Source organism: Bos indicus, chromosome 8, assembly GCF_029378745.1.
Source record: "Bos indicus isolate NIAB-ARS_2022 breed Sahiwal x Tharparkar chromosome 8, NIAB-ARS_B.indTharparkar_mat_pri_1.0, whole genome shotgun sequence".
NCBI classification, from domain to species: domain Eukaryota; kingdom Metazoa; phylum Chordata; class Mammalia; order Artiodactyla; family Bovidae; genus Bos; species Bos indicus.
In genome coordinates this window covers 29,192,284-29,432,099 of record NC_091767.1, presented here as the reverse complement: position 1 = coordinate 29,432,099, position 239,816 = coordinate 29,192,284, and the positions used below count along the sequence as shown (strand labels likewise).

The 239,816-nt window shown below is 39.5% G+C and overlaps 2 protein-coding genes across 7 annotated transcripts; both read right to left on the bottom strand.

Annotated features, from left to right (window-relative positions):
• Positions 1-13,203: 13,203 nt before the first annotated feature.
• On the bottom strand, positions 13,204-16,345 carry CER1 (cerberus 1, DAN family BMP antagonist). The gene is made up of 2 exons (XM_019965703.2): positions 15,839-16,345; positions 13,204-13,916 (listed from the first exon to the last, which is right to left on the bottom strand). Exons 1-2 carry the CDS (start codon positions 16,343-16,345, stop codon positions 13,602-13,604), a joined length of 822 nt encoding a protein of 273 aa, XP_019821262.2. The 3' UTR covers positions 13,204-13,601.
• A 17,044-nt stretch (positions 16,346-33,389) lies between these two features.
• On the bottom strand, positions 33,390-211,682 carry FREM1 (FRAS1 related extracellular matrix 1). Of its 6 annotated transcripts, none has more exons than XM_070794530.1 (37): positions 211,364-211,682; positions 183,404-183,909; positions 175,814-175,908; positions 172,563-172,864; positions 170,981-171,177; positions 164,560-164,883; positions 161,797-161,905; positions 152,813-152,944; positions 149,223-149,567; positions 142,220-142,362; positions 131,975-132,171; positions 131,166-131,256; positions 129,500-129,667; positions 124,913-125,121; positions 122,454-122,547; positions 117,014-117,266; positions 110,328-110,522; positions 109,081-109,266; positions 104,099-104,295; positions 99,442-99,664; positions 98,140-98,284; positions 92,547-92,688; positions 89,582-89,777; positions 83,780-84,044; positions 75,620-76,034; positions 66,891-67,092; positions 66,066-66,210; positions 56,345-56,474; positions 53,383-53,455; positions 47,550-47,699; positions 45,841-46,079; positions 45,116-45,163; positions 44,597-44,761; positions 44,284-44,412; positions 43,727-43,842; positions 38,114-38,199; positions 33,390-34,993 (listed from the first exon to the last, which is right to left on the bottom strand). In XM_070794530.1, exons 2-37 carry the CDS (start codon positions 183,638-183,640, stop codon positions 34,794-34,796), a joined length of 6,543 nt encoding a protein of 2,180 aa, XP_070650631.1. In that variant the 5' UTR covers positions 183,641-183,909; positions 211,364-211,682; the 3' UTR covers positions 33,390-34,793. The 6 variants fall into 6 exon arrangements, 5 of the variants coding, with proteins under 5 accessions (XP_070650631.1, XP_019821472.2, XP_070650632.1 ...); XM_019965913.2 differs by lacking the exon at positions 211,364-211,682 and adding an exon at positions 211,122-211,348; XM_070794531.1 differs by lacking the exons at positions 172,563-172,864; positions 175,814-175,908; positions 183,404-183,909; positions 211,364-211,682 and having other exon boundaries at positions 164,560-164,879; positions 170,981-171,076.
• Between the last annotated feature and the right edge of the window lie 28,134 nt (positions 211,683-239,816).

Here is a 239,816-nt window from a genome sequence, read left to right as displayed (position 1 = left end):
AGTCCCTTGGACTGCAAGGAGATCCAACCAGTCCATTCTGAAGGAGATCAGCCCTGGGATTTCTTTGGAAGGAATGATGCTAAAGCTGAAACTCTAGTACTTTGGCTACCTCATGCGAAGAGTTGACTCATTGGGAAAGACTCTGATGCTGGGAGGGATTGGGGGCAGGAGGAGAAGGGGACAACAGAAGATGAGATGGCTGGATGGCATCACTGACTCGAAGGACGTGAGTCTGAGTGAACTCCGGGAGCTGGTGATGGACAGGGAGGCCTGGCGTGCTGCGATTCATGGGGTCGCAAAGAGTCGGACACGACTGAGCAACTGAACTGAACTGAACACCTGCTTCTGGAAGAATTATCATTGTTTATCATAATGCTTTTGATGTAGTAAGATTTTTATAACTGGATTTGTTTGAAAAGAAAGAAGTCATAGTGATAGTCACTTTGAGGAAGAGGAAACATGTGAAGTTTTACCCCCCTTAAACCCTGGTACTGAAGTGCATATTATTTGGCTGTCTCTTAGTATACCCTTGCGAAAGAGAATAATTTGTGGCAAATGATCTCAACAGGTGCCAAAATGTTGAGACTTGGTTGATGAGCGTGTGAATGCCCATGACTATGGAAGTGTACATGCTCTTCATGCATCTTTAAAATATTATTAGGCAAATCAGTTCCACAGAGAATTTTCTAAGGAAGGCAAGGAAGGAGATAAGTGGCAGGAAAAACATTCTCAAAATCATGAGATTTTTTTTTTTTTTTTGGCATGGGCAGTTAAGAAGTATCATCAAGGACCTATCCCTTACACTGAAGGTCACGTCATAATTTTATCATTCATGCTAAACATTGACTATATTGTGCTGCAACATATACACTTAGAAACCATGTATAGAGACAGAATAGGAAGATATGACATCCTGTAATCTTTTTGAGGAGCTTTTCTACTTACTGTTAGAGAAGACATATGCCATGCACTATTTTTTCCCCCTCCGGAATTCTAGTTTTCATGGTGCCTGTGACTGACTGAACCGTGATTATTAATCAAACTAATATTTATCTGGGAATAGAAAAAAGTAGAAAGGACAAGTAGCACTGCTGCCACTGCCAATTTGGCTTCTCAACAAAGGCACAGTCGGGGCATTTATGTGGATAAACTCAGCCAACGACTGTGCTTCTGTGCCTTGACTGGGGAGGACAGAATTTTACTGCAATTTCCCAAAGTCAGAACAAGTGCAGTCCAGAGTTTAATCAGTACTGGCTAATAGCCCTTGGCAGCTTGGGATGGATAGCGTTCTCCACCTGCCCAGCTGGGTACCGTGCCCTAAGCACCCACATTTGATGCACATTCATGATTTCTTGGTTGCTTATAGTCATCTCCCCCATCTGTTTGAGTGGCAGAGTGCCCATTCCACTACAGTCTAATATTTGAATAGTTGTTCTTAACCTCTTTGGGGTTATGCATCTCTTTGAGCATCTGCAGAAAGTATTAGACTCTCTTCCTAACAAAATACACAAGTATATAAACATGTACATACATGTTTTATACCCTTAGATTTATACCTAGAGTTTCACAAAATGCTCTACCTTCCCATGTTCCCAGAGAACCACAATGAATTAATAAGTTTCACATTAAGAACTTTCCCTAGGAAATAGAGAGTAGGTAAAATAACTCTTTTCCCCCAAAAAATATTAATGATAACTCTAAAAAACACTGCATTCTTAGGAGAAATGCAATGCCAACCAGAGGTATGGACAAGTTACTGTGGGAAGTGCTAAAGAAGCAGCTAACAGTGTCAACAAGATGATTCAGGGTGGGTTCACAGAGAAAGTTCTTGCATCAGATAAGTAGAGTAAGATTTTGATTAGACAGAGGATCCCTCCAGGATGTGGGAAAGTGTAAGCAAAGGCATGGAGGTGTGGAATTGTAAGGGTCCCTCTGGTGTGGCTCAAAGGTAAAACACAGAGAAAGACAGAGAAGAGAATGGAAAGGTAGAAAAAAGCCCAATTATGGTGAGCTTCAAAGACAATGAGATTTCCATTGAGGAGTCATTAAGCTTTCAGAGTAGAGTAATAGACCTGCCAACAAGGGTCCGTATAATCAAAGCTATGATTTTTCCATGATTTTCTACTGGAAAATCATGTATGGATGTGAGAGTTGAACCATAAAGAAGGCTGGGCACCAAAGAATTGATATTTTTGAACTGTGGTGTTGGAGAACACTCTTGAGAGTCCCTTGGACTTCCAAGAGATCAAACTAGTCAATCCTAAAGGAAATCAACCCTGAATATTCATTGGAAGGACTGATGCTGAAGCTGAAGCTCTAATCCTTTAGCCACCTGATGCAAAGAGCCGACTCATTGGAAAAGACCCTAATGCCGGGGAAGATAGAAGGCAGGAAGAGAAGGGAACGACAGAGGGCAAGATGGTTGGATGGCATCACCAACTCAATGGACATGAGTTTGGGCAAGCTCCAGGAGATGGCGAAGGGCAGGGAAGCCTGACATGCTGCAGTCCATGGGGTTACAAAGAGTTGGACACAATTGAGCAACGGAACAACAACAATAGACCTGCTGTACTCTGGAAAGACTTTTTTCGAGGGCAGTAGCATTATCAAAAGTTGTGGGGAGGTCTGGGGCATATGGAAAAGCTCTAAATATCCTAAAATGGAACCTAGGAGTGAAGCCACATGACTTTGCTTCAAGCTCTTAAGTTGCTTGATGTTTGCTCTAGAAGTTCCTACTAATTTAAACCAAGATGAACTAAAATGCTTACAACTGTTTAGGTGGGGAAATGTATCCCAGTGAATGATCAGGTGAGTTTAGAGTCTACGATGCTGAAAGAGTTAAAATCTATTTGGAATTGAAAGAGCGAAAATTAACTTGGACTGAAAAGAGGAAAAAAAAAAAAAAGCCCTGCCACTAATCAGGCTGGGAGGACAGACACAGATGAAGGCAGCTGCAACGTTAATAGAAAACACTATTTCTGCCAAGGTCATGCAGCAGTTAGAAATTACAATAATGCCCCAGACCACGTGCTCTTTTCATTTCTTACTACGGAGAAGGCAATGGCACCCCACTCCAGTACTCTTGCCTGGAAAATCCCATGGACGGAGGAGCCTGGTAGGCTGCAGTCCAAGGGGTCACTATGAGTAGGACATGACTGAGCGACTTCACTTTCACTTTTCACTTTCATGCATTGGAGAAGGAAATGGCAACCCACTCCAGTGTTCTTGCCTGGAGAATCCCAGGGACAGAGGAGCCTGTTGGGCTGCCATCTATGGGGTCGCACAGAGTCGGACATGACTGAAGCAACTTAGCAGCAGCAGCAGCAGCAGGGATACCCAATTGCTCAGTCTTCTTGACACCTTCACTTGCTGACAACACCCAATTCCTAGTAAATTCCTTCTTTTTCAAATCGCACCTCAGAACAACAACCAGTGGGAAACTGATCCCTGCTTCCCTCAGACCATCTTCAGAGTCCTTCAGTAAAAGCCCAGTTCACAAAGATGCTTTCTTCCACCCACCAGCCTAGTGGCAGGCACTCCTCTGATGTGTCCTCCCTTTTTCCAAGGCAACAAATCTGCTTTTGTTATGCTACAGACTTGTTCCTGGTAGTCCTGGACTGAGTAAGTTTTAAGAGCCCGTTTGATAATGAAAGCCACATGTTGTCAGGACTCAACAGTCAAGATTCTTCAGGAAAGAGGTCTCTCTTTTTGTGTCAAAGGCACAGCAAAGTAGCTGCCACCCTCAGCAGTTTCCCACGTGGATTCTTCCAACATGGGAGGAAGCGATGCTTTGGGCAGAGCCTGCCCCGAGCCTTTGGAGAAACGTGGATTGAAGTAGAAGGCTTTTTATTCCTTTGGAAAACTATTTTTGTGAGTGGTATTTCAGAAAACAGCTTATTCTAAGTAAACAGGATTAACAGAGTTCCAAGACAGAAATAAAATGGGCCTAGAAAGACAATGGCAAGTTCTGCCCTGATTCAATGCAAAGAACATATTAAAAATAGGGCAGTTTCGATGATGCTGACCTCTTTGCATCATGGGAGAAAGACGGAGTGAGATGTTCTTTGAGAGATGTTATTATGAAGAAAATAGCAAAAAGAGATGGAGAAAACTGACAAGACCATAAAAACAGAGAAGCAGAATATACAAGTCAGAATTGGAAACTTGAACAAAGTGAAGGGCAAGAGCACCAGGAAAATCAAGGGTCCAAAGAGGAGGGCTATCTCTGCCAGAAAAGAAACAGTTGCTTAATTCTCAGTTAGAAGCAAAGAAGAGCCAAAGGATGACCAAGCAGGAAATTTTGATGGGGACAGGAGGAAAACTAAGGGTTAAAACTGAATGTCTCCCATCTTTGTATAAAAACAAGAACAGGAGGTGCTGAAAGTGAAGTCGCTCAGTCGTGTCTGACTCTTTGCAACCCCGTGGACTACACAGTCCATGGAATTCTCCAGGCCAGAATACTGGAGTGGGTAGCCTTTCCCTTCTCCACGGGATCTTCCCAACCCAGGGATCAAACCCAGGTCTCCTGCATTGCAGGCGATTCTTTACCAACTGAGCCACAAGGGAAGCCCAGGAGATGCTGGGCTCTCTGAAAGGGAGAGAAAACATGAGCCTGTTTAGCACCAGGAATGGTGATGAGGAGACCGAAAGGGACAGCCCATGTGATTCATGTGGAGAGACTGCTGACTAGGAGAAGAACATCGTTTCTGAGTCCTTCAAAGAAAACCTAGGTGCCAGAGGTAATGAAAATAGTACTTCCGGCTGTTGTGCATAATCATGTTTATGGCTGTAAAACACTTTAGAGACTTAACTTTTGTTGGTTTCCAAGCCTACTAACTCAATGGACCTGATCTGGGTTCATGGAATCTACATCTAATAGATTAAAAAAAAAAAAGAGGACACCTGATATCTCACCGTTTGACACCTGCAGTGCTACAGCAGGGAGCCACGGCCTTCAGTGGTAAAAATATAGTTGACATGGGTGGAATAGCAGAGATACCAGGGAAAATTCCATAGGCAATGAGTGTTACATTCATTGAATGTATGAAGAGCATGAAGCAAGAGCATGAAGCAAGCAAATGCATAATTGAGGAATTCAGTGCAAGAGATGGTGAAAGATTAATGAACAGCTAGAATACACTGACCACATCTTCAGTTTCTTAAATACCTGTGCTGCTTTGGAGAGCAACGCCTGCCAAACTGATAGACATGCATACCATAGGCACACATGTCTTCGTTCTTTGCTCTCTTAATCAAGCAGTTAGTTAACTTTCACTGTGGGCTTCCCTGGTGGCTCAGCCGTAAAGGATCTGCCCGTCAAGGTAGATGAGAATTTGATCCCTGGGTCAGGAAGATCCCCTGGAGAAGGAAATGGCAGCCCACTCCGGTATTCTTGCCTGGAAAATTCCATGGGCACAGGAGCCTGGCAGGCTACAGTCCACAGGGTCACAAAAGAGTCAAACACAACTTAGCAACTAAACAATAACAAGAAAAAAAAAAAAAAAAAAACACTTTCACTGTAACTGCATCACAAAAACAAAAAGTCTGTCCTAAGTTCATACCTATTCTAGCAAGCAACCCCCTTATTCCCTTCACCTTTTCCCAGTCCACTTCTGCTGTTTGGGGAAAACCTAGAGATATGACCCTATAGAACCATATAGGCAACAAAGAAATGGGTCAGCCTTAGGTTTAGAAAGTCCTGCACCCAGGATTCATCCTGTGGTCTGGTTCTGTGAATACCAGCATTCTGAGAGACTCCTTCCTGAAGCAATCTGATCACCGTGTGCTGTCATTCATTAACTGCACGGAAATCGCCAACTGTCATCATCAAAGTCTTTTACGGGCATGCTGTAGATATTAAAGGAGCATGTTAATATTATATCATGTGCAGCAACAGCTGATGCTATTTTTATGGAGGCAATATTAGAGAGTGTGAAGAAGTATCAAACTCCAACTCCCACCATCTCTGTTTCTTACAGCTCTCCTGAAGCCTGACGCGGGGCCACAACGTCAAGCAGCTTTAATCACAGCAAAGAATCATTCAACTGATCATTTCCACGGAAGCTGATCTTATGCCTTAAACTAGGTATGTAGTTAATGATTGTAGATGCCTTTCTCTACACTCATCACCCGACTTCTACTGTAAACATGAAGGCAGGAGGATTTTCTTTGAAGTTTCCCAGGGCCAGAGAGAACATTTCTCCTTCCTTCTAGCTCAGGCCAGCATGTGGGAGTGTACCCTAGGCGTCATATGACTGGCTTCTCTTAGGCCTTGTGTCAAGTGGAATGGGCCTTCTGGCCAGACATTACGTTTATATGTGCTCAGTTGTATCTGACCTTTTGCAACCCCATGGACTGTAGCTCACCAGGCTCCTCTGACCTTGGAATTTTCCAGGCAAGAACACTGAAGTGGGTTGCCATTTACTGCTCCAGAGGATCTCTGTCCTGATTTGTGAAATCTACTCAGAGCAAACTCAAGACTTATTGGGGCTGTCTCATAAGTCCCGCTTGCTCCCCTGAGATCTCCTCCCTGAGCCTATCATAAAGTCTGAAATTTCCAGCTCTGTACTTGAGAGAGAGAGAGAGCAAGATCCAGACGGTGACTGTTAAACTGCAAATAACTCGATGACATTTTGGAAATATTGTTAATTTTCTTAGGGGTGATAATGATATTATTGTCCTTAATTGTGTAGGAAAATAACCTCATTCTTGGGCGATGCATATTGGAGAATTAGGGTGAAACGTCATGATATCTGCAATTTACTTTCGAATGGGCCTACAGTATAAAAATATGTAGTGAACACACATCTACGCACATTCACACAAATGGAAAGGAAAGATAAAGTCAATATGGCAAACATAACAGTCGCTTCAACTGAAGTGGAGGCTGTGGACGTGTTCTGGGATCTTATTTTTTTCAACTATTTTGTATGTTTGAAAAATCTTCATGATAAAGAAGTGGAAAAAATTTAGATGCCAGAACATATTCCAAACCCAGTGAATCAGATGCCTTGGGTGTGAAACCAAAAAAAAAAGCCTTGCTTGTGAGCACCTGATGTAGTTTGAGGCACGATAAAACATGAGAGTTAATGAATTATAGCGTTAAATGCTGATAGAGGAGTACGTGTAATAGGTATATTAGAAAAAGAGGCAATGATTTGGGGGAGAAAGAAAATTCAATTGAACACCTCTATTTCCTCTGGGCAAAAACTGCAGTTTAGCTAACTGAGCAAGGGTACTGCTATTCATAAGCTGCCTGAAAATGAAATTTGAGGAACTTAGAGTTTTGGAGAACAACAAAACCGGAGGATCAAGAAGGACTTAGAGAACAGCATGATGTTCTAATTCAAGAAGGACTGAGAGAACAGCATGATGTTCTAATTCAAGAACAGACCTGAGCAAGTGTTCAGAGTTCCTGTGACCAGAATTCTGCAGTAGCTCCCACCTACTCATTATCTGCCCTGGTGGAAAGATCACCAGCAGAGCTTTAAAAATATATTGACAATTGCCTGATATCCCCAACGCCTACCTCTAATTATTGGAACAGAATTTCTGTATTTTAAATGCTCATGGACCATTCTAACACACAGCCAAGGTGAAGGAGTAGTTACCTGTACATGAAATCTGAACTCTCTAGTTGGTAAATTCGGTATCCTCAAGGGCAGGAAGCTGTCATAGCCATCTTGGTACCACAGTGGGTCAGCTCAGTGCCTGATGTTTAATTCATTCTGAATAGATGTTAACTGGATGAGCTACACAGATGAATGCACATGAATTAGGAGCCCTGGGCAACTGTAGACAATTTGAATATCCTAGAATCAAGGTGAGAGAGGGAAGGGAGCTCAAGGGTGAAGCAGAAAGGAGGAAAAGTAGACACCAAAGAAAATTCCACCTGCTTTGAACTATTTTCCTTAGAGCTATGCCTGGACTCATAGTCACCTTTGCAAATGGCCAGGGGAATTAGGAGGCTTCCCAGGTGGCACTAGTGGTAAAGGCCTCGCCTGCCAATGTAGGACACATAAGAGAAATGGGTTCAATCCCTGGGTCAGGAAGATCCCCTTGTGGAGAGCATGGTAACCCACTCCAGTATTCTTGCCTGGAGAATCCCATGGACAGAGGAGCCTGGAGGGCTACAGTCCATAGGGTTGCACAGAGTTGGACATGACTGAAGTGACTTAGCATAGCCACGGCCATAGCGCAGGGGAATGAAGAGCATAAAACCTCTTTTTTCAATCTCTGCACATGGAGGAGGCCCTTCAGTGATAGTTTCACCCTGTATTCTCATGGTCCTGAGACGCTCCAGGACATTATTTTTTTTAATGTTCAAAGATTACTAAATCCAATGGATCCCAGGGCCGTTGATGGAGGCATCCTTTTAGTGTTTTATTTGAACAGCTGTAAGAGGTAAAATCTGTGCATCCATTTAAATTTTTACCTATTTCTTGTCTAGGGTTTAGGCAGGATGCAGGTTCCCTTGATTACTGGAACTGTGACATAAAGAGTCATGTACTGGAAACTCTTATTCCTGGGATATTGAACATAAATAGGCGTGTTTCCCTTAGCTGGTAGACAAGAGGAAATTGTGACCATTTCCTTGAGAAACATTAACCCAAGTCCACACCCAGAGATGGGTCACTGGTTGTTTCTTTTGGAGGAAAGGACGAGGAATGAAACGAAAACGGAGGGAGCAGGGCAATAAAATGAATATCTGAGCTCTCTCCCGGAAACGTGGGTGGATAAACTAGGGCCTGGCTTTGGAAAACTCGTATTACAGGAAAGTCCATTCCTTTGCTTAAGGTGTGATTACTCACCCATTTCACCATTGCCAGCTCCTGAAAGTGAACATTAAACAAAGTGAAGAGGACCCACTGATGTATATTTAAAACCCCTCCTCTGTTCTTGAAATGGAAACTTGACTTTCTTGAGATTCACTCGGAAGAGGTTTGTGAACATGATTTCTAAGTTTTCTTCCAGCTCTTCTGGCCTCCATGCTTTCTCTCCATTCCAACTGACCGGCTCCAACTGTTAAAATTTTTGGCTCATGGAAATCTTGTAGAAGCTCAGGAAAATTCTAGATGATCTCCCTTTAAGTGTGTCCATAACCACAACAATTATGCACATTTTGGGGGGTCATGAGGCCCTCTGAATCTACTTTGTAAATTGATATCATCTAATCTGCTCAGAAATATTCAAAAACTCCCCACAGTCTATCAAATACATTTTTAAGACTTGTTGGCTGCCATTCCAAGTTCCCCACCCTATGTACCCCACAGACCTTTTTTCAAGAGTAGTTCCCAAAATTCGTTCACTTATCTTTACAAGTATTGAGTTTTTATTCCTTACAAAATATTAAAATTATACATTGTAGGCGTATGTGTATGTTCCTGAATATATACAAATATATAAAAATCTCAAAATATGTAAATATATAATACTATTATATAAGAAATAAAAAGAAATATATCTAATAATATTTTAAAATAATGTAATATATAAAACTTTAGAAATGGGAGACTAACAAAGATGTATAATATACAGGACTTGCTCACTATTATTGCTTTATAATTTGCATATATTATCTCTGCTACTATATTATAAGCTACAAGGTGGGAGGAAATGTGTTTTATCTATGTTTGCTTATCTGAGGGTCCTCAGAATAGTGTCATGTACAGCATAAATTATCAGTGAAAATTCAGAGAACACATAACATTCTTAATTAAGAATCAAACTGACAGGTTAAGGAGACTATACACACCAAAAAAATAAATTTTCAAAGCTAAGTTAACCACTCCCTGTAGGGAATATTTAATGTCCTACTTCCTAACAGAGATAAAATAGTATAGAAAAATGCCTCTAAAAACTGTTGTAAAAACAAGCTGGAATCCTGTATGGAGAAAGGAGTAACCATGGAGCAATTTATATACAATATCATGTTTGTAGTAATTAAAAACTCAGCTTTATTGTCACACTTTCACAGGTTATTCAGTCTAACATAATTAACCTCTGGCACACTTGCCTATTTTATTTTTTATCACTTATAACCATCTGATATTTTTCCATTTCAGTTGATTAATGAATTGATTGATTTTCAAGTTGCTTGTCCCCTGCAGTAGAATATGAACTCTATAGGACCAGGGACCTTGTCTGACTTCTTTCCTTGCTGTGGACACAGCTATAGACTTACAGCTCTATCGTGCACAGAACTGGTGGACAAATACATACTTGCTGAGTAAAGGAACATATACACAAAAATAGTATGCATTATTTATGGATGTGTATGTACCTTTACAAAAATCTAAAAGGTATTGGAAGTGTAAACAAGACTGGGGGTGGGGTAAGTATTGAGTGCTCAGGGACTTGGGGGATACATCAGCAGGGTAGTTAGAGAAGATGTATATGTGAAGTGGTTCATACTTTTAAGAAAATAGACAAGAAGCACAAGACGACAAAATGTTAACTATTCTGGTAGTGGGAAATTGCGGGTCTGTTGTATTGCTTTTTGCACTTTTCTATGTCCTTTAAATGTCTCAAAACAATTTTTTTTTAAGTCTGAATATGAAAATAAATAAATAAATAAAAGTCTGAATAGAAAAGAGTGAATTTATCCTAGCTTTATAGGATCCAAAGCTCTCTGATGTGCTGTTACCTAAACCTGATCATCACGGTAATTCTGAAGTAATTATTACCAGCCTTATTTTATACAGGAGGAAAACGAGACCAAAATTGAGGAAGGGGGCTTGCCATGACCACCTCTTAAGTCAAGGCAATGCTTGGCTGAAAACCTGACCTAGGGATGACTTCTCTTTCAAGAGATAACATCACTGTCCTTCAAACATGAGGGCTAGACCAGAGGTAAAAAGAAATTAGCTTTGAGAGCTATAGGGAAGAGACCTAGAGGAGTTAAGTCTAAATTGACAAACAGCAAATAGGCAAACATTTTAATATAAGTAGAAAATATGCCTCACATTATCTTAGTCAAGTTGCTTAAAATTTTTAGGCTTAATTTCCTCTCCTACAAAATAGGGTATTTACATACCTCATCTGATTCTTGTTAGCATTGTACTATTTATGTATTTACACATGACTTAAATTATACAATTTATGTAAAAGACTCAGGACAGTATCTGGCACTTAATAGATTGTTCAATATTTGTGTGTTTCCTCTGTTTCTTGTGCTGCCGTGTATTATGTCAAACAGTTAGACTGCCTTTTTTGTAAATAAAAATCATTGAATGTGGGCAATTTCGTGAGTTTCATACTGCTACTCTTTGAATGTGACCTCTGCTACAACCATCAACTAGCTCATCTTGAATTCACACATGAAGAAAGGGCAGAGCAGAATTTGAATAAAACTGATGATTGCTTGGGGCTTGGGCTGGAGAGTCTATTTGCAAGGGTAGATAAAAGGGATTTGCAAGTGTGTGAGGAGGAGAAAGATAGTCAATTGGCAGAGATGGGTTTACATAATCAGGGTGAGGCAATGGCAAACTAGACAGCTGCTCAATAGCTTTTGGCACCAAAATATATTGACCAGCTGGGATATCATTAATGCTTAACAGTTTTATCCTTATGACCATATCTTGGCCAATTAGGTTGTCTTTGACCACAGAAGGGTATAATATATTCTAATATAAATGTTGCTGTATATCTCTGTAGCATGTATTCTATTGTGTTGATGTGTTGTAGAGTATACACTAAATATAAATGCATTTGTTTCTTCAGAACACCAGGTTAGATGGTGTGACTAAAGAGGAATAGAATTAAAATAGACATTAATTTCTTTTTTAGAAAAATAATTATTATTCCAGGATATACATTCTTGGGTACACTGAAAGTAAAAGGATTCAAATAATATCATTTTTAAGATTAATTTTTAAAGTATGATTTTAGAAAAAGAAATATGGTTAAGGAAAGTCAGTTCTGCATGCTTTTCATACAAATAAATACACACAGGAGAAATGACTGACAGGCAGTGATTGAAGGACCTTAACAGAAAGCGGTTTGCAGTGTTAAAAGAAACACTTGGACCAGTGTCATTAACCTATGAAGCCATTTCAGAAATACTCTTACTAGATAATCTCCCAATAGTGCCTTTAAATTATGGGAGAGGTAAAACAAATAAGGGCAAAATATAAGACAAATGAATGCTATAATATTTCCCAGAATGCATCATACATGAACATTTAATACATTAAAATATTTGGAATCTTTTCAGAATTTGCAACTGTGGCATTTACAAAATAAAATTTGTAACAGAGTTTTTTTATGCAGTAGCACAAACACAGTCATATGAACACAGAACCATTACTAAACTACCTAAACCAAAATGCATGAGAAAAAGGATTTCACCTGTAAATTGTTTTTTAAATTTAAATCATTTGTGGTTTATTTGACATCTACAGAAATTCCTTGGTTATTTGCATCAACATCTCTGGATTAACCTTTAAACCTGATACTGATCATATATTTTCCTTCCCCATAATTTAGGCACTAGTTTGTTTACTGATAATTGATTGTTCCTTATCCGTATGTAAACCACTAAAAGTAATATCTGTGTTCCTTCTTCAAAGCTAGAGACCTGACATTAAGAATTTTATATGGGAAGTATAAAAAGTAATGAGGCAACCAAACTCCAAACTCCTTCTCCCTATGGACCTACTTAATCATCTGATAAAAGTCAAATAAAACGTGGCCTGAGAGCAAAGACAGCTACAAGGATCAGGAATCTTCTCTACAAATACCACATAGATATGTATGCATACATGCATACATATGTTGCTCAGTTGCCCAGTTGTGCCCAACTCTTTGCAACCCCATGGACTGCAGCCTCCCTGTCCCTGACCATCTGCTGGAGTTTGCCCAAGTTCATGCCTGTTGCATTGGTGATACCATCCAGCCATCTCATCCTCTGATGCCCTTTTTTCCTTCTGCCCTCAATCTTCTCCAGCTTTCCCAAGGCTAACTGAATTCTGCCAAGAGAAAGCACTGGTCATAGCAAATACCCCTTTTCAACAACACAAGAGACGACTTTGCACATGGACATTACCAAATGGTCAATACCAAAATCAAATTGATTACATTCTTTGTTGCTGAAGATGAAGAAACTGTAAACAATCAGCAAAAACAAGACCTGGAGCTGACTGTGGCTCAGATGCATATATATATATATATATATATATATGTATATATATATTTGCTGATGCTTTGACAAGCTATTAAAGAAACCTATTTTATGGTCTAGTTTATTTCTTTTCCATCTTCAGATGGAGGGCTCTTACCAAAACTTGTAGACAATAGATCATGTAATAATAGTAGCAGAAAGGACGTTAGCAATCGTCTAGTTCAAGTCCCTTCTTTATAGATGAAAAACTTGGGGAAAAAGCTTCTGCAGCTCATTAACATGCTATACCCAATTAGTGGCAGAGTCGAGACTAGATCCCAAATGTGCACTGATGAATGGATAAATAAATATGACCTCTAACTCATTTTCACAACTATTTTGTAAACCATCTTTCTCTTAAAATATTATATACCCACTTAACATTTCAGACTGAGTAATCAGTAATTTTCCTGATAATAGTAAAATAGCTTTTCTTTTTTTTTTATGTTGAAAATCCTGGGATAAAGGGATCTTGGACATGAAATTCTGCCCGAAAGCCAGCCTGTGCGGGGTAGCCATGCTGATGCTCTGTCTTCACCATGCACTGACATTCCTCCACCAGCATCACCACCTTGATCACCATGGCCAGATCGGTGCAGTTGAGCTGTAAGTGCCTCGTGGTGAACTTGGCAGGCAGGCAGTGGGAGCAGAATGTGTGGGGGTGCTGCGCAGCTTCAGGAAAAGGAAGGGACCCACATTTTCCAAAGCAGAGGTTGTTCTGTACAACCACTTTCTCACAGTCTTCATGGGTGATAGTCTAAAAGGCAAACACATCTCCATTAAATTATCTTGAGTCATTTCTTTAACATACATGATACAGAAGCTCTAGACTATTAAGTCTGAGGATGTTAGTTGCTGAGTCATGTCCGACTCTGTAACCCCACGGACTGTATGTAGCCCACCAGTCTCCTCTGTCCATGGAATTCTCCAGGCAAAATTCTGGAGTGAGTTGCTATTCCTTTCTCCAGGAGATCTTCCCGATCCAGGGAGTGAACTTGGTTCTCCTCTATTACAGGCAGATTCTTTATCATCTGAGCCACCATGGAGGCCCTCCCAAGCCTGAGGATAACTTAGACTAAAATTTAAAAATCTTTCCAATGTTGGATACATTTTAAATATCCAAGTGATGGTATCTTAAGAGCATAGAGCTACCTCAACTAAATTTCTTTTATTGGGTAAATTAATAAATTAACCTGTAGGAAATACCTAAGGTAATATGGAAAATGTTTACACTTGAATGCCAAACTCTAAGTTTGATGTTACTGGTCTGAAAAATTCTAATGGCTCGCTTCTTGTCAATAATGTGTCTTACCCTTCTACTCTTCACAGTGCATTGTGCATAATAAATTCTCAATACATATTTGTTCAAAAGCTCACAGATCAGAACATCAAGAGTTTAATCTGTCCTATTTTGCAGTGTTTATAGTACATTCAAATTTATTAAAGTTGCATGGAGTAAAGTTGCAGCACCTACACCTCTAAATCATGTTGCGTGACATCATCTCTGCCTCTCCCGTAACCCCAGACACCTAGCTTTATGTGCCCTTCAAAATATATGAGCCAAACACCTTACTCTTAATTTGATTAGCAATAGAATTCAAAATAAGAGTTAAAAGGAAATTTGATTGCCCGGTTCTTAGGAGCAATTTTCTAATTATACATGGGCCAACAAAGCAGTCATTATTATTTGATCATTGACTTGTCATTGCTACGTATCCTTGCCTTTTCAGAATATTTAACTGCCTTGCACAGTCAATTACCTTATAATACTGCCTGCTTAATTGGGTAGCTTTACTGGACTGTAAAATTTTACTCTGCCCTGCATTGCTTTTGGTTCAGTATCTCTGTGTTTAAGGACCTGATGCAATTTCTCAATTTTAATCTAACATTTGGAGTGTGGGCTTTGCCAGACCAACTGGAGGAAGCAGATAGTAGAATGCTCCCTGGTCTTAATAGTGTGGAATCAATCATCCTAACCACAAATCAGCCAACACAACATGAACTGGAAGACAGGCATTTCTAAGGGGAGGAAATGTGATTTCACATCAAGATTACTTTTTGAAAGCTTATGAGAAAATCTGTTGTATTAAATCATTTTTGCTATGGTAATGCTAGAAATAATCTGGCAACTTCTGTCTAACAACCTGGACATAGTTGATAGACCTATGAAGTATCTGGGTGTGAAATACAGGGATTAAGACCATCATACATGCAAGTATGGGGAGGAGTCCAATGTATCCCACTTATCTGCAGATGGAACCCACTTGCTCATCCATGTCTAATAGAGTGTAGAGATGCAGCTAGGGAGAAGTTCTGGTGACCACTCTAAGTTCCCAATTTCGTAACTGGAGGGACAGTCAATTAATTCTCCAGATAGACCACACCAGTTTAAAAACAAATAAAACAAACAAACAAAAAAAAAGGCTCTGTGTGATCAATATGAATGATTACTAACATTAGCAGTACCATCATACCATCTTTGCAGCATTTCCAAGGTTAGAAAGAAATTTAGGGTATATGAGCATACTTTGCCAAATCCCATGATGAAGGTCCAGGGACCAAATCTGGAAATTAGGTGAGACTCAGACTCCTGGCACACTCGTCCCCTGCTTTTCACCCATCCCAGCTGTCCACTCCCTCCTGAAAATCTGGATCCCCGCCCCCACCCAGAACAAATACCTGGCTGAAGGGCACTGTCCTACAGGTCTCCTGATGCACTTCATGGCTTTTGATAGGCAGGATGATCCCCTGAGAAGCTGGACTCATTCTGAACATGAAGTGGTGCCAGAATTTCTTGGCTTCTTCCCGGAGAGGAGATTTCTCCGTCGGCATCCTACCCTTGGGCTGAGTGAGGCCCCAAGTCCCAGGGAAGATCTGCTCACTGACCAAGCCCTGGGATGGGTGCAGCTCTCTCTCAGGCTTCTTCCAGAATCTCCCAAACCTGGACAGCATCTTTTCTCTCTGCCTCTGGCCCTCCTCTGCAGGGCTGGCACCTATCAGGTGTGGCACGGCCACAAACAGATCTGGCTTCTCCTCTGCTTCCTCCTGAGTGCCCATGGAGAGCTCTCTGCGATTCCTTTCTAGGAGCATGAGAGAGATAGAACTCTGCCTCTGGCGACCATCCCCGTGCTGTACAGCCTCCCCTAGAGGCAGGAGCACCAGCAGCTGAAGGAAGAGAACATGCATGCTGTCGGGGCCCGCTTCTTGAAGATTCACAGACTGTGAGGCCCAGAAAGAGGTTCACTCCCTGCAGGACTGTGACCGGGGAGATGCTATATATGGATACCTGCCTTGTGGGATGGGAAGGCAGGTGGTCAGTAGCCAGGCAGAGTAAACACATCTCTTGTTTGCTTGAATTATGGAGTGCTAATAGTGTTCTGTCTTCATTTTGGTTTTGTGTATTTTAGAAGGCTCCACTGAAAGCCAGGGACCCAGGGGGTAATTAGCTGACACTTTATCGTCTGAGATTTAAGGAGCAGTAGTAGTGAAAACAACACGTCTTTGCCTGGATTTCCCATCACTGTTATTAGGGCGAGAGTAAGCTAACATCTGTGGTGCATCTGCTTTGTGCTGAGATAGAACTGACATGTTTTTAAGAGAGAGTTCAGTTGCTCAGTCGTGTCCAACTCTTTGTGACCCCATGGACTGCAGCATGCCAGGCTTCCCTTTCCATCACCAAAACTCCGGAAGCTTGCTCAAACTCATGTCCATCAAGTCAGTGATACCATCCAGCCAACTCACCCTCTGTCGTCCCCTTCTCCTCCTTCTCCTCTTCAAGAGAGAAGTGTATCAGGTAAAAATTAATGTATACGTTTAACCAAAGTTCAGGCTATTAGGCTACACACACACACACACATACACACACAGGAGCAGCCAAAGAAATATATAAAAGTTGTAAGAAAGAGAAAGGAAGAAATAGAGGAATGTTACGTTCATTGAGAAAAGGACGCTCCTATTACTGAGATATAGTTGGGGTTGTTGATTTTTGCATGGTAACAGTAAAGGGAGTATAGTCTCCTTTTCCACACATGGAAACTCACAATTCCCAAGTAATCCCCTCACCTTAAGAATCAAATACTTGGTGCTAAATTTCACAACTGGTTAATCATCAGATAAACTTTTTCAATTGTTCACACAAATCTCTCAACAGGATTCTAAGTAATAGACTGACAGCTCATTAGCCCTCGGTTAGGAGGGGGAAATGTCTTTCCCTCTAGCCACCCTACTGACATTTATTTTTTTTCTGAAAACAAAGAGCCAGACTTGAAAACGTGGATTCTATGAACCAGGTTTGATAGCTCTGGGGCGTGAAGCTGGCTGGCCCACATCATTTTCTTTATTCTGCAATAATTGATGACCAGGTTAAATAAAGATGGAGGCAAACATGAGTATTCAGGGATCAAAGGAAAATTTGTTAGATGACTATCATTTTAAAACATTATAAACCGACAAAGGTGTAAGAAAGAAACATTTCCACAAAAAAGAACCTCAGAATTTAGTTCCATCAGCCCTCTACAATATTTGAACAGTATTTCCATTGGGAATCAACCTAACACCTGTTTGCCTTTCTCCCCTTTTAATTCAATCATCATATTTCTTGCTTTCAGTAACATACATAATCCTGGAACATAACCCCTTTTTTTTCGGTAATGATTAATCATTTTTTTCTAAGAAGTGACCCATTGGAATATTTTTTCCAGAACTACTGTTCTTCTTAATAGTTATCCCTGATTTCTAAGAGTTCAGTTCAGTTCAGTCGCTCAGTCGTATCCAACTCTTTGCAAGCCCATGAAACGCAGCATGCCAGGCCTCCATATCCATCACCAACTGCCGGAGTCTACCCAAACCCATGTCCACTGAGTCCATGATGTCATCCAACCATCTCATCCACTGTCTTCCCCTTCTCCTCCTGACCTCAATCTTTCCCAGCATCAGGGTCTTTTCAAATGAGTCAGCTCTTCACATCAGGTGGCCAAAGGATTGGAGTTTCAGCTTCAACGTCAGTCTTTCCAATGAACACCCAGGACTGATTTCCTTTAGGATAGACTGGTTGGATCTCCTTGCAGTCCAAGGAACTCTCAAGAGTCTTCTCCAACACCACAGTTCAAAAGCATCAATTCTTTGGCACTCAGCTTTTTTATAGTCCAACTCTCACATCTATACATGACCACTGGAAAAACCACAGCCTCGACTAGATGGACTTTTGTTGACAAAGTAATGTCTCTGCTTTTGAATATGCTATCTAGGTTGGTCATAACATTCCTTCCAAGGAGTAAGCATATTTAATTTCATGGCTACAATCACCCTGCAGTGATTTTGGAGCCCCCCAAAATAAAGTCAGCCACTGTTTCCACTGTTTCCTCGTCTATTTGCCATGAAATGATGGGACCAGATGCCATGATCTTCGTTTTCTGAATGTTGAGCTTTAAGCCAACTTTTTCACTCTTCTCTTTCACTTTCATCAAGAGGCTCTTTAGTTCCTCTTCACTTTCTGCCATAAGGGTGGTGTCATCTGCATATCTGAGGTTATTGATATTTCTCCTGGCAATCTTCATTCCAGCTTGTGCTTCCTCCAGCCCAGCGTTTCTCATGATGTACTCTGCATATAAGTTAAATAAGCAGAGTGACAATATACAGCCTTGATGTACTCCTTTTCCTATTTGGAACCAGTCTGTTGTTCCATGTCCAGTTCTAACTGTTGCTTCCTGACCTGCATATAGGTTTGTCAAGAGGCAGATCAGGTAGTCTGGTATTTCCATCTCCTTCAGAATTTTCCACAGTTTTCTAAGAGACAAAGCTTCAAATAAATCTTTTTACCTACAATAATGAATTTTTAAAAATGAACCATCATTTTTCCAGAAATCTAATCAGAAGAGATGTATTTTACTTGTGCCAAATACCCAGAGAACCTGTGCTAGTATTAATTAAGGTACAGTTGATCCCTACTAAATAAACATTAGTATTTGTCATTTTTAAGAGTATTTTTTAAAAATTGCCTGTTGCTTGAATTTCTTAATTTCCCTCAGCCATCCAGTGCAATAGACCTCTCAGAACTGGCCACTCTAATTGTATAATTTATATTAGCTGGCCATTTAATTATAAATATGTTGTGGGAGCTAACTATGATATGTTCCTGGTTCCTTTTTTTTAATTTTCAGTTTTTAAAAAAATCTTATTAAACTATAATTGCTTTACAATGGTGCATTAGTTTCTGCTGTACAACAAAGTGAATCAGCCACATGTATACATATATTCCCTCCCTTGCCCTTAAGCATCCTTCCCACCCCTCTAGGCTCCTAATTCCTTTTAGACTTTACTCTTCAGTGCCTGAAGTTCCACTGCCATCAATCACAGTATCCAGCATTTTCCCAGACTAAAGTCTATTCCAGAAATTCGCCTTGGAGTCTCAGGTTGCCTGTCTCTGAACATAGGATACAGTTAAAATAATTTCTTTTGAGTTTAAATTTATAGAAGGGTCACTTGGTGGGCCAGGCATCATATTAGACACTCTGCTAAGTCGCTTCAGTCGTTTCCGACTCTGTGTGACCCCATAGATGGCAGCCCACCAGGCTTCCCCATCCCTGGGATTCTCCAGGCAAGAACACTGGAGTGGCTTGCCATTTCTTTCTCCAATGAAAGTGAAAAGTGAAAGTGAAGTCGCTCGGTTGTGTCCGACTCTTAGCGACCCCATGGACTGCAGCCTACAGGCTCCTCCATCCATGGGATTTTCCAGGCAAGAGTACTGGAGTAGGGTGCCATTGCCTTAAAAAATGATGAAAACTTAGTTTCTGCCCTCAAGTAGTCTAGTGGTTTCACTCATTTGATAACTTTATTTTTTAGCTGTAGGAATGTCAGTTATCCATATTTAACCTTTATTTAGTCCTAAACTCCTCTTCTTCTGATATTAATTTTGGCGTTTATAAATGCCACTTAAGGACTGCTCAGGGAGCATTTGCTTTTGCTGTTGTTATTCCTGTTGAGAAATGTGTAAGTATCCTGAAAGCAAACCTAGCGAAGTAAAGCCTTCTGTGATGAGTACAATAGTGTGGAAGTTTGTCTTCAACCCTGGCTTTTGCAGCTAAGGGCAGGAGACATTCACCACTGTGTCCTTTCCTCAGTGCTAAAGCTGTGTATGTGATATATTACAGCTTATTCTCCAAAACAGAAACACTGTGGAGTTTTTCAGCAAAAAATATGCTGCCTCTGTGGATCTTTGGTGATATAAGCATGTAGTGATCTCCCAATTTGGATGAAACCAAATGGAGGTAGGTGTGGAGGGGGTCTCCAGACACAGCAGGGAGCTGTGGTGTGGAGACAGCCCCGCAAATTGTTGATGTCCTTAGGAGCAAATGCCAAAGCAGAAGGCAGGCCTGAGATCTCATGAGCCCAAGCCTGCCTAGGTCTGCTTCCTGAGACCACCCTCACGCCTGTGTGTGAGCCAGAGAGTGAAATTGTACTATTTTCCACTGACAACTTGTACTAGGCATGACCTGAACTCTGAGTTCCACTTGGCCTGTTGGTGTGGGCACTAGGCTGTCTTCAGGAGCTCCCCAGCGTGTCTGTGAGAGAACGGTAACAGACATGTTTTCTGTCCCTCTTTCAGACTCTCAGAAAGAAGCTAAAAGCAGTATAATGCTCTCCAAGGGAAAACAGTTCTTTTCTAAAAATCCCACACCTAAATCAACAAAAGGTGAGAGGCAGTATTCGGGCAGGAGGTAGGCATTAGAGCTAAACAGAGCGACAGAAAGGGGAATCTGGGTGGATGGATTTGTGGAGGAAATCTGTTTAGAGCGCATGCCACTGCTTCACAACTATCTGTCTTTTCAAAATATAGAGTAGCAACAGGACCATCGGAATTTAGATTATTTCAAAAGAACTCAGAAGAAGGCAGAATCTTTCCTTTACCAAAGAACAAGGAAGGCAGCAAATTTAAGGTTTAAGAGTGAGTGATTTCACCTTAAACCCTTTATCATCATGATTTACTTTAGTAATTTATTTAAAACATAAAATTCTCCCCCTGCACTCTCCTCCCTGCCACTTTCTTCAGGAAGAAAACATTAGGAAGTCCTTTATCTCCAAAGGAGGGGCTTTCATTTATCGGACTCATGAATACACTCATTCACACAGAATATATCTGAGTGTCAACTCTGTGCTAGGTCCTGGGGACAAATTAGCAAGAGTGTCCTTGTCCAAGCCTAGTGAAGTTTGCGATCTAGAGGGAGTTTATCCAAAATGAGTTACACAAGGAAAACCAAGGCAGACACCAATACTATACTGATGGGGGACTTTCAGGTCCCAAAGCACAGTGGACTGTGTTTCTGCTCACTTTACTTGATAAATATTTGCAAATAAAGATTGCACAATGTAGTACAGTACATGTCATGCAAATATTTTATTTTATTTTTGATTAGGTAATACATAGGTATAGTAACAAGATTGAGATCATAAAAAAAGTTGTATGATAAAAGGTAAGCCTTCCTTTGACCTCCCAGGCCCGCTGTCCTGCCATGCGGCCATCACTGTTGTCAACTATTTATAGTCAATCTTTTAAAATAAAACAAATAAGTAAAATTTTAAATTAAAATACTTTAATGTGCAAGAGCCACTGATGGACATCAGGGAAAGTGGAAATTTAAGCCAAATTTTAATTAAAAACCTTTGCATAAGTGAACAAAGATTAAATTATAAAAAAAAGTTACTTGTGTCCCCCCTGCCCATATTCATATGTTGAAGTCATAACCCCCAGTACCTCAGATGTGACTGTTTTTGAAAATAGGGCCTTTAAAGAGGTAATTAAATTAAAGTGAAGCCACTATGGTGGGTCCTAAACCAGTAAGATCGATGTCTTCATTAAAAAAAAAAGAGAGAGATTGGGACAAAGACACACACAGAAGAAAGACCACGTGAAGACATAAGAAGATGGCTGTCTACATGCCAAGGAAAGAAGGAAGCAATCTTACAAACACGATGACTTCGACTTGCCGCCTCTAAAACTGAAAAAACAAATCTGCACCATTTAAGCCACCAGGCCTGTGGTACTTTGTGATGGCAGCGATGGCAAACTAATACACCACTTGAAGAAAAAAAAATGTAGCCAATAGAAAAGGACAAATACCAAATGGTGTACCATATTATAAAACTTCTCTATTTCCACATTGAGGCACTGATTCCAGCATTGCCTTTTACGGTCAGATTATTGAGTTTCAGCGAACTTACTGCTCTGTGTCCAAATCACTCCCATACCATGAGGAAGCATTTTATTTTTTGCTACTGGGACTGTATCTATTACCGTGCACAAGTCATGGACAATACCTAAATATGACAAATAAGTTGTATCTATTACCGTGCACAAGTCATGGACAATACCTAAATTTGACAAATAAGTTGTATCTATTACCATGCACAAGTCATGGACAATACCTAAATTTGACAAATAAGCTACCTACCAAGATGGCAGAGAGGGTTCCTATAAATCTGAAAAGTAGGCCGAGGCGGCCGAGGCCCCCCCTGCGCCCCACCCTCCACCATCCATCCATCCCTCACCACCCACAGCCTCTAGTTATAGTCAGTCCAGGATGTCTTCACTGATCCTAAACCTCTGTCATCACCTTCTTGCCATTTCTTAAAATTTACCCTCATCAACTTCCACTGCAGAAAGCTGAGAGAGAGTAACATAAGTGGAAGTGGCTTCAGATTTGAAGCCAGAAAAACTTTATCTGATTCCTGGCTCTGCCCTTACAGTTTATAAGCAACATGATCTCAGGGACTTGACTTCATGTCCCTAAACCTTGCCAGAAACAATCCTGCCTGTCCTGCCTTCCTCATCTGGCTCATTGCCTTTCTCTTCACCCCAAATCCTATTGTCAGCCTGGGTGACTTCAGGATGCACTTCAGCATCCTGGGTAAATTCAGGACGGGTCTGAACAAATAACCTGCCGTCAGTGTTACATGATGTCCTATTCAACACCCTGACTGCAGCCTGGTAACTTCCACTCAACAGGCCTCTCCACCCCCTTTACATTCTGACCCCTCTTATCCCCAGGAATTGCTCCACCTCTAGACTGAATGTCAGATTCCACTTTCTCAGGCCAACTTTCTGTGGCTTCTATTCTCTCAATTGTTTCCACAGCATTTGTTTTCTGCTTCATCCTTATAATGGTGCCAGCAGAACTGCAGTTGAATAATTACTTGTGTGAACATTTAATATTTGTCTCCAGTTTGGATTTTGAAGTCCACGAAAGCAGGGGTTCTGCCTTTATTAGTCACCATCTCAGGTCTTTCTTGTAGTAGATGTTCAAAAATACTTGTTTAAAATAAATGAATGAATATCTATAATTCTCTAGTCTTCATTGTGTGCTTGTTTTGAAGCTTTTAAAAATGCCTCTTTGATTTCACAGCAATTTCCAGGTTCTATTCTTCAGTGGTGTCTTCTGCCTTCCCAGGCAAATATTGGAAAAAAATTGTCCAAGCCCAAACTCCACTTCCTCACTTCCGCGGACATATCAACCCACTGAAGTCTAGCTTTTTGCTCCAGCACTCCTTTAAATCTTTCTTCCCAGGATCACCCATGACTCCGTGTAGCTACTGGAATGCTCTGCAACATTAAACTCATTTCTTAGGAACTTGGTCCTAAATAAAATGGTGAAAGAATGGGAGGTCAGAGTGGGCAAAAGAGCTATGAGAAACCTGAAATCTTAACCTCCAGGAGCTGACCTGTCATTGAACCAGCTTTCTGGTGAATAGAAGTTTTACTAAGAGTCACCTCACCCATAGGGTTTCCCTGGTACCTCAGATGGAGAAGAATCTGCCTGCAGTGCAGGAGACCCAGGTTTGAGCCTTGGGTTGGAAAGATTCCCTGGAAAGGGGAATGGCAATCCACTCCGTATTTTCACCTAGAGAATCCCATGGACAGAGGAGCCTAGTGGACCACAGTCCATGGGATAGCAAAGAGTGGGACATGACAGCAACTAACACTTTCACTTCACTTTCACCTCACCCAGAACACCAGGATTTATTTGCAGCTCCTTCTTTACCCTGCCATTTAGTGATTCCTCGGCGTTGGCTCCATTTGAACGCATGTGTGTCTTCCTCAGAGGCTCCTCAGAGGCGAGGTCGATGTTTGCTGGAGACTGCACAGTCAGCAACTTGGAGAACAGGAATTTTGCTGGATGCGTTTTTCTGCTTCTTTCCCCTTCCTGGCGCCTCACTCTACACTTAGGTTAATGAATGTTGGCTTCAACACATCAAATCCAGGAAAAATTTTGGACAGCAATTTCTGCCATGGGTCCTTGTCATGCTTTACTTTCTAAGAGGTATCACTTTGTCCTAGAGAGCTTATCTTTAATTCTCTGTGTTTAGACTTTATTTTAAAATCAAATTTCCACTAGATCTGGGAAGACTCAAAGTAAAACTTTATTTTCCAACCTGGCCACAGTCTCAGAATAGGTCTTTGAACATTGTCATACCAGCCACAGGTCCCAGGCAAATCTCTTCTGAAAGATGATTATACTCCCAGAAAAGGCAACTTCAGGCCAGCAAACTCTTGTGTTAGGGAACTTTACACAGCTCATAAATTGCTTTCCTCTAGTTGGAAGATGGGGATGGTGTATCACCAACAGAAATGAGTGTAGGGGGCATCTGTCTGAAAACTGTTCCCCCACTGGCCACCTTGCCAGTTTCTGCTTTTACAATGCAGGCAGATTGAGGGAACCATATTGTCCCTATAAGCTCATAACACATGGACAAATGATTAAAAACACATGGAAAACAGTTCCACGGCTAAGCTAAAATTCAGATGGGAACGGAAAATCAACTTGCAAAGCTTTCAACTGTCTCGAGGCCAAATGTAGGACAGAATGTAAAGAGAAGTTGCCAAAAGAGAGGGAAGTTTTGGGGAAAAGAAAGGCAAGCCATGGATAGGAAAGCTAAAACAATGGCACCTTGTGCTGACAAGGCTTCTCTAAACCTCTCCAAGAGTAGGCACCAAAACCAACCCTGGAAATATTAAGACCTTCCTTTCATGAAAGACTTTAGACAGATTTATATTTTCTACCCTCTATAAATAAAGGTTGGCTTTGCCATCTTGGCAACACCTATGCAGAACCATAATGTTAAGTATCTGTAACATAAATATTAAAATATTACACATTTTTCCCTCCGAGGTGTGGGAATTAAGTAATAAGGTGGCATGAGACAAACTGAAAAATCATGAGAATAAAGTGCTAAAGCAAAGCAGAACTTTCCAGTAAGGCTTGCCTTCTGTTGTGTACCTGACCCTGGGCCTGAGTTTGCTATAAAGTTGGGCAGGCCTTCGTCACGTTTGCAAAAGTTCAACTCTTGACTCAAATCTGAAACTCTTAGAGGCCTGCTATCCATGGCTAGTCACCCACATGACCTAAGGATTCTGCTCAGTGGGAAATCTTAGGCAAGAAGCTGACTTCCCGGATGTCAGTCTCAGCTGAACTTCTCTGTCCTTCAGCTTCTAGGCGAATCTTTCTTGACTCCCATACACTTCAAACGACCATTGTCTCCATTTAGTGGGACATTCCCTCGTGGCTCAGACAGTAAAGAATCTGTCTGCCAATGCAGGAGACACGGGGTTGAGAAGATCTCCTGGAGGAGGGCATAGAAACACACTCCAGTGTTCTTGCCTAAAGAATCCCCATGGACAGAGGAGCCTGGTGGGCTACTGTCCATGGGGTCACAAAGAGTCAGACACGACTGAGTGACTAAGCACGCATGCACAAACAACCAACACACGTGTTCTTTCGGGCCCTGATGAATCCTCAATATATGTAGCAAGTGTGTCACCTACTGAATATAAAAGGGAATTTTGAGAATACGGCCTCACTGGGGAACCATTCCTAGAAAATAACTATCACCCAAGTCCTTTCCAGTAAACAATCTTTTAGCAAAACAATCGTTTCTGTCAGTGGAAAAGCTATTTCCTAACTTTTCTTTCTTTATAATTAGATTTGGGTATAATAGATCTGCATTTGTAGAGATGTGGGTGGACAAGGAGGCTGGACACAGTCGGGGAAAGTGAAGGGTGGGATGAATTGGGAGATCAGATGTGACCTCAATACACTGCCACGTGTACAATAAGTAGCTAGTAGGAAGCTGCCCTATAGCACAGGGAGCTCAGCTCAGTGCTCCGTGATGACTTAGAGGGGTGGGATTGCGGGGTAGAAGGGAGGTCCTGGAGGGTGGGGGTATATGTATACATATGGGTACTTCATTGTACAGCAGAAACTAGCACAACACTGCAAAGTAATTATATTCCAATTTTTAAAAAAAGACCATGCATGAAAGCAAGGCACACCGGAGTTTTAAAAAGAAAGAAATCAGTCTTCTAGGTTCTTCCAACAGCTGGAAACACCTCTATGTTCAACAAAGTGTCCTAAAACATGGGAATGTTCTCACTGGTAACATGGAACTTCAAAACCCCAGCTGTCCCACCCCTGCTTCTCTTCCCCTGTTTACTGTTTGAAATTGTCACCCTCTTCCAAGTACTGTGCATCACACACACACACACACACACACACACACACACACACACATACTTATAGCTCTTCAACTTTTACAAAGATGTGTTTTATTGAATGCCTAGTATGATCCAGGCATATTCTTCATAGTTTCACACTTAATTCACTCAACAATTTCTTTAGAAAGTTATTATTACCTCCACTTTCTAGATAAGAAACCTAAGGTTAGAATACATAGCTAGGCAGTGGTGGGATTGAGATGTAAAACTATATCAAGCTTTTCGCCCTTGTCAGCTTGCCTATTGTAATATGGCTATTAAACTTGTACACACAGTATTTTAAACTCTGCTATTTAAAATTAACTTTGTACAATAGAATTATTTTAATGGAGCAACAGAATATTCCATTAAGCATTCTTCTGTTGTTGGACATTTAAATCATATAAATTTGTTCCAATTTGTATTGCCCTGAAATAGATATCTTTGGGAGATAGTGAAGGACAGGGAAGCCTGGCATGCTGCAGTTCATGGGGTCACAAAGAGTTGGACACAACTTTGCTACTGAACAACAACAGTTCATATAGCTTTCCTTTTCTTTTGAAACTTTTCCATGATGTTGCAGACATTATTTCATTGTTTTATTTCTCTAAACAGTTTTATTGAAGGATAAATGAGATACAATAAACAACATGCATTTAAAATATATGGCTGGACAGATTTTGACACATACATACATATATGTGTGGGTGCATATGTGCTAAGTCACTTCAGTTGTGTCTGACTCTGTGCAACGCTATGTCACACAGAGTCTACCAGACTCCTCTGTCCATGGGATTCTCCAGGCAAGAATACTGGACTGGGTTGCCATGCCCTCTTCCAAGGGATCTTCCTGACCTAGGGATCGAACTCGTGTCTCTTACATCTCCCAAACTGGCAGGCTGGATATGTATATATGTGTGCATCTGTGAAACTATCAGTACAATCAAAATACTGAACACATCCATCCCCTGCTAAACTTTCTATGGGTCCCTTGGCAATCCCTTCCTCTGTCTTTTCCTGTCTTCCTCGGTCATTTCCAGATAACACCTCACTTCCTTTTTGTCAACATAGATTATGTTGCATGTTCCAGAATTTTCTGTTAGTGGAGTACATATACACTATGTATTCTCTTATTGTCAGGCTTCTTTCACTCAGCATAAATATTTGAACAATTATCCATGTTGTAGAAAGTTCTCATTTGCTTTACTCCTGCATAGTATTTCATTATAGGGATATGCTATAATTTATTTATCCATTCGTATGATAATAGATGGTTGTTGACAATTCTGGCTGTTACAAATAAAGCTACTTTGAATGTTTATGTACAAGTCTTTCAGTGGAGATATGCATTTTTCTCTCTTGGATAAATACCTAAGAGTGGATTGGTTGGATCATATACACGTTTAACTTTTGAAGAAACCACCAAATTTCTTTCCAATGTTGTTGGGCTATTTTATATTTCCACCAGCAATGTATGAGAGCTCTAGTTCCTTCAACACATAGTACAGTCAGCCTCTTTAATTTTAGCTATTCTAGTAGAGAGTAGTACTATCTTATTGCAACTGTAGTTTATAATTCCTTCAGTTCAGTTCAGTCGCTCAGTCGTGTCTGACTCTTTGCTACCCCATGAATCGCAGCACGCCAGGCCTCCCTGTCTATCACCAACTCCCGGAGTTCACCCAAACTCACGTCCATCGAGTCGGTGATGCCATCCAGCCATCTCATCCTCTGTCATCCCCTTCTCCTCCTGCCCCCAATCCCTCCCAGCATCAGAGTCTTTTCCAATGAGTCAACTCTTCACATGAGGTGGCCAAAGTATTGGAGTTTTAGCTTCAGCATCAGTCCTTCCAATGAACACCCAGGACTGATCTCCTTTAGGATGGACTGGTTGGATCTCCTTGCAGTCCAAGGGACTCTCAAGAGTCTTCTTCAATACCACAGTTCAAAAGCACCAATTCTTCTGTGCTCATGACTAATTAATAGGAAAACATATTTTCATGTAATTTTTCATCTATATATTCTCTTTGGTAAAGTATCTGTTCAAATATTCTACCTCTTTATTCTTATATTTTATATATTGGAATTTTAAAAAATAAAGTTTGCACACAAGTCTTTATCAGATTTATGCATAGTAAATATTTTCTCCAAGTCCATAGCCTATCATTTTTTTTTAAACAGTGTTTTGGGTAGGATGTATTATCCTTTTATATGCATTGTTGGGTTTTAATTGGCAAAAAAACTTTTTTGGAATTTTTCCATCTATATTCATGAGGGATATTGATCTGTAGTTTTCTTTTCTTATAATATTGTTGTCATTTGCTTGTCAGAGTAGCACTGGCCTTAGAGAAGGAGTCAGAAAATATTCTTTACTCTGTGAATTTCTGACTTTTGTAGGTTTGGAACTATTTCTTTCTTAAATATTTGTAGAATTCAATAGTAAAACTATCTGAGCCTGGAATTTTCTTTGTAAGAAACTACAAATTCAACTTCTGCAATAGTTTTAGAGTTTTTTCAGGTTACCTATTTTTTCTTGATTGAGATTTCAGAGTTTCTCTCTTTCATGGAATTTGACCATGTAAGTTGTCTGTTGATACAAGTTGTTCATGACAGTCCCTTATTTTTCTTTTAGTAGCTATAGAATACACAGTGCTGTCACCTGGTGTTACTTTTCATTCCTGACATTAGCCATCTGTGTCCTCTTCTCATCTTTTCCTCATCAGTCTGGTTAGAGATTCACCAACTTCATCAATATTCTCAGAAAAGCAGCTATTGGTTTCACTGATTTTCCCCTACTGATTTTTGTTTTCTATTCACTGGCTTCTGTTCTGATATTTTTCATTTCCTTACTCATGTCTTCTCTCTTCTTGAAGTGGAAGCTGAGGCTAATACTTTCTTCCTTTCTAATATAGGCATTTAGTGCTATAAAATTCCCCATAAGTACTGCTTTAATAGTAGCCTACAAACTTTGATGTGTTTCCATTTTCATTCAGTTTACCATATTTTTTAATTTCCTCTTTGATTTCTTCTTTACTTCCTGCATTAAAGAAGTCTATAATTTAGTTTCCAAACACTTAAGGGTCTTCCAGAGATATTTCTGTTATTGATTTCTCATTTAATTCCATTGTCGCCAGTGAACATACTTTGTATGACTTGAATTTTTTTAATTAATTTATTTATTATTGAAGGATAATTGCGTTACAGAATTTTGCTGTTGACTTGAATTTTTAAAAATTTATTGAGACTCATTTTATGTCCCAGAATATGGCCTGCCCTGGTATATGTTCCCTGAGAACTTGAAAAGAACGTATATTCTGCTGTTTTGGGGTGGAGTGTTCGATAAATGTCTATGAGGTTAATTTGGTTAACAGTGTCCATACTTTTATAACCTTACTGATTTCCTGCCTACTTGTTCTATTGATCCTTGAGAAAGGGGTATTAACATTACTGACTATAATTAGAGATTTTGTCTATTCCTCCTTACATTTCTCTCAGTTTTTGCTTCATGTATTTTTAAACTTAGTTATTAGATACATAAATATGTCTTCTTGATTTATTGACTCCTTCAAATGGTAAGTTTTTATCCTTGATAATATACTTTGCTCTAAAATTTACTCTGATAACATAGCCACTCCAGCTTTCCTTTGACTAGTTTTAGGACAATGTATCTTTTTTTTTCCATTTTTCTTCTGTAGGGTAAGTTGGGATTGATCGCCTTTGGGAAGCAAAAATACAGATGGGAATAGAAGCAAAAGGTGAACTCATATACTTCATTGCTCGGAAAAAGTATTGCAGGTTACCATAAGGCCTTTAATGGAAGTGTCAGTTGATTTTTGTTCCTTTCTGTCTTAAGATAAACTAAATTTTATTGCCTAGCAGAATATATAAGACCCATAAAAACTGCTCAAAACGAACAGTGTAAGTTATGAGGACAGTATATTCATTTCCTGCACAATCCTGTTCTAAAGACTTATAAAATTACTTTTAAGAAAATCAAGGCATTCTGGATATTACAGGCGTCCAGACACATGCCGCCATCAATAACTGTTCTCCCATGATTAATGGGGGGAAAGAGGAGGAAGATCAATAAAGCAGCACTGTAAATTTAAAACTCTGTCAAATCAGCATTTTCTTTCCCTTAACCAACTGTATTAACAAATAAACAAAAACCTGAGAGAGACCTGGGGCAAAGACTGGAAAAAGTATCTTGGATGAATTGCATAAACATACAGCTAATACCTCAACCCATTTATAGTTTTCTAAAATACATTTTTATGTGGTGATTTTTAATAGAATTTTTTATTGAGATATACTTCCTATAACATACAATGCACCATTTTAAAGTGTGCACTTCGGTGGTTTTTAGCGTATTCACTGTGTTGTGCAACCATCACCATCGTCTAATTCCAGAGCACTTCCATTCCCTCGGAAAGGAACCCTGTTCCCATAAGCAGTTAGTTCCAATTTCCCCTTCCACCAATCCTCTGCCTAAGCTGGATGTTTCATATAAAGGGAATCACTCAATACGTGGCCTTTTGTGTCCATCTTCTTTTACTTAGAATAATGTTTTCAGGTATATGGTGAACTCACCATTGAAAGGTATTTTACTGGAATATAATAAACCATTTGCTCAGAGTGATAACAAACACATGGAATAATTAGAAGAGACCCAGCCTACAATCTGGAAGACTGTAGCTCTCTGGTGCTGATTTCTTCTCACTTTAACTTCTGAGGACTTCGGTCCTTTCTGCCGTATAATATTAGAGGAGATGGCATCAAAGATCTCTCTTCCTTATTCCTGTTACTCCAGAAATCTCAAAGACACAGAGACACACATTGCTTGTCTATTTGGAAAAAATAATTGTAACAAAATTAATTAGCTAGATTTGAAATCTTTCACTCCTAACCTGATCTGGAGATAGGAAATTTGAAACAGTTGTTATCAATAACACCTTGACCTGATTATAAATTCAGGAAGTTCACACCAATTTCTTAATCAGTTGAGAAATAAAACAAAAGATGGTCTGAGCTCTTTGTATCAGTGTGGCTTTCCCTCCGATTCTGAAAAGGGATAATGCAATCAATGACTTCCACTGTGACTTTCTCCTTGATATATATATATATGTTTTTAAAAAGCTCCATGCTTAAAAACAACTATTAGAAATTTATATATACATACCATGATTTTATACTTTCTATTTCATCCACTACATATATCCAGTATCTACAACAGTATCAGGCACTTCACAGTCAATATTTGTTGAATGGATGGTGGATGGATGACTGGATGGATGGATAAATGGATGGAAGCTATAAAATGAAAGGCTGATCCAAATAGTAAGGATGAAAAATACATGTTCAGTTTTTTTCTCCATTTCTTCTTCAATGGGTAAAATAAATATAAAATGTTAAACACTAAAGGAATAGTAATTCAGAACTAGAAATAGCTTATTTTATTAATTTTGGTATAACAGTAGGTACAGTACAATTAATATGCTGCTTTGTCACAGAAATTAATCAGCACTAGTATATGGTTTAAATTATACAGAACCATACTGTTAAATATGTGCATATTCTTTTTGGCTGTCTTAAAAATAAACCCCAAAAATGTAAATAAATACCACCTGGTTCATTTTTACCACCCCTTGGAAGAAGATGGAATAATTGTCATATGTTTTTGAGTTTATGTTTAGCAGATTTATACTACATATATGTATGTTTTGTTAAAGACCAACAGTCACAAGATTCTGAAGAGCTATACATTATTGAGCTAGGTTAATGCCCTTGGATTATATGGGACTTTTCCTGAGTCAGTATTCAAATCTGGAGAGAAGAACTGGGTGACATTCAAGTCTTTCTTTCTGATTCTGTCTTTCTTAGCTACCAATCAACTCCCATCTCTTCCTACTCAATCCTTCTCTCCACTCTGCCCTTATCTATCATCTCCCTTTCCCATTCTATCATTACCATTACTCCATTTCCTTCCTTCCCACTCCCACCGTAACCTAAAGGATGACAATAATCAATCAAGGTGGAGAGAACCATGATGATCATTTACTACTACTCCCCCACCAGTCAAAGCCCAGTCATGAGAAGGAGATGAAGGTCATGCACCCACATATTGCTTAGCACCCACACTTGCTTGAATTTTTATTTGTACCTTCTTCCAGTTAGTTGGATTTTACCACTTGATTAATGTTTTCATGACCAGGAATGATTTAAACATTCTTCTAGTATTTCTTTCAGTTGCTATAAAAATCAAAGCATTCTCTCTTTGTGCTAACATTTGCAATTACATTTTAATATCACTGACACGGCAGAAATGTATAATAAAACCTACCACGCTGACTAGGTTTACACAGTTGCCATGGTTCTGGATTTCCAGTCAATACAGATCTAGGAATTCCTCATTCCTTGACCATTTACTTTGCGTCCTAGGACACAATCCTTCAGGTAAACAACTCCTTATTTCTTTATTCAGCATCCCATCTTTCAACATTGCAGAGGCCCATGGATCAGAAGGGCCATCAACTAATACAGAAAATGGGTTTACACCTTCTGATTCAACACCAGAAACTGCTTGTGTCATATGGAAGACCTCTATATCAGAGCAATTCAGATTCTACTTGTGATACCTAAGGTAAGGAGCCTCCTGACTCCACACTGATGTTGGAATTTTATAAGAAGTAGAATGTCTAAATCTCATTCCAATCTGTCTTTGTAAATATTTATTTTAACCAAAATCTTGATAAACAAGTACAAATAAAACACGCTTGTTTTTTATATCCAAAAAATGAGACTGAATTTCTTTAGTCACTTTTAGTTTCTCTCAAGGTATTATTATAATAAAATACACACCAAAACTTCGATCTGCTTGGTAGCTCTGTTTTGATTCTGAAGTGACTCTGGTACTCATAATAGCAAGTTACATGGGACACAACCATATTTTTCAGGGATTATGAAAAGAGGAAAATTGTGAGTAAATGTTTCAGAAATAAATTTCTAATTTCCTGTAATTAAGTTTTGATTTCAGAAGGGAGTTCTTGTAAGGCTGCAACATGCTTTACTGCTACAAAAATGTTTCATTCAGCTGCCATTATAAATTAATAAGGTACCTTTTCATTAGAGGATCAGGTTAACATGGCAATTCTACACATATTAAATATTTAAGGACTCAAAATTATATCAAAATCCTTTCTGAGAATATAGGCTTTCAAGGACTCTGTTTTTAGTACTATTTTTCTTTATTCATCTGCAAAGTTCATTGGGACACTTTTGAGGAAGCCATATTTTTCTTCCATATGTTAACCATCATCCATATATGCTTTTTATTCCAAATGTCCTTGAGAAATGCTACTCAGTACTACAAGCATGGATGAACAGAGGCTCATGTTGCTTCAAATGTCTCCTGAATCTGTAAAGCTGGGGAAATCCAATTGTTCGCTTTAGAATGGCACAACGATCTTACTGGAAAAGGAGCTCTGTCTCGTGGGAAGTGATGGGTAGACTTCTGAAGGACAGGTAACCCCTGAATTCTTACCTGAACTACAGCTTTGCAGATGAACTTCCATCTGCCAGATTCTTCCATCTAAAGCCTTCCTTTTTCACCACAGAGAATTCTCCTTTTTATCCACAGCCTCTCAGCTTTCACATTTGAAAGGACTCCAAAGGGACAAAGCAACCCTTTGCAGTTCAACCTTGATTTAATGAACTGGCAGGGTAAGCCTCACTCAGATGGAAGTGGTGGAAGCACCTGCAATATAGATTTCAGAATGTGTTCATTTGAAGTATTGGGGAAAAAAATCCAAGGACCATGAAATTACTGTTGACTGAAATATGAAGTCTCCAGAATAACCAAATTTATACCACATAATACCTTGAGGATTTATTTCAAAATGTACTGAGATGCAAAAAATTTAACTTTTCCTCTAAGAAACATTCATTTATCAATCTTCCTCGAACTATTGTTTTTCTTTACTAGATAGAATCCTTCAAACACTTGGATAGAAGAAATGTATCTCATCAGTCATGACACTCTGTTTTCTATTGAGTACTATGCACAAATCCTGGAAATAAATAGATAAAAACATCCCAAGTGGATACTTGTAGGGCCAGTTAGAGTTTCCTGGAGCACACATAACTGTGAGATTTTCCCTTCCTACAGTCCTTTGTGTGCCATTTTCCTGGCCTTTGAACCAAAACACAGTCCTTGCCATGCCTTGAACGTTGCGGGGGCCCTCTCCTCCAGTTGGTGAAGGTCACAGGTTCACCGCCAATCCACTCCCAGTGGCCAGCACGCACTTGGTCATTCAAACCTGACATGAACCAAAGAAGGGTGCCAAATGATTTTTATTACTTTTACAACTGGATGTCATATCAACCCACTGTTCTAAGCTCAGTAATCACATGCAATTGTGAGCCTACATTCTAAAGCATGGACTGGGACCTGGGAATCCTCTAAGACACCCTGAGACTATGAGGCTTTGGTGTAAGGCCAGGTAGGAATCCAAATCCTAGCTTCACCACTTGCTAGGTGAACATATCTGGGCAGGTTATTTAACCTCTCTGAGTTCTCCAAGTATTAGTTTTCTCATCTCAGAAATGTATATCTAAGTAGAACTAGCTCTATGTTGAGGATTAAATAAGATAATGCACATAAAGCTCATGACATAGAAGTGTTAATAAATGGCACTTATTATTCATACTTCCTACAGGCAGAATACCTGTCACAGGGAAACAGATATACTCCTGTCTATTTATCTTCCTTGTGATTCTTGGGTATCATATTTGAAAGTAGCTTATTAAGTATTATTTTTAGTCTGGAGCTTAAGATTTTTTTAATCTGCTACAGTTCTAATAAAAAGCAGCTTTTCTCAATTTGCCTCTCTACTCCCACTGGCAATTTTTTTTTTTCAAATTACACTTCAATGTTACAAAGCTCTTAAAATTTTTCTTAAGGAAGCATTCCTGGGATGAATTGAGAGAGTAGCATTTGATGTATATATACTGTGCTGTGTTCTGTGCTATGCTTAGCTGCTCAGTCGTGTCCAGCTCTTTGTGATCCTATGGGACTGTAGCCTGCCAGGCTCCTCTAGCCATAGAATTCTCCAGGCAAGAGTACTGGAGTGGGCTGCCATGCCCTCCTGCAGGGGATCGTCCCAACCCAGGGATCAAACCTGGGTCTCCTGCATTACAGGTAAATTCTTTACCACTGAGCTATTAGGGAAGCCCCCATATATATACTGCTGCTGCTAAGTCACTTCAGTTGTGTCTTTATTTATCTTGGACTCTGTGCGACCCCATAGACGGCAGCCCACCAGGCTCCCCCATCCCTGGGATTCTCCAGGCAAGAACACTGGAGTGGGTTGCCATTTCCTTCTCCAATGCAGAAAAGTGAAAAGTAAAAGTGAAGTCGCTCAGTCGCGTCTGACTCTTAGTGACCCCATGGGCTGCAGCCCACCAGGCTCGTCCGTCCATGGGATTTTCCAGCCAAGAGTACTGGAGTGGGGTGCCAATACTACCATGTTTAAAATAGCTAGCTAGTGGGGAGCTGCTATAATACAGGGAGCTCAGCCCAATGCTCTGTGATGATCTAGATGGGTAAAATGGGGGTCCCTCAAGAGGGAGGGGATGTATACACACAGCTGATTCATGCTGTTGTACAATAGAAACTAACACAACATTGTAAAGCAATTACACTCCAATTTAAAAATAATAAAAAAAATTTTCCCCTCGTCACTCTCTTTTAGAATAGAGATTAAAACAATAGAATAATAATAAAAAAAAAGAATCCTGTGCAATAGGATTACCTGGCAGCTCACAAACCAAATTTGACTGTGAAAATGGTCTTTGTTATGCAACATGTAACCTTCTCCCCACTGGTTCTCATTTGATATTTTGGGGTAGAATAAAATGAAGTACTTTTGATTGGGAATGACTTGTCTCCTTCTGGATTGTTTCTGTGAATTACTGATCAGGTGATGCTACGCCCCAAAACTTTGTGGGATTAGAAAGTTGACATCAGTCATTGTGGACATAGAGAAGATTTATCTTCCAGCCTTCACATAATACTCTCAGATGACTTCAGAATTACACACTCACTGAGTATCACAGAGAATTTAAGAAGCCGAGTGGGTTTATTATTATTTCCTTAAATACAGTATCTTGAAGAGATGGTGAGAATATTCACTTTAGGACATCCTGAGAATTCTGTTTCTAAAGTGGCTTGAAAAGATTTGTGACTACTGTTAAAATTGTAGAAAATATTAAAACTTTAGAAAAAAAGGATAAAATTAGGATTAGCTATAATTCTTAACCAGAGATAAAAAAATATTTCTAACTCTTTGGCTTATTTCTTTTTATGTCAATAAAAGAATGCCACTTCATGGCAGATAGATGGGGAAACAGTGGAAACAGTGGCTGATTTATTTTTCTGGGCTCCAAAATCACTGCAGATGGCGATTGCAGCCATGAAATTAAAAGACGATTATTCCTTGGAAGGAATGTTATGACCAATCTAGACAGCATATTAAAAAGCAGAGACATTACTTTGTCAACAAGGTCCGTCTAGTCAAGGCTATGAGTTTTCCAGTGGTCATGTATGGATGTGAGAGTTGGACTATAAAGAAAGCTGAGCACCAAAGAATTGATGCTTTTGAACTGTGGTGTTGGAGAAGACTCCTGAGAGTCCCTTGGACTGCAAGGAAATCCAACCAGTCCATCCTAAAGGAGATCAGTCCTGGGTGTTCATTGGAAGGACTGATGTTGAGGCTGAAACTCCAATACTTTGGCCACCGGATGCGAAGAGCTGACTCATTGGAAAAGACCCTGATGCTGGGAAAGATTGAGGCAGGAGGAGAAGGGGATGACAGAGGATGAGATGGTTGAATGGCACCATCGACTCAATGGACATGGGTTTGGGTGGACTCCGGGAGTTGGTGATGGACAGGGAGGCCTGGTGTATTGCGGTTCATGGGGTTGCAAAGAGTCAGACACGACTTAACAACTGAACTGAACTGATAAGTATATATTATGTGTATATATATCACTTGTATATATACTTTTTTATTCTAAATTATTTCATGCTTCATATGACTGTAGACTGTGTTTTTCACTTAGCACCTTGCCACAAATGCAGTACATTACATATTTTATATATAATATGCATCCATTGTTGAATGAATCTATAAATATAAGGCATTGTTATATATTTAATATTCTTTCATATGGCTATATTATAATTTATTAAACCACTCCCTACTTACAACTATTTTAAATTTTTTGCCTTTAGAAATAACATTTATGAGTTTCAAAAGATAGACTGTCTAACCATCTAACCATTGCTTATTATCGTAGACAACAATTATTTGACCCATGGAAGGGAGACCTTCTCTTTGTGGTCTTGCCTCCCTCCTCAGGGTAACACAGATACTTGCCTATCCAAAACGGCTTTCTTCCACTGATGTCCCAAAGCCATCTCATGTGCTGCCTGGAGATGACAGTTACAAGGCTGCCTTGGTGACTACATACAAACAGAAAAGTCAGAGCGTCAGTGACACGGAGTTCAGCATTTCAGCTGATGTGAGATGCATAATGGAAATCAAAGCTAGTTCATCTAGAAAACTGGTATATATGTAGAAAGAACTTTCCAAGATTTTAATACTCATTTTTTTATATTAATGAATATCTGTGGGGGAGGGGGTGCTTGCATCCATGCTAAGTCACAGGGTGGGGTAGATAACAGTAAAGAAGTGATACTGTATTATAATATCTGGGCTTTAAAGCACAAATCCTTTTCAGAAGATCAGCAGCTGTTTACTTATATAGATTAATTACTTAATGTCAAAAAATGACCCCTCTCATGGGAAGTTTATCTCTAAATTGCATAAATTTGGCAATTACCTGGTTAATTTGATTAGTAAAGTAACCCAAGCTACCAGATAAACTTACTGGAGGCCAACATTTTGAGCTTGATGTGTTTAGTCAAATCCCCAAATATATGTGACTCTTTTTCATCCTGCTCAGGGAAAGGAGGTCAGCCTCACTGGCAAACCTTTGTATGTTATGAAGAAATTAAAGCACCTGTTCTTACAAATACATATAAACGTTTTCTCCAAAATGTAGTTGTATTTTTTATATGTTTAAAGTTTACAGTGTAGTGCCTTGACTTACATAAACTGTGAAATTTGATTACCACAGTAAGTTTAGTTAGTACCCATTTCATATAGTTACCAAAAAAAAAACAAAAAACAAAAAATGTTTTTTCCTTATGATGAGAATTCTTAGAATTTACTCTTAACACCTTTCACATCTATCACACAATAATCCTGTTACACATCACAGCCATATTCTTTATCTTATAACTGGCAGTTTATATCTTTTGATTACCTTCATCCAACTCTCCCACCCCAAATTCCTCACTTCTTAAAACCACAAACTTGATTCATCTGTTGATGGACACTTACATTGCTTCCATGTCTTCACTTTGTAAAAAAAAAATACTGTTATAAACATGGGTGCAGATACCTTTTCACCTTTTCAACAGAGTACTGTCGTTTCCTTTAGACATATTCCCAGAAGCGGAATTGCTGGATCATACTGTAATTCTATTTTTAACTTTTGAGGGGCCTCAATATTCTTCCATGGTGGCTGTACCATTTTACAATCCTACCAACAATAAGGGATTCCTTCTCTCCACATCCTTGCCAGCAATTGTTATATCTTGTCTTTTTCGTGACAGACACTAACAGGCGTAAGAATTCTTTATGAGTTATTTTTGCAGCTAGCTAAGTCATTCCTATAAGCAATATTTGATCCCAATTCTCCAACAGTGTTCATTTAAAACTCTAAAATACTCTAAGCAAAAAGCCAATAGATATATTCTTTTTCTTTTCTTTTTTGATACAAAAAGTTTCAACAACAAAAAAGGGGAAAAAATCACCACACGCTTCTTGCCTAGTTAATATCTATTGATGTTTTAAAAGTCAAGAACCATGATTAGTAATACATACTTGTCACAAGTTTATGTTGCTGAACTGAATTTTTTTTTCATTTTACCTACAACTATCCAAGCTTTAGATTCATTTCTGAATGCTTTTCCAGATCATGTATGGTGAACATAATTTAATCTATCTCTTAATGATATTTTTCCTACTAATACCGTCCTTTCGTATGGTATAATGCAGTGATGACTCCTAGGCCTTCTGAGATATGTAGGCACTTTTCTACTTCTCTGAATGTCCTCATGGTGCTGGATTCAGGTCATGTGACTTGGTTCCGACGTTTCTATTTACTGTGGCTTCTGTCTGACAGTTAACAACAGACATGATAGCCAGTTCTCTTCCCTCTCCCTCAGATCCAATATGGCAATTCTGATGTGCTGAGGGTTTAAAACACAGAATATAAAATGTGTATTAAAAATAGCCCAAGGGAGGGTTCGAGGGGCTGTTTCAATTAATGTGACATATTAGAGTGTGGGAGACCTGGGTTCTACTTCCTGCTCTGTCCCCAATTTCCTTATGGATGTAACTTCAGCCTCAGAGTCTTTATCAGGAAGGAATAGATTTTATTCAAGGACATTTAACACCTACTTCTGCTTTAAGATCCTTGAAACTATCTTTAAAATAAGACTTGGCAAAATCCATTTTAGCTGCTCAAGTGTAAGTTTGATTTCTTTATTGATGCTCTGAGAAGAGCAAGAGCAAGAGGAGAAGAGAGCTATGTTTAGAATAGGTAAAATGTTAGGCCACAGTTATTTACAAAAATAAATATTTAGGCATTTTCATTTTATAAAAATGCCTATCATTTCCTTTTGTTCCCATATATATACAAATAAAAGACAGAAAATTAACCATATAGATACAGATATACTATAGAGATATAAAAGTAAAATATAGAGAAACATACAAATAAAAATCTTTTGACATCTTTGAAATCTGAAGACATTCAAAGTGTAGAATTAAAAACATAACCCTGAATTTTTCCAGTTTTAGAAGTAAACATCTACTTCGTTAGAACTTTTTGATTAAATATAGATATATTTTAGACCAACTCTTTAAGGACAGGTCAGCAGGGGTTCCAGACACTCCTGTGGGAAACCAAAATGGTTTCAGAGATAATGATCTATAATAATAGAATTACCAAATGTACAGTGACTGCCTAAGGAAGTGAGCAGATGAGATTATGATATGCAAATTCAAGAAATACCTAATCTCGGAGTCTGGTTCCTCTGGGCTAAAAAAATAATAAAACACCAATGGGGAGGAAAGGAGAAAGGAGATAAAGATTGAGTTGAGTTAGCAATCTGATTAGGGGCAAAGGATAAAGTAAAATTTGCTGTGCTTCTTGAAACATGCATGCTGTGAATGACCATCTGTAAAGGACCATCAGGTAGCAAGAGAGCCTGAGGAAATATAAATCAGAATTGAAAAATGGTCCCTGAGATCTAAAAAACACACTAGATATGTATTAATTCTAATTATAGACTCTAAAACCATCTCCTAAACAGTATTCATGAGAAAGTAAATAGCCAAGTTATAACATGTTGCAACTATTAATTTTATATCATAGAAAGAATTGATAATTCCCAGGGGAATATTCATTGTTCAGGGCAAAGAGGTTAGAGAAGAAGAGGATCAAATGAACCTGAAAAGTAATGGGTGAAGGGAAGCAGAGGCCCATAGAATGAATGAAAACATGTTGAATGATAGAGGAGGTCTTGGGGTTCAGAGGAAAATTATACTAAGGAGGTAGGCTTGCCATTCAAAAATGTTCCTTTTAAAGTGACTGATCCAAATCTTTTAGTTTGTTTTTAACCTACTGCTAGATATTTTCTGAAATGCCTCTATTTTTAACTGTTCTTAGGATAATCATTTTTCTTGTCCTTTTGAAATAAAATGCATATTGAAGCATCATACAAAAGTCATCAGGTCAAATATTTATACCTATTCTTCACTTAAAATTAGAAAATTTGAAGCATTTTTATGATATTTTAAAAATCTCATAGCAAATATTTTTTCTTTACCTCTTATACACCTTGGAATACCATCAGAAGTGGTATTTGATAGATACCTTAATTTCTGGAGCAATATGGTACATACATAACATACACTTCAAAATAGTTTATATTACTGATAGATAATGAGTCACTTTCTAAAATATGATGGAAAATCTCCAGTTGCCCCCTAAAAACTTTCTCTTGTTCTGAAAATTTTTTCAGTTGTACATCTTAAAAAAGGTCTCAGTACAATAGTCTAAAGCAATTGCCTGAAACCAGTTTACAAAATTAATTTCACAAAGATATGAAAAAATTAATTCTGAAACTGCTTATTACATAATGTTTGATTTGCTAAATATGGTCGCCAATCCCCCTAAATTAATAGGGGAGATAGAAAATTTCCATCACTCTTATACTAGATTTTATAATAGTTTACTGCAGAACAAAATACCTATGTATGTATTTCTTAATATCATTATTCTGTGATTATGATCTTCCAGATTTTTGGTGTCAAAAAACATTTGTTATGAAACCATGGCAATTTAAGGTAATCTTATTGATGTCATCATTTTGCTAACCCTGCATTAGTCTCCTGATATATTTTTTATTTTATTGATCCATCTAATTGCCCAAATCTGTTATATTTCTGTACACTAACAACAAAATATCAGAAAGAGAATTTGAGGCAATAATCTCATTTACTAGTGCATCAGAAAGAATGAAATACCTAGGGATACCTAATGAAGCAAAAGACCTGTACTTAGAAAACTATAAGGTGTTGAAAGAAACTGAAGATGACAAACAGGTAGAAAGATATACTGTGTTCTTAGGTCGGAAGAATCAATATTGTTAAAATGACCATACTACCCAAGGCAATCTACAGATTCAGTGCAACCTCTATCAAATTACCAGTGGCATCTTTCATAGAACTGGAACCAAAAAAAATTAAATATGTATGGAGACACAAAAACTCCAAGTACCCAAAACAATCCTGAGAAAGAAGACTGGAGTTTGAGGAATGATACACCCTAACTTCAGACTATAATATAAAGCTACAGAAATCAAGAGTATGGTACTGGCACAAAAACAGATACATAGATCAATGCAACAGGATAGAATACCCAGAAATAAACCCACACACTTATGGTCAATTAAATCTATGACAAATGAGACAACAATATACAATGGAGAAAAGATAGTCTCTTCAATAAAGAAAACATACACACAATAGAATATTACTCAGCCATACAGAGGAATGAAATAATGCCAATTGTCACAACATGGATGGACCTAGAGATTATCATACTGAGTGAAGTAAGCCAAGGAAAGACACTTATATATGGAATTAAAAAAATAATACAAATGAACTTATTTATAAAACAGAAATAGAGTCACAGACACAGAAAACAAACTCATGGTTATCAAAGCATCAAAGGGAGAGGGATAAATCAGCAATTTTGGAGTAGCATTAGTATCTATTAAAACCATAATAAAACATCCACTTACACCCACTAGAATGGCTAAAATCACAGAGACTGACGATGTTGCAGAGTAAATGGATAAATTTTGTCAATATTTGACCACAAGTTATCTTTCATTGAGTGTTCTGTTATCTAATTGCACTTTGTCCAACCTGTCTGGCTTCATAACCATCAGTGCCTCTTATATTGTTATAGGCTTGGTGCTATGAGATCTTTCATTGTTATATATTTCCAAATCAGTGGGCTGGGATTCCTATTTAATTAATAAATGATAGACTCTGCCATGCTGCTGACTGAGACAATCTCCTGACTTTCTTCAAAAGTTTGAGATGGAGAGGCTAAAAAATAAAACTGTGACATAGACACAGTTTATCATAAAAGAGCTATGAAACATCATTAAGGTCAGCCCAAATCTGTTCTGAACTACAGAACTCCCTCCAAGCTCCTAAAACAAAGCCAGGTAGATGTTAGACACTCAACACTTGAATGAATGAAGAAACACTCGAGTTCCATGAGGAAAACAGAAACATTAACAAAGAAGCATCAGCCAAATGAGAAATGGGGCTTCTTACTGTTCCCTGCAAGCTTGGGCAGCTGTAGTCCACGTGCCTTTCTGCTCTGTGATCAAGGAGTGGCAGTAGCCTGAATGATGGTGCCACCCAGCTGGGCAGGATTTATCTTCCACCTCCTGAAAAATAGTTGTCCATGCTCACATCATAATGGTCTTTACAACCTAGAGTCTATTCTCAACATAGAGAATCCTGTGAGTCCTCTAACGAAAATAATTTTGTCACTAGAAAGGAGGTCAGCCCTAATCCCCATTCTCCACTTTGAGAAACACAATGGCTTCTTATGGGACACGGTAAAGTCAGCCATGTTTTAGTTTTACACCTTTTAACATTATAATAATTGAATAAAATAAGTAAGCCTCTTTTTAAATTGTAGTGCTTAACTACTGTGTTTTGTGATTTTTAAAGCATCAACTGGCCATCTTTTCCTCTTCCCCCCTCAAAGCATAACACAGTAGGCAGAGGAAACAGCAGTGGACAGGGCGCCTCCTCTCCCTCTCCTGGCTTATGATGGGACTTGCTACAAGAAAAGGGATGTGGCTGCTCGGCCTGTGTCCCACCTTGGTGTGGGGGCTCCAGGATCTCCAGGCAATTCCATCGCACTTGTACAGTTTTTGGAGGCTTTCTTCAAAGTGGAAGAGTCCCTTTAATTCCGGTGTGCAGTTCTTTGGGAATGAGGGCAACGGGTCCTATGGGAAGGAAAGGTAATTTAGATCTGACACCCTGTAAACCGATCACACTGTTACCTCTTTTAGGTCATCATTTGCTGAATAGTGTTTTAACTGAGAAAACTATCCCCAAACTTGAAGGCTGTTTTTCAGCTCAGGAAACAGCTTATTGTAAGGAGAGTAGGAAGTGAAGAGATTTTCATACCTGTCTGGGGAAGTGTGAGCCGGTTGTGGATTCCTCCTTATCTGCTTGAGGCGGTTCTGCCACTTTGGTTGTCTTTTGGGGCTCACTAATAAAGGATACATTGGCCTTCCTTCTGCGAGCTGGGGAGCCGTCATCTTCCAGTTTCAGGGAAATCACCCCATGATACTTGAGGAAATCAGCAAACAACAGTGAAGACAAAACAAACAACAAGACAGAAAACAAAAACATTTGTTGTAAAAACAGGCAATCCAAACACTGGATCAAGATACAGAGATAAAAGGATGTTTTCCTGACCACCCAAGCCTCTAAACAAAATTCAAACAGGATTGTAAGGAAAATATATAAATATAATAGTTATGAAAGGTAGTTTCACTAGATATTTTGCATCCATAAAATACAAAAAATTTAGCAATCCTCTCAGACTCAGACAGAGGAGCCTGGCAGGCCTGGGGGTTGCAAAGAATTGGACATGACTAAGGGACTGATCACATGCATTGCTTACACAGTATATACGCTTACGTTATAGATGATGTCTGTTCTATTTTTATAAACAGAGGATGGAGGAACCTGAAATCAACAGAGGAAATAAACAGGAACAAAATTGGCTTGAATAATAATTCATAATAGGGCAAAACCCTTCCAATAAGATTTTTTAGTAACTAAAAATTTCTAAACATATTTTTAAAAGAGTTTCCAAGCCCAAATAATGGGAATTTTTAAAAAGTCACTGGACTAATCACAACTTATCAGTGTTGACTCATCTATTCTTCGTCCCAGTTAGAAAAGACATCCTTGTTTTTTTGGTACATCTATAGTGCACAGAGGTCCAAGAAACACCACACACACACACACACACACACACACACTTACTCATGAGTGTATGCCTGGTGAGAATGCTATGCTAGTAAATTCAAAGCCATGGTTTCTACACCCAAATAATCTCATTCTTTTTCAGGACCACGAGTCATTCCCTATCTGTCTTGATCACAAAAGGAACCAAAGCAGAAATCATAGCGATGAGTCAGAATATCTATCACTTCAGCCAGTACAATTAATGAACTATGCTGATGTTTGTATGTAAAAGCCACTTCACGATGGTCCAAGGAACCATGAGAATGTCTATGGCCCCCATTCACTGTAAGAAGCAAAACAGCTTCCTCAGCATTCCAGATTACTTACTAAGATCCTTTGATCCCTTTCATATGCACTCCACACATCAAAACCCAGGAGGTCCCCATCCTTACTGTTTTGCCATCCCCTCGGGTCCTAAGCTTCACTGGAGAAAGATCTTCAGAACCAAAGTCCCGCAGGGCGTCACCCCTGGTGACCGCTAGCTGCTTGGAAGTTGGAAGGGGTCTTCTTTCCAGATGAAAGGAATCAGAAGTGGTGGGTGAGGAAGCCCCTGGGGAGAGCAGGTGCCAAATGCCCTTCTCCCATGCACTGGGCATGTTTGAATTGAAGGCATATGAAGGATGGCACTGCCCTGGTGGCACACAAAACGGCAGGTCAGTCCATTTTACACAAACAGATAAGTGATCACATCGACGAAGCTTGTCATTAAATTCAGATGGATGATTTTCCCACCAGATGTTGTCTTGCTGCCATTTGCCAGAAACCCCTTTTCTCTTCATCAGTTTCCATACAGGAAAGCTATGCCCTTCTGCACATCTACAGCGTGATTATGAGTCATGAAATTCATTCATAAGCCACAGATGAAAATCACTGTGGTGACTTTATAATCATCCCATCTACTTGGGAAATAGACTGCCTTCATTTCATATCAACAGAACTCCTCCGTGTCATTGGGTTTATTCCCTGATCAAGTATCATTCCACAAACACTTTTACTTGTTCACCCTCTCCCCAGTCTCCATAGGTAGAAACTGGAATTGTTGGAAGATGTTAGTGAAATCAGATAACAGTTATTCAGATGAGACTTCAACTGTTAGAGCAAAGACTCAGTCAATCTTAATGGCTCTCCTTTGATTAAAAATATTGCCAGTTAGTATGAAAAAAGTCTAAACCCAGAAGCACGTTTGGATACCTTATACTTCATCTGTCAAGTGTGTACTTCATCTATGTATGTACTTACTGTGACCAGAAAAGTCTACTGGAAAAAAAAAAAGACTTTGGTGAGGCAAGGTGGTGTGAAGAGATGTGGAAATATGAGTATGGTAAAGGAAAGAGGAAAGTGTCTATATTTATTATAGAATGAGAAAGAGAAGTGGAGATAACTAAGCAAAGAAAAATATATGGCCCATAGGGCATGACCGGTGTAAAAACTGGAGTGTAAGACTAAGCATTGTAACTGGACACTTGTCAAATGCTAAAAAGACGAATAAGTAGAGGGTATTTGGCAGGAAAAAGTCAGCGTACCAAGGACTTTGGCTGATCTTTATTTAGTTCACAGGTTGTTCTTTCGCATATACCATCCAGGACCTGTTTGGCTCTGCAACCCAAGGTTATTCATTAATATTCTCCAGCTGCTCCTGAATCCCCACGCCAGCTGCACCTTTCACATCTATTTTCCTCCCATTCCTTCCTCCCTCAGAATTTTCGTGGTCACACTACAGCGAGGGCTCAGATTTTAGGCATTAAGAGCTCTCTTCCACAGAGGAAGGTAATTACAGCCCTACAAACTCGGGGCAGGGAAATAATTGTCGATAGATTCTCACCAACATTGTTTCCCCCTTGGTGAGAACAACAAACGGGTAGGGGAAAAAAAACAATGAGGCACTGACTTGTTGCTTTTCTCAAACGATCGTTCTTAGCAGGAGGAAAGCCACATGAAGCAGAAAGCAGAATAAAGGGCCTACATCATGACTGAGGTTGCTTTCTTGACAAGAAATGAAGCATTTTGATTTGAAAGCGTTATCCAGCACGCTGGCTGTTGAAAGTAAGCAGCTACAGTGCCAAGACTCCTCGTGATTTCAAGATGAGGATCAAAAGAATACCTCCTTTTGAGTCCAAAATTTTCACTGCAGTTTTTGTCTTTGTGCCAAGAACCGCATTCACGGGGGAGTTCAGAATTACTTCAAAGACCTCATCATCTTCCTCTAATCCGTCATAGGTAATTGCTATATTCCACATCTTAGTTGACATTCCTACAAGAAGTAAACATTTTAATTACTCTTTAATTGCTATTTCAATCAACTAGGTGTCAGCGAAATATATTAATTAACATGTCTGCAGCCAGACTGCAGTAGCCTGAGTGAGCCATTGTACAGCAACCAACTTGCTGAAGTCGTGCTGTTCTCCCAAATAATATTAAAAGACCACATTTGTTCCTGGACAATGATGATTCCGTTTAAATGCAAACACTGTAACAAAAAAAAGCAAGCTGCATTAGGGAAGGGATGAACAAAAAATGGTGAGCTGTTGAGACCCCAAGACTTTTTTTTTCTTTGAGAATTTTTTCCTGACCTGCCCCTTCTCATCTTAAGAATAAACAAGTACTGCAATCTTAAAATCTTAATAGTTTGAAAAATCTTAAGATGTTGATGCAGTCAGAAGTGATTATTGGATGGTACTCCACGCTATTCATGGAACCCTTGAAATGATTGATTTCTAACGACAGCTGCTTCCATCGGCTGCCCTACTTCCTGAGATACTTGTAGCCCACAAACGCTTTTTCTGATGATGTAATACTCCAGAGTTTGATATCCTCCTGTGGAGAATTTATAGGCTGAGGGGTTCTAGAAATAGATGGAGCCAAATTTTTTTCTCTCTCTCTTTCTGTCTGCCTCTGTTCATGGAGTTACAATCAAGCTTGGATCACAGTAACTTTGCGAACTTAATACAAAACAGTTTTGATGTTACAAATGTATCTCCAGCCATCCTGTCACCACTCAGATGGGATGCAAAGCAACCCCGGAAACACATAATTAATGTTGGAAGAAACTTCAGAGATTGTCGAATCTTGACCATTTTCCATGACATGAATAGCCGGACATCCACCCCAAGGATTTATTTAGAAGAAAAAGAGTTGGCAGGAAGAAAAGAAAGTATTGTTTAGTGGAAAAAGATGGCTCAATTTTAAGGGGGAAAAATAAACTTATGGTGTAAGATTCAAGAGCTAAGTTTTGAAACTTTATTCTGGATCATTTACTCATCAGCTATTCAAGTGCTTGTATTTCTATGTGCTATGTCTTTCAGTTGTGTCCGACTCTTTGCGAACCCCTGGACTGTAGCCTGCCAGGCTCCTCTGTCCATGGGATTCTCCAGGCAAGAATACTGGAGTGGATTGTCATGCCCTCCTCCAGGGGATCTTCCTGACCCAAGGATCAAACCAGCATCTCCTGCATTGGCACACCCATGAACTCATCTACATAAATAGTTAAACATGTTTTTTCTAGCATTCTCATCTAAAAATCTGAATTCTTTTCTCATTGTTTTCATCTGCCAACAGATACAGAACAGACAATAAATACTACACGTATGTGGGCTCCAGAGTTGGAAAGACCAGGAGGGTGGAATGGGAAAACAACATGAGCAAAGTCAGAGAGCAAAGCAGAGGCCTTAATCAGGAGGGCTGAGCAGAATAGCTGGCTGGAGTAGAGGAGTCTTGCCAGGGAAGAGAGGTGAAAAGGCAGCACTGACATCTTGTAGCCAGACTGCAGACAGCCCTGGACCCGAGGTGGTCAGATTCAGACTTTAAACCACAGGCAACAAGGAAGGCTCTTGAAAATGGGTGTCTTAGAAAACTGAAACTGAAAAGTGTTACGTGGGAAGATTTAGGGGCCCAGGCAGGCGAGCAAAGAAGCTAGAAGTTGGGAGTCCACATAGGTCGCTGTTGTAATAAACTGGCATGAAGAGAAAAGACTTGACAATGAAGAAAGCATATGAATACTAGGACTTTTAATAATTAGAGAGCTGTTTTGACTCTCAAAGCCCATAAAGTTAAGCAGTGGTCAAATAAAAATCCAATACAAAAAAGTTTTTTTCCAAGTCTCAACCATTTGCCCTCTTATTTTAAGAATTTTTTTTAAAATTATAGTAGCCCCATCCTCCCACCTTTAAAGAAAACCCCTTAAAGTTTTTTTTTTAAACCTTTATGGAGTAGAACCATATAATTAGAGAAAAGCTATTCAAAGTTTCATTGAAGTGCTTTTGATTTGTTTGCCTGCATTTCAACTCTGTTTCTATGTCTACCAGGTGTGCACATAGGAACTACTTTTTTTTGGTTAATGAGGTTAGAAATAAGAATTTTCTTAGTCTTTCTTTTTCCTTCCTCTCCCACCTTCAAGGTGCAAAGTATTTGTGAAAGCACAGTGATTATAAACAATTTCAGAAGGCTTGAACTGGCCCCCTGTTCCCATAAACAAAAGGTGCTGAAGAGGAAAGAGAAGTGTCAGGTTATGCAGACAGAGCCCACTTTACAGAGTGAGTTAATTCCTGGATATTTTCCTGTAAAACAGATTTCACTATTGAAAGACATTTTCTCAATGTTTTTTTTTTTTGCAAATGCCACATGAGAGAGCTGTTCCTTTGGAAAACATTTTGACTCTTAGGCACAGTGAAGTCTCAATTAAGAATGCAGCAAAGCCTTCAAGAACACCTATTTTAAAGGAAAACAATCATTTTCTTAAGAATATTTGCACTTTGACTCAAGATTAGACGCAATCACAGGATGCCAAGTAGTCAGGGTTTGTTTTCGATATGGCGCAAAACCGCAAGGTGAGTATAGATCACTAGGGCTTTAAAAAGTCCCTCATTTTCTCTTCAGCTTCCTCCAAGAGCTCGCCACCCTTAAAATATTCACTCTGATTTCTCAATCTCTGTTTCTTCCCCAATCATAGAAACTGCTGCTTTTAAAGAAATGAACAGATTACTTTGGGTAAAAGGGGTGGGAATGGGGATGAAGACATCAGATCTGAAAGAGGTAAGGATTAACAACATGGGAGTAAGTAAGTATTTGCAGGATCAGTGGACAGGGGGAAATGTAACATTTTCTAAAGGAAGATATCAGTTTATGAAAGTTTCTGGCTAATGAGCTCCAAAACAATGAGCAGCCAAGTGCTGTTTCATTTATAAACTGTATTTACTTATTTTCTTCAAATGTTTAAATAATCTCTAAACTTCTAACTATTTAGAGCCTCCAGAGGTCTTTAGTATCTACTCAAAACAGCATGCAAACTCTTCCAGAAAAATGGGTATTTCTCTTACCCGGAGGAACCTGCAAGGGGACTGCTCAAAATCCACCCAAAGCCCAAATCACTCCTGATCTTGTCACAAACAGACCTCGAGTAATAAAGATGACAAACAACAAAGACTCTTGCCTCTCAAAAAGTGGAAAGACCGAACCTGCCTTAATCTGAGTACATACAAGTCACAATGCAAATGTATCACGTCCTTTTGCCTTGAGGTTTATCAGAACCAGTGCCTGTGGCAACTCAAGGGTAAACTTCAATACGTAATAGGAATAGTTCTTCTCACCAAGGGTGGTCAGGCTGAGGAACACACTGAGGCAAATCAGAAACTTAAGCATCATAGGAAGGAGGTCAATAGCAATATTGGGGTGGTTGTTGTTCAGTCGCCCAGTCGTGTCTGACCCTTTGCGACCTCATGGACTGCAGCATGCCAGGCCTCCCTGTCCCCCACCTTCTCCCAGAGTTTGCCCAAGTTCATGTCCATTGTATCAGTGATGCCAACCAGCCATCTCATCCTCTGACACCTTTTTCTCCTGCCCTCAATCCTTTCCAGCATCAGAGATTGCTGCATGTGAAATGTGAGGCTCTTTTTTAATAGGTTGTGTCACTCAGAAATTGCTACATTGGAGTCCTAAACTTATTTGGAAATAAAGGCATTACAGATGCAATTCACATGAAGTCATACTAGAGTGGAGTGGACTCCTAATCTATTATGACTAGTGTTGTTATGAAAAGTGGGAATCTGGACACAGACACACACAAGAACACCCGATTGAGACAAAGGCAGAGATCGGGTGATACAGCAGAAGCCAAGAAAGCCCAGGGATTCCAGCAGAGCATCAGATCATGGAAATGAGGATAGAGCAGACTCCCTCTCAGCCCTCAGAAGGAATCAACCCTGCCCACATCATGATCTTGAATTTCTAGCCTCCAGAACTGTAAGAAAACAAATTCCTGTTTTTAAGCTACCAGGTTTGTGATACTTTGTTAAGACAGCCCCAGCAAGCAAATATAGTCACCTAACATCATACAACTTGCAGCCATGTCCGACTCTTTGTGATCCCATGGATTGTAGCCCGCCAGGCTCCTCTGTCCGTGGAATTCTCCAGGCAAGAATACTGGAGGGGGCGGCCATAACCCTTCTCCAGGGAATCTTTCCAACATCAGAATTAAACCCGGTTCTTCCACACTGCAGGCAGATTCTTTACTGACTGAGCCACCAGGGAAGCCTGAACTGCAGAAAGGCATTCTTTTCTATGTTTAATAGTAAGTTATCAGTTTTGGAGTGGTGGTGGTATTCAGGCAATTTTGTTTTGCCTTTGCCAAAACGTCATGGGTCAGTGGCAGACAATGGCAAAAGTTTTGATCAGGTGGCCGACTCTCAGAGTACAGAACACATCCTCTGCAGAAGAGCGCAAAGGTTCAAGCCCTGGCTGCCTCTCACAGCCTTTCCATTCACCCCCGGGCAGGTGATCGAGGTCTATCCCACACAGACGGTAAGAGAGAGAACCATGCAGTACAGTGAGGGAGAGCTACCAGCCCCCATCTTTAGCAGCCAGGGAAAGGGGGCATGGCTTCTACCTTGGTGCTCCCGCCAGGCACAGTTGCCAAAAGTATGTCTTTTGGGCTAAATCCCCTTCTTCTGCTGCTATCTCCTCTAAGAAGTCTTCCAGGATTTTCCTCAGCCAGAACAGTGGCTCATCCTTGGGGTCTCAATGCACTCTATCAATGAGTTGTTCTCATGTCTGTATTTCCCAAAGGTTAGAACATCTGTGGGGGCTTCCCTGGTAGCTCAGCTGGTAAAGAATCCATCTGCTATGCAGGAGACCCCAGTTCAATTTCTGGGTAGGGAAGTTCCCCTGCTACCCACTCCAGTATTCTCAGGCTTCCCTGAGGAGGCTCAGATGGTAAAGAATCCACCTGCAATGCAGGAGACATGGGTTTAATCCTTGGGTTAGGAAGATCCCCTGAAGAGGGGAATGGCTACCCACTCCAGAATTCTTGCCTGGACAATCTCCATGGACAGAGGAGCCTGGCGGGTTACAGTCCACGGGATCACAAACAGTCAGACATGACTGAGCAACAAAACACAGCACAGCATAGAACATCTACGAGAGTAGGCTCCATGCTTTTATACTCACTTTGCACCAAGCAAAATTCTTCCAAAGGCCTAAAGCAAAATAGGTGCTATCTAATTAAATAATAGTTTTCCCTGAAAGCTGCTCGTATCAAGCTATTCCAAGACAGATAATTTAGAAATGCCCTTTAGGAATCCACATGACTATAACATTCTGAAATTTTCCATCAAAATATGAGGCAATTACATTATTTCGGCTTTGTGTCAGACCTTTAAATCATGTTTTTAAATGGCCTTTCTTCTGGATTTTTGGATGTTTGCTTTAATATTTTATACATTTTATTTGTTATGATCTTTCATCTCATTTAAAATAAATATCCACTAGTAATAAAATAAAATACAAAGCACAAAACCTCAAGGCCAAACTGATCTCTCTGGAAGCGAGGTAATACTGTTCCTTGAGGAGTTCTAGTTGGCTGAAGTTGCATAATAGTCTGTCTTTTCCACAATCTCTAGACTGTCTTACAAAAACATGAAACAAACTGTAGACACACAGCGTACCTGGGTCAAACTGCACCAGCTTAGATGGAGTCATGGTGAAATCCTTTCCAACTGTAGCTGACACTTGGTTGACCTCAAGAGGGAAAAAAGAGAAGACGTTCTTTTAACAAAAATATGCTGTGATAGAGAAATGCTGAGTCTAATCTCATACTAGACTAACTCATGTTCTTAAATCTGTTCCTAACATAAACTATCTTTTATTATAATACATCATTTTGGATCCATCTTCCTTAAAGTTACCTTTTTCCCTAGACTAATATCAATGGAAGGACACATAAAACTTTTTATTTTTTGGCTTCTCCTTTATAAATAATTCAGTTGTTGGAGAAAGTAATGTGAATTTTAAACAATATTTTTCTCTTTGCTACAGATACCATTTTATTCCATAGCCTTCCCTCTACCCCAACATGGTCCTAAAATCACGCCTTGGAGGAAAGGAAGGGGACAGAGGAGAGAAGAAAAAGTGGGCTCTCCTGACAAATAGAAGGCTGCTCTGTCAGTCAGTTGGAGGGATCCCGCAAGCTCAGAGCGCAGCCTTCGGACCAAATGAATGAAAACAAGTCCGGTCCATTCTCCTGTCTGGAGGAAGCCATTCCCCTTCACAGACAGGAATGAGCGCTCTGTGGGGATGACGGACCTGGGGAACAGCCACACAGAGGCCACCAAACCCTGAACTCAGGGCTTTAGGAGTTCCTTCAAGTAAGTTGTTAAAAAAAAATTGCTCTAATCTAAAGAGACTACTGGCTGCTCCCCTGTTCCCCTTTTCTGGGGCTGAAGGACAGAGATGATTTAAGGACTCTGACATCGTGCCCTTAACTTCCCCCAAGGAGCCTAAATATATGTGAAGAACACATATTTAGTTTGAAACATGGTTGAAAAGAGTTCGAAAAAGAGGCTTCAGCTGGTTTGAAAAAGAGGTCATTGAATGAGATGTTTGGGAAAGTGGGTTACTCATTCCTTCACTTTCTTACAAGGGACGAAGGGCACAATTCAAAATGCACAAATTGCTATTTCTTTGGTCTCAGATGTGATCTCCATTTCTACCAAAGCCTCTAACATCTGCCAGTGGTCTGCAGTGGAAATGCTTTGCTCAAGAAGAGTACTGCCAGGTGAATAAAGATGCACATGTAGAGACCCAACATGTGGACACAGTGCGGGGAGGAGAGGGTGGGACGAACTGGGAGAGTAGCTTTGACATACATACACTACCACTGTAAACCAGCTAGATATAGTGATACATGGACATATATACACTAACATGTGTAAAATAGATAGCTACCACGTGTGAAACAGACAGCTGCTATATAGCACACAATGCTCAACTTGCTGCTGCTATGACCTAGATGAGTGGGCTGCAGGTGGGAGGGAGGAAGGCTTAAGAGGGAGGGGATATATGTATACATAGAGTTTATTCACTTTGTTATACAGCAGAAACTAATGCAACATTGTAAAACAATTATACTCCAATAAAAAAAAAAAAGAAGAGCACTGCCTCCTAAGCCCCTATTTGCCCTTTCTCTATGATGCCAAGGCTCCTCCCGAACAACCTTTCCCTGTGGAAAGGCAGCCCATTGTACACCTGTACCCACCATATGCTGGGAGTTACACTTCCCCGTGTGGTTCTTGCACGTGCAATTACCTAGTATTTACCACCACTGAGTTCACAGAATCCTACGTGGGAAAAGAAATGGGCTAAGGTGAAGTGGTTGCAGCAGCCAGTCGGGTGCAGGTTGGTGATTCAAACCAAGGCAACAACAGAGGATAGAAGCACTTTCTTAAGCAGCCAATCAGCTCTGGTCTAAAGTGGCAGGCTGTGCTGTGGGCAGAGTGGTCCCTGAAAGACTCAGGCTGTTTGAGAAAGGCCTGCAGACACAGCTGGCAGCTTTACTGTGCGTGCTCAGCTTCAGCAGACAAAAGATTCCCTGTCACACCAGGTCTTTTCTTCCTGCCTGGCAAGGTGAACAGTTCTGTGGCCCAAAACTCCAGCCTAGAGCATATGGTGCTTTCTCTGGAGGCCCAGATTATTAGGAAACCACCACGCAGTCTTTCTTTTTCCATAACCAATGTACTGGGAAGTTATAGGGGACATCAAGTTATCTGATCCTTTAACAATCATAAAGCACCCATAGGTCAGGAAAACAGAACCTATGCCCACTGGAAAGATAAATGCTGAGTCTGGTATATAGTATAATCTACGTGCACAAGGTTCTGAAGCTGATTTGAACTTACTGTAACTGAGACTTCACTGAGATGGCATTTCCCCCCAGAACCTAATATCACTGCTTTTTTTCCCCCCTTTAGATTGAGGAGGAAGTCTTTACCAGCATTAGTATGTACAGGCTTTTCATGCTCTCATTCTCCCAATGTGCAGTTTTTCTAGAGACTTCTTAAAAACCTTTCCATTCTAGAAGCCATGGTTGTGCTCCATGTTCCATGTCAGTGGAAAGAAATAGCAGGTGACTAGTCCAAAATTAATTATTGAAAATTTCTTATATTTCAGGCTGCCTCTATTGCTACATAGCCTCTTAATTTTGCATGACTTGGGTGATGCGTAAGATAGGTGTAATCCCTGATTTTTCTCATCCACTGAGACCATAGGTGATCTTGGTGCATGCTAAGAGAAAGCCATACAGGGACTGAAGTTTGCAGACAACTTTCCTTTCCAAAGCAGAGTTTGGCCCAAGTTCACTAAGTTGGGTAGATCTTATGAAATCAAACTTCAAGAGTTAAAGACCAGATTTTAAAACTAAAGATGGGTTAGAAATAGAATATGTAGGAGCTAATGTATCTTGATAAATGATGGAGGGACAAAGAGGTTTTGTACTTAGACTTTCTGGAACAGAGCAACACTCCTGCAATTTGAAGTTTCCTCAGTTACTCTGAGTTTCTTTAAGGAAATAGTCAAAGGCACCAACCAGCAACCTAGGCTTTAGCTTGAAAGATGATAGTTTAGAGTTGTTACCTGTACAGTCACAAAGGCTGAATCCATGGAATATCCCCTTCTGGTAATCTCCAAGGGTAGCATGCCCATATTCTCACAGACCTCATATTCAGTCCGCGACCACTCAATATGAGACCAATTCAGTTCCAAACTAGGCATGTAAGAAAAGAAAAAAGAAAATCATGAGAAATGCAAAGTGGAAGCCTGTGGGGCTCCTCTGCTGGGTATAAAGCAACCGCTGGTCCAAACTGGGAGAAAAAAGTGGTTCATCAACCTACACCAGTGCTGCAAACTCCTTGCATATGTTTGGTACCTTTTAGTTCACAAAGAATATCTACTAGCATTATCTCATTCGTTACTCTCAGTGCTGCTGTGAGGTAGACAGAGCATGTATTAGAATTTTATTTTATGAATGTAGAAATAAGATTAAAAGTCTATCCAAGGTGTGCGGTTATCCATGATAAAGGAAGGGACTCAAATTTGAGAGTGTTTGGAAGGGAAAGGAGCAGGTGGTTAAGTTCAAGGAGAGGTTCATTTTTGGAAAGGACATTGATATGAAACTTCTCTCCTATATTTTGGCCTCCTTCAATGGTACAACAAGATCATTTCCAGGCACAGATCTTCTCTAAACTCAGGTTCAGTTTAATAACAAGACGTCTTTGAGGAATGTTTAGGAATTAGAATGTGCATGTATTTTACAGGTTTACCCATCCCTCCTCTGTGTATGTGCAAGGACTATACTAACATATAGCTTGATTGCAGCGATACAACTGAATAAACCTGATGAAGACAGAATGGTCTTTTTTTCCACACTATGTCTAGTGAGTCCGAAATTTGATAGAAACTGACTTCTTTAATCCTCATAATACAAAGAGGTATTTTTTTGTCTTTTTCCTTTTCTTCAGAAAAGAACATTGAGCTTGCTGCTGCTGCTGCTGCTAAGTCGCTTCAGTCGTGTTCGACTCTGTGCGACCCCACAGACGGCAGCCCACTAGGCTCCTCCGTCCCTGGGATTCTCCAGGCAAGAATACTGGAGTGGGTTGCCATTTCCTTCTCCAATGCATGAAAGTGAAAAGTGAAAGTGAAGTCGCTTAGTTGTGCCTGACTCTTAGTGACCCCATGTACTGCAGCCTACCAGGCTCCTCCGTCCATGGGATTTTCCAGGTAAGAGTACTGGAGTGGGTTGCCATTGCCTTCTCCAACACTGAGCTTAGAGAGGTTAAATAACTAGCTTGAAGGCAAAATGCTATGACAAAGCTAACAGACAGCAGAGATAGAGTCCTTAGCATAAATCTGAAACCAAATGTTTTGTTCCTTCTCTACCATTCTTCTTCCCAACTAAAGTTCTCCATGACTCTTGTGATCTGAGCTCAAGCAGTGGGCTACAATTTTATCTTTATCCTGAAATATTTCCCTTTTTGAGGTGAGAAAACTTGAAATGGTTCACCTGAACAGTTCTCGTCAAAGATTTCCTTACATTTTTTTACCCGCTGTAACTGGCAGCAACATAAAAGACATGAATGGTCTTCACTATGATCATTTAAGTCGCTTCCATTTTTTTTGGTTTTATTCATTTTCCTTTCACTCTCCATTCATAAAACCCTCAGAGTTTGCCTTACTGTATTCCCAAACTTCCACTTAGATTCAGGTCTTTCCTCTAGACTTTTAAATTTACTTCTTACAGTGTTTTTCTTTGCAGAGCTAGAAATTCTGGGTGCTACCGAGTAGACCATGGAGTTCACAAATTTCAAAGAACACGCCACACATTCCTGGAGATTATTCCTAACAGAGAGTAATAAGTTTGTCCTCTAATCAACCCTTTATGTCCTTGCACCAATCATGTGTCACAGCCACATCCTATATATTAAGTTCACTAGCAAAACAAACTCAACAGCACTGTGTTCTACTCTACCGACCAGCAGCCAGTGAGACAATGGTAGTGTGGAAGCATGGACTTATTCTAGAGCTTCAAGAATTTGTATTCATATATGTTTATTCAATCAATAGACGTGACATTTATTGTTATTGGCATGCTGGGCTTCACAAAATTTTGACATGAAAATAGGATACTTATATTAAATAATATTGGGAACCTCATGGGCCTTGATGAAATCGATTTCAAATCTGACAGGAGACAGATCAAGAAAGAAAGAAATGGCAATGCTTAAAGAATCACAAGATAACAAGCAACACGGATGTTATAAATGCCAATAGAAATAACATGTTGCAAAGAATTCCTCAAGGATCCAGCCAGATAAGAAAGGGGAACAAAATCAACAAGAATGATTGGAAGAGAAAACAGAAAGATAAAACAGGAAGGAAAAGGGAGCAGTGGGAACCAGTGAAATAAATACACAGAGATGGATTTCAACTAAGTCTGTGTAAGGTTCAAATGAGTTTCAAGGTTCAATCTTCTAAGAATCTATGTATTGCTAATGCTAACCACGACCAGCAAAAATTCATCAGTGTCACTCTGCAGGTCCAGATGACCTTGAGGCCTAAAATGAAGTGTGATTTGATTGCTGATCTAGATCCATAAGGGGATCATGCAGAGTGACATTCAGTTTCAAAGCATTAAGGGTTTTGGTGTTTGGGAACCTGCACACATCACCCTGATACATCATTGGAATGCTGCATGATGCTTAGAGGTTAAGGTTATAATTACACAATGTTCTATTTTACTTTCTTATAACTATTCCCTACAAACAATAAATGCCTATTTGAAAGCTATGAAATTTAAGCCAGGCTATATATTTTTCAGAAAAATATTTAAATCATGAGGCACTTGCATACCCAGAGGATATGTGTGACACATGCTTTGAAAGTGTTTTTTTGTTTTCTACAGTATTGTATTTAAGAAGGCCTTTCTACACTGAGCCTACAGTTGCTTAAACTCAACACAAACACTTGAAAGAAAAGTTAGAGATGTAGTCAGTCGCCTGGGAATTCTCCCTACAAGAAGCCATACAGATAGATGTTTGCTATCATGCAGATAACCAGATGCAGAAGCCCATTAGAGAACTGTGGAAAGCTCTGGATTGGGAGGTGTCAAGCAGATGGGGGTCGGTTCACATCTTCACATTTTAATGACCCCCCTCTTCTGAAGTTTACAGACACACTTTCTGTGAAACCCACATGGCAATCATTGTGAGTCAGCAGGATGCAAAAACTCCTCAAGCCCTGAGGTCAGGATTTCTTGGCCTGGGAACTACTGACATTTGGGACCAGGTTTCTTTGTGGTGGGAGGCTGTCCTGTGCACCGTAGGATGTCTCCCAGTGGGGACTTCCTCACTGATCTAGTGGTCAAGATTCTGCCTTCTGATGCAGGGGCACAGGTTCTATCTCTGGTCAGGGAATTAAGATTCCACATGCTATGGGGTGCAGGCGAAAAAAAAAAAAAAAAAAGTTTAGTAACATCCCTGGCTTCTACTCACTAGATCCATTAGAGGCAGCCATGCCATTCCATTCCAGTTACAACAATCAAACTGTTTCCAGACATTTCCAAATGTCCGTCACGGGGAAAGTCATCCCCAGGCGGGAAACCTTCCTGAAGTGATTTCATAGACTCATCACAATGGAAAAGTCTATTTAATCTATAAGCCAAGTTTTGGTTCTCAACAACTGTCATGAATGAAAGACATAGTCTGCGGGGTATGCCCAGACTATTTAATTTCTATTCCTCCATCCTATGTCTTTCATGATGTAGGGCTGAAACCATCACAATACTGTAATTATCCTCTAATTAAAATAAAAATTAAAAAATAAAGGCAACAGTACCCAGCATATATAATAAAAAGATATAACATCTCACATGAAAAAGAAATTAAATGGGATGAGACTTCCAGTTCTTCTTTCAGTCAAAGACAAGACAAACTGTTTAATTACCCAATTTAGCGATCCACCTCCAAAGTCCAGCATGTGTGATCCACTTTAATCTGATTAACTCTCATTTCCAAAGTACATATAACATACTATTTAATTCACTTAGGTACTAAAGGTCTGCAGTTCATTGAGGTATCACCAAGTGCCTTGTAGGGTGACTGGGACATAGTAAGTGCTCAATAAATATTTGCTCAAGGAAATAATGAACTTCGTTTAACCTACTATTTGAAAAGCTAAATTGACCACTGAAACATTTTTTCTTCCCAGCCTATTCACATATTTCACACAATTTGAAAAGAAAATCTCTAGGCCAGATGTTTTCACATGTTTTTTTCTAGCCCTGACTTATTCTGGATTCTTTAGGTCATATTGGATTGTATTAGCTTGAGAGAAAGATGGCATTGGTAAACGACCATTCTATCATAAAGCATGATGTCTTATTTTCTAAGGCACATTCATGCTTCTCAACATTTGACAGTATCTAGAAACAGCTTTATTTTTCACAATGGGAGGAAGGGGATACTGGTGTTTAGTAGGTGTCGTCCAGGAGTGTTGCTAAATACCCTTCAATGTACAGGACGCCCAACTCACCCTCCACCCAAGCCCCACGACAAAGAATTGTCTGGACCAAATAGTCAAGAGTGTTGAAGCAGAGTCAAAAATATACACTTTCTGATATTCTATTTTGTGGCTGTTGTTGCTCAGTCACTAAGTCGTGTCTGACTCTTTGCAACCCCAATGACTGCAGCATGCCAGGCTCTCCTGTCCTTCACCATCTTCCAGAGTTTGCTCAGATTCATGTCTATTGAGTCGGTGATGCTATCTAACCATTTTGTGTCTACTTGGTTCATTTATATGAAGGAACAATGAACCAAAAGAATCATTTGGAATCAAACTTTATTTTGGGATTTGGGACATTAATCCAGGTTAACAAGCAAATGTAAAAAAGGTACTTGGCTGCTCTCTGCCTCAGTTTCCTCACTTCCCCAAGTACAATAATAATGAGTCTGTACTTCAAAGAGGTTGAATGAACCTTAATGAACACTCATTAAGTACTCTGAGCTTCTCAGTGAAAGATTTTATAGTAGCTAAAATGGTGATTAAATTATTCTTATAACTAGATCTTCACTTATAATCAAGTAGCATATGACTTAAGAAAATCAAAATGTTAAAAAATATTTTCTAAGTATTCAATCCAAGACTTATCAATTCAAAGAGGATGCTATTAAGCTCCATAAAAATGCTATGAACACCTGTGTTTGCCTTTCTGTCTTTCTCTCATGATAATGGGGAAACGGTGCTTAGTCAGGAAGCAGCATAGTGAGTACCCCAAACAAGTGCTTTGGAGTCAGACACATCTCATAACCACTTATTAGTGTGTGATTATGGTCAGTTACTCAGTCTCTCTGGACCACAATTTTCATCATCTGTAAAATGAGGGAAATTACATTCATGTCAAATTAAAATTTGTTAATACGTATAAAGCACCTGTACACAGTGGGTACTTAATAAGGCCTATTTCCCTTTCCTTCCTCTGTGGTTTCTTAGATCTAATCTAGAGACAAATACTTTAACTTCTGGCTTGCAAGTAACGTGAAAGCTTTACCTAACCAAGAGTTTCAACCTCTTTCCCTATAACGTGTTTCATAAAAGTTGTTAAAGCATTTCTAAGTTCGCCTGCTAGGGAGGAGAAGGGTCAAGGTGCTTGGAATCATGGAGCAGCTGGGGAAGCAGCCACTGAATTATGAAGAACTTCAGCAGGGGTCAGCTTTCGTTTTGAAGCTCACCTTTTCTGCAGTGGGTGCAAGAAAGAGGTCAACACTGAATGCATGTTAAGAGACTGCCTTGGTCAGACGTCAGCTACATTCTGTGGTCTACAAAGGTGTTTTTGATGAATGATGTGGTCCTATGTGACAGAGTTTGGGTGGGAGGCAGACCATCTTGAGATTCACACTGGACATGAGAACGGCATGCTAAGGCATGGGCCGAGAAGATGAGCACTCACACTGAGGTCAGGAGGTCATGGTGCACTGTGGGCTCTGCCATTTATTCACTTAGTGGCTGCTGGCCAATTACTTAAATGCTTTGAACCTGATTTCCTTATCACCCTCAGAGAACTGCTTTGCAGATTAAAACGGAAAACATATGTGAAAGCACCTAGCACAGTGCCTGAAATTTAGGCACTTAACCAAATCTAAATTTTGATGCAAATTCCCATGGATTTCAACATTTTATAGTAACTTCTATTTACAAATGTCTCCTAAACGTATTGCATGAAAAGCTTGTGCCATGAGCTATTCTGGGGCAGGGTGGTCTTGGTTTTATAATCAAATCATATTGAGATATGTTGCATATTATATCCCTCTCTTGAAGATTCCCAATGCACACACGCATCTTTGTGACTTTGGCAATGTGATGCATTAGTGAGTCATAATAACTTGATCACATCAAGATTTCCCAACACCATTTCTAATGGAAAGTCTATTGACCCTTTAGGACTGATGCACTACAGAAATGCTGCCATAGCAAAAACGTATGAGCAATCAAGACTCCGGGACAATTCTCACTGAACATGAGTCCTCCTTATTCTATAAAGAGCCTCCTTTCTGCTCCTGATTGCATCCACCAGTCCCTTTAGCTTCATTGCAGAATGTTTTCACCCCTTGAAATATACAGACTATTAACCTATTAATCCTAAACCAAACCAGAACACAAAGTTCACTGCATTCAGATTATTAACAAGAATATGGATTGTTCACTTTGTGAACATCTCAGAGTCCATTTCTAACTTATGGGCTTTAGCTGGCTACCAAAGGCCTCTGGAATACTATTCAGTCAATCATTGTCCCCCACATGAATGCACAACAGTAGTAATCACCACCGCAGGTCATGTTTGTCAAGGACTTTAAATAGATGCTCCCACGTGTTTTACCTCATTTGTTCCTCTAAATAAATTGTAATACTGCCCCTAATTTACAGATGAGATAACTAAGATAACTAAACACTTGACCTAGGTCAGTGGCAAAGTCAAAGCCCAAACCTGTTCTTTGGCTCTGAGTCCAGTGGTTTACCGTACATTATCTATCCCATTATCCCCAGTTCATTAGCCATGGAGTACACACTCATATTGAGACCTGTAATTTACATTTAAGCTCCTTGAGGAGTAAGTATTCTTCCTTTCTTGTTGCTTTGATGGCCAAAGATTGGAGAAAAATATGGAGCTGAGTCTGTTGCTTCTTTCCCCTTAGGCCAGTTGAGCACACTCATTAAGAGTGGGCAAGAAGTCCTTTAATGCAGTGAGGAAAACCACGGATTTGAGAGTCATAACTTCTGTACCAAAATCTTAGCTCCTTCTCTGATGAGCTATATGAGCTTGGAAAAGTCACTTCCTATCTCCTTGCCTCAGTCTCCTCACCTGTAAATTCTGGATTATGATGGTACCTAACTTAAAGGTTGTTGTGATGATTAAATGAAGAGCAATGAAGTAGAGCAGAAAGCTATAGTGTAAATGCCTGTGATTTATTCTATACAGGCAGCTAGGTTCCTGCTAGCCCTGGGAAGACAGATCATTATTCATAACATTGTTTCCTACTGGAAAAAAATAGTTCTTCTTGTTCCACAAAGTAACTACTTACAAATGAGGTTAGAGACAACTATATCCTTCAAAACCTATAAAGATAAGTGCTTAGTAACTTCTACCTGCTTTTCCCTCTACCCACTCTAGAGAAAACAACTTAACATATGTTGGATCAAATCAAAGTTATTTGGGGATTAACTCTCAGTGGACATATTTTGCATTATATTCCACTGACTCCAATCATTACAAGCTGAATTAGAAACATCTTCAGCATAGGTACCTGAAAATAGGTATCTAGTAGAAGTAGGAGTCTATTTTAAAAGTCTCAAGTAAAGTTATAAATTCTGAGGTTCTGAAATAAACTTGAAAATTATTCAAAATCATAAATTATCTTCAAAAGCAGTGTCCTTGGTTACAATGAGGAACTGGTGGCGGGAGGCGGGGGGGCGGGGTATATGTAGAAACTTCCCTGGTGATACAGTGGTTAAATGCTGTGCTCCCAAAGCAGGGGGCATAGGTTTGACCCCTGGTTGGAGAACTAAGATTCTACATACTGCAAGATGTGGCCAATGAAAAAAGGAAGTTTGTGGGTGAAGCAATATCTATCTAGTTCTATTTCTGTGTTCCCATGTGGTCAGCATTAGTTCAGTAGCAAGTCTGATCAATATTTTTATGTTTATACGTTGAACTATTAAAAAGCAGTGAAATCAAGTTATTAATATTTTTGAGTAGGATTTTTTAAAAAACATTCTTGAGAATTGAATACATTTGTCTGAAATTGCAAGTAGGTAACTTATTTTCTATAAAGATTATAATCCCAAGAGCCATTTTTCTGAGGCAAGAGCATTTTAATGGCAAGTGGGCATCTGTTTTAATTTTAAAGTGTCATGATTGAATTTTCATGTCAGGGTCCAGTTCTTCCTTGCTCACACCTATTTCCCAGATGCTTATACTGTGCACCTGGCCTATAGTAGCCACTCAATAAAAATCTGGACCAGATTTTTTTTATATTACAGGCAATAGAGGTGCAATTCTGAGAACAGGTTTTGGTAAAGATGCATTTTTCTAGCAATGACCACAGAGACCTCTGCTGGCAGATACTGGGACTACAATCCAGGATCAGAAAGAAAAAGCAAAAATGAAGAGCTCAGAGGTGAATTTCTCAATTTTCTTGTCTTTCTTTGTCCATACTCTGTCACAAAAGCCCCATAAGAAGCTGTGCTCATTATGGTGTGTGGTTTGATAGAGTCAATACTAAAACTAGAATAAATGAACAACTTTTCTCTGAGGTGAGTGGGAAGGGCATCAAACTTGGAAAAAAAAAAAAACATGGAGAACTGGATTGTGATTTCTGCAATCATTTAATAGCTGTTATTCAAGGTGTACCTTAAAAAATCTAGAATAGTGACCTGGTAAGTGAAATTATGGTCTGTTAATATGGTTAATTTTGAGGATTTGATACTCTGGTTTTTCTGAGGGTCCTATATTTGACACAAGTTCAAAGTATTACTTAATACCTCCCCCAAGTCTTTTTTCCTCTTTTACACTACACTGTCTTCACCTTACCCATGTTAGGTTTATAACTTACAAAAGGAGTCGCTAGTAATTGCTTGGGTTTGGGGGGAAGAGAAGATATTTTGCTAAACTTTCCTGACTCCCTCATTCTCTAGATATTTTAGAAATGTAGATTTAGGAAATGGTGGGTCATAACACAGTCCTAGAGTGACCTCTTGCTGCATAATTTGTACATGAGCCTACAAGCCCAGTCCTGGATACCAGTGAATTGTCAAGACAGAAACCTCTGTGGGTGTGAAAGGATGTGCATTTGTAAACGCATGCATAAAATGAATGACCCAGCCCCAAAGAACTAAACTTTTTAACACTCCCATATTCTGTGATTATCAGCAACAGAAGTTTAAACTTCCCCAGTGGCTCAGTGGTAGTGAATCTGCCTGCCAATGCAGGAGACACAGGTTTGATCCCTGATCCAGGAAGATCCCCTGGAGAAGAAAATGGAAATCCACTCCAGTATGCTAGCCTGGAAATTCCACAGACAAAGGAGCCTGGAGGGCTACAGTCCATGGGGAAGCAGGAGTTGGACACGACTTAGTGACTAAACAGCGACAATAGAAGTTTCTCTTTCCAAAATAAATTCTATGAGCGTGGGAAATCATCTATCAATTTGTCCTCTTAGATTCTGTTTAAAAAAGAACATTTTACTTTCCTCATCAGATACATTCTGGACATTATATGCAGGAGTATTAAATAAGCAAAAGAATTTACCTTTGAGGAGTGGCAGAGTTCCCTGTGGGATCCATGACTTGAAATTCCATGGTATCTGAATTTACTTCCAAAGATGGGTTTATGATGTAAAGAATGGTCTTACTGTTTAAATCCTTCTGGCTAAATTTCTCATGGATAAATTCACCTACAAAAAAGAAGTAAATGATTTTCATCAGTAATCAAATAAAATATTAGATAAGAGCTGATACAATATTTATGGCTGTTTTATTTTTAAACTCTTCTTTTAAAATATTTAAAGTAAATCTTTTAAAGAAATCAATAAAATGTAACCATCTTAAAACTCAAAGTCAATTAACTTAAATTACTTTGTTTCAAACATTGTACCTTAAATATGAAAACAGAGAGTGAATAGGAAAATCTAGCAATAAAATCTAAAATTCTGTGCCATCCTGTGATCATTATCTTCATAAAGTAGAAATAACATACAATTCAGAGAAAACTTACATCAAAAAATTGTTTTTAATGAACTTACATAGCTCAGAAATTCATGATATAAGAAAATGGGTCACAAATTCGGATTTGGTCCTGACAATGTATTTCTGTGAATACTTTACAATCTAGCTATTGAAAAAAAGTTATACATAATAAACAGTTGTGTATCAGTATCCAGTTCTCCCACTCAAGATGAATTTAGGAAAATTCAGCTTTAAATCCTCTTTAGCATGGATACTGATTTATAAACTGCATCTGTCAGTAAGCCTTGGGGAGTATTTACCAAATGGGCCTGAACTTAATTACAAATTACCTTCTAGATTGCCAACCACTGAGTATTTTAAAATGAGCAAGGATTAAGGAAGGCAGTACCTGTCGTTGAGTTCTCCAGATGCCCATGTTGGGGGCCTCGTAAAATCTTAAAGATGATCTGATTATCATCAGTGTCGGGGTCTGATGCCTTCAACACGTGGGAGGTGATGTAAATCCCGTAACAACCATTTTTCAAGAGCCCTACTTGAGAAGGGGAATGCAAGTGTGTGACGCGGGGGGCCGCTTTGTCCAACTGGTCCACCTGAATGATCAATAATCACACACAATGTTAAGCAAAGCCTTCTCATTCCCAAGCAACACCGGGGCTTAAATAGTTCAACAATGACAAACTCTCCTGAATTTCAGATTCCTTATCCTCCTCACTGGTTAACTTCTGTTAAAAGCTACCTCGTTCACAATATCTTCAGCAAATACCATAGAGCCCAGAAGAGAGGTTAACTTTCTGTTGGAAGCTTTGACTCAGCTTTATTTATTTGCCCACTGCCTGGCTCCCCCATTAGACCTAAGCTTCCTGAGGGCAGACACCGTGTCTTTTTTTCCCCTCAACTAGTCCCTGCACCTGGCAAAATGCCCAACCATTACAGGAGCTCAAGAAATACTTGTTGGATGAATACATTAAAACTGACCCAGGAACTGTATTGCAAACTTAATATTAGTTCTACAAAAGCATTTCCCCCTTCTCCCAGTGTTTGATAATTTACAGAAACAATGCTATAAAGGTCTACAAATACACTGAAACTTTCTTTGTCGTGTCTTGGTTTAAATAGCAAAAATATTGAATAGCAGTACAAATACTTCAGTAAAAAAAAGTGGAAGGTGCTTAGCTATAGGTATTGAGTATTTGTTTTATTGATAGACAGAACCAGGTAACCAAACAGGTAGACTCAATTTGTAAAGGCTGTGATGGGCAATTACTCATGCGTGAAAGAGGGACAGAAGTTCAGACACTACAAAGGACCTCATTCGCATATGGTATGGCGTCATTAGAAATGACTCATCGGTTACGGAGGGAACATTTTTGGCAGAATTAGCATAATTCATCACTGGTACCACAAAACAGGTACAAGAACACAGTCTTTGTTCCCTTCATTTCTAATCACGCAAATCTTAACTTTATCCCCAAATGAAACTATTGTAATTCTAGCAAAGTAAAAAATGAGTGTTCACAATAAGACCATATATTTTGTGTGTGTGTTTATATAATAAACTACCAGTCATCTGTTGATAAGAAAAAGAGATGGGATAAACTAGTAACAAAATAAAGCCCCACAATTCAGTGTTAACCAATAAAAAATAAAAATCAGAAAGTTTCAGAATAGGAGACAACTACCATTTTTGTTCAAAACAAATACATATATATGTTCACACAGACACAGACAAAATTTTGGGAGCATGTGTACAAACATGTTCATTTATCTTCAGATAGGGAAAAATAACTTTGAGTATTTCTATATATGGACTTTTTTAACAATGAAATACTTTTCTGTTAAGTTGGCAATCTGCTTTTTTAAATAAAAAAGCAATCACACCTCACATTGGTAAATGTTTGAAGAAATAGACATTTTTATATTTTGTTGGAAGGAATGCCAATTAGTGAAAATCTTTTGGAGATAAACTTGATATATATATATATTAATAATGTGCATATACTGTGATTCAAAATTTCTACTTTTCGAGTATACCCTACAGAAATAGATGTATAGACAAAGAATATATATATTACTATTAATTAAAATATAATTTGTAATAGCAAATACTAAAAATTTCCATAAAACTTGGAAGTCCTACAGGGGAATTATAAATTATCTCTGCCTGAGATTGAGTGCCATGCAGCCTTTATCAATTATGTTATCAAGGAAGATTTAATGACGTGTGGAAATTTTTATGATTGGAAACAGGTAATATGCTTAATAGTACATATAATATCTCTTTTTTATTTCAATAAAAGACTGCAAGCAAGCCACTGATCACAGTGGGATAACGAATTATTGTCTAGACCTTTTCTGTAGTTTATGAATTTTTTAACAACAATTATTTTGTAAGCTGAAGTAGCAACACACAGTTTCGAAGGTTATAGTCATTCTCCTTTCCTAAAAAAGTGAGGATGGTGCCCTCAGAGCTGTGAGATGGGGAGGCAGTTATCACGGCCTTTTGGGGAAGAAGCTCCAGGGTGACTAGTAGGAAGTACAGTCAGTGGCAAGAGAAGAAAAATAAAGATATTTTAAGACATGTGAGTAATCCTCAAAGTTGGTAAATACACTGAGTGTACGGGGTTTTTAAGTTATATTTTCCTTAAATATAGAAGTATTATAAAAGGAATAAAGGCCTGCCGTAATCATTTGCTTTTAAAAATGTTAATATCTACACTTCGGTCTTTGGGGCCCCTGCTGGGTCTTTGGTCCTACTCTGTTAAAATCCATCCTAAATTTCTAGTTTCTTCTTCAAAAGCAGGTCTTTTGGCTCAGGATACCAGAAGCATTTTAAAATATTAGAGTACAGACTTTTTTTTAAAAAAAAGGCTATATCCTTACAACCATTTGTGTTGGATTTACTAAAACTTATGTCACGCTTACTTGCATAGGAAGCAGTGACACTGGTCCTCTGTCCCTCACCCCCACCCCCATCTTCTTCTAAGAAAGACTTCAGAAATCATTGCACCGAGATTGCAGAATTTTGGTCAGCAACACAAAAAAAACCATAACTCAAAAAGATACACGTGCCCCATGTTCATAGCAGCACTGTTCACAATAGCCAAGACCTAAACGTCCACCAATAGATGAATGGATAAAGAAGATGTGGCACACAATGGAATACTACTCAGTCATAAAAATTAATGAAATAATGCCATTTGCAGCAACATGGACGGACCTGGAAATCATACTGAGTGAAGTAAGTCAGAATGAGAAAGACAAATATAATGTAGTATCACTTATATGTGGTATCTAAAGACCACACAAATGAACCTATCTATGGAACAGAATCACAGACATAGAGAACAGACTGGTGGAAGGGGTTGAGGGAGGGATGGAGTGGGAGGTTAGGATTAGCAGATGTAAGCTTTAATATATATTAATAGAATGGATAAACAACAAAGACCTACTATATAGTATAGAGAACTATATTCAATATCCTACAATAAATCGTAATGGAAAACAATACCTTAAGAAAGAAGGAATGTAAATATATGTATAGCTGAATCATTTTGCTGTACAACAGTGACTAATACATTGTAAATCTTCAACTTAAAAAAAGATACAGAGTCTGAGACAGACAGACATGATTTCCTACAAAATAAATGTCAGATCAGTGCCTGTTGGTGTCAATAAAATACAACTGTGTTTTGTGTTTAAGTCTTGTAGCCTTGCCCTCAGTTACTCAGTTTGGGAACATAAGTGGTACACCTATGTTTAGGAGATTCAGTTTACTTCAGTTCAGTTCAGTTGCTCAGTCGTGTCTGACTCTTTGCGACCCCATGGAATGCAGCATGCAAGGCCTCCCTGCCCATCACCAACTCCCGGAGTTCACTCAAACTCATGTCCATTGAGTCAGTGATGCCATCATACCATCTCATCCTCTGTTGTCCCCTTCTCTTCCCACCTTCAATCTTTCCCAGAATCAGGGTCTTTTTCAATGGGTCAGTTTTTCCCATCAGGTGGCCAAAATATCAGAGTTTCAGCTTCAGTATCAGTCCTTCCCATGAATATTCAGGACTAATTTCCTTTAGGATGGACTGGTTGGATCTCCTTACAATCCAAGGGAATCTCAAGAGTATTCTCCAACACAACAGTTCAAAAGCATCAGTTCTTCAGTACTCAGCTTTCTTTATAGTCCAACTCTCACATACATACATGACTACTGGAAAAACCACAGTTTTAATTAGACAGACATTTGTTGGCAAAGTAATGTCTCTCCATTTTAATATGCTGTCTAGGTTAGTAGCTCTTCTTCCAAGGAGCAACCGTCTTCTAATTTCATGGCTACAGTCACCATCTGCAGTGATTTTGGAGCCTCCCCAACCCAAGAAAGTCTCTCACTGCTTCCATTGTTTCCCCATCTATTTGCCATGAAGCGATGGGACCAGATGCCATGATCTTAGTTTTCTAAATGTTGAGCTTTAAGCCAACTTTTTCACTCTCCTCTTTCACTTTCATCATCTTCTTTTTCACTCTCCTCTTTCACTTTCATCATCTTCTTCACTTTTTGCCATAAGGGTGGTGTCATCTGCATATCTGAGGTTATTGATTGATATTTCTCCCAACAATCTCGATTCCAGCTTGTGCTTCATCCAGCCCAGCGTTTCTCATGATGTACTCTGCATATAAGTTAAATAAGCAGGGTGACAGTATACAGCCTTGATGTACTCCTTTCTCAATTTGGAACCAGTTTGTTTTTCCATGTCCAGCTATAACTGTTGCTTCCTGACCTACATAAAGGAGGCAGGATTTCTCAGGAGGCAGGTAATGTGGTCTGGTATTCCCATCTCTTTCAGAAGTTTCCACAGTTTGTTGTGATCCACACAGTCAAAGGCTTTGGTATAGTCAATAAAGCAGAAGTAGATGTTTTTCTGGAACTCTCTTGCTTTTTTGACAATCCAGAGGATGTTGGCAATTTGATCTCCAGTTCCTCTGCCTTTTCTAAATCCAGCTTGAACATCTGGAAGTTCACAGTTCATGTACTGTTGAAGCCTGGCTTGGAGAATTTTGAGCATCACTTTGCTAGTGTGTGAGATGAGTGCAATTGTGCAGTTGTTTGAGCATTCTTTGGCATTGCCTTTCTTTGGGATTGGAATGAAAACTGACCTTTTCCAGTCTTGTGGCCACTGCTGAGTTTTCCAAATTTGCTGGCATATTGAGTGCAGCACTTTCACAGCATCATCTTTCAGGATTTGGAATAGCTCAACTGGAATTCCATCACCTCCACTAGCTTTGTTTGTAGTGATGCCCACTAAGGCCCACTTGACTTCACATTCCAGGATGTCTGGCTCCAGGTGAGTGATCACACCACCCTGATTATCTGGGTCATGAAGATATTTTTGTACAGTTCTTCTGTGTATTCTTGCCACCTCTTCTTAACATCTTTTGCTTCTGTTAGGTCCATACCCTTTCTGTCCTTTATTGCACTCATCTTTGCATGAAATGTTCCCTTGGTATCTCTAATTTTCCTGAATAGATCTCTAGTTTTTCCCATTCTATTGTTTTCCTTTATTTCTTTGCATTGATCACTGAGGAAGGCTTTCTTATCTCTCCTTGCTATTCTTTGAAACTCTGCATTCAAATAGGTATATCTTTCCTTTTCTACTTTGCCTTTTGTGTCTTTTCTTTTCTCAGCTATTTATAAGGCCTCCTCAGACAGCAATTTTGCCTTTTTGCATTTGTTTTTGTTGGGGATAGTCTTGATCACTGCCTCATATACAGTGTCACAAACCTCTGTCCATAGTTCTTCAGGCACTCTGTCTATCAGATCTAGTCTTTTGAATCTATTTGTCACTTCTACTGTATAATCATAAGGGATTTGATTTAGGTCATACCTAAATCAAATGATCTAGTGGTTTTCCCTGCTGCTGCTACTGCTGCTAAGTCGCTTCAGTCGTGTCCGACTCTGTGCGACCCTATAGAGGGCAGCCCACCAGGCTCTCCCGTCCCTGGGATTCTCCAGGCAAGAACACTGGAGTGGGTTGCCATTTCTTTCTCCAATGCATGAAAATGAAAAGTGAAAATGAAGTCGCTCAGTCGTGTCCAACTCCCAGCAACCCCATGGACTGTAGCCCAGCAGGCTCCTCCATCCATGGGATTTTCCAGGCAAGAGTACTGGAGTGAGGTGCCATTGCCTTCTCCAGTGGTTTTCCCTACTTTCTTCAATTTAAGTCTGAATTTGGCAATAAGGAGTTCATGATCTGAGCCACAGTCAGCTCCCAGTCTTGTTTTTACTGACTCTATAGAGTTTCTCCATCTTTGGCTGCAAAGAATATAATCAATCTGATTTTGGTATTGACCATTTGGCCTAATTCATCACTCAGTGGTGGCCAATGTCATATTTTCTTGCCAGAAAGAGCTCTTAAAAGCAAGAGACTGAGGAGGTCACCTCTTCTGCATTACAGATGGTAATGACTACATTACAGTCAGTTCCTGAGTTATTTTACTTCTCAGCTCAGAGACATCAGGAAGTTCAGGGAAATTATGGGAGAAAGTTTGAGGCTTTCCTTCTGAGGTTTTTTTATTTGTTTTGTTTACACAAAAGGCAAGAAAAACCTTGTACTTTGATGAAAAACTTTTGCAACATGTATTCAATAATTCCCTATCAGTTAAGTCTACAACTTCAAGAGATAAGGCTCTTGCAATAACCACACTCTATAAGATACTTTTGATGTTGGGAGACACTTGATTGAAGTTCTGGTACTCTCTTCAAACTCTAACCCCTTTTCCCTCCCTGTTCTGGAGTGTAGATGGGAACTCTTACACTGGCATTCAGAATTGACAATTCCTACATATTTGTAACCAAATAGAAGTGAAGTGAAGAGAAGTCGCTCAGTCGTGTCTGAATCTTTGCGACCCCATGGACTGTAGCCCACCAGGCTCCTCCATCCATGGGATTTTCCAGGCAAGAGTACTCGAGTGGGTTGCTATTTCCTTCTCCAGATAGACCAGAACATTATTCCAGGTTGGGTAGTACTATGACATTTCTCTACATAGCACGGGGTTGGGGGTAGTCAGGAGTCAAGAAAAATATGAACTGACTGAAAAGTGGGAGAGAACTAACAACAATTAAAACATGTAATAAAAAAAGAAATTAACTTTACTATGCACAAGGTATTTCTTACATACTCTACCAATAATATCAACACCTTCTCTCTTCTCCCAGTGTATCATAATCTCATTCCACTTTCTAGACTTCCTTTTAGTCAAAGATTCATCTTGTATCCACTCCGTGTTATCATAACTCCCCACTTTCATCCTCAGATCTCACTTTACATAAAGACTGTGATGGTTAATTCTACATGCCAATTTAGCCAGGATGTTTGGTCAAGCTAGATGTTCCTGTGAAGGCATTTGTTTTTAGATTGATGAGTATTTCAAAGAATAGACTTTGAGTAAAGCAGATTACCCTCCATAATGTGGGTGGGCCTCATCCAATCATTTAAAGGCCTTAAAAAAAAAAAAAAAAAAAGACTGAAGTCTCTTGAAGAGGAAGGAATTCTGCCTCCAAACTGCCTTTGGACTCAAGACTGTAACATCAACTCCTTCCGTAATCTTCAGGCTGCTGGCCTGCCTCGTAGATTTTGGAATGTGTCAGACTCCACAATTGCATGAGCCAATTCCTAAACAGAAATCAGTCTTTCTCTCTTCCTCTCTCTTTTATCATTTATATGTGTATAAATTATATAATCCTATTGATTGTTTCTCTGGAGATCCCTGACTAAGACAGAGATGAAAGAGCAAGGGAAAATTATTATTATTTTATATAATCAGAATGTATTCTGCATTAAGACAGATTTACATCTTTTATGTTATTGGTGGAAGTATGTAGAAAAGGGTGAACTGTATCCAAGGAGAGTGGATTCAAGGCTTTGAGAGCCAGAATATACTTGATGTGTTTTGACTAAAAAAAGAAAAACACGTTATGCCCTCCAAGAATCATCTTAACAGTCAACATAACTGTGACAGCACAGTACCACAGAAAGGACACAGCATGGGGATCAGGAAGACTGGAGCTCTTTATGTGCGTTTGACCAAATTGTTTAATTTTTGAACTTCTGAACATCTATAAAATGGAGACAATAAAACTCAGTTCATTGGATTTTTATGAATATTAAATGAGATTTATATACAGTGGGTCTGACCTACAGTTAACACTTTAAAATTGTAGATTCTATAATTATTTTTCTCATCAATACATGGGTAATACTGATGTAGCTTCATAAGTTTTCAGGTGTTTAATTGAAAACCATTAAAATTATAGTTAACCATTAAAATGCTCTTGGACTGCAAGGAGATCAAACCACTCAATCCTAAAGGAAATCAACCCTGACTATTCAGTGGAAAGACAGATGCTGAAGCTGAAGTTCTATACTTTGGCAGCCTGATGTGAAGAACCAACTCACTGGAAAAGACCCTAACGCAGCGAAAGACTGAGGGCAAGAGGAGAAGGGGACGGCAGAGGATGAGATGGTTAGATAACATCACTGACTCAATGGACATGAATTTGAGCAAACTTCGGGAGATAGTGGAGGACAGAAGAGCCTGGCATGCTGCAGTCCATGGGGTCACAAAAAGTCGGACAAGACTTAGCAACTGAATGACAACAACGCCAGTAGATAACATAGGCCAATAAGCATCATTATAAAAGTATAGTTAGATATTATAAAAGCAATTATAAGAGACTGAATACCTAATATACTTCAGGCAACATGCTAGTACCTTAGATACCTTATCTTGTGTAAGTCTTACCACAATGCTGTAAGGCATGTTTTTTTGTAGAATCAGAAGAGTCAAAAAACTCTTTTTAGTTCACACAGCTTTGAAAACACTGAAAGCAGAAATTCCAACCTAGGTGTCTGTCTCCAAATGTATTTTGGTCCTTTGTTTATTACCACTGACTCCAAAGGTCAATCATTATCTTGCACACAGGCAGCACATCTGTTTTGTGTTCATATTAACATGCTTGGTGCTTTGCTTAGTGCCTGGCATGCTGTAGGAAGGAAAGGAAACAGTTCGCCCGGAAGTCGTGTTCTCCTTATCTCTGGCCATGAAATGCGTATTTGTTATACTTGCCTGGATGGTGAATGATACAGGTTCTTGCCACACTCTCCCATCCACAAGAAAGCCATGGTTCGTCCCATCCGTGGCCACAAAAGTGAAGTGGTCAGTCCAAGAATCCCCTCCCAAGTGCCGATAGGCCACATGCCCACTGTCCACGTCCAGCTGAGTGAAATTGTGTGGGATCAGCGCCATCCCCCGCAGGTAGAGCTGGCCATGCCGTGGGAGCTGGGCCAGAAGAAAGGTGAGCTTCTCGGCTGGAGTGTCAGGGTCAGTCAACTGCAGGAGGTCAGGGGAGAGCAGGCCCGTGGCCCCTTCAACCAGTCTCAACCCCTTGTTCCTGGTCACCACGGGTAAGGCTGTGTCCACAGTCTCCAGTGTGATCTCAAAAATCCCAGGCTTGGTCTGAAGTCCATTGCTGACGATGAATCTGGCAAAGAGAGGCAAGGCAGCCTTCAACATGGATTCTTGTGTCACCATCTATTGGAATGAAATGATAACAATACACACCTTTACTCAAGGACATATTGTGTTGGGATGTGAAGGAAAGCTCAAGAGCGGATCTTTCAGGAAGACACTATTCTGTCCATTAAACCAGTCACTAGACAATGCGTACATGGACCATTCTAACCCCCCAAGTATTACTCAGCAGCATGGATGGTAGATTCCCGGGATGGGGCAGGTTAGCTGTGCCAATGATATTTCTCAGGCTTGTCAATACTTAGTGTCATTTCTTGCCCCAAATAGGAATTTCATAGCCCAGACTCTTTTGCAATTGTATTTTCTTTGTGAGATTTTAATAGGCTCAGTTCTTAAGGCTGATCATTGGAAGCCCATCCAATAAAGTACTGAGTAGGCTGAATTTGGCTAATTCACTCCATTCACATATTTTTTTGTTTGTTTCCTCATTTGCCCATGACAAGATATGGGGGAGTTGTGTTGGACAAAGATTATTGCCCTGCTTTAAAGAAAAGAAAATTAGAGTGGAAAGATTCAGAAACATGGAAGATCATAAGGCAGGTCGGAGACAGAACTGGGACCAACACCCAGGTCCTCTGACTCCACACCTTCTGTTCTTGCCATTTTAGTGACTGCTGGTTTAACAATCCACTAAGAAAGAGTCATGGTGCCTAAGTATCACTGCAGACCTAGAAGAGAAAACTGAAATGACACAAATCCAAGCTGAGCAAGATGTTTCTTACACTTGAAGCTCTGTGACACCACGGCATGCTTCTGATTACATTGATCACTAAATCACATTCCACCCACACCGACAATCTCAAAATTAAACTAACCAAAATCACCCTTAGAACATTTCAATGTGTAATTTCTATACAAAGGACAATTGAGACTATGATGAAATTAAGCCAACAAAATCTGCTATTGAAACTCCAAAAAGTTAGGAAATCACTAATCTCAAATGGAATTGACACATTCACCACTGGCCAAAGAAACGCACTTCAAAACAATCATGGAATTGTGTCTATTTGTTTTTTTCCCACGTACCAGTTCTGAAACAGTCATGGGGGATAGAAACACTCTTATGTTCCACAGATGTAAAAATCTCCTAAAACACTGTAGTGTGTATAACACTGAATGATAAAAGAATTTTCTTCGGAGGTTCTTTTTTAAAATTAGAGAAGATATGGGGTTTATATTTATTTTATAAATTTGACAAATGTGACTACCAAGTTTTTTATTCTCTACAAAAGATATCTTATCTCTCAGGGATAGAGGTTGATGCTTTGCTGTTGAACATGAAGGAATATGAAACCAGGTTGTGTGAGCGTGATGAGTCTGCCAGCCTGCCTGAGGCAAAGGACTCAGGGACAAGAGCAGCTGGACCAGAAGTTACAGGGAGATGAGTTTGGCAGATACAGATTTTGCTTTGAAGGCTAGGCTAACATTTTTGAGCTTTCTAATTATCAAGCTGGTAAGACTGCCTACTAGGAAAATAGGATGCGATGCATGGAAAAGGAATCCTTGTCCAAAAAGTTAAAACTGCTAAGTGAAATACTCAAAATAAAACACATTTTTGGACATGTCACATACCTTGATTTGTAAAGAACACAACCTGTTTGGTTTCTTTTCCCCCCATAGCTCAAACAAGAATATGGAATCAACTTTAGAAATGTAGATGGAACAAAATCATAGTTTCCTTAAAACAAAACAATATGTTTGGATAAATATATCCTAAGCAAATAGGTAATTTCATTGCTGGATCATGGAGTGTTTGCAAAATCTATTATTTTTTAAGAAGAAAAAAAAATCACACCTGAGAAAAAAATATTTGTGTATGCTCTTCACCTTTTAAGTTATTAGTCACCTTGACAATATCAAAGATCAGGTGATACACATTTTTAGGTACAAAAATCATAGTCTGTTTCTCAGGGGATGCTTTTCATGGAATTATGCCCTTACTCTATTGTTTTCTGGTTAACTCTGTCATGTTTCCTCCCTGGAGTCTATCTGAGCAGAGGTAAAAATTGGAGACTAGGCATCCTCTCAGGGCCTCCATTTTCATGCAACCTCTCCAGAAACACACTTCATGCCTTCAACTTTGCCCTCTTTCACAATATAAAATGGCTATCTATATAAAAACATGCTCTTTGGAGAGTTTTAAATTAGCAATTTATAGTTGAGTACAGACTTAAGCCAGGGAACATGTAGGCATGTCAAATACCGGTGGAGAAGGAAGAAAAAGAAAATAGGAGAGAAGGGGAGGGACAGCCATCAGGAGCAAGGAGGTGAAGCTGCCAGGGGCGCATCAGAGGTGGCCATGTTGAGTATCTGATTCTGACTTTCTCCTCTGGAGACTAAATTCCAAAAATGCCCAACTGGGTGCCCCAAGCTCAGTCTCAAAGTGGCTGCATTATCCACATACATGTGACCTGTCCGAGGCCACTGAAGTTTTCTCATGATCTAGGCAGTCCATCTTAGACTCCTCTCTGCCTCTGATGGGCATCTGACCACAATGAAAATCAGCAGTCTGCCCTCAGGCAGAGGGGAATGAGGGTGAGTGGGTTAGGGACCATTTAAGATAAGAAACATGTTTCCTGAGTCCGGTGTTCCCAGCTGGGACGCTCAGGCAGCTGTCTGCATGGACAGAAAGCTAACAAGCCAGTGGCCAAAAGGATGCAATGTCCCAACATGACTGGATCAAGTACATCTTTCCACATTCACAAGTAACAGTGCAAACTATTCACAAGCAGAGAATATTATCAGAGAGAGTGAGAGACGGGGTGAATTGGCCCTGGTTGGATTCCCAGTCAAAAGAAAAAAAAGCCTAGCAGAACCAGTGCGACAAGGTCAACGCTTTGTGCCTGTAAACGTTGACCAGATGATCTTGCAAATGGCCCACACCATCCCCCTCAGAAGAAACCTTCCAAATAGATTTCCAAGATTTATAACAATAGTGTCATTGCTATTATGGCATCCAGTCAAGCTTAAGAAGCCAGTGGTGTTGAGGTGGCAGGTCCTTCTGTGGGTCCATTTTGTTTAATTCCCTTTATTATGCCCCCCCTGAGAGGAAATGCAGCCAAGATGACCACTGTCTCATGAAATTTGGGGAATGACTCTCAGATCTGTGTGGGGTGCCTGCCCGGCCTGATTTCACCATTACCATGGTGCTTTCAAGCTTTCTGCATTTCCTGGCAATAGAGTTGGCTGAAGAATCTGCCATCTGTCATGGCATTTAAAAGATAAAAATGGAATCATAAATAGAGCCAGTTCTTCAGGAAAAAAAAAAAAAAAAGTCCAACCGGCATGTCAAAATGGAGGACATTAGCATGTTCTTTTAGAACCCGGCTGCCAGCAGCTGAAGTCAGCTTGCTAATCACTTGGTGTCAGCTGTCCCAGAATGTGCTGCCAAATCCTTCTTCCAGGCCAGCAGCACCAAACAATACAGGAGAAATTTATGATTCACAAAATATTTTTGCAGAAGGTAAAATCTGACCATTAAACTCCCCCGTTTAATTAATGCTGCCAGAGCTTACATTAAAAAGTGAAGGGAGGAGGGAAGCTCTCTGCCACAGAATTTATCTCTTCTCCCCAGCCAAATTCCTTGCCAGATTTAACAGCAAGCAACATAAATTTAGGTGATTAGATTGGTTGCATATATTTAATTTTTAAAAAGCACCATGATCACACTTTCATTAAAAAAACAGCCTTTCAGCTTTGGTTGAACGCCACCTGACAAACAACACAATGGTTGGGTTAGTGAAATGACAAGATTAAAACAAGGGTCTTCAGCAGATGTGAGGCTCTTCCATTATAAATATGCAAAACTGCTGGCCAAACATCAGAATGACGCACATGGAGAAGGGTCCTTCCCACAAGAAAAGATTCTCCACAAGGTTTTTAGTGCAGTCAGATCTCTCCACAATGAGATCTCAGCCCAAATTTAGCTCTGATACTCAGCTATGTCAATTTAGGTGACTTCTTGCCTCTTCGAGACTCACTTTTCTCACCCATAAAATGGGAACAAGACATCTCTCTCAAGGTGGTGGTGTAAGGCTTCAGAGTAAAAAGGGTCTAGGACACTGCTTGATGGGGCTTCTCAGGTGGCACTAGTGGTAAAAAACCCACCTGCCAAGGCAGGAGACATAAGAGACGAGGGTTCGATCCCTGAGTCGGGAAGATCCCCTGGAGGAAGGCACGGCAACCCACTCAAGTATTCTTGCCTGGAGAATCCCATGGACAGAGGAGCCTGGCAGGCTACAGTCCACAGGATCGTACAGAGTCAGACATGACTGAAGCGACTTAGCATGCACTCACACACTGCTTGATCCATTACAGGTGTATCAAGAGTAGCTTTCTTACACATAAATGAAGGGGCTGGATTAAATCAGTGTTTTCCTACCCTTGCTGTTTATTGTCTCAATGAACCTGTTTCCTAATCTTGAGTCATTCCAACACCACCTTCACAATTTTTGCCATTTTCTGGTACTACTTGTACTCTTATTATGCTTTATATCAACTCATTGTTCTTCTTAAATAAATGTACTTGAAAAGAAACCTTTTAACGACTAAAAGACCAAAGTTTTCACTCATAAAAACAAAATCACCATAAACACCACAAAAATAAATACAAGAAACCAACTGTTTTTCATTCACGCTAGATGTTGTTGGCCAATGGCTTGGAGCCTGAGGCCTGTACGCTCTTTGCTAAAAAGGGAAAAACAGTCCATACTGAAGAGCTGTTAAGGACATATGAGCACAGGCCGCCTGAGACTTCCTTCTACAAACAGAAGGATTGAGAGTATTAAAAAGGAGTTTCTCACTCTCGAATCTCTATTACTTAATGTCTCCTTTCTGTACCAGCCGACATCACTTTGCATCTTTGTAGCATTGGTGATACTAATCACTCATTTTACAAAATTGAGTCACAGAGTTTCTGCTAAATGAAAACCTTGCCCAGAAGCTCTCTATGCAAAACAAACTAAAAGTCAAACCACCAACAAACAAAACAAAGTTATCTTAGTAACTCGAGATGTGAGCTGCAGAACACCATCAATTCAGCCCCTTCATGTGCTGTCTGGGAGAGGACCTCAGAGGCTCCTGTAAACCCTCAGATGCCTCAGAACACACTGGGAACAATGCACTGGACTGGATTGGACATGGCTAGTCCCAGCGGCATCGGAAGCACCTGGAGAGCTTTGAAAATACAGATTCCTAGGCCTGAAACTGGACTTACTAAGGCTGTCTCTCTGCAGTGAGGCCCAAGAATTTAAATTTTGTAAATCTCTCAGGTAACTCTCCTGAGAATCTAGAGACTTAGAAACTCCTGGGATGAATGATTTTATAAACACCCTCAAGTATGATTCTCTATGGATGTGAATTAGAGAGAGATACTGTTTTTTATTCTCAGCTCATCACTACCATCTAATTAAGGCCTAATCATTATTTCTCAACATCTTTATGTGTTCATTCTTTGGCTTCACCAGCAGAATCTCTGGTTTCTCCAATACAGTCATGAATGTCTTCAGCAGACTCTCCCATAGGCATGGATGGAAGCAAATAGGAATGGACAGGAAAAAGAAGTTCCAGAAATGGGTGTCAAATGAAAAACCCTGAATCTGATAACCTGCACTAAGCTAATAAGCATCCACCCTCCATTAATAAGCAGGAAAAAAGGAATCATATTGCTCTTTATAACTTCTTCCTTCCTTCAAGATTAATCTTGGTATTGTAAAGATTGGAGAGCAAAAAAAGGGGGCCAAGTCAAGAATATGGTAAATAATAACTACAAGAATAACAAAAACGATAGAAACATTAAAATAAACATTGAAATCTAATATTCATAATAGAAACCAATACTTATCTTGTTCTTCCTATGTGCCGTGTTTTGGGTTTTTTATTGGAATATAATAGCTTTACAACGTTGTGTTAGTCTCCTCCGTACAACACCATGAATTGGCCATATATATATATATACATGTACCTGCTCCCTCTTGAGCCTCCCTCCCACCCCTTCTCCCGTCCGACCTCTCTAGGTTGTCGCAGAGTATCCAGCTGAGCTCCCTGTGCTATACAGCAGCGTCCTGCCAGCTATCTATTTTCTGTAGGGTAGTGTATGTCTGACAATGCTACTCTCTCAGTCCGTCCCCCATCCCCTTCCCCACTGTGTCCACAAAATCATTCTCTATGTCTGCCCATCTATTCCTACCCTGCAGATAGGTTCATCAGTATCATTTTTCTAGATTCCATATTAAGAACATTACACATAAGCTCATTTAAAGCTCTCAACAACTCTGACATAGCCACTATGAGCTTCATTCCTTTTACAGAAGGGTTTATAGGAGCACAGGAGAAGGAATGACTTGAGGAAAACCAGAGATGTGGGTCATGAAAGACAGAACTGACCCCAGTTTCGTGCTTTCATGACTCTGTACCGTATCCCAAGCCAAGGAATCGGTGTGAAAAGTAATCCCCACTTCTGATGTTTTAGTTGACACCTGGCAACACTCAAGCACTGAATTGGTATTAAGATAGTGAGCCACCAAATGATCATCTGCTTGTTAAGAACATTTGTCTAAAGAAAAAAAGGAGGTATTAGCCTACACTTCCCTGGATTTTTTTTACCTAACTATACAACTCATCTTTTCAAATCATCATTCCAAATACCAAAAAGGCAAGCAAAATAATCTTTATTGACATTTAAACATTGTTTATCATGGCAGACATACTGAATTAGATAAGATATACGATAGAGGAGAGTGGCATTTGGACACGGGTTATCCGTGTACTTGATAGTTTATGGGAGCCTGTCAAATAACATAGGAGTCTGTTACAGTTGTGTTATTTTATAGCATTCTTTTGAAGGTTGCATTCTGACATGACAAAAATCATAGTGGAGGACAGAAGCCCTGTGTGTATGGAAGATAAATCAACGCTCTCAGAGCCTCTTTCTTAATTGGAGAATTCAGGGTTAGATGTGTACCAAGGTCCCCCAAAGGCTGGTCCAGGATTTCTGGGTTCTCAACCCAGCTCTGGGAATCTGTATTTCTATCAAGAACCCCAAGTTCAGCCAGTTTTGATAACTGCTAAAGGATAAACCCTCTAGAGTTTTTCTTGCTTTATGTGACTGGAAACAGATTTCAGTATTTTAAATGAATGTAGACTTTCATTAATGTTGTATCTTTGCCTTTTCAACAGATAGTTATTCCTCCCAGCGATTTATTTGATACAGAATCCTTGAACAGGTGCACAGCCCCCAATTATAACACTGTTTCTATGGGGAAATATGATCCACTTTATGACAACATGATTTATGATATAGTTACCCAAACACATTGTATCAAAAGGCACTGTTTGCTTATGCCAAATGTTTACTAGCAAATTTCTTTTCCTTGGATAGAAAAACAGACTCAAATGAAGAGGTAAATTACTTTGCCACATCTCTCATTACTGGAGATCCTCAGGTCTTCACATGTCTCTTCACTGAACAGCTTGCATGGAGATTTGCTTAGGTGTTTATTTTTAAAAAAACAAGCCCTGATTTCTTGCCTGGCTACTACTGTTAATTTAATTATGCACCCTTCTCTCTCATCCATCGAGGCAATGGATGAAGAGCAGATTTATACCCGAGCTGGAAAAGGACATATTTTTCCCTGCCTTTGTCTTTCTAAGCATTCATTCAAAGAAGGTGTTCTGAAAAGTTTCCTCAGGGCTCACCTGAACGTGTCTCTGTGGACAGCTGTCGTGCTCTTATCTACATAGCAGACCGTCTGTCCTGCTATATCCATTTGGCTGAAGCTTGTAATGGGGACCCCAGGATAGCGGACGTACTCAACCTGGCCAAATTGCGGCGGGGAGGTGATGACGTAGAGAAGTTCCTCGGGCTTGTCTGTTCCATCCACAGCAAGGAGAGTGGTGGTCGTCAGGAAACCTCTGTCACCTTTAGACACCACAAGTGGTTTTGCCAGGATGACAATATCACCTGTGTGGCAGAAGAGATGGTGGTCAAAATTTGAAAAATAAAACATCCATAGTGAAGCTAAAAAGCAAAGGCCAAACTGCAGAAATCAAAATCTCAATTCTAGGATAAGTAAGAATAGAGACAGAGATGTAGAGAAGGGATGTGCTGACATGAGGGGCAGCGGAGAGAGAGATGAACTGGGAGATTAGGTTTGACATACAAACATGCATAGGCAGGTGTGCTCAGGTGCTCAGCAGTGTCTGACTTTGTGCAACGCTATGGACTGTAGCCTGCCAGGCTCCACTGTCTATGGGATTCTCCAGGCAAGAATACTGGAGTGGGTTGCCATTTCCTCCTTCAGGGGTCTTCCCAACCCAAGGACTGAACCTGCATCTCCTGTATCTCCTGCACTGGCAGGTGGATTCTTTACCACTGAGCTACCTGGAAAGCCCATACACTACCATGTGTAAAACATAGCTAGTGGGGAAACTGTTGAATGGCACAGGGAACTTAGCTTGGTGCTCTGTGGTGACCTAGATGGGTGGGATGGAGGGGTTGTTGCTGGGAAGGAGGTCCAAGAGGGACAGGATATATGTACACATGTACACATAGAGGGGGTTCACACTGTTGTACAGCAGAAACTAACACAACATTGTAAAGCAATTATACTCCAATAAAAAAATACTTAAGAAGTGACAAAAAAAAAAAAACCACCCTAATATGATATAGTAAGGTTTCTATGACTGGGACTAATCAAAGAATTTGGCCAAAGACATGAGCAGATATCACAGAGAAGGGGCAAGACATAAGGCCAATAAAGATGCAAGATATGCTCATTCTCATGAATAGTCAGGGAACTACAGATCAAGATCACAATAAATTGCCATCTCATATCACTCTGATAGGGCAAGATGTAGACAGCTGAAGACGGCAAGTGTTGAAGAGGATGTAGAATCTTGCATACAGTTCTAGTTAGAGCGTAAACTGGTACACAGCCTAGAATTATTCTGTAAAGAGTTGGATACTCACATATGCCTAGACCCAGTGATGCCACTCCAGTGGTGTGCTGGAGAGAAACATGTGCACTTGTACCCAGGAGGTCTGTGCTAGAAAGGTCACAGCAGCTCTGTTTGGAACTGAAAACACTGGAGACAACCCAGATGCCTTTTCAGAAGGTGAATGGATAAACAAGCTGTGGCCTATTCACACAGCTGAATTTTGCAAAGTAGCAAAATGAATGCACTACAGCTACACGCAGTCACACAGATGTAGCTTATTAACATGTATCAGTTGAGTGAGCAAGTCCCAGAGAACTACAAACCAAAGTAATAAACTTAACGCAAAATTCAGGATGGTGGTTTTCTCTGGAGGATGGAACGGGTAGATAGGTAGATTCTGATACTGTTAATATTCCAGTTCTTGTATGTATGGTGGCTGCACAGCTGCTGTTATGTGTATTTAAAAGACTGTATGAGTGAGTGTCTGAATGAGCAAAGAAGTTGATCACACACAAAGGATACAGAGCTTCATAAACTAAAGATTATATCAAATTTTGTTCACCTGAGGTTCATAAAAAAATTATCATAATTAAAATACCCTTGAGTTTCAACTTTGTGCTAAGTAAGGGAGAAAGACTCTTAAAACTTTACACCAACACTGTGATTAGCCATTGCCATGCGTCTAGGCTATAAATGAGGAAACTAAGGTGTACAAATGTTACCAACTTGGAAATGATTATACAATGAGGAAAGATAGAGCTAGAATTTATACCCAAGCCATCTGACCCAAGAGCACACACTCAAACATTTCACTATTTTTGTTTACTCTCTTTAATACTGGAAAAGACCCTGATGCTGGGAAAGACTGAAGGCAGGAGAAGGAGATGGCAGAGGATGAAATGGTTCAGTGGCATTACCGACTCAAAGGACATAAGTTTGAGCAAGCTCTGGGAGTTCTTGATGGACAGAGAAGCCTGGCATGCTGTAGTCCATGGGGTCGCAAAGAGTTGGACACAATTTGGCAACTGAACAATGACTAACTTCTAATAGGTAAAGACCAGTTCAGCTCAGTTCAGTCTCTCAGTTGTGTCCAACTCTTTGCGACCCCATGGGCCGCAGCATGCCAGGCTTCCCTGTCCATCACCAACTCCTGGAGCTTACTCAAACTCATGTCCATTGAATCAGGATGCCATCGAACCATCTCATCCTCTGTTGTCCCCTTCTCCTCCCGCCTTCAGTCTTTCCCAGAATCAGGGTCTTTTTCAATGAGTCAGTTCTTCATGTCAGTTGGCCAAAGTATTGGAGTTTCAGCTTCAGCATCAGTCCTTCCAATGAACATTCAAGACTGATTTCTTTAGGATGGACTGGTTGGATCTCCTTGCAGTCCAAGGGAGTCTCAAGAGTCTTCTGCAACATCACAGTTCAAAAGCATCAATTCTGTGGTGCTCAGCTTTCTTTATAGTCCAACTCTCATATCTATACATGACTACTGGAAAAACCACAGCTTTGATTAGACAGACATTTGTTGACAAAGTAATGTCTCTCTTTTTTAATATGCTGTCTAGGTTAGTAGCTCTTCTTCCAAGAAGCAACCGTCTTCTAATTTCATGGCTACAGTCACCATCTGCAGTGATTTTGGAGCCCACCCCCTCAAAAAAGTCTCTCACTGTTTCCATTGTTTCCCCATCTATTTGCCATGAAGCGATGGGACCAGATGCCATGATCTTAGTTTTCTAAATGTTGAGTTTTAAGCCAACTTTTTCACTCTCCTCTTTTACTTCCATCAAGAGACTCTTTAGTTCTTCTTTGTTTTCTGCTGCTAAAAATTCTATAGTGCACAACAAAGACTTACGTATCCCAAAATATTGATATTGCCATGACTGGGAAATGCTGTTTTAGATGATCAAATTCGTCTTTTCTATATATTATGCTTTTTAACTCAAAATGCAACTTAAGTTCAATGTAGAATCAACAGTCAACCTAATTCTACATCAAAACCTGAGCCGCAGATGCTTCTGAGGGAGTTAAGATGAATACATCAAAGAAGAAAGAGGAATGAACAAAGCCAGGAAACAAAATTCACCCACAGGATGAAGAGCAGAAGATAGAGCTGAGAGGAGGAAAAATATCTAGGTTTGGCCTGAACCCAGTTTTTCAGCACTGTTTTTCACATTAGTCAGAGTATGGATGAGGGTCAACTATAGGCAATGTCCTTCTAAATGTCTCTCATTTAGAGAGTCATTTCTGCCACCGTGCAAATCAGAAGTCACGGCACAACGGGAAAGCATAACGTTATTTATAATGGCTCCCAAAAAGTGTTCAAATATGCTAATGTTAGGGTCTGATTTAGTCTAACAATTCAGTATAATTTCATTTAGAAATGAACAATTCTGATTATAAAGTTATACTGCAACCTAAGAAAATTTCCTCCAAAAGAAGGAAGGAAGGGAAAAAACCAAAGCAGTGAAGAAGGAGGAGGAAAGAAGGAAGGATAGGATTCTGTACAGAGATAAAAAATACCACCAAATTTTAAAAAAAGCTTCTGAACCACTGAAAGTTTCAACAGGTTACTGTATCTACTTGATTAAGTTTTCACAAATCCTTTTAGAAAATAATCACATGCCACTTGTAGCAGAGACTAGGGAGGACCTCACCAGCCTCAGTACTTTTTCTTCTGGATGTACTGTTCCAGTTTCCACTGCCCAGACTCCTTAAGGTGATTCAGCCACCAGGATGTACAAAGGGCAAGTACCCTACCTCCAAGCCTAGCCCGTGAAATTCTCCCATTTTCCTTCACATACCCATGTGTGCATGCACAGCCATGTCCAACTCTTTGAAACCCCATGGACTGTAGCCCACTAGGCTCCACTGTCCATGGGGTTCTCCTGGCAAGAATACTGGAGTGCGTTGCCATTTCTTCCTCCAAGGGATCTTCCTGATCCAGGGGCCAAACCCATGTCTCTTGCATCTCCTGCACTGGCAGCAGGATTCTTTACAACTGCACCGTGTGGGAAGTCCATTGTCATCCACATCTCATTCTCAAAGTGACTCCGAGCCTTTCAGAGACAAAGAAGCCCCTGGGTAGAATGAATCCCCAGGTGGGTGCATGGAACAGAATACTTCTGTGCTCCCCAGGGAATGCACCATGCTAAGAATGACAGGACAGTCTGCTGCCCAAATACATATGTTGTCTGCCCAGATACTTCACTTGCATTACATTTTGCCTGGACAAGTATTTATGAAGAATGTAGTCTTACTTTTGCAAAGAGAAATAAATGTGTACAGTACATGAACTTATTATGTATCATCAATAAAATAAGTAAATAAAATATATAGTCTTCTCCTTCAAAAAAAATAACCAAATAAGTCAATCTGGATTAAAATTTGTTTTAAAAAATTCAGGACAGCTGTAATTTTACCACATACATGAAGTAAAACTTACTGTACCTAAGCATCCAATTTAATTTAGCTCTGAGCTTTCTGGTAGCCAAGGCAAAAAAAAAAAAAAAAGCATTCTGTTAATCTATCAATCAAGCATGTACTAAGGATCTAAGACTTCGCTTGGTCCTGAGAATGTATAGATCTTGGACTATACAGATGAATGAGATAGGATCTTTACTCTCCTCACACAAGCTCTAAGCGAAAGTGTGCAGTAGTAACAGTTGAGAATCAAAGACCTACTCGCTCCCTTGCTGAGCTTTCAGTACTTTTTTTGCTCTCCTCCTTCTGCCATTTATGTGCTGTTGAGTCCCATCATGCAAATGGTCTGCTTAATTAATTCAAGAGAAGCTTACTATCAGGACTTCCCTGCTGGCCCAGTGGCTAAGACTCTGTACTCCCAATTCAGGGGACCTGGATTCAATCCTTGATCAAGGAACTAGATCCCACATGCTGCATCTGAGAGTTCTCTCCACAACTAAAGATCCTGCCTGTGTGTTCCAACAAAGACCTGGTGCAGCCAAATAAATACAAAATACATTTTTTTTAAAACAGAAAAGCTTATTATCTTACAGCATTTTCCCTCATCCCTAAAGAGTATGTGTTAGCACTTCCAAAGTGAAAAGAGTAACAACTTTCAACCTTTTCAACAACAAAATTTCTTTGTATTATTTTAAATTTTTAAAAAATACATTCATTTATATTTCCTTTATCATTACTGTATTGGAAATCTTTTCCCTTTCAAATTCTGTTTTTAAGTAATCATTCAATTCCTGAAGATAAAACTAGGGTTGGCACATTGATTTGTAAAATTTTCCTTAAAGCATAAAACCTTGACAATTAAAGTAACCTGTGCAGCCATATTGCAGACAAGGCTGGATTTTTAATGGGCTTTTTGAAATATTGAAACTAACACATGAATTGGCTACTCTTGTAAACCAGGGAAAACAAGTGAGGAGCCCACGGATAAAATCATAACTGATGGAATTTCAAGTCTGAAGATGGAAGGGAGAAAGGAAAGGAGGGAAGGAGGAAGAGAGGGAGAGAAGATGGGAGAGGTTTACAGCAGCGCACGTCAGCCGTACGAGTTCGTCCCGATAAAGCCTGACAGAAATGCTCTACCTTTCCCCATGTTCTTGATGGTGATGTGACAGTCAAATGCCGGTGACCTGTTGTCACCGTCCCAGAGGTGGAAGGTGAAGCTGTCTTGGTTCTTGGAGTCCATGGCCCCGGTGTGTGTATATCTCAGCAAGTTCAAATCCACTTCTTCCTGAGTGCATTTCATGCCAGGGTACAGAGGGACCCAGTCCCTCCCTATCTGAAAGATGCCAGAATTAGTCAGCGGCCCAGGTTTCCCCCGCCTCCCAAGATGTGTTAGTAGACATCTTCCGTATCCTCTGAAAACTTCCAATATAAACGATTTTTCAGGGAAACCCCATATTCCATTATTTTGCCATTCTACCTCATATTTTCCATTGAAATAAATGTATTAAAATAATTTCAGACCTTGGGGAAAAAACTAGCTCTAAGCAAAGAATTTTTGGCAAAGTCATGTGGTAATTCAACTGCAGTGCTACTAAGGTATTTATCATAAGCCATCATAGCTGATTAAATATTTCAATTGATGAGAGCAGGTGGGTAATTGAGCTGTTGGAATTAATTCTTTAAAAATTAAATGTGTTTCACTTGGGATTTCCTTTTTTCTTTTTAGATCATTTAGATCATACCATTGTTCAATTAATAAAACCTGTATTTCAAACCAGTTTGTCACTGGAGTTATCTGAAGTAGATAAAACAAAATAGAATGGGTGTATTTAATGTCCCTATGTTTTTCAGGTTTCCTAAAGACCAAAGAAAATGATCAAAACTTCTATTATTCCCTACATTTATATCCTGAGTCAGCACAAAAATAACTACAAATATCATATATTTACTGTTAATTATACTCTTCTAAAAATAACCCAGCATTAGTTAAGCATATATTCTATACAGAACTCAGTGCAGAAATTGTGGCATTTTCAATGAAAAGAGGTCTTTATGCTGAGGGAGAACAACTGAGAGTATTAGAAAATACAGTAATAATAAATCTGTCTCTGATTAATAATTCTGTTGTTATTCTCTTAAGATGTATAGCTTTCCCTAAGAGTGGCTTATAAAAGTCATCTGACATAATTCAAGAAAACCGTCATCTTAGAAATTTACTGTATGATATTATCAAGTGCTTTTCCTATGTTTTAAGAGACAATAACAGAAATTTAAACATTTGTTTTTTATTTCCTTTGACACATTATTTCACATGCCCTCCTCTCCCCGTCACCTTGTTACCACTTCCTTTTGTCACTCTATTTGATAAAGTTCCCTCCTCTTTAATGGTTATGCCCAGCTGATGTTCACACATAGGTATGCTCTGCCCCAGTTCTCACTGGGTGAAAGTTAATTATATTCTAATAATTAGGTTCATTGTTTGTCTGTATTATAAGGTTTATTTGAAAATTTAATTTTTAAAGCAGACACTCTTTCAGGTTTTAAACCAGACAGCCTGTAATCTATGTAACTTTTTTCTTTATGGTCTTTCCCCAGAAAGTAAATACAGAAGAAGATACCTTTTGCTTTCCCTCATCTCCATCTAATTCCCTACTTGCATTCCCAAGTGTGAGCTTTGACTTGACAAAATCCATCTGCAAGCCCCCAAAGAGGAAGAAAATAAGAGTTGGACTCAAGGGGGGTAAAACGCAAGAAAGTCAACAAGAAAACAAAGATGCACGAGAAAGTCCAGGAGGCCGGGTCCCTGGTCTTGGAGAGACTTGGAGAACCCCTAGGGAGCTGGGAGAGCACTCTATGGTGCCATATTGGGAACCTGGACCCATCTGGATTTTTACATAACCAAAAACACTTTCGCTCCCATGCCACCCAAATGTGTGAGCTCTTACTGCATTTCTGCTTCATTACTCTCTGAAATGAAATAAGGCCACAGCTGCACCTCAGTTTAAATCAGTGATTTCTCTTCACTTCGATTCTCTATGGTGCCCACAATCTAAGACAATCAAGCTGTTACCCACAGAATAAATCCTTGCTGTTATTCTCAGGCTGTGTCTACATTTTATTAAAAATTAAGCATTCAAATAATCACATAGACATTTTGATGAGTTACTTGAGTGACCTTCTCAAGTGACAGATCTGTAATTTGTATTGAGTTGATCCTTGGGCATCACATTCAAAGTCTGAACTAGTCTGGTGAGCACCATTTGTTAAAAGACTATCTTTTCTCCACTGCTTGGTCAAAATTGGTTTGCCATACTTGTGTGGGTCTATTTCTGATGCCTTGGTGGCTCAGATGGTAAAGAGTCTGCCTGCAGTGTGGCAGACCAAGTTCGATCCCTGGGTCGCAAAGATCCCCTGGAGAAGGAAATGACAACCCACTCCAGTATTCTTGCCTGGAGAATTCCATTGGATGGAGGGGCCTGGCAGGCTACATGTAGTTCATAGGGTCAGAACAGTTGGATATAACTGAGCGACTTCACTTTTACTTTCATTCTGTTCCATTGATCTATTTGTTTATTCCTGTACCAAACATACGCTGTCTGGATTACTGTAGTTATAAAGTCAGTCTTGAAATCAGGTAGTGTCAGTCCTTCAATTTCATTTTTCTATATTGTGTCAGCTATCCTGGGTATTTTGCCTCTGCAGATAAGCTTTAGAATCAGTTTGTTGATATTCACAACTGCTCTAAAAAATAAAGCATATTTTTTAAAATAAAAATCTGATGGAAATAAAGATATCTCAAAGTATGCCTGATTCTCATCAGAAACTAGACAACTTGCTTTCCCCAGTAAGTTCCTATCCTCCAATTTAGGTACAATCCTAAGGAGAAATGAGCAGTGAAAAACCTTGATTTTGGTAGAATTTACCCTGAAATGAGTAAGTAAATTTAGAATAGTGTGAGTTCATTCCAAAATAGGAAAATTAAAATTTCTACTTTTGGGCAAAATATGATTATGACAGAATAAATTAAGTTATGCAAATCTGTGCATTGAAAAAATTTAAACCTGTTAACAGTCAATCTGAAAAATAAAAAAAGGCGACCAACCTTAAGTTGAAGTTGCCCATTTTGGGGAATTCTTTCAAATATATAGTAAATCTTCTCCCTGGGTGAGTCTTCATCTATGGCTGAGAGAACTGCACTAGAAATAATACGAGTTTCGCCCATATTTATTGTAATTTCAGCCTTCCTGTAAAAAAGAAGATATCTGGGTTGATACTGAAACAGCAGACATTGCTTTAACAGGGGACACTCATAATGACTATTACAGTGTTCAACCTTCAAAAATTAGGGAATGATTTTCAGTCTCCAAAGTACTAAAAATGGTGAGTCAGTCTTGGGAAACAAGCTCTCATTTCACCTTACCTGTGAAAGTCCTGAAAATATTTAGCCAGGATTGATGAATATGGCACAAGGTAATTACCTACTCCTCTTTACATGTATAGAACTTTATAATTTTATATTAAAACTTATTTTATAAACTGTTATTTTTCCAAAATTTTATTTGATATGAATATAACAACAGCTCCATGAAGTTAGTGGGCTAGGTATTCTCCTTCTAATTTTATAGATAGAAACTTAAAAAGATGAAATGACTTACTCACAGGTATTCTAGTACCCTTTATGATAGACCATTATGAATTTGGTGATATTTAGGCAATCTGTAGCCCTCTACATTACTCTTTCTCCTTGACAATCTTCTGGGTAACTAGCATTGTTTTCACAGCAATTCATCTTTTCCAAGTGCCACAGCTGCCTGGTCAACTCCTGGCATCTTGAAGAGAAGGCCGGGGCAGGGAGCAGCTGTTACTTCTACCATAGAAACCGCTACTGTGGTTTCATGTGTCCTGTAAAGGGTGACCACCTTCACAGCCAATATTGCCATTTTCCCTGGTCTCACCAAAGTAAAGAAGGGATTTCTTTCCACCTGTTGTTTTTTGTTCTTGGTTTTGGTCATCACACAAGAACTAACTGTGACACTTTGTTTCTGAGAAAAACTGGGAAGTTTCCTTGGGATTAAGACCAAGGACATTTTTGTAGCAAACTGACCATTCTCAACAGCTTTCCAGTCCTCTGCTGAGAAGTCAAAGCCCAAACACCATAGTTCTAACCTTACTAGGTTTCTCTTGCCTCCTCAGAACTGACATCTTCCCTGGTAGTAGGAGGCAAATTTTGCTTTCCTCTTTATAAGAGACTATAATACCATTGAGTTAGGAGATAGATAGGCCCCTGGGCTGAACAGCTGCTGTTTGTCAACTGGAGTAAAATTGCAGCTTTGTTCTCACCCAGACACTCCAAGGACAAAGCTAGTGGCAGAAGCTGAGCTCTGCTGAAGTAAAGAGACAAGAGGACCAATCCTGAGGTCAAGGAAAACTTCTCTGCACAAATGCAGGAAGACTCCTTGGTGGTCAAAAGGCAGGGGGCACCAACTGTGTGAACATGTACCCACAAGCATCTGCAGTGAATCCATCTTAGTAAAAAGGTGCGCACACATGTTGGGGAGAATCCTTGAACAGGTCACATATGGGAAAAGAAACAAGATAATTAGCCAAAGGTAAACAAAGATCTGGAAGTACTGTCCTATATTAGCGATTTAAAATCACCCCCTTACTGCACTCCTCCTCATTAGGGTGGACACACACTCTTTCTCTACAGGTGTGTATTTCTGCCTTGCTTCACTCTTAAACACACAAAACGATTCTCTATGTGCTCTCCCACATGCTATACTGTGTCTCTGATAATAAACTTTGTACCTGTTTTTACAGTTTTGGCCTCCTTGAGAAATGCATTTTTCACTGAGGATAAGAGCCAGAGTCACTTTGCTTCTAGCCTCTAGACCCTTGTCTAGTGGGGAGGATTCCTCATTTTCATCCAGGCTACCCAGGTTCAATTCTGGGGCAAGAGACTAAGATCTTTCTTCAGGAACACTCATTGCTGTCTCTCCAAGATCAACATCATTCTAGGAGATTAGAATGGTGGTTTGGGACTCATGGAGATTAGTGGTGATTTTATTTATTTATTTATTTTTGACCTCACGTCTTGTGGGTCTTAGTTCCCTGACCAGGTATTGAATTGCAGCCTCTGGCAGTGAGTGCATGGAGTCCTAACCGTTGGACCACCAGGGAATTCCCAGTGGTGTTTTTAATAGAAATAGATGAACTGAAACAGGAACCCAATACAATGAAGATGATAAAGAGTCTGGTAGAAAGAAATGGCAAGAAAATGAGCGTTCAAGAGAGAAGAAAGTGTGTCACGGTGTGTTACCCTGAAAGGGACAAAGGCTCAGTGTAGGTAATTTATTTGGGAAGTGACCTCAGAACAAGTGAGAGGGAGGGGAGGAGGAAAGGGCAACAACACAGCAGTTAAGATTGCTATGGGACTCAGTCCTACTGGGGATCTGTTGAAGAGCCACGTCGAAAATGCCACAAATTTTACCTCTGAAGGATGGGAGGCTGGGACCCTTACATTATCTACTACCTCTCATAGGTGGAGAATGTCCTCAGAGTGTTTTCCCCTGTGCCAGGACAGGGGCTGAACGAGCCACTGCTGCCCAGAGGCTGAAAAGCAGAGCACTACAGGTACTTTCGGAGAAGGCAATGGCACCCCACTCCAGTACTCTTGCCTGGAGAACCCCATGGATGGAGGAGCCTGGTGGGCTGCAGTCCATGGGGTCGCTAAGAGTCGGACACGACTGAGCGACTTCACTTTCACTTCTCACTTTCATGCACTGGAGAAGGAAATGGCAACCCACTCCAGTGTTCTTGCCTGGAGAATCCCAGGGACGGGGGAGCCTGGTGGGCTGCCGTCTATGGGGGCGCACAGTCAGACACGACTGAAGCGACTTAGCAGCAGCAGCAACAGGTACTTCAGGAGGGTATGGACAGGTGTAGGGCATATTCCATCACTAGAATCAAATGTAGGCTAAGGGGGTTCAACCCCACGAGTCAAAACCACCGACTATAGCATCTAAAAAGAATACCAAAGAAATGGTGTCAAATGCACTAACAAGGTCCAGCCAGATGAGAAAAGCCATTAGATTTGGTGGGAAAGCCATTAGATTTGGAGACAGTGGGCAGAAATGGAAAAAGCAAGCACAAGCTATTTCTTCAAACAGTTTGGCACTGAAATGAATGAGGGACTGGGTCATCAATGCAGTCTAAAACGAAGATACCTGCTAGCAATAATGATAATAACTGACATTTATGAGAACTTACTAGGTTCTAACCAGCCTTTCAAATACTTTTACATATTTTAATTCATTGAACCCCTTCAACAACCACATGAAAAGGATACTGTTATTACCCTCATTTACAAAGAGGTTGACAAAGAGGTAGCAAGAGGTTAAATAATACATTCAATATCAAATCAGGGCTTCCCTGGTGGCTTAAGTGGTAAAGAATCTGCCTGTAGTATGGGAGACCTGAGCTTGATCACTGGGTCAGGAAGATCCCCTGGAGAGGAGAATGGTTACCCACTCCAGTATTCTTGCCTGGAGAATTCCATGAACAGAGGATCCTGGCGGGCTGCAGTCCATAGAGTTGAACATGACTGAAGGACCAGAACTTTCACATTCTTTTTCCCCCAAGATCACACTACCCATAAGTGGCTGAATCAAGACAGTTTGGCTCCAGAATTTGCTCCCTTCACTATTAACTATATCCCCATGTCTTGTTAGCAGAAGGAATGAAAAGGGAAGAGATGGAAGATGCAGTTGAGAAAAAATAATGGAGCATGTTCTGAGAGAAGGCAAGAGGCGATATGCTCAAGGACACATATGGAAGGGAAAAGAACAGAAGGGAAAAAAGGAGAAACTTCAAAGCAGGGCTGAAGGAACTTTGGTGATTCTGTAGATGAAGCTATGCCAGGAGGTTTAACAGCAAGAATCTAGCAAGAAATAGTAAATCAGATAAGACTGAATGAGTGCCTTAAGTCATTTACTTTTCTGGGCTCAGTTATCTTAGTGAAGAAAACAATAGCTACTTGACACAATTTTGGTGGGGATTTAAATAAATATATGTGAACAAATCCAGCACACTGTTGTATAGAAAGCATTTAATAAACATCATTTTTCATCTCTCTCCCTCTTTCTTAGATGAAGTGAGGTCATCAGAAAGGAGGCTCTTTACTACCAAAATATCTTTCAAATATTCAATTTTATAAATCAAGATTATACCAATCCAAAATTCCAGCTAGAAAATATGGAAATAGTATGTGTATCACTGATTCATTTTGCTGTACAGTAGAAAGTAGTTTTAGTCACTCAGTCATATTTGACGCTTTGTGACCCCATGGACTGTAGACTGCCAGGCTCATCTGTCCATGGTATTCTCCAGTTAAGAATATTGGAGTGGGTAGTCATTCCCTTCTCCAGGGGATCTTCCCAACCCAGGAAGCAAACCTGGGTCTCCTGTAGGCAAATTCTTTACCATCTGGGCCACGAGGGAACACAACAGTGTAAAGGAACTATAATCCAATGAAAATAAATTTAAACAAATAATTATTCCTTAAAAAAGGAAAACATTTCAAAAGGAAGATGAGTTATAAGCCCAGAAATCAACACGATTTGAAAAAAATTTTTAATTTTTATAAATACACAAATCCTAAGGACATACACACAAAAATTTCTTATTGAATACTCTTAGTCAATCTGATGTCTGAGATGAAACTCTCAAAAAATTATCTCCAGCATTTCCCATAATGCTTTCCAAGGACCTCAGTGGCCATAAGGAAACAGCAAGATAAGGAAAGGATTTGTTTCTTTTCTGTAAAGTGAGGAGACTTTGGGAGTTTACACACTATCAAGAAGTTGTTCACTTCCTAATAAAAACTTAGACTATCTACTCAATGCCCATCATGCTACACCATTGACATGGTCAAAGAGGTACCAAGACGCACACAACTCCCTCGATCCAGGACCTTAGAAAGTTGAGCTTCCTAAAGTTTTGACCTTGGACAGTTCTCTACAGTTGCCAATGATAAGAGAAATGGCTGGAACTAAAGAAATATAACAGATGAAGATTCTGTAGCTATGATCAAACTGATCAGCTCCTGAGAAAGTTTGCAATGAATAATATCAGTACAGAATTTTTAAAAGGTGATCATCTTGACCTCAGGTGGCAACAGGGTATTGATCCCTATGGAACACAGAAGAGGACTGGAGGACAATGAAATATGAAGGTGAAAAAAATCACGGCAATATATTTCCCTCAGCCACTCTTAGCTCAAAGCTTAACCAAACCCACAGTAAGGACTGTCTTCAGTTGTATGATCACACTTTAGTTGAATTTATTTATTAATTACTCTCTTGTTTGTATGTACGTGTACACGTGCATGTGCTTAAATATTTAGTACACTGTTCATTCTGTATTGTATGTATAGTCATTTTGAATTACTGACAACTAAATAGAACTTTTAGAGGAAAACCAAATAATTAAAGGCTAATTTGAGAAATTTTAAGGAGGAGCTATGTTAACTAACATTTGCACGGAAGGTTCTAGGTGCTTAAGTCCATGGGAAAGTTGCAACAGGCAGGAGTTGTTAAAGACTTCTCTCTGGAGGAAACACATTACACTTGCATCTAGTATTCCAGACCTTAGAACTTCCTATAGAATCTCAAATGGACTCTTTTCAGGTAACTTACTTGCTCAGCATTGGTTTCTCATCATTAACTGGGGTGACCTCTACAAAAATGGTTTTAAGTATCTTATGTTTCCCATCTGACACCTGGATGGTAAAGTCATCAGCAAGACTCTCTGAATCATCATGCACATACATCAACCTCATTCCTGGACAAAGGGAAAAAAGAGAAAGTAAATCTTTCTTATGATTAAACCATTTCAAAATCTGTCGCAATAATTTGTTTTAATTTCCAAGGCATTGCTATTATCATGAGCTCATTAATCAGCACAATAAGGTAAAATCAAACTATTTTATAAAGTAAGAGTACCCTCCTAGTTCATTAAAAGTTCCTATTTAAATAAGTTAGTATTTGATAAAGGTCTTACTTAAAGTCATTGAGAAAAAATATATTATTCAATACACTGAAGAGAACAATGATGACAGGGTATTTAAATGAAACAAAAAATTAGTTCATTACTTAGGGGAATTTGTATTTAGATACCTACCTCAAGCCAACAATCAAATAAATTTTAGGTGAATCAAAACTTAAATAAAAAACTATTTTTAAAGCCTATATAACATTCACATGGAAAAAATGGAACTTTCATATGTAGCTGGTAGAAAAGTAAAATGATGCAGCTACTTTTGGAAAACAGTTTGACAGAGTTTTAGGTTTGATCCCTGGGTCAGGAAGATCCCCTGGAGAAGGAAACAGCAATACACTCCAGTATTCTTGCCTGAAAAATCACATGGACGGAGGAGCCTGGCAGGCTACACCTCATAGGTTCACAAAGAGTTGGATACATCTGAGCACATGAGCAAATGGGATAAGATCAATTTTTCAAAAAGAGTAATGAAAAAATCCTTTAGGCTGCTATTTCAATGTGTCATTTCCTTAAAGAGCACATTATCACCTCAGAGAATAATGAGTTGTTATAGGTTGTTCTATATTTGTTTCAAATGTGGAGATTTTGACAGACAAATCTCTTCAAATTTAGTTCCATAATCTCGATTGTTTTAAAAAGGAATTTTTTTATTATGTGATTAAAACCTTGGGGTAAAATACCAAAATTCACAAATATTATTTTTACTGATGCTCTTAAGGTGAAAGAAAAGATATTATTTCTTTTTCAATTACCCACTCTGTCTAGCTGCGACTTCAGGTTCTGCATTAATCCAGAGCCCAGAGAAAACCCTTGAGGGATAAATGAATACAGGCGAAGGCCATTTCTTCAATTCCTCTTTCTGTGACTTATTACTATCTTTTCTGGGTTAAATTATTAAATCAACAACAACAAACACATTGAAATGAAACATGATATACCATTCTTGAGAAGTTCCATGGAAAAGTTGTAGACAAGTTCATGCTTCTGGCCAGGGTTGGCTAGTTGCTTATATTGAAAAAAGTTTCTGCTAAATGCCCTGTTGATGAGGAGGCCATGACGCGGTTTGTGGGTGATACTGAACAGCAAGGGGTTCTTGGGAATGTCCCGGTCAGTAGCACTGATGATGGAAGAATCCAGCTCTCTCATCTGACCCTCACACACCTAAACAAAGACAAGAGAAGTCAGCGGCGTGTGAAATGAGACCTGTCTTTCTTTTGGCAAAAAGCTCAAAAAATAATTTTAAAATATCCTATAATAATGTTAAGAGATCGTCACAAATTTTCCATGAGGTTTGTCTGTAATGAGTCCTAAAAAGAACTTGCTAGTTTAACATGACCTTAGAAGACAATAAGAAATCTACTCATCTTTCTCAAGTGTTTTTCTGAAGATTTCAAAGTACTTTATCCATTTCCATGAAGGACTAAGGATATATATATAAACACATATATATATTATATATAATCTCATATATATGATTCATAATTCAAAGATCAAGGACTAAAGCAACCAAAAGGATGCTTGCTTTCTGGAAGTCAAAGAGTTCAGTTGTAAAACTGGGTGTAGACCCTGGCTGTCCTCACCTGCCATTTTAACCTCTGAACCTTGTTGCTCTCACAGTTCTTTTTTTCTGCTTTACAAATGGCATAAATATCTGCTATACACACTGGAGGATGATAGGTGTTTTTAATTTTTGTCATTGCAGCAAACACTGCTGTATCTCGATTACAGTCAACCACAGTTGAGAGGATGCTCCTGGATACACAACAGTATGTAGTTTAATGCTGGGTCCCTGATCTCTTCTCTGTCCTCACACCACTAATTTGCCTGAACAACCCCCCTTCCCACTTCAAGTTTCAGAATCCTTTAAGCATAAAGAGAACTGAATGTTTTTTATTTCCTGTAGGATCTAGTTATTTAGAAACATTTGTACCATTAACATGGTACTTAGTCATCTTCATCTTCATCTTCTTTTTCTCATAGCAAGGGAACAAAAAAGTATTTCTGCTTCCTACTGTGAAATACAGCAAGATCTAAATAATATTAGTATATAAGTTTAGCATTTGCTTATTGGGCACGTACAGAATCACTGTAAGAATGTGAATATTCTAAAGAATCAAAGTCCAAATGAGACGGTGATGGCCTGTTCATCATCAATTAGAAGACAAGGAAAAAATATATAGCACTACTAAATACAAATAAACAAGAAGTAGGAAAGGGTGGAGGAATCCAAGAATGCCTTTGTGGCTAAGTGGACATTTTACGTTTGAAGAAGACATGGGCTTTAGACTTGTGAAAATACTCTCTCTTCAGCCTCTCTTCAGGACTTTGAAAAGAGCCTTCCTACAACTACTTGGATGTACATAACAAGAATCATAATATCTGACATTTGGGCTAAAATTATGCGGGTTCCCTTTTATCTGGCCTACATTTTAAAAACTGAGATGGCATAATAATTTAATGCACGGTGATAGAAGTAGGGAATCATCTTTGATAGTAACTTGCATTTTTCTCCAAAAACTTTAATAAAGCAACCTAAAAAAGATGTTCTAATCATCTTTCTTTATAAAGCTCGGGACTCCTGGACTCGTGGTACAGCAGCCTTTCCCATTTACAAAATGGTAAATTCATTCACAAGATGACTTGGAAATTTTATCCAAAAGATGTGAGATTCTTCTTTGCACATTCAATAATGTATTGAGATTATAAATAAAAAGGTTTAGATAAATAGACATAAAACACAGTAACTCACTAGTAGACAGCTTTGAAATAGATTATAATAACTTTAAAATCTCAATTTTTTGTGCTACAAGTTGCAGCACAACGTGATGGAAGCCCAGCTAGCTATAAAATAAATACACTTTTCCACAAGAAAGCAAAATACATATGACTATTTTAAAAAATCACTTGAAGCTTAAAGCCAGCTCTGCCAATAACACATGGGGCTCCATATTTGTTACTCTTCAACAGCCTCTGTAAGCAATTCACAGGAGAGAAAAAAGGCATGATTACTTTCAGAGAAGAGCAGGAGACAAATTCCCAGTGGCCTAATTATTTCAGAAACTCCAACCTGAGATAGATACAAGACAATAGAGGTAGGTATAGAAGGAGTCATTTGTAATTTCTTCTCTCTCTCATAATTACTGAAGTGCTCTCTGGAGAAATCCATGTGCCAACAGAAGAGGAATGGCAGGAGCTGGCTTTTAAGTCTCATCCTTTTAAGTCTTATATACCATTAAGACTTGGCAGAAAATTAAAATCAAATAAAGATTTTTGCATTTAGAAGTTGATGATTTTTAGTGAAAAATAAGGCAAAATAATGGTTTCAAAGCAACTTTGATCAATGTCTGGAAAAAGATGACAGACGTAACAAGACTAACATGAATGACACCTATTTAATAAGAATTTTCTAAGGAGATGGTTAGATAGCTTCACCAACTCAATGGACATGAATTTAAGCAAACTCCAGGCGAAGGTGATGGCACCCCACTCCAGTACTCTTGCCTGGAAAATCCCATGGACGGAGGAGCCTGGTGGGCTGCAGTCCATGGGGTTGCTAGAGTCGGACACAACTGAGTGACTTCACTTTCACTTTTCACTTTCATGCATTGGGGAAGGAAATGGCAACCCACTCCAGTGTTCTTGCCTGGAGAATCCCAGGGATAGCGGAACCTGGTGGGCTGCCGTCTATGGGGTTGCACAGAGTCGGACATGACTGAAGTGACTTAGCAGCAGTAGGAGACAGTGGAGGACAGAGGAGCCTGGGGTGCTACAGTCCATGGGGTTGCAAAGAGTAAGACATGACTTAGCAACTGAACAACAGCAAAATGTGCCTGATCATCATGATAGTCATGGCCACCCTAAAGGAAGATCTGATACACATTTTGCAGATGAGGAAACAAAAACACAGAGAGAAATAACTTACCCAGAACCCTATGACTACTAAACAGCAACACCAAGTCCCTCATATTCCAAAACCAGTACTCATTCATTTAATCAGAATGTTATGAGTAAATCTGGATTAAGTAATTGTATAAAAATTAGGATTGTTTAAAAAGAATGATATGCTTATATGAAAATATGAAAATATAGTAATCAAAGGTTTTTTTTAAGTAGAAAGTAGGGTATCCATGAAATTAAAAGACGCTTACTCCTTGGAAGGAAAGTTATGACCAACCTAGACAGCATATTCAAAAGCAGAGACATTACTTTGCCAACAAAGTTTCATCTAGTCAAGGCTATGGTTCTTCCTGTGGTCATGTATGGATGTGAGAGTTGGACTGTGAAGAAGGCTGAGCGCCGAGGAATTGATGCTTTTGAACTGTGGTGTTGGAGAAGACTCTTGAGAGTCCCTTGGACTGCAAGGAGATCCAACCAGTCCATTCTAAAGGAGATCAGTGCTGGGTGTTCTTTGGAAGGAATGATGCTAAAGCTGAAACTCCAGTACTTTGGCCACCTCATTTAAAGAGTTGACTCATTGGAAAAGACTCTGATGCTGGGAGGGATTGGGGGCAGGAGGAGAAGGGGACGACAGAGGATGAGATGGCTGGATGGCATCATGACTCGATGGACGTGAGTTTGAGTAAACTCCAGGAGTTGGTGATGGATAGGGAGGGCCTGGTGTGCTACAATTCATGGGGTTGCAAAGAGTCAGACACGACTGAGCAACTGAACTGAACTGAGGTTATATTAATGATCTCTGATTTGTAGGTGAAAACATACAGAAAAGTCATATGCATACATACATACATATCATTGGCATGGACACAAATTACTTTGGTGGAAATTACTGAAAACTCAACGGATGGGGAGTGACCATGCATAGGGACTGTTAAAGAGGGAGAATTTCATAGTTCACTGTGTAAGTTTCACAACATTCTAACTTGTTTAACCACATATATTATTTTTTTAAGACAACAGTTGTCTCAGCAGTGATATGCTAGGCTATTTTAGCTATCTCTAAATTTTTAAATAAAACTAACAAATATACAATATAATGACATTTTTTAACTGCACAAAAATAATGGTTGAAATTGTATTTTTTTCCTGTCATATATCTTTATAAACAGCTGTATAAAAAAGATGCCAGTAGTTTGTGAATTAAGAGTCCTTGCTATTGTAGCACTGGTTAAGGTAGCATGCTATGGAATCAGAGCACCAGGGTGCAAATCCCCTACTTTTTACTTACTGCCAAGCTCTGTGATCTGGGGACACTAACTTAACCTTTTTAGTCTCATTTATTGCAGTTATAACATGGCAATAATAACGCCATCACTTTAAAAGCCTATTATGAGGATTCAGTATGAACACATGTAAAGGGTTTGGAACAGGACCTACTCAAGTACTGCTTTCTATATACAGACAACTATAATTTAAACTATGCAATTACTATCTGTTAGCCATTATTATTATCATGACCATCATCATTACTATTAGAAAAATATTTATCAAGTGATTGCATTACATAACATAGGTTCCTGCCCTCTTCACTCATTAACTTGATGTGTTAAGTGCACAAAGACCAATGTAAATAGATTAGGTGAAAATAAAAATTAGAAAATGATAAACAGAGACTAAAAATTCAAATTTCTTTCTTACAGTAATATTCTGCACTATAAAATCAGGAGCTTCATCATTTGTAGCGTTGATTATAATGTAAAATGGTATCTCCATGGAGCGTCGCTTCCCATCGGTGACATACAACACAAACTTGTCAGCCGTTGGTTCCATCCCCAGATGCCTGGACTGCACATAGTTAATATGTAAAGCCTTCATGTCTTTCCACTGAAACGAAGCTAGAGCACACCAAAATGGAGCAGGTAAATAAGAAAAACATATTTTCCCATTCTACTGGTCCTTAATCCTTAACCCAATAGCCTATTTCTCAGCAGAGCAAATAAGAGATCACAGCAGTTGACCTAAGGATCGGTCATCAGGGACTTCTATAATGACTATACCCATCAACATAAAAACATATCCATCAATTACAAGGAAGAATTAAAATTTGCATGGAGAACAGAAGGGCTGTAACTGCTAACTAGGATGTAGGGACTTTAGACCTTCCCTTGATTAAAACCAGTGCTCCAGACTGAGCAGTTCTTGTCATATTTGAACAAGAAAGGAACCATCTCTTTCATATAAAGGCAAATCAAGAGTTCATCAATCGTTTGCCTGTTAATCGCTAAGTTGTCTCTAGCTCTTTGCAACCCCATGGGCTGTAGCCCACCAGGCTCCTCTGTCCGTGGAATTCTTCAGGCAAGAATACTGGAGTGGGTTGTCATTTTTCTCCAGGGGATCTTCCCCATCTAGGGATCAAACCCCAGTCTCCTGCATGGCAGGCAGATTCTTTACCATCTGAGCCACCAGGATGGTAGTCTATTGTCAGCCTACTTGACTGCATAGCAAGCAACTGGCAGGAATGAGTGAAATTAACTGACCTGCTATTATGGTATTCTGATATTGACTTAAATCAAAAGATAAAAACGCTCTGTGTTGTGTATTAAATCACAGGTGGTGGTTTAGTTGCTAAGTCATGTCCGACTCTTGCAACCCCATGGGCTGTAGTCTGCCAGGCTCCTCTGTCCATGGGATTTTCCAGGCAAGAATACTGGAGTGGGTTGCCATGACCTCCTCCGGGAGATCTTTTTTACCCAGGGACTGAATCCTGGTCTCCTGCATTGCAGGCGGATTCTTTACCAACTGAGCTAACTAAGGCCCCCACCCTAAGTCTCCCCGCAGGAGAAACTGCAATTAATGCAATAAATCTTTAATACATTAATCTTTCTTCCAACTCCATTGAGACATAATTCACATATCATGGTGTGAGTTTAAAGTGTAAGACACGTTGATTTGATACAAGCATGTATGTCTTCTCTGAAAAAAAGGTCTATTCAAGTCCTCTGCTCATTTTTTAATCAGTTTGTTTAGCTTTTTGTTTTGAGTTGTATGAGTAACTTATATATTTTAGATTTTATCTCCTAACAGATATGTGGTTTGTAGATACTTTCTCCCATTCTAAAGATACTCTTTTCGTTTTACTGATTGTTTCTCTTCCTCTGCAGAAGTATTTTAATGTAGTCCCACTTATTGGTATTTTGCTTTTTCACCTTTGCTTTTGGTGTCAAATTAAAAAAATCGTCACCAGACCCACGTTAGGGAACTTACTGCCTATGCTTTCTTCTAGGAGCTTTATGGTTTCATGTCTCATATGCAAGACCTTAATCCATTTTGAGTTACTAATTTTTGTGTTGTAAGATAATGGTCCAGTTTCATTCTTTTGAATGTGTCTGTCCATTTCCCCCAAAATCACTTCTTAAAGAATGCTTTGCCCATTGTATTTTCTTGGTTCCCTCATTAAAAATTAGTTGACCATATATGTATGGCTTTATTTCTGGGCTCACTACTTGGTTATGTTGATCTATGTGCTTGTTATTTTTTTTCTGCTTTGATTATGATAGCTTTGCAATAATAGTTTGAAATTAGCAGGTAGGATGCTTCCAACTGTGCTCTTTTTTCTCAAGATTTCTTTGGTTATCTGAGGTCTTTTGTGGTTCCATACAAACGTTAGGATAATCTGTTCTATTTCTGTTTAAAAAAAAAAGAGTCATTGGAATTTTGATAGGTATTGCACTGAATCTACAGATAGCCTTGGGCAATAAGGACATTTTAACTATATTAACACTTTCAACCCATGAACATGGATGTCTTTCCATTTGTTTGTGTTCTCTTCAATTTCTTTCATCAAGACACCAATTCTATGTCTTATACTTGGTATATAAATTTTTCACTACCTTGGTTAAAATTACTCCTATATATTTTACTGTTTTTTATGCTGTTATAAATGAGATTGCTTTCTCTGCTTCTTCTTCAGAAAGTTTATTGTCCATGTATAGGAATACAACTGAGTTTTGCGTGTTGATTTTGTACCCTGAAACTACTGAATCTGTTCATTAGTTCTAATGGTTTTTGGTGAAGTCATTGGGAATTTCTATATATAATATCCCATTATCAGCAAATAGAAACACTTTACTTCTTCCTTTCTGGTTTGGATACCCTTTATTTCCTTCTCTGGCTATGATGTTTCAGTACTATATTGAATAGGAGTGATGCAGGTGGGAACTTTTGTCTTGTTCCTGTTCTTAGAGGGAAATTTTTCAAACTTTCACTGTTAAGTCTAGCTAAAATTTGCCACTTTCCTTTATCTTTTAAAAATTATCAACTCAGTTTCATTAACATTCCCCATTGTTTATCTGTTCTTTATTTGTTTCTGCTCTGGTCTTTATTATATCCTTCCTTCTGCTAAATATGGGCCTAATTTGTTCTTGCTTTGCTAGTTATAGGTTATTTACTTTTTTAATGCAGCACTTATCATTATAAAACTTTCCTCTTGGCACTGCTTTTGCTGCATTCCATATATTTTGCTATGTTGTGTTTATATTTTTATTTAAGATTTTAAAATTTCTTTCTTATACTTAATCTTTGATCCATTGGTTATTCAAGAATGTGTTAATTTTCACATATTTGGCAATTTTTTAGTTATCTCTAGTTATTGACTTTAACTTCATGGCATTGTGGTTAAAAAAAAAAAAGATACTTGGTACAATTTTGATCTTTTTAAATTGTTAAGACTTCCTTAGTGACTCATCATATGGTCTATCCCAGAGACTGTTTCCTATGCATTTGAGAAGAATGTGCATTCTACTTTTGTTGAATGGAATATATGTATGTCTGTTGGGTTCATTTGGTTTAATATATAGTTCAAGTCTAATGTTTTCTTACTGATTTTCCATCCAAATGATTCATCCACTGTTGAAAATGGGACACTGAAGTCCCTACTATTATTGTATTGTTGGTATTACCCTCTTCAGTTCTATTAGTATTTGCTTAATATATTTAAGTGTTTCAATATTGTATGCATATACATTTACCACCATTATATCCTCTCAATGAATTAACACTTTATCATTATATAATGACCTTCTTCGTGTCCTGTTATACTTTTGACTTAAGAGACTATTTTGTCTAGTTTATGTATATCTACCCTTGCTCTCTTTCGGTTTCCACTTGCAAGGAATATCTTTTACCATCCCTTCATTTTAAGCCTGTGTCTGTCCTTGAAGCTGAAGTGAGTTTCTTGTAGGCAGCATTGAGTGGTGTCTTATTTTTCCTATTCATTCTACTAACACAACTAATTGTAAACCCAGTTTCTCTCGTATTGAAAATGGATATGCCCATAAGACTGTTCTATACACAGTGTCTCTTTTGCTGTCTCGTACACAGGGCTATTGTTACCATCTTTCTAAATTCCATATATATGCGTTAGTATACTGCATTGGTGTTTTTCTTTCTGGCTTACTTCACTCTGTATAATAGGCTCCAGTTTCATCCACCTCATTAGAACTGATTCAAATGTCTTCTTTTTAATGGCTGAGTAATACTCCATTCTGTATATGTACCACAGCTTTCTTATCCATTCATCTACTGATGGACATCTAGGTTGCTTCCATGTCTTGGCTATTATAAACAGTGCTGCGATGAACATTGGGGTACACGTGTCTCTTTCGAGTCTGGTTTCCTCAGTGTGTATGCCCAGCAGTGGGATTACTGGGTCATATGGCAGTTCTATTTCCAGTTTTTTAAGGAATCTCCACACTGTTCTCCATAGTGGCTGTACTAGTTTGCATTCCCACCAACAGTGTAAGAGGGTTCCCTTTTCTCCACACCCTCTCCAGCATTTATTGCTTGTAGACTTTTGGATAGCAGCTATTCTGACTGGCGTGAAATGGTACCTCATTGTGGTTTTGATTTGCATTTCTCTGATAATGAGTGATGTTGAGCCACTTTTCATGTGTTTTTTAGTCATCTGTATGTCTTGTTTGGAGAAATGTCTGTTTAGTTGTTTGGCCCACTTTTTGATTGGGTTTTTTATTTTTCTGGAATTGAGCTGCAGGAGTTGCTTGTATATTTTTGATATTAATTCTTTGTCCATTGCTTTGTTTGCTGTCATTTTCTCTATGGGGGCCTTTTAAAACATTATTTCTTCAGTATCTATCCTTAAATTTTCCACAAGTGTAATTTCCATTTATTTTGAAGTAAACTCCTAGGTGTTCTTTGGAAGAACTGATGCTAAAGCTGAAACTCCAATACTTTGGCCACCTCACGCGAAGAGTTGACTTATTGGAAAAGACTCTGATGCTGGGAGGGATTGGGGGCAGGAGGAAAAGGGGACGACAGAGGATGAGATGGCTGGATGGCATCACCGACTTGATGGACATGAGTTTGAGTGAACTCCAGGAGTTGGTGATGGACAAAGAGGCCTGGTGTGCTGCAATTCATGGGGTAGTAAAGAGTCAGACATGACTGAGTAACTGAACTGAACTGAAACTCCCATACATGGTAAATTTTAAATGAAAAATTAGAATGAAAAACAACAGTATTTGAAAGTATCAGTGATAATAATAATTCCTCAAGTGTAGTACTTTGAACATTTTTTAAGTCCTAACCCAGTTATTAAACACAACCTAATCAATGAGAGTCTCAAACAAAGGCTGATTATTGCTGGACATAAAACCATGACGTACCTATGCTGATGCCCATATTGCTCTTTTCAAAACCTGCAGAAGGGAGTGTGTTTTCAAGGTAGCCAAACTGGGGAGGAGAAACCAAAACAAATTCCAAGTCATCTGCTGCAGTGTCAGGATCAGTGGCAGACAGATGGTTAACAGTAAGGGCTGCTGAGAAGCCCTCATCTACAACGAATGTGGTACCTGCATACAAACAATAACACAATTATGACTTACTGTGAAATCCTCTAATCAGAATAGTGAGGACAAAAGGGAGTGATTGAAACTCCAATTCAGAGATGCCTCCTATACACAAATGTACTTTCATGGGAGATGTTCATTTCCTTTAGTATAATTCTCCTTATGGTGAAAATATTCAGAGGTAATCAGTGGAATTTAATTTGACTTATGGAATTATATTTTTTTCTTGTCTAAGAAAGCCAGACTATTACAGAAAGTTAGAAGAAATACTAAATGCTCCAGTACAGCCCTTTAGTCATTCTCAAGGAACTCTGATTTCCCCTGTGTCTCTATAGAAGTGACAAATGAAAATAAGAATTGCCAAAATGTTTTAATGATAAGCCACTGAATGTGGTTTATATACTCTTCAAGATCAGTTGTTACCTCTGTTTGTCAGAGCGTTAATTGCCTGAGAACTATTATGAATTGCTCATAACGAGCATTTTTTTTATGCTGTAGTGCTTAATTATTCTGTGGGGATAATGCTTCCTTTCCAGAACACTGCTTGGGAGACAGTTTGCAAATTACAATAACATTCATACATATGCTTGCATTTCTTTTCTGAGAGTCAGAACATGTACATTGTGCCTACGAAGAGATGACTTCCTAAAAAGCAAATAAGGTTACGTATATATAAATAGTCCCACTGGTATCCTCATTCTATTCCAATAGAAATTATTATGGATAAAATAAATTACTGTCTCTACCAGGTAAGTGATACTTTCCCATGTGAAATAAAAACAGAGTATCTGAGGATTACAATGTTGTCTTCACTTTAAAACACACACACACACACTTGCATTCTCTCTCCATATGGATTTATCTAAATTTTTAAACAAGTTCTTTCTTTTTCCCTATAATCTTTCACAGATCTGAGGTTTCCACAAGTTTGTTTTGAGACAATTATTAGAGACAATTTTGTATGGTGGTTTTCTATTTTGACTATAATAAAGGGCATTATTTCACTGGACCACGGGTATGACTAGGTGAGATAATAGAAACGTAAGAGAAAAAAATATGGCCACCTATGGCAACTGAAGGCGGTTGGTTATCCACTGGATACACTGTGATGTTGAGATCATACATTGGAAAGGACTCATGAAGAGGAACAGATGGATGAGGTCCATTGTAACAGCAGCCATTCACAAAAGGACCAGCTTCTCTGTCCGAAACCACCAATGTAATGGTGTCGAAACAAGGCATCAGGCCAATCTCACCACCTGGAAGACACAACTACAGCTGAAAGATGACTTATAAAAAATGCAGAATACCAAGATGAAATCGCCTTAGACTTCCTATACACACATAGAATGGCAAGGAAAGGAACTTACGTGGTTAAAATGTGAAACTCAATTTTATTACTATGAAATTAAATAGAGTCATGAAAATAATGCAGAAATGCTTGCCCATCTGTTGCCTCTGGTGAAAACCCTGCCAGCCATCTATCACCATATGGAGGGGCAAAACAGGGCTAACAAGGGTCTGACAGTTCACAAATGAACAAGGGAGACACAAAGCTGGACTCAGGATGGCTTCACCCTTCTCCCATATTATTAGTGTTAGGACCAACCACAGGGAAAACAGAAGGCACCCTGTCCCTCCAGTCATTGTCTTCACATTTGCATTAACCACCTTAATTGAACAACCACTCACTGCAGAAGAAGCTGAATAGGTGAAATACAAAGATAACCCACATCTTTGTCACTTGCTTCAGCATTTTCTTCATTACATATAGTCAAGATGTTAGCAAAATAGCAACAGCACCTGGATAAGAAGAGACCCTAATTTTCATCTTCTTTTTACTCTTGAGAGCTTCCATCTATAGGATTCAAAATGGTCCCAACTTAAGTTGTGAGAGGAAGAAGGAAGAAAATATGAGGACTAGATACTTTATCAGTAAATAGGACAATCTATTCTTGGATTACTAATGAACAGCACAGAAGTAAGAATGCTTACTATCCAGGGAGGCAGAAAAGTTATGTAGACATGCTTTTGATAATTTTCATACATTTCTCTAAAAGTGTCAAGAGGGAAGCAATTATGTTTGAAGTTTCCATGAGACTAGGGCACACGAGATCAGGAATAACTTCACTTTTCACAAGACACATTGGTCAAATCTATAGAGCACTGTACTTGGAATTATTGCACCTGTTTAAAAAAAATGACACAGAACATAAAAAGGAACAAAACTGGGTCATCTGTAGAGATGTAGATGAACCTAGAGTCTGTCATACAGAGTATAGTAAATCAGAAAGAAAAAAACAAATATTAATGCATGTATCTCCATGTTAGTAAGGTCATGCTTAAAATGTCACATGCCAGGCTTCAGCACTACATGAACCAAGAACTTCCAGACATCCAAGCTGGGTTTAGAAAAGGAAGAGGAACCAGAGATCAAATTGTCAACATTCACTGGATCATAGAGAAAGCAAGGGAATTCCAGAAAAACATCTACTTCTGTTTCATTGACTACGCCAAAGCCTTTGACTGTGTGGATCATAACAAACTGTGGAAAGCTCTTAAAGAGATGGGAATACCAGACCATCTTACCTGTCTCCTGAGAAACCTGTATGCGTGTCAAGAAGCAACAGTTAGAACCCTGAATGAACAACTGAGTGGTTCGGGATTGAGAAAGCAGTACAACAGGGCTGTCTGCTGTCACTCTGTTTAACTATATGCTGAGCACATCATAAGAAATTCCAGGCTGGATGAGTTATATGCTGGAATCAAGATAGATAGGAGAAACATCAACAACCTCAGATATACAACTGATACCACTCTAATGGCAGAAAGCAAAGAGGAAGTAAAGAGCCTTTTGATGAGGGTAAAGAGGGAGAGTGATGAGCCTACTTAAAACTAAATATTAAAAAAATTAAGATCATGGCATCTGGCCCCATTACTTCATGGCAAAGAGAAGGAGGGAAAGGTGGAAGTAGTGCCAGATTTCATCTTCTTGGGCTCTAAAATCACTGGAGATGGTGACTGCAGCCATGAAATAAGAAGACAATCGCTTCTTGGCAGGAAAGCTATGGCAAACCTAGACAGTGTGTTGAAAAGCAGACATTACTCTGCCAACAAAGATCCATACAGTCAAGACTATGATCTTCCCAGTGGTCACGCGCAGTTGTGAGAGCAGGACTGTAAAGAAGGCAGATCATCAAAGAATTATTGCCTTCGAACTGTGGTGCTGAAGAAGACTCTTAACTGTCCCTTGGACAGCAAGGAGATCAAACCAGTCAATCTTAAGGGACATCATCCCTGAATACTCATTGAAAGGACTTTTGCTGAAGCGCCAATATTTTGGTCACCTGACATGAACAGCTGACTCATTGGAAAAGTCCCTGATGCTGGGAAAGACTGAGAGCAGAAGAAGAGGGAGTCAGAGGATAAGATGGCTGGATGACATCACCGATGCAATGGACATGAACTTGGGCAAACTTCGGGAGATGGTGAGGGACAGGGACGCCTGGCGTGCTGCAGTCCATGGAGATGCAAAGAGTCAGACACGACTGGGCAATTGAACACCACCACCAATGCATATGTAGGGAATCTAGAAAAGTGGTACTTATGAAAGTATTTGCAGGGCAGGAATAGAAATGCAGATGTACAGAACAGACTTGTGGACACAGAAGGGGAAAGAGAAGGTGGGGCCTATTGAGAAAGCAGCATTGACATTCATACACTACATGTGTAAAACAGATAGCTAGTAGGAAGCTTCTGTATAGCATAGAGAGCCCAGCTTGGTGTTCTGCAATGAGCTAAAGAGGTGGGATCGGGGGCTGTAGTGGGAGGGAAGCTCAAGAGGGAGGGGATGATTCACTTCACTGTACAGCAGAGATTAACAAACATTATAAACCAATTATTCCAATAAAAAATGGCAGACAAGGAAATATTCAAAATGATATTACTGAGTAACCAAAGGATTAAAGAATGAGAAGACTGGGCTTATTTTTTAAAAAAGAATAAAGTTGAGACATTAAAATCAAACAATCAGCCTTCTACTTTAGGAAAAGTGGGGGAAAGACACCACTCATCTATTCATATTTATAAAAAAGTTAATTGGCATAAAGCTTTTTTATGTAATACTCACTTGATAAATACTTATTTAATGCTTGTTGTATGAAAATTAGTGTTCTGTGTGCTCCAGCGGAGGGAAAGACAGACATGATGAAGATGTCGAGACAGTTCAAAAAAATACCAAATGTTCAAAGACCTACTACATGTCAGGAGGGGACACAGTCTAATGGGAGGGAAAGAAATGCAGTCTGGTTAGATTATCACAGATGTGTGTATATATTAAGTGGAACCATATGAAATTGCTACTCAAAGCCATTTTTAACCTATTAAATGGAACATTCATCTATCTCAGCCTGCTTATTATGCATTAGGTGCTGAGGGTGAAGAAGGATGAGCGCATAGGCTGATGATGGCATGGGGGGCAGAATGTTCATGGCAGGGAAAGTCAGAGAAATCTTTCCAGATGGCCTTGCTCACTTTGTACTGAGCATTAAATAATGAATGGTTTATAAGGCAAATAAGGCAGAGAACTGGGAGATGGGAGAGAAGATGTGTAGGAAGAGGGAGTGGGGAAGAGAAATGGAAAAATAATTCTAGGAAATGAAAACAGCTTAACCAAAAACCCGAACAGAGTACATTCAGTAACTGTAATTTCAATATAAGGAAAACATGTGAAACATTCATAGAAAGAGCTGGAAAAGTTGGCTGAGTGTTAAGTCACAAAAAAAACAGCTACAAAATGGGTCGAAGAATTCTTTACCTTGAAATGAGATACAGTCTAAAGATACAATTTATACTGAAAATAGTTAACTGGACTGGTATTTATTAAATAATTTTTGAATGGCCTCATATTTAATGATTGGAGAATAGCAAATTAGTAATAATTTTATATCATAAAATATTATTCAATGATTAAAACACCGTTACAATAACTTTGTAACATTTAATAATATTTTAATAAACATTTTTAGATGAGAATCCAAATGAAAAAAGGAACTGCACATACAACATGATTGCAACTATGTTAAAAATTACAATTAGAAAAACGAAAAGAAAACATTGTAATACTGAAATGTTAACAGTGATTATCTTTCTGAGGTAAATAAGGTGATTTTTCAAAATTTTATCATAATTTTCTAAGCTTTCTGTAATGAGTATATATTATTTTCATAATCACAAAAATAAATAAGCAAATAAAATAATGGTGATACAATTGTTATCAGGCTTCCCTGGTGACTCAGCAGTAGGGAATTCACCTACAATGCAGGAGATGCAGGTTCAATCCCTAGCCAGGAAGATCTCCTAGAGAAGGAAAAGGCAACCCACTCCAGTGTTCTTGCGTGGACAATCCCATGGACAAGAGGAGCATGGCAGGCTACAGTCCATGGGGTTGCAAAAGAGTTGGACACAACTAAGCGACTAAAACTACAATAACAACAATTGTTCTTTGGTCATCTTGATAACCAATGTATGGAGGTAAGCACAGGGCCACTGAAATTTTAGCTCCTATTCTGAGTTTCTCTTTATTCATTCTAGAACAGTGCTAATCACTACCGAGTAACCGAGTGAACATTACAAGCAAAAGTATCATTCAAATAAAATATTTTTTGAATACAGTATTTCTGTTAATTTATTAACAAAAATGTCTATCTGAAAGAATTTGTACCAGAGTCCTACTAGGTCTTTGAAGAAAAAAAAATGTGTTCACACTCCCTTATATGGCCATCACATTAAACGAGAGTTATACGTATGTCTACTTGTTGTTTACTTGTTGGAACAAGTATGTCTACTTGTTGGAACAAGGCACAGGCTTGAAGAGAAGATGGCTTCATCTCACCCATAATGTATCTATGGCAAATGAGCCTTTCAAAGATGTTAAAGTTATGTAACAAACCATAATATTGGTCTCTAGATCACTTTTCTGATAGTCTGTTTGGGTAAATCAAAAAGAAGCACCTATTTGTGAACTCTGACATTGAGAGACATTGAGTAAGTGGACTATACTTCTCAGGAAAAGGAAAGAGCCAGCAAAACTTTTTCTAAGTCATGTACAGATGTGAGAGTTGGACCACAAAAAAGGCTGAGCATGGAAGAATTGATGCTTTCCAACTACGGTGCTGGAGAAGACTCTTCAGAGTGCCTTGGACAGCAAGGAGATCAACTAGTCAATCCTAAAGGAAATCAACCCTGAATATTCATTGGAAGGACTGATGCTGAAGCTCCAATACTTGGGCCACCTGATGAAAAGAGCCGACTTACTGGAAAAGACCCTGATGCTGGGAAAGATTGAAGGCAGGAGAAGAAGAGGGTGACAGAGGATGAGATGGTTGGATGGCATCACCAACTCAAGGGACAGGAATTGGCACAAACTCTGGGAGGAAGTGAAGGACACAGAAGCCTGGCATGCTGCCGTTCATGGGGTCGCAAAGATTAAGACATGACTTACCAATTGAAGACTTAACAGAGTGAGGATAAAGAGATATTATTTCAAGAAAAAAGATGTCTAGTGGAGTGATCAAAGTATGTCATACTAATTGGCCTTGAGGCAACTGGTATCCTAATAAGTTGTTTTTTTCCAAAGTGCATTTAAAAATATTATTTCAAAATGTTTTCCCCATGTCCAAATTAAACTTGAGCTATCTCAGTTCCCCTCCTTGAATTCCCTCCCACATCACTGCTTGTATTCTCTTTCTCTGTTTTTTCAAATAAAAAGATTTGAATTCTGACACCTCTTATTTCCTGTACCACTCACCTGGCCTGACACACTCAGTCATACTTCCCCCTGGAATCTAGGTTAGAGAGGCATATGGATGAGTAATCATGAAACAGTAACGGAGTATGATAAAAGTTAGTTAGAGGAAGTCCATGGCATTATTACTGAGGAAGTGCCTCCAACCCAGAAATCAAATTTGGCAGGGCTAGTGATGTCATGAAGGACAGAGGTGTTACTATCATTATTCCATGGGAATGGGGTTCATCTTAGGGTCTGGATTATACTCCTTTGAGCCTACTATGCCTACTATTGTGATCTGTAGATTACAGATGTTGACATTTTTTATGTGAATATTTTACATAAGGAACAAATGCCACCTAGATAGCAATATAATGCAATGCCAGAAATGTAACTACAATGCTAACAAACAAGCATTTACTGTATTTTCAATCTGTGTTCATGACTGTCAGGTGCTATGGGCAAGTTACACAAAGCATAAAACATCATCTTTGCTCTTCAAGAAACCAAAGGGGCAGACCAGTTACTTCTTAGGAACTAGCTGATAATCAGAAAACTTCTCAAGTTAATAATATAATTACCTTAGGGAGCCTACTTCAGGCATTTTTGGTATGATATATGGAACCAGAGTGGGATGGCCAAACAGCCTTCTTCAAATTGACCAAAATAGGGATGGGGACAAGCCAGAGTGAATCGAAAGTCTATGGAAGCATCAGGAACATAGCAGCAATAACATTTGTTCTTTCTGTGAAATTCACTGTATTACTGAGAGATCTAGAAATACTGCTGAATATCGTGATAATATTTGAAAAATAGGATATGGGCTCCCGCTGCAGCTTCTCTGGTTTTAATGGAAACAAACATTAAGACTGAGATTATCAGAGCCCACAGCAAGAAGTGAGCTAAGACTCTGTAATGTTGTTGCATCCCCACGCCCAAACTCGCCACGATGCTGTCACTTACCTGTGTGCTTGTACGTCACAGCCCCTGCGACAACATCTTCCTGAGAGAACTGATGTACTGTGACCCCAGCTCTCCTTACGGTCCCATGCTGAGGTTCTCCAACAATCATGAATATCAGCTTTAAATCATCACTGTCCACATCAGTAGCAAAAATGTATTCAGAAGTGATGACAACCTCTTCCCCCTCGGAGCAATGCATCATGGGAATGAGGTCCGCCTTTAGCACTGGTGGCTCGTCATTTACAGGGAACACCTAAGCAGAGGGGGCGAAAAATGCATGTTTTTGAGAAAAGAAAGCAATGACAAATTGTCCAACTGGTAACTCATTGCTCATAATTGGAATAACAGACTTTTTTAGTCTTCCAGACACGCAAAACAATAGCTATGGAATTTGGCCAAGCTGTTTGTATCTTTTAACTTTCCCCATATGAACCATCTTGGAAGAAATGACCCATATGAGAGACATTTAAGGTAGGAATGGGGCAGTATGGTTATGGTTTGGGACCCAAAGCTCTCGTTTGTTTCTAGACAGACAAAAAATAAATGTAATATAAAGCGTCTGTCACCCAAGCCCCTATCCTCCTTCGTCCAATCTATGCATATTCTGGAGGAAACCTAGTCCTTGTGGTCTGAGCATTTACATTTACTACATCAAAGTTATTTATATTTAAAATGACTTGGTGATTACAAAACTCTCCTTCCTTTCAACTTCCTGCCACCCAGGAAGTTTCTCTGGACATATAATAGGTAGCAGCTGCATTTCAAACATTTTGAGTTAATTCTGAAACTCCATAACTGTTAAATCAGTACCAGTTTTCAACGTGGTAGTACATTTTTCTCTCACTGTCATTAAAATAAAACCCTTAAGTAGAAAGGAAAGACAAGCAACATGAGATTGCAGTGACTGTCCAAAATTTTAAAAGATTTTGTATAATTTGAAAAAGTATGTTTTCTAAATAGGAATAAAGGACAGTCCGCCTCTGAGTTCACAACCGCAACTTGGTGTATGCTGCACATTTATTTATCAAGTTTGGCCTGTGAATACCCTCAACCCTGTATTTCCTTCCCTCATACTTCAACCAATATGATCTTTTTAAAAAATTATTATTTTTTATTTTGGCTATGCTGGGTTTTTGTTGCAGCACATGGGCTTCAGTGGTTGCAGTGTGTGAGCCTAGTTGCCCCACTGCACGTGGGATCTTTTCCCTTTCCTCTTTTACTTTCCTCAAGAGGCTCTTTAGTTCCTCACTTTCTGTCATAAGGGTGGTGTCATTTGCATATCTGAGGTTATTGATATTTCTCCCAGCAATCTTCATTCCAGCTTGTGCTTCATCCAGCCCAGCATTTCACATGATGTACTCTGCATTAAAGTTAAATAAGCAAGGTGACAATATACAGCCTTGATATACTCTTTTCCCAGTTTGGAACTAGTCCATTTTTCCAGGTCCGGTTCTAACTATTGCTTCCTGACCTGCATACAGACTTCTCAGGAGGCAGGAAAGGTGGTCTATTATTCCCATCTCTTTAAGAATTTTCCACAGTTTGTTGTGATCCACACAAAGACTTTGGCATAGTCAGTAAAGCCAAAAGGAACAGACCAAGTAAATGGCTATCCAAAGATGGCATACAGGTATTATATTATGAGAAGCTGGCAGATCATGGAGGACTTCTCTGAGAGCCATTAGGCCCCAACTTTTTTGGAGTAGAGATATTATGTTATTCATTTCTATATTCCCAGGCTGAGCACAGTGCCTACAATATTCAGCTTATTCAATGAACTTCTTCTGCTGACACACAGTAAGGAAGTAAGACAGGAAAAGGAGCATAGTCCAAGTTCAAAGTGAGAAAATCTGAGTTGATAGGTGAATGACAAGACAAAGCTAGAGTGAAAACATCTTTAATTTCAGATGTATACTGGAACATTTAGAGGCTAAAGTCATGATACCTGGGGCTTACATTAAAATAATTCAGCAAAGAGAAAATAAATGAAGGAAATATGGTAAAATGATAGCAATTATTAAGAACAGGTGATTGATATATGGGACTTTATTATGATATTCTCTCTACTTTGACACCACCCTTTTGGCAAAAAGTGAAGAAGAACTAAAGAGCCTCTTGATGAAAGTGAAAGAGGAGAGTGAAAAACTTGGCTTTAAACTCAACATTCAGAAAACTAAGATCATGGCATCTGGTCCCATCCCTTCATGGCAAATAGATGGGCAAACAATGTAAACAGTGAAAGACTTTATTTTTAGGGGCTCCAAAGTCACTGAAGATGGTGACTTGCAGCCATGAAATTAAAAGACGCTTGCTCCTTGGAAGAAAAGCAATGACCAAACTAGACAGCATATCAAAAAGCAGAGACATTAATTTGCTGACAAAGGTCCATCTAGTCAAAGCTATGATTTTTCCAGTAGTTATGTATGGATGTGAGAGTTGCACCATAAAGAAAGCTGAGTGCTGAAGAATAGATGCTTTTGAACTGTGGTGTTGGAGAAGACTCTTGAGAGTCCCTTGGACAGCAAGGAGATCCAACCAGTCAATCCTAAAAGAAATCAGTCCTGAATATTCATTGGAAGGACTGATGCTGAAGCTGAAACTCCAAAATACTATGGCCACTTGATGCGAAGAACTGACTCATTTGAAAAGACTCTGATGCTGGGAAAGATTGAAGGCTGGAGGAGAAGGGGACAACAGAGGATGAGATGGTTGGATAGCATCACCAACTCGATGGACACGAGTTTGAGTAAGCTCTGGGAGTTGGTGATGGACAGGGAAACCTGGTGTGCTGCAGTCCATGGGGTCACAAAGAGTTGGACAGGGCTGAGCAACTGAACTGAACTGAACTGATGTGGGATCTTAGCTCCCTAACCATGTCCCCTGCATTGCAAGGAAGATTCTTAACCACTGGACTACCACAGAAGTCCCCAATGTGATCTTTTTAAAATGTGGCTTTCATCAAGTCACCATTCTGTGCATGGGTGCCTGTGCATGGTTAGTCATGTCTGACTCTTTGTAACCCCGTGGACTGTTGCCCACCAGGCTCCTCTGTCCATGGAATTTTCCAGGCAAAAATACTAGAATGGATTGACATTCCCTCTCCAGGGTATCTTCCTGATCCAGGGATGGTATCTGAGTCTCCTGCATTGCAGGTAGATTCTCTCTCTCTTTTCTTAAGTCTGTATTTAATTTGTTACAATATTGCTTATGTTTCATGTTTTGTTTTTTTGGACAGGAGGCATATGGGATCTTAGCACCCTGACCAGGGATTGAACTCATGCCCCCTGCATTGGAAGGGGGCACTAGACCACCAGAGATGTCCCCAGGCAGATTCTTTATCACTGAAGCTTCACTGGCTTCCTAGGGACTTTCCTGGGGTATCTGACCTTATCTCATACAATGGGGTGCCTTTGTCAGTCCATTCCACTCCACTGTTATCCCCAAGACACTGTGTTCCACACACATCAGGTCTTTGTACCATCTTTGCATCCTCATCCTGTCCCTTGCCTGGTATGTTCTCCCCTAGCTTTTTTTTTTTTTTTTTAATTTTATTTTATTTTTAAACTTTACATAATTGTATTAGTTTTGCCAAATATCAAAATGAATCCGCCACAGGTATACATGCGCTCCCCATCCGGCTTCCTCTATGTTTAGGTTACATATGGACTCCTCCAGGAAAACTTCTTGACAACTGAGACTCACTTAGAAACTTTCTTCATTTACCCCCTTTTAGTACCCTGTTTGGAGAAGGCAATGGCACCCCACTCCAGTACTCTTGCCTGGAAAATCCCATGGATGGGGGAGCCTGGTGGGCTGCCATCTATGGGGTCGCACAGAGTCGGACACTACTGAAGCGACTTAGCAGCATTCTATCCCATTTACTATTGGCTTATTAAGGGACAATATCTCTGTTCAAGTCCTCAAAGTAGATTGAGTGAAGACCCTCTTTATTATCGTTCTTGACCCTATCTAATTAATCTCACTAACACATTCATGATAATCACCTTGCAGCAGTTCACAAAATAGCCTCCGCTTTCAAATGCATAAAAGTCCAAAGGTGATAGAATTAAAAACATTGCTCCTGGATAAAAAAAAAAAAATCATGCATAATTGTCCCCAAATTGCCCAAACTTCTGATTGGCTTTCAAAGGACATGCTCTTTTCTCTAAAAAGTAACACAAACAGATTCTTTTCCTCAAAGGCACAGCTTATTGTCATTGATAAAAGATAGTCACAGACAGAAGATAGAATTGGGATTTTCACCAGAAATTTTCTTTTCAGGAAAAAAATGTAAGCTTTCTTGATATGTAAAAGTCCACCAATAAAGAAAACTCACCTTTATGAAGCTTAAATGACATACTTCTTTTCATCTAGGTTTAAGACCATCATGAGAACTAAGTGGGAAAATGAAAGGAAGGGACTATGCATTGAACCTGGCATGCGTAAGTGCTCCTGAATTACAATCACCTGTGAACTGAGCTCTGTGGCAGTCGTGAAGAAGAAAGAATGCTGGCCTGATGACCAGAGTGCAGAGGTCAGCCCAGGTCTACATGGTCAAGTTAATGGCTTTCGACAAGTCATTGAACTTTTTCAGACCTTTGCTATAAAATAAAGATAATTCCTTTCCTGTGTACTTTTAAAAACACTAGATGGGTGTCATCATTCTAAATTAATTATTAACTGTAAAATATCTTGCAAACACATTATTATGACCTTTAACAATAATTTCATAGCATGAAGATCTGACCAACTGTAACAGAAATAGAATTTGGTACATTAAGAATAATTAGAGGGTCTTTAAGAAGCATGGTAAGTCTTCTGCAGACTTTCCTTTGTCACTAACTATAAGTATCTGCAAATCCTGTGAGTTATGCTTGTGGACATGGATAGTCACTCAACAAAGAAACTTGGGGGTTCCCATCAGGCCTTTGAGCATGTACTCAACCTTTATGTGCAGATTTTCCTTCATTTGTCAAAAGGGGGAAATTAATCATCTCAAACAGGCCAGGGGAATGTACAGTACAGGAATTCACAAAAACTCACATTGTGCATACAGATATGGCTCCTTGCACACAACAGGAAAAACCCCCATGATGCTAGCCTAACCCATCCAACTGCTAAACAAATAGTTTTGAATGTTACAGCTCAGAAATATTGGAAATAATTTATACAAGGAACCAATTAAGTCTCTTCTTCAATTAAGTCTCTGAGTTTGAGGGAAGAGCATTCCTATCTTTAAATGGACTGGAGTGAGAAAATAGTATGCCAATTTCACCAGATATTTTTGCTTTCTATTGCCTGTCCTGACACATTCCAAGATGTAAACAGGCACTTTCTTGCTTTGGTGACCATGTATCTTCATTTCTATCAGAGACCCCAAGAAGGTTCCACACCCAAAACTTTGTTTCTATAGGAACCAAGGAGGAAACTTACTACATACCTCAACGTGTAGGACATATTCAGCTGCGTTTGTGCCATCTGTGACCTGCAGTACTATGTCATCCTGAAGTTCCTCGGATCCATCATGCTGATATCTGTGGGGATGACAGTTGTCACTAATCTCTCAAGGCCACAGTGAGTGCACTGAGATTCCTGTCACAAGAGCTTTCCCATGGTTTTGGCCCTATGTTCAATCAAATAAATATATAACCAAAATGCCAGTATAATCTTGAAGTCACTTACATAAATATTCAAGCATCCTTGATGGTAAAATTGCTCCACCCAAGAAAAATGTGTTCTGTGCATTCATAACTTGTCCCCAAATCAAAAAGCAGCCCTTTAAGTTGTCACTGTAAAAACGGGAAGCAGTGGATGCAGCTCTGCCTACATACAGAAAACACTGCCTGGGGCCAAGGGGACCCTGACACTGAGCAGTGACAGACAGAAGTGGGACGATGAGAGGATTCTGGTGATTCTCCCTCCTCCCCGGCTTTTAGGGCTAATCCTTCCCTTTAGTTACACTGTTACACAAATCAGTTTAGCTCTGCCCTGAAGCCTCATCTATGGATTACTCACTACCTCTCTCCTGCCATTTCCCTCTTGCCAATGACTAGGTCTTTCCCTCTCAACCTAAGAAGATTCTTGAATCTCTTCAGACTTAAAAATATTTTTTTCTTGATCTATTCTTGGCACTATTTTCTTTTCATTCTCCAGTCAAGTTTCTTAAAGGAACTGTCTAATTGTAGACTTTCACTTCACTCTCCAGTCTACTGTAGTGATACACTGTAAGTTTTAAATAATTGTTGAACTGAGCCAAATGTTTGATACTGACTCATTCATGCACCAGTTAGGGATTCAGTTCCAGTGGTGGAGAAAGCCCACCTCCAACCTCCAGTTTCCCTCCCAACACTGCCTCCTATGCTTTGTTTTGTCACACTCCCTGATCGAAAGTAGACTGACATGTGATAATGTGCTAATTCAAATAAATTTAACCATGCTATTATCCTTAAAAGGGCCAAATAGGTCTAGGAGTACACATTCCAAAGTACGGCAATGGAATCAAACAGAACTTCTTTTAAAACCAGACTCTTCCACAAACTTGCTAAGTGACCTTAGTTAACCTCTTTATGCCTTAGTTAACTCAACTCTAATATGAGAACAGAACCATCTACCTTATCAGGTTTGGTTGCTGTGAAGTTTAATGAACAAGACATAATTGCAAGCCATGGAGAAGGCAATGGCAACCCACTCCAGTGTTCTTGACTGGAGAATCCCAGGGACGGGGAGCCTGGTGGGCTGCCGTCTATGGGGTCGCACAGAGTTGGACACGACTGAAGCGACTTAGCAGCAGCAGCAGAAGAATGCTTGAACTATAGCTCAAGAATGCTTGAACTATGTGCTGGCAAAATTGGTACCTTTTTTCTATCCATCATTCATTCCCTAGAAAGAATTACCTAAACAGAGCTCTCTTTCTAATGGGTAGGAAAGAGCTGAGATCTTGGGGTGGCGGGGAGAGAAAATTTTAATGAAAATAAGAGTAGTGAAAAGAGCTTAAGATATTGGAAGCTGTAAATAAAACAGTGTTACTAAACTTCTGGATGAAAATGCTCTTCCTGTACACAAATCCCCCTTCTTTGTCAATTTCCAAATGCAAAACTAAGCATTTGAGGCCTATACTTTATCAAAAAGACCAAAATTCTAGTTTGCAACTTGAATTTGTACAAGTAAGAAATTAACCAGTATGTCTGTCTACCTGACAACTGCGTTTGAGTATCTTGCATTATTTTGCAGAGAAAGAGTTTTACTAGATTTTTTTTCTTTTTTAAGTGTCTTACATAATGACATTAGGCAGAGGAAAGGAACATCCTCAAGGTGACGGGAACTATTAATACTATAGGCCCACTACAGAACTATGAAGCAGGGATTACTCCATCCCTGACAATAAGAGGCCCAAGCACTAGTCTGTGTCCTGCCTAATCTACCCTACTTATTTGCCTGCAAATCACCTCCCCAGTAGAATGGATTAAAAAGTCACACTAAAGACATCAATCAACAGAATTCTATCCCAGAATTTCCAGGGTTATGAAGTTGGGTTTTCTGAAAGCCAAATTCAATTATGTAGATTAGCCTTATAGATTAGCTCAGACTCAATTCATCTAGTTTGACTGCTACCCTTTGTGATATGTGCTGTTGCACCAAAATTAATATTCATGGAAACTCAATTTTTGCTGTTCAAATATTCATAATATCATTCCCATCAGTACAGCAAGCCGGAGGGGAAGAAAATGTCTGGAAGGAAAACTATAGGGTTGTTATTTCTAATGTTCAACTGCCCCTTGAGTGTATTAGGTGGCGTGTTGCTACTCCTGCAAGAATTGAATAAACTTCTTACACTGCCTCACAATTGATTCAAATGGGAGCCAAAGCATATAAAACAAAGAATCCAGGAAATGTTCTAACCTAAGTTTTAAGGCCTGGAGGACTCCCCAAGGAAACGTGGTCCCTTTGTTTAGAGGGAATCCATTTAGCTCCACCATTCCATGCTGAGGTGGACTCTGCAAGGAGAGGTAGATGTTGTCCAGTTTGGTGTCCTCATCAGAAACCAGGACATGCTGTGTGCTGATGACACATTGACCTCCCTCAGCCACTCTCAGAGGTTTGGTAAACACCTAGAAAGAAGGAAGAAACATTTAAAGCCTTGTTCACGAGGTGTACCTGAAAACAGAACTCATGAAAGCAACAGACAATTTCCAGCATTGTCTTTACACGTCAATCCAACTTTCAAGAATGTTCTAAAGGGGACAGACTCATAGATGAACATCTTGGCTAAAAAATATTTTTTGCTAAATGCTTTCAGTTCTAAACATTGATGGACACAAAGAAACAAGGCGGATCTAGAAACCTGAAAGCATCTACATTTCATTGATCTCAGATCCTGAATAGATCTGAGCAATCAGATCTATCAGCAGCAATCAGATTTATCATCAGTGTATGATATCTAAACTATGTATCTAAACTAAGAAAATAACATCTCTCATCATGTCCATATCTATCATTGCTTGGCACATATGTACCTTAATTTACAAAATGAACAAAACCTATATTAAATTTCCTGAGGGAAAGAATCCATGTTTTCTTACACCCTAAAAATTCTTAAAGACTTAAGTAACTGATTGGAGCATTTAAGCATTAGGGTAGTGAGCATTTTAGAGATGGGAGTCGAACAGGGAAACTGAAGACTGGAAACTGAAGAATTCACAGGAAATAGATTCATTCAAACATTAGACTTAAATATTAAAGCCATAAAGATAATTTTCTATAATAGAAAAAACCCACTGCTCAATAAAAATTCATTTGAAAGTAAAAAGCAAATTTGAACAACTGGGGATATTTATCATTACTTTGGGAATTGGCAAGAAGTGTTCCATGGTCAAACACAACCTGAAAAGAGTCACATATTAATATAATATCTTCACCTTGGAGGTTTATAAGACTCATAATCATATTCATGCTCTGAGATCCTAGAGTAGGAAAATCTGTTAACTTTATTTAACCTACTATTTTCTCAAATTTGTATTACTACACAGAATCAAAAACAAGTTGATACAGCTGGCCTACAAGTCATGGGCTTTGAAGGCTCCTCACGAACAGTCTGGGATGACTGCTCTGCTAATGTGAGGACACAATGTTCTCCAGGGAAGCAGCACTCTCTTCAGAGCAGCTGCCACTCCTAGAAAGGAGAGGTTTCCCCAAGGAGAGATCTCGAAAAGGGGGTTGGGAGTGAGGGGGCAAGAAATGGGCAGAGGAAAGGGAAGTGAGCAGGAAATCACAGTGTCCATGTACAACCCTGCTCCATCCTCCCAGCCACCCACAGCTACCCCAAGGGCAGCCCTTGGGTCATAGAAATGATGACACCAAGCTCCCTGGGACGGCTGCCTTGTATTCTTTAACAGACGAACTTCTTTCAGCAAAGCAAAACATAAAGTAAGTGCCTTTTCTCCCTACAACCACGCACTCCCACCTTTCCCAAGAGTCTTATTCTCATTTGCCACACCTATATTTTCACTGATTGTAGGAGAAAGAAATCGGAGAAGGCAATGGCACCCCACTCCAGTACTCTTGCCTGGAAAATCCCATGGATGGAGGAGCCTGGTAGGCTCCAGTCCATGGGGTCGCTAAGAGTCAGGCACAACTGAGTGACTTCACTTTCACTTTTCACTTTCATGCACTGGAGAAGGAAATGGCAACCCACTCCAGTGTTCTTGCCTGGAGAATCCCAGGGATGGGGGAGCCTGGTGGGCTGCTGTCTATGGGGTCGCACAGAGTCAGACACGACTGAAGCGACAGAAGCAGCAGCAGCAGCAGGAGAAAGAAATAAAGGGAGCTCACATTTAAAGAGGATTATTATCACTGAAACATGGTTCATGTGTGCCAGCCTAGTTTTGTCCTGAGTTACACCAATTAAGATCCCAAGATGCTAAATTTCAAGGAATATACTTTGCCTCATTCAGTGATTTTTAAATACATATGGTTTTAGAACAACTTTAGAAGACTAAAAGCATAAGGCTAACTTACTCTCACTTTTTCATCATTCACCTTCCAGTCCCTTCCTTAACCCAGTGTTTAGGTTTTTGGAACTTCAGGTCAGTATGGCACCAAGATTCTCTCATGGTTTCACTCAACCTAGCGGTCTGTGGATTTTTAACATCAGGGAACAGCTCCCACGACTATTTTCAAGGAGGAGACTCATTTAATTTGACTTTTATTTTATTATTCTCAGTTACTATGGTACTATTTCATTTGTCTCATACACTGTAGAAAAAATACAGAAGCCCCTATGCCTCTTGAGTCCCAAGTCCTCATAACAATTCCATTTACCTTCAAATGACAGAGGTAACTATTCACTTCACTCTTTCTGTTGGTTTCCCCCCTCCTCCCAACGGATCATCTTTCTCTAGCAAGAGGTTTGGATATTTTACATAAAAAAACAACTTCTCTGTGATTGTTCTGGAAAACACAGTAGCTTCTTTGGATGCTGTGCTATTTCAGTGCATGCGTTTCATATACAGAAAAGGATGATCTGAATAATGTCTAACCAAATTCACAGACATTCAAAACTGTATTTTCAACATGGAACATGATCTGGTCCCCAGCAGGGAAGGAGACAAAGAATCCAGTTTAGATTATTTCGTGTGACCTCTTGGGGGGCCATCTTCTACCAAAACTTGCAAGCTCAGAGGCCTGAGGGGTCAGGCCGGTGAGGTAAATGAGTGTCCTGAGCTGGATGGATACTTTGGTGACTGGGGAACATGCCCTGTCCAGCTGCTGCAGAGTAGGGGTGGGGTAAGCTACAGAAGTCAGAAATCCAGAAACAAACACAGAATGATTTTATCGAGATAATTCACACACAATACAATTTACCCCTTGAAGGTGTAAAAGACAATGTCTTTTAGTATTTTCACATATTCAAAGTTATGTAACCATTATTATCAAGTTTAGAATATTTTTCACACACAAAAACAAATACCCTGTCTTTATTAGCAATTACTCCCTATTTCCCCACAATCCTTCCCACTCCCACCCTCCCATTTCTCCACCTTCTCCTATGCTGTGCTGTGTCTCTGCCCATGGGATTCTCCAGGCAAGAATGGTAGAGTGGGTTGCCATGCCCTCCTCCAGGGAATCTTCCCAACCCAGGGATCAAACACAGGTCTCCCAAATTATAGGCAGATTTTTCACCATCTGAGCCACCAGGAAAACCCAAGAATACTGGAGTGGGTAGCCTATTCCTTCTCCAGGGGAACTTACCAACCCAGGAATCGAGCCAGGGTCTCTTGCGTTACAGGTGGATTCTTTACCAGCTGAGCTACCTGGAAAGCCCCCATGCAGTCCTAAGCAACCACTAATCTACTTTCTTTTCCTATAGACTTGCCTATCCTGGATCTTTCATATAAATGGATTTGTACAATATGTGGTCTTCTGTGACTGGGTACTTATCTTTGAAATAATGTTTTCCAAGTTCAACCAATTGGTAGCACATATTAGTACTTTATTCCTTTACGTTGAGGATTGATATTCCAGTGTATGGATTGCTACATTTCATCTATCCATTCAGCAGCTAACAGAAATTTGGGCAATTCATTATTTTCAAGTATCATTTAGACTCATCAGAACAGTTGTGCAGGTTGGATAAGTGCCTCAGTCCCTCAGCATGAGACTTCTGCCCCACAACTTCGGGCAGGTGCAGAGATGATGGGGAGAGCACAGGAAAGGGAGCATCCAGGCTTTCCTGGTTTCATTTCAGGTGGGGGCCTGAGAAGGTGGCCTCTCTCCTTAGGGATGTGACATGGGTGGGTTCTAGTCCCTGGTGGTTCCTAACGAATGGGTAATCACACTTTGTCTTTCCACTTATGAGGGAAGAAAAACAATCCTAGGAATAGCCACACTCATTAACCCTAGCACTCTGATGGGGCGGGGGCAGGTGGGGAACAAACTCTCATGTTGAATCCTAGCCCTGAAAATAGAATGTGCAAGGTAGCATCGCCTTTGTGGTCTGGTTTTAATGAGAGACCCAACAAACATGAGGGAGTGGAACAGGATAGGATGCAAGGGTCCATCTTAATTCATTTTGGAAAATTAAAGCGCTTATTTAGATGACAGAGCAGCGTAGCTAGTCTGTGGGGAGAGCAAATAAGCCTCTCTGGTTGCTAAGAGACTCCTAATTTAATCTCCTTCCCCTGATCAACACGTGAAACTCAGTATAAAGGAAAGGGGATGAAAGAGATTTTAATAAAACTTTGAAAATCATGCCAAATGATTTTCATGCCAAATAAAGCAACTGGAAAATCTCACCTTTTAGATAGAAAGTCCCATAGGAGGTGAACAACTCCCCTCCCCACGCTTGTATTCCCTACACTGTAGTTGGAAAATAGAAAAGTCCTTGGAAACAGCCTAAAGAGAAGTGAGCATTTCGAGTAAGTCTTTAAAAATCTTTTTCTCCTTAGGTCCTCCCTCCTCTTCATCCTTCATATCAACCACGATATCTACCTTTGGGGCCTGATTGTCCACCGGAAGAATCGTGATGTTAAAGCAGATCCCATATAGCGTCCCACCGTGCTGGTTACTGACGGAAAAGGCAAACTGGACGTGTCTTGGATGCGGACCTACATCTTGCATGGGTGGCATGTAGGCCACTTTCATATGGTTCACAGCGTGCTGCAAAGCAAATCAAGACAGACATGTGGGTACCAACTGCCAGGATCAGAGACATTTAAAGACCTGGGGCTAAGAGACCCATCGGGTTAACTTAATATGGAACATTGCAAACACTCCCATCATCAATACAAAGCTCTATCTTACAAATCACGTTTTCTAAAAATGGGAGGAAAAAGAACAAAGAAATTAAGAAACTATGGCAAGGGCTTAAAGTCAGCCAACTCTATAAAAGACAGGAACCTTGAATTCCAGCCCTATTCCACCATGAAGGAGCTGTGTGATATTGATCAAGCTATTTAAACTTCTGAGGCCCACGCACCCTGGAGCCCGAGCTCCACAAGAGAAGCCACTGCAATGAGAAGCCTATGCACCCCAAGTAGAGAGCAGCCCCTGCTCACCACAAATAGAGAAAAGCCTGTGCAGCCACGAAGTTCCAGCACAGCCAAGAGTAAATAATTAAATAAATAAAGTTATGAGGCCCCTGTTTCCTTATCTATAAAATAAATAAGGTAATAAAATAATAGAACTCATCATGAGGGTTGGCATATTCATTTCCCACTTCTAACTACCATGGGGTCACAAAGAGTTAGACATGATTTAGAGACTGAACAAAAACTGCAGTGAGATTCAACATATTGAACCTTAAACCTTAAACATATTGAATCTTGAACCTGAGGCGTAGCTGCTGCCTAAGCACTCATTATTACTGTCACCCCACTGAGGTCTTCAGAATATAGAATCATAGGAGTAGGGAGAAGGTTAAGGAAGGATTTTGGAAAGCAGTATGTTATGGGCTGAATTATGTCCCCCATACAATTAGTTAAGATAAGGCTGTACTGGAATAAAGTGGCCCTTAATCCTACATAACTTGTGTCCTCATAAGAAGAGACAAGGGAGAACACAGCCACGGGGTGACAGAAGCAGAGAGTGGAGTGATCATCTACAAGCCAAGGAATGTAAGATTCCCAGCAAACCACTAGTTGCTGGGAAGAGAAAAGGGAAGACACTCCCACCCCACCCATGAACAAGGTTTTGGAGGATGGTATCCCTGCTGACACCCTGACTTCAGACTTCTCGCCTCCAGAACTATAAGACTATACATCTCAGTCCTTTAAAGCCACCTAGTCTGTGGTCTTTGCCATAGCAGCCCTAGGAAACTAACATGTAGGTTATTAGATGAACTGAAATTGATAGAATGAAAACATATGCATCAGGTCCCTATATCAGAGCCCTAAACCAGGAACCTAAGTTGATGCAAAAGGCTGTATTGAATTATAATGAGATTTTATTATACAAACATATTCAACTGGATCAAGCATTTTCAAATACATGTCACTTGCTTAATGGGAATGTGCAAGCAGAAAGAATATAGACATCAGGTATTTGTTGCTTGTGGCGGATGTCAAAGGCCAAAATCCTCAAGAAAAATGCTAGGAGCACCAGACCTTCTCAGAGGACACTTTCCTGTGTTTGTCAACATTTGAGCATAGCATCATACCTGAGTGAAATACTTTAACCCTGGAGCTGCAGGAGTCTTGGTTAGCCTTGGTATGCTGTCCACCATGAACAATTTCCCAGCATCTAAGTGTCTAAAGAAAAATACAAGAGAACACATCAGCTAATTTTCCAGGTAAAAATTAAGTCACACATTAGCCTGCAACCACATTTTCTAAAGCTAAAAGTGCTCATTGTCAGAAGAAATCAAATGTTCCATCTTTATATTCTCTCTTTATGTCAGGGGCAGGGACTTAAGACTTACTAGCCTTAAGTCTAGTATCATGAATGCCATTCTCATCCTAACTATAAAAAGTATGTACAAAATTTCTGCTCTGACATGATGAAAGGGAATCTAACTACAATGAAATGCTGTTAGATACTCATCCTAAAAACATTTACTCACTATCATTTAGTACATAATTAAAGCCTAAGGTATATTCATGGCACTTTCTGGATTGGAATCATAGAATATGACCATTTTTGTAGCCTGAGATATCTAAAAATAAAGCTATGAAGACTCAGTAAATTGTACCTAAAAGAAAAAAGCATTCTCTTTAGAAAAAGGGATTAAAGACTGTTTTCAGCCTACTTAAGCTAAAGACACTACAAGTTGCAGGCCATTTACCTATTAACACAGCCTTTGAAGAAGGCAGAGACAAGTTTGAGATTAGAATTAATGCTGAACTGAATATAAGTTCATGTCTGACTAACAAAGCAAGTGAACTAAAGACTACACAGTGACACTTTCAACTCAATCCTAGAACACAACTTTCAACTAATAACCCAAGTGATGACTTTTCATAGAGATACCTGCGGCTGGAGGAGAAAAATGGAGGAGTGGTTATTGTATAGAGCAGCTCCCTGTCTTGTGATTCTGTATCTATAAAATGTAGATGTTTCTTAGTGATGTAGGCCACCTCCGTTTCCTTGACAACTAAATGCCGAGAAACTCCAGGAGCCTCTTTTGGAAGCTGGTCATTTACTGGAGTGACATGGATTGTCACCACCTGGAGAGAAATTACCTGTATCATTAATTTGAAATACCAAAAGGACACCAGAAAAAAGACACTCCACTATCATCCGATCAACTATGATTTTCAAAAATTTTATAATACACTTCCAGTGAAAAAGTTCAGGAGCTATTAAGAGCATGAGCTAAAAATGGATCATTCTCCATCCATGTTTCACTGTATCTTAAGAATACAATTATCACAATTACATTTAATGCAGTCCTGAGTACTATCAAATGGGCATACAATGCACAAAATACATTCCTGGTTTTATTTTTTGTTGTTGCTGTTCAGCCACTGTCTTTTCTAACTCTTTGTGACCCCAATGACTATAGCATGCCAGGCTCCTCTATCCTCCACTGTCTCCAGGAATTTGCTCAGATTCATGTCCACTGAGTCTGTGATGCCATCTAACCATCTCATCCTATGCCACCCTCTTTTCCTTTTGCCTTCAGTCTTTCCCAGAATCAGGGTCTTTTCCAATGAGTCAGTTCTTATCAGGTGGCCAAAGTAGTGGGCCTTCAACTTCAGTAACAGACCTTCCAATAAATATTCAGGGTTGATGTCCTTTAGGATTCACTGGTTTGATCTCCTTGCAGACCAAGGGACTCTCAAGAGTCTCCTCCAGCACCACAGTTTGAAAGCATCAGGTTTTACTTTTACATCTCTCTTTACCAACAGCCTGGTCTTTCTCTTCCTCCTTCCACTCTGTCATAATTCCTTGAAACCTTGACATAACTTTTGGTTCCTCTTTTTCTACCCACACAGAACACATCACTAAGTCCTAGAGTTTGTATTTAGAAATTTCTCGAAACAGTAACCACATCCTCCTCCCCAGCTGTCAGCCGCACTATTCCTGATCTTGCTCCAGCTTGCATAATTTCTTCCTTGTATCATCGTAACAGCTTTCCATCAGCCCTAATTTCAATAACGAATCTTGACTTTCCATACCTCTAGTCTTATCTTTAAAAAAACACAAGCAAAATCAGGTTATTCACGTCCTTAAAGATCTAAAAAAAGATACAAATGAAGTTATCTACAAAACAGAAATAGACCCACAGACATATAAAACAAATATGTGGTTACCAAAGGGGAAAGGCGAGGGAGGGATAAATTAGGAGGCTGGGATGAACATATATACACTACTATATGTAAAATAGATAACCACCAAGAACCTACTGTATAGCATCGGGAACTATTCTCAATAGTTTTTAATCTATCCAGGAAAAGAATCTGAAAAAGAATACATGTTGTGCTCAGTCATGTCTGACTGTGTGTGACCCTATGGACTATAGCCTGCCAGACTCCCCTGTCCACAGGTTTCTCCCAGCAAGGATACTGGAGTGGTTTGCCATTTCCTCCACGAAGGGGTCTTCCCAACCCAGGGACTGAACCCACGTCTCCTGTATCTTATGCATTGGCAGGTGGATTCTTTACCCCTGAGCCACCTGGGAAGCCCCTGAAAAAGAATATATATACATAAATATGTGTAACTGAATCACTTGCTGTATACCTGAAATTAAAACAACACTTTAACTATACTTCAGTAAAAAATTTTTAAAACAAGAAAGTAAAAAGGAAATCTTAAACAACCACCCAGGAAGGATAGAATTACTCAAACTCCCTAGCATGGTATTCAAGACCCTTCACAGTTTGGACACACTTTTTAACTTTGTCTTCTGCTACCTTTTAACATTAATCTAGCACCCTGCTTGCACAAAGCAGACCCAGTCCTGGTTCCCAGACACACCTCTATGCTCTGGACCATGCTGTTTCTTCACCCTGGAATGCTCTTCTCCTGTTTTCTCTAGCAACTCGATTCTTTCGTACTCTTGAAGGTTCTTCTTGAAATGTTTTCCAGTTTCTCAGTTGGATTTCATTTTCTCAAATTTTCATTATCCCTTGACAAACACTATAATTTCATTGTCTTGCATTATTAGTTTGTAGTTTACAAGTGGTCTCTCCTAGACTGTAAGTTCCACAAGAGGAGGATCACAGTATAGTCCACATGGAATGTGCCAGTGAATGGACAGTCCTGAGTATTCCACTTGGTAATTACTATCTTGAACAAGTCATTCAACTTTTTTGATTGTCCATTTTCTTATCTATAAATTAGGCATAATATCAGCTCCACCACATCTAGCATGGTATTTTGTAGGTAGGAGGCACTTTATCACGTTTTCTCACTGAATGAGTCTACATGTCCTGTTTGTGATGTTACGAGTTTTATCAAACATTCACAGCTTTAGATCTTGCAAGGAGGACAAGGAGATTTTGCCAAACAGTTTTTATCATCACTTTTTTTCTTTTGTTAGAATAATCCATGCCTGGTTGGAAGAAAGCAATTACTCTCCCTCGAAACGGAACATTTGCTTGGCGTCATGAAAGCCTTACGCATGAAAGCATTAATATTCGTCTCCTGGTTTTGATTATTTAATATTGTCACTGAAACACAGATCAGCAATGCCAATTTTTTCTAAGAAAGTGGTGTTCACAAGAACCAATTTGAAAATGAAGAGAATTCCTTTTTAAAATTAACATACAAAGCAAAAATTAAAACATAGTTTAAGCTTTTGCTATAATATAAAAAAGACTGGAACATCAGCTCAGCCACCTACAAGCTTTTGCTGCCTGGGGCAAATCATTTAACCCCTTTGAGGCTCAGTTTTTCTGTCTGCCCATTGGGAATAATAAGAATGGCTACTACAATGAAGTGTTGTTAGGATCAAACAAGATATCTGACATCACAGAAAGTACCTGATGATAGGTGCTCAATAAATCAATTCCCTATCTCCATTCTTCATCACTTTTAGAAAAGCATATAGCATATTTCTTTGAGCCCCTTTTTTTTGGGGTGGGGGGGAAGGCAAGAATACTGGAGTGAGTTGCCATCCCCTTCTCCAGGAGATCTTCTCAACCCAGGGATTGCATCCAGGTCTCCTGCAAACACTTTACCGTCTGAGCCACCAGGGAAGTCAGAGAAGTCAGCTTCCCTGGTGGCTCAGATGGTAAAGCGTCTGCCTGCAATGAGGGAGACCTGGGTTCAATCCCCGGGTTGGGAAGATCTCCTGGAGAAGGAAATGGCAACCCACTCCAGTATTCTTGCCTGGAGAATCCCAGGGATGGAGGAGCCTGGTAGGCTACAGTCCATGGGGTCGCAAAGAGTCGGACACGACTGAGCCACTTCACTTCACTTCATAGCATATTTACTACTCCATTATGAAGTACTTCAATAATTAAAAACTAAACCCAGTTATCAAAATAATGGCACACAATGACAGTCATTTCTCTAGTTTCCTGGAATCTACGTCATAATTTTTTTTTTTCCAATTACAGTTTTTTGCTAATCTACAAAGTTCAGAAATTCTCTATGGGACCTCCCAGTCATGGTGTGGATCAGTGAGGCTCCACATAATTGAAAAACTGGATTTAATAAGGAAACAATACTTATTGTGCATTCAAAGAGACCATTTTCTATGCAAATTTATTCTCTAGTGTGCTCTTTGTACAAAAAGAATGTACAAGCAATGCTTTTTTATACCCCGGTAGTAATTCTTGGTGGGCCCATTTTTCAACATGCTTTATGATTGCCTAAGTTGATGTATCTTTACATATTTATGCATGTCCAAATAATTACTGTCTGTGTGTATTCTGTGGGTGAGAAAAAATCCAATTTTAACAAACTCCATAGAGAAATAAACTGTTCTCATTCTTACTGAAATCTGGTTGTAAAAAAGACCTAATTAAATAGCCATTCCCACACAGTGGAAAACTAGAGTCCATACCGGTCACTGGGCTCTTGCCTGCTGCCTTCCTCACATGCCTCCAGTCTACTTAAGGCCACAAGCACCCACAGACAGACTGGTGGGAAATCAGAACATAAAGAAATAAATCAGTATATAAAATGACAGTGACTAACCTTGACCCTCAGAATACACGTCACAATATGACACTCCACCAGCTAGTATCTACCTTTCTTGTGGACCTGGATTTTTGATCCCTTCTCTGCTCTGAGGTTTGATTCCTATCTGATTCCTTCTTCTTCATCTTCCTTTGAGATTGTGTGTGTGCAAGCTAAGTTACCTCAGTCGTGTCTGACTCCTTGCGAACCTATGGACTATAGCCCTCCAGGCTCCTCTGTCCATGGGATTCTCTAGGCAAGAATACTGGAGGAGGATGCCACACCCTCCCCTCCAGGGGATGTTCCTGACCCAGGAATCAAATCTGCATCTCTATGTCTCCTGTATTGGTAGGTAAGTCTTTACCACTAGCACCACCTGGGAAGCCGATCCTTTGAGATTTTCAATGCAATTTTTCATCCACAATAATTATCACTTCGGTTCAATTCAATTCACTCACTCAGTTGTGTCTGACTCTTTGTGACCGCATGGACTGTAGAAGGCCAGGCTTCACTATACATCACCAACCCCCAGAGCTTGCTCAAACTCATGTCCATTGTGTCAGTGATGCCATCCAACCATCTAATCCTCTGTTGTCCCCTTCTTCTCCTGCCTTCAATCTTTCCCAGCATCAGGGTCTTTCCAAATGAGTTATTTCTTTGCATCAGAAGGCCATGGTATTGGAGTTTCAGCATCAGTCCTTCCAATGAATATTCAGGACTGATTTCCTTTAGGATTGACTGGTTAGATCTCATTGCTGTCCAAGGGACTCTCAAGAGTCTTCTCCAACACCAGTTCAAAAGCATCATTCTTGGGCACTCAGTTTCTTTATAGTCCAACTCTCACATCTATACATAACTACTGGAAAAATCATAGCTTTGTCAGCAAAGTAATACCTGTGCTTTTTGATATGCTCTCTAGGTTGGTGATAGCTTTTCTTCCAAGGACAAAGTATCTTCTAATGTCATGGCTGCAGTCACCATCTGCAGTGATTTTGGAGCCCCATAAAATAAAGTCTGTCCCTGTTTCCATTGTTTCCCCATCTATTTGCCTGGAGTGATGAGACCAGATGCCCCGATCTTAGTTTTTTGAATGTTGAGTTTTAAGCCAACTTTTTCACCTTCCTCTTTCACTTTCGTTAAGAGGCTCTTTAGTTCTTCTTCGTTTTCTGCCATAAGGGCAGTGTCATCTGTGTATCTGAGGTTATTGATATTCCTCCCAGCAATCTTGATTCCAGCAGACCTGGGTCACAGAGCGTGTGGCATAAGCCTCTTGGAGGAGGTCACCATTAACCCCACCGTAGAGCCACCGAGCAGACGACCCACAACAGCAGAACAATTATACCAAATAAATTCTGGCACTGGAATTATATCCAATGCTAGTTTTGTGCACTCCACTCTCCAATCTGACTTCTGATAAATGCCCATCCCAGCTGCCTGTTCTCTCCACTGGTCACATTACGTTTCCTTCCTCCCACTTCACACACAGGCCTTTGTGGCATCTGCTTCCTTTCTTTCAGTTTCTTAGTTCTCTTTCTTCTATTCTTATGTTCGGCTCTCTATTTTACTGCTAACATTATGCTCTCCTAGACTAAGACCTCAAGTGTAAGCTTTATAAAGCTCTCTACTGAGAAGAATAAAGAAGAAAATATTTTCCTTTTATGGTCTGCTTTATTGAGGACTACTCTACATACAATGAACTGCATTCAATTTAAGTCTATAATCTGATGAGTTTTGACAATCACATATACCTGTGAAGACACCACCGCAATTAAGATACATAATAACTCCTATGGATTTGCTCTTTTTCTTGGTTGGTTGGTTGGTTTGATGGTATTTCATTGTATAGATATACCATAGTCTTTTAAACCAGTCTTCTGCTGATGAGTATTTTGGATACTGATACAAGCAACTCTACACTTAATAATCTAAGAAAATATTTTTCACAAGCAAATTGAGTAAGTGAGGCTTTATTTGGCAACAGTCATTATAACCAAGATGGAAAGAGAGAGGGGCTCCCGGCTAACACTTTGTTGATGGGTAGGTAGATTGCTCAGTAGGACTATCCACATGGGAAGGATGAGAGGAGGTAAGGGGCATCTCCGCTTACGCAACTTCCTCCCTGCTTTGACCAGAAATTTACATGAGAAAATCTTTGGTCCCTGCCCCTTTGAAAGGAAGAATTCTAACAGTATGGCTGAAAAAATCCAGGGCTTGAGTTTAATCTTCAGTGACCCAGGAACCTTCTGATCACAAAAGTTCCAATCAAGTAACCATTTCATCTGGTCTTGTAGTTGAACAGCTGAAAGTTACATTTTGTTGAATATTGGAAATACATTTTTATCTATTGGACATGACTAGATACTTGTACAAATTGGAAGATGCAATCATCAAACAGACCAGGTAATTATTTGCATTCCTTAAGAATCAGAGTTTCAGTGATGATATAATTATAACATAGAAACTCTTACCAGCACACACATATACAAAATAATTGTTTTGTTTTTATACACCACACTAATTCCTGAAAACATTGAAAACTAAAGCTTTACACTTATTACCTCCCTATCTCACTTCTTCCCCAGTCCCTGCCAAATGGTTGGGTCTTCTTATTTCCTCCCAGTTTCATTACAAGTTGAAAGAATCAGTTAGTTTTAAAATCAACATACAATTCTTGGGGTTCTACTCTGAGGCAGGTACCAAGATCTTAAGACACAGAGATAAATATATCAGAATCCCTGTCATTAATGAGCTCACCATTGATCCAATAAAATAAGTAATGGCCTCACGTTATAGTAACTTGGTATCAGATCATGTAAAAGGACCAGATAGCCAAACCTGGGAAAATGGGAATAAGAGGATCAGAGAAGGATTCCTGGAGCAGATGATGTTATAGCTGAGAGCTGGTCCATATCTAGAGAAGCTAAAACTGCTAAAGACCAGAAGAGGGAGAGTTGGGGAAAACAAACCAACAAGCAAACAACTAGATGAATCCTACTCAACATATTGCTTCTGTATCAATGAATTTGTTTTTGTTGTTTAGCCACTTAGCTATGTTCCACTCTTTGTGACCCCATGGACTGCAGCCCACTAGACTCCTCTGTCCATAGGATTTCCCAAACAAGAACACTGGGGTGGGTTATCATTTCCTTCTCCAGGGGATCTTCCTGACCCAGGGATCAAACCCATGTCTCCTGCATTGGCAGGCAGATTCTTTACTACCGGCTACCAGGGAAATCCATCCAAATTTTATTTGTCCTCAAATAATTTTCCTCAAAGGATGTGGTTAATTGCTTCTATTCTTAAGAGACCATGTGAGAGATTCAGAGAATAATTTTGAATTCTAGTTCAAAAAAGATGAAGGTTGAAACAAAAGCAATGACAGTGGGGTGGGGTAAGTAGAGATCATTCAGTTCTATTCAGTTCAGTTGCTCAGTCATGTCCGACTCTTTGCAACCCCATGAATCGCAGCACGCCAGGCCTCCCTGTCCATCACCAACTCCCTGAGTTCACTCAAACTCATGTCCATTGAGTCGGTGATGCCATCCAGCCATCTCATCCTCTGTCATCCCCTTCTCCTCCTGCCCCCAATCCCTCCCAGCATCAGAGTCTTTTCCAATGAGTCAACTCTTCGCATGAGGTGGCCAAAGTACTGGAGTTTCAGCTTCAGCATCAGTCCTTCCAATGAACACCCAGGACTGATCTCCTTCAGAATGGACTGGTTGGATCTCCTTGCAGTCCAAGGGACTCTCAAGAGTCTTCTCCAACACCACAGTTCAAAAGCATCAATTCTTCAGTGCTCAGCTTTCTTCACAGACCAACTCTCAAAACCATACAAGTAGAGATAGATGAGAGAAATTTCTCAAGTAAATTTAGTAATACTAGCTGACTGATTAGTTATACAGATAACTCAACAGAAAGAGGGTAGGGGTGACCACAGAAATTCCAGTTACAGTGGCTTTGCACAGCTTTAGTGAAATAGGCTAAAGGTCTTGTGAACATGTTGAGTTTAAAATAAATGTAGAGATGTCAGGTAGAGATGTAGGTACACAAGTCTAAGCTGGAGGATATTTAGGAGTCAGAAAGTTGGTGGTACATGAAAACAGCAAAATTCTTTTTCTCCCCATTTCTCTCTTTCTCCCTCCCTCCCTCCTCATGCCTTATTTTTCTTTCTCTCTTTTTCCAACCCTTCCCTTCTTTCTTTTCTCCCTCCCCACTCAACATACATTAAGAAGATAAATAAAAGCAGAGAAAAATATGATATGATTTTCTTAGAAGCACAACCATAATGGGGAATAAACATGACTGGATCTATAGAATTTAATCTGACTCATTTGTCAAGATTTACAAATAATTTTATTTCAGTACAATTTTCATGACTGTGGTCTTTACTAGAGAAAACTGACATCTATATTTGTGAGTATGAAAAATATGATCTGTAAAATATACAATAGCCAAAAAGTAAAAAGTAGTCCTGAATTTCCTATTTTCAAAAAGGCCTATAGTTTGCTAAAAGTGATATGGTGTTCTAGTCAGAAACATAGCACAGTGGAATGGATATAACAGAAGATGCAGAAATAAATCCTACCAATAGTTTTCATTTTGGACTATCAGATCAAGTAAGATTTCAAGAAAAAAGGAATCAATAAGTGGCACAGTTATATACATTGATGAAAAGAGGAGTCTGTTCTATGAAAAGGAATTTTTTTTTAGTCAATAAGCAGATGAATTGAGAATTTCCTCATTCATTTTTCCATTACTTCTTTTAGAAAGAAGCATCTACCTTCTTCAGTTTCTGAGCCATCCATATCATTCCTCCTGATCATCCCCTTTTGTTACCTTTATCCTGGCAGACAGATAAATAACGCAATCATCTACGTATTGGCTAATGTCAATGACGGTGACACTATGAGATGATATTATATAACCAATAGGGATCGGGTTCAAAATTTGCTTAGACCCCTACATATGCTAACTTCTAAAATAAGAGGTATAAAAGGCCTGCAAAAAGAACTGTATACAGTGTGTGTCAGTTATTTTCAGAAGACATTTGTCCATCCCTACCACCAACTGCCCTCTCCTCACAAGAAATCTACCCCTTTATAGCTGTCCAGACCCTTCTTTTTCTGTAATTTCTGTAGGATGATGGCTCCTTAAGCCTATTTTTATATTCTGTATATTTAAATAAAATCCTTGAGTGTTAATAAAACTCTTAGTACTTCAAAAGCAACAATAAATAAAAGCAAATATATTCACTGAGTACTTACTAGGTGCCAGAAGGTTTGCATACTCATATGTATTACATCATAAGTAAGTTGTTTTATCTGTTTTACAGATAAGGAAACTGAGGCACAGGTCAGTTAATGCCAAGAACAGGAGAAAAAGACAGTCTAACTACAAAGCCTATATTTTAACCACTACACATAAAATAAAGCAGTGGTTTTTCTTTCTTTTTTTTTTTTTTTGAGTGTTATGAAGCAAGCAAATCTCATAAGATACTCTTCATATGGGAGGGGGGTTCAGGATGGGGAACATGTGTACACCCGTGGCAGATTCATGTCAATGTATGGCAAAACCAATACAATATTATAAAGTAATTAGCCTCCAGTTGAAATAAATAAATTTATATTAAAAAAAAATTTTTTTAAAGATACTCTTCATAAAAGGGTCCCATAGTTAACTAACTTTGGAAACACAGCATACATGGAAATTTACATAATCCACTTCAGTATTTTTGGGCTTCCCTTGTGGCTCAGCTGGTAAAGAATCCACCTGTAATGAGGTAGACATGGGTTTGATGCCTGGGTTGGGAAGATCCCATGGAGAAGAGAACAGCTACCCACTCCAGTATTCTGGCCTGAAGAATTCCATGGACTGTATAGTCCATGGGGTTGCACAGAGTAGGACATGACTGAGTGACTTTCACTTTCTCACAAGTTTGAACAATGTGAACATAAGCTGTTCACGTAAGTTTGGGGGAAAGTAAATATTAAAAAGCAGTTATGTTGCAAGGAAATTGACTTAATTTTGCTTCTTCCATTGCTCCTCAAACTTTGGAATCTGTTTTCACAGAGTTCCTAATAACATCTTCCAGAACTGATATCTGTGGACAAGATTTTGAGAAAGTGTCCAGAGATGGACTCTTACCTGTGGCACTGAGAGATTTGGAGGTTCGTGGCTGTCCCACAGGACAAATTCAAAGGAATCTTCAAAGATTTCTCCACCAAAGTGACGATAGTAAATAATACCATTGAATAGATCCCTCTGAATGAAGCCAGGGACTGGATAGCCTATGGAGTCCACAAAATACCACATAATTTTGTAACCATCTGCCAGGTGTTGGGGTAAAATAATTTTGGATTTATCTACAAGTTTTTTCTGCCTAGTATGTTGCATGTACCCAAGGAATATTTTTTTAAGTATAGCTGATTTACAATATTGTGTTAGCTTCAGGTATATAGCAAAGTAATTCATTTTTTTCCAGATTCTTTTCTGTTATAGATTATTAGAAGATACTGAATATAGTTCCCTGTGCTATACAGTAAATCCTTTTTGCTTATCAATTTTGTGTATAGTAGTTTGTTTGAGGAATCATTATTAAATGCTCTTATCAAAGCAGGAGGAGAAGGAGGTGACAGCTTAGACGATTAGATGGCATCACTGACTCAATGGACTTTAGTTTGAACGAATTCTGGGAGATAGTGAAAGAAGGGAAGCCTGATGTGCTGCAGGTCATGGGGTCAGTCTCAAAGAGTCAGACACAACTTAGTGACTGAACAACAAAAATCAAAGCTTATAAGTAATAAAGCATAAAAATTAAAGTTACTACTTCTGCCTTAGTATATAGAAAAATTAGCATCAGAAAAATATTTTCAAGGAACAGTCTTAAAGTCAGCCAAGATGGCAGAGGAGAGAAAGACCCTGAGCTCACTTCCTCTCATGGGCATACCAAAATTACAACTATCTTCAGAACACCCGTCAGTAAAAAAGTCCAGAACATAAACAGAGGAGATCTTCTACAATTAAAGTTATAAAGAAGAAACCACAATAAGGTTGGTAGAAGGAGTAAAATCACAATATGGTCAAGTTTCATACCCCAGGGTGGACAATACACACACAGGAGAATAATTACAAGTGCAGAGTTTCTCTCAAAGGACTAAGAGCTCTAAGTCTAAGCCCAGGGATCTTGCACTTGGGAAGATGAGTCTCCAGGGCATTTGACTTTGAGGACCTATAGGGTTATTTTTGATAGTCCCAGACAGCTGGGAGAAGAGTGTGTGCCTGCGTGCTCAGTCATGACTGACTCTTTGTAAACCCCTGGACTGTAGCCTGCCAGGCTCCTCTGTCCATGGGATTCTCCAGGCAAAACTACTGGAGTGGGTTGCCGTTTCCTCTTCCAGGGGATCTTCCTGACCCATGATCTGTGGGTCTCCTACATCTCCTGCATTGGCAGGCAGATTCTTTACCATTGCACCATCTGGGACATGGAGGAAATACAGATGTAACTCTTAAAAGGCACACCAAGAATCTCACATGCCTCAGGACACAGGGAAGAAGCAGTAATTTGACAGAAGTCTAGGCCAGAAATTAAGACACTTGCTCCTTGGAAGAAAAGCTATGAAAAATCTAGACAGCATATTAAAAAGCAGAGACATGACTTTGCTGACAAAGGTCCATCTAGTCAAAGCTATGGTTTTTCCAGTAGTCATGTATGGATGTTGAGAGTTGGACCATGAAGAAAGCTGAGTGCCAAAGAACTGATGCTTTTGAACTGTGGTGCTAGAGAAGACTCTTGAGAGTCCCTTGGACTGCAAGGAGATCAAACCACTCCATCCTAAAGGAAATCAGTCCTGCATATTCACTGGAAGGACTGATGTTGAAGCTGAAACTCCAATACTTTGGCCATGTGATGCAAAGAGCAAACTCACTGGAAAAGACCCTGATCCTGGGAAAGAATAAAGGCAGAAGGAGAAGAGGATGGCAGAGGATGAGATGGGTGGATGGCATCACTGGCTTGATGAACAAGTTTGAGCAAGCTCTGGGAGTTGGTGATAGATAGGGAACCCTGGCGTGCTACAGTCCATGGGGTCACAAAGAGTTGGACACGACTGAGAGATTGAACTGAACTGAACTGGATTGAACTGAACTGGACTGAACTTGACTATGCTGGACTGGACTGAACTGGACTGGACTGAACTGAAGTGGACTGAACTGGGTCAGAACCACTTGCTTGTCTAGGAGAACCTTCTGGAGAGACAGGAGGTAACCACTGTGGGGACACAGATACTGGCAGCAGTCATTTTTGGGAACCTGTTCTACCACACAGACACTGGCTCTAGCAAGCACCATTGTAGAATCCTCTCTCTAGCTTATTAGGGCTAAAACCAAGCCCCAATCCGGCCCACAGGCCTGGGGGCTCCAGTGCTGGGATGCCTCAGGCCAAGCAACTAACTGGGTAGGGACACAACCTCACTCAGGCTGTCTTAAGACCTCCTGAGCCAACAGTTGCCTCTGGACACAGCTCTTCCCACCAGAGAGTGCAGGACCCAGCACCAGCCATCTCTGGGTAGACACCAACTCCAGAATAGCCTGGACCCCAGACCCACTCTCCAGGGAGCCTACTCTAGCCTCTGAACTAGCTGTATCCACCAGTAGACAGGTAATAACTGCATAAAACCACAGATATGCAGCCTGCAAACACATCCTGACCAACTGGACCATGGTCCTGTCCACTAGCAAACCAACACAAGCTTCAGGATTCCCCAGACCCTGCATTCAATAGCATCAGGAAGTAGTCCCATGCACCAGGGATGCAAAACCAGCTCTAGGACCCCTAGGTCCTGTAACTAGACTCGAGTATTGGACTCTGCCTGCCAGTGGGCCACACTAGCCCTAGGACCTGGTTCTACCCACCATTGGGTGGTAACAGCCCCAGAGTCTCCTGGATCTTGACCCAACCCAACAATAAGCCAGCACTCATGCCACCTTGTGACCCGGTCCCACCAACCAGTAGCCAGCAACCTCCACACAACGCAGGGCCTGGCAACCAACTGGACAGGGGATAAACCAAGCATATAAGACTGTCTACATAGTCAGCCCAGCACAGTAGGAAGACACACACATCCCCTAGAGCATATCACTCGGGTGATGAGATGGGGATGTGTTGCTAGGACACATATGATGTCTCCTACAAAGGGCTGCTTCTCCAAAGTCAGAAAGCATAACTAACCTACCAGACACATAAAAATAAAGACAGCAATCTAGGTAAAAGGATGCAACAAAGGAACGTGTTTCAAACAAATAAGATAAAACCCCATAAGAATAACTAACCAAAGTAGAGATAGGCAATCTACCTGAGAAAGAGTTCAAGGTAGTGATTATAAAGATGATCAAAGAACCCAAGAGAAAAATGGATGCACAAAGTGAGAAATTTTTTTTTAATGAAAAGTTAAAAAATATGAAGGACATCCAGACAGAGATGAAGAATACAATAACTGAAGTGAAAAATATCCTAGAAGGAATCAAGAGTAGACTAAATGATACAGAGGAACTGATCAGCATGCTGGAAGACAGAGTAGTAGAAATCACTGCTGCTAAATAGACAAAAGAAAGAAGAATGAAAAGAAATGAGGACGGTTTGAGAGACCTCTGGGACAACATCAACCACCCTAATATTCACATTATAGGAGTTGCAGAAGGAGAAGAGAGAGAGAACCTATCAACATATTTGAAGACATAAGTCAAAAACTTCCCTAACCTGGTAAAGAAAACAGCTGTCTAAGTTTAGGGAGTACAGGGAGTCCTATACAGGATTCACTCAAAGAGGAACACACCAAGACACATTATAATTATAATGGCAAAATTAAATATAAAGACAATATTAAAAGCAGCAAGGGAAAAGCAACAAATAATTTATAAAGGAACCCCACATAAAGCTATCAGGTGAATTTCAACAAAAATTCTGCAGGCAAAAAGAGAGTAGCACAATATATTTAAAGTGATGAAAAAGAAAAACCTACAACCAAGAATATTCTACCCAGCAAGACTCTTGTTCAGATTTGATGGAGAACAAAGTTAATAAGTCATTCACACACAAAGATATGAGGAAGATTAAAAACCAAAAGTGGTAAAATCATCTATATCCACAATAAGCAGTTAAGGGATTCATAAAACAATTAGATGTAATATATGACATCAAAAGGGCTCCCCTGGTGGCTTAGCAGTAAAGAATCTGCTTGCCAACACAAGAGACACAGGTCCAATCCCTGGGTCTCCTCTGGAGAAGGAAATGGAAACCCACTCCATTATTCTTGCCTTGGAAATCCTATGGACAGAGGAGTCCATGGGGTTGCAAGGGCTGGACACAACTTAGCAACTAAACCCACCACCACCATGACATCGAAAGCAGTGAGGAGAGAAGAGTACAGAGTTATTAAAATGTATCTGAAATTAAGACACCGATGAAAGAAACTGAAGACAACACAAACAGAGGAAAAGATATACCTTGTTCATGTACTGGAAGAATTAAAATTGTTAAAGTGACCATATTACTCAAGGCAATCTACAGATTCAATGTAATCCCTATCAATATATCAAGGGCATTTTTCACATAACTAGAACAAATAATTGTATAATTTGTATGGAAACACCAAACCCCAGATTGTCAAAGCAATCTTGAGAAAGAAGAACAGAGCTGGAGGAGACACACAATGACTTCAGACTGTACTACAAAGCTACAGTAATCAAAACAGTATGACACTGGCACACAGCAGACACACAGATCAATGGAACAAAATAGAGAGCCCAGAGATAAACCCACGCACTTATACGCAATTAATCTACAACAAAGGAGGCAACACTATACAGTAGAGAAAAGACAGTCTCTTCAATAAGTGGTGCTGGGAAAACTGGACAGTTACATGTAAAACAATGAAATTAGGCCATTCTCTAACACCGTATGGCTTTCCTGGTGGCTCAGATGGTAAAGAGTCTTCCTGCAGTGCAGGAGAACCAGGTTTGATCCCTGGGTCAGGAAGATCTCCCAGAGAATTCTTGCCTGGAAAATCCCATGGACAGAGGAGTCTGGCAGGCTACAGTTCATGGGGTCACAAAGAATTGGACACATCTGTGCTTTGAACTAATACCATAGACAAAAATAAGCTCAAAATGGACTATAGATCTAAATGTAAGACCTGAAACCATAAAACCCCTGGAAGTAAAATAAGGCAGAACACTCTTTGACATAAACTATACTGAGGTTTTTTTTTTTTTGGATCTGTCTCCTAAAGCAAAAATAAACAAATGGGACCTAGTTCAACTTAAAAGTACAGTGAAAGAAACTATCACCACAACAAAAAAACAAGATTTGGGATAATGGCATTGAAACATGTAAAATATCATGTATGAAACGAGATGCCAGTCCAGGTTCAATGCACGATACTGGATGCTTGGGGCTAGTGCACTGGGACGACCCAGAGGGATGGTATGGGGAGGGAGGAGGGAGGAGGGTTCAGGATGGGGAACACATGTATACCTGTGGTGGATTCATTTTGATATTTGGCAAAACTAATACAATTATGTAAAGTTTAAAAATAAAATAAAATTGAATTGCAAAAAAAAAAACAAAAACAAAAAACCAACAATCTCCTGAATGGGAGAAAATATTTGCAAATAATATGACAAATAAGGGATTAAAATCCAAAATACACAAACAGCTCATATAACTCAACTGCAAAGTAACAAAAACCCAATTAAAAATGGCAGAAGACTGGAATAGACATTTTCCCACAAAAGACTTATAGATTGCCAACAAGCATATGAAAAGATGCTCAATACCACTAATCATCAAAGAAATGCAAATGAGATATCATTTCACACCTGTCAGAATGGCCATCACAACTAAGAAATGGCTAACACAAATAAGAAATGCTGGCAAGAATGTGGAGAAAAGGAAATCTTGTACACCATTGGTAGGATATAAATTGATATAGCTACTGTGGTAAGCAGTATGAAAGTTTCTTAAAAAACTAGACATAGAATTTACCATATATCCCAGCAACTCCACTCCTAGATATATACTTGAAAAAAATGAAAACACTAATTTGAAAAGATATGTGCACTCCAATGTATACTGCAGCACTATTTACAATTGCCTCGATATGGAAGCAACCCAAGTGGACATTAATAAATGAATGGACAAAGAAGATGCGCCATTCACACACACAAACACACATAGTGGAATACGACTCAGCTGTTAAAAAGAATGAAATTATGCCACTTAAAACAACATAGATGAACGTGAAAGGTATTATGATAAATGAAATGTTAACCAGAGAAAGACATGACAAATGAAATGTCAACCAGAGAAAGACAAATACTATATGATATCACTTACATGTGGAATCTAAAAAGTAAAACAAACTAGTGAATGTAACAAAAAAAGAAAGAGACCCACAGATATAGAGAACAAATGAGTGACTACCTGTGCAGAGAGTGAAGGGAGAGGGGCAATATAGGGTATGGGATTAAGAGGGACTAACTGCTATGTCAACTACTATGCATAAAATAAATCAGCTTCAAAATACATTATACAACACAGGGAATAGAACCATATCTTATAATAACAATAAATGGAGTATAACATTCAAAAATTGTAGATCACTATGCTGTACACTTAAAACTTATATAATATTGTACATCAGCTATACCAATCTTTAAATAATCTATTAAAAATAAAATCAAATAAGCTTAAAAGACAAATAGTCTTAGGTAAAACTGCTTGACGCCTATTTTGTCAAGCTCCTTACCTATCTACTTCAAAAAGTAGTTGTGAAATTATTCTAACAAAATGTAAATAAAAGTTATTCATGAAAGTTTTTATGAATAATCTAGAATAGGTCAAAATATCTCTTCAACCTTATTTGTCCTATCACCTTGCATTTCAGACTTAATATTTCATAGTGTAACGGTTACCTTGAGGCCCAGTTCTGGAACTTTCTAGATTCCAGATGGATAGATCAACTTAACCTAAGTCTCAGTCTTCCCATCTGTGAAATGGGAATAATAATAATAATAGAATCTTACCCCATAAACTTGATGTCTCTCTTAGCACAAATTCTGACACAAATGATTTTAACTGCCCAACACTCACCTATCAGTCCTGGTGCTGGTTTCTTCATGATCTCTCCAGCTTGTGGGGGTTTCGTGATATTAAAGAAGATGTAGTCATCACTGGAGTCCATGTCTGAAGCTCTCAGCATGGAACCCTGGATTAGTATGGTCTGCCCCTCCTCCAGTTCAATCACAACATTTGTTATGAGAAATGGCGGACTGTCATCTTTGGGCAAGATGTTGATGGGAAACTTATGTTGGATGCTGTGCTGGCTGTCAAATATCCTGAAGACCACAAAGTCTTTGGTGGAGTCACTGTCATCATGATGATATCGAACGACTCCAGCCTGAAGGTCAGCCACGGTGAAGAGAAACCCCTTCCCCCCTGATGGAAAGAACAGAGATGAGGCAGAATGAGAAATATATGGAGGCAGCAGTTTAGTAAAAGCAGCACTACAGGAGCGGGTGTGAAATGGAAAGTAGGGCAGCCAATACTTTCCTCACCTGGAAAAAACCATAGATTGCTTAGTGGGCTCTGGGGCTCCAAAGACCCAGTTTTGAATACTAGCTAGTTGTAACACTTATTAGCAGGGTGGGCTTAGGCAAGGTATTTAATTTATTTGAGACCCATATATAAAACAGAGATAATAATACCTACCTAACATTCCCCCTTAAGAATGAGAGAGCTCAAACATTGTGTATCTACAATAAGTATTAATTGTTCTTCAATTCATTGTTATCAGCCGACAGCACTTCTTAGAGTAGTGGCTTCAAACTAGCAACATCAGCACCATTTGGGATGTCATTATAAATGCAAGTTCTCAGGCCCTACCCCAGACCTACTGAATCAGAAATTCTGCTACTGGAACTCAGCAATTCATGTTTTATCAAGCCCTCCAGGAGTCTAATGTGTGCTGATGTTTGTGAATCACTGGCTTAATGACCAAGAGCTTGAGTTGTGGTGGCAAATGGCTTGAGTTCACATGCCAGCTCAGCCACTTTCTAGACCTTAGACAAGTCAATTTCTCTTAGTCTCAAGTTCTAATTTGCAAAGTAAGAATAATAGTACCTTGCTTCATAAAGTGGATGTGCGATAAAGTATGTAGAATGCTTTGCACAATTGGGCACAAAGTAAATGCTTAACAAATCTTTGTACTATTTTCTGCCTCCTCTGAGCCAGAATATCATTATGGGGTATGACTCTCCGCTTCATTTCTATAATATTGATAAACATTGCTTCACTCTGCACAAACTACTAATATTTCAATTCTTTCTGCAGATGGCCCATAGCTTTTCCCACTCCAGATGGTTTTGTAGATTAAACATGAGTATAGTGAACACTACAGGTTACTTGACCATCAGCCACTTTCTCCTCCTTCTCAGTACCTTAATCCTAGTCTCATTTGGAATGGCGACATATCCATTTAAAAATACTCAGGTTCCCAGACTCTGTTGCACCTAGGGGATAGTATGTAACTAGGTAAGAGATATAACTAGACTTCATTTCTTCAGGCTCCTGGGAAAAGTTGTTAAACAGAGCAAGCTTGGGTGGCATAGCTTTTTTTTATTCTTCTTTTTCTTTGCTCCTTCCCCTAATGCTCATTAGAAACCTAGATGTGTAGGTACCATTCTGTGACCACTGACAGGGCAGAAAAGAGCTGCTGGCATCATAAATACAGAATATCCACCTCTATGTAACTTGTCACAAGAAGAAAGCAACTCTTGAGGTTAAAGTTGCTATAGTTGGAGTTTTCTTACATGCAACTGAATACCCATCCTAATTTATACATCCAGCTTGAGCTAAGATCCCATTGTCCTAGGATTAGGCAAAAGAATTTATCATTTTTATTTCTATTTCATTTTTTTCAGAATTCCTAATCACATATAGTGGTAAACAAGAGTTCTCTTTCTGCTTTACAAATAGGTAAACTAAGATGATAACAATTAATTCCTCTGAGCTCATTACAAGGAATAGACTATATTACTATTAACTATGGATATTTTTATTAGGGCCATTACTTTGTTAACTACCACCCTTATAATTATAAAACCATTTCTTTTAAACTAAGGTAGCTGCTACTAATAACATAAGAGCATAATTACTACTAAAGTATTAACAACATGTTTTTCTGTTTTTCACTGCATTTCTCTGAACCAGAGAATTGAAAAGGACATATTTTGTCTTTCAGTTCAGTTCAGTTCAGTTGCTCAGTCGTGTCCGACTCTTTGCGACCCCATGAACTGCAGCACGCCAGACCTCCCTGTCTATCACCAAATCCGGGAGTTCACTCAGACTCAGGTCCATCGAGTCAGTGATGCCATCCAGCCATCTCATCCTCTGTCATCCCCTTCTCCTCCCGCCCCCAATCCCTCCCAGCATCAGACTCTTTTCCAATGAGTCAACTCTTCGCATGAGGTGGCCAAAGTACTGGAGTTTCAGCTTTAGCATCATTCCTTCCAAAGAAATCCCAGGGCTGATCTCCTTCAGAATGGACTGGTTGGATCTCCTTGCAGTCCAAGGGACTCTCAAGAGTTTTCTCCAACACCACAGTTCAAAAGCATCAATTCTTCAGCACTCAGCCTTCTTCACAGTCCAACTCTCACATCCATACATGACCACAGGAAAAACCATAGCCTTGACTAGACGGACCTTTGTTGGCAGAGTAATGTCTCTGCTTTTGAATATGCTATCTAGGTTGGACATAACTTTCCTTCCAAGGAGTAAGCGTCTTTTAATTTCATGGCTGCAGTCACCATCTGCAGTGATTTTGGAGCCCAGAAAAATAAAGTCTGACACTGTTTCCACTGTTTCCCCATCCATTTCCCATGAAGTGATGGGACCAGATGCCATGATCTTCGTTTTCTGAATGTTGAGCTTTAAGCCAACTTTTTCACTCTCCACTTTCACTTTCATCAAGAGGCTTTTGAGTTCCTCTTCACTTTCTTCCATAAGGGTGGTGTCATCTGCATATCTGAGGTTATTGATATTTCTCCCAGCAATCTTGATTCCAGCTTGTGTTTCTTCCAGTCCAGCATTTCTCATGATGTACTCTGCATATAAGTTACATAAGCAGGGTGACAATATCCAGCCTTGACGTACTCCTTTTCCTATTTGGAACCAGTCTGTTGTTCCATGTCCAGTTTGAGCTGTTGCTTCCTGACCTGCATACAGATTTCTCAAGAGGCAGGTCACGTGGTCTGGTATTCCCATCTCTTGAAGAATTTTCCACAGTTTATTGTGATCCACACAGTCAAAGGCTTTGGCATAGTCAATAAAGCAGAAATAGATGTTTTTCTGGAACTCTCTTGCTTTTTCCATGATCCAGCGGGTGTTGGCATTTAAACTGGGCTAAAATCATCAGTTAAGGAGTATATTTAGAACGGTTCAAAAAGCAAATCTGAGATTTAAATAATGGCTCAAACATAAAATATCATTCGTAAATGGTTACCCATTGATTTGAGCATCTACTACAAAAGTCAATGGTTTCAAAATCTCTGGACCTAGGGAATATGATAATTCATTGAGAAATGGAGCCCAAGAAATACCATATATATCCTGTTAAATATGATTTGCTTTTGGAGAAAATAATTGTTGGGTTTGATTCTAAGTTACAAAGTTTGTTCCTTCACCTCTCACAGTAAGCCGTCCATGCTGCAGGCCATCCACAGTGACTACCTGGACAGCATGAATGTCATCATTGTCCACAATCTGAAACTGTTCCCATGTGATGGCCCTAGACTGTCCCTCCAGGAGATTCAGACCTACAAGAGAAAACAAACAAACAGACAAAAATGTCCTGGAAAGTTCTACAGCATGCCAAGATGACTACTTTAAGACAAGAGTAATAAATTACCACTCACAAAACTAGGTAAAAATTGTATCTTCAAAAGCTTCTCAAGAAAACTGTAATTTAGCTTTTAAATAACATTTTTCCTATTAGTAATATTAACTCTAACCTGATGACTGGTTCCTTATGATCTATCCTTTAGAAGCACAATGGTGCCAAAAATAAATACTAGAAAGAAATAACAGATGTTACGTTCACAGCGGTCTCTAGTTCAAAAATGTACACCAAGAATTTTTCAAAGGCTGTGTTCACATATTTTAAGTGGGCAAGAGTTAGAAGCGCTTTCACACATGAATTCTAAGAGCATAAGTAGCCCACAGGATAGAGTATTAAAGTGGTTAAATATTCATTAAATGTACAAATACAGAGCTACTGTGCTAGGGGAGTGTTTAATGGTGTTAGACAGGAAAAGTCTAACACTTTGTAATGAAGGTTGCGTTTTAGTCTAGACGCTAATAAGGAAGGGACTTTTGTAACTAAAGGAATTTAACAATAAAAGCTTCTCCTTGGACCCAGCATGCTGAAGGGAATCTGGGGAGAAAGGGAAGTGCTGCTCAGAGCCAAGAAGACAGAATCCAGACTAACACTGTGGTTAGAGACAGGGAGCTGTAGTACCATCACCCAATCCCATTACCCAGTAGAGCTGGAGGGTCAACAGACTGAAGAGAATCTTGAAAGGGGGCAAAGCCTTTCAAAGAAATAAGTGTCTTTATGAATTATGGATTTCTCATGGTGTAAGCCCAGTAGTGGGATTGCTGGGTCATATGGTAGTTTTATTTCTAGTTTTTTAAGGAATCTCCATACTATTCTCCATAGTGGCTATATCCATTTTCCTTAAAGTTTACTGCAGCACAATTTACAATAGCTAGGACATGGAAGCAACCAAAATGCTCATCAACCAGTAAATGGATAAAGAAGTTGTGGTGCATATAGTCAATGGAATATTACTCAGCCGTAAAAAGGAACAAATTAGAGTCAGTTGAACTGAGGAAGGTGAACCTAGAGCCTGTTATACAGAGTGAAGTAAGTCAGAAAGAGAAAAACAAATATCATATACTAACACACATATTAAGATAATCACGATGGTGTGACCAATCACCTAGAGCCAGACATCCTGGAATGTGAAGTCAAGTGGGCCTTAGAAAGCATCACTACAAACAAAGCTAGAGGAGGTGATGGAATTCCAGTTGAGCTATTTCAAATTCTGAAAGATGATGCTGTGAAAGTGCTGCACTCAACATGCCAGCAAATTTGGAAAACTCAGCAGTGGCCACAGGACTGGAAAAGGTCAGTTTTCATTCCAATCCCAAAGAAAGACAATGCCAAAGAATGCTCAAACTACCACACCATTGCACTCATGTTACACGCTAGTAAAGTAATACTCAAAATTCTCCAAGCCAGGCTTCAGCAATACGTGAACCAAGAACTTCCAGATGTTCAAGCTGGTTTTAGAAAAGGAACCAGAGATCAAATTGCCAACATCCGCTGGATCATCGAAAAAGTAAGAGAGTTCCAGAAAAACATCTATTTCTGCTTTATTGACTATGCCAAAGCCTTTGACTGTGTGGATCACAATAAACTGTGGAAAATTCTGAAAGAGATGGGAATACCAGACCAACTGACCTGACTCTTGAGAAACCTATATGCAGGTCAGGAAGCAACAGTTAGAACTGGACATGGAACAACACTCTGGTTCCAAATAGGAAAAGGAGTACGTCAAGGCTGGATATTGTCACCCTGATTATGTAACTTATATGCAGAGTACATCATGAGAAATGCTGGGATGGAAGAAGCACAGGCTGGAATCAAGATTGCTGGGAGAAATATCAATAACCTTAGATATGCAGATGACACCACCCTTATGGCAGAAAGTTAAGAGGAACTCAAAAGCCTTTTGATGAAAGTGAAAGTGGAGAGTGAAAAAGTTGGCTTAAAGCTCAACATTCAGAAAACGAAGATCATGGCATCTGGTCCCATCACTTCATGGGAAATAGATGGGGAAACAGTGGAAACAGTGTCAGACTTTATTTTTCTGGGCTCCAAAATCACTGCAGATGGTGACTGCAGCCATGAAATTAAAAGATGCTTACTCCTTGGAAGGAAAGTTATGTCCAACCTAGATAGCATATTCAAAAGCAGAGACATTACTCTGCCAACAAAGGTCCGTCTAGTCAAGGCTATGGTTTTTCCTGTGGTCATGTATGGATGTGAGAGTTGGACTGTGAAGAAGGCTGAGTGCCGAAGAATTGATGCTTTTGAACTGTGGTGTTGGAGAAGACTCTTGAGAGTCCCTTGGACTGCAAGGAGATCCAACCAGTCCATTCTAAAGGAGATCAGCCCTGAGATTTCTTTGGAAGGAATGATGCTAAAGCTGAAACTCCAGGACTTTGGCCACCTTATGCAAAGAGTTGACTCATTGGAAAAGAGTCTGATGCTGGGAGGGACTGGGGGCAGGAGGAGAAGGGGATGACAGAGGATGAGATGGCTGGATGGCATCACTGACTCGATGGACGTGAGTCTGAGTGAAGTCTGGGAGTTGGTGATGGATAGGGAGGCCTGGCGTGGTGCGATTCATGGGGTCGCAAAGAGTCGGACACGACTGAGAGACTGAACTGAACTGAACTGAACTGAGTGGGAAGTTGCTGTGTAACACAGGGAGCTCAGCCTGGGGCTCTGTCATAACCTAGGGGGTCGGATGTGGCGGGTGGGATGGGAGGGATTAAGAAGAAGGGTATATATATATACTTAAGGCTGATTCACATTGTTATACAGCAGAAACCACCACAACCTTGAAAAGTTTTCCTCCAATTACAAAAAAAAAAAAAGAAACGAGTGGATGAAATTTAAAGACTGTGTACTGGTAGACACAGTTAATGCGTTAATGCTTCCCCTCAAATCTGCCTGGCTTCCCGTTCCCCCAGTGTTGATCAATTGCCCGCTTTCTAGCCTGGCAGCTCCAACAAATTTCCCACAATCCCCACACACTAAAGCCTTGGCCGCCATCATTGCTTCATCTTCTGATGTCACTGCCCTCAACTGCCCACCAGACCAAGTTTTGGCATGACCTTCCTTGTGACCATGGCCAGGTCTCACACCATGGGACTCAAGGAATTTGTACAGTGACTGCTAAGAAGCGCCAAGTGACACAACCCCAGGCATGTGGGAAGTTAACCCCAGTGAGGCAAACTGTCTGAGATGAAAGAAGAGATGGAAGATGCTGACATGTGGTTCTTCACCCCTTCCCAACCCCCTCCCTGACTCTTCCCACACAGAATGTTTCCATCTCCTCCGGGAGACATCAGCACTATTGAGCTATAAGCTTTATTTTCTTGTAAAGCTACAACCAGCTCAGTCAAACCATCTTTTTATTTGCTACCCTCCAAACTCCCAACTTCCCTTCCCCTTACCCCAGATTTCAGTACAGGGTTAGTGCATATAATCTGCCTCAGGGGCTCTTTGCTAGGGAACCTGAGTTAAGACATACAGGAATACTGAAAGAGAGAGAGAGAAGAAGGAAAGCGAGAGAAGTGAGGGAGAAGAAGAGAGTAGAAGGAAAGAAGGCAGGGAAGGAGGGATGAAGGGAGGACAATGGCTGGTAATAAGGATTTTGAAGTCAAAAGTGCAAAGTAAAGCACAGAACAAGGCATCATGGGATGCAGCAGAGGAGCAAGCAAGAACACTAGAAATTTATGTAGCAAGATATTGATGGTGATTATGTTTTGTGGTGGAGTAATGAATAATTTTATCCAACTACTATTATTTCATTCACTTATTCATTAACTCATTGTGCTTTCCAAGTTTTCAATGATCTTATGTTAAGTTCATAATAAATAAAATTTTATTCTAAAAAGAATCTGATATCCAAAGTAGTGAAAACCAGATCCGGAGCTCTTAACAAGCCTAGGTTTCTCAAATCACACATATACATGCAGACCATTAAGTCTCCATGCTATATACTAAACTTTGCTGTTATTCAGTTGCTAAGTCACGTCCAGCTCTTTGCAACCCCATGAACTATAGCACACCAAGTTTCCTTCATTATCTCTTGGAGTCTGCTCAAACTCATATTTATTGAGTATTGAGTCGGTGACACCATCCAACCGTCTAATCCTCTGTCGTCCCCTTCCCCTCCTGCCCTCAATCTTTCCCCCCATTAGGGTCTTTTCCAGTGAGTTGGCTTTTCACATCAGGTGGCCAAAATATTGGAGTTTCAGCATCAGTCCTTCCAATGAATAGTCAGGGTTGATTTCCTTTAGGATTGACTGGTATGATCTCCTTGCAGTCCAAGGGACTCTCAAGAGTCTTCTCCAACACCACAATTCGAAAGCATCAAACTTTAGATCACCAAGTCCTTCTTTTCTCTCTTTATCCCCCAAATATAGGTAGAGCAGGACAGAAAACCAGATTGTAAATCAAGGATGCCCAACTGATATTGTTCATCCCTACTGAAACTCACATATATATAAACACACACATGGTGTGTTATCCATGTGCAAGCACACACATACACATACACACACACACACAAAAGATAATCCATATAAGCTGCCACCTGAGGACTTAAATCAGACAGAGATATTTTCTGTGTTAAATGAACCTACCAACACTGCTTGAATGCCATTGATGGTAACAGTGGAAAGGAAAAAATCTTCACTTACATTTCACATTTACATCTGATCTAAATATATACACTGCATTGGTAAAGCAAGAGGAAATTGACATGGCAGAGTAGGAGGATGCAGAATTTACCTCCCCTCTCCCTCCCACCTTATGAACACATCAATAATACATCTACACATGGAGCAATTCTCACTGGAAATGGACTGAAGACTGACAGAAAGATCCTTATGCAACCAAGGCTAAAAGAATTTGTGCAGGAAGGGAATAGAAGTAATCACGTGGGGGCCTGCACCCTAGGAGGGGCCACAGGACAGGAGGGGCATTACAAGGATGAAGATATCCCTGGGGAGTGAGTGGCTTGACCCATACACTGGGTGCACCAGCCCTGGGGTCAAACGGTGGGAAGACCTTCGGCTGGTTTGAAAACCAGTAGGACTGACAACGGGGCTGTCAGAGAGCTAGACTCTACTCATGAAGAACCCACACATTCTTGTTTACTCCCAATACAAGATAGAAAAAGATTGAAATTCCTCAGGACACTGGCTGGCTTCTCACAACTGTCTCAGTGCATGCCCTGGCCCGTGCTGAGTACCCTTCCCAGCCCCACTTGCTCAGAGGCACAGGTCCCCACTAGAATGAGCTGAGGAGAGCTGCCATAGCTGAGGAGAGTGCCCAGTTGTGGGGGATAGAGCTGGCTTGGGCCCCACCCTCACGGCCATTGCTCCAGTACCTTGGGACATGGCCCTACCCCAGTAGGGTGGTGGTGTTGGCAACTGAGCAGAGAAGCCCTGGCTCACACCTGGCTCTTGCTCTAGCTCCTCGGTCTCTGGCCACAACACCTACCAAGTTGATAGAGGCCACTACAGTCTGAGGAAAGACATGAGTTATGTTCATATCAGATCCAGCACTCCCATGAAATCCATGGGGAACATGCGCAGACTGTGCAGGGATGTTCACACACAAGGACATACATTTAAGACCACGATGGGTAACTCTTACCTCATTTTATAGAGACAGAAAAAGTTAACCAAAGTGGGAAGATGGAGAATTTTATTTGAAATGAAAGAAATAAAAAAAGAAACCTATAAAACCATCCAGTGAAACAGAGATAAATGAGTTACTAGATAAAGAATTTAAAGATTAGTAATAAGAATGGTAACTGAGAGGAAAGAATACATGAACTAGAAAATTTGAAAAAGTCAAAACTGAAGTATACAATAACTGAAATGAAAAATGCACTAGAAATAATTAACAGACTAAGTGACACAAAGGACATAGTGTTCTGGAAGATAGAATAATGGAAAATATCCAGTCAGAGCAACAAAAAGAGAAACAAATTTTAAAAACTGAAAACAGTTTAAGGGACCTCTGAAACAACATCAAGCATAATAACATTTACATTACAGAGGTCCTAGAAGGAGAAGCGGAAAAGGCAATGGCACCCAACTCCAGTACTGTTGCCTGGAAAATCCCATGGACGGAGGAGCCTGGTGGGCTGCAGTTCATGGGGTCACTAGAGTCAGACCCGACTGAGCGACTTCACTTTCACTTTTCACTTTCATGCATTGGAGAAGGAAATGGCAACCCACTCCAGTGTTCTTGCCTGGAGAATCCCAGGGACAGGAGAGCCTGGTGGGCTGCCATCTATGGGGTCGCACAGAGTCGGACACGACTGAAGCGACGCAGCAGCAGCAGCAGAAGAAGAGAGAACAAAAGAGGTCAAAGGATATTTGATGAAATTATGGCTAAAAACTTCCTGAACCTGAAGAAGGAAACAGATTTCCGGGTAAAGGAAGCATAGAGGGTCCGAAACAAGATGAAACCAAAGAGAACCACACCAAAACATGTCATAATTAAAATGGCAAAAGTTAAAGAGAGAATTCTAAAGGCAGCAGGAGAAAAACAAAGAATCACATACAAGGGAACCCTCCTCCCCCAAGGCTATTAATGGATTTTTCTGCAGAAACTTTGCAGGTCAAAAGGGAATGGCATGATATATTTAAAGTGCTAAAGGGGAAAAACCTACAACCAAGGATATTCTATCCAGAAAGATTATCCTTCAGAATGAAAGGAGAGATAAAAAACTTATAAGCAAAAACTGAAAGAGTGCATCAACATTAAACCAATTCTTAAAGAAATGTTAAAGGCTCTTCTCTAAGTGGAAAAGGAATGAATGGGCTACAACAAGAAGTAAGAATCTATAGGAAAAGAAAAATCCACTAGTAAAGGCAAATATATAGTAAAGGAAACTTGCACAGTAAAAGACACCATAAACAAAATGAAAAGACAACTTAGTGACTATACAAGCACATAAACAACTCACACAACTCAACAGCAAATAATAATAATCCAATTTAAAAATGGTCAGAAGATTTGAATAGACATTTTCACAAAGGGATACATAGATGGCAAACAGGCACAGGAAAAGATGCTCAACATCGCTAGTCATCAGAAAAACGCAAATCAAGAGCAGAGTGAGATATTACTTCACACCTCTCAGAATGACTGTCATCAAAAGAACACAAATAACAAACGCTGGCAAAGATATAGAGAAAAGGGAACCTCATACACTGACCCTAATGCTGGGAAAGATTAAGAACGGGAGAAGAGGGCGACAGAGGATGAGATGGTTGGATGGCAGCATCAAATCAATGCACTCGAGTTTGAGCAAACTCCAGGAGATGGTGAAGCCTGGCATGCTGCAGTCCATGGGGTCACAAAGAGACAGACACAACTGAGCGACTGAACAACAAAAACAAAACGTGTGTAGCCACTGTGGAAAAGAGCAGAGAGCTTTCTCAAAAAACTAGAAATAAAACTGCCATATGACCCAGCAATTACACTGCCGAGTATACTGGAATAAAACAAAAACACTAATTGGAAAAGATAGTTACACTCCAATGTTCGTATCAGTATTATTTACCATAGCCACCATACGAAAACAACCCAAGTGTCCGTTAACAGATGAAAGGATAAAGAAGATATGGTTTATACATACAATGGACTATTACTAAGCCATAATAAAGAATGAAAGTTTGCCATTTGCAACCATCTGGATGCACATAGAGCATATTGTACTTAGCGAAATAAATCAGAGGGACAAACACTCTATTTTATCACTTAAGTGTGGAGTCTGAAAAATAAAATGAATGACTATGAGAAAACGGAAACAGGCTCACAGATACAGAGAACTAGTGATTACCAGTGGGAAAAAGGAAGAGGGGAGGTGCAATATAGGGAGAAGGAATTAAGAGGTACAAACTACTAAGTATAAAATAAATAATCCACAAGGATATATTGTACAATACTGGGAATATAGCCAATATTTTATAACTTTAAATGGAGTATAATATATAAAAATATTGAATCAGTATATTGTATACCTACAACTAATGTAACATTGTAAGTCAGTTATATATTAAAAATAAGAAGACAAAGCAGTTTAAACTCTTAATTATGTATTTTCATGTCTATGCAACCCGACTTAAAAATAAGATAATGGATTACAGTCTATGTCTTTCTTTGATTCCTTTGAACAATTTTGAGTTAGAGACCTTTTCTCTCTCAGTCCAACTATGCTCAGTATCACAGTCACTTTTTTGCCTCAATCAGCTGAAAGGGACCATTTGGCTTATCTCCTATAGAGGAAAGAACTTAATTTCAGGACACGAGAATCCTCAATTTAAATTTCTCACCCTGACAGTAGGAAAAAAACCCCAGAAAACCAACTAGATACCCATAGCCTGTCTGGTTTCGGTTGCTTTGTGTGTAAAACGGGAATGCTGCTGCTGATAAGTCGCTTCAGTCGTGTCCGACTCTGTGCGACCCCATAGATGGCAGCCCACCAGGCTCCCCCATCCCTAGGATTCTCCAGGCAAGAATACTGGAGTGGGTTGCCATTTCCTTCTCCAATGCATGATACAGAAACATGAAAGTGAAGTCGCTCAGTCGTGTCCGACTCTTAGCAACCCCATGGACTGCAGCCCACCAGGCTCCTCCGTCCATGGGATTTTCCAGGCAAGAATACTGAAGTGGGGTGCCATTGCCTTCTCCAAAATGGGAATAAAGCTACCTTTTTTTTTACTGACCAGAGTACCTTCCTGTCTTCCCTTCCCTATTTTGTTTGACTGCTATATTGCACTTCACCTGTGTTCCAGGACACTCGCGGGGCATTTGTATCTGTTGTTCTGATGGAAATGTGGACTGTAATAGGTGCACTCTTCTCAAAGAAGAAGTCATAGACCTCCAACTCCACCTGTAAACAAACAGTTGAATATGAATATATCGACAATTTATAATATAAAATACCATTAATTCTTGGATATATACCGCAGATGGAGGCAAACTAATTCAGGTTTCTGTTGTTGCCTGACCTCATTTTTGACAACGTAATGTCACTTTTTCCAGCTGTATGTCTTATTCCTTAATTTATCAGTGTTTTAAAATTTTTTTTTCTATGAATGAAGTTCTTAACCTGAAATAAGCAAATGTGCTAGCAATGAGTCCCTGCATTTGTTCAGGAGACTACATCAGTCCAGCATCAGACCACTTCAGCTTCTCGCAAAGATATGGGATCTAGAGCAGTGTTTCTCCCCTGTGATTTCACCCCCCAGGGGACATTCAGGAATATCTGAAAACATTTTTGGTCTCACAGATAGGTATGCCCATGGAGGTGCTACAGGCATCTAGTGGATAGAAGTCAGGGAGGCTACTATTAATAACATCCCACCATGACCAGGTCAGTCCTTACAACAAAGAAATTAGCCAATTCAAAATGCCAACAATGTTGCAGAGATCCCGATCTACAGGCAGCTATCCCACTAGATGTATTATTAAATATATATTTATTTGCTCCCTTGAATTCCATAGCTCATAAGTAGGCTTATACATTTTGAGCTTTATTACATGCTGTGTGTGAATTACACCAGGTGCTGAAGAGAAGGATGAGGTATAATACTGTAAAGGAAGGCAGGCTACCTACTTTTGAAGAATGTTTGGTCTATTTGAGAGGATAAAAGAGACAATCAGATAGTACCCTATCAGCAAATACTACATAAAAAAAGAGATTCAAGAGTGACAAATACACACATTGACAATGAAACTATACCGATATGGGGGACATCATTTTGGAGGTCTAATATAAACATATTTTAGGTTGAGCCCTATCACTAAGGAGCTTTCCTCTAAGATAAATGTAGTACCTACCGGAGTGAAGTTGGATTTTCATGCCTGTAAGAACAGACTACCTGGTGTAACAGCTGAGGGGAGGATCAGCTAGCTTAAAGCGCACCGGCCATTGCTCTGCTCTCAGAAATCCCACCCCAGGGGGCTTCCGGCCAAAATAATTGAAAAGTGCAAAATCTCCACTGAGAAAATTGAAAGTCACCTTCTAACAAAACAAACCAAAAAAAGCACACATCTGGACACGTTCTGCTTCAGTATTACATTGTACAATGCTGGACGTAACACATACAAAGCAGACCGAGTAGCAGTGCTTTATTTGTGAACGCGAGATAAAACTGGACATCTAAAGAGAAATTACCTCATGCTATGGAAGAAATGAGAAGTGAAGACAGGAAAGAAAAAACCAGTTGCCACTTACTATTATGAAGTGAAGAAAATAAAAGTAAAGGGCAAAGTATGGCATTTATAGTCTGCCCTTGAGACTAAATGCTAAAAATGCCTAAACTAGACAGAGGGCAATTTGGTAACCCCAGGGACACAAATTTTCCTTAATAGACCTGAACTCAAGTCTGTGTTAACCTGTTTATTTAAATTTTCCATCATTTTTGAATCAACTTGCTGGTAGGTCTACAAGTTTGTGAAGGGTTGTAATGCACAAGTCTGTAACCAGCTGTTCTCTACTCTCATTGAATACAAAACAAGAGGAGCGAGGCAGAAATAGCAGAAATGATTTAGATTAGATAGAGAACATTCCTGATGAAAAGTGATAGTGAAATGAGTCATTCTAATGAGAATATGGAATCTCCTACCCTGAGTAAGCATTATTACTTAAAATTAAGGACTCCAGTAAAAAACCTTGATGGAAAATAATATAAAATAATTTATTAATGAAAGAATTATAAACAAATAGAAGTTAGACCATCTCTAACTTCAATGGTCTATGTAATGCAAGAAGGCTGTTGGAGGCCCTGGAGTTCTCAAATTGGTGAACCTAGGGGCCAAATGTGGCCTCAGAAATGTTTTGCAGCTGGTATTTTATGTTTTAAATTTACAATGTCTTCTATGTTTAAAAGTTGAAAATTTTAACTGAAGTATAGTTGATTAACAATGTTATATTAGTTTCAGGTATATAGCATGGTGATTCAGTATTTTGGCAGGTGATACTTCATTATAAATTATTACAAGAAAAGGGCTACAATTCCCTATACTATCCAGTATATCTTTGTTGCTTATCTACTTTATACACAGTAGTTTTTATCAGTTAATCCCATACCCCTACTTTGTCCCTCCCCCTCCCCTATCCCCTTTAGTAACTACAAGTTTGTTTTCTAGGTCTGAGTCTGTTTCAGTTTTGCATAAACATTCACTTGTATTATGAAACTTGAAATATTTTTACCAAAAAAAAGTAGAGCTTTCCAACTTTTCTTGAAAAAGGAAAGCTACAGCAACACTGGGTCCATCCATATTCTCACATGCAGCAGTCAGCTGTAGCTGAGTTGCATCTGCTTCCTAAATTGCCAGCTCCTTCCTCACTTCCCCGCAGTCTCCCTCCAGATGGGTTTGTTCATTTGCATCACCTGCCTGGTTTGCATCCTGATTTGCAGTGATTGATTCTCTTCTGAGGCAGTGACCATACAAGGAAACTACAGGCTAAAGAGAAGTGGCCTCTTCAATGACTCTCTGAATACCAAAGAGTCTAGCAGCTTTGTCTCTCCTCCCTCTCACCTCATAAAGTCTCCTCTCAGAATGGCTGCTGTTTGGTGGCTGATAGGCAATCTGCATATCCCTTAGATCCTTCCAGGTGAAGGAGGACACTGGTCTGGTGTGATCCCACAGGTGAGTCACATAGCCCTGGAGCGGGGCTTTAGTAATGTTGAACACCAGCAAGGGTTTGGGGGTCTCATCCTCTTCACAGTCCAGAACCGATGTAGTCAATGAGGTCAGGATGAACTGATCCACTTCCAGAATAAACATGGCCATAAATGCAGCTCTTGGAATCTGATTGGGAATTCCAGGTCTGATATAGACAGGCAACCACGCACTCTCTGACTTTGGAAGAAGAAAGAAAAGATAAAGGGGAAAACTATAAATGAAGCTATTGATACAATAGCAGGGTAAATCACACGATATTTAACACAAAGCCACAGCCTAGACGGTGCATCCAGCAGTGATCTGAATCATTTAGAGAGATTTTAATCACATACTGATGCCCAAATTCCATTTCCAGATGTTCTAATTTAACTTTCCTAAGGAGGAAACAAAAAAAAAAACAACAACTTGGTATTCTTAAAGTTCTCTGGTGACTCCAATATTTAGCCAGGGTTGAGGTAGAGCACCAATTTTGTCATTAGAAGGAACTATTCTTTTGATTCCATGTCCAACACATATGGTTTATATGACTTTGGACAAGTTTCTTAACTTCTAAATCTTGATTTCCCCCACCTATAACATGGACTGCCTAGAGGTCCTAAGTACTGCGTGAGGATTACAAGAGATAGCCAAAGTAAAGCACAAGGACTTGCCTAGCAGTCCAGTGGCTAAGACACTGCATTCTCGATGCAAAAGGCCAAGGTTCGATCCCTGGTTGGGGAACTAGATCCCACAAGCCACAATTAAGAGCTTGCATGCCACAACTAAGATCTGGCAAAGCCAAATAAATAAATATTTTTTTTTTTAATCTTAAGAAAAAACAAAGTAAAGCACTAGCAGTGTCTGGCACACACAACCAACCTCCCCTGGCCACCCCATCCACCTCTTGTAGGTTTCAAAGGTGACAATGGCAGGATGAAGGAACCTGTCCTTATAATAGCTGCTCGTGAAACTGAAGGACGTTTGCTTGGTCGTGTATTAGTTAGGACCCTGGGTCTCCAAGTGAGGAGTAAGTCATAAAAAATTGCAAGTAACTCTTCAGGCTAGAAATACACCTTCCCCAAGTAAGAGAGCTATGAGGAAGAGCCTATCATTGTGGGGCTCTCCAGAGAAATCATGAACTTGCATCCTGGGATCTGAGGTCCCAACAAGTGCTATGGGCAGAAAGGATCCTCAGCAGAAGATAACTGGTCATCACAAAATTTTATGTCCGCCGTTATTGGGAGACCAGGCTTAATGACCAGAGCCACATGAGTGCAATACTGCTGAACACTGGATACTTACATAATGGAATGTCTATTTTATTTTTTTTTAATTATTTTTATTTATTTTTTAAAATTTATTTTATTTTTTAACTTTACAACATTGTATTGGTTTTGCCATATATCAAAATGAATCCGCCACAGGTATACATGTGTTCGGGATGGGGAACATAACGAAATGTTTAAAATGAAGTTCTTTTTTTTTTTTTTATTTTTTTCTTTAATAGAAAATTATTTAATTAGTAATGAAGTTCTTATGGGCTTAGTCTCAACTGAAGTTCCAAGAGAGAGCATTTCAAAGACAATGTGAGACAGATACTATAGGCAGAATTTACAAAACAAATTGTCTGGAACCAGTTCCAGACTCTAGAACCTTCCACCCACTCTAAAAATATAAAAAGGTTGAGAGAAGTAAGAGAAAGATTTATTTACAGACAGAAGTTGCCTTGTGTTGTGCTGAGTCACTGCCTGGATGCCTCTCACTGTATGCCCTCTGTGAAGAGGAGGGGGCACGGGGGCAATGCTGCATTCCTTGTCCCAAGTGTCAGGAGGGAAGCTTCTATCACACCAGCCTTACATGTGCCTTTTACCAGTGGAGCACTCAGGGGATTGATGTTGGGCTCATCCCTAAGGAAGCTAAGTGGCCAGAGGCAGAAGAAACGTGGTATCTGTGCTGGGATCAGTCTCTAGTCCTTGTTTGCAGCAGGAGGGAACATGTGAGTGCTCTCAGACATGGAGCAAGTGGGACAGAGGGTTGATCTAGGGTCACCTGGGTCCCTGATGTTTAGGTGCGTCTGTGAGAAGCCAAAAATCTCCACAGAAAGAAGCTGGAGGTGGAGGTCACATCTTAGGAGCCCTGGGAGGAACTGCAAATGACTAATCAGGCTAGGAAAGACGAGAGGCCTTTGCAGAGGGGAATCTCCAGGAGAACAATGAAATGGCCCCGAGACTAAGAAGCTTGAAACATCCACCCAACTCAGAGAGCACAAAGCCATATTCCATCGATGCCTGGTCAAATAAGACCTCACTTTCCAACATTCCTCCAAAACCACCCACTCCTCAGCCTGGAATTTCAGAAACTAGCCAGCAAGGCTCAGAGAAAGAGAGAAAAGCAAGAGAAACAGAAGGTGACAACTCCTCTCTCTCCCACATGGTGGTTTATAAAAACAAGAGTGATAACGCTGAGAGTTTAGACTATGTAGTCCTAATGTGCCATTGAAAAGCATTTGAAGATTTATAATTTAATGAAGAATGAGGATATCATAGTATAAAAGGATTGGTGCTAAACAATAAGAAATATTAAACCTAGAGGTTAAGCCTGAACAAATATTACTTGAAACACTAACAAAATGGATACAAATGTCAAAAGAGTACACTTGAAATACAAGATGAAGTTAAGTATCATAAGGTATAAAGATGATATGCTAGAATTAAAGTGGCAGATTATGTTAACCAAGCCTGGTGGTGGGTAATTGCAGTGAGAAAGGATAAATAGGATCAGACTTTATAATATATATGAAGGAGCCAAAAGACTTCACTGTATTTTTTACTTAATATGTTAAAAACAAAGGTTAAAGAATTTTTTCAATTTAGAACTAAATTTTAAAATGGGATATTAAATAAGTAAAGACAAAGACAAATATAACCTAGAGTGCAAGATGATTTGATTAATTAGCAAGAAAGCATAAAACAAGATAGGAAAAAAAATATCCATTATTATAGAAATATTGTCTATATTCTCTTGTTTAAGACAAATATTCTGAAATTAAATATCCAATTATATCTGCCTTACTGGAGAGGCATTTAAAATTATATACAAAGATTAAACGTAAAATGATGATCCAAAAGAGTTTGCAGATGTGACTGTAAGAATTTCAAAGAGTTAAATTTAAATTAAAAAAAAAAAAAGAATTTCAAAGAGAAATGAATTCAAGGCAAGAAGAATTAAAAAGGACAGTGTGTGCAGTTAATAGTGATAAAATGAACAAGACAATGATTCTGATAAGCAGCACTGTATTTAGTATTATTCTGGACAAGCCAGTGGGGAATACAGCAGAAAATAAGAGGAATAATTACTGAAAAAGAAAGGAAAAATTATCATCATCAGTGGAAGATGTAATTAGTATAGTCTTTAAAAGCCTATAGAATTGAAAAAAATTTAGAATAATTGAATTCAAGAAAGAAGCCAGACAAAAGAAAATTAGACCAAGAAATAGCTTTCCTATTTATCATCACTAACCAACAAGAAGAAATAGTGGAGGAAAAGAAGACTAGTCAGAATAATTTCACAAAAACAAACTGCCTAGTGTTGGACTTAATAGTGTGCGCAAGTGACATGAAGAAAACTGCAAACTTAACAGAAACATATCAAAGGTCATTTGCCTCAATGAAGTGAGATAACCTCTGCCTGGAAAAGATGACTCAATATGGTAAATGTTCCAATATTCCAATTTTTCTGAAAATAATTTATAATTTTAATCCAACCCTGATAAAAAATAATTAGGGGCTTAAAAAAATAACATAAATATTAATTACTTGTCTAGAACTAAAAATAGACAAGAAAATTTTGAAGAGGACCATGAGGAGAAACTTGCCTATAAAATATTAAAATCCATTTTAGACCTTTTATTTTGGACTAATAAGATACTGGCACAAGAATAGGTGGGCAAATCTAAAGAATAAGAGAACTAGCCTTGAAACAGACATATAATATCTTTCTATACAACAGAGCAATCAAAACATCAATGGGAAACAAGTTCATTATTCATCAAATAGTGTTGAAAATTTTGGCTACTTGGAAAAAAACTGTTCTGTTGTTTTACAATAAGATAAAATTTATTTCAGGCAGAATAAAAAGTTAAACATAAACAAGAAACTATTTTTAAATCTATAAGAAATTATGGGTGAATAGTCAGTCTCTTGATGAGGATGGATTATACCAGCATAAAAATAATAAAATAACAAGATACAAAACTTCAAATATAATATAAATTCAATTCCATAAACTGACTCTGGTATGCATGTCTCCCCCTCTGTGTATGTGTGTGTGTGTGAGTATGCATATATATACACATACATTTATAGATATACAAATATTAGAAATACCCTAGTTCCATTTTCTTACTTTTTTCTTTCTGTATTTTTTTTTAAAAATAGCTTCTGCCATTGAGCATATTACTATAATCATAAAAGAATTTGTTTATGACATGCCAAACTGATTATGGTACAAGTTAATTCTAAATAATACAGGAAGGTCATTTTAGAGAGGAAACTTCTAATAAAACTAATCTGAAAATATCAACAAAGAAAGCTGTATATCAATACATGAGGAAAAAGAAGAAAAACAATTAGGAAGAAAAATGGCTCTAAACTTTGTTCTTTACAGAGATAAGGAAGCATTAAATGTCAAAGAAGTTTCATGTCAAAACAAACAGAAAACATATACTAAACATTAGGAGACTGAGAGTTTAGTCTTGATTCATCCATGCATGTATGGTCAAGATATGCAATTTTTGTGGCCCCAGTATAAAATAAGGGGCTTGGGCTAAACCAATTGTTTCCAAAAACATGAGTTTTTTCACTAGTAAAAAAAACGTGTAGACCTTACTATGTGTTCAGTTTTGTGCCAAGCTTTGTAGGCATCACCTCATTAAATCCTCTCAATAAGAAGTACTACTATGCCCATTGCAAGATCTTAAAAATGAGGCATAAAGTACAAAATCACACAGCTAGTTAAGTAAACATTTGAATCCAGGCAACCCAGGCCCAAGGGCAGGCTAACTATTAATGTCAGACTTAAATCTCTTCTCAAATCTCACTTCCCCAAGTGATTTACCTGATCAATTTGACCAGACCACCTCACAATTTTTCCAGTTCTCAATTATAAAATACTACAACCCTGTTTAATCATTTATTTATCATTCTTTGTTTTATTAATTCCTGTGATAATAATGCAGAGAAGGCAATGGCACCCCACTCCAGTACTTTTGCCTGGAAAATCCCACGGACGGAGGAGGCGGGTAGGCTGCAGTCCATGGGGTCGCTAGATTCGCACACAACTGAGCAACTTCACTTTCACTTTTCACTTTCATGCATTGAAGAAGGAAATGGCAACCCACTCCAGTGTTCTTGTCTGGAGAATCCCAGGGACGGGGGAGCCTGGTGGGCTGCCATCTATGGGGTCGCATAGAGTTGGACATGACTGAAGCAACTTAGCAGCAGCAGCAGCAGCAGTGGTAATAATGTTCAACATTCAACTGGGTCTCTTAGGAGAAATCATAGCAAGAAGTGAGACTGAAAGATGGAGGTCTTTCACAAATGTCATCTCAGATCATCTTAAATCAGCACAAGATCTGAACTGTTTTAGCAGGTTCATAGTCATTCCAGCTTCCCAAATAAACACATTACAGAGTACCTGAGTTAGTAGAGAAGCATGCCAATCTTTCATTTAGATTGACTTCACTTTCTGTCATCATTTCAATAAGAAGAGATCAAGAGGAAGAAAGGGAAGGAGAATTTAAGAGCCTGGAAGATGGAGATGGCCCTGCTACAGCCCTAACAGTGGGACGAGGACTCCCTATCTCCCAGTTTCCTATGGCCTTGCTGAATGGGTGTGTGGACCCTTTGATTTCCTCCAACAGATGAAAAGAGGGTCTAATAAAGGAGTAAATGAAGAATCAAAGAGTAGGAGTTACAAAAGCAAAAATGAGAAACTGAAGAATATTGAAGGGCAAGGGAGAGAAAGGTTAGCATGTAACCTGATTCTGGTTCTTTCTAAGTTGCAATGGTAGAGCTACAAGACTGCCAGAAAAGGGAAATTACACATGGATATTATGTGCAAAATCAATCCTGTTTTAAGCACTTACTAGCAGAACAAGCCTGCAGTTCCAGTGAGTCATTAGGCTGTTCCACCCACAACCATACAGGAACCCTCGCTGACACGGGAGCCAGCACAAGTGTCCCCAGGGAACCAGCTCTTAGTTGGGGACTCAGACACATAAGGCCATAGACTCTACCTTGTATGAGATTTTACTCCTGCTATCTGTGAGGTCCAGTTGGATGGAGAAGTAATCAATGTTGGGAGAAGGGGAACCCAGGTGCTGGTATCGAAGCCCCATCAGCAGGAACTCCTCACAGCTCACTTTGAGACTTCCGACTTTCTTCAGTCCCAGGGTACACCTGCCGCCTGGACACTTCAGCTCTGTTCCCAATTCTAGAATGTATAGCAGGGAATTAAGAGAGGCACTTGTACCTTAGTGATTATCTTTAAAAACCTGTCCTCCCTTCCACAGACACTTATTCCCTCTCACTGACCAAAGAACACTCATGTGTACCCGCCAATCATTCACTGACTGGGTTGTCATTATTCTGAAAACCTGCCACTTCCTTACTGTAAAAACGATCAACTGATTATCTAACAAGGTCCTTACCCACAAAAAGTGCTTGAGAGAAAAAATATAAAATGCATTTTCTGGTGGTGGACCATCTCTGACAAATAGGCTCACTGTAGGCCTTCTACAATCCTGCTCTTGTCTGTGTTTACAGCATCCACTTCCATAGCACCACCATGCAATCTCTGCTAGAATATTCTATTCACTGAAATTCACTCCCCACTTAAACACATCTGAATTCTGCCTATTTTCCAGGTCCATTTAGTCTTTTCACTAAACCTTTCTTCAAATATTCATTGACCACCTGAACCAACTTAATCTCCTCCACTAAAAACTGCAGTCATCTCTCCAGTACATAGTCTTTTTGTCTCTGCCAACTGTATTTTTCACTCTTGCAGTCTATGATATGCACAGGCCACTTATGTGAGTGGCCTTTTGCACACTTCCCTGATGTAAAAACTGGGTATTCTATACTTACCCAGAAGGCTGTGAAGACTAAATGAGATGACATATGTGTAAACATGTCTTTAGCTATAATTTACTGTCCAAATTCCAGGTATGACTATGACCATGACTTTCCCTTATATTTCTTGGTCTTTCCACAGTGCCTGGAACACTATTATGCATCTAGGAGGTGCCCATGATGTGATAATTAAATTAATAACAAGAGGAACATTATCCATCAACTCTTTCTGATTTAAACCATATCCCCTGCCTACCAGCTCTACCCCAAACCTGCTTCAAGTCTAATAACACCTAATAAATTCCCCAGCTACTCTGGCTATCACTGCTATTGCTACTTACTATTAATAATAACAGCTGACAGTTACTGAGCACTTGCTGTGAGCCAGACACTGTGTGAACTGCTTTGTGTGTGTGTGTGTGTGTGTGTGTGTGTGTGTGTGTGTGTGTGTGTGATCTCATTCACTCTCACCTTTATACAACCCTATGGAACAGCCACTATTCTTGTCCATTTTTCAGAGACTTAGGTTAAGAAACTGACCTAACATCACACATGAAATAAATAGCAGAGGCAGTTTTCAAGCCCAAGTTTTTCTGTTTCCAAAGTCTGCACTCTTAGCCACTAATCTATGTTTTCAACCAGCTACAAATTCTATTAAGTAAAACTCTTTGTCACGATGGAAGATGACCATTTAAGATCTGGCAAATTTGGTAACATCCAGATAAGTATTAAAACATGTCATACGAGACTCAGGGAAGAAACTATGTGGCTGATCTCCGCGAGGTTCTTCCAGCTGGGGCTCCACCAGAACCAACTGGCCGTGGGCTGGCAGGTGAGTTCCCACAGGGTCCAGTCTGACTGTGCATTCCAGGCTGGCCATCCTCTCGTAATCAAATCTAAGCAGGTTCTTATCAATGACTCGGGACAGGCCATAGAACTCAGACACCTCCAGTGCATTATCACTCATGCGGATGATGTTACAGTCTGGTTCCAGGAGGTAGACCCGCAGGATAAAGGTTTCCGTGAAGGTGTCTGTCTCAGTAAACCTGAGGGCAGAACAGAGCAAAGGCAACATTATTGGTGCACAGGTTCTTCTTTATACTTGGGCACTAAGTTGGCTTGAAGCTTAAAGATTGTCTTTCACACAATCTGTGTATCAGGTAGAGTTTGGATTTTACTTTATACTCTACACCCCACCTCCCTGTTCTTTTCCCTTCTCCTTAAATCAGTGTCAACTCCGTTTTCTGTTACTTCCCTTTCCAATGCCCTCCTTTTAACACCTTCTCTGAAATCTATCATCAATACGGGTATTTAATGACTGCTCTGAGCTCAGTCTTTATCTCTAGCATGTGTGCAATTTAAGAGTATCCTGCATATTTAGTTTATGCACTGACTATTAATTTAGGAGTGAAGGGGTGAGGGGTTTCTGAAGCATCAAGCCCTTTTTGCTTTTCACAAATGCACTACAAGAGTAGTTATTTGCAGTCTAGCTGTGGAAGCTCAGCTCAGTGGGTGGCATGTAAAGGGTGATCAGTGACTGTAACCTCCATTCCCTTCATTCCCTTAGGAATTACATTCTCTGGATATTTGCAGAACCTAATAGGGATGGATTGTCATTCTTTTTCTGATTAAATTTATTTATTTTTAATTGAAGGATAATCACTTTACAGTACTGTGTTAGTTTCTGCCAAACATCAACATGAACCAACCACAGGTGTACCTAGATCCCTTCCCTCTTAAACCTCCCTCCCACCTCCATCCCCATCCCACCCTTCTATGTTGTTACAGAGTCCTGCTTTGAGTTCCCTGAGTTATACAGCAATTTGATGGGCTGCCATTCTTTATTGAAGGGAGAAAATTAAAGTGATGGTCGTGCATCAATGATAGATTCTCCACTGATGTGCTTTCATAATGGCCCAGGCACATGCTAGACTCCTTACAAAGTTTATCATTCAGTCTTCACAGGAATCTATGGTAGTGTTGTTGACTCCATTTTACAGAGGAGGAAACTGAGGCTTAAAGAGGTCAAGTAGCTTACCAAAAGGGCTAGAGATGAGGTAAGAGGGCAATAAACATGCTCTCTGCTTTTCTGCCACCAATTCCTCTGAATGGTTCTACTTTAAATCCTCAAGACCAAGAACATTGACAGGTCCTCTAACTCTGCACTTCATCTGTGCTGCTCCACCCACCTCATCCTTTAGAAACTCAAAGAAATGGGAACAGCCAGAATTCATCAACAAGCTCTCTGAAGCTAATTAGTTTGTTAACTTTAAAGTCTTAGGAAGATCAAACAGCCCTATATGCTGATTGCCTAGTTCCCAAGGAATCCTTGGGAGCCATTTCATTTTCTGAGCACAGCATTTGCTTCATGCCTCTCTTCTGGCTTGTCATTCTGCATCACAATTATCTAGCCATCTTTTGTATCAGGCCCTGAAACCCAGCCCATTTATCCTCATTCTTTTGTTTCCTAAGCCTACCTAGCATGAGCCTGACCTATGGTGGGTGATCAGGATAATTCACTTTCTGCCACAAAACTCTAGACTAGTATTCCTCTAGTACTTAAGGCAAATTCATGCTGCTGTATTTTAGTCAAATACTCTTAAAGTGACAAAAGCCAAGTAAAAAACTATATAAGGCCTATTCCACCTACACTGAATTTTCAGCTGCTTCTATGAAGTAAGTAATAACATAACCATGAGCTTAAGTTTTAAATTAACTTTTTATTTAGATATAATTCACATAATCCTAAAATTTACCTTTTTAAAGTTTACAATTCAGTGTTTCTAGTATTTTCAGAAAGCTATGCAACCATCCTGCTCTCTAATTCCAGAACACTTTATCACCTCCCCCCATAAAAATCTACACCTATAAGCAGTCACTCCCCATTCACTCCACCTCCAAAAGCTGGCAACTGCAATCTACTTTCTGCCTTTCTGAATTTGCCTTTTCTGGACATATCATATAACTGAAATTATACAATGTGTAACCTTGACTTCTTTCACTTAGCATAATATTTTCAAGGCTCATCTGTGTTATAGCATATAACAGTACTTCATCCCTTTTGTGGCTAAATAATATTTCACTGTATAAATATACCACATCTTGTTTACTCATTTATCAGACTGATTATTTCAACTTTTTGACATGTACAAAAAGTGCTGTAGTGAACATTTGTGTAAATTTTTTGTGAACATATGTTTTAATTTCTCTTGTACATATATGTATTTAGGAGTAGAACTGCTGGGTCATATGGTCACTTTGTCCAACACCAGAATTGATTGTTTTAAACCTTTTAAAAATATAATATGTTTAAAAATAGAAGAAGATATTGCACTTCTTAAAACTAAGCAGTTGATAATCAAAACGAAGAATTTCATTCACTTTTGGAATATATTTTCTTCCTAATTCTCATTAAAAATTTGTAGGTTGTAATCTCCATTTTTCTGAGAAGGCAATGACACCCCACTCCAGTACTCTTGCCTGGAAAATCCCATGGATGGAGGAGCCTGGAAGGCTGCAGTCCATGGGGTCGCTGAGGGTCAGACACGACTGAGCGACTTCACTTTCACTTTTCACTTTCATGCATTGGAGAAGGAAATGTCAACCCACTCCAGTGTTCTTGCCTGGAGAATCCCAGGGACGGGGGAGCCTGGTGGGCTGCCGTCTATGGGGTCACACAGAGTCGGACACTACTGAAGCGACTAAGCAGCAGCAATCTCCATTTTTAATCATAAATGGAGAGTTGAATGACCAGAGATACCTGTACAAGAACTCTAAAGGGAAACAGGAGAAGGCTAATAATTTGCCATAGAAAAGCCCCAAGGAAGAGGATATAAATAAAAGTAACTGAAAGGTTGCTACAATTCTTGCCTCATCCATTCAGGTCTCCAGTTCCTCCTACTAATTACTTACTTGTTTGAAATCTTATCCAAAGAAACAGAAGCACACAAAATGGTTATCTGACAAAGAATGAAGAACACTCCTGTGCCACTTACCTGTAAAGTCTAAGTTTCACTGTGTCTTCATCAAGAATTGGGCAACCGTTATGAGTATATTTTACTTCATTGGGAAGGAAATGGCAGTCAAAGACCTAGTTCATGAGAAGAAAGGGATATATATGTGAAAATCATTGGTACACTTTTTAGTTTTTCCAGCAGTATAGTATGGCCTGGAGAAATTATGTTCTCTTAGCATTATGTATGTGTATGTATGTTCTGTTGTGTAGGATCTTAATTCCCTGAACAGGGAGAGAACCTATACCCCTAGCAGTGGAAGCAGAGTCCTAACCACTAGACCACCAGAGAATTCCCTATATGTGTGTGTTTTAACCACCAACACCTCTACCCAGCCCCATGTTCATGACCATCCTGCTTATATAGCTGTTGTCTGTTTTGAGAATATCTAAATTATGAAAGTCTGGTTCTTTGGAAGGAATGATGCTAAAACTGAAACTCCAGTACTTTGGCCACCTCATGCAAAGAGTTGACTCATTGGAAAAGACTCTAATGCTGGGAGGGATTGGGGGCAGGAGGAGAAGGGGATGACAGAGGATGAGATGGATGGAATCACTGACTCCTCGGTTCACCACCGAGGGTCAAACGAGGCATGCTCACACACCCACATGGGGTGCACAGCACAGCACCCACTGCGGGGAGGGCCACTCGTGGGGCACATGCCGAGAAGGCGAAGCGAGAGCATCTGCTGTGTCAGAAGACCAACAGCCCCACTGAAGCCCCGAGGCGTCACTGGAGTTGGGTGAACTCCGAGAGTTGGTTATGGACTGGGAGGCCTGGCGTGCTGCAATTCATGGGGTTGCAAAGAGTCGGACACGACTGAGCAACTGAACTCAACTGAACTGAAGCAGATAAATTAAGCAATGATGATTTCTAAATAATTATCTTTTTATAGTATATTTAAAATATGGTTCCATTTTTCAAAACATTATTTTCCAACACCTTTCAGGGGGTTATAGCATTAAGGAGGTATACCTGTATGTACACAGGAAAAGACATGTCTTAACCCACATACCAACATACTATATTAGCTCTGTGTGTATTTTTCCTTCTCCTTTTATTGCTTTCCTTTCCAAACAGTGTTTTTATATTTAAAGATGAAGCTGCTTACTATGGACACTGTTGTGTTTGATCAAAGCCAAACAAGACCCACAGTGGTTTCTCATTTACTTGCAAAAGACTGTGGTTACTAGTTACGTAATAACAGAAATGATTCATGAGACAAACAGCAACGTCAAGGACATTTTCTCTCTTCATGCAGAATTATAATTAACTGTACCACTAACTCAGAACTATGAAGGAAATTGCTAATTGTTATATGCTGGGGTCATAATTTTTAAAAGAATTTTCTCTTCCAATCACACCATAACACTCATGCTGTACAGTCTGACTTGGTAGAGTACTAAGAAATACTCTCGAGGTATTTACATGTCATCACTGCTGAGTTCATGCTACTTAGCCTGTACCTAAGTACAGGCTCACACATTTACAGAAAACATAATCCTTTCTGACTCTAATCAGAAGACCTCTTCTTTATCTCCTTCCTTACTGTCAGAAAAAGGAAGCAAAGAGTCTGTAGAAGAGGAGATCATTTATTTGCATTCCTGTTCTACACACATCTTCGCTTCTTCTTTTTAACTGACAACAAGGAAGGAGATAAAGGAAAGACCTTCCCCATATCATTGACAAATAGTCATAGTAATAAAGAGACAATCTGCTTTGTTAAAAGAAACATCTGTTTTATGTTTCATAATATGTTTTCCTTTTATAAAAGGCGACAACCATAATTGTCCATAAATTTACTAACCAAAACAAAGGAGAGCTAAATCCTTTTCTAATTACTGTCTAGCTTTGTTTTTTTCCACTCCAACTGCTTTTCAATTACAATTTATAATTAAATTGTCACACATTCCTAACTCATTACTCACTTTAATGACAGTAAACTGGTTCAAACGAGAGATATTTTCTTACCGCTATATTTCCTATTTGAAAGAGCAAGCTCAGCACTAAACTGTGGTGCTTTTCCACCCAGGAAATTTCTTGCTTTGGGACAGGTGTGAGAATGCTGTGTGGGGGTAAGTTTTGTCCTAAAACATGAGGAAAACATATCGCCATCGACCTTCTCTAATTGACTATATCAAGAGGGTTATCTAGACAGAAGGTACTGGTATGCGCCAAGTGAATCCCTTTCCAAATATCCAATAGGAAAATGAACCTGTTGGTCCTAAGACAAACTTCAGTAATGAAATGAAAACACTAATTGAACAGATGTTAAACAAAACATTTTCTGTGCAAATCACATGAAACTGCTCATTACACAGCAGGGTGTTGTTAATACAGTCATCTGACTAGGAATGGGCCCACATAAGCTTGCTTTCACCTTACTAGTAAGCTCTACTGAAGAGGAATGCTTACATTGTGTGTTTGTGTGTGCATGCACTTGCACGCATGCATGCACATGGTTATGCTTAATTTCAAAAACTCCATAAGACATAAATCCCTAGGGAGAACTGCATCTGCCAGGATTAAAAACAGGCACATATTCCTTAAAAAAGCACTTTTTACTTACGAATCTTGGTTTTGTTCAAATTATCACAATAAGAAAATAGGAAGATCACCTGGTGATCTGAGAAAGTTTTTCCAGATAGACAAATTTCTTGACAGTACAAAGCTCTAATATTTGTCCAGAAGGTAATGAAACTCCACATTTTAAGAAAATAAATATATTTACTTCATGTATGCATGTTCAATAGTGCCTGAGTCTTTGTGATCCCATGGACTATAGCCCACCAGGCTCCTCTGTCCATGGAATTTTCCAGGTTAAGAATACTGAAGTGGGTTGCCATTTCCTACTCCAGGGAATCTTCCTGATCCAAGGATCGAACCTACCTCTCTTGAGTCTTCAGTTCTGCCTTGGCAGGTGGATTGTTAGATGAGAAAAATTCGTTTGAGATGTCAGAGGTACCTCTGGGTATGCATACACTGAAGCATGATCCTTTAATGAGCCACGGCACACTAGGGGACCCTTTGGGGATGTATGGAGCCCTGTTCCTTTGCCTTGCAACGCTGACTTTCCTAAACCAGACAGGTATGTTGTTTTTGTTCCACATCGTCTTTCTAGTAATGGATTTTTGCCCTAAAATCAGAGAAAGTTTGAAAAGGAGATGACTTAGAGATCTCCTACAATCCTTGATTCTTGTGACCAAATAAATGTTTGCTTACTTCTGGTCACATGGATCCCTTTTTGCTCTCCAGGGCCTCAGAACTGGCCAAGTGATGAGGACGATTAAAATATCACTAAAAATTATGACTTTTTCATTATTCTCATAGAGAGTGCTATATGTGTTTAGAAGTCATAGGCTATTTGGAATGGAGAGGACAGGATATCCGCAAAGGTTTAAGTCACAGTAGATTCTCCCCAAAATGCTTTCTAAGGAGGGAGAATCTGGGGAATAATAGGGTGTTGTTTTTGCATGCTTGAGGCCAGAGCTTAATATCTCTGCACTACAGGGGGAATTTTTCCTCTCTTCTTCCCTCACAAAATAGTCAGCTTTACTTCTAAATAAATGTTGAACAATTTTTTTAAAAATATATTGATTGGAAGCATTATCAAATTATCAGTCTTTATGAGGCATCCACTTTTTTCCATACAGCTCTGAGTCCCTGCTCTATCAGGGACCCCAGTCATGTAGGATTAGGGTTATATTTTGCTGCCCCCCAGAACCCCAAGGTTTTGCTTTTGATCCCAGTGCCTGTAGTGAGGGCTCCACTGCCTGCTATTGAGCCTATTCACGTTCACCAACTTATCACATTTAGTGCATCAGGGCTCCAGGCACAAGCCATCCCAGGCCTCTACCTTTCCCCTAATTTAAGACGTCAATCAAACACACCTTCCAGCAGAAGTTATATGTTGGGAGAAAGTGGGGAGATGTTGCAATTACTACACCCTTGGGAATACAAGTGTGACCTGGGGCCATTAGCACAAACTGACACTGTTTAGATGCCCATCTGAAGATCACTGACTGATAAAAGAAAAAGCTCATGGGAAACTGGAAGGAGACACTTAGTTACAATATCATAAGCAATACTCCCAACATGAGAGCTCTCCATAGAATTCTGATGTGTTTCAGAATCAGATATAACCATAGGAGGTAAGTGGAATATCTAGAGATGTCAATTTGAGCTAGTACGTATCAGTCTTTTTTTAAAAGATTTTTTGGGGCGAATGTGGATCATTTTTAAAGCCTTTATTGAATTTGTTGCAATATTGCTTCTGCTTTTTATGTTCTAGTTTTTTGGGCATGAGGCATGTGGGATGCGGGCTCTTAGCTCGCTGACTGGGAATCAAACCCACACTCCTTTTTTGGTTTTCTTTTTTTTAATTTATTTATTTATTTTAATTGGCTAATTACTTTACAATATTGTAGTGGTTTTTGCCATACATTGACATGAATCAGCCATGGGTGTACATGTGTTCCCCATCCAGAAGCCCCCTCCCACCTTCCTCCCGATCCCATCCCTCAGGGTCATCCCAGTGCACCAGCTCTGAGCACCCTGTCTCATGGATCGAACCTGGACTGGTGACCTATGTCACATATGATAATATACATGTTTCAATGCTATTATTTCATTGCTATTATTTCAATGCTATTCATTCAAATCATCTCACCCTTGCCTTCTCCCACAGAGTCCAGAAGACTATTCTTTATATCTGTGTCTCTTTGGCTGTCTCGCATATAGAGTCATCATTACCATCTTTCTAAATCCCATACATATGCGTTAATATACTGTACTGGTGTTTTTCTTTCTGACTTACTTCACTCTGTATAATAGGCTCCAGTTTCATCCACCTCATTAGAACTGATTCAAATGCATTCCTTTTAATGGCTGAGTAATATTCCATTGTGTATATGTGCCACAGCTTTCCTATCCATTCGTTTGCTGATGGACATCTAGGTTGCTTCCATGTCTTAGCTATTGTAAACAGTGCTGCAATGAACATTGGTGTACACGTGTCTCTTTCAGTTCTGGTTTCCTTGGTGTCTTTGCCCAACAGTGGGATTGCTGTGTCATATGGCAGTTCTATTTCCAGTCTTTTAAGGAATCTCCACACTGTTCTCCATAGTGGCTGTACTAGTTTGCATTCCCAGCAACAGTGTAAGAGGGTTCCCTTTTCTCCACACCCTCTCAGGCATTTATTGTTTGTAGACTTTTTGATAGCAGCCATTCTGACCAGCATGAGACGGTATCTCATCGTGGTTTTGATTTGCATTTCTCTGATAATGAGTGATGTTGAGCATCTTTTTATGTGTTTGTTAGCCATCTGTATGTCTTCTTTGGAGAAATGTCTGTTTAGTTCTTTGGCCATTTTTTGATTGGGTCATTTATTTTTTTGGAATTGAGTTGCAGGAGCTGCTTGTATATTTTTGAGATTAATTCTTTGTCAGTTGCTTTGTTTGCTATTATTTTCTCCCACTCTGAAGGCTGTCTTTTCACCTTGCTTATACTTTCCTTCATTGTGAAAAACCTTTTAATTTTAATTAGGTCTCATTTGTTTATTTTTGCTTTTAATTCCATTACTCTGAGAGGTGGGTCATAGAGGATCCTGCTGTGATTTATGTCAGACAGTGTTTTGCCTATTTTTCCTCTAGGAGTTTTATAGTTTCTGGTCTTACATTTAGATCTTTAATCCATTTTGAGTTTATTTTTGTGTATGGTGTTAGAAAGTGTTCTAGTTTCATTCTTTTACAAGGGGTTGGCCAGTTTTCCCAGCACCACTTGTTAAAGAGATCATCTTTTCTCCATTGTATATTCTTGCCTCCTTTGTCAAAGATAAGGTGTCCATAGATGTGTGGATTTATCTCTGGGCTTTCTATTTTGTTCCATTGATCTATATTTCTGTCTTTGTGCCAGTACCATACTGTCTTGATGACTGTGGCTTTGTAGTAGAGGCTGAAGCCAGGCAGGTTGATTCCTCCAGTTCCATTCTTCTTTCTCAAGATTGCTTTGACTATTCAAGGTTTTTTGTATTTCCATACAAATTGTGAAATTATTTGTTCTAGTTCTCTGAAAAATACCATTGGTAGCTTGATAGGGATTGTATTGAATCTATAGATTGCTTTGGGTAGTATACTCATTTTCACTATAGTGATTCTTCTGATCTATGAACATGGTATATTTCTCCATCTATTTGTGTCATCTTTGATTTCTTTCATCAGTCAAACCCACACTCTTTGCACTGGAAGCAAATCTTTACCACTGAGCCACCAAGGAAGTCCCCTGTCTCTGTCTCTTTAGTTCTTCTTTACAACATCTATTATCACTTTTGAATAGACGGATTTTTTATTTTTAGCTAAATAGAAAGAACATTAATGCTCACAGTTCAGCAAATAGAAATGATGTATTTTGCCAGAAGAAGTAGTCACATCCAGTGTTAAATATTCTCAAAACTGTTTACATTGAGAGGAAAGTTAAACCACAGTAAGAACAAGTAATAAAACTGGAAGTGATATTCTACTGTGTATAGAGAAAAACTTTTACTTTAAACAAATATTTGATAATTCGGGCTTTCCTAAATCCAGTGAATTAGAGGATAACTCTTTACCCTACAAAAAGATTCAGCACAGAATACCCTTAAATGACAAGGTCTCCAAGGCCATGATTAAACAGAAAAAAAATGTATGCGGACATTTTTGAAGAACAGTGACTATTTAAAGTATCTTCATATCTCTTTTTCAGATCTCTTCCATTACTCAAGGGAATGTTTGAGTGATGGTGATAGATAAAAAATGTCTTCATGTTTTATTTTTGCTATTCTGCAGTACAAGTGTGTCCTAAAATTGTCCTGGAACCCTGACATCTTATCCAAAAGCACCTTGACTGGCCAGGGTGAGATAATCTGGGGCAGTAATAGTCCCATAGAGATTGACCATATCACACTACACAGGAGACTGCCCACTCCAACCCTTGGAAGGCTGGCCCTGTTTTCATTTTCTCTCTCTATCCCCATTTTCCTCTGTTTCCCCCCTAAGTTTCTCAGAGAGTGCTGATGTACCTAAAATGAGTGGTATTTGATTCCCTCACCTTAGTAAGATTTACATGCATTATCTTCAATAGAGAGGATAAATTGGAAAGACTTGTCAATTTGTGTATTTTTCATTTAAAAATCCATCCATCCATTAGTTTGAACCAGCCTTCCACCACAGGTATTAACATAAACAGGAGTAACTCCTGTTGGTTTTGTAATTCACAGTCAGCCAAGAACATTCAAAAATAGTTTTGACCAATATCAAACCATTACCTGGTACACCTGAAACTAATGTTGAATGTCAGTTATACCTCAAAAAAATTTTAACAGGTTTCACCTTGCATAGAAAAAACAATGCAGTATTATGCCCACCAGTTGCAACTCCACCATTTCAAATCTGAACTTCTTAACAGCATTCACCTCTGGTAGCTTGAAGGAAGACCTTTTATTTTTCTCTCTCTCTCCTCTCTGCCCTCCCTCCCTAACATTCTCACACACTCAGATTCATACACACTGCTAGATAGCAAATCTCAGATATGACCTACCTGTGGAGTGAGTTTCCCAACCCTCTGGGTTATTGGCTCATTCATCACGACTTCCACTTTGCAGGCATCTTTCTCTTTGGGGATGGTGAACTTCAGGTCATCTTGAGACAGGAAGGCGGAACTGCCCTTCATCACCCTGACCCCTTGGTTAACACGGACAAAGGTGGGGCTGGCCCAGCCTGGGAGCAGCAGCAGCAGGAGCAGGGCACCAAGCCCACCCCAGCTTGGAGAGCTCATGCCAACAGGGGCCAAGTCGTTTCCGTTCACCAGGGAAATCCCTTCAACAAAGGAGGGCTTCTCAGCTTCCTCCAGGGGTGTCAGCTCATAGTCCAAGGGGCAAGGAGAAGGGTCCTGACAACGTGCCCCAAGATCTTAACATGTCCCTTTCATTTCAAACTCAGACAAGGAGGTCTTTCAGGCAGTCCCAGAGCTTTTAATAAAACTCGCTGATCACTTCTGACAACGCCAGCAAGATTAATGTATACCTCCCAAGTGCTTTTTTAATCCTGCAAAGGGGACAAGGGGTTGGAGGAAAGTGAGAAAGAAACCAAAAGTTTATGTGACTCGTTCAAAAGACCCCCACCATCAAAGGAATCTTTCAACCAGCCTATAATTTCAGCTAAATTAAAAACAAATAAACTAAGTTGACCTCCAGGCCCATGTGAAAAGCAATGCAGCCATTTCATTCCCCGGCGGTAACTCCTGCTTCCGGACTCCGCGGGTCCCCACCAGGATGTCAGCTGTGTGGTCTTACAGGAGGCAGCCTGCCTCACTGCCAAGGGCAGCGTTTGCTCCCCCTGCTTTCAGAGAAAGCTGTCAAACTCTGCTTCTGTTTCCTCACTTGATAGATGAGGACTGTAACCAAATTTGTGCAAGAGAGCTGATAGAATTATTTGCCCACTGTTTGAAAAGATGATTATTTCTGAATCAGTGCTACCCACTGTTTTTAAAAAGGCTTAATAACTTGTCACCTGTGCACACTTTGCCAGGCAATGAAGACACCTAAGAAATGCTTGAGTGGAAATTGGTGAAAAGATATATTTTTCTAAGTGAACATTTAGGGTTTTGTTCTAGGTGTAACAAGCACTAGGAATTGAGTAACATAGCTTCAACAAACACAGCTAATGACACGGCAGATGTACATGCATTTATACATCATCTACAATGCTAATTACAAAGAAAGTACTGAATTTGCACAAGTGGAATCCTCTTTTCTATTTTAACCACTTAGAATTTCATGATTTTTTTTCTCTGTGTCCTGTAAGAACAGAAATGATTTTAACCCAAAGTAAATGGTATTGAAACATATCTTTAACTCCAATATATGATTAGGTGAACAAAGGGTAGTTCATTATGCCCATAGAAAGGTCTTATGCTTTAATACTTTTAATGATTTCTGTACACGGAAATAAATGTCGGAAGGTATAGACAGAAAGGCCTGTCCTGTCCACTGCTAGGACATTAATGGAAGGCTCATTCTCTTGTCATTGTTTTAAGCCTTTGCTTTTGAGGTAGAGCCTGATCTGTGTCACCTGACACCAGGGGTTACATGCTTCCCAGAGCAGCCTGCTTTCTATTTGGTTGGTCCCAAAATAAAATAGTACCACCCTCCCACTGACCATCTTGTACACTCTCAGGCGGAATTAGGTTGGCTTGTTTGGCAAGAATGCAAACTGTTTGTTGAACTTTCACAACTTGTTTCCATTAACCTCTGACATCTAAGGGCATTCAAAAAAGCAGTGCATTCAGAGACAAAGAGCTAGCGGGGTGGGTAGGTGTCTCCCCAGACTGAGAGACAAAAGAAAAAAAAAACTTGGCTTTCTGAGATTGAAATGAATCAAATTAACCTATAAAGATACTACAAGGACTCTATACTCTCAGACACTCTTCTCCCTTCTCATCTCCCTTCCTTCCTGCTTCTTTGCTCTTCTCCCTTCTCATCTCCCTTCCTTCCTGCTTCTCCGTAGACTCTCTGGCTTTTTCATGTTGGGGACCTCCAGGTCCAGTCCTGTTTTCTGTCTATTCTCAATTCCCTAGCAACCTCATTCCTTGGCTTTAAATACCACTTATTTTAAATGTGGCTAATGAGTCCTATATTTATATCTCTCACCTTTTCTCTTAATTCTAGATCATACATGCAACTATTTGATATCTCCCTGTGGGTGAATGTGAACACACCCCAAGGGGTGCTAATGGTAAAGAACCTGCCTGCCAATGCAGGAGACCTAAGAGACACAGGTTTGATCTCTGGGTCATGAAGATCCCCTGGAGAAGGACACAGCAACCTGTGGATGTGTAAAAGGCAGCTCAGTATTTTGTTTTTGTTGCTGTAGCCAAAATTGAGCTCTTGATCTCCCCTCCCTGGGTCTTCTTTATCTCAGTAAATGCAACTTCAGGTTTTCATTTGTTCTCTTCTTTGCCTCACACATCTAAGTAGACAAACAAAACTGTTTGTTCATTGTGGTGGACAGACCTTAGGGTGACGTCCAATAATTCCAGCCTCCTAGTACACAGAAGTTCCCTCTTTCCCCAGAACTAATGATACATCCAATCAACCGAATAAAACAAAGGTGATGGGATGTCATTCTCATGACTAAGACTCTCTTAGCCAGTGGGCTAGAGGCTGAACTTAAAGAAGCATGCCCCTAGGAGTTCTGCTGTCACAAAGCAATGAACTCTGCCAACAACCTAAATGAGCTTGGGAGAAGGTTCTTCCTGACTCAAGCCTCTGAATAAGAAGGGACCCCCATGGACACCTTGATTTCAGTGTGATGACAACCTGAAGCAGAGAACCAGGATAAGCCATGCCTGGACTCTGACCAGTGAAAACTGTGAGATAATCAATTGTGTTGTTTTCAACCACTGTTTGTAGTAATGCGTTAGTACAGCGTTATAAATTTAATGTTCACTTTTTTCCAAAACATATCAAGAATCCACATACTTCTCACTGTTTCCATTGCTACCACACTGGTCCAAGCCACCACCAATTCCGCTGGATTGCAGGAGCATCCTACCGGACCTCCCTGCTTCTCCTCTTGGCTCCCCTTTAGGCATGTCTCAGCATGGCAGCCGAGGTTCCTATTAGGTGTTACTTATATCACATCCCTTCTCTGCCCTAGGCCTCCAACGTCTTCTCATCTTAGTGTGAACGCTGAAGGCCTTGTGATGGCCAGTAAGGTATTTTACCATGTAATCTGTTTTCCCCCTTACCTCTCTCATCTCCTGTTTGTCTTCCCTTTGCTCACCCTTCTCCAGCCACACTAGCATCTTTGCTTTTTTTTTCAAACAAACCAAAATCAACCTTGCCATTTGCAGTTCCCTCTGGCACAAACATTCTTCCCCTAGACATCCCTCTTTCTACCTCACCCCTTTCAAATTTTCCATCAAATGTGACCTTGACACTGTGGCCACACCTATCTCATTAAAATTATGATGCTTCCATCCCCAGATCCTTTCCCTGAGCAGTGATAACCAACTAACATAATACATTTGCTTATTTACATTGTTCATTTCTACTTCCCTCATGAAGGTAAAAGCTTCCTTTTTATTCATGGGTTTATCTTTATGCTTCTCTCCCTTTTGTTGCCCAGATTGAGAAGGCTGCCTTGCACATAAGAAACAGAACCACACCTCAGGCTACCAGAGCAGAGAGCCAGAAGGAGTGTGGGTGTTCGGGGTATTTGCAAGGCAAAGTCTCCATACCAGCCTATTCTTCCAGAATCTTACTTGACAGGGAATGTGAACTGCTTTCCGGTTTAAGCCACTGTTGGGTGAGTGAGTGAGTGAAAGTTGCTCAGTCATGTCCAACTCTCTGCAAACCCATGGATAGTCCATGGACTTCTCCAGGCCAGAGTATTGGAGTGGGAAGCCGTTCCCTTCTTGGGGGATCGTCCCAATCCAGGGATCGAAGCCAGGTCTCCTGCACTGCATGCAGATTTTCTACCAGCTAAGCCACCAGGGAAGCCCAGCTCAGCTGGTAAAGAATCCACATGCAATCCAGGAGACCCTGGTTCAATTCCTGGGTCTGGAAGAAGGGTTCTAACGGATCTTCCAGACCCAGGAATTGAACCAGGGTCTCCTGGATTGCATGTGGATTCTTTACCAGCTGAGCTACCCACTTTTATTTGGGGTTTATTTCATTATTTGTGACTGAACTTTTACAGTTAATAACCACCTTATTCTTCAAGTTTTTCTATTATAATAATTTCATTTAGTCACTAATCAGCTAAGTATTATAACTTCTTACCTAACAGCATATGGGGCAATAACTCGTTCTCTAACTATATCATCAGTTCAGTTCAGTTCAGTTGCTCAGTCGTGTCCGACTCTTTGCGACCCCATGAATCACAGCACACTAGGTCTCCCTGTCCATCACCAACTCCCAGAGGTCACTCAAACTCACGTCCATTGAGTCGGTGATGCCATCCAGCCATCTCATCCTCTGTCACCCCCTTCTCCTCCTGCCCCCAATCCCTCCCAGCATCAGAGTCTTTTCCAATGAGTCAACTCTTCGCATGAGGTGGCCAAAGTACTGGACTTTCAGCTTTAGCATCATTCCTTCCAAAGAAATCCCAGGGCTGATCTCCTTCAGAATGGACTGGTTGGATCTCCTTGCAGTCCAAGGGACTCTCAAGAGTCTTCTCCAACACTACAGTTCAAAAGCATCAATTCTTCGGTGCTCAGCTTTCTTCACAGTCCAACTCTCACATCCATACATGACCACTGGAAAAACCATAGCCTTGACTAGACGGACCTTTGTTGGCAAAGTAATGTCTCTGCTTTTCAATATGCTATCTGCTGCTACTGCTGCTGCTAAGTCGCTTCAGTCATGTCCAATTCTGTGCTACCCCATAGACGGCAGCCCACCAGGCTCCCCCATCCCTGGGATTCTCCAGGCAAGAACACTGGAGTGGGTGCCATTTCCTTCTCCAATGCATGAAAGTGAAGTTGCTCAGTTGTGTCCGACTCTTAGCGATCCCATGGACTGCAGCCTACCAGGCTCCTCCATCTGTGGGATTTTCCAGGCAAGAGTACTGGAGTGGGGTGCCATTGCCTTCTCCAAATATGCTATCTAGTAAGTCCTTAATCAGAAAATAATGTCAAAAACCAAGATTCTAATGTTCATCTACCAGGAAGAGAAAAGGGAGAAAGAAAAGTAAATCTATTTCTGTGGCTCCTTGTGCCACAGTGATGTAGGAAGGGTAGACATGAATCCGAAGATCTGGATTCTAACCTTGGGTTTTATGAACATCTATTTCCCCTTTCAAAAATGGGGCCATCCATCTTGCCTCTTCCAGTGTCCCAGAAAAGGCCAAATGAAATAGTCCATTTAGAAATGTTAGGTAGGTAGAATAGGGAAAAGGAGTCCAAAATGGCTGTGGCTAAAAGACAAGGAAGGTCCAAGGAAGGTCCGAGGACCAGAGTGAAGACTTCAGGCAGAACAAACAGCACTCCTGGCTACGCCCAGTTTGCATAGGGCAGGCCCAGGTGGAAGAAAAAACATGTAAAAGGAGGAGCCAAAGCACTTTCTGACGGACTCTCTCTCTCCCGCGTATGTGCGCTTCCGCTCTCTCTCTCTCTCTCTCCCTCTCACTCTCTCTCCCTCTCTCACTCTCTCTCCCTCCCAGTGCACTCCTCCACTCTCTTCTCTTCGAGTCTTTGGGTTGGCATGCCCTCACACTCTGAGGATGGATTCTCCTGCTATCTTCTAAATAAAATAGAGCTGTAACACTGATTTGCCTAAGAACTATAACACGGTTTGTCCAAGACCCAAGAGCCGTGACGCGCTGAGGGCTTTAATGTCCATCGCTCCAATTCTTTGTTATGACGAGACAAAGAATCAAGGAACTACACTTGCGTGACAGAAATATTTTCTTAATTACAAAGCCCCATGTAAATGTAACAGTATTATTATAAGGAATAAGAGAGCAAAGCTTATCTCAAGAAAAACAGAATGGCAGAACTTGGTCCTGGATGAAGGCAACAGAATAAAGTTCAGTATATGTGAAATAAAATATATTCTATTGTTTTCTTCCTCAGAGTTCTAAGACAGAGATAGTCATAAAACACTGAATCCTAATATTTCAGAAACAACCCGAAGTAACACAATTAGGGGGTAACAAAGAGTGCAAGAGTAATAATTTTCAAGTTCAAAAATCAAACAAAATGCATCCTCAGTCAACTGGACTACCAAATTAGGTGCAATACAGATCAGAAAGAGTATGCTACATTTGTATATTATTCATATTCCAATTCTGCTCTTATATTTTTCTCTTGGTGTTGAGAAAACCACATATGTAGGTATTACATGGAAAGTATTGCTCTGATTTTCTACTTGAAGAAGGTGGCAGGGGAGGCGAAAGAGAGAAAGATTTGGATGAACAGAGAAGAAAAGGGCCAAAAAAAAAAAAAAGTTAATAACAACAACAACAAAAAAAAACCCATAGAACAATAGTAAAGGGAATTAGGATTCTGAATCAAGCAAGATTTCAGAGATGATAATTTGTTTTATCTCCACCAAATAAAATGATAGTATTGTTTTATCTCTGGTACAAAATTGCAATGTCCAGAGGAAGCCAAGATTTACAGGACAACACCCCAGTAGGAAACCTAACAGCACATCTTGAGAACTCCATTTCTTGACCCCCAACATAAGGCCAAGTCAGAGCCTCAGAATCCATCTGTCCCCAGCTTGCTCTGATCACTGATGTGGGCAACCTCAGGGTCAGCAGAATGACTGGGAGCATTTTTGTAAGGGGAAGCAGAAAGGTGGCCAGATTCCATAAGCACTCTTATAAACTAACTGGCTTTTTGCCAGAGGGACTTAATTTGATGCTGCAATAGAAACAAATTCTGTTTGCTTGCCTGTACAGTTCAGCTGCTTCTCAGTATTTCACAACCCTATGTTACCCTGTAAATCAATGATGCTCCTACAAGCCGTTTCCCACTCTTGCCTTTTTTCATTCATGTGGAAATCATGTGTTCTAAAGATACCTGTACAAGCCAACAAAAATGTGCAAAGATGTTTGCAAAGTGGAAAAACCACCCTGCTCTGAGTTCTTCCTTATAAAAATTCAGAAAGGTTTCTTTACCCAAACTTTCTTAGTAAATTTCCTGAACTGAAGAAAATGATTTAGTAACACTTAATTTTGTAGAGAGGAATTGGAAAGACTGATGCTGGGAAATATTGCAGGCAAAATGAGAAAGGGGCATAGAGGATGAGCTGGTTAGATAGTGTCACCAACTCAATGGATGTGAATTTGAACAAACTCTGAGAGATAATGGAGGACAGAGGAGCCTATCATGCTATAGTCCATGGGGTCACAAAGAATCAGACACAATTTACCAGCTGAACAACAACAGTTTATTTCATAATTACACATTCATTTTAATCAGAGGAGAATGTATGCTCCATGTTGACATAAATATGCTGATATCATATGTTGGCATCATATGTATATAAGATATCATCATATGTATCTGAGATAATCTGTGCATAGCAAGGAAAAAACCTGGATCCCAGCTATCCTTTCAGGCTCTCTCTGGAATGGAAATTCTTGATGGGCAATGTTAACGATGTGCCTTGAAGAGATTCATATTTACTATTGCTCTTCTGAATAATTTTACGACGATACCTACACAATACAAGCGCCTTCCTATATCTGCCCAACACAGAAACATCATCAATAATCTATCATAGCTTTTGCTGGCTTGCTGTGCTATTTGCAGAGCTCCTGCAAGCCTGATATCCTTCTCAGCACTCTGGATAGTTATTACCAACCAACTAAAGATGCTATAAACAACCGAACCTTTTATCTTCCCTGTACTTGAAGTTATTACCTTATGACTCACAGCTTCAGATCCTGCAAGTACCCTAAAGTGTTTAAGAAAGAAAATAAACTAATAGAGAAGAAGCATTTTGAGTAAAACATGGCCAACTCATGATCAATCCATTCCCACTCACTAAAACATAGAGAGATTTTTGAGATCTTTGACTAGAATGCTAAGAAAACCAATGAAGATTTTCTGACTTGTACTCTACATTAAAATCTGTAAGACGTCAGTGAGAAGGAACATAGAAGCCATCATGGAATCACTTACAAAGAATTTTTGAAACCATGATTTTACTCATATTAATTTTCAAAGTAATTTATATGAATCAAGGATAAAAGTTTAAAACACAAACTCATAGCTGAATATAATTATCCATAGAACAATTGAAATGATTCCAAATCATATGTGACAAAAATTGATTCACCCAGGAACAATGAACTAGAAATCAGGAGAACTGCCTCCAGGGAAAAACAACTGTCTAACCTCAGAGAAAGTGGTTCTCTTCTTTTGCATTATAGTTGAGAAAATTAAGAATTAGACAAACTTTACCAAGGACTTCTGATCCACCACCTGCTTTGACCTTCCTTCCCTGAGAGAGATAAAGAAGTCTAATTGCTCCTTGTTACAAGCAACTAGGAGTCAATCTAAAGCTGACCTGAGGTCACAGCCAGAGACAGCAGAGCCTGGGAGAATCAGGGCTCCTGCAACCTGGGAAAGTGCTCCGTACTCTATCGTCACGATCTTGTTCCACTTCCTCCACCAGAGAGCTGCTTTTGAGCCACTACAAAATCAGCCCTGTGCTCAGTGGTGTCCAACTGTTTGCGACCCCCTGGACAGTAGCCCTCCAGGCTCTTCTGCCCATGGAGTTTTCCAGGAAAGAATACTGGAGTGGGGTGCCATTTCCTCTTCCAGGGGATCTTCCCGACCCCAGGGATCAGACCTGAGTCCCTGTGTCTCCTGCATTGGCAGGTGGGTTCTTTACCAAAAGCACAACCTAGGAAGCCCAAAAAAACAGTCCTGAGAATACACAAAACCAAAGCTGGTTTCTTCTCTTTCAAGAAGCTCGTCACCTCTGATGGAGTTTTAATTGTTCAGTGATCCCACAAGGATCCTTAGCAGATCTTACCTCTTACAAGAGGATCCTTAGCGATCTTACCCTTCATGGATTTTCCAGAGAGAATTCTCTCAGAAAGGGAGAATAGAATACTGGAGAAGAAAGAAATAGATTGCGACTTCTAACATTTTTTCTCAACAATTTTTAGTACAGTTGTCCCTGTGTGTCCATGGAGATTGGTTCCAGGTCCCACCCCAACTCCCCCAGACACCAAACTTCAGGATGATGATCAAGTCCTGTGTGACACTGTTGTATTGAAAAGGAAAAAAGAGGAACAAGTTTTTCTTTCTTTTCTCTCCTGAGAACAAAGAAGATAAAGAGAATGGTGAGCAGGACTGATCACTCTTTTTACTTTAAGTGTTCCTAATCTGTGTCTACAACAAGGTTTGCTTTTCTCAAAACTAAGCTGACCCTGAAGCTGAAGCTCCAATACTTTGGCCACCTGATGCGAAGAGCTGACTCACTGGAAAAGACCTTGAGGCTGGAGACTGAAGACAGCAGGAGAAGGGGATGACAGAGGATGAGATGGTTGGACGGCATGGCTGACTCAATGGACATAAGTTTGAATAAACTCTGGGAGATAACAAAGGACAAGGAAACCTGGCCTGCTGCAGTCCATGGGGTCTCAAATAGTCAAACATAACTGAACAACTGAACAACAAATCTGACCCCATGTAAACTACATCCTGCACCTATTGGCCCCCTCACTCCTCAGGAGCTACAATCTGCACCTATTAGTCTTTTATTCTATGCTAATTACATCCATCACCTGGTGCTTACCTACACCTCAGACCACCCCTTGTAGTTTTCTTTCTTTTTGCATTTCAGAAATAAGGCCACACCACAATAAACCAGAGACAAAGGGACCCAATCACCTGGCTACCTGCTGCCAGCTATGAAGGTTTTGAAACAAGCAAGAAGAATAATGCAGGACTATCCCTGGGTTGGGAAGATCCCCTGGAGAAGGGAAAGGCTACCCACTCCAGAATTCTGGCCTGGAGAATTCCATGGACTGTATAGTCCATGGGGTCAAAAAGAGTTGGACAGGACTGAGCGACTTTCACTTTAATTTTATTAGTCTGAGTCTTATCATTTACCTTAAAACCAGGAGACCCAGGCTAAATGAAGTCTCTCAGTTCCCCATGGAAGAGAGGCACAGTCCTGAGGAACTAGCCTACTGTGTTCTCAGTTGGCAGAGGATTTATTCAGGTTCAGTGGGCAGAGAAAATCAATATTTTGGTAGTAAAAGCATAGCATTTGCATATAACCCATGCAACATCCTCCCATATATTTTAAATCATCTTTAGATTACTTATCATACCTTAATACAATGTAAATGCTGTATAAATAGTTGCTAATGCTGCTAAGTCGCTTCAGTCGTGTCCGACTCTGTGCGACCCCATAGACGGAAGCCCACTAGGCTCCCCTGTCCCCGGGATTCTCCAGGCAAGAACACTGCAGTGGGTTGCCATTTCCTTCTCCAATGCATGAAATCGAAAAGTGAAAATGAAGTCGTTCAGTCCTGCCCGACTCTTAGTGACCCCATGGACTGCAGCCTACCAGGCTCCTCTGTCCATGGAATTTTCCAGGCAAGAGTACTGGAGTGGGGTGCCATTGCTTTCTCCGGTAAATAGTTGCTGCTGCTGCTAAGTCGCTTCAGTCGTGTCCGACTCTGTGCGACCCCATAGACGCCAGCCCACCAGGCTCCCCTGTCCCTGGGATTCTCCAGGCAAGAACACTGGAGTGGGTTGCCATTTCCTTCTCCAATGCATGAAAGTGAAAAGTGAAAGTAAAGTCGATCAGTGTGTCTGACTCTTAGCAACCCCATGGACTGCAGCCTACCAGGATCCTCCGTCCATGGGATTCTCCAGGCAAGAATACTGGAGTGGGTTGCTAGTGCGCAGCAAATTCAAAGTTTGCTTTTTGGAAACTTCTGGAATTTTTTTTTTTTTTAATTTTTCAGTCATTGGCTAAATTCATACATATGAAATGTACAGATATGGAAGGCTGAATGTCTTTTCTCATTTTTTAACAACTAGTACTTTTTGCTTACTGTGTGTGTGTATATATATATATATAGCACTGAGACATATTCTTTATATGTTTATTTTCATTTATTTCTCACAACAAACCTACAAACAGTTACTATTATCATGCTGATTTTATAGATAAATAAACCATGAGTTAAGGACATGACTTCATAATCACATAAAAAAGCAATATTTACATTAAGTGCTTACTATGGATTAGGCATTGTTCAAAGGACTTTGTATACATTATCTTAACTCCGACAGTGGTTTTAGAAAGCAGTGATTTTACAGATTTGGAAAATGAAGTAAAAGAGGTTAAGTTACTCGCCCAAGGTCATGAGCTTGACTCAAGTCTGTGTCCTTACAATTATAACCCATATTTACTGACTCCAGGACCTGTGCACTTAACTGCTATATTATACCACTTCGCTTTACAACAAAAGTCTTAAACTCTGCTATTGCTTCACCATCCCTGGGGTCTTTTTCCTACAGTATGCAAACCCTAAACAATTTCCTTTATGGTCCCAGACAGCAACAGTTGGCTATTGCAGGAGTTAAAGTTTCACTGGAGGCAATGTTCTCTCAAGGAAGTAGCTGTTACTTTAAGAGCATTTAATTAACACAGATATCCTGCCTACCCACATCTGAGTGTTCCAACTCCTAACACTACAAGCACAGTTTAAAGGCTTCAAGGCAAGCAGGCCACTTCCAAATTCCACTCTATTAAATCAATAAAATATGTATTGATTTTGTTTATAACGTTTTGCTTCCTTCATTCTGCCAATTTTTTTCTAAAATGTAATCTAAATCACAGATGTGTGGTTTACAAGAACACTCAGAAATCAACCAGTTTATATCCTTCATTTTATTTATCAATTTAGCTTTTTCTGAAAATAACTTCCTTTTGTGTGTATAAAAGAAATGCACGCTCATTAACTAAAAGATAAAAATATAAAAACATAATGAAAAAGAAAAAATACACTTTCCCAACACCCAAAGAAAACGCCCTTAGGTTTTCTAAGTATGTATATGTACACAGTTTTTAAATTTAATTAGAACCACACTATAAAAAGAGCTGCATGTAATTCTTTTTCAGTAATATAACATTCCTTTCTAAGCATTTTCCATATTATTAAACATTCCTTGTGATCTTACTTTCCATGTGTGCACTGCATCCTCTACATGGACATCTATAGTCATTTCATTGTTACGTTGAGCTAGTTACTAGATTAATAGATTGTGTTGAAAAATTCCTAATTAAATTAGCTTGTTTTTCTAGGTCTTTCCTTTTGATGGTTCTTTGGAAGTGGGATTATAAGATCAAAGGATGTACAACTTATTTTGAGGTTCTTCAGTTCAGTCGCTCAGTCGTGTCTGACTCTTTGCAACCCCATGGACTGCAGCACGCCAGGTTCTTGATATGATGCTATATGGAAAGATGGCACTAATCTACCCCTTTACCAGCCTTGCTCCTGCTGATATTCAACATCATCCCCTTTAATTGTTCCTCACTTTCCAAGTGAAATGTTGAAGCCTGTCACTATTTTAACTTGCATTCCTTTATTTACCTGAGATTTGGCTTATTTTTTTTTATGTCCACGAACACTGGATTTTCTCATGTAGAAGCCCATTTATTTTACAGAAGAAAGGAAGCCCTATGGAAGTTAAGTGGCTTTACCCAATGTTGAAGTAACTGTTAAGGCCCAAGATGGAGCCACTCCCTCCCAGCATGCCACGTCGGCCAACCAAACCTTCATGTCCCTGTAAATGTTCCACTTGACCAGTAACTCAGTGTATTTAGTCAGCCAATCCCTAAACACCAGTTCTGGGCCTTCTTACCCTAAAGAAGGTTGACTTTGTCAACCCAGTCCCAGATAATCAGATGTTTTCTATTTGTTTTTATTCATTATCTTATAAAAGCTTCTCACCCCATTTTGCAGTTCTCTGAAAGGAGACTATTCACTCCATGAAGTGTTAAGTTTGTGTGTATCACCTAAATTGTCATCTTTAATCACCTTTTAACACCAAGATTATCCATAATCTGGAAATGAGCCTGCATTGGAACCTAAGGTCTCCTGACATCCAGACCCATGCAATGTCTCCTAAGCCATGCAGCTCATTTAATCACAGGTGCTTAGTCCAACAATATTCCTTTCAGTTAGAACTGGACATGAAACAACAGACTGATTCCAAATAGGGAAAGGACTATGTCAAGGCTGTATATTGTCACCCTGCTTATTTAACATATATGCAGAGCACATCATGAGAAATGCTGGGCTGGATGAAGCACAAGCTGGAATCAAGATTGCAGGGAGAAATACCAATAACCTCAGGTATGCAGATGACACCACCCTTATGGCAGAAAGTGAAGAAGAACTAAAAAGCCTCTTGATGAAAGTGAAAAAGGAGAATGAAAAAGTTGGCTTAAAGCTCAACATTCAGAAAACTTAGATCATGGCATCTGGTGCCATCACTTCATGGCAAATAGATGGGGAAACAGTGGAAACAGTAACATGCTTTATTTTTAGGGGCTCCAAAATCACTGCAGATGGGGACTACAGCCATGAAATTAGAAGATACTTGCTCCTTGGAAGAAGAGCTATGACCAACCTAGACAGCATATTAAAATGCGGTGACATTACTTTGCCAACAAAGGTCTGTCTAGTCAGGCTATAGTTTTTCCAGTAGTCATGTATGGATGTGAGAATCGGACTATAAAGAAAGCTGAGCGACGAAGATTGATGCTTTTGAACTGTGGTGTTAGAGAATACTCTTGAGAGTCCCTTGGACTGAAAAGAGATCAAACCAGTCAATCCTAGGAGAAATCAATCCTGAATATTCATTGGAAGGACTGATGTTGAAGCTGAAACTCCAATACTTTGGTCACCTGATGCGAAGAACTGACTCATTTCAAAAGACCCTGATGCTAGGAAAGATTGAAGGCAGGAGAAGAAGAGGATGAAAGAGGATGAGATGGTTGGATGGCATCACCAACTCAATGGACAAGAGTGTGAGTAAACTCCAGGAGTGGGTGATGGACAAGGAGGCCTGGCATGCCACAGTCCATGGGGTTGCAAAGAGTCGGACATGACTGAGCAACTGAACTGAACTGACTCCAGATCATGAAATTGAGCAGGACCTTGTGGGGCCACTGAACATAAAAATCTTTCTTTGTCCCCATTTCTTGATTACAGGAAATAGGCTTCATTCAGCCACCGTGACCTTCCCTAAGTTTCCACCGGCAGGTTCAAATAGTCACTAATTAGGGAAGGGAGAGGATGCAGAGACAAGGGAAGAACAGTTAAGAAATAATAGTGCAGCTTTGGGGCAGGGTCCTGGTTCCCCTTCAAGAGACATACATGACAATATCTTTGAGCTGTTTTGCAGATATTGAAACTCTCACCAGGTGGGAGAAGTTAACCATAAACTGCCCACAGCACTTAGACCCAAGATCGGTTGGACCCAGAAGGTTGAGGACGCGGAGTCCCACTACCTCACCACTAACCAAGGAGAAGAATGCCCTGAGCTGTCACGCTGTCTTTGAATCATTACTATAAAACTCCTCACTGCCTATTCCAGGTTGGGACACTTAGTTTCGAGGGCATTAGTCCACTGTGGCCCCTTTGCCTGGGAAAGCATTAAGCTATTCTTTTCTACTTCACCCAAAAGTCTACCTCTGAGATTTAATTTGATGTCGGGGTACAGAGGCCAGATTCAGCCTCAGTCAAAGGAAGCACAGACTCAGAGAACTATGGAGAGAAAGACCCCTTGGGCTGTACCATCAAGCACAGGATTGCAAATATGGATCTTTGACTATCACACAAACTCATTAGATGGTTCCCTTTCTTAAATTTTTCAACACTTCAGTGTCCATCTCGCTGAAAAAGGCCATAGTTTGCAAGTTGTGTTTTTTTAAATGCACATGTTGGAGATGTTAAAAAGTTTTCCACAAAAGTCTTCTATATCCAAATATACATGAAGCACAGAATACCAAAAACTCCTTTTAGAGATTTACAGTATAATATGAGCTTATTAAAGGCTCTAAGAATTCCTGCAAAAAGAAATCATTAAGTCCAAAGTTTGCAAACTTATAGAAAACCATTTTTAATTTAAAAATCCAGGTTATTTGAAAAATCATTCAAGAGACATTAGCCATAGAATTAAAATGATTGGAATATAGGATGGTTACATGGTATCTACAAAGTTTCTGGTCGCACTTGATAAATCCATACTTAATGAATCTACATCCGAAATCCGAATTCCAGGGCACTCTGGAAACCAGACATTCAACCTTTCTTTACAAAGACTTTCTACTAAAACTACCTTCAAAGGTAGAGAAAACTGATCACAGAGGGAAAAGACTTTGTGCCTCGATTTATAGTTTTGTTCTTAATGACTATTAAAGTTTCTTAAGTTATCAGAGGTATTTCCCTGAACATTAGGAAATGGCCATAATTTATTTTCATTTTGCTTTTAGTCAGAGGGTTGCATCATACAAATTTTCACAATAGCTTGTTTTAATTGAATAACTTAGAATGGAAAACACTCACATTCACTATACCTGACTATACCTATTTACAGAATTATAGAACTGGAAGGAGCTTCTCCTCCAAATTGTACATGTCATCATCTTCAGCAACAGCAGCATCATGTGTTATGTATTTACTTTGCCTCTGGTACTGTTTTAACTCATTAATCTTCACAACAAGTTATGGAATAGATCCTATTCCAAGGATTCTAAGAAAACATATTTTGTTCAAGGCAAATGCTAATAAACCATGGAGGTGGAATTCAACCCCAGCAGACAAGCTGGAGAGCCCAGATTCATGCTGTTCGCTCTAGCACCGAAGGTCAAAGTGAGGAAATAGGGGCCTAAGAGGCTGTGATTTGCCAAAGGTTGAAAAAAATTGCTTGGGCATGCTGCTTTATTCATTAACATAAGCAGAGTGTGGTAAGTAAACCACAGTATTATATACTGAGATTCAGAAAACTATTGTGATACTTAAACTTAACAGTTCACTTTATTTTTTTTAACAAATACTTGGTTTTTTACAAATAACTTTGTAAACAACTTTCTGATTTATCAGTACTGAAAAAAGAAGAAGGATAGAGGACTTAATTTTCTGATGCAGGATTGGAGCTGAAGTGAAAGAAAATAAAATGGTGATCAGCACAAATTCTGAATCAACTCTACCAGACTGGTATACCTCTCCTGGTTCCATCATTTCCCTGAACAAGGTTCTCACTCTTCCTTGGGCTCTGTTTCCTCATCTATGCAATAACTGATACATTTCAGGGTTGCTAAACAGTTAAATTTACTATTATACATAAATATATCATGGCTCAACTGAGGTCCCCAGGACACACACACACATACACACAAAGCTCAACCAAAGCCAGTTTCCTCTCTTCCCCTTTCTACCCCAGGCCAATCAAAGAAAAGTTGTGTTTTTTTTTTTCCCTAAAACACACTGAAAATGTTACCACTGTGATAGTGGATGCATGTCAGTATACATTTGTCAAAACACACAGAAGAAACAACACTAATACTGAACCCTAATATAAACTATGAGCTTTAGATAATCGTTATTGGCTCATCAGTTGTAGCAAACATACCAGACTAAACCAAGATGTTAATAACTGGGGAAACTGGAGACAGGGAACGTGAGAACTCTCTGTACTTTCTGCTCAATCTTCCTATAAAACTAAATCTGCTCAAAAACTAAAGTTTATTAACTTTCTAAAAGTTATTAGTTGAGCCATCCTTGGACATGCTCCATAATTTAGGTTGAACTGACCCTCCAGTAACATTCAGACAGAGGTAGGAAATTTTACATAGAGCTGTGTAGAGCTATCAACAGCCAAAAGGAAACAAGACAAACCACAGCAACTTCTCACTTGCGCCTGTTCTGAAGTCTGGAAATGAGTGTCATTTTCTCCAGGCAGCCTAGCTCTGTCCTTTCTGAGGATCTGTGTGTCCCCAGCTTCTCAAGGGCCACTCAGATACCATCAAGTCTCTCTGGCTCCTAAGACACTCTCCCACATTGAGACTCCACGTGTGGACACACAACCCAGCTTCTGCACATGCAGGAGTCCCTGATACCTCTGTGGCCCACGGAGCTTAATTGCTTTAAGATTCTTAACTGCATGAACAAAAGCAAACCTTGATCTGCTTCCTTTGGCAGAACTTGGGGTGGGCTATGGAAAGTGTGAAGATGCGCTCAGCCAGCGAGACTAAAAATGCTTCAAGTACTGATTCAAAAACAAAATCTCCATAAACATCACAGGCTGCAAATAAAGTATCTGAAAGTCTGATTAGATGACTTACTGTTGAACAAATCTGTGGTGGGGAATAAAGCAACGCACAATATAAGAACAGCAGTATAAAACAATACCGAACACCAATACGTTAGAGAAGTATTTTAAAGGAGAAAAACACAGAGCACAAAAGTATTCCTGGCTAAAATACTTCCTTAGAGTCTCCAAGATACAAATAAGCTATTTTTTAAAGTTGGTTTTCAAATAATTTGTCTAGAATTAAAACGGCAACCCACTCCAATATTCTTGCCTGGAGAATCCCATGGACAGAAGAGCCTGGCGGGCTACAGTCCATAGGGTCACAGAGAGTCAGAGATGACTGAAGCAACTCAGCATGCATGCACACACAAGAACACATTTATCATAGGCATGGGTGTCCAGACTAACTGGCAAATGCAATTCGAACTGTGATGCCACTCAGCACTGCATAAACTCATCATGGTGAAAGAGATTTTCATGGGAAACCAAATGAATGTTTAAAGTGTTGAGCAGAGGCGTTGGGAGTCCTTCCCTTAGTTTCACTCAGTTCAGTATACCAAATTCCAGGGCAACGTCTGTGTTGTAACTGTGCCCCAAGCGTGCCAAATGTGCTGTTTTCACAGCCTTCCCCAAAGTGAATGGCGCCCCCTAGAGGTATGCAATGTGGTGGTTGAGTCCAGGTCTCTCAGGACCTGAGGAAAAGAACTGGCTGCAGGGGAGACTTCACCCTCCTGGTTTTAGCCCCACTCCACTGGCCCAGAGGAAGCAGCAATCCTCGTGAAGGTTTAAGGTTGTCTGCCTTAGTGTTGACAATGGAAAACACCAAGTGAAAGAGCTGCCTCTGGCATCACCCCTAAACTAGTGAGGCCCATCGCTGACTTCCCCTCCCCGTCATTCAAGCACCTCTCCCAGAGTTTGAGATTCAATTTATCTTGGTGGGGTCCAGGCACCTGAACTCAAAACTTCTTTAATGAGCAACCAGGATTGAGAATCGCTGCTGGAAACAACTGCACTTTTCTTTCCTTCTCCTGTAAGTATAAGAAGAGGTCTAAGGAACTTTTGTGGCCAGACTGAAGCTAGGTTCTTTGACTTGTCTGAAAACCACCTCAGTAGAGTGAAGCAGTAAGACTAGGGTTGGGGAGCCACCTCCAAGGCCAGCAACAGGAAGAACTGGAAAGCAGGACCCAGTTCGGAGGTGACGGGAGGGATGGAGAAGAGGAGAGGGAGATAAGATATCCCAGACATCCAGAGAGGAAAGGAAGGTACCATTCCTGACAGCCTGGCTGGGAGGGTCATTACTAGGAAGCCAGTATGTATAAGGTGTACAGAGACAAGAGAGTGACTTCCTGAATTAGCAAAATTGTTAGAAAGGAAGCAAAGTCAAAAATGAAAAAAATTAAAATTTAACTAGTAAGTTTTGTGCTACCACTAGTTTTCATTGCATTCTAATGTATCTCTTGCTGTGAATCTCTAAAGACAAAGTTAAATACAGATGCTGTAGCAATAAATTTTATTGCTCACAAGGCTAATATTTTTCCATGCTTTTTTTCCCATAGTGTGTTATTTTAAGATGTAATAGAAAAGAACATTTGAGTGTAGGCAAGAAGTAATAGATCTTCCCCAAATCATTACTTGCAAAGTCATTACTGATTAGAAGGAATTGGAGGCTATCTGCTTAATCATATGAGGCAAAGCAGAAACACTCAAACATTCTGGTCTGTAAATTAAAAACCTCTCACATCACTCCAAAGTCTAATTCCCTTTTGTGTTCCTAAAGTACCAATTATTTCTAGTCAATTCTTCAATAAAACAAGAGCCATTATCTCACCCCTAATACACTTTTTTTTGCTTTTTTTAAATTAAACTTTTTATTTTGTTGGAGTACAGTCGATTAACAATGTTATGATAGTTTCAGGTGGACAGCACAGGGACTCAGTCATACATATACACGTATCCATTCTTCCCAAACTCCCATCCCCTTCACATGGTCATGAAACTTCTTGATCTTGTCCAGTGGAACCCATCCCACTTTCTCCAGCCTTCCACTTGGCCTGTTTCACTCAATAACAAAAAACAAAGATCTACGTTTTGAGGGGAAAAGGGAGTCGATTCCTTTTTTTAAGTAGATCCGCTTTCTTATATAAAGAGGAAGACAGATAAAATTGCATGACATTTGTGTCATACTCTTCAGCTCACCCATCTCTTTGTAGTCAGACCTCAATTAAGCCTTTGAAGTAAGGATAAACATTTTGACTAAACTGTTCACTTTTTGAATACTTTAGTGTGTAGAAAGAACCTCAGTCTGTGATATAAATAGGTTACTTAAACTTTCTCAACCTTGCTCTCACCATCTGTACAGTAGGGATTCATTATACTGATTTCACAAGATTGCTGTAAAGATAGTTTGTTGCTGTTTTTAATGAATAGAGAAATTCAACCACCCTCACATCAAAGGTGCTTCCCTGGTGGCTCAGTGGTAAAGAATTGTCCTGCCAGTGTAGGAGATGTAGGTTCAATCTCTGGGTCAGGAAGATCCCCTGGAAGAGGAAATGGCAACCCACTCCAGTATTCTTTCCTGGAGAATTCCACGGACAGAGGAGCCTGGTGGGGTTGCAAAGAATTGGAATGACTGAGCATGCACATCAAAGGTACATGTGCTCCTTACCATGTTATTATGTTAAAGTCTTGAGTCTAAGTCTTAAAAATTCTGAAAAGTCTTAATCTTGAAAAGCTGAAGTCTTAAGTTTTAGGTTTTAAAGTCCTCATTTCAGAATTCTCTGGCCACAGAGCTAGCAATTCAGATGTGGCACCTGTAAGCATGGAGCTGTCCTTGACAGCTAGGCTGCTATGCAGTGCCATACGATCTCTGGCCATGTCTCCATCAGCTCACAGTTACCATCAATTGGTATTCTTAATGTAGGCAAACTGTGGTGCAGGAAGAGATACTTGAGGACCTCCAGAGTCACTCTACCCTTGTATTCCGTAGCGTGTGATGTACATACACCATAAGGGCCTAGCATCAAAGCAACTTATAAAGCCACAGACCAGGGAATTTCACTACATGAGAAGTAAATAAAGACCAGTAGTTCCCAATACAGCGATTCAGCAACAATCAATGACTGAAGTGACATAGCCTCTGTAATATAAAATGGTACACAGGGCAGCCTGCTCATTCCTAACACAAACAGATCAGCACCATGTGGCTTTATGGCCAAATAAGAAAAGGCAGAATGGGTGCCATCGGGATTTTTGAAAATGCAAAGGTAGTCCTGCTTGAGGAATTTTCCCAGTCACCTCATCCTGAAGCCAAACTCGAAATCCAGAGTGCATTATAAACTGATTTTTAAATGTGGGTTTATGAGACTACAGGTTTTATTCTATTTTCTTTGGCTGCAGTAATATCTGAAGAATTTGGAAGACCAGCTAACTACTGCAAGGAGGACACCTTGATATGGTGGTATGGTGTTATGGGCTGAATTTCATTCACCCAAAATTCATATACTGAAATCCTAATGCCCGGGACCTCAGAATGTGACTGTATTTAGAGAAAGGGTCTATAAGGAGGTAATAAAATGAGGTCATTACGATGGGCACACCTAAGCACATAGTGGGTGTTCAATAAATGTTAGTGTTTTTTACTACCACTATTATTATGACTATTGCTATAATAGTCACCAAACATTTACTTTTCCCCTTTCCTGTTATATACCTCATCATGACCAACGATACTATCTCCTTGAAACATTGTCTCAGGACTTCCATGGTGGTCCAGTGGCTAAGTCTCTGCACTCCCAACGCAGGGGGCCAAGGTTCGATCCCTGGTCAAGGAACTAGATTCCACATGCTGCAACTGAAAAAGCCTGTGTGCTGCAACAAAGACTGAAGATCCCACATGCCGTAACTAAGACCTGGCACAACCAAATAAACATATCTCTACCCACTCCTTCACCAGCCTTGTATTTCCTAAAAGGAAATTACTACCAGTCCACTGAAATAACTGTCTCAAAGGCTGCCAGTGACTGCCTAATGGAGACAGCAAACTGAACTTTTCTCTGAACAGTCGATCTCCAGACAGTCCATTCTGATCTCTATAGTGCCCAACAATGCCCTCCACCCACACGGTCTGCATAATTGCTTCTGTGACTCAATACACTTCCCATTTCCCTTTCTACCTCACAAATGCTTCTTTCTCCTTTATCTTCTCTTCCTTTTCTTTCCATCCTCTGATTTGTTCTCTCTTGGTCATATAGTATCATTGAAAATACACTATTCTTTAAAATCTGACCTCATCTGGCTTCCCACTACATCGCTGCTTCTATGGTCTTTGGCCATCACCTCTAGGTTTCTGTATCCCCAAACCACAGCCCTCCCCCTCCTGCAACCTCAGTTATACATCACTGGGTCTTGCTGGACATTCTCACCTGTATGCCCTTCCTGGTGTCTGCCCTACCTGGAATGTCTTTGCTTCCATTCTTATTAAAATCCTTCTCACATGTTAATGCCTTGTGAACTGCCTCCTTCAAGATGTTCCAAGACCTCATCATTCCATTTGGAAAGATTTTCTTTCTGCTATTGCAGAAAAGTCACACTTTACTTAAACCCATCATGGGGCATGTATCACATCCTACACAATTGTATGACTATGTTTTTCAAAGCAGGAGGACCAAACTCTCTGCTGTGTGTGATATGCACTCAACAAATGAATTCAAATTGTATTGACAAATGAAATCAGTGATTATAGTTGAACTGTGCATTTAGCATTCTTGTCAAATCAAGAATATTAGCCCACATTGACACTGTTGAGTTCTTCTCATTTATACTTGGACATTTCTGTGAGAAACATCTTGGGTGGTGCCCATAGCTCCACTTTTGGCACCCTCTGGTTCAACAATTTTCCAAATTTCTAAACAAAGATAAAGAGATTAGCTTATCCAATTCACAAAAATCCAGAAAGGTTAACCGTTATCACTGAGGACATAGTCAAGAAGTATATCCTAGGCAGGAATGATGAACTGAAGCCACCAAGTTCACTTTCAACAAACACAAACATATAAATTTACATTCCAAAACATCAACTGCATATGTATGGGACAGAGGTTTACTTGAGCAATAATTTATGAAAAAAAATTGTCTTCAAATACCTGCCAGAGGAATGACTTTATTCTGTGGTTCCCATACACAGAACCAGGAGGATGGGTTCCTCTTAGAAAGAACTTTCTTTCAAAGCCATCCAATAACAGCAAGGGCTGAGGTACAGACATCAGAAGGGTTCTTTCTCTCAGTGGGGGAGTGTCGGTTAGGTACTTTCTGGGGTCCCTTTAACTGTGAGACTGGATTTCCCTGTGTAGTTGTCCCCTGCCATCTCTCGTCTCTTCTCACACAACTCCTCCTCCTTGCCATTGACAAGCTAGTCACTCAGGTTTTCATTTCTTTCCTAAACTTGTGGCATGCCCCATTCCAGGCCTTTCCATGGTTTGTTCATGCTGTACCCTCTGCTTAGAATGCCCTTTCCCCTCTCCTGCCTACCATTACATTTGGCTAAATTCTACCCCTCCTCCAAGGTCTCAACTTCCCAGACTAGGTTAACTGCTTGCATGCTGCTGCTGGTGCTGCTGCTAAGTCGCTTCAGTCGTGTCCGACTCTGTGAGACCCCATAGACGCCAGCCCACCAGGCTCCCCCGTCCCTGGGATTCTCCAGGCAAAAACACTGGAGTGGGTTGCCATTTCCTTCTCCAATGCATGAAAGTGAAAAGTGAAAGTGAAGTCGCTCAGTCGTGTCCGACTCTTTGCGACCCCATGGACTGCAGCCTACCAGGCTCCTCCATCCATGGGATTTTCCAGGCAAGAGTACTGGAGTGGGGTACCATCGCCTTCTCTGAACTGCTTGCATAGAATCTCGCAATACCCTTACCACACAATGCACATCTACGGGCATTTGTTTATTTTCAGTCACTGAAAACATGTCTGCCTTTGACCTTAGTCTGAAAGCTTTTTGAAGATGACAACCATGATTGTTCTGCTCATTCAGATTATCTCGTTTTGGTCACTGGACTTGGCGCAGAGGAGGTCCATAGATATAAGTTGAGAGACTGACTTATTCCAGTTTAAACTTTGAACTTGAAAGAAAAACTGGTTAGAAGAGCAAGAAAGACAGAGAGGGATAGAGAGTACTCACACCACATGTTTGAATGGCCGTGACTTTCCATTTGGTGACAGCTCATAGGCTGACCACAGGGCAACTGGAGAGTTTCAAAATGTCAAACAAATACTCCCGCTTGAGATTGGGCTGCCTGCTACAATAGAGCAAAATCCCAGAGAAACAAAGTGATTCCTCTCCTTATATATGGATCTGAAATGGCTATACAAGTCTCTAACTCTGAAGGGTCTGGTAGAAAAGGACAGAATGATTTTCACATTGCCTTTGTTCTCTCCCTATGAATCCCTTTGGCGATCTCTGAGCTCATGAATCTGTTTCATGCTTCTTCTTACCCTGGAAGAAGGAATCAAGGGAGAACAAGGCTGCTGCCCAGAGGTAAAGGCTGAGGAAGTGGTGGACAGATATCTGTCGTGCCCAGTCTATGAGGCCTGGAAGAAAGCTCTATTTCCCATTTCCCCTTTGACCTATAAATTGAGTGGCTTGTCACACATTCAATGCTTTCCAGCCTTCATACCTGTTAGTCCTCTTCTAAAGAAGAAATATTTACTGAGAACCAATCGTATGTCATACACCATGATGGGTGCTTTCCAAATGTCATTTAGCCCTTCTAAATACCTGGGAAGGTAAGCATCAGCACATTTATTTTACTCCCAAGGAAACTGGTAAGTAACTTGGCCAACATCATAAAACCAAAGAACATTACAGCCTAGGATTGGAACCCAATTGAAATTTATTCAAAGGCCATTCTTTTTTTTCTACTATACCACTCTGATTTAATATTCAAAAGGGCTCTCTACAAACACTACGTTTTGGTTTCCCAACAGCCACTAATGCCTACTGACAAAATATTTCATCCTACCACATGATAGCAAAAAAGAAGATTTATATAAAACAGAACTAAAGCACTGCTCTTGGATGTTACTGTGTTGTTTTTCAAGGAGAATCACTTTTACAGAAGCAAATAAAATCAAATCTAGGCAATAAACAGGATTTGATAAGAAACACTCAAAAACATTTGAACATTTGGATGAATCATCTGGGAATCCTGATCTCCTCTGGAATTCTCATAACTACTCATTGATTTGGGCTTATAATTTACAAAATGAAAAAAAAAATTGTGCTAACAAGAAATTTAGACCTTGGAAAGAAAATACTGTGGTATTGAGTGCAACCTCATAAGATAAAGTCCTGGTTTGTTTATTGTAAGAGAAGAATTCAAGGAGCATCTGTAAATACTGAGCAGCTGGTAATACTTGACAGGATGCAGAGATAGGATCCCAGGGAGGTGGGCCATGTCAATGGAAGGACTTGGAGCTCAGCAAGTCCTGGAGCATTATCTGCTTCTATCTCTAAGGAAGTCAGATATGAAGGTTTCAGGAACAAAGTTGAGAGCAAAGAATGACAAACTATCTTAGCAGCCTTTGAGGATGCACTAAAGGAGTCTTCTGACATCCTATCAACAACTCAGAAAAAGAGAGGGATGAAAGTGAAACCAAAGCCTATTTTGCCCTCCCCATTAAACTTACCAACAAGAGGCCAAGAACGATTTGTCAAAAATATCTTAACTTTGCAAGATCCCTATACTCTGTCCTCCAGTGAGCACTTTCCCATCCAAATGCAGTATCTTCAGACAGCTGGAGGCTACATTTGTCAGAAAAACACATAGATCACGCCTATATTTTGATATTCTTATCTTGATGGGCAAGTTTTAGAACCCTTTGAAATGTTGCCCCATTCGCTGCAGTAAAAGAAACTGCAGTATACAAAAAATGTTAGATTTAATTAAAGACTTGTGTTTTTTTTTTTCCTCCAGCCCCTCAAAGGTCTCTGTTTGAGTCTCTCACCTAGCAGCACAAAAGCTATCAAACCACTTGAATGAAAGGGTCAGGGAGCAAGCTGTGCAAGTATGGAAGCCAGCAAGTCCTGTTCAGACCACCCAGCTCTCCAAAGGCAGAGCAACACCAGATTCAGACAAGATAAGAGGCTGCTGGCCCATGTAACCCAGCCCAGGGAACAGCCTTTCCAGAGAGTTACAGGCTTCCATTGTGAGAATGACTGTGTGCTCTGAAAAGGTAGCATTTGTCTGTAACTCACTAGATCAACAGTCTTGATTCTTCGTGAAAGAAAACTTAAATGGTATTTTTGAAAATTTTAAGAAAAGCAGTAAGCTAAATCTTTGGGCCTGTGGTCAAAGCAAACACTGAAAAGCTCTCATCCCTCTATATCTATGTTTAGAAGACTGAGGCATATCCATCAATGTTAGAATATCAGAGTTAGAAAGATATCGGAAGCACATTGTATGCAACACTTTTGTTTTATTGATGGCAGAAGTGAAGGTTAGCAAGAATAGGTGACTCATATAAGATTGGTCAGCAACACCTAAGACACGAAACACCGTGAAGACCAAGTGTCTATCCATATTATATACACTGATTTTCTGAATCCTTGGCACCAGCCCAGAGCCTGGCATGTAGCAGGCACCTACAAATATCTGGAATGAGGAGAGGAAAAAAAGAAAAGGGCACTGATGACCATATCCTATTTTCTTTTTACTGTAAATATACTATGTCATTCATTGTCACTGGTGACAGGGATGGAAGCTGAGATCTTCCTTTCATATGCTGTCTAATGAGGACCTCAACATGATGGAGGAATCATTTCCTATTTCTCCCAATCCTGGTGGGTTTGTCCAATCAAAACAGATTTCTAGGAATTATACTTCTACTGAACAGGTCCCAAGAAATAATCCAACTCAGTTCAGCCCACTCAGCCTAATCTGTCCCCACGAGCAGAGCATTCCCAGCAGGTTGATAAAGAACTAAGAATAGCCTTGGGCTTAAAGTTTCCAAGACAAACATAGCTTGGCCATGCAGAGCAGGTCAGACCACACAGTCCAACACAAGGAATCGGGGCACCTTCCCCTGACTGCTTTTCTTACTCATGGGAAATGTAATGGCCGGAGAGCTGGTTAAAAGTTCTGGTTTGGCAGTCAAGCATGCAAAACCATGCTTCATGTAACTGTGTTCAACAGCAGCTCACACTCAAGCTTATTATTTAGGTGTGAGGTTTAACATTAACTGAGGACGTGACAAGAATTTAATTTGCCAAGGACAATGTAAAGCACCACTCATCCAAGTGTGATCTTGCCTGCATGAGGCCCCCCCACCCCCTATCTCCCCTAACCCACCAACCCCGGCCCACCAAGTCTAAACTCCTCTGGGGGTGTGGCCTTGGTGCCTGCCTTACCCCAAGTGATTCTTAGGGACACTGGGTTTTGAGGATCTCTGATGAAGAGAAAGAGGGAAAGTAGTTAACATTTTCCTAGTGTTATTTCTGAAGGCAATTTTATCAAAGGAAAGCAGAGGACTAAGAAGCAAAGTTTCAAGCTTTAAGCAGCGCTGAATATGGTGACATCACTTTTCCAGATCAGAAACCTGTAAAGCATTTGGATCTCCTGCTCAGGTCTGTAAAATAGTCCTGAAGAGGTTAATATCTCCAGCAAGATTCCCAGGCCATAAACTCCAACCAGCCCCCGGAAATGCTCTTTTTAAGCTTCGTAATTCAAACCACACAACAAGACTGCACACAACCATTGAAAAAAAGGAGAAACAAAACTTAAATGCCTTGAAAATTATTTCTGGGATCCAGATGACAACTAAAAGAAATCATTTACTACAGCACAAAAGTCTCTAGGCCAAATCCAGATAAAGAGAAGAAAGAAATTAAAAATCAGTAAGAAACTTCAGAACAATATGATTTCTTTGCCTCTCCAACACTGGCTTTCAACTCCATAAAAAAAGAAACCATACTTTAAATATATATATATATATATATATATAACTAAACTAAAGCAAAGCTATCCAAAAATCATCTCATCCAAACTTTTGTATCTTTATACCATGAAGATATTATCTGTTTTGTTAATTTTTGCATTTTTTCTCTTTGCCATTTTGTTTAGCTGAAAAGAAATATTCTGATTTGGGGGGCGGAGGAAGGGGACAATTCAGAATGTAAAAATGTTTTTTCACTGGTGAATGCTATTGGGGATGGATTGAGAAGAGTTATAAATTTGTATTATGTAATAAAGAGCCTCCCATTGGGGACATAGGGCTCTTTAACACTGCAATTTGCCACCTTGTGAGCTTATATGATAACTTTTGCAAGCAGACTTGATCTACTTCTTGTATCATTACTCGGAGTTAATGCTACCACACAAATAACCTCTGGGGCATTCTAGCAGAACGTTTACAGTCAAGAGGAGAGGAAATACATAAAGCAGATACTTACAGGTAGTGGTTTTCCTTGCCAAGTCAAAAGCTAGAAACCCTTGGCGCAGGCAGGCAGGATAAGAGTCACTGACCCGGTAATCTCTGATTTAAAGGGCTTTGAGAGGAAGGGGGAGGAAAAATAGCCCAGCGAGGGGAAGAGCTGAAATTCCAGTCTTTCAGGTCAGCTGAGTTTTAGCTCTCTTTGTAGTAAAAATCCATTAACCCACCCCATAAGAAAATATAGAATTGAAGTTCACATACACACTCCACAGTCTTTGCTGGTCTTCTCCGAGGCTGCAGTCGCTGCTGAAGCTTTCAAAACTTCCCGATTGCCAAGCCCAGGACTCCCAGGGAAAAGGGCATAATGAGGGATGCCTGCAACTGTTTGCAGGGAGCCCGACCTCCCTGGCAGAGAGCCACAGCTCTCCAGTCCCTTCTGCCTGCTGGATCCGCAGGGACAAAACTGAGCTTTTGTTAAAGGTCGGTGGCGTCTCTTCCTAGTCTCTCCTCAGCTCCCTTTCTCACTATTAGTTCTCTACTAACTGCTCCGCCACTGGCTGAGCCCAAGCTGCCTCTCCCGCTGCAGCAAAGAGGCACACACACTCAGAGACACACACATGGCACACACCCACACCCCATCCACACAATCACCCAACACACTACACACAGGCACCCACACATGTGCATGTACCCACACCTACACACAGACAAAGGCATTCACAGGCAAGCACACACATCTACACACCCTCATACCCATGTGTGTGCAAACACATATGTGTAGGCACACACATATGCATAGGTACACACACAGACATCCTCATACCCACCCACACTCATACTCACACAAGTTTTTTCCTAAACGTTCAAACTCTTCAAACATTTTTTTTCCTAAACCTTCAAACTCTTCAAACATTTTTTTCCTGAATCTCTCCTGAAATAAATTTTCATCCTGAAAGGGTTTTTTTTTTTTCAAATTCAGACAAGATGTCCTGCATTCAGAAGGGAGGAGGGAGAGGGAGAGGACCTGGCCTCTTTGAACTTTAGTCACAGCCTTTAAAGGAAAAGAGGAGATTCTAGGGGTTGTTTTTAAGTACCACCTTAGTTCTTCAGTTTATAAGGCTTTTCATGTGTCTGGCTCTTTTTTAAAAACCCAGAAAAATTCTGTAAATCTCATCTCATTAGCATATAGTTTATGACCCCACTGATTCCACCCTATTACAGGTCAAGAAATGTCCTCTCAACAGAGATGCATTCAGTTAAACTGGGCGGGATTCAGTGGGTGGGTGAAAGCTTTGTTCCTTAACAACTGCAAGATAAAATGCTTTCCTGTGTTTCATCTCCACCAGAAAAAAATAAAATAGTAGCATTAGTATCTGGGCTAACTTTTAAATTGACCATAAATAGAGAAGTTAGAGTGTTATCTTGCTTTGGGGAAAATGTTTACATTGAGATATGTCTGGTTATTCTAAACCTTTGCCTAAAGAACAAGGCACTGAAAATCCAGTTCAGACAAGACTGGTTTTCCTGAACAAGGTCACCACATAAGACCCTCTCTCTGGGAAGCAATGAGAGGGAGAAAGAAGAAAATGGAGAAGAAAGAGAAGAAAAGTATGTGAAGAAGGAATAAAGCAAAGAAAAAATGAAAAAGAATACAAAGAAAGAGAGACAAAAACAATTATTTCATTTTAAAACATGCTTTATGGATACTTTAGCAATGAAAGGTACATGTACACTTACTCAGAGTCACCAAAAATTTAAAATCTTCAAGCATCTCTTGATTCCTCCCTCTTGCTCTGAGAATAAAAGGATGAAAATGTCTCCAAGAACCACTAAGCTCTCTATAAGTAAACAGTGTTCACTACCCACAAGTATTAGTAAACAAAATCTAGTGACAATGTATGATTCATGTACTAATCTTTAAAAAACCAAGAAATAAAGCCTTAATGATGACAGGAAACACAGTGTGATAGACAATCCTGTTCTCAGACTAAATTTAAAACTTTTCCAGCTTATGAAAATCTCACCTGCAAAGAAATGAAGATGATTTTAGATGCTATTAGTTGAGAAAGGAATGAGTGTAGGTAGTTGCATCGATGTGCTTCTCCTAATATCTGGGCTAAATAAAACTTGTGGATCCATATGGAAACAGAAATAAATGTTTTATACCACTTCTGTAGGGAAAAAAATACCTTCAGCATTCTAAGCAAAAAACAACAAAAACAGATTGCAACATATTTCAGGAAATGTAATTTTCATTAAATTAATTATACAAATGATGATTGGCCTAACTTTGTGCTGAACATATATTAGAATAAACAGAACTATAGTTTAGCCAAAATATCTTGAAATCTGAGGTACCCACTTATACAAATAAGTGAGTCTTCTTTCTCATATCTTCCACCAGTGGATAGCAGCTGTTGAAATAATATAGTTATCAACTTTAATAAAGTATCCTTTGAATGAGTTGAAATGCAAAGCCAGAATGTTTTAAAAGAACTTAGCCAAAGGAACAATGAAGAATTCTTCCCTTAAAAGCATGTGTGGTTGAACTTTGTACTGAATCAAAATGCATTTTAAAGAAGTCATTCTATTTCTAACCCTAGGATTAGATGTGATATGAAAAATACAGAATGCCATGTGTTGGAAATGACCATACCTTTTTGGATTGTAAACATGTACAATTTTGTTAAACTGCCGTAGAATATAGCATTCTCAACACTTTCACCAAAAGCCTATATTAAAAAAAAATAGTGTGCCTTTTAAGTTTTGCTGACGACACCAAGCACAGAAGTATTATCCATCGTACTGTGAAGATGGTTTTCCACTGAATTCTTTTTTTTCATATTTATTTTATTTATCTGTCTGCATCGGGTCTTAGTTTCAACACGAGGGATCTCTGATCTTCATTGCAGCATGCAGGATCTTTAGTTGCAGCAGGCAGGATCTAGTTCCCTGACCAGGGATTGAACCCTGGCCCCCTGCATTGGGAGCATGGAGTCTTAGCCACTGAACCACCAGGGAAGTCCCTCCACTGAATTTATAAAACCCAGTGGCTATGGGAGACAATGCTGCAACACAAAAGACTATTGGCTAGGAATGGAAGGGTCTACTTTACATAGATCAAATTAAAGCAAATAAGTAAATAAAATGAAAGCAAGATTAACACCCTTATGTATGAGAAAAGAACAGAAACACAACGTAGTGGGAGTTTGTAGAGGCAGAGACTTGCTGACCTCGGAGTTTGGGATGGCTATAGAATAAGAGGGAATGAAATAAACCCAGCAAGGCAGAAAAAAGAGCTGTGTGCTCTGCTTGAAATTCTAAAAGTGTAGACCAAGATCACTTTTTTACACAGAAGTGCAAAATTCTAAATAACACACCTTCAAATCTAATCTTCCTGTGTATTTTTAAAGATATTATACCCAAATAGGGTTTATTTCAGGATTGTAATGACAGTTCAAAAAAAAAAACATCTAGCAATTTAATATATTGAAGGCGGAAAAAAGCCATACGATCATCTTAATAAATGCCAAAACGTGGTATTCAGTAAAATTCAACACTCGTTCACTAAATAAACAAACATAAAAGACTCTTAGCCAGCTAAGACCATAATGGAAATCTTTTTACCCAATCAAAGACCTCTATGAGAAATCTTATCCTTAACAGCAAAATTTTAGTAACCACTAAAGAAAGAAAAGAAAATGCCTGCTACAATCACCGCAATTCAACATTGTAGAAGACCCTACCCAATACAGTAAAAAAAATAATAATGATGATGAGGCATGAGGATTGGAAAGGAAGAAAATAAAACTTTCACCTCGAAAAGATTTTATTTAAGATTTTGTTTTAAAAAATCTAAAAAATATTCAATATTTCTAAAAGATATCTAAAAATCTCCCTGTAAAATATCTTAAAGAGATCTTCCAAATAAGGGTGGCAGAAGAGGGTGTCCTGACAGAGGAGATATTGAAAGGGCAGCCTTTTCTAAATAGACACACATACACACCCAGCAAGACAGCTGTTAATAACAAAAGAAATCCTTCTCCCAGCGCTTTGTTTTACGTTTGGAGCCAATGGTCCAGCTGGAGAACTGAAAGAATGAAAGATTCAAGTTCTCTCATTTTATGAGGACTGATGCTCAAATCACATGTGCTTCACAGAATCTATTTGCGAACATGGTTCCCCTCCTCCACACTCCAAGCTATTGGTTGTGGAAGTGGAAACTCCTAGCATTATCATTTCCATATTTGTCCACCACACTGAGGCAGGAAATCAGAATAAACACTCATTTCTTTCCACTGCATGAATGAATGCACTTTTCTCATTAATAATTAACACAGCTTCAAACACTAGCATTAAAGTAAACAGACATTAGGATTTCCATGTACCTAATTAAAAACATGAAAAAAATCAAGAATACTTTTTATCTCCTTCTTTTACAGGAAAAGGGGGAAATATACCAAAGGCAACATAAACAATTTAGTTTTGAGTTGTTTTACATTTCAACTATCTTTGTGAGAGATTTGGTCTTTCAAAGCTTAGCACCAGGACAGTTTTATCTTTCCAGGCCTAACACAAGGAGTTGGGAGTCTTGGCTTACTGATTAAAAAAAAAAAAAAAAAAATCCAACTCTCTCAAAAGATAATGTATTTTGCATCAAAAAAAAAAGTAAAAATAGTTGCTACATTAAAAAAAAATCATGGTAGGTTAGTCCAAGAAGTGAACACTGAAAGTAACAGAACACACCCATAGGCAAAAGATGTTTTTCTCAGGAGTAAATGGCACAAATCTATTAAAAAATCCCCCCCAGACTTGTTTAGAAAGCTGAGGCTGAAGTCACACATGAGTGTGTCTGACAGAAATCAGAACATGCTGATCTATTAAATTATCTTCAACGGGGTTATTGAACCTTAGTATATGCCAGGCACTGTGCTGATCCTGGAAGGGCAGAGATGACTAAGACCTAGGGCCTGCTCTCAAAATCCTTACAATGCACTTGGAGAAGACAAGACAACAGAAATAACCTGTACACTGAGATGTGATTAAGGATCACTAACAATTAGTGAACATGTACCACCTAATGTACATTTTTACTTACATGCATTTATTAGCTCATTGGACCTAGACAACTCTAATACCTTGAATGGATCTTGGGGCTCAAATCCAGCATTAGCTCTCTGTTTCTCTATTGATAAACTTCGTCTCTGCTTTAATTTGCATATTAACCTTATTTTCTCCTGGTACATAGAGGCTTTTTTGTGATAAAGAAAACCACAAGCAGCCCAGGCCTAGTTCCTATGGCTTACAATCCAGAAGGAAGAGAGTCATCTTCTGTACTAGTTTTAGCAGAAGATAGAACCCTGGGGCAACTAAGGAAGAAGAGGGAGCCATGAATGTTGACGCAACAGGACAACGTCGAGCGGGGAAAGGTTTTCTGAATGGGAACAGGGAAGAAGGATGGGAAAGCAGTGGGCAGGACAGTTAGGCACCATGAGAGATGTCAGTTTCAATCTTTAAAGCAATGGGAACCCTTTCTTATTGAAATATATTTGACACAAAATGCAGTGTCAATTCAAGGTGTACAACATGTTAATTTGATAGATTTATATACTGTAATTTAATTGCCATTGTAGTGATAATTAGCACTGCTATCACATCACATAATCATCTTTACCTGTTTGTGGTTGGAATAATTAAGTTTGAGTCTCTTAGCAAGTTATAATACAAAATTATTTTCTATTTTGACTACACGGTGCACTTAAAAGAGAAGGGAGCAATCAAGCCATGAAAAGAGATGGAGGAAATTTAAGTGCATACTTCTGAATGAAAGAAGCCATTCTGAAAGGTTACATACTGGGTTATTCTGACTATATGACTTCTGGGAAAGGCCAAACTATGGAGACAATAAAAAAGAATAAGGGAATAAGGGATAGGAAGGATAAATAGAGCACAGAAAAGCTTTAAGGCAATGAAACTATTCTGTATAGTAGACAGATGTCTCACAATTTGTCCAAACCCAAAGCACATACAACACCAAGAGTGAACCTTAACATAGACTATATAATCTAGATGGTACTGATACCCCTCTGGTGGGAGATATGAGAATGGGGGAGGCTGTGCATGTACTGGGGTAGTGAGTATAAGAAAAATTTCTGTATGTTTCACTTGGAGTGATACATTCCATTGAATATTTCTGTGAACTTAAAATTTCTCTGAAAAATTATATCTAATAAGTATATTTTTAACATTCAAAAGTGTAAAAAATGGTACTTCTGGTCACAATTCCCAGAGAGTTTCTCAAAGAGGAAAGATGGTCTTTAAGAATTCCACATGGAGGAATTGGACCCCTTGTGCACTGTTGATGTGATTATAAAATGGTGGAACCACTATAGAAAACAGTATGGAAGTTCTTTTAAAAAAAAAATAGACTTACATAATCCCACAATCCTTTTTCTAGATCTACACCCCTCCCAGAAATGAAAGCAGGATCTCAAAGAGATATTTGCACAGACACATTTAGACCAGCATTGCTCACAGTTGCCAAGAAATGGAAAGAACCAGAATGCCCAGCCATATATAGTAAAGTATATATAAGTACATTCATCTTAAGTATAGAGCATGATGAATGTGCATGCTCACATCCACTCATGTAACTACAACCCAGATCAAGTCAGAGAATATTTTCAGCACCTTCAATGATTCCCTCATTTCCCCGCCCAGTCAACACCCTCTTCCTCACTCAGTGAAACTCAAAGGTGACCACTATTCTGGTCTCAATAACTATAGATGGGTTTTGCCAGTTCTTGAACTTAATATACATAGAGTCGTACAGTATATATTATCTTGTGTCTTTCACTCAACATAAGTTTTGTGAGATATATCCATGCTTTTCACCAATAGTTTCTCTCTTTTTTATTATAGTGTAATATACCATTTGTATGAATACTCAATAATTTATTTATACATTTACCTTTTGGGGGGTTTTCTGGGTTGGGACCAATCTGAATAAAGTTGCTGTGAACATTCTTGAATTTGCCTTTGGGTGGACCTATGTACTATTTTCTCTTGGGTATATTTCAGGTCTGAAATTTCTATGTTATAAAGTATATTTTAGCTATAAGATTTTAAAGCAGGATTTTAAATAATTACATTAACTTCCAAGTCTAGTCAAACCTAGCCTAACTCTAATTCTACAACATTATTCACTGCAGATTCATTGCAACACTATTCACTCCATAAACATCTGTCCAGACTCTGCTATGTATCAGGAACATACCAGCGAACGAGGCAGGTGTGAGTTCTGCCTGCATTAAGCTTACCATCTGGTGGCTGATGAACAGTGAGCTAGAAATTAGAATGTGATGAGTACTAAGAGGGGAAAGTGCAGGCATTTACAATAAGCAATCTGAGTGGTCTGAAAGTGGAGGCATTTCCTGGCTTCTACTAAAAGTAAAGAGTTCCAATAAAGTAAAGAACTAGTTATGATATAAGCACTAAATAAGGAGTCGGAAGATCAGATTCTATTTGCTGTTTTCCCAGCAGGCAGCTGTGTGACTTGAGGCAAATCTCTTACTTTCCTGGGTCTCACTCACAATAATAATACCATTTAACATTTGTGTCAAAGTAAAGTGTTCCTCTTAAATTGGTTGAATAAATAAGTCTGTGATCTTATTTTACCAATATACAAAAAACCATTGTCAGAGAAGTACTGATAGGTCTCTGACAATAAAAAAAGTTATTTTTAGTCCCTTTATATACAAGTGAAGTACAGAAAACTCAGTTCCCTGAAAACAAATTAGTATATTTAGCCATAAGAATAACTGTTAAGGGTTTGGCTAACACTACCGTGGTAATCTTTTCACAAAATACAAATATATCAAGTCAACACATTATATACAAACTTACATAGTGTTATATCTCAACTACCTCTCAATTTTAAAAAAGAATAATTATTAAATTCATAGGAGATTATCAGTAACAGGTTTTTAAAAGGTAGCCTAGAAAAAAACACTTTTGGTTACTAAATCAGATTAAGGTATCATTCTAATAGGCTTTACCCTCAGCACAATGCAGGATGAATGTATGTTTTAAGTACCTTCTAAGCCAACACTTCTCAAAAGTAGCCAAGAATACCTGGGGGTTCCCAAGATTGTTTCAGGACTTCCATGAGATCAAAATTATTTTTACAATATTAAAGATATTCTCTTCCTTATTCTCTCATGGATATAAAATTTAGTTTTCTAGAGGCTATGTGATGTTACAAGAGATTGAATGCAGAAGCAGCTGTGAAAATCCAGCTGTTTTGTATTGCTAGACATTAAAGTGATTTGCAGAAAAATATAAAACACCACTTTCTCAGGGGGTTTTCTTGGTTTCAAAATTATAGATATTTTCCACCAGGATATTTATGGTAATGTAATAAATTTACTTTTGTTCCTTTAAATAGTTAAATATTCTCAGTTTGAATTTCTAATATACTAAATATAGGTGTAACTCAAATAAATGAAAGCTCTATAGGATGTTCAATAAAATTTTGAGAGTACAAAGCAACCCTGAGACCAAAAGTTTGAGAACTACTGATCTTGCAAACATTCGCAATATCCTTATGTAACAATTCCTGGATCAATAGTCTGGCTTTAGCTGTGGTTATATTAGCCAAGATTGAATCAAAGGAAACAGGGCTTCTGGAAAGCAAGGGATAAATTAAAGATGACAGAGCATATACTTTCTCCTATCTCCACAAATAGTGTTATGGTTCATGACTCCATATTTGCATTCATGATTTTATTTAATACTCAAAACTTTGAGGTGAATAGAGAAAGCATTATCCTTCCGATTTTACCGAAGAGCAAACAGACCTAGAGAAATTCGTGTCCAACTGGCTGGACTAGGATTGGAATAGAGATGTTTATGGTACCCTATCTAATGCACTTTCCATGAAGCAGAAGGAAGGAATCGTATCTAAATACTCTAAATAACCAAGATCATCTTCTCTCTAAAACATAGTTTCACCGAACCTGAACGGCTCTTAAGGGAAGCTAATTCTCTGGAAGTATCTTTATCCTTCAAGGGTATAAAGAAAAGTCAGACGTCTATTTTGTCTTTGCATTCACTAAAAGTAAGCATGGTCTAATTTGGATTAGAAGCAAACATATATCCTCTGAGGCAGAACTATATGTTAAGCTTATATATTGGGTAAAAAGAATAGAAGCCATCTCTTTAACACAGCAAACTGGTAGCAGTTAAATACTTTATGAGACCCAAGTGAGTTTTTAAATTCTAAAAGTCAGATTTTACAATCATTTTCTGAGATCAACCATTGGTTGTTTTGTGGTATTCTGATAATTTTACTTTTTTCTCTAATGCTCTGCACAGTTTGATGAATTTTCCCCTATAATATTATTAATTTCTTAAATGGATGATTAGGTAATGACTGACACTTCTATTTCTACTTGAGATTAATGGCATGCCATGATTTAAAATGGCATATAAATACAAAGTTGAATCCTCTTTGCTGACTAAGGTGATCTGACTTTAAGCAGACAAGGATCTTAGCTTCAGTTTGGGGGTAGTTGGAATAAGAGATACAAACAATAAAGACAAATTCTATTATTTCTATACTCACAGAAATACCAATAAATTGAAAAAACTGGACTAGGTGGATCAAGGAGAATCTTTAACATAGGTAAACAATAAGGTTGCTAGAAAGACTTCAAATATTCCTAAATATAAAATAATTTTTAACACTTATTAATTAATTATCCATCACTTTTAAGATATGTCAATGCCTTGAACTAACATGGAGCATTTTAGACTTCTCCCAATAAATGTCAAATGTGAAGTGTACATTTCCAACTTTTAATTTGAAAATATTCAGATGTACTAGTCATTTTGGTAGTATAATTAAAATTGGAATTAGGGAGAAGTAGTGAAGTTTGGAGAAGGAAATGGCAACCCACTCCAATATTCTTGCCTAGAGAATCCTGTGGACGGAGGAGCCTAGTGGACTGCTGTCCATGGGGTCTCACAGAGTCGGACACGACTAAAGTGACTTAGCATGCATGCATGCATTGGAGAAGGAAATAGCAACCCACTCCAGTGTTCTTGCCTGGAGAATCCCAGGGATGGGGGAGCCTCGTGGGCTGCCGTCTATGGAGTCCACAGAGTTGGACACGACTGAAGCGACTTAGCAGCAGGGAAGTTTGAGGGCTGCAATGGAGATTGATTTAAGAATTTTTGTTTTAAAACGATCTTCTTATATTCAATTAGAGTAATCCCAAACCATCCCCATCATGATTACAATGGAAGGTGACAAATTTGCCAAATTTTGGTGCTTTGGAGCTGTTTCTATGACAGAATGCTGCAACACTCTACTTGCCAAGAACAAAACAAAAGAGTAGAAAGGGAGAAATCCCTCAGTCTCCTAATGAAGTGCCCTTAGATTGCATGGGAATGATCAGTCAACAGCAAGTGGTACTCTGTTCCATGCAAGTCACAACATTTCAGCAGTAATTCGGTTTTCACAAAAATAATCATAAATTCCCTTCTTGAAAGGCCAATCACCAGTCACAGGTTGAGCCATGTGATCACTGGAGAATCTGAAGATAAAGCAAGATTTGCAAATGTGACCTGCACCACTTTAGTATATTCCCTGAACTACCACCACATGGAGCACTCCTGGACCACAAGTTAGGGAGGCCATTTACCAGCGTAGCTAAGAAATTTCCCATCTCTTTCCATAAGTTCCCAGAAAGAAAGACCCTTCACCTTGGTATCTTCAAGTATAGCTGAATTTATCTCGACATTTAAAAGGAGTTATCATCCATGTAGATTAATGGAACCCTATTCCACAGATTGAAAAGGGAATTCAGAAAGAAAACCACCATCCAAAGAGGAATGGAATTTCTTTTTCAAAACAAGCTCCATTTCTATGCCTATGCATCAATGCATATTTTTGGCACATTGTCTCACCACTCTACCCTAGAAATTCGTAGCATATGTTTTCAAATTATTCACGAGTATGCATAAATATTAATCAAATAGATTATTTCCTTTAAGATGAGACTTGATTTCAATGTGTAACATAAATCTTGGCCAAGTAAATATCCTCAGACACTTGTGGCAGATCCTACTTCATAGGCTAAGGCTCTGGGGGCATATTTTGTGGGGGTGTAGAAGCATCTGCTAACTATCAAGAGGCAAGGGAATGCATTTTATGATGACTGCTTCCTGGAAAGATAAATAGAAACTTAATTTTTCAACATCCATTCCCTTTAAACCTTAAATTAAGAGCATTTTTACAACTGATAATCCAGTTTCACAATGATAACCTAGCGGTGGAGGACATATATTTTCTTTCCAGTCAGTTAAAAACAGACAATTGCCCTGTGAAAAGGTCTTTTGGTGGTAGAATATATTGCACATTTTTTCATTCTAATCTCAAGTCAAAATTGATTTAAAGAAACTGGAAGTGGCCATATCTTTTCCAACATGTCTGATTCCTAAATAATCTAAGTACTGTTTGACAGCATTTTTAAATACAAATAGAACTGTTAGTTTTGTTACTTTCAGAATCAAACCAAATAAAGGTTCTCCTTTCTAAAAGTCTTAGGTCAGCATCAAATTAGCAAAAGTTGTTCTTTGGTGGTCTCTCTCTTGGGCAAGTGCAGGATAATAATCAAGCATTTAGGATGTGGTCATCTGACCTGCAGACCTTTGGTTCAATGTATTATTAAACTAAGATCACTGGAGTCATGGATCCAAATCCTAGGACAACTTTTAACCTCACAGAAAATGCCCTTTCTTAGGTACACCTTGGTAATAGTCTCCTGACTTAGATTAAGAGAAACAACCTATAAGCTTGCAGCACTCACTGCTTCACTTCCTGTAAGATTATAACTGAAAACACTGTCAATTGCATGAGAATTTTTAAAACTAATATTTATAAAGCATTTAGTAAGTTACAGGCACGGTTCCTGTATTATCTTCCTTAACCCTCCCAAAAACGCCATAAAGAAGGTGGTTTAGTTTTTACTTTGCCAGTAGAAAACAAAATCTTAGAAAAGTCCAATAAACTGCCCAAAGCCAGGAGCTAGTAGATGAAAGAACCAAGATTTGAATCCATGTCTGTCTGTCCTCCTGGGAAATCTGAGGTCCAAGCACTTGTGAAACTAATTTTCCTGGTGATTTTCCTAGTGAATATAGAAACCATACAGTCGACACTGGTTGCACTATTACTTTGACCAACTACGTTCATCTTTTTTTTAAAGAATTATTTCATTGGGATGTTTTTGATAATTCTTCTTAGGGAAACCCCAAACCATAAACAAAGTATAAAGTGGAAAGTTTTAAAAACTAACAAAATTCTACCACTCAGAACCAGTTTAATTCCTAAGAATCAGCTCCTCCTAAAAAGTAAAATAACTGATAACATGCAATATTGATGAGGACAGATAAAACAGATACATTTATAGCCTGCTAGTACAAGAGAGAAAGGGGAAGATCATTCTGGAAAACTACTAGCCGCTAACCAAAGTTTTTTAAATGTTTGTCCCTTTGACTTTGCAATATTACTCCTTGTCCTATACAATCAGGAAAAAGGACAGAAATTTATAGTTTTTATAAGTTATTTTATAAACTTATCAGTAAAATGTTACTTATAAAAGAATTAAAAAATAAAAGTAGAAATAACAAACACTCAAAGTTAGAAAAGATTTTCATTGTGAAATGTACAAACAATATCACATATCATTAAAAGTCACTCATGATATAATTTAAGTGAAAAAGTATAATTATTGTATATTATTTTACTAAAATCATTTATTGTAACAATAAATATTTATATATTGATAGTAGTAGTAATTAATATTAAAGTATAAATGCTATTATCAATAAATGATATGTAGATCAAATATTAATATAATATTGATAACAAGTGTTTTGATGCATGTGCTGATGTTAATATATTGATAGTGACTTAATTTCTATAGTAATAAAATATTACTATAGTGATTTATTCATTTTGGTTCAATAATATCTAGCAATTAATTGAGTTTTCCCCTCTATGCCAGGCCCTGTGTTAAAATATTTTTTAGATTATTCAATTTAGTCCTTATACCAATACCCTAAGTACTCTTATTGTGTCTTTATTTTAACTTTAATAACTCTTTTGAAATAACTTCTCACACAAAGAAAATTTACAGGAATACTACAAAGAACACCTCTGTACCCTTCACTTGTATTTACCAATTAATATTTTGCCATGTTTCTCTCTCTCTTTTTGTGTATCTCTCTCCACACACACACACATGTACATACATTTTCTGAACAAGCTGAGTAACTTGTATAAATCATGTCCCCTTACTCCCAAGCACTTCATTGTGTATTTTCTTAGAAGAGGCATTTTGTTTCACACCCACAGGAGAGTGCTCACGTCAGGAAATTACACTCACGCAATACAAGATCTTCTCCCCATAATGTCCAATACATCAATTTTTTTCAAATCCAGGATCCAATCCAGGATCACTCACTGCTTTCAGATGTTGTGTCTCTTCAGTCGTCTCTAATCTGAAGCATTTCCTCAACTTTTGTTTTTCATGGCACAGACATGTTTTAAGCGCATGGGCCATATGCTTTGGAAATTTCCCCACAGATTTTCTTTCATATTTGACAGAAGCACCATATATGTGATACTGCTTCCTCAGTGCATCGTATCAAGAGGTACATGATGTCAGCTTACCACATAACTGGAGATGTTAAATAAGGCTGAAGCCGTCAGGTAGTATCAACCAGATTTGTCCCCTATAGTTACCTTTTTATGATTCTTTGAGAGTATGTATAAATGCATCATTCATCAAACTTCCACTTACTATTGTAACATCTATAGATAATTGTCTATATCCCTTTCCCCTAACTGTGAGAATTCTGGCTACCAGCAAAATCAGTATATTAATATTTACTCACCTGTTCAGTGCTACCATATACAGAGAGTAATTTCATAATTGCTAAATTCATATAATGCAAAAAAACTAACCTAATACATATAACTCAAATTTATCTTTTGACTGATGATAGCAAAATTACCATGTTCAAAGATGATTAATTTAGCTCCTTTTTACCATTCTGAGTTAATTTATTTGAACGTTGGGTTCATCTACTTCTATTTATATTCTAAAGTTTTTTTCCACTATATTCTCACTGATGCAAATTTTTTGAAAGTGAAATAACATTAGCATGATGCCCAAAATCAAAAAACTACATGAGAGAATATACTCACTTTCCTATATTTTCTACCTTGTTCCTACCCATCCCTTGTAGGTAATCAATCTCATTCACTTCTGATTGATCTTTCTTACAATGTATATTTTATTATTATCTATGTTTCTTATACAAAGGTGTTATACTGTATATACAGTTTTCCTTTGCTTTTTCTTCTGTTTATGAAGCTATTTATCCTCGCTCTCTTAAAGTTGCATGGTCTTCTTAATATAAATATTTCATAGTTTTGTTCAATAAAAATCTCCTATATTCGAGGATTTAGGTTACTTACAATATTTTGCAATTGTGAATAATGTTGCAATGAGTAATATTGGGCATATACATATCATATTGTGAAAATACATCTTCAGGGTAAATTCTCTGCAGCAGGATTATTGGAACAAAATGTAAACAAAATGCAGTCTGTGTAAGAAGTGTCAAATTCCCCTCTATAAGGCTGTGTAATATTGAAGAACACCTACTTGTCCCCTGCCTCACTGACAAAGTGTGCTGTCAAGCCTTACATTTTTGCCATTAATTAGCATTTATCTTGGAGAAGGCAATGGCACCCCACTCCAGTACTCTTGCCTGGAAAATCCCATGGACGGAGGAGCCTGGTGGGCTGCAGTCCATGGGGTCGCGAAGAGTCGGACACGACTGAACGACTTCACTTTTCACTTGCATGCATTGGAGAAGGAAATGGCAACCCACTCCAGTGTTCTTGCCTGGAGAATCCCAGGGACGGAGGAGCCTGGTGGGCTGCAGTCTATGGGGTTGCACAGAGTCGGACACGACTGAAGCCATGCAGCAGCAGCAGCATTTATCTTATGAGTGAAATTGAATATTTTTTCATATGTTTAACAGGCATTTTATATTTTTTGTGTGAGTTATCCTTCATGTCTTTCACCATTTTTTCTATCAGGCTTTTGTTATCATCCATCTTTAACATATAAGGCTACAGACTCAGGGAAAAGAAGTAACCCAGGGCCATACAAGTAGGAATTGCTGGAGCTGAAATTGGTTGTTGACTATAAAGGAGAAAGTTGCACAAATCATTTCAGTTGTTTTTTGGATCTTTAGACTTAATTCTCCAAGTTTTCTACCATAGGAAACATACATTAATTTGATAAATAAAAGAGAAAGTAAACTACTGTTTAAATTTTTTAAAAGAGAGAGAGAAGAAAAACCAGCTGCTCCTTAAGCCGCAACAGCTTTCAGCAGTCTGCCAGGATAATCTGTACCTCCAAGGTGGGAGCAGCCAGGCACGCAGACTGCCAGCTGCCAGAGGCTGCAGGAGTTGCCATGTTTGTGTTTGTTTTAAATGGAAAAGTAAAAACACTGGGAGAAATAGGAAGAAAATATTGAGAAGGTGACATTTAAGAAGACTGAGCCGGCATACTGAAGCCAAGCAACAAATGGGGAACAAAAGCACATCTTGTGCAATCAACAGCCAGAGATTCATAAGAGAAACAAGAGAAAAGGAGGGGAGGAAGCGCACCATAAGACACACATCTCAAAGATGGTTTCAGGGTCTCAGATGCGACTAGGGTGACAGTCAGCAGAGAGAACATAAAAGTAATGCAGCCAGTCTGTTACCTCGAAGAACTAAAGAATGGCAAAGTCTCACACAGGGAGCTATGAATTAATTCTTCTGCTAAGCAGCGGATCTGAGCGCTGACAGTGGATTCACGTCACCAGAGGAACATTTAATACAGACAGGAGCCAGGGCCCCGTCTTCAGAGGAATAAATTAGAATCTCAGGGATGGGATGTGGGCTTCCTGGTAAAAACCATAGATCCAGTCATAGGTCAAAAGGGACCTTCTTTAAAGTTTTCAGACTTCTTTCAAGGATTAGAGAAAGAGGTCAGCTCTATATTTTAACTCAACAACTCTACCCATCAGCGCATATACAGGGACTGTATTACCATCATCTTCTTCTTCATCATCACCACCATCAGTACCTCTCCCATTCAGTGAATTCCTACTATACCCCACATTCTATGCCAGGTACTTTATACCCTTATAAAGGGTATATATCTTCGCAACTCTTCAGGCAAGGTAGGATATTTTTATTTTAAAGTTGATGAAACTAAAGTTCAGAGAGATTAAAAGATTTACTCGTCAGGTCTTGGCGTGTTTTGCATCCTGCTCAGTATTGTGATTGCAGCATGCTGTTCATGCTTGTGAACTTCGCCAGCTCTGCTTACTTTATAATACAGCAGTTCCATTCCTAGATAGGCTCAAGAGAACTGAGTGCCTATCTCTAAAAGACAACACTTCTACAAGAATATTCATAGTGATCAGAACAATTCTATCCATAATTGCCCCAAAGTAGAAACAACACAAATGTCCATTAGCAGAAGAAAGAATAAACAAATTGTGGGCTATCTACTCTGCAAAACTACTCAGCTATTAAAAAGAACAAACTTCTAAACTGATATACACAATAACACGGACAAATTTCAAAGACATTTCAATGAACAGAAGAAGACATACGAAGAAAAACAAACAACCCACATGCTGTGCGATTCCACTTATATGAATTTTTAAAGATAAAATTAATTCATAGTGCCAGAAATCAGAATAGTGGTTATACTCAGGGGAAGGGGATATAGTGTATGTGGTCACATAGGTGTAAACATATCTAAAAACTCATTGCTATGCATTTGATATTTGTGCATTTTACTGTGTATAAAAGAGATCTCAATTGAGTACTGTACTTAAAAAATAAATAAAAGCTAGTGACTGAACCAAAATAACAGAACCCAGGCTCGTCTGAGACAAAGCCTAAGATCTATAAGTAGAACCACTTTCCTTCTAATTGTGTATTAACTGCCTCCATTCAAGTCTCACAGTTATTCTACAAAACTAATAGCAGCCCAAATACCTAATCTTAGGAGAATGAATAAGTACATTATGGTATGCCAATATAATGAAATACAATTCAGCCACTAAGTGATGATTATGAAGATTTTTAAAGCAATAAAAACAAATGCTTATGATATATATATGAAATAAAACAGAATATTGAGTTGTAATTTACCTAAATGATTATAACTAAGCAAGTATTAGGGATGTCAATAACTAAGAACTAGATGGGAGCACTGGGCCTCCCAGATGGCACAGTGGTAAAGAATCCATCTATCAATGCAGGAAGAACAAAAGACACGAGTTTGATCCCTAAGTCAGGAATATCTCTTGGCATAGGAAATGGCAACCCACTCCAGTATTCTTGCCTGGAAAATTCCATGGGCAGAGGAGCCTGGTGGGCTACAGTCCATGGGGTAACAAAGAGTCGGACACGACTGAGTGAGTGAACACACACATCCACAAATGAGAGCATTAAAAACTCCTAATTTGTTGTAATTGAGAGACTGTGGCTGATTTATGATTATTTGATTTTCATTATTGTTATCATATTGTTTTGACAATGAATTATAAAAGACTCAATATATATAAAATCTTTTAAGTCATTGTCATATTTCCAACTAAACAAATCTAACAGTTTCTATCGAGAATCCATTATGACCCAGAATTATGCTAGTCTCTCATTCCTCCAGTTAGTGAAGTTTCTTGAACCAGTTTTAGAGCCAATCCTCTAATTTAAGAATTAATGATGACATAATGTATAACTACATGTAACTGAAAAGTAAAAACAAAGAAATGAGAATAAAATATTTTTAAGAGGCTATTTGAAAAGCCAACTCAAGTATGTTAAAGAATATGAATATAAATTTTTGATAAGGAATAACATTACCAGACCACCTGACCTGCCTCTTGAGAAACCTATATGCAGGTCAGGAAGCAACAGTTAGAACTGGACATGGAACAACAGACTGGTTCCAAACAGGAAAAGGAGTACGTCAAGGCTGTAGATTGTCACCCTGCTTATTTAACTTATATGCAGAGCACATCATGAGAAACACTGGGCTGGAAGAAGCACAAGCTGGAATCAAGATTGCTGGGAGAAATATCAATCACCTCAGATATGCAGATGATACCACCCTTATGGCAGAAAGTGAAGAGGAACTAAAGAGCCTCTTGATGAAGGTGAAAGAGGAGAGTGAAAAAGTTGGCTTAAAGCTTAACATTCAGAAAACGAAGATCATGGCATCCGGTCCCATCACTTCATGGGAAATAGATGGGGAAACAGTGGAAACAGTGGCAGACTTTATTTTTCTGGGCTCCAAAATCACTACAGATGGTGACTGCAGCCATGAAATTAAAAGACGCTTACTCCTTGGAAGGAAAGTTATGTCCAACCTAGATAGCATATTCAAAAGCAGAGATGTTACTCTGCCAACAAAGGTCCGTCTAGTCAAGGCTATGGTTTTTCCTGTGGTCATGGATGGATGTGAAAGTTGGACTGTGAAGAAAGCTGAGTGCCGAAGAATTGATGCTTTTGAACTGTAGTGTTGGAGAAGACTCTTGAGAGTCCCTTGGACTGCAAGGAGATCCAACCAGTCCATTCTGAAGGAGATCAGCCCTGGGATTTCTTTGGAAGGAATGATGCTAAAGCTGAAACTCCAGTACTTTGGCCGCCTCATGCGAAGAGTTGACTCATTGGAAAAGACTCTGATGCTGGGAGGGATTGGGGGCAGGAGAAGAAGGGGATGACAGAGGATGGGATGGCTGGATGGCATCACCGACTCGATGGACTTGAGTTTGAGTGGACTCTGGGAGTTGGTGAGGGACAGGGAGGCCTGGCGTGCTGCGATTCATGCGGTCGCAAAGAGTCAGACACGACTGAACAACTGAACTGAACTGAACTGAACTGAACATTATTCTAATTATGGTCTGTTAGTGAACAATGCCCAATTCCAATTTGTTTTGTACAAGCCCAATTTTTTATGTATGTATTAGTCAAGAGAAGCACAATATATCTGCGTGGTTAGTTTAAAACAATGGCATAACTTTCAGTTAAATATGGCAGATTGTAAACATATATTTTTCTCTGCTTCTTTTCCAAATCCTAAAAAAATTGTCAGTAAAAGTATAAAGTGGCACAAGTCCACTCAGCCAAACAGAATAGTAAGATGACAGAAGATGAGCCTCTCAGCTCATGAGGAATGGATAAATAAAACGGGTCAGATCCATGCAATTGAATATTATTCAGCAATAAAAAATAATGAAATGCTACAAAGTGGGTGACCCTTGAGAACTTAAATATAAGTGAAAGGAGGCAGTCACAGAAGTCATATACTTTATGATTCCATTTATATGAAATACTCAGAAAAGGTAACTCCATAGTGACCAGAAGCAGATTGGTGGTTGCCAAGGGCTGGGGTGGGTGGGGCGGAATGAGGAGTGACTGTTGAACTGGTATGGAGTTTCTTTGAGGGATCATAAAAGTATTTTGGAACCAGATGGATATGGTGATTGCACGACACTGTTAGTGTACAAAATGCACTGAATTATCCACATTTAAATGTTTACTTTGATGTTATGTGAATTTTATCTCATTCTTTTAAAGATGACAATACCAGATGAGAGATGAATACAAAATCTGGAAATTGGCAAACAAATGGACAAATAACAACTGACTTAAAAAGTAGACGAAAACTTGTATGTGTGATAAAGGTCTCTTCTCTAGGAAAAATTAACAGCTGAGTAAAAAGTCTTAGCACATTCTTGCCTGTCAACAAACTTTAGACAGAAATGATCTTGAGATGCCTCATTCTTAAATATGAATGAAACTGATAGCTAAGATCCACAACACATTTGAGGAAATATTATATCCATGAAATAAGAACACAATGCTATATTTTAAACAGTATTAAGAAAGAAAGAAGTTATGTTTGGAAATTAAATACTTGACCAGAGAAGCTAAAATTTCAAAAGAAGTTTTAGAAAATATAATTGAGAAGACAGAAGATAGAACACAAAGACATCTGAGGAAAATAGGAGAGAGAAGGTAAGTCAAGAGTCAGTCCAACTAGTTAGTGTTCAAGAAAGAGAACAAAGATAGAGTGGTGGGGTCGGCTGAATAAAGACCCACAAAAATATCCACATCATCATTCCTGGAGTCTGTGAATGTTCCCTTATATGGGAACAGAGACTTTGCAAATGTGGGTCAATTCAAAATTTTGAAATGGATTATTTAGATTATCCAGATGAATCGTAAATGCAACCATGAATGTTCTTACTAGAGAGAGGCAAAAGAAGAGACACCCAAGAGGGACAGGTGACATGACCACAGAGGCAGAGACTGAAAACATGTGGCCAGAACCCAACAGATGGCTTATCCCCCTTTGCAGCTGGGGATATATGGGGTGATTTTTGTTTTTTTCTTTGGAGGAATTCTTTTGGTTTGTTTTGCTTACAGGTCTCCCCCTCTTTTTTTTCTTTTAATGCCATCAGTAGAAGAATTCCTGGAAAAGTTTAATACAATTTTTGTGCTGACTCTCTGAGCTTTTTACTACCCTTTAGGTTATTCTATCACACAATTGTGTACAAACTCTTTTCTACACCACAAATCTATTATGACACCTACGATGCGCTAGATAGCTTCTGGTATTACAGAAGGTAAGGGTATAGCAGAGCAGCCTCCAAAATTGCTCAATACACTTAGAGATCCTAGCTTAAGGATAATCCTAAATATTTTCTAACTTATTGAATTACCACTGGCAAGCATTATCTACATGTTTTAATAATTTTTATTGGGAAACATGCTATAATAAAACTAGAAACATGTATTTTTCATACAATACAAATGAAATTATTCTTCTTATAGTTAAATTAGGAACAATTGCCTATTTCAACAAATATAAAGAAATTGAAAAAAAATCTGTTTAGTCAGAGCCATTTCTGCACACAAACAAATGGAAAGAATATTTGGCAAAACTAATACAATTATGTAAATTTTAAAAATAAAATAAAATTAGAAAAAAAAAAAAAAAAAGAATCACTAGTAGCACTTATTAAATCTGTAGTTCATGAGCCACAGGCTCTAAAAATTTCTTTCTGATAGAGACAATAAAAACTCTTAAGCATGTATTCAAGGATTGTAATTCAATCTCTGCTGCTGCTGCTGCTGCTGCTGCTGCTGCTAAGTCGCTTCAGTCGTGTCCGACTCTGTGCGACCCCATAGACAGCAGCCCACCAGGCTCCGCCGTCCCTGGGATTCTCCAGGCAAGAACACTGGAATGGGCTGCCATTTCCTTCTCCAATGCAGGAAAGTGAAAAGTGAAAGTGAAGGTGCTCAGTCGTGTCCGACTCTTAGCGACCCCATGGACTGTAGCCTACCAGGCTCCTCCATCCATGGATTTTCCAGGCAAGAGTACTGGAGTGGGGTGCCATTGCCTTCTCCAAATTCAATCTCTATATGCCATAAACCCGAGTTGTGTGTGTAATTACATAGAAGGAATTACAGAGAGTATCAAAGACCTTTTACTCATGATGAAGGATGTGATCTTAGCTCACAGTCCTTTTCATGATATACAAGGTTTCATTGCTTCCAGGAGCTTGTACTCTCCTGTTTTATCATTCAGGAAGAAATTCTTTAAAAAAGAAAGAAAGAAAAACAAAACGAAGATACGCCAATTGAACTCCTGAATGAGCGATATCCAGAGTCTCTCCCATCCCATACAATTTCCTATATTAACTGGAGTTTGCAGGCACTCGGAACGGCTAGCATTTGATGGAATTTGGGTGGATACTCTTCATTGCAAAACAGAGTCTGCAAGCTAACAGAGTTAGAAAACATATGGAAAAGGAAATGTAGACTCACCAGAAGTCCCCATTTTACTCAATATGTATTTCTATTTGTACATATGCATTCCACCTTCTTCTAGAAAGAACTGAATGAATCCTTGACATTTCTCCATCTGTACCAAGCAAGCCATTCTTAGTTCTTTGCACAACCTGCAAATATTTACTTTTATCCTCAACCCAGAGAGAGAAATGCAACAAGATCTAAATCCTTGAGAAGTTCAATATTTTGGAAGAAAGTATTTTGTCTTTCTAAATTAAAAAAAAAAATGCAGAGAATGGAAAAGTTTGGAGAGGTAGGGAGAATTGGAGATGGTGGCTGCTATAGTGAGAAGAGACTTTGATCAGGAAATCAGTAACAGTTATTATTAAGGTGGATACAAGATCCTTATAAATCTAATGTGTAGGACCTATTTCCGAATAAAATATATGGTAGATTCTACATATGATTATACCATAACTACATTATATTTTCCCAAAAAAAAAGTGTTTTTTAAAAAAAGTTTCCTGAGAATTAGTAAAAATTTCTAAGACCTTAGACTTCCAAAGACTGTGGAAATGGTGGTGTTCAAGTCTGTATCTCTAAGGAGTAAAGGGAAATCAGATAATATATGGATTACAGATGGAGTAAAGAGAAAAATGCACTAAGATGGGATGAAATAAAATCATTTTAAGGCAGGACAAGGAAAACCTTTACACATGAAATCCTCTCTCTGTTTGTTGGGGCATCCCTTTATTGTGCCATGTGTATCTGTGTTACACATTAACTAGATCCCCTTAGGAGACACAGGAAAGTCTACTCAACAAAAACAAAAGCAATTTCCTCCTGACACCAGCAGGGTAACTCCCTTGGAGATAATGTTCCTTTCTCAATCCTGTAAGGGGTCACAGTAACCCACTACTCACCTTGTAGGACTGTGCAGACTGTCAATACATTACTTTGATATGTACCCCTTTGTCTCAAAAACTCACGTAACTGTGCTTTGATTTCTAACAGGTGAAATGGTCCTCAGAGCTTTCTGAAAGACTGTCTCCGGATTATAAGTCTCAGGTTAGCACAAATAAAATTTGCCATTTCTTTCTTAGATTGACTATGATTAATTTTTTTGTTGATGGGTGTATATGTATATATAATATACTGAGGAAAACTGGAAGGACCGGAGAAGGGTGCAGATATCTAGCAGCCACGAGCTGATGGTAGGATGTGCTAGGCTAGATGGGGGCAGAGGGGCTGTCCTCTCATCTGCTCTCAGGAGGCCTCTGTGACTGACCCATAGCCCTCTGATGGGGGCCTGGAACCTCAGACTAGAATATGTACTCCCTGTGGCCCATGACCTGAGAAAGCAACACATGTCAGATGAAAGAAAGTGTTGACTGGTTTCCTCTCCCTTTCAGTGAGTCCTGGGACTTTTGCTTTGTATGGGGGTCAGGGTTTTTTTTCTGCCTTTTTTTACCACATTCAGTGAAATTCTGCATTTGAAAAAAAAAAATGATACCAATCAGGTAGAGGAACTCTAGGTACAGCTCACAGAATAGACTGGTTCTCAGTGTTTTCCCTTCTTCGCTTCCTTCCCATTTCTCTAATCATTGAAACAGAATGACATCAGGAATGGGAACACCAGGGAGAAATGAGGACATCTAGTCTAGGAGAATAGCTTGGAAAAGGCAAAGGGAAGAATGGGGACCAGGGTTCCTTTCCAAAGCTCGCATATCATTCACCTGTATGTGGCAGAGGAATCCAGAGTAACCCCAAACACCACAATTTAGGGGCCACAGAATGGCATGTTAGCAGAATTTAGAATACCTGAGGTGAACAGGTCCTCAACATGGCTTGTCGGCCATCATCCTATCTTAGGTGTCTGTGGGCCAAGACTCTCCATTTTGTTAAAGCTGATCTGTGAGCAATGCTGAGCCCCTGAGAGCCTCTGACTAGGTTCTATTCCATCTGGATTAAGAGACGAGATCCCATAGAAAGGAACAGACATGTTCCTGAAGATATGTCTTTCTCCAGTAGAGGACCACTGTTTGAAGCATCAGTCAGGACCACATGCAGAAAACTGCTCTTCATTTGAATTTTCCAGGAAAGATCAGTAGAAAATATTTTCATCCCTTTAGCAATGAATAGCATGGAAAGAACCAGAGCACAATTAAATCAATGCAGAAAGTCACATAATTCATTAATGAATATCACATCAATCATCCTGTAATGAATGTCTTCTACTTACTTAGAAAGAGAAGACTGAATACTGGGTCGCAGTTTTTCATTTTGTTTTTTGGCATCAATGCAGAGGCGGGAAGAATGAAGTGGAGCTTCAAAAGGTAAGTTTCTACTATTCAATCTCCAGCTGTTACAGGGTTATCTTTCATCTCTTCTTTCCATGAGGTCCCAGGGCTACCACGGCTGACAACATCAGTTTCTAGAGTCTGTTCTTAAAAAATAGAGCCCTTCAAGGAGAGACATGTAGGAAGGAAAGCTTCAAGGAGAGACTTGTAGGAAGGAAAGCACGACCTGACAGTCAGATCCTCCAGAGTTTCCATCAAAGAATAAATTTTAAAATAGCAGGAGGCATTTGTTTGAGGTTTCATCCTTGGAAGAAAGAGAAGGGACAGGAAGAGCTACAGCTCAAAAATTTAACAATGGCCACCTCTGTGCCCAGCCCAGGCCTACCAGATATTAGAGTTGCTTCTATGGGCCAAGGTAACATCCATCTATGGTCACATTCTAAGGAAGAAAGTGGCACTTGGGTGTAAAACTAACTCAAGGAAACAGAGTTCCTCCTTGAGTGAACTGGAGGATCCAGCAGAGCCAAATATGCCAGTTGCTGCAATGACAGGACTCCTTTCTTCTTGGAGCAAAGGTAGGGCTGAGGACCACATCCTGCAGCCTAAGGGTCTAAATGCTCCAAGCATGATAATGCTGGTCACAGAGACCACACAGAATGACCATCTATGTTTGAAGCAACCCTGTTCCATGCTCCCCTGGAGTCTGTGTCCCTAGCTAAGCCTCAACAGCCTAAACCAGGGCTGCCCAGGCCAAATGCCATGTTCACCAGAGCCCCAGACTCCATCTCTTGGGTGAACTAGCAAATTCTCCTCCAACCCCTACCTCTAGCAAAAGATTCTTCAAAGAAATGCAGTTAGAGAAAATGAATTAGTTCTCACATGACCACATCCTCATGAGGAAGAGGATGGTCTCTGTTTCTCCTAACCAGCAGTATTTATTCCCAACCCACCTTGTTTTTTTCCAAATGCAGAGTATTGGGGGGAATGTTTAGGGAATTTCTGGAATGGGCTTAGAGTAAAACAAAGGCCTTTGCTTCAACTCTTATTGAGAGCCAACTTTGGCTTCTCAAAGGTGACCAAGTTTAGGAAGGGAGTTCGACTGTGGCAATGCTCACCTACCACCATTCTGGGTTCCTTCCTTTGTACCCATGAAGATACTCAATTTTCAAAATTTGCAAGTATAATACTGCTATCATAAAAACATATATATACACACAAACACTCACTTTATAAGCATCCAGAGGTTTAAGCAATGAGAAAATTCACTGAAGGCCAAGCCTTTAGTTACACAAACATCAAAGGTTACACAGATGTCAAAGGACCAAGGATTACCTATTCAGCCTTCCAGAAACCTCATATCCTCTTAAAATTGAACCCGATGTTTGGGGGTCGTGAGGCCCTGGGTTCAGAGGGTAAGGAGAAATCCCAATGACCTTGAGTCTTCTGGTGGAAAATAGCTTCCACCTGCCCTCAGGAGCCCTTTCCATTCTTGGTGGAGGCTGGGGAAATGAGCTCTGCTTCCCAGTTCCTAGTTTAGCCTTAATAAAAGGCTAAACTAACGTCAGCTCACCTGTCTCCAGGTTCTGCGGATTTCAGCTCAAGAGAAACATACTCAAAGTGAATTGTAAAAGGGGAAAATTAAAAAATAGAAAACCCAGAGAGATGTCCAACAACAATTATCAGAGAAATAGACAGAAGGAATAAAACACTAAAATATATAGGATTTTTTTCAAATCCACCTATAAAATAATGACAAATTTTCAGAAAAGGGGCAGAGAAGTTGATGTTCAATGTTATGAAGGAGAGGAAGGAGGAAACACAGTAAAACTGTGTTTTAAAGATCTCTTTAGATGATGTCTTCTGACCAGGAATTGCTAAGGTAACGAGCCAACTGCAAACATACTAGCAGAAACAGTTTCTAAAGAAAAACTGACTCATAAATAAGACAGGGACTGGAAAAAGCAAAAGAAATATAACTACCTAGGCTCCCCCCCTTCTTTGTTGCACTTTTCTTCTAGTTCCAGAAGCAAAACAAGAACTGCTATTTTAATCAAGTTCCTGCCTGTTAAAGCCTTACAACCTTCACCAGAGCTTAAAACATCCTCCAAAACATTTGGCCTTTATAAGGGCTTCAGATGGATTATAAAGCAAAACATGTGTCCTATTTCACTCAATCACAACTCACAGGGGCCTCTTAATGGGCACTAAATCATAGTATCTTGGGAACTTCTGATTGCAAGCCATTTCTTCACCTGGCCTGGGGCAGGGGCAGGGTGCCCACACCCCGCCTCCTCCACCTACTTGCTCCTTTTCAGTATTTCAGGGGATGTGACATCTTCATTCTCCACTTGGAGATAAAGCATTTCTTCTGTTAGGACCCACTGCAAACAGATTCTCTGAAATGCTTGTCTTCTGCTCTTAATACGCTAATATTTCTTATTAGTGAGTTTCTCTACACTCTCAGAGAAAGAGTTTTCCCATCAGGAAAGAAGGAAGCTGTGAATAATGTGGCTGAAGATTTTGGAAAGAACATGGAAACTGGAGGCCAAAATACGCCTGCAAATAAATGGGTTGGGTTTACTTTTTGTTCCCTAGACATCTGGCATTCACCCCTCTTCCATTCCAGGATTTCTCATCTCACTCCATATTGTATTGTTCTATTTATTCATATTTCTTCCATCCAAATGTGAATACCCGATGTCCACAGTGAATACATGTAACATGAGCACTGATGTGCCTAATGAAGAGAACTTAACATTCCTTTATTACAGCAAGGAAATGACTGTATGAGCTTTGCTAAGTAGTTTTGGTTTCTAGAGATGGAAAGGATAACTCACGTTGGAGTAGAAATCCTTTTATCGGGGCCAGATACCAGAAAGATCCATTGGTTACCCAAACAAAGAGACACATTAGAGTTCTGTCTGGGAACATGGAGGCAGCCTTTTGGACTGAACTAGACCTCAAGCTCTGCCTCTTCAGACCAAGGGACCACTATACTCTCCTTAAATGACTGATACCCTAGACTTGCCTCCTGCTCTAGTTGAAAAGGCAATGGCACCCCACTCCAGTTCTCTTTTTTTTTTTTTAAACTTTAAAATATTGTATTAGTTTTGCCAAATATCGAAATGAATCCACCACAGGTATACATGTGTTCCCCATCCTGAACCCTCCTCCCTCTTCCCTCCCCATATCATCCCTCTGGGTCATCCCAGTGCACCAGCCCCAAGCATCCAGTATCGTGCATCGAACCTGGACTGGCAACTCGTTTCTTACATGATATTCTACATGTTTCAATGTCACTCTCCCAAATCTTCCCACCCTCTCCCTCTCCCACAGAGTCCATAAGACTGTTCTATACATCAGTGTCTCTTTTGCTGTCTCGTACACAGGGTTATTGTTACCATCTTTCTAAATTCCATATATATGCGTTAGTATACTGTATTGGTGTTTTTCCTTCTGGCTTACTTCACTCTGTATAATAGGCTCCAGTTTCATCCACCTCATTAGAACTGATTCAAATGTATTCTTTTTAATGGCTGAGTAATACTCCATTGTGTATATGTACCATGGCTTTCTTATCCATTCATCTGCTGGTGGACATCTAGGTTGCTTCCATGTCCTGGCTATTATAAACAGTGCTGCGATGAACATTGGGGTACACGTGTCTCTTTCCCTTCTGGTTTCCTCAGTGTGTATGCCCAGCAGTGGGATTGCTGGATCATAAGGCAGTTCTATTTCCAGTTTTTTAAGGAATCTCCACACTGTTCTCCATAGTGGCTGTACTAGTTTGCATTCCCACCAACAGTGTAAGAGGGTTCCCTTTTCTCCACCCTCTCCAGCATTTATTGCTTGTAGACTTTTGGATCGCAGCCATTCTGACTGGTGTGAAATGGTACCTCATAGTGGTTTTGATTTGCATTTCTCTGATAATGAGTGATGTTGAGCATCTTTTCATGTGTTTGTTAGCCATCTGTATGTCTTCTTTGGAGAAATGTCTATTTAGTTCTTTGGCCCATTTTTTGATTGGGTCGTTTATTTTTCTGGAGTTGAGCTGTAGGAGTTGCTTGTATATTTTTGAGATTAGTTATTTGTCAGTTGCTTCATTTGCTATTATTTTCTCCCATTCTGAAGGCTGCCTTTTCACCTTGCTAATAGTTTGCTTTGTCGTGCAGAAGCTTTTAAGTTTAATTAGGTCCCATTTGTTTATTTTTCTTTTATTTCCAATATTCTGGGAGGTGGGTCATAGAGGATCCTGTTGTGATATATGTCGGAGAGTGTTTTGCCTATGTTCTCCTCTAGGAGTTTTATAGTTTCTGGTCTTACGTTGAGATCTTGAATCCATTTTGAGTTTATTTTTGTGTATGGTGTTAGAAAGTGTTCTAGTTTCATTCTTTTACAAGTGGTTGACCAGTTTTCCCAGCACCACTTGTTAAAGAGATTGTCTTTAATCCATTGTATATTCTTG

What these genes read in the sequence shown, in the direction of transcription:
- CER1 (XM_019965703.2), bottom strand. Translation starts at nt 16,345, where the DNA reads ATGCATGTTCTCTTCCTTCAGCTGCTGGTGCTCCTGCCTCTAGGGGAG. An exon ending in GGACAGTGCCCTTCAGCCAG is followed by an intron (nt 13,917 to 15,838) that starts GTATTTGTTCTG and finishes TTTGCCTTTTAG; the next exon opens with ACTATCACCCATGAAGACTG.
- FREM1 (XM_070794530.1), bottom strand. Translation starts at nt 183,640, where the DNA reads ATGAGCTCTCCAAGCTGGGGTGGGCTTGGTGCCCTGCTCCTGCTGCTG. An exon ending in AACTCTGCCACTCCTCAAAG is followed by an intron (nt 56,475 to 66,065) that starts GTAAATTCTTTT and finishes TTACATGCCTAG; the next exon opens with TTTGGAACTGAATTGGTCTC. An exon ending in AATTTTGGACTCAAAAGGAG is followed by an intron (nt 46,080 to 47,549) that starts GTATTCTTTTGA and finishes GTGTGCCACCAG; the next exon opens with GGCAGTGCCATCCTTCATAT.